This window comes from Equus asinus, chromosome 9, assembly GCF_041296235.1.
Source record: "Equus asinus isolate D_3611 breed Donkey chromosome 9, EquAss-T2T_v2, whole genome shotgun sequence".
Classification (NCBI taxonomy): domain Eukaryota; kingdom Metazoa; phylum Chordata; class Mammalia; order Perissodactyla; family Equidae; genus Equus; species Equus asinus.
Window position 1 is genome coordinate 69874486 of NC_091798.1, and position 243793 is coordinate 70118278.

Here is a 243793-nt window from a genome sequence, read left to right on the forward strand (position 1 = left end):
TAAAGTTTTAATCTAATTGCTGTGTCAACTGTTTCCTCAGTGCACATTTCACGCGTGGTGAGTTTGTTGTCCTTCTTCCACAGTGTTTGCTTTTCCCAAATGCTTTGATTCTTGACTGGGTGCTCATTCTTTGCTTCAAATTCCCTGTTCACCTGATGCCTCCAATGGAGCACCCTACCTGGGCAGGTAATGAAGCATCCACTATGGTTTTTGCTGGATTCAGGGTAAGAATGCTTCAGGTTGCAGTAAATGACTTACCACTGCACAGGATATTCCATATCCCATCTGGGTGTCCTCCATCCTCAATCTTTTTTTTCTTGGCTAGAGGCAGGTACAACCATTGCTGCTGCTTAACTCATGGTGGAGTTCAAAGTGAGGGGTGTGAAGACATCAAACAACCTGCTGTTTCTGCCATGGTCCTCCAGGTGATCATCCTGTTGTTTACACCTGGGGCCTCTCTATCTCCTGGGTTCTCATTCTTGATGCTCCCACCATCCTGCATCAAAACTTTCTCATGGATAAGTCAGACAGAGAAAGACAAGTACTGCATCATATTACTTAGATGTGGAAGCTAGAAAAGCCAGACTCATACAAACAGAGAGTAAAATGGTAGTTAACAAGGGAATGGGGAGTAGGGAGCTGGGACATATGTTGTTAAAGGGCACCAACTTGCAACAAGTAGTAAATAAGTCCTGGAGATAAAATGCACACTACAGTGAATACGGAGAACAATATTGTATTATAATCATCAAACTTGCTAAGAGACTAGAACTTAATTATTCCAACCACTAAAAAGAAAGGGTAATTATGTAACGTGATAGAGGTACTAATTATCACTACAATGGCAGTCATATTACAGCATATAGATATCAAATTAACACGCTGTGCACCATAAATTTACACAATTTTGTGTCAGATATGTTTCAGTAGAAAAGAAAAAAAAACTTTCTCATACTTATCCTCTACTGTGATTTCACTCTGTGGCTTACAGCTTGATTCTGGATTTCAGGTATTTTGTAGTCACCAGTGTACTGAGAATTCCCTTCGTGCTTTCACACACATCTATAGATCTTAAAACACACACTATACTACATGCACATACCCTCTATCTCCTTCCTGATTTTCCTCTTGACTTTGAAAATGCCTCTCTCCTTTATTATGCAGAAAATTTCAGCTCTATTCCTGCTTCTATGTATATGTAATTGAATTTATCACAGTGTTCATGAAATAAAAGATGCTGCAGGAATTGGGACCTATCCAAATATATATTTTCTAACATTCTTATCAAAATGAGAGACTGGGTTTGTGCTTACTCTACTCTCTTGAACCCACGTCTGCAAATAGCTTCCGTTTGCCCCTCTAGCTTCCTTTTCCACCCTTCCCCACCTTACTCTCTGCCCCAGGAGTCTCACCTCTGTGGACTATATCAAGGGTCTAATTTGCCCTCTGGCCTCTCGGGTTTAACAAATAGGAAAGATGAACAGGAGTCTGGAGGGAGAAAGGAGACTGAGGTCCTGGTATTATTGCCCCAGATCTCTCCCTGTGGTGTGTCAAGGGCTGGTTGTGTCCCTACAGCTACACTCCTGTAAAGCAGCCCTCTCTACGCTGCCTTCTCCGGCTCTGGGTTCTGGTAACTGATACCTGCTTCTTTCCCTTATTGTTTTAATCTTAGATGGACTGGTCTTGATCCCACTCTATCACACTTGATTTTCTTAAGTTCTGTCCATACTGTAAATAGTGTTTTTATTAAACTCTCCTCTAATTACTCATTTGAGCATGCCATCTATTTCATGCCACAACCTTATGATACACCGTGCTCTGTTCTCATATTATAATGATCAAATGCCAGCAACAATATATATTGATAAGACAGAACTGTTTATTGCTTACAGAGATAAGGGAGGACACTCCCTCAGAGCTGTTGTGGTGCTTCAGAGGGGGAAAGGCAAAGTCCAATTTTATTGAGAATTAAAAATTTGGTTTAAAGCAGGTTTTCCAGTGTGAGAGCTTGGACTGGATTAGGACTGAATAAGGATCATGACTTAACAGGTTAGGACTTACACAAATGGCAAGGTGAGGATTTTGAGGGTTTCAAAGAGACTAAGGAAATGAACTGTCTGTTGGCGCTTTCTATTGAAGAGTCAATGGTGTTTGGAGGTAAGTTCCTGTAATGAACAATAAAGGTATTTGCCTGGTCAAGAGTCTCTGGAGAGTAAAGTTGTGTTAATAAAGACTGTGGAATGAGGTCATGTTAATTTAGACAGTAAGATATATGGGAGTAGGTGGTTTTGGTCCTCAGCTGTAAAAGAGGATAAAGGCTTTGTTCTCAGTGTGCTCGAATCTTCCCTAGTCTTGAGATGAATAAATTGCCAAAATTTCACTAAGATGGTTCCTCTAAATTGGATTTCCTAGACAGTAGTATTCTTGAACTGCCATTCATGTTTTTCTTGGCCTTTTGTTTGATAAACTCGCAGTCTTTGGAAATTTTATTTCTTTTCACCTAAGAATACAAATCTGGTATTATGCGTGTAAATCAGGTACAAGTTCCACTGACCCTAACCTTCCAGCTCCCCCAAGGAATACACTCATACAAAAGCAATAGTGAGAAAGACAGAATCTCCTGAAGACATCAAAAGAGAGACAGAGGGGAAGGTTTATGTCACATACCCTGCCACAAACAACTTGAAATCCCCTCTAGATACCACTCTACTTTGAAGGTCCCTATGTTGCCCTGTCGTCACCCAAGGAGGCCCTTTTATAGCATTGCTTCCCTCATTTACTACCCATATTCATTGAGTTCTATTTTCTCCTTTCTGAGTTTTTCCTTGGACCCTTGAAAAACCTCTCTGTTATAGCAGAAAATTCAACTGCTGTTCATACCTCTAAATCAGTATAACCAAAATTATCAAGGTGTTCAATAAGCAACTAACACTTCAGTAATCAGAATCTACCCATCTTAAAAGCTAAGAAGGAGGAAGCTGAGGGAAAACCAATTTGGTTATAAATGAGAAAAACAGAAACAAAAACTTGACATGTATTAATAAAAATTTATAACACATAGCGATAGCTTCCACTATTACCTGGAACAATTTGTGATTGCTCTAAACTAAGAAATTACATTGAATGGAGACTTTGGTTAGTTTGATTAGCCACAGATAATCTTCATATGCCAGAGAGAAAGGGACTGTTTTCTCTAGTTTTCAGTTTCTGCTAATACGAAAGGACCAAACCCTTTTAGTTCGTTGTGTCTTTCAGCTCCCCGGACCCTTCTAGTCCAAGTCTATGTCCTCCTTTGTTTTATGGACGAATCCTCCACTGCTACTGCTCTTACACATTGATGTCTGCTCTGCATTGCGTGATAAAAAGAAGCAGCCATAGGTGTGCTGGAATCAACTCGCAATGGTTCACTATAGCTAACTGTGCACATTTTTTTTCTAACTGCAATTCAGTAACATCAGGTTGGCAGCTTGAAGTTGTCCATGGTGAAAATATTTATACTATGGAAACAGGCAAACACTACAAATCAGGGGTTTTTTTTCCTTTTGGAGAGTCACTTGTTAAACATTACCAGTACGCACTCGAAGAAACACAGGAATCAGCTGTATAATTTATATAAATTCAAATTCAGGCCATAATACTTTTAATTAAAACAATGATTGTGTTTTATTTGGAGTGAATTCTGTTTTGAATGAAAACATACTAACAATTTGTTTCACATCAGACATGAGGGAATTGAACTGTCTGCCATTTTATTTTCAGTCACAGACACTTAGAAGGCATGTTGTATTTCTTCTGAAACTTTTCAGAAGAGACTGCAATTCTCTAAGAGCTGCTGGAGCTAGCATTGTTTAATGTGTGGTTTAAATTTTATCTCATTTATAGAGTCAGGATATGCTACTAATCCATGACTTAAAACTTGACAGCTTTATCGAGCATCGTTACAGCTGGTGTTTCTCAGTCTGTTAATCTCACTCATCTCTGACTTCCTACATAATAACTGGAAAAGACATTAGGAATGACATATTTATGGATGTGGACACAGTTGATCAATCCATCTAGGCTTTGGGGGATGCTGACTAAGGCACACCAGGTAAATAACTTGAAGCCTGTAAACTGAAGTCAGAAGGGCCTGCAAAATGGAGCTCTGATTTTTATAATCTCGAATGGCTCCTGTATCACAAACAGATGTGGCAAGAATTTGGGTCTAATTGGGTGAGGATACTTGATAGCATTTCTCTTATTTCATTCAGCTATAAAAATTATTATGGAAATGTATTTTCCAAATATTGGTTTGCAAGGAAATAAGAAAGGGGGATTTGGAGAGAGACAGAGAGAGAGAAAGAGAAAAAGGCAGGCAGGCAGGCAAAAGAACTCTGGTTCCTAATGATAAGAGCCAACAATTGTGCTTACTATGCTAACCTAGATACTATATTAGCTTCTTAAATCTCCCAACAATACTATGATTTGAATAGCATATTTTCATCCTCACTTTACCAAATGAGGAATATGAGCCTCGGAGAGGATAAGTGACTTGCCCAATGTCACTTAGCTATAATCAGCAGTGGAGATGGGTTTCAAACCCAGACAGCCTGACCCAGAGTCTATGCTCTTGAACACCATACCTCGCAATCTCTGGTTGGACCATTCAAATCTGATCCTGGTCTCTCTGAGAAAGTCCAAACGCAGTCTCACTTCATTAGATACGACCTTTTTTTGTTCTCAAATAATACAGTTGAATGAAAGAGATATGAAAATGTCTCTACAGACACCTGAAACTGAGCTGAGTATTTTATCTTTTTGATTCTAAAGTCAAAAAAGGGGAAGTATTTACATTTTTCAAAAGCAAAGAAGTGCAAATGCATTTTCAGTAATACCAAGCATATTTAAGAGCTTGTTCTGTTTTGAAGTTTCATTTATTAAAAGGCTCATCTACCAAGCCAAATTTTGTGCAAAGTTTTGGTGACAAAGACTCATTTAGATTTGTTTTCTATTTGGCTCAAAGTTCCCCGGGGCAGTTGTGGAGAATTCTAGAAGCTCAAAGCTGCAGCAGGTGTGTGGCTTGCTGCTTCATTGGATTTTAACACACATTTTATGTCTCAGTTTATGTAAAGAGTATGTTGATTAGCTCTGTCTTGGTAACTGAATGAGCAGAGAACTGCTCATCCACATAATCAAATCTGTTTGTAAATAAGTGAGCTGTTTTAATAGCCTCACGCATGCTGATAAAAACAAAGATCACTCTAATTTAAAGGCCCGCCCTCAGACCTTTGCATGATAGGGGGATGGTTACATGTCCAACAAGGACAGCTACTGCTCAGGAAAAAAGATAAAGATAATTCTGCGGGCCCTGGAATCTGTGTACATTATATTCATAAATATTAAAATGTAACTGAATATTTGAGGCCAAGGTTATAGGAAATAAATCAAAAAAGGAAGAAACTTTAATACTTTAAAATCCTTTATGGCTCCTGTAACTTTAGCAAGTAGTATGTAGGAAGCAGTTTTGATTGAGGCTGAAAGCTCTATAAGTTATTATAATTTTTTTGGTTTGGTTTCCCTACCATTTAAAGTCAAATGTCATACTCAGACTTATTCAAAAAATGAATGCAAAAATACTTAAGGGATTTTGAAATATGATGCATAGAAGAAGGCATCCTATATCCTGAGTTAAAGTATTCTATTCTGAAGTTTTCATCATTTTTATTGCAATAAACGAGATGTTCCATAAAATTCTAATACCATTTACATTCCAACTTTATCATTTTGTAATATTCTCATAAGTCATCCCCTTTATTTTCACATAATTGTATTTATTCAATCAATGTGGTTTCTATTTCCAGTACCTCCTTCCCCACGGCAAGCCATTTGTCTACATCATGTTTATCTACCAATCCACAACTTCTTCTTCCCGTGGAAATTTTGCCTGCTCCTCAAGGTCCAGTCTAATGATAGTCTTCCTTTAATCTTACCTACGGCTAGAATCACTCTTTCCTTCCTCTGAGTTCTCTTACTTCATCACGAGTCCCATATTTAACTCATCTTTCTATGCCATTGTGCCTAAAACTACATCTTGCTTATGACAGAACAATTATTTTAAATTAATTTAACTCAATAAATGAGTAATAAATAAGCGAATGCACCTGAAACTGTTTAAACTGTGGATTAGTAGCAACTGACTAAAGAAATCTCATTTGTATACAAAATAAAAACTACAAGAACAGGCATTAACGATATTTGGGGTTTATTCTTGTCCGCCTGCAAGAGACTGTGCTATTGCATGCTTTGTCAACATACCATCTCTAACCATTTCTACACAAGTTAAACAAATGTATGAGCTGGAAACCTTTTGTTGCATCTATCTTGTGTCAGGACAATGGCTAACATTTATGCTTTTCAGCCCAGTCCTAGGAGAGCAGCAGTGGAAATGTAGGGGTGAGGACAAGGACCACTAGGAATAATTCTCAGAGAAAATCGGTGAGAGCAGAAGAACCATCCTGCCCAGGGCTTTATATAACTGACTGACCTGCAGCAGATGTCCAGCTGATCACTGCTGGACAGGGTGAGGGAGGGAAGTAAAAGGGTTTACCTACAATTTTTGAGAGAAAGGATGGGAGCAACTGTAGTATGTGAGAAGAAATTGAAAGACAGGGGTTTTGTCATTGTTGTTCCAAGAAGCGTTCTGTGGTCTGTGAACTCTACCCTCTTCATGATAGTTGAAAAATGCAAGTAAAAGATTTGTGCTTTTCTTGAAATTGTATTTTGGTTATGAAATAGTGCTTCCTAATTCTGCACCTTTGAAAGACTAAAAGACTTCGGGAGTGACTTTGACTTTATTCAGGTTTCAGCTGCCTAAACAGGACCATAAAGAAATGCTTGGAAGCTAATACAGAAATGCAGTCTCATTTCCTTAACTGGCACAGCCTTCCACACTATCTAGCAGACTACCAAATACACAGAAAACCCTAAACTGCTATGAATAAAACTTTATTTGCCTCTCTGTATGTTTTATTCTACATGTAGGACCATAGTGAGTTTTCTAGAAATGTACAGTATGTTTTTGGAGTACCTTCTTTGAAGCACAGAAAGACAATAGTGATTTTTTTTTCCTTGTGATGGGAATTTGGGAAGGGATTCTAAAGGTAGTTCTGTCTTACGTGCCTTCCTCTTGACCCCTAAACACTAACATACAAGTTTTAAAAACAATTATTTTTTCCATGTTTTTTCAACAAAAGGATTCATAGTGCCGTCTCTAGTGTCCTGACGCCCACAGCATAGGCCCTCCAGCATGTCTGTTTTATTTATGGTATTCTAAGCCTGCATAAGTTCTTCCTAAGAGAATTGTCTAACAAACTTAGCTACCTATTTTCAAGAATGACACTCTGCCTTTGGTGTAGACTTCGCCCCTACACACGTGGGGCTGCTTTCTCACCCTGACCATCAGCATGTCTGTGTCTTCGTTCTTTCCTGAGCATAATTCATGTTATCACCTTTTCTGCTCCTCAGTCACCTCAGAAGATGGCTGTTCTGTGGATTTTGGCTTTCGAGTTGATATTGAAGAAAAAGGATTCTACACGGAGAATTTCCATTCAGCTGCGTGGGTTTTTCGAGGGGATGATGGGAATCCTGAGGACAGTCCCAGATGTCTTAGTAAAAAACCCCGACCAGTAGCTGGTAAGGACTCTACAATTATGGTAAAACCAACATGCCTTAGAGAACCTGTAGCCAGGCTCCAGGCAAGTCTCTGATTGGCAAACTTGCACACTGGGTGGAGCGTTTGGAAGAAATGTTCCCACATATACACATGTATAATGTATTTCTTAATATTGTAAAAGAATCTGAAAGACAGAGCTCTGTCTGTCTTAAGAGCTCATTCAAACATAGAATAGTAATTCCAAAGTTAGAGTAAAGATTAATATAGGAAGTGTCAAAAGTCTTTTTCATTCTATGAGTAAAAAATACTTACTATTTTTTTAAAATGCACTGGAGAATATAAACAAGTAACCACTTATCATTTATTGTTCCAATACTGAAATATAACCATTTTGTTGTTTCTGCATTGTCTTTTATTATACGTAGGTCTAATCCTGTTTTTAAATATATGTGAAATATGCATTTGATATTATCATGCATATAGTTTGTTATATAAGATTTTATAACCTGCTTTTTACATGTAATAATATAATTATTTAATAATTATACTTTCATTTAATCGTGTAAATATTTTTATGTTTTTTCAAACTTCATAGTATTCTAATGGTTTCATGATGTTTTTTATGAGATTAATCTTTAGTTTACTAAAACTATGTATATTTCTCCAATGCAGTTACAACTTAATGATTAAAAAAAACCTGAATTACAAGTTTCAGCATGTGAAATTATTATTTCACTACAATCTTTGCTACAAAATTTAAGGTGTAGAGCTTTTGTAAACTTCTGTTTTATTGATATAAATAAATGACCTTGATGAATAGTAAGCAATTTAACTCAAGCAAGCAAAGATTCAGGTTGAAAATAATGTTTTAAATTAATTATACAATCACTCACTTAAGAAACATCATGCCTACTATGGTTCAGGCACTAGAGGATGTTGTAAAGATATACAGAGAGAAGTGACAGGTATGAGTATGATAGATTCCACAAAGGGCTACTTAACATTTTCAGTACATTCGTCAAAATGTACTTATTTTTATCTTAATCCCATTTATATGGACAAGATTAATTGTTAAATATACGATCATCATTTGTCTTATCTGTAGAGTAAAATAGAGCCTTTCTTAATTTTTTCTTATAAATATGAAATCGTCAACATTGAAGGATTTTAATGAAGAAAAGTTGTAAATCTAAATGAGTTCCTGTACACATGCATAAGACAATACAAAGTTTGTCTTTTGCAGATTTAGAGTCACGTCATAATATGAATGGATTAAGCTTAACCATTCACTGAAAAGTAAGCATGGGACTCTGAATCTAAAACTTAAAGAATTCAGAGTGGAACTTTTGAAACGTAAAATAGATGATGAGGATCTAGGAATAAGCTTTTTTTAAAAAAACAAAATTTTTTCTATTTAACTTTTATTTGAGTAATGGGATGGTGTAAGAAAAGGACATTAGGCTAAAAGTACGATTTTTAGGGTTAGGGTCTCTGTCTGTTGGTTCATGGATGTGTTCCAAGCACCTAGGACAGTACCTGCTTCATCATAGGAAGCCAATGCATGCTATGGAATGAATGAATAAAAAAGCCTGGATTTCAGTACTGTTCAGTAATTTACCAGCTATGTGACCTTAGAAAAGTCACTTAGTATTTACTGTTATTATCTCTATGCCTATCTTACAGTCTTATAAAAAATGAAATTATATACGTGAAAATTATAATGGGCTATTTCTTTCCATCTTGACTAATTCTCTCACCCTTATTTTTCTGCATTTTATGAAACTTTTGGCTGAATATTAAATATTTATTCACATATATATCTGTGCAATTCATACATATTTTATATAAATTATAAACAATTATTATTATATACTATATGTACTAAATTGATAAATATTTATTGACCGTTTGTGACAGGCAGCTGAGAACATCAGATGAATAAAATGCAATTCCTCCCTCACAGTACCTTGGCGAACACCTGATGTATAATATCCATAGGAAAGCACAATTATCACCATTTCTGCAACAGTTTATTGTTATCAAAGAACAAGCATTTGGTTGATTTCACTATTATTCGCTTTGGTTAAAACAAAAAAGAGAACATTTGTTCAATTTTGCTGTATATCACATATATATGTATACATACACACACATAATGTGCGTGCACACATATGCACACATATTTTATATATATGTATATATATACACACAAAAAAATGTTTAAATATTGCAAGTGAGTTTCATGATACTATTTATTGGACTGAACGTCAGTTCAAGAATGTGCTAGTTGTTCTTTCTTATTGTTATTAAGACTTGAAGTGTTATGTATACCAGAGGCATATGTTCTCAACTATATGATATTGAGAGATCGATATAAGAAGATGAAGACTGAGAGGACAGGTGAGTTGGAGGCAAATGAATAATTTTTAAACTGAAAAATATCTTTATTAACCTAATGACATTTTAAAGATATTTTAATACTAATTTATATCTACCAGCATGTATTTTGTGAGAATAAATTCTACACTTTAAAAACAAAATCTAATCCTTAATCTCCTAAAAGAGCTCTTCTATAAGTTGGAGAAATAGGTAAACAAAAGTTTGCATCTCTACAAAAGTGTATTGCTGGAGTTACAAGAAACTTTTAGGATATTTTCAATGTCTGAGTCGTATTATATTTATGGAAATATTTACCCTTCATTTGAACCTTTACATCTAACAAGATGATTCCAAGGAAGTGTTATTTGGGGGCATAAATTACTTGACGATGTGCCCACACAGTCTCTGAAAAGACAATGGCATTCATTTTTGGCTTTCTCAGCAGCTGTGTGGCACTCATAGATTATCCACCAGACAGTGGCAAGGGAAACCAGGACTATAAATCTTAAAATATGAGAAAATTGTCTTCAGAATGGGAGGGGAACATGTTGCAAAACATTTTGATTGTCTCTTCTCCCACAGGAGAGCACTACAGTTGAGCTCACCACTTAGAGACTTTATTAAATTGTTTATACTTTCATACACATTGTTGACATTCAATTTTCCTGACTGAAAAAAAAACAATAACCACCACAGCCTTGAAAGTAATAGCTATCTTAACAGTCTCATGTAATAGGAAAACAAAACAACTAACATGATTTGATTTGAATCAACACAGTAAAAATACTCCATTAAACAAATATCTGTTGGATAATCAATCTGTCAAAAGCAGAAGATAGTATCAAGAGAGTAACCTAGAGGGAGCAAGAAGTTTTGACAAGTGGAGATGTTAGAACTGATTTCCACAGAGGTCAGAAATAAGATTTCTGATTTTCTTTTTTTGCCCTGATTAGCTACCACCCTTTTGCAGACTGTTAATATCTTCACCTCTGTGTCTTTGAATTTCCCAGTTCTGTCCCTTAAATTACACTGAGATCCAGTAAGTGGCAGTCCAAACAGTCATAGAAAATGACTGCCGAAAGGGGAATTGTATTAACAAATGACAGAGATCTTCCCAGAAGCATAGAATAGAGCAGAGCACAGAATTTTCTGGCTGGAATACAATAATACCTTTCTGGCAGCTTTGGTAGGCTTTTCTGATAGTCTTTTCAACAGCAGAAAAAGAGTGTGTTTTCTTCAGATGTTTAGGAAAGGCACACGTTCCTTCAAGAATCCACATGAAGGGACTTTATCCTTCCTCTCCTTCACTGTTTGACGATTTTGGCAGCCAATGTCTAGCACATAAACTCCATGAGAAAAAGTCTCTTTTCCGTCTTCACACTGCAGTCCTAGTACATAGGAAAACGTCTAGGCACATAGATCTAGGCACGTCTAGGGACTCAGTAAATGTGTGTGGATGAATGACTTTTGCTATTAGGCTACGCTGGATGGTTCAAGACAGAGATGCTTGTTTCCTTGTTTTTATCAGATACTTTTGTTCCCTAGCTGACCAAAGACATGGCCACATCCAAGCATCTTTGGACAGATTGCCTAGTCTTTTTCTGTCTTTGTAACTTATAGAAAACTTTATAAAGAAGACTGATATACCTCAGAATAGCTGGAAGAAAATTTAATGAAATAATGGCAAATCTTACAAACTCTGCAAAATATAATGTAAACTTACAATAATATCTCTCCAAAGATCAGGGACCCCCCCCCCCAGATCATCTGTCAGAGATGGCGAGGAAGAGATTTCTCATCAAGTGGGAAGCTGGACTAAGGTCTTTTCCCACTCAAAATGCGATTGCTTTCTATCATTTTAAGTTCTCAAGAGTTCCTTTGACCTCTTGATTGCTTCTAGTTCTATCCATATTTTGCCTCCATTAGGCATTCTGTAACAGCCTTTGAAGGTGGACTTAAAGAGGAGGTAACCCTGTAAAGAAGAAACGCCCTTGATCTCCAACCTGGAGAAGATCTGAATCTATCTGAGAAATGAGAAGTGATATATAAAAATATAGAGGAAAAGTTGAAAACTAGTAAAATATATTACCCATAAATTCTAATGTATTCTTATTTTTTAATGAAAAGAGATTCTATTAAATTGTAATTTTAAGGTGTTAATTTACTCTACCCTTATTAATAGATCAGAATTCTTATTTTATAATTAATTACCTGATTTTTTCTCAGAGACATAATAGTAGGCCTATTACGAAGAATTCACTTCTGGAGCTCAGGAAGTTTATCATTATACTTTACTGTGATTTATTCTTTATCACTTTTAGATATTCATTAACATATAGAAGAAAAAATTTGACCAAGAAAGTATGCCAATCTAATTGTTGGGAGAAGATTAATTCTCCCAGGTTAGTACTTTTCTCTGGTGAACTTGACCTTAAATACAACCAAATACTAAATATTTTGAAGCCTTTTGTTATAATTCTTCATTGGATGACTTTGTCAGCATTTAAAAATGGATCCTCCTGGGATCACCGAAGCACTTCAGATGTTTTAGTTCATTTTTGTACTCTAGTATGATTCATATTTGTTTCTAAATAAAAAAGGTGATGTAAATATACTGTAAAAGACAAAATGCCTCTGATGTCTGCATCTCCCTTTATGGAAATTGTCCTTCCACAAAGAGGAACAGTCTTGCCGAGACATGTTTTCTGCCTTGAAATCCTGCTCTTTTCTCACCTCTGAAGAGTAATAGCCCAAAGAGTTATAAGCAGAGATGGTTTCAACCTGTGAGATTCTCTTTCAGGAATTCAAACTGGGAAAATGCCCTTGGTAGTGGGCATAGAAGTTAAAATATCTTGAGGTATAGAAAAGTCAAGAGAGCCATGAGTGAGCTGAAGTTATGAATAAGCCAAACTTACCCGTAAGCAGAAGCTATGAGAAAGAAATACACACACGTACATACATACACACCCCCCCCACACATGTATCTATGCATATATCTACAGAAAAGACTGTAAGAAGGTACCAGGAGGAAAAGGAAGAAGATACATGGAAAAGCAAACTGAGAAATAGCTGGGCCACATTAATTAAAGATAGTTAGACGAATATAAAAACCCATGAATTCTTATTGTGAAGTCTCTGGAACTCTCCACTTTCAATCCACTACGTCCTTATAGTTATAATTTCTGCAAGGCTCAACTGTTCCTGTTTTTTCTGAGAAGCTCAGTTGTTCAGGCTCTCCTGGGTTCCTGTAAGACCTAAACGTACGGCTGAGGATTCTGTTTACTTATTTCCCTATATAACCTTATAATAAATGTCCCATTGTTTTCGGATGTGAGTGACTCAGGCCTGTAAAGCTCAGCTGACTTTGGGAGTCACGCTGCCTTGGGGTACTAAGCACCACCCCAAGGTGCTCACCACATGACTCAGGCGAGTTGTTTAACCTCCCTGTGCTTCAGTTTTCTCCTCTCCAAAAAAGAATACGCTGTTGTGAAGATTCAATTAGATAATATTTGTAAAGTGATTAAAACATTTTTATTAGGCCTGGCATGTAATAAAGAAGCAATAAATACTAGCTACTTTTATAATTATATTTGTGGTATCTAAAGATTAACTCAAGAATGTGTCTTCTTTGCTTTCTCTTTAGTTCGTGAACGAACTGTGAGGCTATTCAAAGGAACTGGAGATTATCCCTGGGGATTCCGAATTCAATTCTCCAAACCAATCGTGGTAACTGAAGTGGATGCTAGTAAGTTGTCTCACTCTAGAGGCGTTAATTCAGACCAGAACAGCTATCTCAAGTCTTGCACACTATACTAAAAAGCCCTCAATATCATAGTCCTGTAGAGCACACATACACAATAGAAGCAATTTCTAAATCTCAGTATTTCAAAAACTTATGTTGATTGATAAGTGCCTACATCATGATCAAATATTTTTTACAAGACCATGCTTTCCTGTTAGAATGTACTCCTCTGGTGTATGCAGGGCATTGGTCTTCCTACCGAAGAAGAGCCCTACCCTCACCTGTGGAAATAGGGCTCAAATTCTGGAGATAAGACAGATCTTCTGAATGAATAGACAGCTGCCAATTTATTAGTATTTCATAGTTTCCAGGAGGAGTTCCATTCCCTCTAAATTGTTTCCTTACAGCTTCTCAGATTTCCTTATTTCCTAACAAGCAAATTGGGAATTAGTAGGTGCCTAATGAAAGTTAGATCCTTTGCTCTCTGATCTGTAACATGAGAATAATGTGAGATCAATGTTCTGAAAAACCTTGAAGCAAGAACACTAAGGTTGGTGGAATATCAGATAAAGACATCCACACCCAGCATGGTGCATTAGGGGAGGCCTAATAAGGTTATCACAGAGGGAGGCCGGGGCCACGAGGAGGTTTCTGAATTACTTTGTAATCCCCCTCTGGACTGTGAGTTCCACAAGGACAGAAACTATATCTTATCCATCATTTTATCTTCAATACTTTGTGCAGTGTCCCAAAAGCAACAGAGTTGATGCCCCCAAAATGCTTGTTGAGTGACTGCAAGAGCCCTCGGTACCTGTAGACTGGGGCAGCATGAGGCAGAGAGGAAGGGAGAAGTATCACTCAGAAGGATTATAACCCCTCCTGCTTTGCTCTGATGCCCTAATCCCTTCTCTGGCACCATTGTCATCCAGGGTCACAGTCATTTTCCTTTGTTTGTCATCATTCAAGTGTTCCTCCGTTGGGAGTCTGCTCTCATAGCGTAAAGAAGTGGAGACTACTCGGCTCTGGTAAGGGCCAAAGGGGTGACAGCTGCAGCAGATGTAATTGCTGCCTCCTAGCCCAGCATTTCATGGTCATAGGTGACAGTGGACAGGAAACAGTGTGCCCAAACAACCACCAACTTTTTACGTGAATGGAATTTTCTAATCAATTCTCAAGTGTCTGGGCATAGAGGAAAGAAATACTGAGTACCTAGATAGACTGTGGGATACTCCTGGTGCAGCAAGTAAGTGAAGTTATACATTTCTAGACCTGTTCTAAGGAAAATACTTCTTGCAGGTTATCACTTACACCAGGTGATCAATGGCGCAGATTTTGTGTAATGTGGAGGTTGTCTCTTTAAGCATGAGGGGAATATCTAAGTAGTAAGTAACCTGGATATCTACTTCACACTCATTGATGTTTTTGAAGAAAGAAATTTGCTTACTTATTTATAATATCAAGTAGAAATTAAATTTACTTTAAATATAAAAGCCATGTGATGTCACAGAGAGGAAAGAAACATTCATTGAATACCTATTATAAGCAAGGCTTTATATATGTTCTCCCATGTAATCTACACAACACAACTTGAAACTTGATATTATCACTCCCCTTTGATGGATGAATCTCTTAAGGCTTAAACTGTTAAACAACTTGTCTAAGGTTGTACAGCTAAATCATGGCAACTCTGTGATTCAGATCTCAGAATTTCTACCTCTGGAACTAGAGTTCTTTCCCTATGACTTACATCAGTTAGGACTCTCTGTTGCAACTAATAAGAAATCTGACTCAAAATGGTTTAAGTAACAAGGGGGATTGATTGACTCACAAAAGTTGGAGGTTCTGAGATAGCACAGGTGTTTGATTTGTTTCCACAGCTCGATTATTTCATCAAAGGCATGATTTCTTCTAGCCCCTTGACCTAGACTTTCTTGGTGTTACGAGCTTCCCATTTGGATCCAAAACAATCTCAGCAGTTCTAGCTTTCCCATCACATATCAGACTCCTAAAGAGGGAGAGGGCTGACTTCCATCCTCAATGTCCTCATGTTTCCATGTCCCTGGGGACACTGTGAGCTGTTTCATTTAAGCCAAATGCAAGGCAAATGGCACTGAGTTACTAGGAAACCGGGGCCCACCCTGGACCTGAGGGTGGTGTAATGATTCTTTACCTTCCCCAAGCTGCCACATAATGGAGAAGAGATGGAGAAGATGTGAAAGGACCTGAAGGAATTGTACAACCTCTCAGCCTCGAGTCATACCAACACAATGACACTGCACCCAGTGAGTGATAAACAATATCACACAGATGAACAAAACATCACATAGTGTACACAAAAGTGGTGTTTTGTCTCTTCTTGATGAAATATTACTTCCATCTAGTTGTGTTCTTTAAAAATCCTATTATTCTTATCAAAGAATTGCCTTTGAATTTTTCATGACTTGATTTGACCTAGTTTATTCTCAAGTGTTAAGAAAAATATTCAATAGACTAAAAATCACATCAACTCTTCTTAGCTATACAGTTGAACTGACATTGTCTCAGATATCTGTTTATGACTGAGCAGGATTCAGTCAGGGTATTATATAAAATTACTTTTTCTCAATACTTTCCATTAAGTCAAGCTTGCAGAGCCATGTTTCTCTGCTCTGGGTGAGTTCTGGGATGAATTCTAATTTTTTGAGATCTCTCTTAGACAATGAAAGCACTATTGTTTTGTCATTAAAAGTCTGGGACAGTGCAACAATAATAGAATTACAGGGTAGTATAGTATAATAAACAAAATTTCTGAATTCTTATCCAATCTAGAGTTTCTCTCCTCTCCTAGCTTGAGTCTGCCTCAGGTGTTCAAGCACGAATTATCTTCTTCACTAGTTGCCATCTCTATTTTCTATTCATCAGAAATACCACCTCTACACCTTCAAATGTACTCAAATGTTTACCTGTTCCTTCTTTTCCAATTGAAGGCCAGTCCTTCCACCTTCTTATGACTTGCAAAAATATTAGTAAACTAGGAACAGGTGCCAAATTTTTTCAGGTAATAAAAGGAATTCTTTTTTCTTAGTTCCTAGAGTCTGAGAAATAGACACCAATAGAAAAATAGATGTGCAAAAGATTGGAGGAAATCACTATAAGAGACCAAGGAAAGAGAGCATAAGCAGGCAGAAGAGCCATCAGACCACAGTGTAGGTCTGGCACCTGTGAAAGGAGAGAGGGAAGGAAGCGGGATTGGGTAGGAAGAACCCAAACTGCAGTGTAGCTCTGAGAAATCCTGAGGCAGTCTGATAGGAAGCCCCAGAGCAACGAGTGTCCATTAGAGAAGTCCTGCATTGACCAGAAATGGCCTGGCTGCAGTACTCCCTCCAAATCCAGTCACTGGCTGGAAGCAGTGACTTCATAGGGAGAATGTAGCCTCAATCTGAGGTGAGATGATCATAAAGTGTGGCAGTTGAAGGCTTTCACTCTATTGCAATCCTCACAGCAGCTTCTCTTGACGGCATATCTGAGCAGTGTAGATCTAAGATTTCCACTTAGGATATGGAACAGAAAGGCCTTGGGAAGGAAAAAAAAAAAGCAAATTGTTAGGAATTATTCTAATAAAGATATGATGAATACTACTTTGAAAATGACAAAATATAGAAAGAAATTAAAGAATACCTAAATTAACGACAGGAAAAACATGTGCGTCATTTGTAAATCTTAATATTTAAAGATGTCAAATCTTCCTTAAATTGATTTATAGATGTAATCCTAATTAAAATTCTAGTAGACTAGTTGGTTTTGGGTTCGTTTTGGGGGTTTTTTTGGTAAAAAAAAATTTCAATTCTAAAAGATTTATAAGGAAGCAAAGGACCAAGTTATTAAGCTGAAAATTCTTTCCTCCAGGGAAAAAGCCTTTTATTCTATAATTAGATATTAAAATGTAAATGCTTGGATATATTTTTACTTTGATGTGAATAATTTCAATTACAGTTTAATCAGCTAATCAAACATGTAAATGACTCTTAAGCAAATAATTCCCTTAATTGGGTTTAGGAAAGAGGGAGAGTTTACCCAAATGTTGGTGGGATTTGAGGGTAGAAGAGTGGACCCCAAACAAGTAGGGAAAGAACCGAAGAGGAAGGTGGCAATAGAAATCAGGTGACAAAAGAGAAAGATTGCAGATTTTGTCCAGCATCAACCTTACTTGGCCTCTAGTGTTCTTCAAATTAACATGAACAAAAAGCAATTGTGGGCTTAATTATTTCTGTATAGACACAAAGACAGGCCACTTTTTATCATAAAGTGGCTTCTGACTTTTTTGTTACGTTTTTAAAAGACATCTGGCTTTAAGGAAATAAATGTTTATTCATGGGGAATGTATTCATGGATTTTTCACACCTTCCCACTGCACTTTCTCCTCTCCCCTCTCCTCCTCTCTCTCTTTTCTCTCTCCCCGTCCTCTTTCCCTTTTCCCTAGTCTCCTCTTTCTACCTCTGACTTCATAAGATTGGTCTTAAACAAAGAAATACAAGAATTCGTGAGAAAAATAAAAATGACTACCCTTTAAAAGTCAAACAGAACTGACTTTATAAATTCAGCAGATTTTTGCAGAATATCCAAAACCTTGACACACTTTTCATGCCTCTCTTTCTAGATTGAGTAACTAAATGCAGTTGAATAAAATGTTATGATTTCTTTAACTTCTGATACCTTTGCAACTATTCCACTGAGATAGTTAACTGTATCTCATCTATTCAAATGTGAAACAAATCAAAATGTTCCCATTGCAAATGACTTTGTATCTAGGAGGCCCTGAGGTTTTGTAATAGGAAAAGCTGAAGCATCTCTACTGTTGCAGAAATGGTACAATACATAGTTAACCTAGGATTTTATTCAACATCAGAAAGTGCTGCCCTGGCAGAGATTCATGTAGCTGCTGAGTCTACTTCTCTCTTTTTTTAAATGTATTCCTCAATGCTGAAGAGCAACCTCTGAAATCCATTGTCTGGTCAAATCTACTAAATGAGGGGTTGAGGGACTTTAAAATTACATATATTTTCAGCACTTCTGAGAATCTCATTCACACCACGAAACATTGTTCTGGATGCACTAGAGAGGCTTAATTACACACTGGAGATAAAAAAGATAAAGCAGGGAGACCTGTAGGTGGGATGGAAATGATTATCCATAAGTATACAGAGAGGGAGCTTGCTTGTAGCTTACATAACTAATTGCCCACACCCGGCTGACATTTGCATGAACATTTTCTATGAAAGTCTAAATGCTTGTGAGATCTGTTGGCATATACAAAAGAAACAGATGTTCCAACTTTGATACCAAGCAAACTTGAAAAGAAAACTATACATTTAGGGAAGGGCAAGCCATAGAGGAAATTATGGACAGGCCCATCTTTCTGGAAGCTCTAGAATTTAAAATGCTACTGTTATAGTATAATTCTTTTAAAATGAAAAGGACCCTTTTTTAATTATAAGGTTTTCAGATTCTGCATTATATGTAAATATGCGTGAAAGGATGGAGTAGCTCAGCATTCAGCTCTTTATAATAAACACAGAACTGTGCAGTCACGTATCATTTTGAGGAAACAACTTAAAAATCATGGTCTTGTTTTCCTACCACCTCAATCTTTCCTGTACAATGTAGCACATAACACTTCCATCTGCTCCCAAGAGCGGTCTCCAGAAGGGCAACTGTCTGTGTGGTATATTTCAGGGTCACCTTGAAATATCTGCCTCCTCCAAGAAGTCCTAATGCCTCAAACTCCCACCATAATCAGCAGATAAAGGGAACATTTGTAAGTTGCATTGCAAAATAGAGGAATGTAGTGAGTACCCTCTGTAATTAAAGCTAAAACCGGGGCTGGCCCCGTGGCTGAGTGGTTAAGTTCGCGCGCTCCGCTGCAGGCGGCCCAGTGTTTCGTTGGTTCGAATCCTGGGCGCGGACATGGCACTGCTCATCAGACCACGCTGAGGCAGTGTCCCACATGCCACAACTAGAAGAACCCACAACGAAGAATACACAACTATGTACCGGGGGGCTTTGGGGAGAAAAAGGAAAAAATAAAATCTTTAAAAAAAAAAAAAAAGCTAAAACCAAAAAAATGGACTATCAAGAAGGGTTACACTACAGAAATAATCCCTCTACAAACAAGAATCACTTTCACTTTCATAACTCAATCATACAAAGATAAATAACTCAACTTTAAATGAGCAAAGGATTTGAGTAGACATTTTTCCAAAGAAGATACACAAAGAGCCAATAAGCACATTAAAAAAATGTTCAACCTCAACAGTCATCAGAGAAATGCAAATGAAAACCTCAATGAGATACCACTCCATACCCACAAGGATGGCTGCAACCAAAAAGTCAGAAACAACAAATACTGGCAAGAATGTGGAGAAATCCAGGACATTCATGTGTTGCTGATGGGAGTGTAAAATGGTGTAGCTACTTTGGAAAACAGTCTGACCATTCCTCAAAAAGTGAAACATGGACTTCCCATTTGACTCAGCAATTCCACTCCCAGGTGTATACTAAAGACAAATAAAAACATATGTCCACAAAAACACTTGTACATAAATTTTCATAGCAGCATTATTTGTCCAAAAAGTGGAAGCAACGCAAATTCCCATCCACTAATGAATGGATAAACAAAATGTACTATATCCTTACAATAAAATGTGTATTTGGCAATTTAAAGGAGTGTAGTACATGCTACAATGTGGATGAATCTTGAAAATATTTTGCTAAGTGAATGAAGCGAAACACAAAGGATCACATATTGTATGATTTCATACATATGCAATGTTCACTATAGGCAAGTCCATAGAGACAGAAAATAGGTTAATGGTTACCTAGAGCTGAGGGGTTGGGAAATAGAGAGTGCCACTGGTTATGGGGTTTCTTCCTGGGGTAACAAAAATGTCCTAAAATTAGATTGTGGTGATGGTTGCACCAGTTAATGTACTAAAAACCATTTAATTATACACTTTAAATGCGTGAAATATATGATGTGTGAATTATATCTCAATAAAGGTATTAAAAATGAATTATTTCCCTATTGTAGTTCCTTTAAGTCAAAAATTGTTTAAAGACAATGTTTACTTGGGAGAAAAGACTTGTTAGACACTCATACCTTTGATTATAGTAGTTTATGACTTTATCTAGTCAATCATGTAGCATGTATTGATTGGCACAAATAGCTTAAGCATTTCTCTTCCACTTCCATCACACCACTTACAATCCTTTAGTTATCATTTACTTTCCCATCTCCAGATTTACTCACTTTCCCTCTATTCTTGCTCTTCTTGATTTCTTGAATAGACAAGGATTTAAAATGTTATTGTTACGGTTTTTCTGTGGTCTCACTATAGAACTGTTGACTAACTCTTCATATTGAAATTCCTCTCTTGCCTTCACTGACCTTACCATACTCTTGATTTCATGCTCTCTGTGATCTATATGTTTCCTTTGGGCTCCTCTTTTCCTTTCTGTCTCTAAAGGTAGTTATTATTCAAGAGTTTGTCCTCTATGCTCTACATTTCTCCCCTTACACTTGTCCCTTTGGTTATAAATTCTGAATCCATTTCTCAGGCCCGTCTCATATCCCAGATTTCAAAGATATTTTTCCATCAGCCCAATGAACTCTTTCAATGTTTTCTTCCATGGTTGTCAAAAACCAAACACACGTGCAGCAACTTTTTTAGCCTCTACCATGTGCCAGACATTGTAGCTGGCATGGGAAATACCTAAATAAATAAATAAATTCTACGTGCCCATGAGGTGCTTATAGTCCCTTAGCGGTAGAAAGGCAGAAATGCACGTGAGTGCAGTGAAATGTTTTAGGTCCTAGGACAGCATTTTATACCTTCCATTCATTTCCAGTTCCTGTTTCCAGAGTCATATTGCAGGCGTCTATTAATTTTGATAATATCCTTGTTGATCTACTGAACTTAATCTTTCTCTATTCTAAATTAATCTTCTGAAAACCACTGCATATCTATTTTCTACTCACAAAGTTTTAATGACTCTCTATTGTAAGGATCAAATTCCTCACCTTCTTATTCAAGACCCTTTACATACTGGCTATCTTTCCAACCTTATCCTCTATGCTCACCCTACCTACCCACAACCTCTGCTCTAGTTGATCTGAGTCACTTTTTGGCATGTCTTAAAACATTCTGCTTGTGTACCTTGTTCAGAAAACTTTTCTTTCTTGGCTTGCTGATTGTTTGAGGTTATGCTGGCTGTGGTAACAAAAATATTTTAATGGGTTAAGACAGTAAAAGCTCATTGATCACTCAGGTTAATAGTCCAACATGGATGTTCTTGGTTGGAGTGTGGCTTTGTCTGTCATAACGTTTCACAACTTAGGCTTATTTTTTCTTGAGCATATCATCCCATACAGCCTTGAAAGTCATCTGCATCTGGCAGGCAGATGAGAAGAGTATGAAGTGTGGTCCATGGGATGTTTTTATGGGCCGGGCCTGGAAGTGGCATACATCACTTCTATCCACATTCCAATGGCTAGAACTCAATCACATTGCCTACCCAACTGCAAGAAAGTCTGAGAAAACCTGTCCAACTGTGAGCCCAGATAGAAGAGGAATTGGGTTTGTGAACAACACCCAACAGTCTGCCACTCTGCCCTCCTCATTACTCCCCACTATGGGGAATCTATTTATTCCTCAAGGTCAGACCAAATTCCATGTCCTCTGGAAAGCATTTCTTAGCCACTCCAAAAGCTGGGGAAACTTCCCTTTGCTGAAATTTCACAAAACCTATTGTCTTTGTTATTTATTTTACATTTGCCACTCACTATATTGCAAATACAGTGCATGTCTTTTTGATTGTGCATGTCTTTTCTTCCCCAATGGAATTCTAAGCTCCTTCAAGGTATAATTTTTGGGATCATTCATTCATTCATTCAATATGTACTTAATGGAAGACTACTATATATAAGACTAATACTTCATAAACATAGGGTATATAAAAATTGATAAAAAGTTGTCTCAACCTATATTGTCATTTTGGGATTTGATTCAGAAAGTATTGATATAAGCAAGTCCTTTGAGTCCTTTAAGACTAGGAGCAATTCATTCAAATGACCAACCATACCATGAGACTTTAATTCATTACAATGATGATATTATGTAATGATTGGAAATATCAAACATTACTCTTCACTTACCTTCCTACATTGATTGACCGTTGCTTATCTAAGCAGAGAAGACCTGCCTTACCATTATAAACAGACTTAGATAAAAGTGGTCATTACTAAAAATATTCAAAGTCATGTTGCCTCACCAATTGAGTCATACTTTAAGATCAAAAGTCTTGAGCAGATTTATGGCATTCTAGATAATGACGGCCTAATATTGCTACTAAATAATGACAGCCTAATATTGCTGCATAATACTCTGCACGTCCATGAATGCTACATATGCACCCAGCACTGAGTCTAAGACACAGGAAACAGGTTTAAACTAAAGTGAAAAAGAAAAAATAGATTCCAGCTGCTGCAGAAATAATCTTGGTCTAATATTTGGGAGACCTTATTAAAAATGAATTAACCTTGAAATGCCTTATATTAGGTCCTTTTTTACCCCTAGTAGATATTAGGTATGTTACAGTAAGTGCAGATGCTAGAAAACCAGGGGATAAAATAAATAGCCTCTGGAGAGGTCCTCCCCACCCTCTAAAGCCTAAATCCTAAGGCTTAGGCTATTTTTGGTTTTCTTTCTGAGATGGCTCAGAAAGGAGCCTATACAATGAAAGTAAAAGCAGCTCTTTATTTCTTTTTTCTCTCGCTACTCCAAGATCTGTTTTTGCCACAACTTCATAAGTATTTCAATTACTTGTTCCCTCAACAATCCTGCAGAGAAGTTCTGCCCCCACCCTCCTTTTCATAGATGAAGATATTGAGGTTAAGTGATTTTCTCAGGGTTACAAAGAGACCTAGCAGCAATGAAGGAATGAGAACTAGCAGTTCACCCTTCTGGTGGTTGAATAGATTGAGTTTCTGAGCAGCCTTGCTATTATATTGCAAAGAGGCCACGCAGATGCCTGGCTGAATGTGCAAAGAAACTCCGTCCTGGAAATGAAAAGGAGGCTGCGAGGACAGCATTTTCCTTCTTATTAATGACATAGGCAATTGTCGAAAGTTGGAAAGAAAGGCCCTTTAGAGAAAGAACCTTTTAAAAAGAGGACAAACAGCAGGGCACTCAATTTGGGACCCTTCCTCAATGAGACCCTTGTCTGTCTACTTACAGACAGCGCTGCTGAGGAAGCCGGGCTCCAGATTGGAGACGTGGTGCTGGCTGTCAATGGCACCGAAGTCACCAGTGTGGAGCATGCAGAAGCTGTGCAGCTTGCAAGGAAAGGTAGGTGGACTGGGTACAAAGTCCAGAGTTAATCCGAAGGAGCACAGAACCGCAATAAACCAGGGGGTTCAAATGTGAGCAGGAGGTAGCTGCAAAATGGGTATAACTGCACTTCTCTCAGAAGCTCCCTTTAATGCCTTGTCATCAAATGATTTTCCACAGGAATTAAATCACACTTCTGTCCCATGATCTTTCTGTATCGATGGCCAGCCACAAAAGTGAAACCAGGGGCCGGTCTGGTGGCACAGTGGTTACGTGCACACATCTGCTTCCACAGCCCAGGCTTCGCCAATTCAAATCCCAGGTGCGGACATGGCACCACTTGGCAAAAGCCATGCTGTGGTAGGCGTCCCACATATAAAGTAGAGGAAGATGGGCACCGATGTTAGCTCAGGACCAGTCTTCTTCAGCTAAAAGAGGAGGATTGGCAGCAAATGTTAGCTCAGGGCTAATCTTCCTTAAAAAAAAAAAAAAAAAAAAAAGGGAAACCAGAAAATGGCAGTAAGCAAAACATGATCTATCTATTACCATAATATTTCCTTAAACTCCTTGCCACAAAAAATATCATTGTAGGGGCCAGCCCAGTGGTGCAGCAGTTAAGTTTGCATGTTCCTCTTTGGCGACCCAGGGTTCACCAGTTCGGATCCCAGGTGCGGACCTGCATACCGCTTGTCAAGCCATGCTGTGGCAGGCATCCCGCATATAAGGTAGAGGAGGATGGGCATGGATGTTAACTCAGGGCCAGTCTTCCTCAGCAAAAAGAGGAGGATTGGTGGCAGATGTTAGCTCAGGGCTAATCTTCCTCAAAAAAAAAAAATCATTGTAAAGATATTCTCATTACAAGAATTCATTTACTATTTCTCTTCCTTCCTTCCTCTCTTCCTTTCTTCCTTCCTTTTTTCTTTTCTTTCCTTCCATCAGTTTTTAAAGTTAAGAGCCTCAGGGTTTTAATGTTAAAAAAGAGAGAGAAATAAAGAAATCACAAATCTAAAGTATCTACAGATTCTCCAAGGGCCACTTGAGGCCTGCCCTAAAAGCAATTCTAACACAGATGGAACCACTAAGAGAACAATAATAATACATGCCCTGTACCCTTGAATCCACTCGTATTAAACTTTGTGGAAGGTTAATACCACCTTCCTCTCTGCAAAACAAGTTACTTTTTTTGGCACCATGTTACAAATCCTTATCTCCCCACAGACCCAAAAATATACAGCTGGTAAATGCTGTGTTCTATGGTGGGATTACTCAGGGAGGTGTCCTATTCCTGGCTTCCTGAAGGCTGTATGCATATCTCCATGCCCCTGAAGTATTTTATCAGGCAATGAGATATTAAAGTGTATGCATTTGGAATAGGCCACATGTCCACATGTCCCTTAAGTATAACTCGCTGAGCAATGAGTGTTACTTACCCTTTCTCATGATGTCATTCTGCTTGGAGTTAGCCATAGGGAGAGACTTCTCTAGTGCACACCACTAACAAAGGTTGTGCCCTGATAAGCTATTCTGGACCTTTTTGAGGTAGAATTTGGCTTAGTGGATGGCTGCTCTGTAGGACTTGTCATGTACTAGGTGCACCAGGAACCCAAGGACGCTGTCAGTTAGCATGTGCAGCAACTGCTTCCAAGACCTACACAAATACGTATCTTATGTGCAGTGCAGATGAGCAATAAATGTAGTATGGTGATGAGTATGCTAATGAATTGGGAGTATCTCATACAATAAGAGAATTTTACCCCTTTTGGTTTTAGCTGTTCCTAGGTTTTTTTCTCACAAATTATCATTTTTCCAATTTTGTGAGTTAAATAGAACCTGATTTTAGTAATACTCCACTCTTAAGACTTCTTTTATTTGTCCCCAAGAAGCTTAATGTTCTTTAAAATACCAAACCATTCAGCCTCACTATATCAGTTAATGGAAAGCAGAAAACATCTCTAAAACCTGAATGGAGGGTTTTTGGATTTTCAAAAGATGATGAACTAACCTTGATACTGAGAGACGAGCTAAATGCAACACCCTAGCTTGTGCTGTTCCTGGCAGGTATTTGTAGAATGGCTTTATCTGCTGTTATAATCTGGGTTCCACCACTGCTGGTTGCCACCTTGGCCTCCCCTCCCAAGAAGACCCTGACCCTCAGGGAACCTCCCTGTGTCTTTGCCGATCCTTTTCAAACCAACAGTGGAGATGTCTCAGAAGCACAAAGACGAATTATAGATCTGAGGCTCTAAAGTAAGGACAGTAAGGTCTTTGGGGGAAACTTTGGTACCTGTGTATGTTCGGAGGGGTGGAAACTAACCAATAGCAGAAAAGTGCTGAGCGTCTCATGTAGGGAATGGCTGAGGGACTGCTTCTTAGTGTTTTCTTTACCCAGATGGCCCTGGGTGGCCAATTCCTAACCCCATCACCACTGAAAGCTAGACAAAGGGCAGCGCCTGCTTTGGACAGTCAGTGGGAAACCTTGGGTAGCCCTTGAGCCCTGCTGGATTAGGAAGTCAGTCATTCCTTCCTCCGGCTTAATCTCCTGCACATCTCTAAGACTAATCGAGAAATAATGAAAAGAAAAAGAAGATGCAAATAAACAAAATGGAGAATAAAAAAAGGAAATAATAAAAATCGAAAAACATAAGGAGTTTTAAAAATAATAAAAACTACTTTGAACAAGTATATAACAATAAATTTGAAAACTAGATAACTAAGAAAATTTTCCAAAAGCATCTAAAGTGCCAAAATTAGTGCAAGAATAAATGGAAAATTTGTACAGACTATAATAAAGATATTTATAGAGTAAACAAAGAGACCACCTCACCTCTCCCCGTTTCCATCCCCACTCCATCCCCCATGCAAAAGCCCAGGGTGCCAGTCACTTTTATGGATGAAATTTATCCTACCTTCAAAGAATAAATAATTCCCTATTCTGTAGGGTTTTTCCAGAAAATAGGAAAGAGTGACTGCTTCTCATCTCATTTGATGAGGTTACTGTAACATTGTTTCTAGAGCCAAATAAATATATTATGAAAAATAAAATATGTCCATTTTACTTATGAGTGTATAGATGCACAAATTCTAAGAAAAAGTAGTAAATACTTGAATCAAATTGTTTATTAATATTACATGCAATGCAGCATAATAAAGTAGGGTTTATCCTTAAATAAAGATGGCTTATTATAAGAAAATATTTTAATACAGTTCATCACATTAAGGAACTAAAGAAAACAATCATGACTATCTCAATAGAACAAAAAATCATGTAATAAAGTTCAATAAATATATATTGAACTATCCCTAAATAGTAGGACTAGAAGTTTCTTTTCATGACTTGATAAAGGCTATCTACCAAAAGCTTAACTATGAAAAGAGAAAAGTATATAAAAATATATACACAACAACAACAAAACATTTAATAGAAAAACTTTGGACACATTTTTTTTGAGTTTGAGAAGAATAATGCCAATTTTAACAACCACTATTTATCATAATATCAAAAGTCCTGACTGATCCAATAACACAAGACAGAGAAATAAAGGTATATTATTATTTGCAGATTATATGTTTATAACAAAATCAATAGGCCAGAGCTCAGAACTAATTAGAGAAAGAATGACCAAACCGATATCTCCTTATAAAAATCAGTACTATTCCCCTATACCAGTAATAACCATGAAGAAAATAAAATGAAACTAATATATGATTAACAATAGCAACAAAACTATAAGGTAGAAAAGAATTAATGTAACAAAGAATGTACCAGAACTTCATGAAAAAATATTTACAACTTGACCAAAGTATATAAAAGAAGACCTAAATAACTGGGGATATATAGTATCTTTATGGGTGGAAAAGATCTTAATTCTCCCAAAATTAATCTAAAAATTCAAGAAATCTTCAATGAAATTTTATTAAAAATGTTTGACTAGCTTGTCAAACTTATCCTCAAATATATGTAGAAGAATAAATTTCTACAGATAGCTACATCATTTATGAACAGGGCAAGCAATGACAAAGGAACTTGCATACCAGATATTAAGGTATATTACAAAACCATAATAATACTAAATAAAAAGTATGGTGTTGTCACTGAAATAGGCCAGCGGAATGGAATGGATTAGAAAGCTCAGAAACACGCTCAAGTATTTATTAAATCTTTCTGTATGACAAAGGTAGCACCACAAAACAATAGGGAAAGGACAGAATTTTAGTACATCATTTTTTTTGGCTGGGGAATTTTCACTGTGAGCTAACACCTATTGTCAGTCTTCCTCTTTTTTGCTTGAGGAAGATTCACCCTGAGCTGACATCCGTGCCAATCTTTCTCTATTTTGTATGTGGGTTGCCACCACAGCTTGGCTGCTGACAAGTGGTATAGGTCCACACCCAGGAACTGAACCTGGGCTGCTGAAGCAGAGCTCACTGAACTTTACCACTAGGCCATGGGGCTGGCCCCCAGTACATCATTCTGTAGAGAACTATAAGTTGGGTGGATTCATATCTTCATACATTATGCCTTGTACTTTATTACTATATACAAAAGTGGACTTCAAATGTATTAAAGACCTCAATTTTTAAGTTAAAAACATAATGTCAAAAAAAGAAATTGTAGGAGAATAACTTTGTTACTGATCAGAGAAATGCAAATTAATGAGATGACTCTTTAGATCCACCAGATTAGGAAAAAAAGTAGAAGTCATATTATAGCCATCTTTGGTAAGGATATGGAAGAATGAGAATCCTCATTCAGGCTTGTTGGGCTATAGGCATTTCAGAGAGCAGTCTGCCAACATCTAGTGAAGTACCTATAAATCCTTTGTCCTAGCAATTGCACTTCTGGGCAAATAAACCCAAAGAAACTGCTGAGATGATGTATACAAGGACGTCCGCTGCAGTCTTCTGTGTGGTAGAGTAGTTAGAGGTAGTCTGGGTGACTACCACTAGGGGAATGGGTAAGTAAACCAGTGACGGATGCATACTCTGGACTTCTGTGCCTCACTTTGAAACAATGTATGAGATGTGCATTTAGCCAGCACCATGGATAGATCCTAAAACACATGGTTTTGCATTAAAAACAGACTGAAATAGAACAAGATCTTAGCATCAGACTACTTATATAAAATAAAAAGACATACACAAAAGAGGATACCCACAGTCCTATTTCAGACAAATTCTGTGAGTGTCTATTGTGGGGAGCAGAATGTGTGAGGAGAATCAGGAATGGAGGGAGGAAATAAAGTATAACAAAACAAAACAAAAGGGGGCTGCACAGCAGAGACAATCAGGTGCCACGACCTGAGTGTTACAATGGGCTCGGAAGTCTGCACCTAGTTCAAGAGCAATAGACCATCGCCTCCTGAATGGAGACTTGCCCATAAGCGATTTTAGCTCCATCCACATTCTGAAATTTATAGGTGATAATGGTGAAGGAAAGCAATAACAAAAACAGAACAGGATTACTGAGAAGTAGTGGGTGTTTGAGAAGAACATACAAGACCATGAAACTAAAGATGAGGAAGAGAGGGGCCAGCCCCATGGCCGAGTGGTTAAGTTCTTGGCCCAGGGTTTCGCCGGTACAGATCCTAGGCACAGACATGGCACCGCTCATTAGGCCATGTTGAGGCAGCGTCCCACATGCCACAAGTAGAAGGACCCAGAACTTAAAAAAAAAAAAGTACAACTACGTACTGGGGGGATTTGGAGAGAAAAAGTAATTTAAAAAAAAGAGGAAGAGAAAAAGGAAGAAATAACAGGAATAATTTAATTTTTATGTAGTGCTTTACACATTTGATTTTGTTAGCAAGCCTATAAATTGATCAGGGTATTTCTGGAATGTGTAGAATTTGAAACAAACTTTCGGGGGTTCTCTTTGGGAGAGGATGTCACCAACTTGTCTGAAGAAAGCAATAATCATGAAACTCCTGACAGAGCCTTTTGTTAAATTCATATAATATATGGAGGTCTTGAAATATATATTTACAAAATATCTATTAAGAGCTCATTTAAAACTCTAAATATTTCTGCTTACCTCTTATATCTGTTTGCACAACCTTCTTAAAAGTCCGAGATCTTTTTGACCACTATATATTTCTGTACAGTTTCTTTGTCATGTATTTTAAACTTTGGTAAATACCTATGATTTTACTGGTTGCTACTTTGCTGACTTACATTTATAAATATCAAATCACTTTTCGCGAAACATTAAATCTAAATCTAACTATATGTTAGACTCACCTGAGAAACTCTTAAATACAGAATTCCTGGTCGTGGCATGCACATTTGTAATTTTAGTCACCTCTTCCCAGTGATTCTTTCACAGCCAGCCCAGCAGCAGTATACAGCCCAGCATCTTGGAGGCATGGCCAAAGGTTCCAACCCTAAGATTAGAAGTCTGTGTTGTTAGCTTCCAGCACGGGGATTGTCATATCTCCCTAGACTAGCATTAGAGGGGATCCACCGTAAGTTACAAGGTCAAGTGTTCAATAATTCTATTGAAATAATAATTCTATTCAATAAGAACAATAGAATAATGTATTAATATATATTCTAGAATGTAGGATAAGACATTATAATCTAAAATAAAAAATAATTGAATAATAATGCTGTTCCAAAATACTAATCACACACACCTGTACAAATTACCTGAATCTTGCCGATGGGAAAACCAAAACAGGAGAGTTAAAAAAGCATTCGGTATCACATTGGGAATGGCAATGGCTCCATGCGAATCTTTATTTAATTCAGTCCCTCATACTTTCTGGTTTGGGCTTTCATAGAGCTAGTTACTTGCAGACGCAAATAGAAGATTTAATCATCAAGTAACAATGCTGAAAAGAAGGAAAGGAAAATAATAAAGTTTAATCAGCCTGGAGGTCGTCTGGGTCCCTTAGGGCTCCTTTGTTTCACTAAGAGCAGGCTTTAGGAAAAGCAAGCGCAGGAATGCCTCTCGAGTCCAGGGCCTGGCAGCTGAAGGCAGAGCCAGCCCACCGCGCAGCCCACAGGGACAGCGCTTGTCTTGCACATTTCTCTTCCATGCCTGCAAGGGTGCTGGAGTTTGTCTGACAGCAGAGGTGTGACTCTGACACAGCTTAAGATTGGTGGCATAATAAGAAGACAGTGATCCAAAGATAAAGTGTGAATTAGAAAAAGAAATCATTTTTCTCTCTCCTGTAGCTGTAAATAACCTCGCCCACAAGTGGTTACTTTCAAAACTCTAGGCCAAAGTGCTGGGGAAGACGAGTTGGCTGGAGAGCTTTTCTTTTTGAGGGCATTGTCGCCAAAGAACTGGATTTGCTGAAGACATGGGTTTTCAAACTCTTTCACGTGAAACTAATAGTTCTCTTGACTCTTTCACCCCAGGCTGTAGCCATTTGTTTTCCTACATCCTTCATCCTGCCCATCCTCAAAAGTAAACAAGATTTCTAGGATGTCCAGTAGAGGAAGACAGTATTATATTTCCTTTCTCCCAGGTGGGGTAATACTTAGAGAAAAAAGTAAGTTAGGGGAAAGCTAATAATTTTGTTGTTGCAAAATATTGGGGCTGAAATTGAAAACATACAGGGGAAACTAAATCATAGTCAAGGAAAGGAAGAAGCATGGTGGTTGGTGACAAAGGCCGTTCTCCTAAGCGGGGCCTCTCAGCAACTGAGAGATGCCTGGGGACCTACCAATCAAATTGTGGTCCAGCCTCTCCTGAGAGCTTGTTACAGCCATAGACTCTCAGGCCTCATCCCAGCCCCAATGAATGAAGAGATGCAATTTGACAAATCCACCAGGTGATTTGCATCTACGTTTAGTTCGAGAAGCACTGAACTAGGACATTTCCAAATTTTTAAGTTCCCAGTAAATTTATAGATAAATCATAAAGAAACTAGAGGATTTACTTGTTTGTACTTAACATTTAATTCTTTTAACACACGTGCGCAAATTGCAATGACTATGTGAATAACCTAAAGTCTCTGTGAATGTCAAGCCCAGGTCCTCCTGGCTCCTGATAGGACCTGCAAAGAGTATCAAACCACAGCACCCAACAGCTGTTTGGAACTCAGCAACCCCCCATGCATCAGGATCATGTCCTAACTCTGAATGTGAAAAACTAGCCTTTGATATGATGACATCATCCTGCAGCAGGACCATCTGCATCCCTGCCCCAGAGAGAATTTTTTGGTTCACCAAGTTATGTTTATGACTGGCTGAAACTCAAGCTTTGCCTGATCAGTATCAGAGAAACCCATATGCAGTCTGTGTAAGCAAGAGGAAAATGACCTCAAGGGGCAGCCCACTGCAGCAGTACATAAATAAATTGGCAGATGTGTCAACTATGCTTATTAGTCCAGAGTGCAGTTCTTTGGGGACTGAAGTCCAAAGACAAAGACATTTGTGGGTTCCCAGTCAATCTGGAGAGCTTCTTCTAATTTTTCTGGATGTGTTTTTGACAGGAGCTTAAGGGCAGTTTAATAAATTAAAATGTATTTACATGGCAATGAAGAATTATCTTGACACACAGAGTTATTTAATTACCAAGGTGCTTTGCATGCTGCTAAAGTTAAGACTGTGTCGGCCTTTCTGGGACAAATCTTTATTTTCGGTGCCATGTGGCTCAGCCAGGGATGATCCCCTGGGTTGGAACTTGTCATTTATATAAGAGGAGTCTCCTCACTGACCCCCATTTCCATAGACAGCTCTAAACAGATTGGTAATCTCAATGTCAGACATCATGATGAAGTCAGTGCTGCCAAGGCCAAATGTTCCCCTTCAGGGATGTGGCCTCCCTCTCAGAGGAATTGTAAATGAAGTCATACCCCATTTGCTATCTTCAAAGCATGTCAGGGTTGCTGTCTGTCTGAGTGACATTCAGAGAATTTTCTGAGGCATCAAGAGATAGGCATGTGATGAAAGTCTGTGTCCATGCTGGCAGCATCAAAGCACAGTTGGTAAATAGTGACCTCATGTTATCAGGGACAGGGACAATTTCCACCATACAGATCCTGTAGGAAAGCGGACACCACTGAAGTCCAGGCCCCAAGGAAGGCTCTCTAAGAGAGAGAGGACAGGCACCTGGAAGCTGAGGGTCAAACCGTCAGCACTCAGTTGGATAGGCAAGAAAAAGGGATAAAAAACATCTGTGCCTCAGGTCTCCTAGAATTTCTGTCTACTTCCAAGTTCAAAGCTTTGTAATTGATTTTGATCAGAGATAATATTGGTGAAAGATGTATCAGCAGTGGTTTATATCCTCCCATTATCCAGGTCAAGGAAGCTACTTATCTTGAATAAAAGTGAGATAGAAAAACCAAACATCACCTATCTGCCGTCTTAGGATGTAAACCAAAATATGTTAAACATTGAGCTTGACATTATTATAGACAGTGAGGAAGAACAGACTTGAGGCCTCTGTGATCAGACCCAACAAGGCCATGTGGTTGAATAGAAAGAGTTCCACACTAGAAGTCAAAACACCTGGGTCCCTCATCTAATTCAAACCCTTATGGGCTATGGGTCCTCAAAAAAGCCATCTTACCTCCCCTTTCAGTTTCCTTATCAACATTAGGGGTTGAATTAAGGAGCTCTCTGATTCCAATTGTAGGATTCTATTTTATATATTCCATTTCTGAAAACTATAACCGCCTTTTCATCCATTTGTTCTGAAAAGCAACAGTCCTCCCAGTGGATTGTAAGATTTTTAGCCACTGAACTACTCCAAATTCATCCCTCTAGGTCCAGACATCTTGACTCTGGTGGTGGGATCTGACATCAGTCGCTGTCCCAATACCCCTTGGCCCACCTGCCGTGGCTACCTACATAAGAGGACTCACTCCGGGTTCGTGAAGGGTTGGAGGAAGAGGTGGTTTGTGCTGAAGCATGATGGCTGCCTCCACTATTACAGACATAAGAAGGTAAACTGAGGGGAGGGGAAAGGGTTGGAGTGGGTAAGAACAAGAAACCGTGAGAAGTGCAGTTGGTCCGTTACTGAAGTCTTGTCTTATAAGGTACCATGTTGTAGGATGCTGGAGACAGTGTTCTCTCCTGTGACTTTTAAAGAACCTTTGCTCCTTCAGAGGTTCAAAGCATTGTAATTTATTTTCTCTGCTGCTGCATAAATCAAGGCTGGAATAAGTTTCTGTCTCGTGTATTCCTATTTTCAGACCCTCTGTGAATACTTCCTCATCAAAGCCAAGAAAATAAGAACCAGACTGCACCCCTAGTACCCTAGAGAAATCAAGGTGGGCTAAGGCAGAGTGCAGCTAACATCTCTCCGTGCACTGTGTCCGGGTACTGTGCCCTAGTTACAGGATTGGTGTTAGCCAGGCTTCTGAAACAGAGCACCCAAGAAGCTGCCTGGAATACCTTGTTTCATTTCCCAGATTTCATTAGAGCAGTCATTTCTAACTATAGGTGAAGGTTGGCATCTTCTGGGGAATGTTCTCAAAATATGCAGATCCAGTCCTCCTCCCAGAAGTTTCTCGTTCACCAAACCTAGGATGGGGCCTGGGCCCGAGGATCTGGGGAAAGCCCTGCAGGTGATTCTAGTGTGCGGTTCAAGCCACCAACCTGCAGGCCAGCAGAAGTGTTGTCTTACAATGCTTAATTTTTTTAATCAGATGCAAACATCACAAAATTCAGAGATTTCACGTAGAAATCCCTATTTCCAACTTCTCTTGAAAAATTCCCTAGCAACAGTTAGTGGGAGCTCAGCAGTGACTCCCTCCTCTAGGGAGCGTGTGAGCTGTTAGTTCAACAGCTATTCCTAGATTGTGAATTACTTATTTGTGACATAGACTGAGAGGAGTCTGCCTTTTGTGGCAAGTGAGCTGAGCAGCTACTTTGAAAAAACTTTGTCTCCCTCCAGTGCAGGAAAGTAGGATTCTCTGTAATCAGGATGAGAAATGACGATCCAGCCTTGTTCTCTGTATTCTGAGTATTACAGTGGAATAGACCAGAAGTTTCCATCCTGTGTATGCTTCTGAAGCCCCTGAAGAGCTTTCCAAAGTACATGTGCAAAGCATCTCCCTCCCCCCTACATCTTGAGGGGGTCCCGGCAACTGTATGTTCTTTTTTAAGCTTTGACGGTAATTCTGATGGAACTGATCTGTAACCTGGGCAAGTCCCATGTCAAAGTTTATTCCCATCTATAGTCAGAAGACAAAAACAAAAACAATAATGCAAGCGTGTCAATTTTTCTTTCATGGGATAGATGGTTCTTTATCCTGAGATTGTGTCTTTCCTACCTTTTGTGATAATTTTTGTTTCCTCTTGTGAAATAGTGCCAATAGTAGATGCTAGCTTTTCTTTAATGGCCTTCCTCAGCAAAACAAATACAGAAAGCAAACTTAAGCTGAGCACCCCATATTTTAAGATTCGTGGTTCTCGACAAGCAGAATGGTTCCTGAAGCCAGTGTTTTAGGTCTGGGTTTGCCAGGTGGCAATCATGGGACTAGTGCTGCCTGCAGATGTTGTGTTTGGCTTGCGTGATGTTTTTATAAATTTTTTAATTAAATGCATTCCGGTGAAGCATGTGCTGTCCAATTAGCCATAATCCCCACTATTCCTCATTTCCTTACACTGAGCCCAGTCTTTAAATTACCCACTAGGCCCTGTAGGGATTTGAGTGTATGAATCCTGGGGTAGAATTTATGGGAGAAATTAAAAGTGTGGTGGTATAGCGATTGGAATTAAAACAGATTTTTTTGAACAGCTTCGAGTCCTCTTTGGAAAACAAATGTGGGTCTTCTAGAAAGTTTGGACAGAGCTAAGAAAAAACCATCCTAAGTTTGTGCATTTGTGACCATCCTTGCCACAATAGATTTTAACATGGAGATGGTAGAATACAAAAATACAGCTTTGTTTTGTTTATAAAGGGCCAAAATCAGACCCCTTGTGGTGCTACAAATTCAGAATACATGATGTCTGATCTTTCGAATAGATAGCATTGACTGAGAAGAGTTAAGGGGGCATAACAAGAACATAACAGAATAAATTAGCAGAAAATGAACTCAACCATACAGTATTCATTCATGCAACAAATATTTACTGAGTGCTTTTTTATGAGCCATGCATTATGCTAAGCACTGGGCACACAAAAAACAGACGTGGTGCCTGCCCTGTTCATGCCTGTAGTTCCATAGAGGAGATACTAAGAAATTCAGATATTAGGAAATAGATTCACAAGTAAATATGCAATTGTGATTGGTACTCTAGGTAAAAATACGGGGTGGAAGAAGAGATTTGTAACAGTCTGTATCCAACCAAAAGATACAATCACATAGTGATTTAAACAAGTGAAGTTTAATAAAAAGAATTACTCAACTATAGTGAAAGAATAACTATAGACTATAAAGAAACTCTATATGGTACCAAGGGAAAGTACCCAAGGAAGGCCAAACTTAAAAGCGGGACCTCTCGCAAAGGCTGGGGGTTTGGATCTCCTTGGGAAATGTAGTTGAATCCACTGGATGGCGGAGCTGCTCACTGGTTTGCTGGGCCAGAGGCGGTCTGCAGTCACAGGGCAGACAAGAAGGACAGATGGGACAGACGAACCGAAGCTGGTAGCTGGTGCAAAGGTGTGTAAAGGAGTGGGGATGCTGGTGTGGCAGGAGGCCTGGAGGTGTCCCTGTCTGGAACGCTCTGTCTGGAGGGTGGTGTTGTCAGAAGAACTGCAGGACACAAACCTAGGGGAGAGAGGAGGTGAGCAGAGGAAATCAGGGCCCCAGCGTGGACCGGAGACCTGGAGCATAGGATTTCCATATGGAGGGGGTCACACACAGGAAGGTGATCACCAGGCTACACGAGGGCTGCAAGGTCTCCAGAGACAATGTGTTCTGGATGTGTGGCTGGAACAGTGCACCCTCGGATGTCCACACCCCCATACTGCAGACCCACCCTGAGCAGATGGAAAGAGCAGGAGCACCCCTTCCTCCTGAAATGTTCCTCTAGCACCCTCTACTGAAAAAGCTTAACAGCAGCATGCTTACTGCAAAGGAGAACTTTGTAAAGAAATTACATCCATTATTGCAGAGCATATATTGAGGGATGAATTTGGAGCTGAGAAGCAATAAGTCGACAACTGGCAAAAGAGTAAAATGGAAGACCTGGTATAAATTAGGAGAAGGAGGAGTATGTAATGAATTCCTTCTTGAGGATATAACATTTTTAGCTGAGGCCTGAGAGTTGTACATAGCTAGCTAGGAAGAAAGTTGGGATGAGCATTCTCCAGGTAGAAGAAACTGCATGTGTGAAGTCCCTGAGCTGGAAAAAATCTTGACAAGTTTGAGGAACTCTGAGAAAGCCCAGTGTGGCTAAGCCAGAGTGCAAGGGGACAGGGGGCAGGGAAGGCAGGGGGCAGGCTAGAGAGGTAGGCAGGAGGCCAGCAACTCAGGGCCCTGAGTCAATGACAGGAGTTTTTAGATGTTCTTCTAACTACAATATACATGTCTATTGTACCACCAAAACGTCTTAGGAAAAGGAAATTTCAAAAGAGCCTTCTGACTATTATGTGGAGAATAAATTGGAGGGAGACAATAATGGAATGGAAATACAAGTTAGGAAACTAATGCCATAGTTTAAGTAAGAGGAGATAGTGGTCTTTACCAGGATGGGAATAATGAGGTTAAGTGGACAGATATACAGACATATTTTAAAGCTAAAATCAGCAGAATTTGGTGATGGATTAAATGTAGTAGAAAAAGGGGAGGTAAGGGGCAATCAAGGATGACTTTGAAGTTTTTGGCAAAAGTAACTGGTGGGATAAGATATCCTTTACTGACAAAAGAGAAGTTTACAAGGGTGCAAGGTAAGGTGAGATCAGTAGTTCAACTTGAATTACTGTGAGATATATATATATGGCACTTATAGTATTGTATATACTGTAAATGTTATAGTATAGCATATATATAGTATTTAAAGCCACAGAAGTTAGTGTGATTGCTAAGAGAGAGAATATAAAATGAGATGAAAAGAGAGCCCTCAACTTAAACTCCAAGGGTAGACAGAGAAGGAGAGGATAGGAATGGTGATTGAGACGGGGTGGCCAGAGAGGTATGAACAAAGCCCAGGAAAATATGTGTCATGGAGCCAAGGCAAAAAAAATTCATGAAGGAGAATGGTCAGTGGTTCCCACTATTGCTAAAAGGACAGACTCTGATGAGTATTAGGAAACATCCATTGGGTTGGGCATTATGCAAGTCATCGGAAACTTTGGCAAGAGAAGTCTGGGTTATATAGAGTGAGTTGAGAAAGAAACAGTTCATTAATGTGAATTGGAAAAGTGTGAACAGCATTTGTAGACCAGTCTTTTAAAAAGCTTGTCTATGAAAGAGATTACAGAAATAGTGTAAGTGAAGAGTATTTAGTCCATTTATATTAATGTAATTATGGATTTAATCGAGTTTACTGTCATTATTTTTGGTTTCAATTTCTCTCTCTATTTTATATTTCTTTTCCTCACCTTCTTTGCCTTCTTTTAATTAATTAAATAATTTTATGATTCCATTTAACTTGGTAATATTCATTCTTTTACTGTTCTTTCAGTGATTATCAAAAATATCACAGCATGCATTTAGACTTCTTAGAGTAGAACATAAATTAGTACTTGTAATATTTCATGGACATTATAGCATCTAATTTGGCATTCTCCTAAGTAATATGTTTATGTTGTTATATATTTTATTTCTATACTGATATTATTAAATTATTTAAAGATATTATTATTCTTTTATGCATAAATATTTGTTTATATTTACCCACAAATCTACCTTTTCTATTGCTATTCACCTGTTCCTGCATTTTCAAACATTTAACCTTGCAGCATTTTCCATCTTCCAGCAGAAACTAGTTGGAGGTCTGTTGGTGATGAATTTTTCAGTTATCATTGGCAAATATCTGTCTCTGTCCTTAATACTTTAAAGAATTCTTTTACTGGATATGGAATTCTAGAATGGGTAGTTGTTTTCTTTCAGAATTTTGAATGTCTTTCCATTTTCTTTTGGCTTTCATTGTAACAATAAGACTGTTTGCTATCTTCTCAATAGAAACAAAGAAATCCAAAGGGATACTCTTCTTGTCTGTTTGTGCTTTATTCCATGTATAGTCTTCTGACATACCTCTAATTGTTTAGTTTAATAGCAAATTGCCTGCAGAAAGTTCTTCATTTCAATAATTATGATTTTATTCTTCTTTTTATAGTTTCCTGTTTATGCTGAAATGCTTAAACTTGTCTTTTATTTTTGAACATATTATTCATAGTCACGCTAAAGTCCATCCTTTATCAGGATCCCCTATAGGGCTGTTTCAATCATCTGCCATTTCTGCAATTTTGTTTCTGTTAGAAGGATATGGTACTAGTCCCAGGTCGGCTTAATCTAATCAGTCCTAAAATAATTGTAAGGCAAACTTCAGTCTTTGTGAGGGTTGGTCTTTTTACCGTTCACCTTAATTCCCAGGGTTATCCTTCAGGCTTCTAACTCGGAGCCTGATTTATCAGGACCACATCCTTGATGGGATCTGAACTCCATGAGTCTGTTGAAAACTCTGCTTGGCTTCTCAGCTTCTTCAGATGGAAGTAACCCTCATGTTGGGCTCATCTTCTGCTGGATTTTAGCCTCATTATTCACTATCTTACAAGTTCTCTGATGTATATAAAGAGGCATTTATATATATTTCAGCTTTTCTATTTTTCTCAGTAATAGAGTTGGTGCTAATTAACTAGATTGCCATTACCAAATAGACAATTGCAAATAACAGCCAAAAAGGGAGGAAAGTATGAGGGAAGAGTTGTTTTTGCTATTGTTTTTAAGGTGTAAGATCCCAGTTTAAGTGTGAATGCTGCAGACAGTATAGTTGAACAGAGAGAAAAAAGATGAAGTGCAGAGAAAGACGAATAACTGATAGATATGTTTAGCTTATAAGCCATCTATCCTAAAAGTCGGGTATATCTAGCCCCTAGGTACCAGCAGATAAATTGAACTTTATGAAGGATAAGACTGAATGTTCAACCAGGTTAAGAACAAAAGGAAACATTCTGTGTACATGGTAGCAGAACAAGCCAGTTTTTGTTCCGTTCTTTGAATCTATGTATGCAAGAACCCAAATGTGGGTGTGTGTGGGGAGGGGGAGACTGGGAGACACTTCACACACTGGGCTTTACAGATGCTTAAAGACAAAAGCGGTGTTATGCTTTAAACACTTGTCTCTATTGCAGGAGTTCTGATTGTCACAGCATATTTACTTTGCTATGTGAGAGGAGGAGTCCAAGGGACTGACTGACACACAATAGTGTGAGAGACTTCATTTTGAACAAAGAGTAAAATTTGGAGCATGAAATAAGATTAATTATTTTAGTCATGTGTCTTGAATCTCTTTTGTAAATGAGACCTATTAATCTTTGATTTCCTTTTAGGAAAGGAAAGTGAATGATATTCTCTTCCAAAATTGCCAAGATTCTAACAATTCCCTTTTCAAAGCCATAAAGCTCTAAAATGAAATGGAGGCAGGATGAAGTAGAACAGAGTGTGGGCTTCAAACGTCAGTCTAGCTCTCCAGCCCCCAATCTTAGAATAACTTTATACTGTGACTTTCAGCAAACTAGGAGTTCCCAGAAAATGGGTAACTCTTGGGAATTGCCCTAGAATTGATCCAAAAAGCAGAGGAAAACCAAGCCCACAGAATGGGTTTGAATGGGCAGTGGAAGGAAGCAGTGTAGCTGATTTCTGATGGCACCTTATGGTACTGTTTGTTACCAAAATGGTTCCATGCCTATAAATATCCAGGTGACTATATGAGGAAGACAGAATGCTGGCGCCCTGAGGAGAGATTTGGCAAGAGGTTCAGCTGTGTTAATCATTTGCTTATAGAGTTGGCACTATACGCCATAAGGTGACCTAGGAAGAATGTAGATTACAAGAGAAGAGAGCTGAGGTCAAAGCTGTTGGGATAAGGACAGAGCCAGTCAGAAGTCTGGCACAGGGAGGAGGATCCAGCATTAGAGGCTGAACACAAACAGCCAATGAGACAAGAGGAAAGCCAAGGGAGTCTTATGTTCCCGGAGCCCAGAGACAAATGTTTCAAAAGGGTGGGAGTGGTCAGTGGAGTCAAATGCTGCTGTGAAGAAAATGCTTGCTAGATACAAGCCTCTTAGTGGGAAAGCAAACCTCCCTTGCTGTGGGACTGGCCTTGTCTGGACTTGCTTTGCCTTTATCTCTAATCTCACTTCTTCCAATCTAAAAGTGTATTTGTCTCTGTAATCCTGAGTGGTGAGGGAAACTCCTAGGAATGCACATTTCTTGTGACTATCTTTCCATCTCTCGTCCCCCTTTCTAAGCAAACTCTTTAATAGAGTTGTCCAGCACTATCTTCCTCCACTTCCTTTCCTAACCCACAGCAATCACGTCTGCCACAATATATGTGATTGTTGAAATTACAATCATGCCCAGATTATCTAGGAAGAGAGCATGGGATGAGAAAAGCAATGAGCCGCCAACATTTAATGGGACATGATAATGTCTACCTGATAAGACTCTTACATGGATTAAATTAAGTAACGTATGTAAACCAATAGTTACACGGTCTGGCACATTGTTTCAAAGACTGGACTCCATCCCCTTGACCCATTTTACCCTATTCTAAGTAACCTGCCTGTGGTCATGTAGCTGATAAGTGACTACAGATTCAAACTCAAGTCTGCTTGACTAAAAAGGCTGTGTTCTTTCTTTCCACTCCTCCAAGCTTCCTCCCCAGTGCCTTTGTCCATAGTTTTGTGCCTACTTGCAAACTACCTGCCCCTGGAAACCACAGTCCCTGACCCATTTCCCAGGTTCACACCTGGGAGCTTGATCTCCCTCTGCTCATCTACTTCCACTCCAGATATCAACTTTCTCTGGCTGCCCTTCCCACTTGCGCCCACACCCTAACTGCGTCAGCCCCTAGAGAAAAGTGCGGGACAAAAGAGAGGTGAATGATAGAACTATTAAGTGACATTTGTGAGCGTGATTTGCTGAGTTCACAGAAATGGAGAAAATAAATACCCTATCAATGTAAGATGCTCGTGGCATTCAGAAAGTAGGGAACAAGTCAATATACTATATGCCTATGGTCAATATAATTGGGGATCTCCAAGTTTCTAATAAGAGCTCCAAAAAGTTCATCACCATGTTTCAATACCTGATTGGAGTCTTACTTTGTGATTTAAGAGATGCCCAGTAGGTGGAGTAGCTTACTCACACATGGTTTTTCAGAGCCTACCATGGATAGTACATTGTTTGAATCATAAAATTCTTGTTAATGCAGGAAGAGATTGAGAAATAATTTACACCAGCTTCCTCCTTTTCCAAAATAGTAAAATGAGAATTAAAGATTATATAATTTGCAACAGAAGATTCAGCATTTAAAGCAGGTGGCTGATGTTCACCTGGAATCCTCTTATTTATACTAATTACCAGCCTCCCAGCTTTGGGTAACTTCCCCTAAGAAGGCCATGAAATGGCACTAGCAGCTAGTTCTAGCTTAGGAGGGTATAAGGGGACATGGGAGAAGTTGTCTGCCATGAGGTGACCGCATTCTTAGGATGATACCCTATTGGAACTATTTATCCAGTATTAAGAAGTCCCAATAAAAAATGGACATTTGAAATGGGAAGAAATGCACCCCTTTACCTTTCTGACTTTCACTACCTTCTTTTTTCCCCCCTACAACAAAATGCCACTTGCCAAGTGTATGTTCAGAGTGTAAAGTAGAAGAAAGCCAGTTTCCCAAAATGGCTTCCTTCCCAGGTTGACCTATACCTGGGATTCCCAGGGATAAAGGCAAGGCCATCACACCTTGTCTATTTCTAAAAGATATTCCTGGGAGAAATTCAAATCCATTCAGTTATTGGCAAAATACTCACTGAAAACTTACTATATGCCAACAACAGAGCTGTAAAAATAGTAGACAAGGCCAACAGCTCTAATGGAGTTTCACTTTACTGAGGGAAGAGACAGAAAAGAAACAAGATAATTTCAGATACTGATAAGTATTTGGATTTGAGAGTGGCTGGGGGAGAGGTAGGGTTACGTGGCTTTCTTCAAGGAATGGTCAAGGAAGCTTGTTTGAGAAGATGATATTTAAGATAAAACAAAAATCTAGGAGAGTGATTCCAGCAGAGGAAACAGACAGTACAGAGGAACTGAGAAGGGAGCATTAAGGTATTTTCAATCATTCTATTCTTAATAAACTTTAGGTATTTCATCAGTTTGCTTCTTAAGAGCTGTGAGCTGGTATAAAGAAAGATCCTGAAGGAAGCAAAGTTTAAACAAGGGAAGGGAGAAGGGTCATCCTGGAACACGCCACGTGTGTCTCCCTTCCCACACCCCCAGTGTGGAGGTGGTGGACAATTGAGTCCAGCAGTGTGGCACTGGTCCTTGGGGGAGTGCCAGGAGAGGGGGCGGGCATCACAAGAAAGCAGAAAAGATTCCCTAAAGGGACAAACTAAGAGTTCCAAGTACAAACTGTAGGTACTTAAAAGTAGCTCTTAAAAGAGCTTTTAAAATAGCCTATTCATCTCCATCTCAGTGTTTCTCAAAATGTGGTCTGAAAACCACAAATTAGAATCACGCAGGCACTTGTCAGATACCCCTGGGCATCACATCTCGTCTTCGAAATCTGAACTTATGGGATGGGGCTCAAGAATATGGATTATGATAGGTACATACACACACCATGAATGTCACATGCACTAAAGTTCAGAACTGATTCTTGGTAGAATTTACATTTTACCACCGCTCTTCAGCTCTTCAGATAGTATGGCCTTCTACTTTCTCCTGGCATGGCTCACTTCTTCAAAGTAGGGAGCGTCTAAAACACCTCTGAGAGAAAACTTTAGGGAGTTTTAAAGAAATCTTTAATAATTCCCTTTATAAAAAAGACATAGGTCTTTGGTAATTTGTGATTTTTTATCTGTAATATATAAGGAAACACTTTTCTTTCTGAATTCGAATAAGCAAAGGACATTAGGCTCTCTTCAAGGATACTGTATTATTTTTCCTATGGATGGTGTAATTTCGTGGGCAGCGATGTGCTCTCCCTAAATCTCTAGAGCAGTGAGCTCTCACTTCATCCTGTTCCTGGGGACATGGGAAGAAATTTCCATTAGTGAGATTGTGGTTTGGGAGGATATGATTTCAACTCCTGGAGTAGACAACAATGAGAACTCAGCAAACACATTTGGAATGGCTAAAAAAGCAAGAGTAAATTTAGACTTCTTACCCACCTACCTCCCATCTATAATTAGGTATTGAGTATTTTTTTACTAACCCTTCCATTGACCCAACCGTAAGAAATAAACGAAAAGAGCAGGATTATTTCGTTGCCTGTTATAACCTAATACATATAATGCTTGACTTCTTTCATATTTTTTGTCATCAAAGTTTGAAGAGAAAGCATATGACTTTCTTCCACAGATTTTTCCAGCCAGCCATAATGCCTAATAGTAGCAACAGCAGCAGCAGCTGTAGCAACAGGGCCTTTGAAAGGTGTTTCAGAAGCCCAACAGCCTTTCGTTATAGACTATTCAACCACCATTCACATTCTTCAAATGCTTTCACAAAAATGTCAGAGGCTTCATCAGGGTGGAAATTATTTCATGGCTTTATAATACATTATTTCTCCCTGCCATAGCCTTATCCCCCTATTTCAGTAAAATATCTGCTAAATCAGCAAAAGGAGAATCAGTCAATTAACGTTTATGTATTTGTTCTTCACAAGGAAGTCTCCATGTAGTAGTTTAAGAAGGGCCAGTTAAGCCTAGTTATTCATGTAGTACGTATGCTGTTTGCGTTTTTCCCTTTGGGATACTTTGTCATCATCATTTACATGGAAGGTATTTGCTTGCAGATCTGCCCTTTTACCTCAGAACTGAGATAATGTTTCCATTTAAACTGAGTCATCCTTGTCCTAAATATTGCATAGTGGCATGACTGCCGGCTCCTGTTTCCTTGGGCCAAACACGATGACAAGGCAAACTAGGCTATGGTCCCCAAACCACTTTGTACTCATTGCCATTTTGTGTGGTGGTTAGATGTACTTGTTATATTGCAAGGACTTATAATATTGAATGAGTTGCATAAGATTCTACCCAAGAAATTTTAAAATAAAAAGCTTGCAAATGGAGTGCCTGCTCCAGCTATGAAAAATGTGTTTTGAAAGCACAGAAGGAACATATGCAACTTGAAACTCTTCGTCAGAAATTGAGAGAACTCAAGGTCAGTTTAATATTAATTCTCCCCAGCCCTTTCATCTAACAGATATCAAGTTGCATTTGAATCTGGTAAAGAGATATGAATTTAGGTCAGTTTAGCCTTCAAAGGACAAATTTCTTGAGAAATATTCTGTATCCATCTATTTAGTCCTGAGTATCATTAGGTTATTTTAAGGTGAAAATGACCAAAACTTGCCTTTTTCATAGAAAGGGAAATTCATTGCTGGTAAGTTGAAATTGCTTTTGAATAATTTATAGGAAACAGAGAATTCATCAGATCTGATATCATCAGCAGCCATGAGATTGCCTTGTTCTGTAATGGGTGCTATGGGAACTGGAAAGCTGGAGCTGGTTAGCATGAGAATTTCTATCTAGAATCTCATACAGGTTAAAGGCAGGCAACATTTAAGAAATGGAAAGCCTGGGTCAAAAGAAACCTTGAAAAAAATAGCCTCACTGTAAAGAATATTCTCCAGATCACCCACTCTGATGCTGATATTCATTCCACCGTGGTTCCCAGTCAATGTGCAGGGCCTCATCTCGAAATATCACCACCCTCTCTTCCTTTTCATTAGGTGGGAGAGGATGATAAAAGGAACAACAAGATAAAGTAATAAAGGCAAATAAAATGAACACGGATCAATCCAAATAAAGTGAGAAAAGACCCCCAATTCATTACTGATCAACTCTCTAGTTCTTTTACTCAAGTATAAGAATTCTTTCTCCCGCCCTTTTAGACCTGTTGCTGAATGACACTACCTGGAATTCTCATCCTAAATTCAAAAAGTTAAAATCTTGGGACTTCCCCAAAATCCCATGTTTAGTCTTCTTGTTCATTAATGTAAAATGTTCTTGTTGACCGTCTTTTGTGTGCAAGGGACCCAGCTAATCATTAGCCTAGAAACCAAGTGGAATAAGATACAGTTCCTACTCTCATAATGGGTGGTGATTGAACTTAAACTTTTAGTGTGGGTAGGATTTTTGCACATATAGTGTAGGAAAGAAAATTCCAGATGGAAGCAACAGTCTGAGGAAAGGCTGGACAAGAATGTGTCAGGACCCAACCAAGGAAGCATAAGTGGACCAATCTGATTGCATCATGGGGCGTATGGAGTAAACTAACGGAGCCTTAGCCTGTAAAGATAGGCCAAAGCCAAATACGAGCAACCTTAAATTCAGAATAAAGAGCTGTACCCTATTTGGGTGGCAGTGAAGCACCACTAGTGGTTTGAAACCCAGAAGCACAACTGATAGATAAATGAAGCTATTCTTTAGGACTGTGGGGCAGTGCTGGGAGGTTGTGCTGTTGGGTGAGTTAGGAAGCTTTGCATTAATTCAGGCAAGAGATAAGAAGCTGAATTCAGGTGACGGCACTAAGAATCAAGGAAAGAAATTCTATTTCAGAAATATCTTAGTTATCCATCTGCTATTCCAAACTTTCCTGCTATCCCACAGTGCTTTTACCAGTCTTATAGCCTCTATCCCACGTAGACACCCTCCTTTACTGCTCCTTGAGCAACCTCTCCAGCCCCTAGATATGGAAGTTCTTAACCTGGAACCCAAAGACCCCTTAGAGTATAATAGTAATTATTGAACTTGGATGGGGGAAAAAACTTTGCGTCTTTATTTTCATTAACCTCTAACTGAAAGTTAAAATTTTCTTCAATTATAAATAGTGAAAAACCGTCACAAAATTAGCTCTTCTATCAACTTTTTAATAACAGAAATTGCAGATATTTTGTGTCACATTGCAGTTATTGTTCATATATTAAAGTATAGTTTATTTTTATCACTATTTCAAAATTAAGGTAGCAGTTAGTCTCATTACCTGATCCTATTGTTTAACATGCTATTAAAGAGGCAGATGCTATACCATACCACAAATTTTTCTTTAATATTTTGATAATGATATTTCAATATAATTGGTGTCCTTTGTAATCCTGTGTATTTTGATTTACGCACTTAAATATGTTGTTCTAAAAAAAAATACACAAACTTCTCCAGACTGCCAAACATTAAGAAGCCTTGCAGAGATCTGGGTCATCATTTGAGACTGTGGCCTGACACAATTTCCTGACCATCTCCAAGTTCAGGTACTATACCCTTGAGACAAAATATTCCATCTCTCATTCGTTCCGAAGGCAGCCTTGCCTTGGCCATCACCTGTAGACCAGGGAAGGAAAGATGTCCCCTCACTTGCCACCTCATTGCTGGTTTCACCTCTCTTCCCCCCTTGTATTTTACTTTTTCTATTTTATGAACCTTCTTTGATATACTTTCAGAATGCCCAGGCTTCTGTAACCAAGCTTAATCTTAATCTCCATGTTGTCCTTTTTTTTTTCCTGGAGAATTCTTTCTATGCTAAATAAAATGCTGTACTCTTCCTGGATCTAGTCCATTTGTTGTTACTGCATACCAGAAGCCAACAACCTTGAAAGGAGAATGCCAAGTCACTTTCTTATAAGTAGGAGCAGGAGGTGAGAGAGGAATTTCCTGCTGGGAAATTAATGCTGCATGAGGCACCTTGACAAGCCTGTTGACCATCCAGTGATGTGGGGAGAGAGGCAGGAAGGAAACTGTTGACTAAAGAATGGAAAGAGGGTATTTTTAGGGGACAGGAAGCGCACCAAACACGAATTTGATCTAGGGTTGATCCTGACTGCTCCCACTGAATGATTTTGTGTGTTGAGACTCTTGGCACATGTGCATAAATTGATAACCTCTGTTGCACAGCTCCTCAAAGGGCACACGCTTAGGCCACACACTGAAAATGAAAGCACAATAAATATTTTCTTTGTTGATGTTGTGATGAAGCTAGAATAATTTTAACAGATTTTGTTTTCGTGAAAGTTCCTTCCAACTTACCTCATTTCCTATGACTAAGAGATGGCATTGATAATAAAGAGAAAATACTGTGCATGCTGTAGAACTTTGTGGAGATTTCAATGTGGGTTTTATTTTGTTAGATTTTTTTTCTTTTTATAACACGTCAAATAACTAATGCAAAAAATAATTAACTGGAAAACTGTACGTGGAATTTTCATCAATACTCTCTTCTATTATTGGAAGTAAATAATGAGGTTTTGGCGATTGTTTCTGAAAATCTGTAAATTGACATTTTTAATAATGATCAAGAAAATAGGAATATGAAATTTGATCATGAAGATTGGAGCCAAAATGCAAGGATGTCTAGTATCACAAAAGGTAGACTTACAATTCAAATGACTTTTATAATTTGAAGAAGTAGCTGGTTGGTGGGGACAAATGTATACTGAGGGAAGGGAAGCCAAATATATATTTGTGTGAGACCAAAATGTCAAGGAGTTAGAATGGGCCATAAGCATCCAGAAAGCAAAACTAAAATGGAAAATGCAAAAATGCTCACTCTCTGGCCACTATGAAATCATTGTTTCAAGGAGGATAGTCCCAGGGGGCTTTACCCAGGGCCCAGGGAGACATGAAGAAGCAAGATAACTATCACAGGAAAGGTAAAAATTCACATGGTATTAAGAAATGAATTACCAAAAGAAAAAAAAAGTACACAGGATGTGACATATTATATTTGGAAAAAAGAAGAAGATTATGAGAATTAAGGTGTGCAGACCAGTACTGCTTTACGGTGGTATTCAGGAGTCCGCAGCAAAAACTTTTTTAAAGGACAATGTGTTCCTTGTTCACAAGTAAATATTTCCAATTTTATCATTTATCTTTTCTTCTGCAATTATTTCCATCCGAATTTTCTGATATTAAATTGTCTTTTCTTTTTAAAATACAAACAATAGATGGAAGTTTTTTCTTACACATTCCTCTTTGGGGAAAACATTTTTCAAAATGAATTGAAAAGTATATCCAATCTCCCCACTTTATTTTAGTTTTCTACCCTTAGAATGGGCACTCCAGACCAGTGATCTCTGAACTTATTTATTACACAGATCTTTCAGGGAAATTTAAGCACACACCCCGAGTATATGAGACTTTACTTATAAATTAAATTTATATGTTGTTCTGATATTGATATTATTAAACTTACACAAAAACATAAATTTAAAAGGATAAAATGAAAAATAAACATTAAAACAGTTTATTTATTAAAGATTCAGAAGGACCTCTATGTTCTCTTTCATCTGAAAAATATTATTGAGACCAACCAACTTATTTAATATACTTTATATTTTTTTAAATTTTGATTTAACACTTTGTGAGACACGAATTCAAAGGCCTAGCTCAAAATTCAGTTTATTTTCATACACAGTTTCAGTGGCTGTCATAACTTAAATGCACACTTTACAAAGATAACAGAGATCCAAAGGAAAGAAGTACCTTATTGGCTGCGCTTCCTAAATCATGGTACTCATTTTTCAATCCCATCCACCAATTATGCAAAAGTTTTCCCTTTCAATTTGGCTGGTGAATGTTCGTCTTCCCCGATGTCAGTCACTCATCTATGGAAACTAAGTGGGCAGTGTTGCATTTTCCCATTTTTAACAAATGGATTCAGAACATCTTATTTGGAAGATCTTTAAATTCCAAGTTCCTTAAATGTGGAGATAGGAGTTTTATAGTTGAAACCCACTGTTTATGGCAACTAAATCATTAATGAGAGAAACATTTCCAAAATGCTTTCTTCATAACATGAGTTTCTTTCCAAAGCAGTTGCTTTCTCATCCATTATTAAAATGTGACCTTTACCTTGAAGGGGCAAATCAACTCTGTTTATTTTTTCAAATATCTGCTACGTAACACACTATCGATAGCTAGTTGTCATTACAGAAAAAGGTCAGCAAACCTGGCAAGTGAGGATTTTTTTTAAATAAAGAAAACAACATATGATAAATCTTAAATTTGACATGTTACCTTCCTGCAACATAACCAGCAAACCTATAGGTTGTGCAAAAGATTTTCACGATCGCTGCCCCATATCATTAGAAAGTATTATAAAGATTTTTTGTAGTGTAATTTCTTATCTCCATACCCACATGTTAACTTAAAATTGCAGTATGTTGAAAGTGAACACATGGCCATGGGTGTGCAATCAACGCCTCCCAATGTGAAACTCATACTCTGTCCTCAGGAGATCTCAGAGCCTTGGGTTCCTAATTTGTGCCTGCCTGAAATACAGGCTACCTGACGATGCCAGGGATAAGCTAAATATTAAATATTCATAAGGCTGAATTTATTATTATATTTTTAGACAAAGTTCTAAAAATAGAAGTTCTATTATTTTCTTCTTGCATCTCAGTCTCTGAGGTATACGTATAATGGATACCAAGGTCTTAATCAATTTGGATAATGTGCTTTTTTTAATTTTTCTAATTGACTGTCAAAGCCCAATTGTTTCAATGGCAAAGTTTATTAATTAACATTTTCAATAGTCTTTTTGACCATGGTAGGCTGTTATATACAGTGTGGTGTCCACAAATTCTTTAATTTTTCCAAAAACAAGTTGAAAGTAAAAGGACAAAGCTTAGAAAAAAGCTGTGGATAAGTTAAAATAAAGAATTTCTTTTTAAGGAACATTGTAAAAGAAAAACATTCTGAAAAAGAATCTTTCTCTACAGATCTTTTCTAAAATATTGAACTGCCTGAAATGAAAGGAAATCTATATTACAACATGGTGTTGGAGCCAGACTTTCCTGCTGATCTATGAACACACAGCCCTTGGGCTTCTGTGTCTGAGTTTTCACGCGAGGAACCTATGCACAGCCTTTCCTGATTCACTAAGAATGGCATCCTCCCTACAATTAAAAGATGTCTTCGATTTCTATCAATACCACCATTATCAGGATCTTGTGATTGTTACTCAAAAAGCTCAACCAATTGAAGTTAAATGCCAGCAAAAATTTAGTTGAGGATTACTAGGACTTAGAAATAGCTTGAAACAAACATCCAAGAAATAGACTAAAGAAAATACTAGCTTTTAGCATTATGGTTTAATTGATTTTTCATGAAACTGATAGCACAAAATTAGGGCTATGACAAAGGGCTATAAAAGCATAAGCAAATGAAATTAGTATAGTTGAGCCATATAAAATTATCAAGAAATCACAGGTTGCCAGAAATTTAAAACAATATTTTCATATTTGCAAAGATATATATTCTTATAGTATGTGTTTACTGATTAAACAACAAACACATCACCTATTATATTCATTACTATAAGGACAAATTTCAAAACTGCAGTTGATTCTCATTATTCTCTGTAGTTACGCTTTATAAAGTCACTGCAAACACTGATTTAGCGAATACTGAATTACTGCTCCTGGGGAAACACTGAGTTAGACTCCTGCAGGCCTCTGGTCACAACATTTTCATCAACCAATCAATATATAATGTTGTTTTATGTGAGTTTCTCTTTAATATACCTTGTTTAATATATGTTGTTGGTGCATTAACATTGAATTCATGGCCCACAGCGCCGTAATTCATGCTTGAACGAAGCTTGTCAAACACAGATATTTTCTCCATGAGGCATATCACAGCCTTCTTGCATCTGAGAACAGTAGCCAGCAATTCAACACTATGTTTCGAGGTCATTTTAAAGAGCAAAATCACCAACAAAACAACCTAAAAATACGAAAAACATGGCACCAAATAGATCGTGAAAAGGACCCTTTTTTACAGAATAAGAGTTGAAACAAGAAAAAAGAGCATTGCTTTGTTCAGCCTCAGCTAAGAACATAGGTGTTAGACAATCAGATTTTCTGCAACTGTACACGTGTCCATGAATGATGATGAAAGCACTATGAATATTGATTGTGGGATTACCAACAAATTTTAGCAAGTACGCAAATTCGCAAATGTGGAATCCATGAATAATGAGAGCCAACTCTTCCTTATAAAACTTAAAATGTTAAATTAAAGAATAAGGAAGTGAAATATGAAAATGATTCTTTTTTCTTTGTCAAGGTTTATTAAAAATGGGAGAAATGCATTACAGTAAAAATGGCAAGTATTTATTGAGTTTATTATTTATTAAGAGTTAAAAAGAGTTTATTAAAAACAAAATAGGACTCTGCTAAGCACTTAACAAACTTTTATTTCAACAACCCACTGAGGAGGTTAACATTATTATACCCATTTATAGATGAGAAAACTGAGGCTTGGAAAGGCAGGCATATTCCCCAAGCTCACTTGGCTACTAATTGGCTGACCTAGAATTCAACGTAGACTCAAAGGTGAGAGTGCTCCTAAAACACCATGAAATACGACTTTATTTCATCCTAAACTCTGATTTTGAAAGCGATTATAAATTTACCATAATGCCATTTTTTGGCTAGAACACAGTTTGCATTTTTAAAATAGTTTTTCCTTTGTTCTGGTTCCTGTAAACTTTCCATCTAAATTATTAATCTTAACCATGCGCAATCATTCTGTTGACATTCTTGTAAACTCTGTGGAACATAAAAGAGCAAAATGTAGCCTTTCCGATAACACAATCCTTTTTTCTTGTATTTGTTCAGGAACACACTCTTTTGAGCTGACAGTACTTTCTCAGAAAGAAATAAGGAGATGTGTTCGTTCAGGAACACAGATGGTAAATACTCGATGCATCTTAAATATGCGCCTAATTCTTCTCTGTATTTATTATAAGTAATGGGAGATTGTGTCACTTCTCTGTTCAAAAAGTTTCCATAATTTTCTGCTATACAGAGCAAAGTCCAGCTCCTCAGCCTGGCATTGAGAGTCTCCACAATGTGAGTCCAACTCCCTGGCTTACCCCTCACCCCCACCCCTTAGCATTCCTCAATGCTTACTCTGCTCCATCCAGTTGCTGCTACCCCAGGACACCCTTTCCCTCCATCTCCTGGGTCATTCCTCACACTGTTCCTTCTGCTTGGCTCTCGTACCCTCCAATATCTACAGATGCCGAGATATATTCTCCTTCATTAGACCTTCTCAGTATCTCTAGGTCATAATTAATTTATTCCACCTCCACACTCTGTGTGTCCTTGTCTTTAAGAAAGTACCTACACATTGTAGTATCCAAAAAATTTTAGCTCAATTGAAATGAAAGAACAGAGACATGAACATCTGGGACTTAGACATCTCGGGCATCTCTTAGGACATTTCCACACGGGAAAGCTGAAATATCATTGCTGACTCTTGTTCAAAAAAATGACTGAACTTTCCATGGGGACAGACAGCTATTTAGTTGTCAATCAATAAATTGACACTTTAAATACAGGTTTTGAAACTTTTTGTTTTTGCTGGCATTCTCTACACCATCCTAGCTGCCTGCAAAGATATTTACTACCCATAGATTTGGTCAATCCAAATCTTGGGCTAGTGAGATCTAGACCACATTAGGAACTCTCTTCTGATCTGTAAGGGAAGCAAGAATAAATTTCATTCATGGTCCTCTTTTGAATGTAAACATGCAGTTAACTCCTAGTGTAAGAATGAAGAGTGACTAACAGCACCTTCTCCATGAAGTGGAGAGTGTTATCAGGGCGGTCGTAATGGATGGGGAGTAGTAAATGGAGCTCTGAAGGGTAGATCGGAGTGAAATGATAGAACTTATTAAACAGTGAAAGGCGTGTGGGCTTTAGTCTGAAATTTATGAGGACTCATTGGAGGCTTTAAGCAAGGGTACGACATACTCATATTTACGTTTTTTACGGATTTGTCTTTTAAACAAGGCAGCATGAAGCATTAGCTGGAAAAAAATTGTTAGGAGGGGAGCTTAAGATATATGCTTTATTAACCATCCTGGTGGGATAGGAAAATTGTAGCTTTTTGGAAATATTCCACTAGAAAGACAATCTTAAGAGAAAGTACAACTGCTGGGTCTCAGGACCTATTCTCTCACCCACTTGGAAGATTTCTCCTTCTTCAGCTTCCAATGTCCCAACAGAGCATTGCCCCAAAGAACGGCATTTCAACATTGATAAATTTTGACTCTTTCCTGCAGATTTTGAGTGAGTTAGAAAATATTCATTACTGATGGGGAAACCTGTTTCAGTGAGTTTGAGCTTGAGAACATTTGTGACAGGAAGAAGTAGTGATGAAAATATGGCAGACTATTAACCAGGGGTGCTTCTTTCCAGTTTTCTCACTCAAGTTTCTGTTAAATTAGAGGGAAGCAAAGAAGCAAAAATGCCTCTCTTCTTGAGTAGCAAGTTTCTATTAATAATATTTTAGACCTAGCATGTGCTGAGTATTTGCTTTACTACCAGGCATTGTGCTAGATACTTGGCATATCTTATTTCATTTACTCTTCATAACAACAATATGAGATATGGAAGTTGAATTTCAGCAAGACTAAGGTACGTCCTCAAGGTCACGCAATTACTTAGTGACATGGTCAGAATTTAAGTCTACGTCCACGGTCCGAGCTCTTTCCTCTTGGTTACACTATGTGTAATGTGCATGTATGTACAACAGGAATGGTACTGGATTTGGTGTCAGACAAGTTGTATACAGATTCCATTCTAATACTCACTAGTCTTGTAAATTTAGGCAAGTTACTTAATATGAGTTTCTTCTTCTGTTAAGTGGGACCCAGAATGCTTGATACAGGGGGTATTTGAGGATTAAGTAATATAAGGTCCTAGCTCAATTACCAAGAACCACACAATTAATGTAAGATTCCTTCCTTACAACAAACAGTGGACTGCATAACTGGAAACTCTCCTGCTATACACCTGCCAATCTTACATAGTTATGATTATTGTGGACCAAATTTGAATGGAAAAAGCAACAGCATATAAAGGGGAGAGAGATGCTTTATGTTGACCTTCTCCCTAGGATCCTCATGCTATCTTTTTCAACGGAAAGGTATTTGTTGGATGCCAAATATTTGCCAGGCATCATGGTCAGCATTGGGGATACTGTTGATAAACAAAACAAAATGGTGCCTGTTCCCATTGAGCTTACACTTTAGTGAGAGGGATACCAAATACATAAATGATCTTACAATGGAGTATGATATGTGCTGTGAAGTGCTGGGATGTAAGCGACCAGGGTGAGGGCTCCTTCAAACAGGGTTTCCCGGGAAAGGTCTCTCGGAGGATGTGACATTTGGCCAAAGACACAAAGTAAGAGAATGAACAACCATATGAGGAGCCAGAACAAGAACAACCCAGCCAGAGACAGCAACAGCCACTGTGACTCTCCAAAGGAGAAGGGCTGAGGTCTTCAGAGAAGCAGGCACAGGCCACTGTGACAAAAGCAGGGAGAGGCTGGTTTGAGAAATGGCTGGAGAAGTGGGCAGGGTCTTTCAAGCCATGTGCTAGAGTGTGGATTGTATTTTACATGCACTGGGAAGTCACGGATGGATCTTAACCAAGTGAGTGGCATAATGCCCATGGTAGGCAGAATAATGTCCCCTCACCCCTGCCAAAGATGTCCTCATCTGAATCCCCAGAACCTGTGAATATATTACCTTACATGGCAAAAGGGGCTTTGTGAATGTGATTGAATTCAGGGTCTTGAGATGGGGAGATTACCCTGGACTATCCAGGGAGGCCCAATGTCATCATAAGGCTCTCTTTGAGAAGGAGGCATGAGGGTAGGAAAAGGAGATGTGACAAAGGAAGCAGAGGTTGGAGTGATGTGGGGCCTCCAGCCTAGGAATGCAAGCAGCCTCTAAAGCTGGAAAAGGCAAGGAAACAGATTCTCCTCTGGAGCCTCTAGAAGGATTAAAACCCTGCCACCACCCTAAGTTTAGCCCATTGAAAATGATTTCAGACTTCTGACTTCCAGAACTATAAGAGAATAAATTTATGTTGTGTTAAGCCGCTAAGTTTGCAGCAATTTGCTATAGCAGCAGCAGGAAACTAGTACAGTGCCTATGGCTTCTGAGTAGAGAAAGGCTTGGAGGGGATCAAGGTGGAACTGGGAGGCCAGCTGAGATGCTATTACAACAATTCAGAGAAAGTAGGTCTGTCCAAGTATAATTGTGGCTGCATAGACCTGCGATAAGGAGACGTACTGGAGATATATTTTGGAGCTAGGTCTGATAGGACTTGGCAAATTCCCTTAACTCCTGAACCACTCTTTGTTTTGGCAGGAGTTGGAATCCCTGGGTACTATCAGGCAGTGTAGAGTCATCAGTCTTGGAAAGCAAGGGCTGCTTTACTAGGTGACTGATTTGACAAATAAATAATTTACTCACCAACCGGAAACATCTAGCCAATGGAAAAAACCAGCTTAGAGCCCAGACTGAACATGCCCAAAGGCAAACTCTTAGGTTAGGTACCGTCAGAAAGAGTGGAAAAGCAAGGTCAAAGATAGCAGCAGGCACAAAAGTGGATGCCTTTGAGGGAAAAAGATGTGCCTGTGGTCTAATTCCAGGCTCCACAGAATTTCCTCTTCACGAAAAGTGAGAATGATTTTCTTCATACTGGAAAAGAGAAGGAAAGTCATGGCTTTTTCACCCCAGTACCATTTGTCAGGCCTCTCTGGGCATCATTCTCCACTCCTTCATGCCACCTACAGGCCCAGGCCCCACCTGGCTGATTATGATGAGACATTCCTACAGGCAAGCTGTCAGGCTGTGGCCTCTGCCCACAGTCCTCTCACTGCAATTGAGAGATGTCTAAAATGCCAGCTTGAAGACTGAAGACCACAGGAGACCAGCAGTGCTGTCCTATCACAGAATAGGCATTTCCTTCCCAGGGAAAAGACTAAAATAAGCCCTCACCCCACCAAGGCTTCCAGGACCTTGCCTGCAGGATTTCCCTAAAATCACCTCCAGAGCCCCAGCTCCACCACTCCACATCCTCATGCTTTCTTCATTAGCACCCACAGCCCATCTCAGCTTCCTGAGGAAGTATCTGACCCCAGCAGACAGGTCTCAGGAACGCCAGCACAATTCCCATTTATCCCACAGTTTGCATGGTTGTTACATTTTTCTGTGTGTGTCACACACTGCACCTCCCCTCCCAGAAACACTCTCTGAATCCCTAACTCTCCCCAGGAGTGAAACCACTTGTCCTCTCATCACAGAGGCTCCCACCACAGGGGTTCTGCACAGTTGAGAGAGGAGGGGAGCCATCCTCGTTTTCACCATTAGCAGCAGAGGTGCCCGTGGGAAGCCCTGAGGCTCAGCATCCACCAGCGAGGAGCTCTTTTGTGGGGTAAGAGGAGAAAGAGTTGTGCAAATGAGTTTCAGAACATTGCATATTCTCTCCCTCTGTCTGGCTTCCAAATCCTCGGCCTTGTGCATAATTGCTTTGTTCTCCAGTACCTGGTGGTCTTTTGCAGCACCAGACTTTTCTCATAGAGCTTAAGAAGCCTGATCTCAACCCAGTTGAGCTGGTCAGCAGGCCTCGTGTTCTCCTTGTCCAGGACAATCAGAGCAGATTGCTCTTCTATTTTTTTATGTGCATCATTTTGATTTAATGATCCTATTTCTGCCCCAAACATGTCACTGTCTAGATTAATGCCACACCTTACCTTACTTCTTCACACCCCCTAGATCTCCAAAATGATCTGTGGGTGAGTACCTCCATTTTTATTGATAGTGAAAAACAAAGTGCTGTGCTAAAAGAATAATGCATGTGCCCGCCACTACTAAAGAAGGTGCCCTCAGGCTGTGATCCCTCCCATCAGAACTAGACCTCCTCCCTGGTCTCTATTTTGGGAAGCTTTTCATCCCACAGGCCCCAAAAGCAACCAATTGCCTAAAGAGAATGTCACTGTGATGAACACGGAGGTCACTCTGGCTCCTGTGTGCTGGTAATTGATTACACACTTTTTCCAAGGCTGTGCTTGGTGCAGACACAGTGAACCTAAACGGCGTGTGCTTCTCGTTCTGGCAATTAGTTTTGATCTCTCTGGCTTAATGCTGTGCCCAGTTGTTCTGAAAGAGAAAGGAAATGCTCTGCCTCTGCACCATTAATGTTTATATATGCATTCAGTGAAGCCTAAGTCTCTCCTAAGCATTGTGAGGGATAAGAATGAATCATTCTGTATGCTCAAGGAGATAATAGCATAGGAGAGGAGAGAAAACACATAAGCAAGATATGATGTGCAATATGCTCCAGTGTGTGGAGGAGGGAAAGAGCCCTTCCTTTATTCAACAAATATATGCTAGGCCTCCAAATCCTCTGTCTGGCCATGATCGTGGTTTAAGGCACGAGGAGAACAGAAGTGAAGAAAGCCAAGAGATATCCTCCTCTCATGGGAGAGATGATCATTACAGGGGTAAAAACGTGAATATGCAAAGTTAATTTAAGAAGTGATAAATGCAGTTACTGGAACAGAAATGAGATGGGATAGAAGTTGGCTTAGAGCACGTATCCAGGTAGACCTTTCTGGAGAGGCGACCTTCTCTCTGAATGACCAGATGGCTCTAGCTGTACGAGCCCAGAGAAGGAACCACATGGGCGGAGGAAACAAAAGCCAAGGCGATGAGATGGGCCCAGGCTGGGAGCTTCAGGAGGGAAGTGATAGTTCCGCCTCAAAGAGTGGATAAGATGGCATTTCAGACATAAAATGGCACAGGCAAAGACACAGAACTGGGAAAGCAGGAACTGCATTTAGTTGGCGACAAGCATGGATTTGAATCAAGGTCTGGTGAAACTTGAAATTCCAGAGATCAGATGCAGGTAGATTATTTATGGAGCGCCCGGGGCCAGGCTGTGGCTATGGAGTGTACTCCAAGAGCATGGAGCACCGCAGGCTTGCAAGCATCTCTGACTTGATAAGAATGTGCTTTAGGAAGATTTCTCTGACGTTAGCAGGAACTATTTTTGCCTTTGACAAACAAATATTCCTGTGTGCTTCTGTCGAAACTTCCTATTTCCTGATAAATATTCATCTTCATGCCTAGGTTTCTTGTAAGAGGCTGGGCTATAAAGCAGTTTTAAGTAGGGCTGGCAATATAATTTGTGGGGCCCAAGGCAAAATGAAAATGTCAAGCCCTTTGTTCAAAATGCAGTTTAAAAGCTTTTTCCTTTCTTTACCCATCTCTGTCTGGACTTGTCATGGGGTTTTACATTTGTTATTTAATACAAAATAACTCCCTCAGGCACGAGGATACTTGCCAGGCAAGTGCAGACCCTCACAAGCACCAGATGCCTCCCCACCTGACTGTCCCGCACCCGCACCCAGCACCCTGCAGCGGGGGAAGACAGCAGGGGTCACTGGGCAGGAGCAGGAGAGCAAGAGGCCAGTGCCCTGTCCCATGGAGATAGGGAGGTGAAGCCACATTCGAGCAAAGGCTCCGAGACCCTGGTGCGTGCACTGTTCCATCGTACTTCACTTACAAAACTTACATTCAAAGACAAAGTCACTAAGAATTTCAAGATGCTGATTGCATCCTTCTGCTTGTGGGGCTTTGTGCGATGGCACTGCTGGTACACCCATAAACCTGCCCTGTTTTGAGGCCTGGGGAAAAGGTAAATACAACTCAATATAGATTTTTTTCCTGGGAACTTTAACTCAGTTAGCTACTGCCCTTCAAAAATACCTGTACTACTATAGTTTTGTAAAATGTTATCATTGGGGGGAACTGAGTGAAGGGTATTTAGGACCTGTCATTATTTTTTTCAACTTCCAGTGAATCTACAATTATTTGAAAAGGTAATGTACAAAAAGCCCTCACACATGTGCTATTTTTCTGAAGGAAGGAGGGAAAGAGGGAGAAAAGGAATCCAAGAACAAGATTGAGAGGATGAATTAAAGCCACTTAGTCGTACTCAGCTGGACATCACAAGTTATCTTGCAACCTCACCTGGAATGCAAACCTTGTCCGTGAGCTAGGAGGGGGTGAAAGGAGAGTGATAAGGCTCATGTTCCAAAGGCAAAGGACTAACCAGCTTGTTTGTGACCACACTCCCCTTTTAGCATTTCAAATCCACTAAATGACCATTTACTGATTGCTCATTATGCACAAGGATAGCACTGCACCGCACTGTGCTCTCTGGGAATACAATACGAGATGATTGCATTTTGTGCGAGGAATGCGTTCCCAAGAACTGATGGAATCCAAGACTAATCTTGACAAAGCACGGCAGGTACTTGTAGTTCCCAGCTAAAGGAGGACTACCTTGTGGCAACAGAATGAGCAGAGTTCTCTTGGCCCAGATGTTTTGAAGTTCTTGCTGATTTTTTACTTAATTTGGGAGTATTCACCTTATTTCTGATTTTGTGCCTGGTATTTATGATACCATTCCAAATTTGCATAATTCAAATTGGCAAAAAGGATCTACACAGATTCTAAAGGGATATTGTTGGAATTAAATAAACTAACATATATAAAGCATCCAGCACAATCCTTGGAACAAAATAGGCAGAAAATTAAAGGTAGCCATTCTTATTGCTGTTATGTTCAATAATATTTCCAAAAAATCACAGTCCCAATCCCAAAAAATAGTATCTCTAAGGTACAGAGCTGAGGCAGGTTTCATTTTTTTTTATCTGTGTGAGTAGAATAAAAGTAGAGCTTGTAGATTTAAAACACTTTACAGGAAAATACCATTTAGCATTGAGGTTCCAAGTGTTTTTCCACTGAAGGGAAAATTAATACCCAGTCAATTCTTCTGCTTCTGTGCAAATGTGGGACAGAGTAACAATTAAACCCATACATCATCCCAAAGCTTTGGTCTAGTCAGTGATTAGAATACTTCTTCCATTATGTTATTTTCCTTTGCCCACATCGTGGGAGAAGGACTAGTAGTTAATGGGATCTCTGAATTAAAGGCAAACAATGGTAGAAGCACTCTGCAGGGTCATTCCCTGAATCAAGATAAGTAGCCCATAGTGTTCTTCTACTCCTGGGTGACAGCTAGTGAGGGAGGGACCCCCTAAGCAGCAGAGCCGGGGCCAGGGCACTAGAGTTCAGAGCATCCAGCACCATCTTCATGCAGTCTTCGTGCAGCACTATCTCCAGGATCACCCTTTAGCTCTAGCTATTGTCTGTCCTGAGTAGATGTCCTCCAGGGCCAATCTTATATCTTGGTGGGGCCTCAAGGACTGAAAGAAGGCCAAAGCCACCAGACAAGTGCCCTTCACACAGTTCCAGGGAGAGAGACATTTTTCTGAAAACAGAACTAAGGAAATTTGTCTCTGGAGAGGTTTTGTGAAGAAACACAACAAAACACCAGAAACTTATACCACAAGAAACTAGTGCTAGATACCAGGACTATGGGCTCCTTAACAGTTGTCTACCTTGATCATTGGGTGTTTAATTGAGGACTTCGTCTGGATCCAGCACTTCCTTAGTACTATCTGGGGAAAATTCATAATCCTTGCTCAGGTGGAGTTTGCATCTACCTGGGTCCCTAAGACAAGACCCACATGAAATAAACTATTGAACAAGGTTAAGAGCACCAGCTCTGGGTCTCACAGACTGAGATCCAGGCCTCAACTCTACTAACCTGCTACCAGGGTGGACCTGGGAAATTCAGTGAGCTTTTCCATGCCTTTCTCCTGAACTATAATATGAGGATAATAACAGCCCTGACCTCCCAAGTTGAATGTGAGCATGGCATGTAGTAAATCTGGCCTTTATGAACTAAGTCTCATTTCATGGAGACAGTCACCTGTTGTGGTTGGATAAGCCTTGCTTCACATCTGGCTTTACCACCTATTAGCTGCATTTCCTTGGTCAAATTACTTAACCTTTCTTGCCCCCATTTACTTGTTTGTAGAATATGGCTAATGCAACCCTCATAGTGAGATTATTTTATAACCTTGCCAAAATCAACAAGGACCATTAAGACAGTCCTTTCAAATGTGAAGAACCAGGGCCAGTCTGCTGCCATTTTGTTCATCACTCAAGACAAGGCTAAAGAGCATTCAGAAATCACCTGTTTTTAGCAATATGCTGGTGAAATTTCTTTTCACCTTTTCAAAGGTCTGAGCCATTCAGAAGACTTCTTGAGGCTACATGGAAAGGGGTTTGCTAGAAACTCCCAGTCAATTCTGTGGACATGACAAAGCAACTACTACAAAGAGGGGGAAGTGTTCTGACCCCTTTTATTACCTCCCTGGGGTTTCACAGTGAATCATAGAATGGGTTATCTCACTGGAAGTAGGTTCAGTGGGAAAGCTTCTCTCTATTATTTACTAGAAATATTACACTAGCAGGCAACTATGAGTTTTCTCACAGGAATTTGGCACCTATTACATGTCTTTTCCGTGGTATAGCTGCCTGTTATTTATCTTATGAAAAGGGGGTACCCTGGTCTTATGGCATCTTACTTAAGAACAATAGACCCTTGTCCTGATTTGCTAATCTCATTTGGTTCCTCAGAGAAAGGAAAAAATTTTTTATTATATGATCACTGTGAGGGGAACACATAGTCTCATACATAGAGTATTTGATGGAAAATTTCCCAGATGAGATGATTACATGATTAAAAGTGCACAGCACAGTGCCAGGTGCACAGTAAGAACTCAATCTCAATAAATATTAACCAAAAAAAAAAGAACCAAATGAGGTACTGCATAGTTCAGCACTCAATTACATGACAGATGCATGCTCTGTAAGAAGAGAGAGAACGGGGATGGCTACAAGAGACAAAGAAGACTTCACGAAGGAAGAGGAATTGGAGTTGGACCTTGAAAGATGGCTAGAATATGAATGGGAGGAGAAGAGATGGGATGGCATGAACTGTGAGGGAAACTTGAGCAGACGCAGAGAAAGAATGAGTGGTATGTACCTGGGACACTGAGGATTATTAATGAAATTTGATAGAAATGGTGGGGCCAGGTTATAGAGGGGATTGGGAATCAGCAGAAGAGCCTTCATTGGATATTTTGGTGTGTTCATGAGGCTATCAGTCTGGGCCCATTTGGGAGATAGAAATCACACAGTGCATTACTCAGGATTCTCTAGAGAAAACAGAACCAACAGGATGTTATATATACAGAGAGAGATTTTAAGGAGTTGGCTCACACAACTGTGGTGGCTGGCAAGTCCAAATCCTGCAGGACAGACCTGCAGGCTGAAGACCCAGGGAACAGTTAATGTTGCAGCTGGGTTCTGGAGGCAGAATTCCTTCTTCCTCTGGAAGACCTCAGTCTTTTTCTTTTGAGATCTTCAACTGATTGGATGAGGCCCACCCACATTACGGAGAATCTACTTTACTCAAAGTATACAGATTTAAATGTTGATCACATCTGAAAAATCTCTTCACAGAAACATCTAGAATGGTGTTTGACCAAACATCTAGGCACCATAGCCTAGCCAAATTGACACATAAAGTTGACCATTATACACAATAATTTAAACAGAGGAAGTTTAATATAAAGAGCTATTAACCAATGATAGGAAAGTAATTATAAAGATAAGAAAAAAACTCTAAAAGGTATTTTAAGGCAAAGAGAGAGAGTACCAAGGAAGCACAAATTTGAAAGTAGAGGTTCAGACATCACTGGAGAAGATTAGTTGCAGGCACTGGATGATGGAGGATTTTGCTGGGTTGCCTGGGCCAGAGCTGGTCCACAGTCTCTGGATAAACAGAAACAACCGGCTGGGGCTCAGGTGAGCCAAGGCTGCTGGACAGGTATCATTGAGTCAAGAGTACTGAGGGTGTCAGGGTGCTGCTGCAAGCGGAAGGCCCAGAGAGCACAGGGTCTGCACTGGAACATCTGCAGAAGCCAATGTCCACAATGTAGGCAAGCCAAGGCTGATGCTTGGGTACACAAGGGAGTCAGGTGCATAGAGGGTGCTGGGGTGCCACTGTGCATGCTGCTGGAACTGGTTGCCGGAAAGGCCTACCTCGGTAAGAACCTAATGTATTTTGGGATACCTCTTAGGCCTGGTGGGGAGTGGGGGGCCAGTTTCCCAAATGTCTAACCCTACAAGGCTGAGGCAAGGGTATGCAGAGCAGAAACCTGGGCTGGAGCACAGGCCTCACATCTGAGCCTCCTCACTATGCCACCACTGCCCAAATTGAGAGCTGGAGGACCTTCAGGGAAGCTGCATCCTACTAGCACTGGACGAAACCTCTAGGGCTGGGGAGCTGAGAAAAATACATCAGCCTCCAGGCTCCTTTGGAACTATCCACAGCAATCAGGAAGAAGAACCCTTCCTCCTGCAACATCTCTCCAGTGCTTTGTACTGGCAAACGAAAAATATTTGAAAGTCCCAGATCCATTTTCAAAATCAGGCAATAAAGGACGCATTAGGAACTGAGAGGCAATAAATTGGCAGTTGGCACCATGGGCAGTGCCATGGATGCAAACCTTGGGTGGGCGATATCAGATGGTTTGGGTTACATTGTCAAGATTGCACTGGCATCAAGAAGCTCAGCCAGGAGGCTGCTGCAGTGATATGGGCAGGAGATGCCAAGGCCTTGGACAAAAGTGTGTCAGTAGGAATGAAATAGAAGTGTGGGGTGAGCTATTTCAAAGGAAAAACAGAATTCTTACTCCAGGTTCTCACTCTGCCTTAGTCCATTCAGGTTGCTTAACAAAAATACCATGGACTTGGTGGCTTAAATCACAAACATTTATTTCTCACAGTTCTGGAGACTGAAAGTCCAAGATCAAGGCTCCAGCAGATTCAGCGTCTGGTGCAGATCTGCATCCTGGTTCATAGATGGCTGTCTTTTCTATGTGTCCTCATGAGGCAGAAGGCACAATGGAGCTGTCTGGAGTCTCTTTTATAAGAGCACTAATCCCGTTCATGAAGGCTCTGCCCTCATGACCTAATCACCTCCCAAGGTCCCCACCTCTTAGTACCATCACATTGAGGGTTAAGATCTCAACATACGAATTTGGAGGGAACAAAAACATTAAATTCATAACACATCCCAATTTTTCAAGAGTGAAAAAGTGAGGGATCTGCAAAGAGATTAGAGAAAGAGAGCCACTCTTCCTCTACTCAGAAATGCTGAGTAGGCCATTGCTGTGTGTAGATAAACATCTGAATCCACTGACAACCGGGTCACTCCTTTCATAATGAGAGTCAGAGCAGGGGGCAGAACGGGCCAGGCAAAGGACCATGAGTAATAATGGACACACTGGGTTTAGAAAATTCCAGGGGCCTAAGAACATGACCAGAAAAGGGACTGAGGAATTGTTGTCAAGAATGAGAGAAGCTGGAGACCAAGAAATCAGTCTGAGGCTAAAGCCGTGTAGGGCCTTCGTGCCCAAGACAATGTTTGGCAGAAGGTACAGATACACTCCATAAGCATTAGTGGAGGGAAGGGTGGGAGAGGAGGTGTAAGGAGAGGGAAATTCTTTAAAACCTAGGATGTGAATGCAGCAGGGGCAGGGTTTGGCAACAGTTGGAAGGCAGTCTCTCAGGATGTGATCACAGAAGGATGGAGAGCCAGTGCTAAGAGCCTGGTTCTCAGCAGCAGTCAGCCTCCACCTGTGGCTGTGAGAGATTCTCAGTCCAAGTGTAACCAGAGGCAAGCACTGAACCCTCCAAATCTCTGTGCAAATGGTAGAGAGCATTAAATGAGCTCTGTCACCTGAATGACTGGAATCCAGGCACAGGAGCCAACCACTGAGATCATCACAACTCCCTTCCAAGATGCGACAGTGATGTTGCCCAGACTTCCTCCCCTCTCTGCCTTCTCCCTCCATCACAGCCCTAGCCTGGCCCAGCCCAGCCTAGCCCCCCTGCCAGTTACACCCATCGCTGGGTCTGGAGCAGGAGATTTTCTTACCCAGCTTTCCTGAGTTTAGCGATGCTTCATTTGCACCTAAACTGAAAGTGGACCCCAGATGTGGGAAAGAAGGGACCTTCATTGTACAGCTGTTGTGTGCCAAACACTTTGCACAGATGATCTCTTCTCATCCTCACAAAGACAGGCTCTGTTACCCCATTTTACAAATGCGGACACTGAGATTCCGAGAAATGAAGTCCTTCCCCTTGTCCATGCAGCCTGTAATTCTTGGAGGAAAAAAAAGACACATATGGGAACTTACTTTAAATAGTTACCCTGTCACACATATTAATGCTTCTTTGTTAACTAATTTTCTAAGTTCTTACTCTTCATTTTCATCAAAGTTCTACATAATAATGAAAGCTAACGTGTATATCACTTATGAAATGCAGGCAGTGTTCCAAACACTTTACACATATATTAACTCAACGCTTTATAACAACTCTAGTTTACAGACAAGGAAACTGAGGCACAGAGACATTAAGTAACTTGCCCAAGGTCGTGTTAGTGACCTAATAAGTGGTGCAGTGAGGATTCAAACCCAGCTCGTCTGGCTCCAGAATCCGTCTACAAACCAACCATACCCTGAGTTCAGAGGGAGACCTCACAGGACATTCAGTTGCAGAGCTTAAGATGTAGAATGTCTTGATTTTATAGTTAACCTGGTAATTTTTTGACAACTTTGAACAAGGTCATGACTATGACTCAGAGTTACTACTTCACAGTCTTTGTGTTGTAATGAAAGCATTGGGTGGTAGTTGTTATACTCTAAGAGACAGTTTAGGAGCCAAGGAAAATGGTGAAACGTAAGACATGTGAATGAGGCCAGAAGTGCTTCTTCCAAGAGAGAAGAGCCTGGGCAGCCTGGACCCCAGCATCATGAGCATCCCTCTACTTGGCTAACTTTCCAGCAGGAAGCCTGTCTGTCTGGGTGCAGTGTAGTCTAATGGTCTGTGTGCAGATGAACTCCTTCAGCCCCCAAAGCCACCCCTGTTTCCTGGAGCCTGGAGTCTTCCTGGTGCCAGGAAACAGCATGGAGCTGCCAGCACGTATTTATCACTCCTAAAAAATGGTTCGCCACTCCAGGCAAACTGAAAAGAAAAGCACAAAACGCTGAGTCTGTATCCAGTTGCCTCTGCAGATGTTGCTGGGATGCTGCAATCTACACCACTGGTATTTCAAATACCAGCAGGGTCACCCATGGTGGACAGGTTTCAGCAGAGCTTCCAGACTAAGACAACAGGGAGGAAGGACCTGGCCACCCACTTCCAAAATAATTGGCCATGAAAACCCTATGAATAGTAGCAGAAGGTTGTCTGATGTAGTGCTGGAAAGTGAGAGGATGGTGCAAAAAGACCAGGCAGGGTTCCACTCTGCTACACAGGATCGCTAGGAGTCAGAATCAACCCAACAGGACTAACAACAACAAACCTCTGCTGATGTCACAAGTAAGCCAGGCAGAGTTTCAAAAGCAGGGGCAGACTAGAGAGGTGCTGCAACTTTGGGGCCAATGAAATTGTCATCATCTCAATTTCTTCATAAAAACAAAAAGAGAAATATTAAATTCACTAAACTTTTACAGGGAACCCAGTACCACCCACAAACAAGGGTCTGACATGCATGCTTACTTTCTATTCTCTGTTCTTTGTCCATCCTTTCTTGCCTACCTGGAGAGAAAAAAGGAAAGCATAAATAAACAAATACATGCATGTATGTAATAATCTTAAGTCTTCTATTTAATCACAGGACAATGACAGCAAAGGTCACGACAGTGAAAGCACTCTTGTGTCTTCTCCTCCTTCTTGCCTTTGCAGGCTTTGCTGCTTTGTGATCCTACCAGCTAGGATGGGGACAGAGTTCATCATCTCATAGCTATCAACGAGTGGTGGTTTTCAGTCACCAGTGGGGAGAGGGTGCCTCCAAACTGCTGCCTAGAGATAAAGGGCTCTCGGCATCATTAATACAGCTCCAAGAGACACTCATTCTTCATTTTTGCTTCAACTTGCTAGCTTTAAATATAGCACTCTAGATGTGTATTTCATGTACCCTTTCATGTGGTAAGTTGCTTTAGGACATGCTTTCTTTCCTTCTAAATTTATCTTGGCTCTGTTTTCCCCACTAGAATTAGCTCTTTTTCATTGCTAAGGATGGCTTTTTCCTCCTTCTTAGTTTGTGAAGTTTCATGGTTGTGCCTTCGGATAAAATAAAACCTGTTGGTATAGTGTCCCAGCCTTTTCTCTTCTCTTAGACAAAGGAGCCTAGCAATAGCAATAAAAAATTTCTAGCATGTTCAAACCAAAATTTGACCAAAGCAAGGAACTCATGAATATCTGCAGGTAATTTTACTTTACCAGAGAGCCCAAGTTTTAGACGGGCACAAATGTCCTTGTCTGTATTTTTCTTTATAGAAATAATTTAATTTAGAAGTGGATTCACCCTGGGTTGGGTTTTTGTCATTATTATTGTGTACTATTTCCCTTTTCTGAACACTCTGACCTTTGGTATTATTGCTATAGAAACCTTATTTTCGTGCTAGGCAATGTCAACATTATCCAAGGCCGTCTGGCATAAATAGCCCAAGTTCCTTTATTCTCTGTCGATAGCTTCTGGACCTCACTAAACAATTCCTTGGTAAATCCCTTCAGCATCCCTGCTATTTTAATCAATCCTGCACACATGAAGCAGCTGGATCTCTGAGTTGGCTCAGGAATAGAAAATTGGAGCTAGAGCCTTTCCATGCCTTTCCAGGAGAATATAAAGTCGTGGGGAAGCCAGAGTCTTAAAGAAATCTTATTGTTTCTAGCAGCGACATAAGTGAGACTTTTGGCAGAGCCAAATGGAAAGAATCAAATAAAACCCATTTAAGAATTATTGCCAAACTGAGGGATTGAGTTTTGCTTAGGGGAAGAGTGAAAACCCCAGGGCATGGCAGTAAGATAGAAAAGGGATTCTGGTTGTCCTTTATCTCTAGAAAACATTTAATTGGTGAATATGGAGCCACAGTCCAAGCAGCATTAGGATTAGACTGAATAGAGAACGTTTTCCAATCCCTGCATCTCCACGAGAGTGGAGCTTTATGGTGCTTGGGCTCGTGAAACCGAGGAAAAAGAGTAAGATGAGTAAGCACAGCTGCAAGAGCACCCACACCTGCTCCACAGGCTCTGCAGCCATGGTTTTCTCACAGCTGCTCCCAGGACCACAGCAGGCTCGTAATCACGGGCAATGAGGCAGCAGCTGAGATTAGTAAAAATGGAATCTGGGCCATGATAGAGGACATGTAAGAGACAGTAGCCCTCATTTTTAATCTAGTCCATTCACCAATCATTCATTCTTCTCACACAGCTGTAACTTGAGCAGAGGGCAAAGAGCCTCATAAGGGACTTCAAGCACTATTCTTGGTTATGTGTCATATGCCATATGCATGTACTCCTTTGTATTCTCCTATAGCAAAGAATGTGGGAGAACACTGGTAGTTCCAGAGTGAGCTAATAATGCTGATACTGAGAGACCAACATATTATATCATCTTATCTGCATAACAGGCCCAAAGGAAAGCAGATCCAGCATGTACTTGCTCTTAGCAAATGAATACATCTGTCACTTGCCAATAGAATAAAATCCCCAGGCTTTATTTATGTTTCCCCACTTCTTTTGTAGTTTAAGACGCTCCTGGGAAAATGATATAAATAATAAGCCACTCTTTATAGGCATGCAAAGTCTTTATCCTTATTAAAGCAAATAAAAATATACTCTTCTGATTTCTAATGTCATATTATTGGTCATATACAATTATTATAAGATGTGCTACCTTCCTTATATTTACTAAAACAGATCAAAATTCTGGATTTCTGCCTCTATTCCAGGAAAGCTGGTGGCTTCAGGAAATACTCTGTCTCCTAAAATGTTGGCTATTACAGCCTTCAACTGCTGACTCTAGGAGCCAGCAATCTCCCAAGTTGCAGTGGCCCAGGAAGCCAGACATGCGAGAGAAGTAGTGTGGAAGACAGAGCCAAAAACCAGTGCCTAAGTTCTATCTCTGTCTATGTAATCTTAAGACATCTCATTAAAACTCAGTTTCTTCCTCTAGAAAATGGGGATAACATCAGCTTCTTACTTCATAGAGTAGTTGTGAAGAATAAAAAAGACAGAGTCCGTAAAAATGTTTTATAAACTAAAACTGTAAAGTGCCATACATCTATGAGAGGTTACTTTCAGTTGAAGAATATCTTTATATCCATCCACCCGTGAGTTGCAAGAAATTTTCTGCATATGGGCATAGAGAGTCCATAGTTTTCATCAGTACCTCAAAGGAATTCATTAGCTAGAATTGATTAAGAACCTCTGGACTAGATGGTGTTCCACATCTTCAGTCATTAGAAATATGCAAATTAAAACCACTAGGAGATACCGCTACACAGCCAGTAGGACGGCTATTATTAAAACAAGAATCACGGAGTATTGGTGAGGGTGTGGAGAATCTGGAACGCTCATACACTGCTGGTGGGAATGTAAAATGGTACAGCCACTTTGGAAAACAGTTTGGCAGTTTCTTATAAAGTTAAAAATAAACTTACCATATGGCCCAGCAATTTCACTTTTAGTAATCTACCAAAGAGAATGAAAACAGTTGTCCACACAAAGACCTGTACACAAATTTTCATAGAAGCATTATTAAAAATAGCCCAAAACTGGAAAGAAAAATCTCCATCAACTTCTGAATGGATAACTAAATTAGGCATACTCGTATAATAGAATAAAGTTCAGCAATAAAAAGGATGCTACAACATGGATGAAACTTGAAAACATTATACTAAGTGAAAGAAGGCCACATAGTGTGTGATTCAACTTGTATGAAATGTCCAGAATTGGCAACTTTATAGGGACAGAAAACAGCTCTGTGATTGCCTGTAATTGGAGAGGCGAAAGTGGCAGCTGACTGCAAACAGACTCAAAGAAAATTTGGAGGTTGGCGGAAAAGTTCGAAAACTGGATTGTGGCAATCGTTTCACAGCTTTATAAATTTACTAAAAGTCACTGAATTATATATGTACAATGAGTGACTTTATGGTATGTAAGTTATACCTCAGTATAGCTGTTTGTAGAAAAGACATGAATAATGGACAGGGTGTTTTGAGATATAATTGTAAAATAAATATAAATAAAATATTTACCTGTAAAATAATTTTAGTCTTGCATACATGTCATAATATTTTAAACTACTATCATTTAAAGAAAAATGTTCTTTATTCTCTCTATCCTGTAGTTTCCTGATCTGCAAAATAGAGAAGATAAAAGTAACTACCTTGCGGACATTTGTGAAGATAAACCAATTAATAGATATAAAGAATTTAGAAAAAGGGCCTGACACACCACAAGCATGGGATACATGTTAATTATAAACGCTGACTGGAGATCTCATGTCACTACCAACCACATATATTTTGTAATATCAGTTTCTTTTGATGTTCTTTTTTGCTGATAGGAAAAAATGGGTATTAATAATTAATGATACTTTCCCAAATCGGCATAAATAAGATGCATATTAACAGAGGCAATTCAAAACGGTTATGGAAAAGTATCGTAGTGGGAAATATGGAGTTTGGTGGAATATATCATGGAGAACATAATCTATGAAAACTCATTTTGACTTTAGTTTCATTTCAGAACAATCAATTTAAAAAAATAGCTATGGGCCTCCTTTCCACTCTCATTTTCTCCCTTGTCTGCTTAGTTGCGGCACCCATGCTGAACCTATTTCTTATCAATTACAGGACGAAGGAAAAAGCCTGCCTCTGGAGGTGGTAAAATTAGAAGGTGCAGAAGTTGGCATCGATCACAGCTTGGGAAAACCATTTGTGTTTAACTGTGTGCCTCAGTCTGGAAAGAGAACTTTTTGCCTCTGTGCAACCTCAAACCAAGAAATGAAAAGGTGGCTCGTTAACATTTTACCAGTTTCACTTTGGGTAGGGGAATGCTTTTTCAACAACAGGCTTACAGACTCTTGGGACTGGAAGTAGGGAAGGGAACAGCAAACTCATAGCACGAGTCAATAAACTGTCTTTTTCTTAGGTATGAGAAGTTTGGTTCTTCACTATTCCCCCAGTTTTTTTCTAACAGAACTTCTAAAGAACAGAACCTTCTCCTAACCCATTTATTTTATATCTCCACATTTTCTAAAAAAGCTCAATGCTCTAGCCTCCCAAAAAAAGTTACCAGATTTATATATTTTAAGCTAATTGGATGGATAGTCCCAGGTATAAAAATAACGTAGTAGAGTTAACATTTAGCACACTACAGTGAGATGAGCAAAATAAATAATAATAATGGAGCTTTGTGGGCAAGGAATCGAGCTGACGTTTTGTAAGCATGCAACCCAAGTGGAGGGGGGAAGTGTGCAGGCATTCTAAGAGGGTAGCCTGCAAACTCCCAGCATTCAGCGACTTCTGATCATTATTCAATGTATCACCCTGAGGGAACAGAGATCATTGGTCAATCCAGTGAGTCTACTGAAAACTGTCGTGTAAGTAACTGCTCATTTAGGGTGAGGGATGACATGGAGTGGCTGCGAGACACACAATGACAAAAAGGTAATGGGTCTATAGCATTGAGTGTCAGTGGCATATCTCTTTAAGAGGATTTGGACTCAGCTCCAGTTTTCAAGAGAGCCCTGGGTCTGAAACCTCTTAGGCAAACAATATACTGTTCTATTTGTGGAACATTATGTATTCAAATGCATGTTGCTTAAAGGACAAACAGAGAAATATGATAATAGTGGCTTGATTGTATTTCAATTCATGGACAAAATATTTATTGGATAGCTAATATGTCTAAGACACTGTTTTGAATTCTCTGCGAACCATTAGATTGATTAAGCGCCAATTCTTGCCTTCAAAAAAGCTTTAAGCCAAGAAGATAGGCCATTTATTCCAATATTTTTAATGCAAAATGGAAATCAAGAAGTGCTATAGAAGAAGACAGAGTGGCACAGTAGTTGAGAGTAGGGAGAGAAGGTCTCTGGATGTGGGATGATGGAGGAGTTTATGAAAGGTGTGGTATAGGATCAGATAAGCAAACCAAAGAAGAAAGGGAACAGAAGAGGGCAGAGGGAATAAGTCAAGCTTTGGGGAGAAGAGCAAGAAGTATGTTTGATTGAATGTCAGGGGATTTAAAAGAAAATGGAAGAAGATTGACAAGATGGGGTGTGGTAGATAGGCTGGTACCTGGCTAAGGAGACAAGACTAAGAAAATTCAGTGCTCAAGCAGCAGCACTAATGGTGCTCTAAAGGTCGCCACTATGTTCAAAGAACACTTGGGGACAGGCTCAAGACAGTGACTATTTACCAGTCTTTCCCTATTTTAATAGCCAGTGTCTTACTGTTAATATACCAATTATCATCAGCCCTGCTGGTGTTAATAAATTCACATACCTGGGTAAAATAAAAAGTGAACGAATTTTCTTTTAGGCGCTAATTAAACTGTAGTAAAGGAGGAGAATGAGAATAATTTACTTTAAATATGCCCAATGGGAGTGGGGTTTTGCCACCTAGTAATGTCAATTTTGTAAGAATGTGTCTCCCTTCAACCTTGAACTTAGAGCAGTGAAATATATCTGAGCCTCAGGACTGTTCTGTCTGAACGACGGGTTTTAGGGAGAACAGGCCCCTCCGTGTGACACTTACCCAGCCCCTTAAGGAAAGCACCGCTCATTTTACTGTCTTTCAGATGGCTTGAGGCAATGGACAAAGCAGCGCATCCTGTCCGCCAGGTAAGTTGTCCTTGATATTTATCCCTCCCTTCATTCTGCTTTTCTCCTCAGAGGTAGAAAGGACCAAGTTAGATGTCATGCAGTCTGCCCTGGGACTTCTCAGATCTGCTCTCAAAGCTGAGAAAGAGGATTTTAAGTCAACAGGGTTTCCTACTCAGATTTCAGGGGGAGGATTGCTTTCCTGCTGTTCTTTTTACTTTCAGGGGTTTGTATGACATTTCTCTCAGTGAGCTCGGTGGGTAGTCACAAACCGGGATGGAATTTGTTCCACACGGAGCAGTCCAGTTGTTCCCCATGAAGTTAAACCACTGCTTCTGTTTTCTTTGCACTCCCTCAGTACAAGCTCTCAGGGACATCGGGATAGTGCTGTCGGCCGAGCAGCTTATTAGAAAATGAATGTCTCATGTTCAGAAATGCAGTGCTTTACGTTCATATCCTTGTTCCAGAGATGTATTAGGCCAAATTTCACCAATTCTGCCTATTCACGATTCCTAGCCTTGAAGCAATATATTTTTTAATTGAGACTTGTCCTATAAACTGATAGATAACTTCATAACATCAACACATGAGTCATAACTTCAGCCCCCAAGGCATCTGATACCCTCTTTCTGAGCCAGTGCTATGACCTGGCTTGGCATGCGGTGTGGGATGGGGGTGGGGGGGCGGGGAGGGTTGCTTTAATACTCACTTGTTTCATTTTTATGCTTTGGATATGATTTCTAATAAGGTTATAGATTTCCTTTTAAACATGTTCATTTCCTCTCAAAATAGCATACAAGCAAGAGGTATTTGCTATCAATTATCTTCTGTACATGTTTTGATTCTTGTACATTCAGGAAAATTGGATTTTTGAGCTGAAATGTACTGCCCTGTGCCCTGTAACTGTCCTTTCAGAACAGTCCCTGGATCATCTTATGACAAACAGCAGGACTTGTGTTTCATTTTACCTGGAACACAATGCTCAATGCACTCATCCATCTCTCCAGTGCGTCATCCTAATGAGCCTTGATATTTTTAAGAGGGATCTATTCTGCTAATGCACTCAGAGTATCTGCAGCAGAGTGTAAAAGGAACACCCAAACTCCCAGCAGGCTCCCACTTCACAGCACAACATACAGTCAGCTCTGCATTCTGAAATCTTTGGCACTGTCTTGTTAAAACTAAAGAGCAAAAATGAAACCAAATAAAGAAGAGAAACTGGCCAACACCCAGCAGGGCGTTCTGATAAAGAGATGAAGCACCATGCTCGCTGCCTCAGGTCAAGTTCCCAGGAAAAGCCTGCCTCTCAGGGCTGTGCACCGAAGGCTGCTCTCCAGAGTAGAGGATCTTGATTTATCATGGGTCTTCCACATCACTGACCGTGAGAGCCTAAGGCTGGATCTAGCCTGGGGCATTTAACTTGTTCCTTTGCATAAATGGGAGTTCTAGACAAAGTAAAGCATGAACCAGGGGCTGCTATTAGTCACAGTGGATACACCAGGAACAGGGCTAGGAGGACAATCCCAATGGCGAGTGAAATAGCACATCAGGGCCTGTACATATAGACAGAGCCATTAAAAATAGCTTTTGCTGAGGTGCCCATTTTCATTTCCTTTCTATACATCTCTCATATTCTTTTGACTTCCTCACATAGAACAGAAGCCAAAGAGAAGGGATGTCAGTGGACATGAAAAGAGAGAAGTTCTCTATGGCTAATGGATAAAGTCAGGATTTCAGGCTAGTTGCTCAAGTACTCACATTGCCTCAGCAATAGAATCTCTTAGGGCAGCGGCTTCTTTGAAGTCAAACAGCCTTGGTGCTGATGCCATCAGTTCTGGGAGTCGATGACCACTGGCAAAGGATGACTGCTCAGATGATCCCTTTGTGCCACACCTGCAGAACCATGTCTGGGAAGATGTTACCCTGCACAACAGTAGCCTCCCACCCCTGGCCATCAAGAACCCAGAGTGCCTGGGCCTTCTGCACCAACTAGACAGAAGCACGGACATGTGGGTCCAGCACTATTGCATTCTGAAGGATGGCTGCCTTTACTTCTATGCTAGCATTCGCTCCACCCAGGCCTCAGGTATGGACTCAACTTTCACTTGGAATAATAGTAATTACAATAATGACAGTAATGACATCTTAGCTTTATGGAGACTTTACCAAGCCTTGAGCTGTGTGCATTGCTTAAATTAGTTCATTTAGCCTCCAGAGAAGAGGTATTATTATTATTCCCATTTTACAGATAAGAAAACTGGCTGGAAAGTCTACATAATTTGACAAGGTCACTGTAGTAAGCAACGAAGCTGAGATCTGAACACAGCCAAGCTAACTCCAGAGCCTATACGCTTAACCCCATGCTTTTCCAGGCAGTAAAAGCAAAAGATAAACTCCTTCATTCTCTCAGTCATTGATGACATTCAGAGTCAATGCCAATAGTTTTCTTGGGTAGTGACTCCACCCTTTTCTCGTAGTATCCCTAATCTTGGACAAGTGAGTAACAAAAAGAACTGTCAATTAACTGTCAATTTTTCTTCAGCAAGTTACTTAGCTTCCTAAAACTTAGTTTCCTCATTTATAAAATGGAAATAGCTATCTATTTCACGGGACTATTGTGAAGATTAAATGAGATAATTGCCATTGAAGTGACAAGCTTTATATAAATATAGAAATCTTAATATAAATCTCTCTCTATAAAAACCTCTCCCTATATAAAATGTATGTATATAAGATATAAATGTATGTATATCTTATATACATACATTTTATTATATATTTATTAAATTATATATATTAAAAGCTGTATATACAAAATAAGTATATAAACAATATAATTTAGTAATAAAATAATTGTGCCTGATTTTTACAAGAAAGATTGTTTAGCCCCCTTGTAATTTTTGACACAAGAGATTATCGGTAGTTTATTTGCAGCTGGACTTTTTCCCAAATGAAGAATCTTTAAATTATTAGCAATAGTGGGGGCTGGCCCCGTGGCTAAGTGGTTAAGTTCGCATCTTCTGCTTCCACAGCCCAGGATTTTGCCAGTTCGGACCCTGGGCGTGGACCTAGCACCGCTCATCAAGTCCCACACAGCAGAGCCAGAAGGACCTACAACTCTGTACTGGGGGGCTTTGGGGAGAAGAAGAAAAAAAAGAAAAGACTGGCAACAGATGTTAGCTCAGGTGCCAATCTTTAAAAAAATAATAATAATTAGCAATAGTGAACATTCTGGAATCTCAATTATTTAATTTCTTTTTTTAGCATTAATGTTTATGTTTAATTAAGCTATACAGCCATGCCAAATGGGAAGGAAGTATGTGGTGACCATTGCAACCTTCTTGGAAGGGTACAAAAGAGGTACAAGGTGAGCATCACACTATGGTTCATTTCTCATCACTCAGAATGAACAATATAATGATTCTCTTCCACTTACTCGCCTTCTAGTTTGAGAGTATTAAAACATGACTCAGAATCTTATTCAACTATTAAGAGATAGCCGGCATCTCTAAGCACTTACAGAACAGGCTGTTTCTATTCAACCCCAAACCCACAGCTTTAAGCATCTGATACCAGGATGGGAAGGAAGGTAAACAAAATAAACCTGCAAGCAGTCATTGACTGAGATTTTCATTATAAAACATCACTGCAAAAGTCTGAACTATTTTAATTATGAAATCAATGAAGTTCATTTTCAAGAGATTATTTCCAAGGGTAGACAGGAAATATTTAGGATTGAAAGCTCAGATTACTCCAAACTCTGAAGTATTAACGAAGTGCTTCCAAACTCCTGCGGCCCAGAGACTGCTGCTGATTCCAAGAGTTTAAAATAGTAATGACAGCCCTTGGGTGGCTTCCCTTATCCTGAAAGTTCAGAAGCCCTACTTAGAAAAGTCCTAGAGAGCTGGGCAAGGGCTACCATTAAATGGCCTGAAAATAATAACAGCCCAAGCATAGTTGTCATTTAGTGAGTGCAGCTTTTGTACTGGTCACTCTGTGAAGTGCTTTTATTTATCATTTCATTTAATTTCTACAACAATCTTATAAGATAGGTTATTATCCCACCTACAAGTCTGGAAACTGATGCTTAGTAAAGTTAAATCATCTACCCAAGTTCCCCTGGCTAGTAAATGGTGAAGAAGGAATTTGAACCCAGATAGCCTAAGTTATACCAACAAAAAGAAAAAATAGATGAGGAGAAAAATGGAAGTCTTCTTTATATTCAGCTCTCATCATTTCATATATCTTTCCAGAACCTTCCATGGTTCTTTGTTGCCTCCAGAGCACTCTAGGATCTTATACTTTGCCCCGAAACCCTTCTTTCTGGCAGAAATTATCACAAATATGAATTAAAAGAACATTTTTCTTACTAAAATTCCAACAGAAATTTTATATCTGGCCAGGTTCCAAAATAGAGGCCTGTGATTTTTGGTTTTACATGACTACTCTTCCTTGAATTAAAAATACCACTTCCCTGAGCATGTACCTTGTTCCAAGGTGCACTCTCCTGCCACCCCTCCACACTCTGACCCTGACAGCTGCTGGGTCCAGATGGAAGCTCTCCCAGGGTTAATCACCTGCTTACCCTTCTTCCGCATTAAGCTGGCTATGCAGGAGCCCTTCTGAAGTCCTTTACCCTTCCCGAGATTTAAATTTGAAATTAAGGTTTACCCTTTTGCTAAGAGTCCTTCTCAACTTTCTTGTACATTTTAACATGGATCATGACCTGAGGCTTACAGCCAATGATCCGGCACAATGAAACCCAAGATAGGGTCAAGGCATGTCCAAATCTCCTGTGGGAAATTCCCAAAATAAGTGTGCCCCTCTCTATTCGCCACTAAGAATCACTGCTCTGGGGAGCCACATTTTTTCAGAGGACCGGGTCATACTGCTCAGGTGTATTGGAGTGGGAAAGTTAGCATGTATTAGTGAATGCTCCCTGTGTGTCCAAGACTTGGATAAGCACTTTACGCTCATTATCTAAAATGGATATTTGCAAAAAAATCCATTGTTTTTATCAATGAGAATCCCCATTATAACTGAGAACTAAGGCTTGGAGAAGTTAACTAACATGCTGAAGGTCACCCAGCTATTAAGTGAGAGAGACAAAATGTGAACAAATGCTATCTCAATCCTGTGCCCAAACTCTTAGCCACAATGCCATGTGAGGCACTCCCTGGCAGAAATTAGCCTTCTTAAAGTAGTGCTGTGTGTCTGGTCTCTGCACTCTGGACATCAGCACACTGACTGCAATAGCCAGAGTCCACCCAGCATAAGTCTTTATCACAAGAGCCATAGGAGTTGTGAGGACGGCAGAGAAATTTATTGAGAGTGGCCGAACCCATGCTGTGCCATGAACACTACAGCACTAAAATACTGTTTAACTTAATCATCATTATATGCATGGAATATGAATCGTTATTATATTCATAAAGATTATAAAGAGCTCTAACACTCATTTTCAGTTCTTCTAGATGATACCAAGTGGGTAAGCTTCGTACTGCTCTAATCTGTAATTCTTCCTTTCCTTGTACTGTCCAAGCTCTGCTTGGCTCTTGCACATTCCACCCTGATCTGGTTTCTCGTTCTCCAGCCCTGTGAAGGTCATAACCTTGAAGCAGGGCTTGATTACCATTTATAGCAGTATTTACCAAGCTGCAGGTTTTGACCCCATTCCTGAGTCATGTGATCAGTTTAGTAGGTTGTGACCAGATTTAAAAATACAACAGAATAGAATTTAATTGAATAGAAAATATCATGGTATATCACAACGTTTCACAAAACTTTAGCCTAATTGTATGAAAACATGTAGAGGTCTGTATTTATTACATCTTTGGATCAGGGCCAAAAAAGTTGGAAAAATACTAATGCACAAAACACTGTCTCTGCTTATATGCTTGTTTCATCAGTTTTATGTTCAAAATCTTAGAGTATTTAAAGAAAGTTCTTTCCTTTCAATTGTCTTTGTAATATGCCTACCATATTAGTTGCTTTGTTGTTAAGACCCACAGGCTTCCTTGGTCACCACTTCATAAAGACACAGTCCCCTGGCCGTAGCATCTCAGTTGCTTTCCTGTTTTATTTTTACTTATTATTTATTTTATTCCTTTGATTTATGTTCTTTATGACAGATCTGGGAGAACTCATATGCTACTTCTTATTTCTGAAGGTATCTGTAGTATTTTGGGCATGGTGTCTTTCTTATAACAGTCACCTGAGATGCCAAGACAATACTGAGGACAACAAAGAAAAGGCAGAGAAAAGATAACAGTGAGATGAATGGAAAGAGCAAGACACAAGAAGCAACATAGGCATGATTTCCTGTAAAAACCACATTAGAGGCTAATCCCACATTTCACTTGCAGCTGGTTGAATATAGCTCTAATGTACATCGTGGGATTTAGCCCCAGTCCATTCCCTGAAGTCTTTCCTTACTGTTAAGGAAAGTGCTAGTACTTTAACAATATGGATTACTGGCTTTCTTATGCCTGCTAATATTAAAAAGCCACAGTGTAAGTATTCCAGAAGCCCTCTTTTCAAGTGCCTCTTCACAGGCCTGAAGCCCCTTGTCATTCACCATACGCGTGATGATTTTTTTCGTGTTATCTCTCTCTAGCAAGAGCCGTAAGTAACCAATTGTGACTGGTAACTATCATTCTTGAATAAATCACATGAAAGTCTGTGTGCACTTCTCAGATATCTTTTACATTACTGCAGCAAATGGAACACATAATGCTTGCACAGTTCTTGAGAGAAATCTCTGTCCAAACACTGTGCCAGCTTGCTATTTATTGCTGCTACCTAATAACAGATAGAGACTGGCCCAATGAGGTCACCTCAAATGAGATAATGGGGTTATAATTGGATGTCTTTACTGACAATCATTTCTACCTTATAACTGGTCAGAAACTTTCCTGTTTGTAGCAGATACTTTCTGGACCAAATCTTCTATCCATTCTCAAAATGGGTAGAGATAGGGGAGGGTATTCATATCTGCTCAGACACATGAGAAAAGGAAATCTCACAAGGAGGAAGAAGCCAGAAATCAGTACAGTAACAAAATGGCTGTGTACTATTGTTTGGAGCAGAGAATTAAGACAGCAAAATAACTCTCAGCTATGTTTCTAGATATCCTATAGGCCTGCCCATCTAGCACATCGCTTATTCCACTTCTACCATATACCCAAAAATGTCCATGCAAAAGCTTGTACATGATATTCATAGCAGCATTATTCATAATAGTCAAAAAATTAAAGAAAACTCAAATGTCCATCAACTAAAAAGTGGATAAATAAAATGTGGTATATCCATACAATGGAATATCATTCAGTGATAAAAAGGAATGAAGTACTCATACGCGATACAAGGATGAACCTTGAAAACATCATGCTAAGTGAAAGAAGCCAGTAACCAAAGACCACATATTATATATATAGTTATATATATAATTTCATTTATATTGTGGCCCAGGAAAAGCAAATTTATGGAGACAGAAAGTGGGATAGGATTGTCTAGAGTTAAGATAGGGCAACAGATGGGGAGTGACTGCCACTGGGTATGGAGTTTCTTTCTGAGGTGACAAAAATGCTCTAAAATTAAATTATGGTGATGGTTGCACAACTCCATAAATAAACTAAAAATCATTTATTGTACACTTTAAATGGGTGAATTTTATGGTATGTAAATTATATCTCAATAACAGTGTTTATATATATATATGCCAAATATGTTTATATATATATATGCCAAAGAAAGAAGTCACTCTCTGATTTTGACAAACACCGTTTTACTAGGACCTACTAAAGGAAAAACAATCTAGCCATTTCTAAAATGAATGCTTTCCTAAAAGTTAGTTCTAAAACTGGCTCTTTTTAAATGAAAATAAAAAAAGAATTTAATAGTGCATCTAACCCCCATCTATAACATAAGCAATTTTTAAATTTCAAAAGTCACTCATTCTGTTTAAAAAGAAAAACATTTGACTTCCTGACAGTGTACATTGGTATCAAGTGTAACCCAAAGGAAAACAAAGTCAGCCATATTCAAAGGCACCAAATTTTCCCTTCACAGCCCCTTATTAACACATTGGCAGAGAATTGTTATTGGGTATGTAGCAAAAATCCAGGTTGTATTTTGGTGTTTTCCTTGTTAGTACAGTTCACTAAAAGTGGCTCCTGGGGGCAAGTAGGGGGTAAGAACAAGAGGCAGGAAGAGCAAGGAAGAGGTTTAAACATCTAATTATCACTCTTAATGATGTTACCTAGAGTCTCTGCATGAGATTCAGGTTACCTCAGAGCATCCAGACACCATAAAAACACACAAGGGTTTTGACTCTAGGAGAAGCACCTTCTCCTAAACTGATGTCCTCCTCCCAACCCCCAAATAATGGAAACAAAATTCAGGCCAAGCAGTATGTAACCACTAACACAGTTTCAAAGGACCATGGGGAGAAAATTATCTTTTAAAACCAATCATTTCTTCTTATTTTAATTCAGGTTGACTCCCTCATACCACCCTGTGGGTTCATATTTTAAATGTGCTTTGCATATACCCAAGAAAGGTGGGGATCTATGTTGGTTGCAGAAACTTCTGGCTGTCTTCATTATTCTTCAGGAAGGACCTCTTAATGGTTCTGCCCAAGCAAATATCATTTGATTTTCCTCTAAGATGATATTACAAGTATCATTCTTTGATACTGAAAAATTTACTTCAAAGTGTGTCCTCCAGGTAAAGAAGCTAGGTTAGGCCCTCAGTAACTCTAAGCTAAACACTGAACAAGTAGTGAAGAGACTGAAAAAATGAAAACCAAGAAATGCAAACTTTGCTACCATTCTTGCCGTTAATCATTAGTGGATGACCTTAAATTACATATCCTTTTGGAGTCTCAGTTTCTTCCTTGGTAAATTGAGACACCTGGACTAGAGGTTCCTTCAGATAGAAAGTTTTCTTGACACCTTTTCAGACTCCTTTTCTCCATCTTACGCTTTCCCTGTTCTCCTCACTTGCCTTTTGCTCTCACCCTCTGCAGGTGGCCTATATCTGCAAGGATATAGGGTGAACGAGCAGATCCTTAGCTTCAAGCAATCAGTAATTGAACTCAAACCTCCATCTGAAGAGTTCAAGACTTTCTATTTCTGTGCAGAAAATAAGACAGAAAACCAACGGTAAGTCAGGGTCTGCATATTTCTTCTTCTTTATCTGTCCTGACAAGAGCCTTCTTAGCAAAGGCTTATCCTTATTTTTCAACTTCAACTCCACATCTTCAATTAAATCTCTTCCTTTCTTTGCATAGTCTCCATAGTTCATATTCCCCAGGATATTTTTTTTCTTTCAATGCATAGATGATTCTTCCAGAAGTATCTTTTTCAAATGAAAAAGGAGTCTCCAATTCTTCCCAAGGCAGTGGCTGACTCAGGCTTCAACATAAAAAATTCACTAAGACCATAATCTGTAAATATTCTAATTTATTAATTCACAGATTTGCTGTTTCACCTCCCTTCACATAACTCTTATTGATATGTCCATCTGAATCTGGTCAGTTGTTTGATTTTGTTAAAAGTCATTGAAGGACATAGGACTCACCTATCAAATTCATTATGTCCAGTATCCAGCTTGGCATGCACTAATGGGCATCTGGTTCATAATTTGGTTCTGGAAAAAAAAAAAGCAGGAAAGTTAACAGAGACAAAACCATGGAGCAGAAATGTTGTCTGGTACCTAGAGCATCCTCCATCATCTCTCATGTCTCGCTGACTTAACTCCTATCTCTAAGACATCCAGTGCCCTCATCTCCCATTCCTACCCTCAGCTACTTGGTGACCATCTCTCACCTCATTTAGTTGCTTTCTCCCAACTCTCTGGGTAAAAAGGATCTAATAGAGAAATTCACGGTAATTTGTTAAAACAGAAGACATGGTAAAATTTCCAGGGGCATTTGCAAGAACCAGATACACTATTTTAACCCAAAGAAATACAACTCCAAAAGTAGAATTTCAGGATCTCCAGCAAAATACCATTTGGGGAGAAGCGAAGGGATCTCTCTAGGCCTTCTCTCGTTATGTAAACCTTGCCTGTTCCACTCCTTACTAAGCATAGGCTAGAGTGGGAGGATAATGAATATAGAATTGCTAGATATTTTGCCAAGATCTTCTTCCTTGGGTATGTGCTATACAATCTGGGTGGCAGTTTAAGATAGTTCCTTTGAAGGTGAAGCTCCAGCTGGCATATTAGTAAAAGGGTCAGTGAAATAGAGTTAACTCCTATCTGATAAAATCCACTGGCTTCTCTAAGAGAGGAGGTTGAATAGTTGAATCTCATTGCCAAACTCATGAGTGGATATTATCAATAAGACACAATATTGTCACTATAAAAATATTTCAAAGCATAAGAGCAGAGTTTCACAAAGTATGGTTATTGGAACACTGGTTCCACAAGATACCCTACTCCCAAAGAATAGTTAAGTTTAGGAAATGATCCAAATCATATTCCACACTCAGAGAAACACAAAGTAATTATTAGTGTTTCTCAAACACTCTGCTGGAAAGAATCCTGGTTAACTCTGCATAACTCCCACTACCTAAGCTTATCTAACCCAAACCATTTTTCAAAAAATAACATCTATTAACCATCCCCTAGAATAAATGTTATGTGTGTACATTTTGCAAAACATCATCCAAGAAAATGAAAATTAGGGAGAGGAGAAGAGAGTTAACTGGAGAGCTTGCTGTGGTTAACAGTAATGCAGAAATATTTTGCCCTAATGGCAATATTTGATTACAATATGTTTGATCAACTAAATTTTAAATAGACACAGTAAAATACTACTACTAATCTTAAAATCCATGTAGCTCCATTAGTCCCTATAAACAAACATTGTACCCTCTTCTGATCCTATTATTTACATCAACATAGTTTTACTTCATGACTACCACTGTGTATTTCACATTTGGCATTTTACTTGTTTGTTCAATCTGAAACCCAAAAAGCATGGTTTACCTTGTTAATTTCAAACTAAATAACCAAGAGAAAAAAAATACAATATAACTTAAAAGACTTTGTAACATCTCATTTCCCTAGAGTCCAACAATTTTTTTAATCACCTGTCCTGCACTGTTGTTTCTGCAGCTGGATTACAGCTCTGAAAATGTCTATCAAAAAATGGCTTCCTTTGCATCAGGCTATTCAAGACTTCATGAATCGACCTCTAGAGGAGACCAGAATGTGAAAGAAATCCTAATCTTAAGAGAAAGGACCCACAAAATCATCACCAGCTAGTTGTGGGAAGAAACAAAAATGTTTATTATTATATAGCTTTTCAAATGAATGTTCCTCCAAGATACTAAAACTTTGTGATAAGGTGATAATTTTGTTTTTGAACCAAAGCACCAAAATATAATGTGACATTCAGCTAATACAACTTATATCAACATTATTAACACCCCATATTTTCCCCTTCAGGCTGCATATGTTAGCATCAAAATACAGTATGCCCTGGGAGACTGGCCCCATGGCAGAGTGGTTGGGTTTGCACACTCCACTTTGGTGGCCTGGGGTTTCACCAGTTCGGATCCTGAACGTGGACCTAGCACTGCTCATCAAGCCATGCTGAGGTGGCATCCCACGCAGCACAACTAGAATATACAACTATGTACTGGGGAGCTGTGGGGAGAAGAAGAAAGAAAAAGAAAAAGATTGGCAACAGATGTTAGCTCAGGTGTCAATCTTAAAGAAAAAAAAAAAAATATATATATATATATAGTATGCCCTGTACCCCTGTCTTTTGAAAGCACAAATACAGTAAAAGTTGCTTTGTTTTATTTTCTCTTTGATATTATTTGCTAAATGTTCCACTCTTTGCTTTGGTTGTAGGCTTCCTAGAATGCCTATAGGCCATGATGTGGGAAGCCGATATTTGGGAAAATTAAGGTCATAGAAATGACATGGCTTAAATGATGAGTAAATAATTCAACTAAACAAGGTCCTCTCTGTTAGGTCATCTTCAATCAACTGGCCCAAGTGCCTCCCAGGACTTCCCAGATGAAAGAAAATAATAACAATTATTGGTATAAAAATAAAATAGAAAAAGAATTAAACTGAATTTAGGGGAGAAAACTCAAAAGCACAGGTCTTATTATTACCTGAATTATTGCCTGAATATCTGTCACACTGCAAGGGGAAAAGATGAAATAAATCAAGAATATCCTGCTCTTGATCCTGAAAGTAAAATTCAGAAGAATTCAAAAGTGGATTCTAAGCATTGACTTTATTTCTCAGCGGCACAATGCCAATGTGTATCCAGGATGTTGTGATGGGTTTGGAAGCCCCATGCCTTCATGAATGGAACATGGAACACAGATTTCAGGGAGTTCAACTATGAGATTCAAGTGCTCTAGAGCAGCTCAAGATAACAACAACAAATTGAAATCTTGTCTTTTCATAAAATAATAGTATTTCAGAGCTCACAAGGACCTCACAGCTCAACCCCTCTTTTTTGTGGCTCAGGCTCAGGGAGGTAGATGCCTGCTGAAGACCACATAGGTTGTTAATGACAGAACTGGAGCTGAATCCAGGTCTTCATCTCTCCATCCGGTGTTGATTCCACTTAACTCACAGCCCCTCATTGTGCCCGAGAATATGATGTGGTTTCACAGAGATAATGCAACCATCCACTCCCCAAACTTGTTGAATACTTCTTGTCTTTGCCTGAGAACTGAAAAACATCTATTCCAGCAATAAATCATGTTTATATTTCTATAGTCTCATGGAAAGACTTCATGTTGATTCAAATTATATCCTTTTCCAGAGAATCTTAAATGTGAAAAAGATATCAAAATTCATGCCATTTTTCTTATATTCTTCACTTCCACCACCCCCCCAAAAGACTGTGAACTCTTTGAATAGATGCTACAGCTTGCAGCTGTCGCTCACCACAACGCCGATAAAGGAGGCTTGTGAGTGTGTGAGCATGTGCTAGTTAGTTCCCATATTAAGAGAAGCTGCCTAAATGAACTCATGCCCAAAAAGACACACTGTAATACTCCGACCAACTTAATACCATAATCAAAAATATTCAATTAACAATAACAGATAGCCCTCTGTTCTGACAATGGTCCTTTTGTTCTCCCGGTATTTGCTACGGCAATAATGAGGTCTTTCAGCAGGGGCATCATCAGTAATGTCAGAAACCTGGAGCTCATACATCCGCTCCCTGGCAGAGCACTCTGCCTTTCTGGAGCCCCGCCATGGAATGCACAAATTGTGCCGTTACCAGGCAGCCAGCTAGTGACCACAGCCAACTGTAACACTGGCACGGAGCTTTCCCCTGAAGGAGAAAAACAAAAGCAACTACCTCAGTAAAATGTGAACACAAGTTTCCTTGAAGCAAGCACTCACGTAACTCACTTGAAAGTGAAAGGTATCAACGTTCAAAGATCAGAGTCACTCTTCAAAAATCACTGTTGTTATTCCTGGAAGGTTCTAGAGATCTAAACAATCCTGGAAATTATGAAAAAATGTTTGTGCGTGAGCATTTTTATGTAGAAAGGGTTCTTAGGTGTATATGATTCTCAAGGGATATGTGACCCAAAAAGAAATTTTTAGTTCTCAGATTAAGAACATTTCCCAAGATCCACAAGGTTTCCATCTCCAATTGATAGACTAAGGAAGGGAAAGTACAGGACCAGCCTTCTAAATGTACCCTATCTGACTGCACATTTTAGAGTTAGCCTACCTTTTGGCAAATCAAGGAGAGCTCCCCATGAGCCCAATGGTCAGTTACTCAATAAATGTTCACTGAGCACCTACAGTGGGCCAAGCACCGGCTGCCACCAGGCTACAACCATTAAGGAGAGGCAGAAAAAATTGTTCAAAGCATTCGCTCTGCAGCCACATAGCCTGAGTTCAAATTCTAGCTCTGTCACTTCCTGGCTGTGACCTGGGCAGGTTCCTTTAACTCTCCTTGCTTTAGTTTCCTCATCTATAAATGGGGATAATTATAGTATCTTCTCATGTGTTTATGAGAATTAAATTAACAGTGTATGAAAACCACTAGAACAGTGGGCAGCCCAGTGAACTCTCAATACAATTATCAATATCATCAGCAAGCATTGTCAGCTGGTTATATACAGACATCGCATCTCTGTGGACAGCTTCAGAAGGGACACATCTCATCTCCTTTACCTCGCTACCTGCAGCTGGAGAGGATGGAGGAGAGATCCACCAAGGTTTCCATCTTAAGTGGACTTAATAGAGAGGGCCAAGTATAGGTTCAGGCTTTCTGGGTCATATGCAACATAATATTGCCAATTTAGATCCCCAAGGACTGGCCTACAGTTGTCAAAACTCTGCTAGCCCAATGTTTTGGTAAACTTGAAAAATTTTCCATCAGCCTTCCTAGAAGCCCAAATTGTTCTCAGAAGATCCCTGTGGGACGTAAGTAGTCCAACTCCAATTGTTCCAACTCCAATTCTTGTTCTGCCTCATCTGTTGATTTAATGTGCACACCATAAGGAAAACCCCTGGACTGTTCTGTACTTGGGAATTACATTTATTGAAGATAAATTAATAAATACCAAAGAACACAATGATTTGTTCCCTTAAGAAGGGAACGCTAAAAGCAATCAGTCTACTTCCTTCTTTGCCTCACCCACTCAGCCTGAGAAAATGAACTCAATGAGCCATTGTCTCCAAACCACCTCTCAAGCTTCTTTCTGGGTTTGAAACAAACTTTCCTTCCCCTACTTTTGAGAAAATACTTTCTCCATGGAGGTTTGGCTAACATAGTAGAATTCTATTTTCTATTCTAGTCCACCCAGCAATCATTTAAAACCCACGTCAGAGACATGTCCATAGCAGGATGTAGAAGCTAATGAAACTATACAGCATATTTTTTAAAACTAACCACTATATTCTAACAATACCTTACATCTTATGTATACCATATTTATACATGTATATTTTTGATCAATAAATATCCCTTCATATGTTTCCAAATCTACCTTTTTAGAATGGAATCCATTCTTGATCAGAGAATTTTCATTTCAGTGACTCTTCACAGGCTATGAATACCCAGGGTGCATAAACAAGGTTCTGAATAGACTAGTGAATTATTTGATCAATCTTTGGAAACAGAATGGGAAGGATCTTGTCTCTGTATTTATTAGTTTGATGACTTCAGGGAGGTAGGAATCTGTCTATCATACTTATTGTAGTCTCTGAAGCTAGCACAATGTCCAGCATATATTAAGCCTTCGATACTCATATAGTAAAAGCATAAATAAATGAATTCAATATATTGATCTGATCATACAGGAAAATTAAATCTGCTAATTCTGAGTTTAGATTCTGAGTTGCATCAGAATTTTAAGGATTGCAAGTTACAGACAGATTTTGAAGAAAACTTAAGCATAAAGGTATAATTATGAAGTAATTGTGGGCATCTTATGGAAGCTAAAGGCAGGAATACACATCAGAGGCAGTTTCAATGGGGATTGGAGCATAAGAGGAAACCCAAGATATCTATCTTCTCTCTCTGCTCCACTACTCATTGTGCACCTGCATCATTCTTTTTTCTCCCTGCAAGTTGACTTTAGTTGATATAGAGAATGAATGCATGAATTGTGAGTCAAAAACCCAATGACAGTCACAGCCTCTTAACAGCATCCACAGATGAAGATTACCTAACCTGCATATTCGTACAGTCTACAGCCAGAAGATGGAATAGCATAGCCTTTGTAGCAATTGTATCTAGGAGCTACATGTTAGGGTGAGCTACTCTTCATATCACCAATAGCAGCAAGGGCCTACACAGCAACACTTATGTGAGAACCAAATTCAAAAAGGGAGTTCCCCCCTTACCAAAAATGAGATATAGGAACCTTTCTAGTTCAAAGGCACTTGCCCCCATGTAAAGATTAATTCTGCCCCCTCCACTCTGCACATGCTTGAAAGCTGAGTTATCTTGGATGATGGGACCCAGAATGATAACTTGACAGCTGCTGTTCCAGTTGAGCTTCTATCATTTTCCATCAAAGAATCTTGAGTGATTAGAATGACCATATAATTTAGCTCCCAAATCAGGACATTTTAAGAGAAGACACTATTAATAATTATACTGAGAAAACGGATGTAAGCAGAAAATATCTCAGGCAAAGTGAGACATATGTAATTTTACGAATAATGTACAAACTAGTATTCTCTGCTTCCTCATCCACGTGGAAGAACATGATTTTAGCTGACAGTTTCAAGTTTGTATGTTCTAAGGTCCAGCTTCCTGTGAGAGTAATTTCTTTCTTTCAATACCAGTTCCAACAAACTGAAAGAGACCAATTACTCATGACCAAGGAGGTGGGTTTACATTATAAGAAAATAGACTCTGGAGGTTCTGCAGCCTTAACTCTGTGTTTGTTTGGAGTGTAGTAGATGGAGGAAGGGTTGCATTTCCAGAAAAATGGAGTTTTTGGGAAAACCACTGTTGGGATATTATCCTACTTAAATAAGTTTAATGGTGTGGAGGAGAACTAGCAGCCAAAGAATTCCCATCAAACTGACTATAAAGTTTAATCAATCTGCTATAGTACCATGGATGTTTGCATAAGACATGAGATTCCTGTGTCAGAGACAAAGGACTGTATTACTCACAGCAAAAGGAACCACTGCCCACCACTGTTAAGCTATAGCCTATGACAATGGTTCTAGCTTTGTCACCAACTAGCTGTATTGCCTGCAAAAAGTCATTGGCTTTTCAGATATTTAGTCTCCTCATCTTTATTTTTGTGCTATGCAGATCTAGCCCTAAAAGAGATTTCAAAATTAGTTTACTTAAGCAAGAGTTCTTGAGAAATTATCATTTTCCTGAGCTCATAAGAGAATAGTGGAGTCAATTACCGTACACTTTAAAAAGGTTACTATCTTATTCAATAAATTGCAATGTAGTTTGTGATGATGAGGAAGGTTTAGTATCCTGTAATTAAAATTATAAATATACAACAAGAGGCTCCTTTTGGTGGACATTGTTCAAATAACGCTGGATTCAAACTTGACCTTTTATAGAGCTCACTACTGTGTTAATGTAGCAAGTAAGCCATGAAGTGTTACATTGTGAATGTGAGTATGAAACAGGAGCTCTCTTGGGCGAATGCCATTAAACCACACCGAATCCTTTATTTTGCTAAAATCCTCCTCTCAGACAAATTTCCAACTGATTATACATATTTGTCTTTTATGCTTCATCAGTTTCTCTACTTGTAGTTATAAATAAAAGGTTTTGCTCAGTGAATCTGTTGAATTGTAGTTACTGTAATTATGACTTTATTTTTAAAAGATCCATGCTGTATTTTTCTATGTGGTAAAATAAATTAGAATTTTTTTTTTTGAAATTTTACTCTATTCTTTGCAGCAATGTAAGGTAATATGATCCAATAGTTTTGTTCTACTTTCATATGGACTTCTCATTCTAGCTATTCTCATCTTCCTCTGAAGTGTTAATTACATGCAAAATCTGATACTAATTGGACAAATAAAGTTATATATAGCCCTAGCTCTTTCAGCCTGATTATATATACTGTGAATTAGTTAAATTCGAGAATTCCACAAAAATATACTGATATGTTTTCAGGGTTTTTTCCCCCTTATTCTCATGAGAACATTTTGCTGATCTTTTGAAAGGAATTTGTGTGTGCGTTCGCATGTATTTTCATCCTTTTTTTTTTTTTCGTTAATCTTTCATAGGAATTCCTAAGCCTGAAATAATACAGACTTTTAAAAATTCTATGACATGGTTTTAATTGGACAAAATGTCCCTTGATATGCAGTAGCAATGATGGAGGATCCCCTTCCACTACAGTCCTGAAAAGAGAAGTATCATTAAAAATTGGAGGTTCCTCTTTTCTCCTACGGTGCCCATTTTTCTGTTCATAACTGTGGTGTGTTTACTTCAAGAACTGTTTATCCCTGGTTTCAAATGCAGTAGCAGCTTAGAATCATATATACATCAGTTCACCTAAAGAAGTTGTGAGCGCTAATTAATGCATTCCTGGAGAGGTAAAATTTCCAACTTTTTACTGAGAATGAACAACCGTGCCATGTCAAATAAGATCATGGCTCAATCATGTCCTGCTGCAAAGTCTAAATGATTCAGAAACCAAGTAAAATAAATGTAGCCACCTGACAAACCTATATGGGATTTTTTTTTCTATGAACATGGGTAAAAGCAGTGATAGGCTATCATCCAATTGATAGATACTCAATTTGCCAAGTAAACAGTTATGACCACAGCACCCATATATTTATGCAAAAAATGAAATTAGTTTTTAAAATGTATTCAATTTTTTTAGCTTCTGGGATCATTCACTCATCCGTTCATTATCAGTATGTTTCTGGCCCTGGAGAGCAGTTGTCAGTTGCATAAGTGTCTCTGTCCTCATCGAGGACTTGACCTTCTAGAGGAGGAGACTGGCAGTAAACTAGCAATATAATAAGTCAATGAATTAAATAAGTACAAAAGGCGGTGAGTACAAGGAAGAAAATAACCAGCTTATTCTGAGAGAGAATAAAAATCATAATGGTAGTCAGATAGGATGGGCAGGAAAGGTCTCTCTATTAAACTGAGACCTAGAAGATGAGGAGAAAGCTCTTTGGAAATAGCTGTATTTCTGTTGGAGCAAAGAAAACAAGTGAACAATCAGGAAAAAAGCTGCAGATGCAAAAGAGTTTGCTGGTCATGGACCAGGAGCTCTAGGGGCGTAAGCGGCCAAGGGAGAGTGAGTCAGACTGGCAAATAGACTGAGCTCAGTATGGAGATGAGGTAATAATGGATACCTGAGCGCTTGGGCTTCATACCATCACTGAGGTGAACTGGGAAGGCAGGCATGATTGAATTAATTATAATAAATTCTTAGTTAAAAGTAAGCATTATTCTAGCATGGAGGTCTCAAATGTTTTGCTAGGTGGTATAGCATCCTAAACCAACCGACCAGCTACTGAAGCACCACTCTTCAAATATGTCATGATATAAATACTTCATCATCATTTTCAACTAATTATAATAGTTTAAAATGAAATAGGATAAATTTGCATGACATTTCCTTGACACGACCTAGTCCCTATACCTCTTGGTAGGCTGAACATTCAGTGAGAGTAGAACTGGGTGCTCATGGAGTCATTCCCCAGCACACCTGGAACTTTTACCACTGATAAATACACTGTCATAGCATAGTTTTAGGATGACAAAGTGTTGTGTGTTAAATCATTTTTTGTTTATCCTGCAACTGTTTGGCTCAGGTGATCATTGCCAACACTAATGAGTCTTCTAATAGGTTAAACACCTTCATGGTTGAGTTAGCTTTGCTCTCTTCCAAGGCCTCAAGTTGTATCCCTAAACCTGCCAGTTTTCACAAAAGATCATTTTTGTTTGTTTGTTTTTTAAAATTCTCTGCCATTACAATAATAATGGAAAGCACAAGTCCTAAAATCATAGGTCAACTGTGTTGACCTATGCAAAGGACATTCAGTACATTCTTTTGCTATATGTAAAACACTTGCTTTGTACTGAAGCAGAGACATAAAAAAGGTGAGTGACTGGGGCCAGCCCAGTGGTGCAGTGGTTAAGTTTGCACATTTCACTTCTGTGGCCCAGGATTCACCAGTTGGGATCCCGGGCACAGACCTATGCACTGCTTGTCAAGCCATGCTGTGGGAGGCATCCCACATATAAAGTAGAGGAAGATGAGTATGGATGGTAGCTCAAGGTCAGTCTTCCTCAGCAAAAAAGAGGAGGATTGGCAGCAGATGTTAGTTCAGGGCTAATCTTCCTCAAAAAAAAAAAAAAAAAGGTAAGTGACTTGCTGAGATCATAAAGAAAAACTATGATGAAAAAGAGAAGTGAATACCCAGCCCTGATGGTAGAGAGTAAGGAGATTCCAATTTTCTTAAAAATAAAACCTACCATATGATCTCTAACACGACACAGAAAGAACTACCTGGCCATATATCAGTGAATGTGTTGGAACAGGAGGAGAAAGGCTCAAGGTAAGCAATTCATTTGAAGCTTCCATCGTCCTTGAAAGAAAGAGTGAAAAGAGAGGGGTTTTTAATCTTCATTTTCAAGGTAAAGAGACTGGAGTCTGCTGGAAACCGAAAAATCTAGTTGTCTAGAGGTTACCCAAGAATAATGGAATTAGAGACACCAGCTCCTATACAACATAGGAGAGATGTTACATGAGAGATGTAACAGGAGAGGCAGAGATTTACTTAGAGACTCAATGGCATAGCAAGAAACTCCAGTAAAATATAGAAACAGTAGAGAGAAGAGAGAAGAGGATGACCCCCAGAGAAATGCTGTAGATTTCCTTTTACACTCTCCTAAAGAACTGAAGTCAATTCATTGACATAGAACCATAGGTTGAACCTTGTCAAACTGAGAGCTCAGTTATAAAATGGTCAGTTCCTGATGTGTCTAAAGCATAATGACCTGGTCACTGAAGCAGGAGTTCTGCTATGGGAACAGCTGTATTACTTGTTATGACAAGATACCCAAAAGTTAATTTTCCCCAAAATTCAAAGGCTACTTACCATTGCATTGAAAGTTTTCCATAATGACACCAAAAAGCGAGAGCAAGAAAACACTCTCAATTTTGGGTAAAATAGATTCTACTGGCCCCAGTGGAAATGATGGGTGAAATAAAATATATTATTAAAATAATTTTGCCTGTTTCTTTTTAGTTTTTTAATGTAGCTACTAGAAATTTTTAAATTAGATATGTGGCTCATTATATATTTATATCAGACAATGCAGAGCTACAGTTTCCATATGGTACTGATAAAAAGCAAAACAAACAGCAATGGAGACATGCGTGGAGCCCTCTTCCAGGAAGTCTTGGCTGGAGGCTGAGCACCGTCACACAGTCTTTCTATCACTACGAAGCTGAGATATGGAAGGCTACACTTTTCTAGGTGACTAAGAAAGTAGGAAATCTGTGATTCTACAAAAGTTAATCCAGAGAGCTATGAGATAAACTATCCATGTTGGAAACTATGAGGGCGTTTAAAAGAACAAGAGAAAAGGGGCTCAAAGAATTGCGGGAATAGTTCTCATTCAGATAGACGTACTAAAGATAATCAATGTGAGGCCTGTATAAATTCGGATGTAGAAACTAAAGTGAGCCACACTCCAGAATGCATTTGTAATCTTGCTGTAGGCATACATCCACCTAAACCAATCCCAACAGAGAGGTTCCCTCTGTGGCATACTGAAGATTAGCTTGCTCTACATCTATTCCAATGCCCTTCTTGTATTTCTTCCCATACCACAGAGAAAGAAGGCTGAAGAGTACATCTCCCAGACTCTGTAACAGCTTGGGTTCCAGATGTGATTTTTGTTAGATCAATCAGAGGCACAAATTCAAGACTTGAGTTTGGAACTGAGTGCGTGGGTAAAGAGCAGAGCAGAAGCATTTATGTTGCAAGCTTGGTTCTCAAGCTGATAGCTGGAAGGGGAGAACTTCACTTGGACAGGCGGCTCTCTGATGGTGGCCAGGAGCAGCTCCTTGGAAGCTCAGTTTCGCCAAGAAGATTTGGGAGTTGTTCCTAGAGACTTAATCTAATATCTATCTCTTCAGCTACAAAATGTACACAAAAATGGTACCTGTCTTACAGGCTTGCTGTGAGGAGTAATGAACTAATGCATAAAAAGGATTACCACAAGGGTTGGCACCTTGAGAGCAATTAATAACCGTTAGCTATTATTAGAATTTTAACAATAGCTCTTAGGATTTGAATTCAGGGTTGATCATGGAGGAATTTTGCATAGCAAGTGAGATTTTAGCCAGAGGGGAAACTGAGTAAGGTGTCCTCCCACGAAGAATCAACAAAATTTCCTTAATCTGAAGTCACGTGTTAAAGAGAAATTGGTGAAGCATCTGCTTCTATAGAATCTTGAGAGACAGTAACTCTTTCAAGCAGCTAAGAGTAAGAGATCTGGACTAGAGGAACCTGCCACATAGCAATATTCCAGGAAGCTAATTACCTGGGACTGTTCAGGAAAACGTGTACAGATGGAAGGGCCATAAATAGAAACATCTCATTCAAAATAACACAGAAAGCAAAATAAACAAAAAATTCTTTGCTGCTTAGTTATTGTACTAATGGAGAATGTTAAATGAAGGTTGAACTAAGTTATTTTCTAAGACTTCACTGCTGAATTCCTTTGCAGAGGGCATCACTAATTAATTCTTTAAATGGCTATTCAGCCTCCCATGTGTCAGGCGCTGGGGGTAAAATGCCAGAAAGCAAATTGGTGGCCTATAGTCGAAATGGTGAGGGTTGATAGGAGCTGAAATGGGAAAGGAATGGGGTTTGAGTGGAAAGTAATCAATCTGGAGAGAGAGTTCTCAGGGTGGGTAGGAGTCAGTGGCGTAATACTGCCCACAAACAGGAATCTTCACTTTGCACTCTACATCAGCCTTCTTCCACATTCCCTTTTACCCAAGAGAGAATCAACAACCAGTCTAGAAGTAATGTTATGAGCTGCTTGGGAAAAGCCAGGGAAGCAACTTTAATTTTTTTAAACAATCTCCAATTTACAAAACAAGTTATGAGTATTGTACAAAGAAATTTATTCCTGAATCATTTGAGAATAATTCGCTGACATGATGTGCTATCACACTCAAATACATTGGTGAGCATTTCCTACAAACAAGGACATGCTGCTACACAACCACAACATAATCATCAAAATCAAGAAGTTTACACTAATATATTCCCACCATCTAATCCTCAGACCCCATTTAAGTTTCATCAATTGTTCCGATAATGTCCTTTATAGAATCTACTTCAGAATCGTGCATTGCATTTAGCCGTCTCATCTCTCTAGTTTCCTTCCAAATGAAACAGTTCCTTGACTTCCATGAACTGAGCATTTTTAAAGATTACAGGTCAGTTATTTTGCAGGATTTTGCTCAATTTTGGTTACTCTGATATTTTCTCATGATTAAATTTAAAAATATCACAGATGTAAAGTTGTACTCTCATTGCATCTTACCCAGTGGAAAACAATCTCAGTTTGAACCATTATACTAACGTTCACTTTGATCACTTGATTAAGGTGGTGTCTGCCAAATTTCTTCACTGCAACCTTATTCTTTATCTCCCTGTAGTTAGTAAGTAGTTTGTGGAGTTTATCAGAGTTGAATGGTATAAATCTCAAGATTGACCCTCAAAAACAAAAACGAAAAAAGACTCGCACCAAGACTCATCATGGTGAAATTTCTAAACACTGGGGATAAGAAGACCCTAAAAGCTTCCAAAGAGAAAAGCTAGGTTGCATACAAAGGAATAGGAATTAGAAGAGAATCAGATTTCTCTGTGATCTGGAATTCTATATCCAGCCATGTTATGAATCAAGGGTGAGGGTGGAATAACAATGTTTTTAGATTGGAATGACGACTCAAAAATGTATTTCTCATGAGCCCTTTTGTATCAATCAGGAAAGGCCAGCTTGCAAGCAATGCCAAAATCTCAATTGCTTAATACAACAAAGGTTTCTCTCTTGTGTACTTAGAATTTTTGTGAGTACAGGAGACTCTTCTGGTCAACCATCTTCCATGGCAATTTAGCAATCCAGGCTTATGTTTAGTCTCATGACCTTCTCAACACAAAGCTTCATCCATGGGTAAAGATAATGCTTTGGCCCAAACTGGCACGTCACTTCTACCCACAGCCCACTGTCCAGAAGTGGTTAATGACTTACATATCTGCAAGGAAACCATGAAGTGTCACAGTCCCATTTGTCCAGGAAAGGAGGAAAACTGATCATGGAGAGGTACTAGAAGTATCTACCATGTTTATTTTAGGAAGCCACTGTGGGATGTGCTTAAGCAAAACAAAATAGTTAACCAAGAAAAGAGAAAACGTGAGATCCAGAAAACAAAGATGCTACCTCATCAGGCCTGGAAAGCAATCAGTCCAGATTCAAGCAGGAGCATCCAGGGCTCTGGGAAAGAGGGCACGAAGGGAGAAAAAAGTGGAATTGATAGACCATCTGATACGTGTGGGGATTTAGAAAAAAGTTCATTATCAACCGCAATAGAAAATATTAGAATTCATTCTTAGAAAATGCAAATGAAAACATGTAGTAATTGGGGAAAATGAGTTGTATAAAAAAGAAATTGTACTTATGTTCACTACTGAGCTTAGCAATAACATAGTTTACCTGGTCATAATAATGTAAATATTGACTATTACTTAAAGCAAAAATTATTATATAAAAACATTGCACTAGGAATGAAAAGAAAGGGGGTGTAAGAGAATTAAATACTCATCAGCCTGCATCAGGAAGTCAATATTTAACATCTGAAATTGGTAAATCAAGGAATAAACATAGTATGTGTATTGTGCAACCATTTACATTACCCCTACCGTCTCCTTTCTGAAAGTTTTGTCTGCCTCCCAGGCTGGGCCAACTCCCCTACTCCCAACCTCCACCACTTTTGCCAAGGTTCCCCAACTGGCTGGATGGCCCACATACCCTATACGTTGAGCCTGTCCATGCCAAGTCACCACTCCACTCCTGGATTTCAACGGAATGCAACACCACAGGGTATGGGATCAGGCTTCTGCAGGGGCCACCACAGGGCCAGACGGCGTGATACTGAAGTATAGAAGAGTTAGCTCCCCATGGAGTGAACTCTGAAGGAAGGGAAAAGGGAGCCAAGAGGAAGCCAAGCAGATAAGCTTCCCTTCCTTTTTCCCCTCCATGCAGTACTTAGAGGTAGGGTTACTCATCTCAGCCCATGTGGAAAAGCCCACACGCTGAGCTGACACGCTTGCTTTGTACCCATCATGTATGGTATTGCATGGCACTGCTTTGTAGCTGTGCTTGCTTCACGTCCCTTTTTCTTTCCCTTCATCTACCTGGGCTTATACCACCCAAAGAAAGTATCAAAACATTAATCCCTGCATTAACCTGTTTTTAGAAGATCTAGACTAAGACAGCATTTATTTTTAAGTATAGAGATATATACGCAAAGAAATATAGAAGTATTTACTCAAACGAGTGGGACTACAGTCTAGGGAGGGTGAGACAAAAGATTATTAATTTCCTTTATAGGTCTTCTGATATTACTGATTTTTAAAACTATCTCTGTGTATTATTTCCATAAAATAAAAATTAAGAAGAAAATATGTGATGAGTGCCATTATATGCATTTAAAATTGCTCACGTATTTTTCATGAGTTTTCCCCATAGATCAAAGAAACAAGCTAACAATTATTATAGTAGTATTATAGCAATGTTGCGTCTTAAAACTCTGCATTCACACACATTTTATAGATTTTTCTAAAAAAAAACCCTTTTATAAAAAGTGAGAGAAGATGTCACCTTAAGATCAATATCTCCTTGCATCCTGTGTAAAGTGCTATATTCTTGAAATGGCAGCGAGTGCTTTTTGGCAGAATAGCAATAAGTCAATCTATAGACTCATCTTAATGAATTATAAAGGAAAGAGAAGGAGCTAAAAAAAGAAACCATTTTATTTTTACACTGACTGTCTTTTGAAAAATGGAACTGAGGGTGGAATTACTGATTTAATTAAACCACTCAATGCTTTATTAAAGTCAATATGGCCTAGTGTTCCTGTGCCTCCATCAGCTTATCAATAAAACCTCATATTTGTTTTTGCCAAAGAATTCATACTTATTATTCGATGTGCCTATACTACAGAGCTTCTAATTGTTTTCAGGAATCATATACACATTACATTCCAAAACCTTTCCATTAGGAGATCACAAAATTCTACTGGAAAAAAAAAGTCAGGTTCTGAAGGCATGATTTATTCAGCTTGGTTACTACTCACTATTAGGAGCTCTGTTTCTGCTCTATTCAGCGGAATATCTGCTCAGCTTTTACAGCATAGGAGGGACTCAAGATCACCAGTGCAAAACCCACTTGGGGCTGATGTATTCAGCAGGAAACACTGAAGCACCAAAGATAATTTTCTCACTAAAACCTGTTAGTTCCTCCCCTTCCTTTGGAAGTATGTCTTTTCTCATCCCAAATTTCCCCATTTCTGTATCCAACATAAATCACTGAACATAAGTTACTGAAAGTAAATGGCCAGTTAAGGAAAGAGGAACGTGGATAAGCAGATACCTCCAAGATAATCTGCAAATGTGAGCCTATTTTCATTTGAAGCATTGAGATTAGATGGAAACAGCCTTGGCAGAGAGAGGAAGAGCATGGCAAAGCAAATCCAAAGAATAAAATGTGATCCAACATGCATGCATTTCCTGCCGCCCTGACATCTCCCATGTGGCTTCATTTCTATACCTTCACTTGTAAGACCTAGGACGGTGTGAGACCATAGACCAACAATCAGTTACAGAGGCCATGTCTTCAGGCCCATGCCAGTCCTATTAGGATTTTGCTTTGGTCTATGTATTGCTAGAGGGGAACTTTCCAGACAAAAGTTGCCTTTTAACCAGAAATGAGTATTTGCCCCTGTATTGCTGGTGTCTCTGTTCACAGATCAAAGCCTCTGTGGGTAGGTCATGTTCCCACACTCTGTTAGGGCGATTGTCTTCCCTAGCCCCTCATTTAACAAGTTTTGCATTATTTGTTTTACAGGATACTGACCAACTGGTTTGACTGACTTAAAGTCATTGAATTGCTTTGTAATACATATGTGCTTTTGACTGTCCCACATTACTCTCTTTGCTCATATTCTCTCCACTTCATCTTCTCCTCCACCATTTGTCCCTTCTATGTTTTTTTCCCACCTTTAATCCTCTGTCTCAAGTGTTTCCATCTCCTTATTCCTTCCTTGATTATGGAATATGGATTGGATTCTTTTTCTCATTCTTCCCTTTGCCTGTTTGCTTCTAAGGAATACCTGGTATGGAAATAGACCAGTGTTAATACTGGCATTTTAGTACACTGAACATTAAGAGATACAGATACCTCTTCAGAAAATGATCTTTTTTCCCCAAAACACAGAAAAAATAACACATATATTCCTACCACCCCATCCCAGAATTAATACATTGTAATATTGAATCAATTGCTCCAATATTTTTTCTGTGTGGATCGTTTTAAATAAAACTGCACAAGCAATTTGTGTTTGCATTCTTTTAAGGAAACAGGGAACAGAGGGAGGGAGGGAGGGAAGGAGGGAGGGAGGGAGGACGAAAGTTCTCTTTGACAACCAGCAACCTCATTTCTCATTTCTCCTCTTTATTCTCTGCCCCAAAGGCAACTCCCCCACACCAGGCAACCAGTAACACAATATACATAATTTTTTCAAATTTTTCATACTTATATATGTATCCAGAAATAACACACTGTACATATCCTTATGCCACTTGTTTTTTTACTCAACATTAAGTTTTTCAGCTCTATCCATGATGATGTATATAGATCTAGGGCACTGTCACTCATATCTTTGTCAAAAGTCCTCTCACTACTTGCAAAGAAAATAGCACTATTCGCTAAGTATAGGGACGACCTCACTACCTCTCCCCACAATAAGTCCCCTCATAAATATAAATATATTCACCTTCACGGAAAAATGGAGCTTACTTTGGCAAATTCATAGAAGGTCAACTTTACAGTAAAGTCCAGATTTAAGACCAAAATCAAAAGCTTTCCTTTGGAAAGTTTAAATAATTTTATACTTGAAAACAGCATTTCTCCAGCTGGCTAAATTAAGGCACTACGAAAGTTCAATCCAAGAATACTCCTTGGCTTTGAATCCATTGCTTTTTCTTGCAGTTGGAAATCAGACACTTTTTTTTTCCCCAAAAACTCTTGCCAATGTGTACTTTCTTCTACAAGAGTTAAATAAATGTCAATAGGCAAGCCAGCTCCCTTAATAATATTTCCTTCACTCAGATGATCTATTTTGGTTGAAGTTTTGCATATAGAGATGCACTCACTCTTCTTGACACATTTCCAGAAAATATGCAAATAAGGCTCATATTCTTCTAAAGCTTTTTCCTCCACTGATGTTCAATGTGTAACATTCCTTCTCCCCACTGCCCTGAAACCTCACTGTCTCTTTATTGTGATGCTCTCAGAAAAGGGAAAATGCTTTTAAGAAGTACTTTCCTTTCATTCCTTGCTCTTATCCTACTAGGGATTGCTTTAGACACTGTTTCCAGAAAGCATTTACCTAGTTTTACATTTATTTTGCTTCTTGAAACTCTCCTTCTGGACTCCTTACCTTTAGAATCTTGATAAAAGCTCCCAGGAAAGGCACACATAGGCACAACAATTACAACATCGTGCATATATGTTCAGAAGGATGGTGAATCTCTCAATACCTTCCTGGACCCCAGGTTCAGGTCCCTGATTACACTCAGGCTTTGCCAATCAATGCTTCCCCCTCTGCTGCTATTTCTGAGACATCTCGCCTGGCACAGCTTGCACTGCCCCTTCCCTCTTTCCTCCCGCTTTCCCAAACTCTCAGTCTCGGTCAGAAAAAAAGCTATTTCTGCCCATAAATGCAGGCAAGGTTGCCTGGTGGTGTCATCACAGGAGCCATAAAAGCTGTCCTGTACAGCCTAATGGAAAGCAAGGCTGCCTTTAGCTGTCAATAGGATAAAAACTGGCATTTGCTGATGAGAAAAAAAAAAGCACAGTGAATGAAAACAGAGCAAATCCACCAAATATTGACAAGTTACAGCATTTCTGTACAGTTTGACGCTCTGGTTGACCCATTCCCCCCTAAATGTTTCCTGCTGTTTTGCTGTCTATTCTCTACTTCAAAATACTTCTCTCTATCCCTTCCACGATGTGAGCTTGAGTGACCTCAAGGTTAAGGCCTGCAGGTGTAAAAGAAGAATTGCCGGTCATGTGAGGTGCCCAAGACCAGCTCACTCCAGATACTCTGGAGAATTCAGTACTGAAAACAAAGTAACATGACCCTTCTGTTTGGGGATATCACTCATCTATGTATTTGTTTTCCAGTTCTGCCAGGAATTCATTGGTGAAAGCAAGTGAAAACTGAGGTAATACCTGGACAGCCTCACCTTAGGCCCTTCAATGACTCATCTATGTTTCTATCATCTGTACAATGAGAATAAAAACATAGTGATTTTTTACTTATCTCTACGCTTGTTAGTCTCCTGAAAAATTGATATTTAAGCTGATTTCCCTTCAACATGCTTCCAAAGGAAATTTCCCTGTCATCATTTTCTCGACTCATACTGAGAAAATACAAACTTTTCTTAATATCAGGTATGTAAAACACACTGTGGAAGATACGTAAATCACCTAGAATTATAGATTATATTTGTGAGTCAAAGGTACAGAATTTAGGTCTTAAGAATTTATTTTGGATGCTCTGCTCTTATGTTACTCTCTATCTGGGTAGATAGTTGCTGGTCTCTCAAAGTTTCTAGAATGACAGTTTTTAGTGTCAAAAATGAAAACAGATGTGTGTATGTAGAGTCCTGCTCTGTGTAATCCTGCCTCTGTGTCAGAGAAAGTAAATTGTGGTAAGTCTTTGATGGTCTGGATTATGCAGCCTCTCACTAGGGTGAGACTCACTCTGCTCATCACCTATCAAACACAATATCTCATGTAACCCACTACTCTCTCCCACTCCCTATAAATGTGCCAGCAAATCTGGTCAGATATTCCTAAACACTTCAGTTGAAGTCCACATCTTTCTTATTCTTACCATCATTGCTCTCATCCAGACCCTCATGGTTTCATTTTCTCTTAGATTATCATCTCCCCTCACTGTTTGACTAGCCCTATCCATTCTCTACCTGACTGCTGAGAAGCCTTCCTAAAACGCCACTGTCATCATGTCAGGACCTTCTCCTGAAACCTCTGCTCCCCAGAAGCAGCAGGCAGCGTAATGTCTCCCAAAGTTGTCCACACTAGATACCTGTGACACGTCATGTTATATGGCAAAAGAGACTTTGCATACATAATTAAGGCTGCAGATTGTAAAATAGCGAGATTATCCGGCAGGCCCAATACAATCACATGAGTTTTTAAAAACAGAGAACTTTCTCAGGCTGGAAACAGAAGAAATACAGCAGATGGGGAAGTCAGAGAGATGCAAAACATGAGAATGACTTGATTCACCATTACTGGTTCAAAGATGAAGGGCAAGATAACAACGAATGCAGGTAGTCTGAAGGAACTAAGAGAGGGAACGTGCTGACAGCCAGCAAGGAAACAGACCTTAGCCCTATGACCACAAGAAACTGAATTCCACCAATGACTTGAATGAGCTTGGGAACAGATTCTCTCCCAACACCTCCAGCTAAAAGCCCAGCCCAACCAACACTTTGATTTCAGCCTTGTGAGACCCAGAGAAGAGGAACCAGACTTCCGATCCATAGAACCATGGGATAATAAATTTGTGCTTTTTTTAAGCCATTAAGTGTGTGGTCATGTGTTATGACAGCAATAGAAGACTATTGCACCAGCTAATCTATCCAAACTCTCCTCCTACTCTTTAAGACACATCAAAGTCTAGGCCTACTCAACGAGTTCCAACTAATTTCCCTCTGCTCACAAACTGTAGTTTTTGATTTCTGCCAGGCCAGGCTCAGTTTTGTCCACAGAGCTTACATTCTTTGGAGAAGAAAAAAAAGAACAGTAGAGAAATGACTAAATAGTGTAAATTCAGGGAGTGTGTGATAGACACAGAGCTGTGCTGTCCAGATTCCCCCTCAAGGAAGGACTTGCTGTCCAGGGGCAGGGAAGTGCCGTCAGCAGGCAGCTCTAGCCATCACTCTTTCAGGACTCTCTTCAGCTACAGAAAGTCACCTTTCTCAAGACCGTAGGTTTTCCAAGGAGGCTTGCTTCTGATTACTGAGCGGGGAAGAGGGGATAGAGAGAGAGGCCCTGCCATTTTGGCTCAACATGGGCCACTCTGACAAGCAGTATTCACCTCAGAGCTCCCCACAGGGTTAGCCAAGTCTCTATCAGGCCCCCAAAGCAGTTTGACTTCGTCCTGTGCCCAATCCTGCTCCCTATTTTCTTTCACAGATTAATTCCTAATAGACCCCAAACTCTACCTCAGCATCTGCTTCTGGAGAATTCACCCTGTGACAGAGTTGTAAGTACTAATAAGAAAATAAGGCAGGTTAAAGAGATAGTGTCTGAGATAGCAACACAGAGGCATGAGATAGCATAAAAATTGTCGTGTTACACAGACTCAGAGAAGTCATATACCAAAAGAACTGTTTTTAAAATTATGGCTACATTTATAAGAAAGTAAGAAATAACTCAAACTGCAAGATACTGAAAATTAAAATAGTAAGAGTGTAGCTGACATGGGATGGGGTATGGGAAGTAGTTGGATCTGGAAACAGGACTTGATGGCAGGAGCTTTGATTTCAATTCACACACAGGGGCAGGGGAAAAGAGTTTAGGGCCCTGTGAAGCAGAAACTGGATGTGAGACTCTGCATAAATCTGGGACCCTAAAAGAGCTGCATCCTCAGTAGAAGAAAGACTGGAAAAACTCAACGCATCTGCCAATGAAAACTACAAGGAAGTTTGTTCTGCCATGAGGAAGAAAAAGAATCCCAAAAGAAGCCAAATGTCCACAATTTTACCACACAAGTGTTTGGCATTTCACTTGGGAAGCATAAGCAGTTCCAAGCTGAGAATTAAGGTAAGAATGTCACGAGCCAAAATATCTCTGGAGAATCAGGTGGCAGCAAATTAGTCTGCCCTGAATTCTCTCAGAAAAGAACAATACCAACAGAAGATGAGCTTACAATTTATGACATATGTTAGGGTACTGTACAGGATGAGCAAGAGGCAGACAGAAGAGGTTATAAAATAAACATAATTAAAATAATGCAAGAGGGCCATCTTTGGGGACCTAGTGGCTAAGTTTGGCACGCTCCACTTTGGCGGCCCGGGTTTGGTTCCTAGGTATGGACCTACACCACTCCTGTTAGTGGCCATGCTATGGCAGTGGCTCACATAAAAAAAGGAGAAAAAGAGGAAGATTGACAATGGATGTTAGCTCAGGGTGAATCTCTCTCAGCTAAAAAATAATAATAATGTAAGAGAATAAAAAGGTGAAGAAACTACAAGAAAAGACTAAGACATTGAAAAAAGAGAACTTGACAGATTTGGGGAAAAACACAAATAGAACCCCTAAAAATAAAAATTTTAATCATTGACATTAAAAATTCAATGGTTAGATTAAAGAGCAGATCAAACAGAACCGAAGAGAGAATTAGCAAAGTAGAAAATGGATCTGAGAACATTTGTCCAACGTTCCCATGGAGGTGTGCCACTCAGATCTCCCTTCAAGACATTCCATTGAGGAGAATGTAGTTGACCGATAGCTTCAGCTACTGAACCTCTGGATTTACCACTTCCTTCACTCTGAGGCTTAGTCTCAGGGGCACTAGAGCCAGGCCATTTCTGCTCAACATGAAATGTTTTTAATGGGTTACTTTTGCTCAGGAACTCCCCATCAAAACCTCCCCAGAACTACATTGCAGCCTAAGCTTCTTCTACCAAATCCTTCTTCCCATCTTTCCTTTCACAATTGTCAGCCATGTATGATGGTCTGAGATTCTCCCTGTCTATTCCTGCTCGTTCCCTCTTTATATTACATTTCGTCCAATTAATCTCTTGCATATCTAATCCTTCCTTGGTTTCTGCTTCTTAAAGAGGCCACACTTACACAAAAATAGAACTAAAATAACCAAGCAACATTAGCATTGAATATAGAAGGGAGTGATCAACATTAAGACATTTAATAGTCCTTTGATTGTATAAAGGCAAAGAGTTTAGTGAGAGTTTGATTAGATTTATATTTTGTTAAGAATGCATGTTAGATTTATATTTTGTTAAGAATGCATGTTTAAAATGTAGGGACAAACACTTAAAGATTACAATAGAGGGCATTATTGCAAACCCAGAAGAAAGGAGTAAAGAAAACTTTATTAATCTAATGAAGAATAAAAGAGGAAAAAGCAAAGCGATAAAAAAGTGAGACAACTAAAAAACCACAATTTATGATGGCAAAACAGTCCAGCAAAGTAATCACAATAAAATTGTCATTTAAACTGAAACTATCATATGAGCTTATCAAAAATTAAGCTATATATGATAAGAAGAGAAACACCTAACCTTTAAGGTCCCCCCAAAACAGAAACTAAAGTTATGTAGGAAGATATTCTAAGAAAAAACTTCCTAAAAGTGGGCTTGCATTTTTAATATCAGAAAAAAAAGAGTTTTACAGGTTTTTTAAGGCATTAAGGGAAATGGAGGAGTATTTCATAATGACAGAAGGAATTTACTGAAAATATAATAATCCTAAACCTGTGAGCACCTAACAACATAGCTTGAAAATATATAAACAAAAATATCAAGAAAAAAATTTCCAAGAGATGAAAAAATACACAATCATAATGAGAGAATTTGATACATCACTCTCAGGAACTTAGAAATAAAGTGAATAAAAATTATTAAGGATGTAGAAGATTTGACTATCACAATTAAGAGTAATCTAACAAATATATAGAAAATCCAGCACTATTAGAAAATATATATTCTTTTTAACTATACATTGAACATTTACAAAAATTGATCAAATTAAATGCAACTGAGCAACACTCAACAAACACCAAAGTGTTGACATAATATACACCTCTTTCTCTGACCATAATGCAATAAGACTAGACATCAGCAAGAAAATAACTCCCAAATCCCATACATTTGAAAATCCTAAAACAGAGGTGCTAAATAATCTGTAGTTCAAAAATTAAATCATAACAGAAATTTGAAAAAATTTTATAATTGAACAGCAATTGTTTTAAAACTACTATACATTAGAACTAGTAGGATATAGCTGATAGCATATTTGAGAGGAATTCACAACCTTAAATTCATGTATTAAAGGAAAATTGAAAAATAGAGAGTTAAGCATCCAACTCAAAAAGCTAGTGTAAAATTTGAAAAGTAAATCCCAAAAAAGTAAAAAGAAAAAAAAAGAAAGAAAAGAGTGAATGGGTAGGATGGGAGTGGCTCTCTATTTTAGTGGTTCTCTCTTTAGGCCTCTCTTAGGCCATTTGGAGAGAAATATGCAAAAAGGAAAAATTTAAGATATTAATAAAATGTTTTTTAAAAATAACAATATGCACATTTTGCTTTCTGCTCTACCATGGAAGGAGACAGAAAATTGGCTTACCAGTCTGTAATGCATAGCAGCTGTATATATAGAGAGTGGAAAAATCATGCAACTCTTGGCTCATGAATCCTCCCACAGGGATAAAGCCATAGATGCAGCAAGTGCTGTGAGAACAGATCCCTTGAGGAAAGGATGATGACAGACTATGTGAAGGGAATTCATACTCCTGAAATTAGAGAGGCTTTCAGTTCTGTCACCCAGTTGCACCAGTGAAAGTTGGCGTCTGCACCTTGTGTACCAGCCCACATGACACCACACCTCTTGTGGGAAGACGTTCACCCTGGCCTCCTACCAGCAGGTGGGACATACCCCTCCTGCTTGCAACACCATGGGACCTCAATGCCACTCAGAGACTTTTGCTCCCGATCCTAAAGTACCCTTTGCTTATGCGCTTTGCTTTTCACATCCTGTCATTCACCCCATTCAGAGAAAACTAATCACTCATGTTCTTCAAACAGATGATTCTCCTATCATACTCACATCATTGTCACCAACGCAGGTCATCCATCATCACTCAGACTTTCCTTCTTCAATATGTTGTAGCTCCACTAATTGAATCCAACTTTCCACACCTGCTAGCCTTCAGAAAACCCACCGAGGAACTCCCTATCACATCACCCTACTCTTCTTCTCTGCATGGCACTTATCATCTGGTCACTTTCTTACTTATTTACTTTATTGTTTCTTTCACGCCTTCCCCCATGAGAACGTCATCTCCATGAAAGCAGGGACCTGCTGTGTCTTGTTCACTACCATATGCCAGTTCCCAGCAGTACCTCACACACTGTGGGAAATTAATAAATATTTTTGAAAAGATGAATTAAGTAATGAATGAATTTCTCCATATATACCCAGAGAATCTCCTCTCCATATAAAGGCAAGAGGGAAGAACATTAGCACTAATGTCCATTCTTTAGTATGATCCTGTCATTTTAGAGTTTGTAAATGACTGTAAAGATAATGTTGTGCAGCCCCCTCATGCCCATCTTTCTCTGCCACGTGAGAATTATTCTCCTGCTATGCTGGCCCCATGCCCAGATTCAAAGGACTATACTATATCGATTTTAGCTGGGGCATGATGCCAGCCAAGGACCATTTGGGAAGAATTTCCCACAGTAGGCAGAAAGTGACACCTTGGATGCAAGCTTAAACTGCTCTCAGCAGCAAGTGATGCTAAACAGGGTCCATTTCAGACTGCACAGTGGGAGAGCACACCTGCGCATTCTGAAACATGGCATCAGCAGCCAAAACTGTTTTTTGTTTAAATCTCAACCCAGGCAAACCTAGGAAATCCAGTCACACATCACGAAACCTATTGAACCTTGTTAATCTCAGACAGTTTGCGGCCCTAATTAATCCCTGCCTCCTTGAAGGGTTTTGTCTTTGGCATTTGTCTACTTCAAAGTTGCCTAAAAGTTCAACAATCAGCAACACTCAGGTCATCTTATTCACATTATTTTTGGTTTTTCCGCAAAGGTGTGTGTAGAGCTAAAAAATAACATGGCAACTGAGAAAAGATGGCTGCATAATGGAAATGTTATCTTCATCAACCAATAATTTCCCTGCCAAATATTCATACTGTGGCAGAAAACTAATTCTAACACTTAACAAGTAATTTGGTAGAAATTTCTAAAGACTAAATTTTAATAGGTAAACTGTCAGAATTCCAATCAATTCAGCTAACTTTTATTGAGTACCAAACGGCCAGTCAGAGTAAGGTCTAATTGGCTACTCTCCAGGCTTTCCAAACCACCTTAAATTCTGCTTCTTCTAGAAAGAAGAATCTTCTCTGATCCTTCCAAGACTAAGTGTCCCTACTTGTTCTTCTAGAATCTTTTGCTGACTCCTGCTAATTTTTATGAACTTTTGTTACCTCAATAAAATATAAGCTCCTTGAAGATAAGGATCATGTCTTGCTTTCCTATTGTGTTCCTAGGGCTTAGTGCAGGGCCTGGGAGAGAACGGGTGTTGAATAAGTGCATTTGGTTGGATAGATGAATGAATGGATGGATGGCAAAAGGAGTGATGAATGAACCAGAGTAAGCATTATAGCAGACTCCTTAGGTACCCCAAATCACAGTCCCCTCAGATTTTAGGACAGCTCAGTGGACAATATGTGAAAGCTCAGACTAAACCCTTTCACTGCCTTTTCCCTTGAACATAATCTGCATGCCTTTCTGCCTTCTCCTCAGGGCCTTCTCTGACACTGCAGATGCCCATTCTGCCCACGCACAGGCACAGTCTGGTCCAGAAGTACAGGGGAAGTGCAATCTGGTCCAGAAGTGCAGATCCTCAGGGAAATCCTCAGCCAGTGAGGTGCGAGAGCCAGTGGATGGATGTCCCAGCCTCCAACCCTCAGGCAGACAGCCTTAGAAGCATTCTGAATGCCTCATGAAGTCTCAGCAGAATCAAACCCCTGTGGCCTACAGCAACACCCTCAATACTGCATCCTTATTCTGCCGTCACTCTTCTCACTCCTTCACATCTGTTTCCTGTGATCATCTCCCAAATAAACTGCCTCTACCCAAGTCCTTGTCTCAGGCTTTACTTTCACAGAAACTCAAAGAAAAGTATCATAATGAATCTAATGTGAAACGCTCAACTTGAGAAAGATGTCCAAGGACCTAAATGATCTAAGACATGACAGCCTCAGAGAACATATGTGAGAAAATATCATATCACATACGTTCCACCATTAACAAAATAATGAAAGAGAAAACACTGAACACAGTCCCCAGATCATAGCAAATGCCTGGTAAATTGTTTCTTTCTTCTTTCCTAGTTACTTCCCATCCTTTCTGGATTGCTTCCCCTATAAGCTGTGTGGGAACCCTATCAAAGACATCAGCCTCTAGGCTACTCCCACCACCTTCTGTGTAAATGTCCCAGAAGGTTTCTTACTCTAAAAACTAAGGCTCTTGGTGAGGAACTATATTTACACAGAGATCAAGAGACGTGGTAATCAACAAAAGTTGTAACAGCTGATACTTAGTGTAAAAAATACAAGTTATACTCTAGTGTTGGTATTTAGCTCTTCCACTTTTACAGAGAGTACTAATTGATTAATTAATATTATTGGTTGACTAAATGAATAAAATCAAGAACCATATTACAAGTACTGGAGGACAGTCTGGGCTGTCAGTCATTCTTGCCTATATAAAGCTTAGTTGCTTGATTCATAAAGTTAAATGTAGATGGAGTTCCCAGGATAGTCACATGTGGACAAGCTTTTGTAGGGGAGGAAGACATTTCCTCTTCCCAAATGGGGGTTCGTCTGGCTGGAGAACGAATTAAATTCACATGAGACAGAATAGCAAGAGAAAATTAAACAAAGCTTTATGAGGAACCATGGCCCGGGGCCTTTCTTCCCAAAGGAAGAATGGGCACCGAAGAAGTGGGGTGCACAGAGTGGTTATATACCCCCAAACAGGGTGTTTCACATGTGATTGAAATGTCCCTCCCACAATAGTCACAAGATTGCCCTGTCGGCACAGTGCTTGATGGACACAGCAGGTAGGTCTGCTATCTCGGTGGGCATAGCAGGAGGCAAGTCTATCGTCTGGAGCTGGGCGGTCACAAGTGAGTGCAGCAATCAGTTCCTAGCCTAAGGAAAGATGCTTAATCCTTAAAGAAATGCCAAAGTTGGGAGGGGGAGGGAAGTCAGTTACAGGAGGTTACCAGACTAGCACAATAAAATGCAGATTTAAGTCCTTGCCTTTGGTATTGATTAAGAGTTTTTAGAGAGAAGGTCATCTCCTTTCTTCTTACTGGTACAGAGAGGGAGGCACCTTTACAGATAGAGATTTACCTTACAAACGTAAATGTGTCCTAACACAGGGCAAGTTCCATTCCTCAGAGCCTCCTTCCCTGTCCCAGTTTATCAAAAGCAATCAGCCTCAAATAATCCTGATGCCAAAGAGACATATCTTGGGGTGGCCAATTTCAGGTCCCCACACTTTATAAATCTGAATCTGCCAAATTAGTATTGCTACTTCTCCCAGGTTACATTTTCATTTTAGTGATTTTACCCAAAGATGAAGATATCTTAGGGTTTCAGTCACTGAGGGTAACCAGACGAAGAGGTTTAGGGAGTGACCTCAAACCAAATCACATAAGCAGTCCACCTAAAAGCAAGATCTAACCTTATTCCCTGATGAATGTTACTGTCCCTGTCAAATGTCAATAGTGCCTTTCATTAAATATGAAAAATACTATAATTTTACCGTCTCTTCAACACAGAGTTAGAAAACCTTTGGATTATTCAAGCATCCAAACTTAAAGTGAGCAAACATCACAGATCCTGCAAACATATTGTGTCTTAGGAAAGAAATCACAGCACGTGCACAACTCTGGTTTCACATTTGCAATTCTCAACCTCTTTTTCAAACACCTTGTTTCTGCAAAAAGAAAAATCATTCCAAGTCTAGGAATTAGTGGTGAGTGAAATTGGCAACATTTGAATTTTTCACGTCTAATCTTAACACTATATTCTAAACAAATTAAACTTAAAACAGAAACCCTAAATATATCTTGGACAGAATTTATCTATAGTGACGGCAAAAATGAAGTACAGTCCTACCACCATCTTTATCAATACACTCAAAAGCCCCCAGTAAGCATACTAGTTAAGTAATGATATTGGGCCTGCTGTGCAAGTGCAGCTATAAGAGGAGCACTGTATTTTTATCAGCATCAAAGTCATCCCTGATAAGCATGCAATCCGAGTAAAAATGGTGGGCTTGCTATGCAAACATAAGGTCAAAACCAACATTAGCTCTTTCTTTCAACCAGATTGTTATCCTAAACCTGCTTTCACAGACACTCTGGGCCCACTATCATTTATCACTTAATTTTCTAAATTTTCTAAGTGAGCTGAAAAATATAATAACCATACTTAGTCAAGGATCTATTTTGTGATATTATTTTCAGTACTTTATTTTCTATTATTATTACATGAAATTCTCCAAGAAGCTCTTTGAACTTTTTCAGAACAATTTGTTTTAATTAAAATATGGAGAGAATTCCATTGCCAAAATTAGCAATTTAGTACCATCAGATTTGATGTAGGATTCACACTAATTTTATCAAGTGAAATTTCTCGCCATTTAAATATATGTTCTTATCAATTCAAGGATTCATATTTTTGCAACTTCAGCATTGGTTTTCCTACTCCAGCAAAGACATAAAAGAGAAAATAAACTGAAGATTTTCCTCTGTGCTGGGTGCTCTGCCTACCCAACACCCAGTGAGGATTAAGCTTTGCTTCTGTGTCCCCGTTTATAAATGACGACCCTAGGGTTCATAGCTGCTTAATAGCTTCCTCCAGATCACAGTGACAAAGGGGGAACACAAACAAGAGAAGTTGAAAATCACTTACTAGTACTTGCCGCTGCTGTCACAGAAGAGAGTTAATTGGATCAAACTATATGTCTCTCTCTCTCTCTCTAATCTCATTGGAATTTCAGGAGGAGAATGCTGGGAGGCTGTGACTAGTGTGTACTACATCTTGCTGGAATATGCTCTGGGAGTTCACTAGAAAACTTCCTTTGAAATCAGAAGCGAGAGCTTATTAAAACTAATAAAAAATAAGATCATTGCCCAAATAGGGAAGAACAAGATCGAGGAGTGAAAAGAGACACGCAGAATCTATATTACTATAACCTTCGGCAGAAAATGGTAGAGCTTTCAGCTAAGAGAGGAACAGAGGGTCTCTGTGTGGACAAGAGTAAAGTGGAAGTTCAGAAGCCATGTCTTGCCAGGTGGTTGTTTAGGTCAAGCCTGCCTGTGGATTTCAAACAATCAATTATGGAAGAACAGAAGTGAAAAACCAACTTTTTTCTAAATTTTTCAGTAATGCATATTTAGCACAAGTTATAACGCAGAGTCTAAAGTGAAATCTGGGTTTGAAAAAAAAAAAGCTTAGTTACCTTGATAACTGTTTCAAGGAACGGCTGTTCCAAGAATCAAACTTCCATTAACAATCAAGGGCAACAAGCACAACCACTGGTTGCCTCTCTTCAAGGTGAAAAGGGGCGTGAAGGGCACTGTGAGCAGTATTTGTGAGCAAGAGTCTGAAGTCCTCTCAGTGACACACCTTCATGGCTTCAAAGTCAGTGATGACAGAGAACCCAGGAACTGCACCAGGAAAGGATGTTTAGGTCTTGTTTCTGCCTGCTTTGAGAGTCTCTCCACTTGAGAGAAAATAATTATCTGGAAAAACCAAAGGTCTCAGTGGCCTGAGGACAAGATTAAATGAGACAAAGCTTTCTTCCTGTGGCGGGTGAGGCGGTGAGGCAGGAGGGGTAGAGGATGGGGAGTGGATAAGCTGCAAAATCCTCATTCCTCAAGGCTGAAGTATCAACAACAGAAAGGAACAAAACACACACACACTGTCATTGAAATGAAGAGCACTGGATCCCAGGTTTGCTGTAAACAAGCTGCATCTTAGAGGTTAATATTCCTCAGCCTCTTCAGCCTGCCCGTCTCTTTTCACCCAAGAGTTTAATTTTAGCTCTGTATTAATTATACATTACAATTACACATAGACGTGGGCACGCACACACACTGTAATGATTATGCTGCTATCGTGGACTCGCTCTGGAACTTATTCGGGTCACCTCAGCCCCCGTGGGATATGATGTTGTTTACCATCTAGTACCTCACACTTGATTTTCTCTGGAGATGGTTGCCCGGAATCGAGCTTCCTCCAAAATGGAAACCCTTTGCCAGGGCTTTCCAAAGGGAAGAGATTACAGATCTCTATGTCAGATGCCATGCAGTGGCAAACAAAATGTGCATATGATGACAAAATCAAAATTTTCTGACCATCCATCATAGGCAAGTGTGGCTTCATGTGCTTGGAGGGCCATATATGTGGCCACGCCTCACAGGGGCAATCCAATTCAGACCTGTGGTTTGTAGGTTGCACGGGAAATGGATGTTGAAGGCTTTTCCTGTCATCGCTGCAGTTTTGGTGATTGCAAGACGTGCTGGGGAGCAAAGACTCAGCAGAAATATCTCTGCACTGCCCCCCAAGCCCAGCTGTTTGCCCTTGACATCTTGAAACTGGGACTTCAATGAGCTCTTAGCCTCAGAGCAATGCATGCAATATAAGACCAGAAGCATCTATTTATTAAGCTTGGTCACTAGATTAATCTTTTCCTATGGCCAGCTCTGAGGCGGAGTTAATGAGGATGAAGCAGAAGCTGAGCTGGGACATATTGAGCCACGGGCTACACCTGAAGGCCCCACTCTCTGGTAAAAGAATCAGGACAGCTCCCTCCTGGCATCAAAATGGTATGAAGTGGACCTATGAGCAGAAATTTCAGGCAACTTTTACTCCCCGCACTTCCCCTTTATCTGTTCCTGAAAGCCTGGCCATGTGGTTGCTGCAACACAACATGCTTGCCTCCCAGGACTGGAGCCTTCTCACAAGAATTGGACTTCTTCATTTGTAAATTGGTGACATATTTATTGTGTCCCTCCACGTCCACGCACTGTGCCATGTGCTGAAGACACAGCAGTGAACAAAGCAGAGTCCCTTCTCTTAGAGACCTCACAGGGTAGTGAGAATAACTGGCAAGGAGCCAAACAAATGCTCAGGTGGTGCATTTTCAGGTGGTGACAATGCCTTGATGGAGGCTGCGGCATGGTGGAATGACAACCTCAGATAGGGTGGTCAGGGAAAGCTTCTCTCAGGAAGCATCATTTCAGCTGAGCCCTGCCAAGCCGCAGGGTAGAGAGGCCCAAGCACATCCTTCAAAGAACACGAAGGAGGAGAGATGTCCAGAGAGTTAAATATATCTCTGCTTTGGTAACAGCTCTTGCGTTTCCTCTCTCCAATAACTTAGGTGAGGTATTTATTATTGGAGACACAGCTGTGGGATGGGTTCAACTGGTTTGGGCGCTGAAACCCCAGGGAGGCCACATGAGCTCATACAAAGAGATGGATACAGGTCCAAATTGCCAGCACTAAAAGGACTGTGTGATGTTGAGCATGTTATTCAGCTTCCGCAAGCTCCTGTTTTCTCATTGGGAAGAATGGTTTGATATAGGGATTAAATTACAGAGCATGCGAATGTTTATCTGGCTTAATTCTTGGCTCATAATAGGTGCTCAAGGAGCATTCATCAGAGTCAATAATTGTGCGTGTGTCAGGTTTGAAGTCAGGCCCTGTGCAGACTTTTAAAAATTTAATTCTCCCAATAAAATGCATACTATTGTTATCACCATTTTATAGACGAGGGAGCAGAAGCCAAGAAGACCTAAGTAAATTGCTCTATTTGTAAAGCTGGTAAGTGGGAGAGCTGGTCCTCAACCCAGGTTTGGCTCCAGAGGCAGACAACACATTTTCCTAGTACAACATAGGCATGCCGGGAGTTTCCAGGCCCAAACCACGTCCCATCTCCTCAGGTGGAATCAGAAGCCACCCACCTTAATATTCCGCTGCCATCTCATCTTCATTTGAGAGAATCACAAAGAAAAAGTGGTTCCATTCCATTTTGACCTTTTCTCTCTGCTTTCTTCTCAACTAACATGACACAAAGCTGAAAGATCTTTTGTTTAACTTTATTTATTAAGAAAATAGGCTGGCGTGAGCATAGCTGGGGTGAGATTCCTATTGCTCCGTGCAGGGAGTGGTTTGTCACACACAAACACAGTGTGACAGATTGGGTCCGCTGATAGAAACGGCCCGTGAGCAGCATACCACTTTGCCACTTATCTCCAAAGAAAAGCTGTCTCCATAAGGATGATGAAAACTTTGTCTGACAAATCAGCAAAGTACAAAATAGCAAAAGTTCAGTGAGACTGTCCATGAAAAAAATCCTTCCATTTTTCTATATTCCATTGAGAATTCACAAGGAATTAGACAGTTGGCTACATATAAACAAAAGGGGGGATAAACCAAGAATTAGTTATTTTAATAATAATAACAACTATGAGGCCAACCTTGGTGATCTAGTGGTTCAGATTCAGCACTCTCAGCACTGTGGCTTGGGTTCGTTTCTGGTCAGGGAACCACACTACCCATCTGTGGGTTGTCATACTGTGGCGGCTGCATGTTGCTGTGATGCTGAAAGCTACGCCACTGGTATTTCAAATACCAGCAGGGTCACCCATGGTGGACAGGTTTTAGCGGAGCCTCCAGACTAAGACAGACTAGGAAGAAGGACCTGGCCACCCACTTGTGAAAAAATTGGCCATGAAAACTTGTGAACAGCAGCAGAGCATTATCCCATACAGAGCCAGAAGGTGAGAGGATGGCGTGAAAAGACCAGGCAGGGTTTTGCTCTGCTGTACCCAGGGTCACTAGGAGTCAGAATCCACTGGATGGTGCTAACAACAACACCAACAACTATGAGGTCTATATTCTAGGAGAGTTGTAGGAATACAAAAAAGTATTTGAAAAAGTATTTTGAAAATTATAAGGTTTTTCGGTGATTTGGTCCACAAAAATTTAAGTGCATATTATATTCCTGGCACTGTTCTAAACACTGGGAATACAGAAACAAATAAAACAAATAAAAATACATACTATCAAAACAACAATAATAATAACAATAAATACTTACCATTGTGGAACCTATCCTCTTTGCGCAATTATTGAATATTATAGAAATATGAGTAATTTTTGTTTCCTTAGCTTTGCGGTTAACTCCTATTTAACTGTAAATATCTGACAATATGCTCCTTTAATTGGTTATCTGTCAAGTAAACCTTACCCATTCACCAGTTTCCTAAGAGCTCATTTTGGTAAGAGAAGGGGGAAATACAGAGGGGCATGGAACGTGAAGGCATAGGAGGCTGTGCCAGGTGAGGTTGTGGGGAGGGGGCAGGAAGGAGGAGAACGATGCCTCTCACAATTTTGCCTACCAAAAACACTGCAACACAGAAGTAATTTCACTATTATTCTAAGTAAACCACCTGCTACTGCTTTCAAAAAAGAAAAAAATCACATAACACATTTCAAAGTCAGAAACTGTGTAGGATCTGCATTTCTATTCCTTCCATTAGCATGGATAATCAAGAGTTTACTGTGTGTGTTCAATCAAAGCTAGCCCCAAGCGAGTCCTAAAATATAGCAATTACATGGTTTCCTCCCACTCCTGCCCTGCATAATGGATCCTGAAGGAGAAAGGGTGTTCAAACAGGCTGAAGCATAATTCTTAGTGCGTGGGTAAATCTGAAAAAAAAGTGAGGCACTTTAAAATAGGTAGGAGAAAGGAGCATGGGTGTGTCCTTCCCTGAAACACCAAGAATAGTCCCTTTTTTGGAGGAAAGAAGATGAGGCCAGAGTGACAAAATGAGATTTGATTGGTTGGTTACTCTTTACTTCCAAAAGAAGATTCCAGGGGATTGAGACCACAGGCCCCTCCAAAACAGTAGTTAGCCCAAAGAAGAGAAATGAGAGAGAGAGAGAGGCAGGCTCTAGGGGTTGTCAGATCTCTGTGATAAGGAATGGCACATTATGCCTGCGTTTTCAGAAGTGGCCCTCCTCTTATCCTAGTTTCAAAAGAAGCCCCCTCTATTCACCTTCTCATTAAAACAGCCTCTCCAGAAAAAATGCTGAGACCACACAAAGCAGGACATTCATCACTAGGGCAACCCGTGTGCTCACTGAAAGCTGGCCGGCACAAAGGGCTCGCCGAAGGCTTTGCAGGAAAGCTGGTTCCCTTCGCCTCAGACCATATTTCAGATTTAACATCGAACTCAAATAAGAATCAAATTCTATTTTTTGTTTTTTGTACTAGAAGTACTTACGAAAAGTAAAGTCATCCTTTTAATTTAATTTTACTTTTTAAAGTAGGCAACTTCTTGGGTAGTATTAAGCACCAGATATTTATTTACCAAGACACTGCCACCAGCTACATCCCATCCCATTTATACCATCTAAATTCTATGTGGCTAATTGTCTCCCCGGATGGCCTGGATAGTAAATCTGCAAGGACCATTCAGACATGTTCCTTCTCAGCTTTGCCCCTATGTGCTCCCCTCCCACATCTGCCTTCCACCCATCCTCCCTGTCAAAGACCACACACACACACACACACACACACACACACACACACACACACACACAGAGTCTCCTCAGGGCCCGCAGAAGCCTACCCATCTACAGCTCAAATATGATGTGTGAAATGACGCCAGAATCTGGTTACAGCACTATTCACACATATATAACGGAATTTACTGCAAGTCATTTTTGTCTCATATACATTTTTAAGGACTTCAAGATATTAAATTTACAAAAGAAAAAAAATCTCCACTCAGCGGAGGCAAGGGGCAGACTGTCTTATAACAAAACCATCACAATCTACCTTCCAGTTAGTGCGCTTACCTGATCAACCCTGCTTTATTCCTGGGCTTCCTTATAGATCTCTTTCTTTTCCTGGAGATAAAATAAAACCGCTACATTTGGCCAGAATAATAATATTGTATCTCAGCTTTATTTTAATTTGCTGTTGACAAAGCTTTTTCTCAGTCACTTTTCAGAAAAATAACACCTCCTGAGAAATCATCTTTAGCGTATCAGAATCTCCAGCAGAAGTTCCACTGTAGACACCTGGGGCAATTTTCTCAGCTACAGGACAGACTTCAGCTGGAGTGTGAAATTGGATCTTTTTTATTTTTTGTCTTTTTCATGTATTCTGAGGAGTGGGGGTGAATTGGTTTTGTATTCCCAGTTCACGTAAACCGTTCTGTTATTTTGTTTTAAATCTACACAAAGCACCTAAAAAAGAAACTTGAAAAGAAACCCAGCTGAAATACTAGCTCTTTCACATTTATCAACAAAGAATTAGAGAGATTAGGAAAATAACCAGATAGAGTTAATAATAACCAAAAAGGTATCAAGTTCTGAGTCAGATCCCAAGGATTCCAAGACATAAATTCTGCTCTTGTGATATTCATTCTAGGTGAAAACAAAGAGGAGAGAGTATTTATCCATCTGGAAAGAGAAATAAAGTATCTCAGAATAGGTAATACCTTGAGAGCTATTTGAGGTCCTCAACAACTTTTGAGAGTCTAAAAGGGGTCCTGAGATCAAAATGTTTGAAAGCTGCTGTTCTAGCACATTGAGTAGGAAGTGAAGAAAACAGAGACAGAGAGTAGAAACAATGCTTTCAGGAAGTTTGGCTAGGAAAAAGAAAGACATAGGATTACTGCTAGAAGGGAACTTTGGGATCAAGGGTTGTGTGTGCGTGTGTGTGTGTGTTAAAACAGACACTATTTAAATTTGAGCATGTTTACATACTATGGATGAGGGTCCATTAAAGGGAGAGATGCTATCTAGGTGGGGGCCAGGGTACAGTAGAGAGAATAAAATCCCTTAGAAGAAATACAGGGATTAGTCTCAGATTGGAGAAGGGACAGCTCAGTCCTTTTTACAGGAGAAAATTAGGACAGGATTGATTCTAATGTCGAGAAAATTTTAGTTTTTGTGGCAAGAAGTTGAGGAAGCTCTCATCTTATGGCTGCTATACATTCTGTGAGTTAGGAGGGAAGGTTATGTGCTGAGGAAGTGGAGAAAGGTTGAGAGCAGGGGAAGAGCAAGAGGTTAAAGAGATGGGAGAATATTTGAGTGCATTCTTATGGAGAATGTGAGGGACGTGACTATGGAATTCTGTTAGGATTTCCAGGAAGCATTGAAAATTCTGTTGATTAAAGTTGAACATCATAACTTATAGTGAACCAAATCACTAGATTAAAAGATTTTTTACTTTATTGTAAAATATAACATAAACACAAAAGTACATAAAACAGATATTTATAATTAAACAAATATTTCTAGAGTTTATCAATACCTTTATCCTCCTACCAGATAATTAAAAACTATAGAATGCTTTCACTGAATTTATTCACTCACCATATGTGGTTATCATCCTGTATTTTAAGCCTGTGTTTTAACTCCATAATACATTTTTTTTATATAGTAAGTGTTCATTTATACTTACCCATGTATTTATCACTTTCTTTACTCTCCATTTCTTCTTTCATTTTAGGCCTTTCATTTGCACTTACCCTCCTTTAGAATTTCCTTTAGCAATGGTATGTTGGTGCAAATACTAGCTATTTTTGCTTGTCTGAAAATGATCTTTTTTCACCTTTATTTTTTAAAGATTTTTCTCAGGGTATATAACTCTAACTTGGCAGGTATTTTCTTTCAGTGATTAGAAGATATCATTCCACTGACTCCTGGCTTTCATTGCTGATACTCGGAAGTTAGCAGTCAGTCTAACTGTTGCTCCATTAAAAGCATTCTGATATTTTTCTCTGGCTGCTTTGAATATTTTCTCTTTTTCTTTGGCGTTCTGCAGTTTCCTTGTAAAGCATCTAGGAATGCAGTTCATATATTTATCCTGCTTAAGATATGATTGCTTTTTGAATCTTTAGATTGGTGCATTTCATCAACTCTGCAAAATTCCCAGTCATCATTTCTTCCAATATTGTCTCTGCTTCTATTCTGTCTCTCCTCAACTTAAATGTACATTATACCTTCCTCTGTGACTTTTAAAATCTCCTTCTCTATATTTTTATCTCTTTATGATTTATTCTGTATATTTTCTTCTCACCTATATTTCCATTCATCTTCCCATTATTTCTGTGGATTATTTGCTGTTAAATCCAGTCATTGAGCTAAATTTAGGTTACCTTTTGTTTTTCATTTTAGAAGTTTTACTTGGCTCTTTTTCAAATGTTAGGTCAAATTTTAGAGTTCCTTGTGTTTGCCATTTATTTCCTTAAAGAGAGTAAGCATAAGCGTTTACAATCGGTCTCTAATGATTCCAATTTGTGAAGTCTTTATAGATCTGCTTCTTCTGTTATTCTTAATGTTTTCTCCTCATGATATTCTGTTGCCTTGCATAAGTGATTTTGTTTTGCACCATATACTTTTCACTTTCCCTGAAAAATATTTGTGGGGACTCCTTGAAGTGTAGCACTAAGTTACCTGTCTCCAAAGAAGATCTGAGTTTACCTCTGCTTGGAAACCAAGGGTACCACCAGTTTAGAACCACCTTAAAACAAATTTTTGGGTTGAAGTTTCCCTAGACCCCTCAGGATATGTGAACTCAGTCTGCAAATATATACAAAGTTTGGCCTTTGGCCACACCTTTTCAAAAAGTAATTTTTCTCCTTTCCTTTTTTCCCTCTTCTATGTGTAGCTCCAAGGCAACATTTCCTGCAGTTTCTTTCTGATTCACCCTTCCTTGAGAGCCTAGCCCTTTGTGATTATGGCTTAATGTGAGGAGAGTCTCTTATTAGATTCCCTTCCTGCCCTGGGCCCAGGCCTTAAATTATGATCCCTTACCCTATGAGGCCACCAAAACCAAAGTACAATTTTTCCAACATAGAAAATGCCTTCTAGGCCAAGGGAGTTCAGTGTTCGGCTTACTTTTTTGAGTTTTCAGTTTTCCTTAAATTTTGATCTGGTAATTCCTTAATATCTCTTTAAATTATTCAATGTTTTGAAAGAGATATTTTTATTATACCCAGTATTTTCAGCAGGAGAAATTTGTCCAAACAATCTGGTCAACCATCAACAAAGTGGAAATCATAATAATTCTTCAGGAATGCTCATCAGCCCAGGTATGGATGTACAGAAAATGGACATTTGTTTCATGCAGGTCTGGGGTCTTGCCAAGTAAGAATAGAAATAAGATGTGTTAAGTCACCAACAGTCGAAGTCTTGAATTATAAAATATGAGCTGAATGAGAAGAAAATAATAAAAGAAGTGTTTGAAACATGGAATGTAGATGATAAACAGAATAGAGGTCTCAATCAGCTCAAAGAATTGATACATTAGGAACAATTTAGTGAGTGACCTAAGCAGACAGGAAATTACAAAAAGTAAAATATCTAGGTACATGATTTCCAAAATAGAGAAGTTTATTGTGACTAGGAAAGTAGGCAGCTGAAGTACAGTGGTCGAGAAGGTTATTTTGAAGACAAAGAGGTCAAAAACCTGAGATTTCCAAGCCAGCCAAGATAAGGTCAGAACTAGAAATGGAACAAAAGACCACAAGACAGACCGGAAGTCTTCAGTGAGTGAATGGAAATGATCATTACAAGGGTAGATTTCAGGAACCAGGTGAAATAGAAGGTGGTATGCCAGATGTCATTTACCTCAAAATAGCAGAGGAAATTTCATGAAGGGGTAGGAGTAATCACCTGAAATAGCTTTAAGAAATAAGATGACACAGATTTTGCATCCATATCTGAGGAATGTCAGAAGTGAAAGAATTATGATAAGGCAGATTTGAAAAGCAACCAAACAGGACGTCTAGATCTGAAATCGTTCCCTCCTTTTATCATATCACTGTGGATCCCAACGAGAAGATAAGATTCACTTCCCTTTCTTCAAGAATCAATTCAAAAGCAAGAAGGGATTTCAGGAAATGGTAGGCAATTTGACATCAAAGAATCAGTTTTATCAATGGTTCAGGCAAGTACACAATGACCGCCAACATTTGGAGATCTCTAGTATAGCTAGTACAGATAACATGGCTTAGAGCAACTCTCTCTGGCAGCTTGGTATGCTATATACTCTGAACAACAAATAAAAATGCTCAAAGAATTTCCACAGAAAAGATCCAAGAAACCTGAGCTCACCATCAGAAACAATCGCAAAACTCACAGGTAAATAAGCACCTTGCAAGTCAATGAGGATAAAACAGTGGAATCAGACCTATAATAGCTTCATACACTAGAATTAGCAGAATAGAACTTAAAGTAAGTATGTCTGATATGTTTAAAGAAATAAAATAGATGTAATATATGAATAACATGTCCAGGCATATTTGAAAAAGAACCAAATAGGAGTTCTCAATCTGAAAAGAAAAAGATGATAATGAAATGAGAAACTCAATGATAGGTTTAACAGCTGATTAAACACAACTGAGGAATTAGTGAATCAGAGATTTGGAGAATTAACCAGAATACAATAAGGATATCCTAAGAGATAGAATATATCAAAGAGAGTTAAGATAAATGGAGAATAGAATGAGAGATTCTAACATGAATCTAATCAGAGTTTCAAGTGCAGAGAAGAGATGGGAGAGAGAATATTTAAAGAGTCTATGGCTAAGAATTGGTGAAAGAACAACAAATCTTAAGCGGAAAAAATTAGGAAAAATGTACACCTAAACTCATTTTAGCAACACTAGAGAACACCAAAGAGCAGCTTCCCTGCAAAGAACTACAGCAGAGTTAAGCAAGCTTTGTTTCTGTACAGGACCAAACAGTAAATATTTTAGACTTTACAGGCCTAACAGTCTCTTTTCCAACTATTCAATCCACCCTTTTAGTGAAAAACGTCCATGGACAACATATAAATTGGTTGTGTCCCAGTAAAACTTTATTTATAAAAATAGGCAGCAGGACAGATTTTGTTCATGAGTCGTAGGTTGCCAGACCCCAGAACTGCAGAATGATGCCCGATTTTTCAACAGCAATAATAGCATCCAAAGAAAAAGGCTTAGACTGAGGCCAGGTAGGTGTCTCCCACTCCCTCCCAAAGACCCTCATTGCCCAGCCAACCTAACACAGGTCAGCCTGAGAAACTGGAACTCAGAGAGCTCCTGCTTAGTCTGTCTTTCACTGAGCCTGGAAGTGCAAGGCAGGCCTGCCAATAAATGTGGCCCGAGGGGTATCACTTCACACCAATCAGAAAACTGCTCCCTACTTCTCCAGCAATATCCCCACAAACAAATCACCCAATATGACCAGCGTAAACAAAAGCTTTAACTAGGGAGTTCACAGGAGCTTACCTAGAATCTACTTTTAATCTCCTCCAGCCCTTACACTACCCCCATTTCCAGGCCAAATTGAGCAAGGCTCATGGACACATAGGCATTGGCCCATCACATTCACAGTAGTTACCAATACTATATCCAAGAAGCTAAATAACAGACCAGTTTTTGGAAGAAGGATTATGGCCACAGATTCTGTGAATATCCCCAGACAGCAATGCCAAAATGGCAAATATAACTCTAGAAGTGCAACCATGGATGACCAAGTGGGAAAAATAATGTTTCTGAGGATATCTTCTCACATCAATGCTCAAAAACAGGGCCAAGAGAGAACAGCAAGAACCTCAACCAAAAATGAATCAGGCTGCAGACAGCAAAACAAAAAGCAGTGTTGCAAACACCAACACACCCTGATGAGCATGCTCCGGCAGAGTTCCCAGAAGTTTAGGTTAGCATTAATCATTGCTCCTAATTGCTGTCAGTTAACTCTCCTGAGCCCCCTCCAGGCCAAGCTATCATCCCGTGAAACATGTTGTCTTCCCTTATAATGCATTTTCAGTCTTGCCAGTAACAGAATCTGTGGCTTTGGTGTTCTTTTACAGAAACACTGATCGAATTACCCTAAGACCTTTTTGTGTGTACTGGGTTACTGGGCAGAATTCCAGAAACAAACGCTTACATTATCCTCAAATAGAATACCTAACTTTCCAAGATGGCTCAGAAGTAAATGTTTCTCAGTCATTTCAGGCTTGGCCATTGATAAAGGCATACTGTTCTTGACACCCCGCTCTCTGGACACTAGGTTACACATGTAATCTCATAACCTCTAAAACGGTTCCAGTAAAGGCCCTTTATTGCCATAGCATCCTGTGCTCTCTGCCGGAAATGCAAACAGGCCAAATTTCTCTTAGCCTAGTCCCTGCGCATTTACAGGCTCGTTTCCCAGCCTTGTAAATCTCACTGTGATTTCCATTCCATTCAATCCATTCACTTAAGAAATTGCTGCCTATTCTGTTGTTTAAGTGCTCAGGGAAAAACACACACATCCTTTTTCCTCCTAGTATGTTTCTGTATTTTGCAATATTTTGGAAGTTCTTTCTAATGGACTCTAGAAAACCTATCATTTGGAATGGGAATAAGAGTAAAGACTATGATGTTATATAGTTCATTCTCCTACTTTGACAGTTGGGGAAACCTACAGTTTAAATGACTTCTCCAAGACCAACAAATGTCAGAATCAAGTGCAGTATTCATTCTAGAGGTTTTCCTACCATATTACTCATATCCTAATATTTGAACTTTTTTAAATGCCCCATGACACCAAGATTCTTAACTTTTCCTTTTCCTGCAAACCCTTCTGATTATATGCTTTGCCTGAGTCTTTACAAGAAAAAAAAATTATCTCTTTTTAAAAAATGTATAGGACTGACAATTAAATATTGTCAGAGGCAGACAATTAAATATTCATCATGTCAATGTGACTTCCATTTGACCTTGAAATGCCAGTGTGACTTAATGTGAAGATATCAAGATGATAGCACAGCAGACGCTGCCAAATGAAAATTTTGCTGCAATGAGCTTTTTATGAAATATTGAGGCTAAGCAGAGAACCAGTTCCTCTGACAAAAATACTCTCAATCACTCCCCTCACTAAATCACAGTGTGGAGGCTGCAGACACTCTGAGCTTTCCATTGCCAGCAATGACACCCTGAATGCGCTTAGCTGGGAAACATCCAAGATCAGAGAGATGACCTTTTTATTGCAGATTGTGAGATCATCTTCATTCCCATAGGTTTGCATTCAAAACAAAGGTTTTGTCTTTGTGGGGTTTTTTAATTACATGGTATTCAAGCACCTCATTTGTATGAAGGTAAAAAATAGCTCCCACTGAGCAGGAAAGGAAATGGTGGGCTTTCTTTCTGCAGCAGCGTGAGCGGCAGTCACATCTGGAAGCACATTGCATTCTCTCTCTTCTATCGCAGTCCTGTTCGGACCCCATCCTCCCCTCAGGTGGAAAACTTAACCTCACACACTTGTACAAGAACACAGTTTATGACTCAGTTGAAGCCTTTGACCCACCTCTCAGTGAGGTGAACCACCGTTTAGAGGAAGGAAAGGAAGTCATAACTGCAGATGCTGCAAGTGGGACAAGCAGGATGTGCTATGCATAGGATATGATGGTAAAGACAACCTGAGGTGCTTTCAGCTCTTGCTGTGTCACCTGGCTGGGGCACTCTCTATGAGATGAAATTTACTGATCACCCAGGAGGGGCTTAGATCTCATTCACTGTTCTGCTGAGAGACTCAAGGGTAAGCAGCTTTCCACAGAGACAGGTTTAGGAAATAAGTGGTATGTTGCATGGCTCTGTGGATGCAGAAAGGGAAAGGCTTCTCCATTCAGTGTCGTGGAGCAGTGGCCAGGTGGAATGAGGCATACAGTCCAGCTATAGCTCAAGAACACTCCCTGATGACACCATGGTAACCCTTAGTTTCACTGAGTGCAATGGCCCCACTGTTCTATTCCTGGCACAATGCTCGGTGCTGGCCAGGATTCATTCCTCCCTATTCAGCTCAAGTTGAAGTCACATAATAAAATGCACAGTGACAAGATTTCCTGAGGCTTTCAGGTGCATTCAGCCTGGCAGGCTGCAGGTTGCTACATTTCTAGGTCCAATGGTTAAATGAAGGCACCCATTGCTTCCAGACTCCAGTCGGAATTCAAACAGATGCTGTCTAGAATTAGTTATTCAGGAGGCAGTTAAGGATCCTTTGAGTCATTTATACAACAAAATACTTTTAGAGTACCAACTATGTCCCAGGCATTCTGCTCGGCCCTGGTTGATACAAATATTAATACGACATAGCCTGGAGGAGTTCATAGATAAGAGAGGGAGAGAGAGAAGTACACATGTAATGCAATATGGTGAGTGCAAGATTAGAGATAAGTGCCAGGTCCTCGGAGGAAGAGTATCTACCCCAGTCTGAAATGGATGGGAAGACTTTCTTAAGAAAGTTTGGCCAAAAAACGAGGGGAGGCCCAGGGTCCCGCACCCACCAGCAGGGAAGGCCTCCACTCCCCATTAGATGGGAGGCTCCGCTCAGAAGCCAGAACAAAGAGAAGCTCCTGGCGGGCCCAGCATGACACCAGACCGCAAGCTGCCACTGAGCTCACGGTCTCCAGCGCACAGCTCGGTGCAGGGGGCGCTTGGACTTCCTGTAGACATGCTTGGGGACACGGTTGGAGCTCCAGCGCCTGGCTCTGTGGTGCGGGGAAGGCTCCAGGGTCCCGCATCTCCCCAGCAGGGAAAGCCTCTGCTCGCCATTAGCAGGGAGGCCACGCCCAGAATCCAGGTAAAAGGGAAGCTCCCAGTGGGCGGATACCCCGGGGCAGCTCCAGACCGCAAGCTGCCACTGGGATCACAGTCTCTGGCATATGGCTCAGTGCAGGGGGTCCCCGGAATTCCTGTAGAGGTGCTTGGGGACACGGTTGGAGCTCCAGCCCCTGGCTCTGTGGCGCGAGGAAGGCTCCGGGGTCCCGTATCTCCCCAGCAGGGAAAGCCTCTGCTGGCCATTAGCAGGGAGGCCACGCCCAGAATCCAGGACAAAGGGAGGCTCCCAGTGGGCGGATCCCCTGGGCAGCTCCAGACCGCAAGCTGCCGCTGGGCTCATGGTCTCCTGCACACGGATTGGTGCAGGGGGTGCCTGGACTTCCTGTGGACGCGCTTGGGGACTGGGTGGCACTCCAACACCCAGCTCTGTGGCCCGGGGGGTCGCTCCAGGGTCCCGCATCCCCCCAGCAGGGAGGGCCTCTGCTCGCCATTGGCAGGGAGGCCCTGCCCAGCATTCGGAACACCAGGAAGCTCCCTAGAGCAGAATTCCCCACAAGGCAGCAGCTTACAAGCCACCACCAGGCCCACGGACACTGGCCGTGTCCCAGACAAGGCAAGGGGCTCCCAGAGATCCCATGAGAGTGAAGCGGGGCAGAGTAGAGCTCCGGTGAAACGGCTACGTAGCCCAGGGTGCATCTCCAGGTTCTTACAGCAGCCTCAGCGAAAGCCTCTGCACAGCACTAGTGGAGAGGTCCCGACTGGCAATCGCAAGGTGGGAAGGCCCTGGGGCAAAAGCAGCACAGGTGAGCTAATGACAGACTGCAGAAGATACCCATAACTCTGCTGGGACCTATAGCGGACAAGTGTGATCTGGTGGGCTCTGTTAGGGACAAATCGGAGATTTTAGGTGATCCTGCTCCTGGCTGATGGGAAAGCCCACAACACTGCTGCAGACCACAAGGAGGGAGCGCATCTAGGTGGGCTGCAACAGTAGGCACCAGCAGCCTGAGGCCCCCTTGCAATTGCCCCCACAACTGATGAAGGACCCCACAGGACCACTGTGACTACGAGGAGGGGTCCAGGCCCAGTCAGTAACAGCTGACAGGGTTCCTGGTTGGGGCAGTCTAAACAGCTGCCCCCCCACACACACCAGACGCAACAAGTGGAAGCAGCGACTAAACTTTATCTCTATGAGGAGACACAAATCCATGCCATTAAGCAGTATGAAAAAATATATTAAATATCCAGAAGAGAAGGAAAATGATAAGCACCCAGAAAACAATCCCAAAGACAATGAAACCTATAACCTAAATGACAATGATTTCAAAACTGCCATTATGAAAAAACTCAATGACCTAAAAGAGAATTCAGATAGACAACTCAATGAGTTCAGGAGCTATGTCACAAAAGAGCTTGACACTATAAAGAAGAACCAATTAGAAATACTGGAGATGAAGAACACAATGGAGGAGATTAAGAAAAATCTGGACTCTCTGAACAGTAGGGTCGATAATATGGAGGACAGAATTAGCAATTTGGAGGATAGGAATATAGAAATGCTGCAGGCAGAGGAGGAGAGAGAATTAAGACTAAAAAGAAATGAAGAAACTCTCTGAGAATTATCCGACTCAATTAGGAGATGCAACATAAGGATTATAGGTATACCAGAGGGAGAAGAGAAGGAGAAGGGGGAAGAAGGCCTGTTCAAAGAAATAATAGCTGAGAACTTTCCAAACTTGGGAAGAGAGATGGAACTTCACGTCACAGAAGCCAATAGATCTCCAAACTTTATTAACACAAGAAGACCAACCCCAAGACATATAGTAGTGAAACTAGCAAAAGTCAACTACAAAGAGAAAATACTAAGGGCAGCCAGGCAGAATAAAATAACTTACAAAGGAAACCCCATAAGGCTATCAGCAGATTTCTCAGCAGAGACCTTACAGGCTAGAAGAGATTGGAATGAAATATTCAAAACTCTGAAGGACAAAAACCTGCAGCCAAGAATACTCTACCCAGCAAAAATACACTTCAAATACGATGGAGAAATAAAAACTTTCCCAGATAAACAAAAGTTAAGGGAGTTCATCACCACAAAACCTCCTCTTCAAGAATTGCTCAGGAAGAAACTCATTCCTGAAAAATCAAAAAAAGGAGAGGGGTTACAAAATCCAGAACAAAGGAGATAAGCAGAAGGACAATAACACAAAGTAACAGCTCTCCATCAGGACAAAATGCAAAAGAAACGGAAAACAAGTGATAAAATTGCAACAGTAGGCCCCCACATTTCAATAATCACACTAAACGTGAATGGATTGAACTCTCCAATCAAAAGGCACAGAGTGGCAGGATGGATCAAAGAACAAGAACCAACAATATGCTGCCTCCAGGAAACACACCTCAGCCCCAAAGACAAACACAGACTCAGAGTGAAGGGATGGAAGACAGTACTCCAAGCCAATAATGAACAAAAGAAAGCAGGTGTTGCCATACTTATATCAGACAAAGTAGACTTCAAAGCAAAACAGATAAAGAAAGACAAAGAGGGGCAGTATATAATGATAAAATGGACGCTCCACCAAGATGACATAACAGTTATAAATATATACGCACCTAACACAGGAGCACCAAAATTCGTAAAGGAACTATTGACAAAACTAAAAGGAGACATCAACAGCAATACAATAATAGTAGGGGACCTCAACACCCCATTAACACCAATGGACAGATCATCCAGACAGAAAATCAACAAGGAAATTATAGAATTAAATGAAAAATTAGATCAGATGGACCTAATAGATATATATAGGACACTTCATCCAAAAACAGCAGGTTACACATTCTTCTCAAGCACGCATGGAACATTCTCAAGGATAGACCATATCTTGGGAAACAAAGCAAGCATCAATAAGTTCAAGAGGGTTGAAATAATATCAAGCATCTTTTCTGATCACAGTGCTGTGAAACTAGAAATCAACTACAAGAATAAAGCTGGGAAAGGGGCAAAAATGTGGAGGCTAAACAACATGCTACTGAACAAACAATGGATTATTGAAGAAATTAAAGAAGAAATCAAATATTATTGGGAGACAAATGAAAATGAAAACACACCATACCAAATTATTTGGGATGCAGCAAAGGCAGTCCTAAGAGGGAAATTCATTGCAATACAGGCTCACCTCAATAAGCAAGAAAAATCTTACATAAACAATGTCAAACAACACCTAACGGAATTAGAAAAAGAAGAACAAACAAAGCCCAAAGTCAGTAGAAGGAGGGAAATAATAAGAATTAGAGCAGACATAAATGATATTGAAACAAAAAAGACAGTAGAAAGGATCAATGAAACAAAGAGTTGGTTCTTCGAAAAAATTAACCAAATTGACAAACCCTTAGCCAGACTCACTAAAAAAAAGAGAGAAGTCTCAAATAAATAAAATTAGAAATGAGAGAGGAGAAATCACAACAGATACCAAAGAAATACAAAGGATCATAAGAGAATACCATGAAAAACTATACACCAGCAAATTGAACAACCTAGAAGAAATGGATAAATTCCTAGCCTCATACAACCTCCCCAAACTGAATCAGGAAGAAATAGAGAATCTAAATAGACCAATCAAAAGTAAAGAAATAGAAACAGTAATCAAAAACCTCCCCAAAAATAAGAGTCCAGGACCAGACAGCTTCTCTGGAGAATTCTACCAAACATTCAAAGAAGATTTAATACCTATCCTTCTCAAACTGTTCCAGAAAATAGAGGAAGATGGAGCACTCCCTAATACATTCTATGAAGCCAACATCACCCTGATCCCCAAACCTGACAAGGACAACACAAAGAACTACAGGCCAATATCACTGATGAACATAGATGCAAAAATCCTCAACAGAATTTTGGCAAACCGAATACAGCAACATATCAAAAAGATTATACACCATGATCAAGTGGGATTTATACCAGGGACACAGGGATGGTTCAACATCCGCAAGTCAATCAACGTGATTTACTACATTAACAACATGAGAAACAAAAACCACATGATCATCTCAATAGATGCAGAGAAAGCATTTGACAAGATCCAACATCCATTTATGATAAAAACCCTCAATAAAACAGGTATAGAAGGAAAGTACCTCAACATAATAAAGGCCTATATGACAAACCCACAGCCAACATCATACTCAACGGACAAAAACTGAAACCCATCCCTCTCAGAACAGGAACAAGACAAGGGTGCCCACTTTCACCACTCTTATTCAACATAGTACTGGAGGTGTTGGCCAGAGCTATTTGGCAGGAAAAAGAAATAAAAGGAATCCAAATAGGCAACGAAGAAGTAAAACTCTCACTGTTTGCAGACGACATGATCTTATATATAGAAAACCCCAAAGAATCCATAGAAAAACTATTAGAAACAATCAACAACTACAGCAAAGTTGCAGGGTATAAAATCAACATACATAAATCAGTAGCATTTCTATATGCTAACAATGAACTAACAAAAAGATCTCAAGAACTCGATCCCATTCACGATAGCAACAAAAAGAATCAAATACCTTGGGATAAATTTAACCAAGGAAGTGAAAGATCTATACAACGAAAACTACAAGACCTTCTTGAAAGAAATCGACGATGACATAAAGAGATGGAAAGACATTCCATGCACATGGATTGGAAGAATAAACATAGTTAAAATGTCCATACTACCTAAGTAATCTACAGATTCAACGCTATCCAAATCAGAATTCCAATGTCATTCTTTACAGAAATTGAACAAAGAATCCAAAAATTCATATGGGGCAACAAAAGACCCCGAATTGCTAAAGCAATCCTGAGAAAGAAGAACAAAGCTGGAGGCATCACAATCCCTGACTTCAAAACATACTACAAAGCCACAGTAATCAAAACAGCATGGTACTGGTACAAAAACAGATGCACAGATCAATGGAACAGAATTGAAAGCCCAGAAATAAAACCACACATCTATGGACAGCTAATCTTTGACAAAGGAGCTGAGGGCCTACAATGGAGGAAAGAAAGTCTCTTCAACAAATGGTGCTGGGAAAACTGGACAGCCACATGTAAAAGAATGAAAATCAACCATTCTTTTTCACCATTTACTAAAATAAACTCAAAATGGATCAAAGACCTAAAGATTAGGCCTGAAACAATAAGTCTTCTAGAAGAGAACATTGGCAGCACACTCTTTGACATCAGCTTCAAAAGAATCTTTTCAGACACCATAATCCCTCACATGAGGGAAACAATAGAAAGAATAAACAAATGGGACTTCATCAGGCTAAAGATCTTCTTCAAGGCAAGGGAAAACAGGATTGAAATGAAAAAACAGCCCACTAATTGGGAAAAAATATTTACAAGTTATTTATCTGACAAACGGTTAATCTCCATAATATACAAAGAACTCACATGACTCAACAATAAAAAATCACACAACCCAATTACAAAATGGACAGGGGACATGAACAGACATTTCTCCAAAGAAGATATACAGATGGCCAATAGACACACGAAAAGATGCTCATCATCACTAATCATCAGGGAAATGCAAATCAAAACTACACTAAGATATCACCTTACACCTGTTAGAATGGCAAAAATATCCAAAACCAAGAGAGACAAATGTTGGAGAGGCTGTGGAGAAAAGGGAACCCTCATACACTGTTGGTGGGCATGCAAACTGGTGCAGCCACTATGGAAAACAGTATGGAGATTCCTCAAAAAGTTAAGAATAGAAATACCTTATGACCCAGCCATCCCACTACTGCGTATATATCCTAAGAACCTGAAATCAGCAATTCCAGAAGTTCCATGCACCACTATCTTCATTGCAGCATTATTCACAATAGCCCAAGTCATGAAACCAACCTAAGTGCCCAGCAGCTGATGATTGGATAAAGAAGTTGTGGTGTATATATATATACAATGGAATACTACTCAGCCGTAAAAAAGGACAAAGTCGTCCCATTCACAACAACATGGATAGACCTTGAGAGTATTATGTTGAGTGAAATAAGCCAGACAGAGAAAGACGAACTCTGTATGACTCCACTCATAGGTGGTAGTTAACATATGGACAAAGAGAACTGATCGGTGGTTGCCAGGGGAAAGAGGGGTGGGGGGAGGGCACTAGGGGTGAAGTGGTGTACCTACAACATGACTAATAATAATGTACAACTGTAATTTCACAAGGATGTTAACTTTTATAACCTTAATAAAAAAAAAAAAAACACGAGGGGAGGGGGATTAAAGGATGGGCATTCCAGGCAAAAATAAAAATGTAAGCAAAGGAAAAGGAGCATGAAGCCGAATGCTGTGTGCACATAGTCTACCATCACCAGGATGAAGAATGTATGTGGATGACAGACAGGGCAACCAGCCGGCGGCTAGGAAGCCAGGAAGCGGCCGGGTCAAGGAGAAATTTATGCCCTCTACAGGCACTGGGGAGCCACTGAAGGCTTTGAGCAGGGGAGGGACATAGTCAATTTGCACTCTGGCAACAGTATGGAGGAGAGGGCTCAAGGAGTGAGACTAAAGAGAGAGAGAAGAGTTAGGAACTTGTTTCAAAGCTGAGACAAGTAATGACGAGGGCCTGTCTCTTAAGCCCACACATAGTTGACCACCGAGTCTGGAAACCACAGGCATCTCCACTGTGCACAGTGCACAGTCAGGGGAGAAAATGTTGAGAAATTCCACCCACACCCCCACTCCCTGCCTGTCTCTTCCTCAGTTGCCTTGGCATGCTTCTGACCCCATTTCATGAACGCCCAGACCAACCTGCACCTGGCTATGCCCTGGCTTGCTTCTCTGGCCTGGGGTGGTTCTGCCACATCCATGTCCGTCGTTCATTCTCTCTGTCTCTGCTAACTTCTGAGGAGTGACTCTCATCTGTTTTACGGTTGTTGTCATTTCTGCCCGCTTTCTAAATAAACCTACAGAGTTGGCCCCTCTTCACCAGCTCGGTACTGCGGCTGCTCAAATTCAATGCAATATAATGCTTGATAGGATAAAGAGTAAATTGCAAGTCCATTATGGAGGGAAGTGCACCGTTTCCTTCCTCCTAGTAAGACAACACCATGCATTTCAGCCCCACAAGGAGAGTATCTCCAGTGACAAAAGAGTCCTTCCAAGACAGGGAATCATCCTCTCTTCACACCCCAAGGGGTACTGTCATTCAAACTTCTCAAACAGCAAACACTACTCCATCTTCAGTCACACCCATCCTGCTGGGCGGAGCCTGTGCCAAGGCTCTCAGCTCCTCACCTGGACATTGCTGAGGAGAAGGTCTCCCTGGGCAGCAGACTCTCCCTTGCTAGGTGACAGCCACTGTCACGCTGCCAGCATCCCTACTTCCCCTGGTGATGATAGAAACCTCTCCTCTCGTTTTCTGCTTTTATTAAAATAGCAAAGAGAAAGAACATGCGTCTGGGCACATTCTTGTACACTTTCAGTTCTCTTCTCACTTCTCAACTTTATTTATTTATATTTTTAGGTTGGCCCTGAGCTAACATATGCTGTCAGTCTTCTTTTTTTTTCTTCTTGTTTTCCCTAAAGCCCCCCAGTACATAGTTGTATATTCTAGCTATAGGTCCTTCTGCCTCTGCTATACGGGATGCCTCCTCAGCATGGCCTGAAAAGCAGTGCCATGTCCACGACCAGGATCTGAACCAGCAAAACTCTGGGCTACTCAAGAAAAGTGTATGAACTTAACCACTCAGCCATGGGGCCAGCCCCTCAACTTTAAAGAGAGCTCAGAAAACAAGGATCTGTACCTGCCTCCTTCCCATTCCTTACCATGGAAACTGAGCATTGCTTTCTGGACGCCGGCATGAGGAAGCAGTGGCTCAGACAGGCAACCTGTGCTTTCCCTCATTTGTCACTGTGTCATACAATATTTTAACTGCTGCTTGACTTCTGTTTCCTCCGCTATACTATAAACTCCTTGAAGAAACTGTGACTCTTTCTACATTGTCCTCAGTCTTAGCAGTGTCTGGGGGTCTGTAGTTGTCCAATTTTTGTTGGCTGAATAATTGCACAGTGGCTACCTCCAATCACATGAGTAAATGACCATTGAGTTAGGCCTATGACATGCCCCAAGCATTCTGAGGGCTGTCCCTCTGGGATAATCATGACCTAAGCTGCATTTGCATGAAGGATGCTCTGGCTTTGAGGTCAATGTTTTTCTTTTCAGGAGAGTTGTGATCCTAGGCAGGTGTCCCTGAATAGCAGGTGTTTTTAAAAAAACTAATCAAAATGACAGAAAATTATGCACAGCTGCTGGAAAGTAGGAAGAAGGAAACATGTGTACCCTCTAATAAGAAGTCACTGTGCACGCTGGAGAGGTGGCATCCATGGTGATTTTAAGTGACAAGATTTGGACTGACGCTAGACAAAATTGCAAAAGGTAGTTTGCTCTCATGCCCTCTCTTCTCCCTACTGGCCTAGTTTCTCATCATGGTTCCTGCCATGGAGCTCATAACATTGGAAAACGATCATAGCAATATGGAACTTGTAGGGAGGGCAGGAACGTCAGGTCATATCAGGCCTGGTATGAGGCCAAGCATCTGGATCTGTAACTAGGGGGACCATCCTAGCTGTACCCAGATAGACCCCATGGTGTTCAAGGTGCACAGTTAACTTCAGGCATGATTTAGACAACAAATGGCATCAATTCAAATCTAGCATAGGGGAGATTGACTTCTGGTATGGCAGAGTGAGGAGCTCTGCTGACCCACCCCCCAGTGAAATGGGTGAAATTATTTCTTAAAAAACAACCAACCATGAGCCAGCCCCATGGCAGAGTAGTTAAGTTTGCCCACTCCACTTCAGCGAACTAGGGTTTCGCTGGTTCAGATGCTGGGTGTGGACATGGCACCACTCATCAAGCCATGCTGAGGCAGCGTCCCACATAGCAGAGCCAGAAGGACCTACAGTTAGAATACACAACTATGTACTACTGGGGGGCTTTGGGGAAAAGAAGGAAAAAAAAGAAGAAGATTGGCAACAGATGTTAGCTGAGGTGCCAATCTTTTAAAAAAACAACCAAACATTCAAAGCCTTTGGAAATAGTCTTAGGAGCAAACAGAAAATGAAACATCTATTCAAGAAAATTTGGTAAGAAAGGTGAGAATCTGTGGAATTGGAACCAAGACCTCTCCCTACCTCCTTATTCTCAGCTCAGCAAGGCAGAGATTCTAGTCCAGATGGCTGATGGCTAGAGCATAGTGCTCCCTCTTCCCCCAGCTCCCAACTAGAGGGCTTCCTTCCTGGAAGAGCAGGACTTCAGCATTTCTCCTCCTGCCCCAGCTACCTGTTGCTGAGGCTAAGTCTCAGCTGAGGGCCATTGGGAAATGGAGGCTCCCTTCTTCTGCCCAGCCCCTACTTGTGGAATGGAGGCTCTACCATGGGCACAGCAGGCCAAGAATGAGGGGGCCCTGGGTGCCCTTGCCCTGGCTCATGAGGCACTGGTTCCACACCAGAAGAGGCAAGCCAAGAGGACCTCAGACTGCTGCTTCCACCCTCCACTGAGCACTGAGCTCCTAGAACGGGACCGTCATATAGAAAGAAGCTTGCAATCACCCTACCCCAAGCTCTGGAGCCCTGCTTCAGAGATTTTTCCTGGAAGGAGAAGCAGGCTGTAAAACAGATAGCTACTAATCTCTTCCCAAAGGAATTGACTTATTTGCAATGAAGCATGAAGAAATTCAAATCTAAGGCTGTATCAAGAACAGTGAAGGTTAGTAGCCAGTCACTAAAAAATAAACAAGTATAAAAAAGAAACAAAATATAAAAATAACAAGCCTTGGGGTAGGAGCAGTACCCAAAGTTGCAACAATACATTATCTAAAATTTCAGGTTTCCCATCCCCTAAAAAACTACGAGGCACACAAAGAAATATGAAAGTATGACTCATACACAGGGGCAAAAAAGGGCAACACATACTGCCTGTGGGAGCAACTAGATGATGGACTTTACAGGAAAAATCCTCAAAATAGTCCTTATAAATATATTCACTGAACTAAAGGGAAATATGGTTAAAGAAGTAAAGGAAGTTTACACCAAATAGAGAATATCAATAAAAAGATATTTTTTTCTCTTTAAAAAAAAAAGGACACATGATTTATATTAGCTTTTTTTTTTTTTTTTTTTGAGGAAATTAGCCCTGAGCTAACTACTGCCAATCCTCCTCTTGTTGCTGAGGAAGACTGGCCCTGAGCTAACATCCATGACCATCTTCCTCTATATGTGGGACACCTACCACAGCATGGCTTGCCAAGTGGTCCCATGTCCGCACCCAGGATCCGAACCCGCGAACCCCGGGCCACTGAGAAGCGGAATGTGCGAACTTAACCACTGCACCACCGGGCCGGCCCCAAAAGATACAATTTTTTTAAAGAACCAAATGGAAATTCTGGAATTGAAAAGTGTAATAACTGAAGTGAAAAATTCACTAGAGGGGCTCAACAATAGATTTCAACTGGCAGAAGAAAGAACTGATGAATTTCAAGATCAATAGAGAGTATGAAAGTCAAAGAACAGAGAGAAACACAACTAGAAGGACCCACAACTAAAAATATACAACTATGTACCAGGGGACTTATGGGGATAAAAAGGAAAAAAGTAAATAAAATCTTTAAAAAAAAAAAAAGAGAAAAAGAATGAAGAAAAATGAACACAGCTTCAGAGATGTGGCACACCATCAAAAGTACCAATATATGAATAATGGGAATATCAGAAGAAGAAGAGAGAGAAAGGAGTAGAAAAAATATTAAAAAGAAAAATGGTTGAAAACTTCCCAAATTTATTGAAAAACAATAACCTACACATCCAGGAAGCTCAGTGAACTTCAAGTAGGATAAATGCAAAGATCCCATAAACAGACGCAAGAAACAATGTAAGCCTTTGTAAGTGCTCAAAGAAAAAACCTTGTCAACCAAGAACCCTATATCCAGCAAAGCCATTTTTCAAAGATGAAGGCAAAATAAAGACCTTCCCAGATATACAAAAGCTGAGAGAATTTATTGCTGGCAGACTCACAATCACTTGGGCTATTGGGCATCATCCTTAAGGAATTTTGCCAAAAGCATTACCACCAAGTCCAGAGGTCTGGGGAAATGAACAAAAATGCAGACCTGGGGCAATATGGAATAGGCAGGAAGAAATAGGACACACACATGCACACACTCATTAGACTTGCTGGCTTAGAGGATGGACAGAGTGCTCGCTTAGTCTTATCCCTGTCATTTGATCAGAACAGTCCTAAAACAGAATATAACAAAGAGGAACTCAGAGACAGATTCAAACTGAAGTTCTCATACTTTAGCATGAATCAGAATCCCTTGGAGGGCCTTTTCAACCACAGATTGCTGGCCCCACCCCTAGAGTTTCTAATTCAGTAGGTCTGGAGTGGGGCCCAAGAATTTTCATCTCTCACAAGTTCCCGGGTGATATTGACACGGCCAATCCAAGCACTACAATTTGTAAACCAGTGGCTGCCCTAATCTGTGCAGCTCATCAATAGACAAATGAAACTAAAGCTGGCAGAGAATGTAGGTCATAGCCTAAAATACAAGAACCTGCTTCCAGATGAATGGGTGCGGTGAGCACAAAAGGAGAATAAGCAGCTGGTATGGTGAACATCTAGTATTTTGGGTTTTGCTACCCCAAATCAATTCACTCTTCTTCTGGTAGCTGTACCCCAATTTTCCTCTGGGAAACACTTCCCTCTCCTCACTTTTAGTCCATATGCTTTGGAAGGACTTCATAACCTATCTCTCCCTCAAGGAAAGGGATGGGACTCAGGCCTAACCAATTAGGGCTTCACATGATTGGCTCCGGTGACTTGTTCAGAGATGGGTAATCAAAGCTAATCAAAGGTAATAAGATCTGAGGAGATTTTTTCTTAGACACCTGAGAGGGGAGGAAGAATGAGAGAGATACTCTTTCTGCTAGATTTGGATGTGGAAGCCTTCGGTCTGGAGCTGCCACATTGCCACCATGTGGAGCCTAAAATTGAAGCCAGCTTTGAGATGAGTCAAGAGTCAGAGAACAAACAGACCCTAGTGCTGTCATTTGAGCCCTGGATCAAACACATCTGAAACTTGTATTGCCCTGTGAACCAATTGAATCCCCTTTTTGTTTGAGCCAGTTGGGTTGGATTTCGTCATTTGCAATTTAAACAAACAAAGAGGGGAGGCTATTATGACAATTTAGTAGCCAACTTAATAGACAAAGCAGAACAAGCTATATGGCATATTATAGGTGACAATGGCCATTTCTGGAGCTTGAGTCTGTGCAGTCATGAAAGGAGACATTCTACACACTAACAGGGCAGAGGTTTCTGAAAGGCACTAGACCAAGATTGTCAGGACCTAGTTATTACATAGTGTGACCCCATAAGTACAGAGACAGAAGTCCAGGTGAGAGGACTCAGCCAAATCTGATGTCCAGAATGTGGGAGGCAAATAAGAGGGCAAGGACTTGGAATCATCAAAGGACCCCAGGGGTAGCCTAGGAGGAGCCTGGGGCCCAGATCAGATGACATCAAGATGAATCACAGATCAACTCACACATCTGCCCTCTCTGTCTTCCCCCGTTGCTAACTCTGACCCCATGTCTTACCATCCTCCCCTTGCTCCTTTCCAGACATAGCAGCTTCCTCACTTGTCTCCAGATTCGTCAAGCACGCTCCCACTTTGGGACTGCTGCACTTATTTTCTGTGCCTAGGACGCTCTTGCGCCAGATATGTGCACCTCCTTGAGGTTCCTCTCCTTGAGGCCTCTGCTCAAATGTCAGCTTATTAAATTGGTCTTTCTGAATCAGTATATGAAACAACAAGCCCCCACCACCAACCCGGCTCATCCTAACCCGCTTTCCCGCATTCTCTTTCTCCATATGCTTGTTACTATCTGACATACTATATATGTATATTTGTTTATTTGTTAATCAACTGTCCTTAATAGAATGTGTGCTCTATGAGGGCTTGGAATTTTCTGCTGCTATATCTCCAATGCCTTGCTAGACCATATTGTGTGCCCAATAAAATATTGTTGAATGAATGAAGGAATGAACCAGGGTTCAGCAGCCACAATGGGGCCACTGAATCCTAAGTGTCTGTGTGAGCATCCCTATTGGGATTACCATTTAATAAGACTGAAACTGATGCTTGCATCCATTAGAGTACCGCACTCTGCCCCCTGCCTACCCATCCCGTTGCACCCTAGGGGCATGGCTTTCAGCTGACTGCCATTGAACTCTTCCTAAAATAATTAAGTTGTTAATTGATAGGTTTAAGGTATAATTTTAGATGTCTGTGCATTTTTATTGTATTTAGTAAGGATTTGCTGAGTGCCTAGGCCATATATTTACTATAGCATTGTGCTAGAAGTCATTGGAGCTACAGATATTCAAATAATGTGCATGCTGCCTGATTAAGTTTACAGTTTCATTTACAATGTTAAAAAAGGACAGTTGGAGATTTAAAAGCCTTCAAAACTCAAAGAAATGCAATTATGGTCAAATTAGAGGTGGTGATGGTTATATTTGGGGAGAAGATGGCCACCACCATTCCCAGTGGTAAGACGAAGCTGGCTTATACCAGCTCGTGAAAGCCAATTGATTTTTCAGGAATTTTGCAAGCCAGTTGTTAAATATAACCATTATTTAAAATTAAATTATTTAAATCTAAGTAAATTAAAAAACAAAGGTAGTAAAAGTATGTAAAATCATCACTTTCTTACGATTTTATTACATTTTACCATTATTTGTGCTTTCAAGGTTATTTATGTCTATTATTATAATGGGAACACTGTATAACAGGGAGCTACTGAACATCTCTTCTCAACTCCACATTCAGTGATGTTACATCAGAGGCCTGAAATCTGCCATGGTGAAAGTATTTACACCACGGAAATAGGCAAATTGCTACTAATCAGGGCTTAATTTACTGTTTTGTTGATTATAGAGACTTAAGAAAACAACAGAGGATATGTTAAGGGTGTTGATTAAAACAAAAAGTTGCTCATGTCATTGAGAAATGAGTGAAGTTTCAGAATATATCTTGGTTGTTTCACTAAATTCATGTCATAACATGACATTCATGTCATAACTATACCTGCTCATCATTTACAATCATAGTTGACTAGGGATGCAAATGTGTAGCAAAAATCAGTGATAGTATTCTGAATATATTGAATTCATAATAAAGATTATTGTATATTCTATTTTATCACTTCTAAAAAGTATGCTAATCATCCTTTATATCAGAAAAATTGATAATAAACTTATGTATGTACAAACCAGCACACTTTTTTTCAGTGAGCTGGTTGTTACAACTTTCCAGCACACTGCTGCCCACTTCCCTCCCCTGACCTATAAAATATCATGTAAATTAAGTCACGTTGTGTGACATAGTAAGAAATATATATATTCCATCTCTGCCCTGAGTTCCTCATACAGAGATCCTTAAACCTTCGTAATTTCCTGAACGATAGGGATGATAGAAGCATCTTTTGTTATATTCACTCTTCACCCCTGGTTCCTGACAAAAGAGGTTCAAAGATCCTTGGACTTTCCCACATGATGAAAGTGTCTTTTTGTATGCTAATGAACGACTGGTGGCTCGGGTCCCTAGACTGCTTCAGGAGGCAGGCTGGTTACCAGAAAGACCAAGGCCTGATCAGAGGGTTGGAACTTTCAGCCCCATCTGTGGACCTCTGGGAAAGGGAGAAGGGCTGGACATTGACTTGATCAACAATGGCCAATGATTTAATCAATCTTGCGTACATAATGAAGCCTCCATAAAAACTCTAAACAACAGGTTTGGAGATCTTCCGGGCTGGTGAACATTTCTGCATGCCAGGAGGGTGGCACACTCTCAAAGTCCAAGAGACAGAAGCTCCTGTGCTTGGGACCCTTCTGGACCTCACCCCATGTACCTCTTCATCTGGCTGTTCATCTGCGTTCTTTACTACATCCTTTATAATAAGCCAGTGAATGTAATTGTTTCCCTGATTTCTATGAGCTGTTATAGCAAATTATTGAAACTGAGGGAGGTGTTGTGGAAACCCTGATTTATAGCCAGTTGATCAGAAGTACAGGGGACAACCTAGGACTTGCAACCGGTATCTGAAGTCGAGGCAGCCATGTGGGACTGAGCCTTCAACCTGTACGGTCTGTGCTAACTCTGGGTAGTTAGTGTCAAAATGAATTAAATTGTAGATTATAGGATATCCAGTTGTTGTCCACAAAGAATTGGAGAATTTCTTGGTGTGGAAAACCCATACATTTGATGTCAGAAGTGTTGTGAGTAAAGAAAACAAAGTTTCTTAACCTGGCTTTACACAAAACCTTCTATGCAAAAGATTTTATAATCTACATCTATGAGTCCACAGAGAACTTTATAAAAAATATATCATAGGATCATCCACATAGCAAAGAGTGTGAATAGTTTGGAGCGGCATATTTTCTCCCCTGCTGAATAAGACTAAATTTTAACTAATAAATTAATGTTTGCATATACTAATAACCCTTTCCATTTGGATTTGTAAAGATTCCTTTCTGTAATAAATAGTAGTAACTACAAAACAAGTAGATATTGTATGATTTTCTTACAATTCACATTTTTATATTCCTGTAGCTGAAGTGTGTGCCACCCTACATAGAGGCATAATGTGCACAATGTGGTCAATGTGTAAACCAAGAAGTGGGTACACAAGCATCTCTGTCTCTGCTTTAGTCTCTGCCATGATAATTATCATGAAACACAAAGTGAAACAGAGCTTGCTTACTATTAAAAGCAAAAGAACACGACATTGTAACTTTGACAAGACTTTTCAAACACCCATTTTGCTTAAAACTCATAAAATATGTGCTGTAATCTTTCAATTTATATAACTATTATGTCAAAGCTATTTTATTTTTGTATAATAGGAAAGCATTTGCATTTTTAATTCATTTTAGAGTCAAATAATGCAAAACATTTTAATTCTGTCCTAATATTTTCAAATAAGACTAAGAATCTTCTGAGCTAGTTTATTATAAATGCTTCTTTTTAACAACCTAGATGGTCACTTTGAGGTGCCCTTGCTGATAGACCCACATCAGTTGAGCAACCTATAGACAAAGTTATTCTATACACTTGCAGAGCCACACTAAGAAATAAGATTGTGCAGGAATCCATCCTCCTTTATTATCCATACAGTCATGCGCCACATAACAACATTTTGGTTAACAATGGACCACCTATACAACAGAGGTCCCATAAGATTAGTACCATAGAGTCTAGCCATGTAGTAGGCTATACAATCTAAGTTTATGTAAGCAGTGTAGGGGAAGAAGAAATTTTGCTCTACCCTTCTGGGTTCTTCTGGCTGATCTAAGAATTAAATTGACGTGACGCAGATTAACAGGAGAAAAACAAACAAAGTTTAATAACATGTATACATGGGAAAAACCCAGGAAAACAAAATAACTCACCAAAATGGCTGAAGCTCTCACTTTAAATACCACCCTCAGCTAAAGACAAAAGAAGATGTTGGGGGTTGGGAGAGTCAGAGACAATACACAGGTAGGTGAAAAGGAGAAAATGTTTGGAAAACAAGTGTTTGGCCACATAGAAACAGAAGAACACAGAGGGGAGTCCAATAAACAGGCTTTTCTGGGTTCCTCCCTGTCTATCACCTAGTTCAGATTATGCTAAGGTGATAGCTCGCTTCCCAAGACAAGTTTATCTACATTCTTTTAGGCATTTAAGGGAAAGGTAACAAGAAAAACTTTCTGAGTCTTTGGTATCTTAAGAATAATCAGCTTAAAATAATCCCCATGTTAAAGAGACACACTTTGGGGTGGCAAATTTTGTTCCCCCTCAGTACACTCTGTGATATTCACACAATGAAATTGCCTAATGAATTTCTGAGAATGTATCCCCATTGTGAAGCGACACATGACTGTACTGTTTGTCTGGGCTCAGTGACTGGCTGCCCAGGCATTCTATCAGTTCAAACAACTGGTTCATGATAATTACCAATGGACTGGTTGATTCAGTCCAACAGGTTAACCGGCTTGAGCATGTACAGCTGGCGTGAATTCTGTCACAGGAAGTTTTCTGGTTGAATTTTCCAAAAATTAGAAGGCATTATTCCTGGAGAGCATTGTGTGTCTGGGGTTTATTTCCTCCACCATTTTGACAAAGCCTGTGTCTGCTGGACTTCTGGGCACTAAGAACACAGTATCTTTCCAGGCTTTTTGTACCTCTCCAATGTACTGCAGAGATGAACTTGGCTCTGGAATTTCTCTTCATCTGTGTCTCCATGATTACAGCCAGCAGAAAAGGGAGAGATTAAGTCAATCAGCCAATTGCTTTCTTTACATAACCCCAACCGTTTTGGCAGATTTTCTTCCTCCTTGCCTTGGCTGATTGTTTGGAGACTGTCAATTGAGAGCTGCAAAAAATGTGAGCTTGAGGATTATCAAAGTGATTAACTTTATATGATTGGGAAAGTCTAGCTAAAATTTAACTAAACACTATGAACAGTATACAAACAAATAACACCACCAAAATGATTACTATAGACATTGTAACAAGGAGGACAAAGTCTAGAAGATTGAAGAGACAACTTTGCTTTCAGTCTTCCATATAATATCCTCTTAAAAGACCTGTCTGCTTATCTTTCATAGTGGCTGGGTTTTGTTTTGTTTTTGGTGAGGAAGATTGGCCCTGAGCTAATATCCATTGCCAATCTTCCTCTTTTCACTTGAGGAAGACTATCGCTGAGCTAACATCTGTGCCAATCTTCCTCTATTTTGTATGTGGGATGCCACCACAGCATGGCTTGATGAGCAGTGTGTAGATCCATGCCTGGGATCTCAACCTTCGAACCCCAGGCCACTGAAGTGGAGCATGTGAACTTAACTACTATGCTACCAGGCGAGCCCATCATGGTAGCTGTTTGACTGTCAAGATAACGGTCTAGTAAAAGGACTACCAACTTGATCTGCTTACTCTGGGCACCAAAATCTTGGCTTCACTCATAAGTGCCCAGCTGGTTTGAATATCTGTTGCTAATCTGTAAGAGATTTTTTAATGTGAGTCTTTAAAAAGAAAAAAAAATGATTAGTTGCTCTAAAAAAATGAACTTCTCCAAGGAACAAGAAAATAACCTTACTATAGACTATATCTAATAATAACAGTAATCATCATAATAATAATTAATGACTGTGAAGGTTCATTTTATGTGTCAACTTGACTAGGCCATGGGGTGCCCAGATACTTGGACAAACATTATTCTGGGTGTTTCCATGAGTGTGTTTTTGGATGAGATTAACATTCAAACCAGCAATCTGAGTAAAACAGATTGTCCTCCCCAAAATGGGTGGGTCTCATCCAAACAGTTGAAGGCCTGAATAGACCAAAAATGTGACCTTCCACTGAGTAAAGAAAATTCTCCTACTTGATGGCCTTCCAATTAGAACATCATCTCTTCCTGGCTCTATAGCAGCTTCTGGCTTTTGGACTCGAACTGCAGATTTGGACTTGCTGGCCTCCATAATAACATGAACCAATTCCTTATATTAAATCCTTCTCACTCTCTCTCCATTTATATATGTATATATTGATTGATTGATTTATATTTGCATATATCAATAGTCTACATTGATCCTGTTTCACAGGAGAACCTTGACTAATACAATAGCTCTAATATTGAGCAAATACTGTGTGTCCACCACTATGCTCTGGTTATTGCCTCTAGCATCTCACTTAAATCTCACAACAACCCTATGAGTTGGGTGTCACTCATTATGCCCATTTTATGCATGATGAAACTGATTCAAAGCAGGTAACTTACATTACAGGGATCATTGAACTAATTTGTAATAAAGCCAGAGCCTAAAATAAAATGCATTGCTCCCAACGTTTCCTTTTACATATTTACTATTCTATTTTTTTAGGATATTGTTAGGATACATGGATATTTTGGCAGAATTAAGATATTATTGCAGAAATTATTAGTGCTCACCAAAGATCCACATGCTGCTCTGTATTTCCTAGTCTTCTTTTCAGTTAAGTTGGGGTGTGAGAATAGTGCTGTCCAATGAAATATGTGTGGATGTGACATGTGACCTTATGGACCAAGGCAATTAAGAACTGATGCGCCTCCTTCATTTCTCTTCCCTGCCTGCTGACCCCTGGAGGACACCTGTTCCAGCTGGTATAATTACAAGATGAAAGCAGCCAGGTCGCTGAGTCATCTTTTGGATGAGAGCCATACAGGAAAGTCATCTAAGCCACACCAAACTCTAAGTGAACATGAAATAAACTTTTACTCAGTCAAGCCACTGATATTTTAGTGTTGTTTGTTACCATAGCGGATGGTACACCTATTAAATTCCGATTTGTACCAATATAAAATAATACCAAAAGTGATAAGCAATTGAAACATAATGATAAATTTATGTATATAATGTAGCACAGCATGACTTTGGAACCAGGCTACCTAATTCACATCCCAATTTCACTGAGATTACAGCCTTGGCAAATAACTGACCTTGGATGGGGTACTTAACCACTCTGTGTTTCTCATGTGTAAAATAGGGGCTATTATAGAAAGGCAGTTGTGATGACCAAATAAATACATATACCTAAAGCTATATGTTGGCATGTGTTAAGAAGGTAAAAATGCGGGGCCAGCCCCACCACTGAGTGGTTAAGTTTGTGTGCTCCACTTCGGTGGCCCAGGGTTTTGCTGGTTCGGATCCTGGGCACAGACATGGCACTGCTCATCAAGCCATGCTGAGAGGGCATCCCACATAGCACAACCAGAAGCATTCACAACTAGAATATACAATTATGTACTGGGGGCTCTAGGGGGAGAGAAGAAGGAAAAAAAAGAATATAAAAATGAGCTACGTATGTAAATAATAATTTACATTTGCCAATGTAAAAAAAGTTTTTACTATCATTCACTCAAGTTTATTAAACAAACAACAAACACATTTAATGAAACCATATGGTCAACACTAAACCAGATTCTGGGGATACAAAGATGAATGAAACTGTTTTATTTTCATAGAGTTCACAACATATTAGAGGAGACAGCCACATTAACGTTATTAATGTTAAAATTCAATAAGCACCAGGGGATGGCCCAGTGATGTAGTGGTTAAGTTTGTGCGCTCTGCTTCAGCAGCCTGGGGTTCACAGGTTCGGATCCCAGGCACGGACCTAGCACCACTCATCAAGACACACAGTGACAGCATCCCACATAAAATAGAGGGAGATTGGCACGGATGTTAGTTCAGTGACAGTCTTCCTCAAGAGAAAAAAAAAAGAGGAAGGTTGGAAACACATGTTAGCTCAGGCCAATCTTCCTAACACACACACAAAAAATTTAATAAGCACCATAAAGAATCATTTTCTGGGTTTCACAGCTATGTCTTGTTCAAAAAAATTCATTTCCAGTGCCTTCAATTGAGAACTTTGGGCATGAGTAATCCAGCCTATATTGCTGATGTGGTAGAAAAAAACAGAAGTCTTTCGATTCACTTCCTGGCTGCAGTTTCTCCTCTCTCCAAACCATTCGCTAAGCTGTCTCCTAGAGCACAGATATGAGTAAGTCATTCTACTACCTAAAAATCTTTTATATATCTCCATTGCCTATAGAATAAAGTGTTGTAGATTAGCAAGACTCTCCTGCAGCCCCACACAATCTGCAGCTCTCATGTAGACGGAGGATGAGTGAGGTGGAGTATAAAGAGATCTGGACCAGGAACCCTGAACACAGATCTATGTTCTGCCTCTTATTTTCTTTGTAACCCTGGGTGAGAAACCTAACTTCTCTACATCTGTTTCCTCATCTACAGAAAGGAGATGTTACCTGTTCTCTATATCTAACAAGGTTGCTATGAGAGTCAGATGACACCGTAAGTGTGAAAGTGATTTATGATTTATAAAGTATAAAGCACCATATACATATTAGATGAGGCAGTGCTTCTGAAACTTCAGTGTAAGAAAAATATTATTCTGGGGATGTTGTTAAATACACGTTCACCCAAGTGCCTTCCCCAAAGATATTGATTCAGTAAGACCAGGGTAGAGACAGGTAATCCGATTTTTTGCCAAGCACTCCAAGAGATTCTGATGTAGGTGGTCCATGGACCACTCTTTGAAAAACACTGACTAACTGTCTTAAATTCCAGAAGGAAGAGTCTTAACAAACGTAAATATTTCTTGACCCAACAAAAATATATCTTGGTTAATATCTACTTTTCTATTTTCATCATCATTCTAAAAATGGAAATTGTTGTCAACTGGAAATAGATTTATTGACAGACCCAAAAACACTTATTGAGAGACCTAGAGAGTTTCATAGGTTTTCATCTCATTTTAGTCCTTGGAAAAAATAAAAATATACAGCTTTACTCCTAATTTAGTGATAAGAAGACTGAAGCTCAGATGTCACACAAACAAATTTCAAATCTCTGGTGCCATCTGGAATGGCATTTGAAAACTTTTAAAGCCTGAGTAGAAACCCAAAGACTTTCCATTTCTCATGGCTGCTGAGATGGAGTGAGAACTGGCCAGAAGCCAGACTTCGCAGACGCTCTTGAGGTATAAAGGTGGCCACTCTCAGTCCTAACGAGCTTCAACTCGCAAATCAATATTCTCCCATTACCAGCTCTGCCTCCAGACATTTTTGTATCTGAAACATTGAAAATATTACCTCTATTGTAGTTATTCCTCTTCTCTGTATTGACCACGTGACCCAAGACAGCTCGTGTGTGGTGGAAGGACAGCTGCAGCGGTCCCTAAGAGAGGTGCCCGGGCCAGAGATGAAGAGGAGACTGATGGTGATAATATTCCAAGTCACTTCCTTTGGCAGAAATTCCAAAGAGAGCTCCATTCTATCTCGACAGTGAGATGTAAGTAAGGAGCTGAATTTATATAAACATATGCAGTTGCTTTAAAACAGTCATTAAAAGTCCTTTGGCAAAGACGAAATTACGCAATCTAATTTATATTTTTGCCACCCAATTAGCTTGTTCTTTATTTTGTTTTGAAACTACTACTAAGATAAATGAGAAAAGATTATATAATTTTCTGACCAAAACACACAGAAGTCTTAGTAAAAAGAGAGAACTTGCTTCTCAAACCTAGTTTATCTTAATATTGCAATTAACAGCTGCAATAAAGCACTCTAAAATTCAGAGGTGCATGATGATATAGAAAAAAATCATCTTTGTATATAAAAATAACAAAGCCAAGATATTTTTAAGTTCAAACAAATCTTTATTTTACTTGAGGGAAGCATTCATATTTTTGTTTACTTCTTGCTGTCTGCTTGAAGTGAGTGGTTACAGTGCATTAACAGAAAAACTTTCAGGAAATGAGGCAAAGTAATAAAAAAAGAAAATATAGAAAAATATTTTAAATACAGGAAAAAACCCTGTACACCATCTTATAGCCCACTGTCCGCAGATTACAAAAAAAAAAAAACTATAACAGATGTGCAGCAGAAACTGAGAGAAATTTTTCCTTGTGCTAATCGGAGCCAACAGCTGTTATTAGGGCTGACTCGGTAAGACTTCTATCATCACTTCTAAAAGCCAGCTTTTCAAATGTGGAAAGGGGAATTTGCAAATATACGAGGGAAACTTCAGGGATATAAATTTGGCTGCGATTGGTCCTGAAGTTCACCACCTTTTAAACTCACAATCAATATTTTCCATTAGCGGCTCTGCCTCCAGACATTTTTATATGGAAGTATTGAAAATATCACTTCTATCATGGTTATTCCTCTTCCCCATATTGACCACACTTTTGAAGGAACTCTTATAGAATTTTGAAATTCTTGTGCTGCAGATAAACTTCGAATGAATATATCTCAACATGTAAACAAAGGGCACTATAATGTAGTGATAAATGGATAGCACAGACTTTACAATCAGCTGGTCCAGATTTAAATACCACTCTTACCGCTTTGTGACCCTGGACAAATTATTCAAGCTCTTTGAGCCTCTATTTTCTTCTCTGCAAAATGGGGATAATAATAACATCTATCAGTATCAAGGAGGTTTTGAGGATTAACTATTATACATATGTGTATGTATGTATATACGTACGTATGTATATGTGAGTCTGTGTGTGCACGCGCGTGTATAATATATGGCTTAGAGTCGTGCCTAGCACATTGCACACATACTTTTAAGTGTTGTTAGATGCCGTTGTTGTTGTTATTTATTATTAGTGTCAGTACAAAACTACCACACAATTTTGCCTACCGATCAGATGAGGGCACTGATTAATTTAAAATCTGCGTCTGTGTAAAACTTAACTCATGAGGAAAGTCCAAGTAAACATATTTCCTTTTTCTTTTCACTGAGAATTGTTTTGAGGAAGTTAAACTTACTGAATAGACTGCCTGTTTGGTGTTGCGTACACACTTGACTCATCTCAAAGCTATTTCATCATATTCGGTTCTTGTCACGAATCAGTTAGAGGACATCAAAGATTTCTACAATTTCACATTCACTTTGTGGCAACCACGGGGATTTGGTTGGGTTAATTACTTTAAGGACACATTTCAATTTGTGCTTATCCAGTATTTAACCAGAAGATAGGACTCTCCGCTGCATTCTTTGGTGAGGGTTCTACTGGGGCCGGGGACAAGTTTTTAACTCTCTGAGTTGACTTGATGGTTAGCATGAGGGAGTGAGGTGTGGTTTTTCAAGGGAGGTAAAGAGATGTGTTTTTAACCATTTTTTTCTAGAAAGCAAAGAGCCATATTCTTTTACCATTAGTAATCCAATTTCATTTTTGTCTTTACTAACAAAAATATATAGTTTGTATAGGAAGTAAACATAGCTACAGGATCATTATTCTTCCTTTTGCTATAAAACAATCCGAACTCTTCTTTTTCTGATATACTCTCCTCCATATCGCTCCTCTAACTCTGCCCTTTTTCATCTGTCAGACATTGATTTTTTTTTTCAGCATTTAATGGAATGAAAATTAAGAGGACCACGTTGTATAAAAAAACTTCACCTTTAAGCTCCTTATTTTGATAAAATATGTTTTCAGATACCCACATATCCAAGTGTGTCAGCTCAAGCTTGGAAAGAAATAGGGCTTTTCATTACCATCTCCTAAGTCCATAGGGGAAGGACTAAGTCTGAGCTTCTGCAGGGACTACCTAGTATGTGAATTCTCCTATTGCTTTTCACGTTTCTTTACAATGGTAAATTTTTCCAACTAAATATTTTGAAGCCGGAAGCCTTCAAATTGAGCATGGGCTTGAGGGTAAAATCCTAACCATGGCTCTTTATTTGCCTTGTCATTTTTAGATATCTCAACAATGTGTTAGTTGATTAACAAAAAGTGATTGAAACGCGCGGGACAATAGAATAATAAGGCAACTGATAGCATTCTTCCTGCCAGATAAACATGCCTCGCAGAAGGCTTAACTGTCACATACCTACAGTTTCAGCTGTTGGAGAGAGTTTTGATAATAGCCTGAAATGTCAAAATTCAGCTGCCAACGCTAAGCTGTCAGCTTTCAAAATGCTCCATGGAGCGCTTGTCCCTTAGGGCATAAATTCCAGGGAGCAACTGAGCTGCCCTACAAGTTGACAGCTTATCCTAGTTCTGGGAAAGCCTTGCATCTGTGCAGATCTAGGAAACGTAACTGCAGCTCTAAGATGAGGAGCTGTGATTGGAGCACAATCTCGCAGAAAATAGCACAGAGGCCATTCGGGTGCTGGATATTCAAAGGGCTTTTGAGGTCTCTGGCAATGAAGCTAATTTCAGCTTCTCTAGTTGGATTGCAGCTGGGCAGAAAGCACTTGGGCACTGCTTTGGCCAAGATTCTCAAGGTGGAAAATGATGTCCTGGGACCACTTCTTTCTCCACTGGTGACCCTGCTAAGTAGAAGCCATTTCCCCGATTATGACTGCAATTTCTCATCAAGCGTTACATAACCCATATCATTTCATCTCCTAAAATAAATTATTCATGTAGTTTGGGAATTCATCTGGGAGCTGCAGGTCAAATGCCCCATTTGCTGCTAAATTACTGTTAACATTTTTCTTTTTTTCTGATTTATTAGCTGTTTATTCAGAATAATACTTGGATATAACACATTTTCCTCAGTGCAGTTTCTCTATAAAAAAGCAAACCTTTATTTTCTTTTGAACTCCCGAGGTCAAGTTAAGGATTATCAATGGCCCTGAAAAAAGTAGAGTACCATCCTCAAAAAATTCACATCATATACAAAACATTTCTCAACTGATACTATCCCAGTAAAGTCTTGAATACATAAAATGGTGATTCTATGAAGACAGTGTAGCATGATGCAAAGTAGTCTGTAGAAAATATTTCTACAAGCATCACTTTCCACGTGGGGTTGACTAAGGTCACTTGGTAGCATTCAGTTGGCAGATGAAAGATCGCAAATGGGTTCACTTCCATATCTGATGTCTTTACAAGGATGGCTGAAGGACTGTTGACCAGATTGCCTATACATGACCTCTCCAGCATGGCAGTTTCAGGGTAGTGGACTTCTTACATGACAGCTCAGGGCTTCTAGAGGGAGCATACCAAGAGACATGAGTGGAAGCTGCAGGTATCTGAAGGCTAAAGCTCATGAGAGCATCACTTCTGCTATATTATATTGGTCAAAGCAGACAAAGAGCCCTCCCAAATTAGAAGGAAGGGGACATTGACATGAGACCTCCACCTTTCACTGAGAAGAGTGTCAAGGAATTTGTGGCTGTCCTTAATCTCCCACACAATCGTTCCATGGTTTAAAAAACAATAACACAGCATCCACTAGTGAATCAGCAAAAGGTGCTTCTTTTACTTTACATAGTGACATACTTTACTAAAAAATCAAAAATATGCCTACGATAAAATATACACATTTTGAAACTTAAAATTAAATAGAAACCATGATGATATAAGAAAAGTTATTTTTCTGTCAATAAATAGAAATTAAAATTTTTAAGCAGATTGGTTTTTGTGAGTGTTATAGGCTGAAATGTGTCCCCCCAAATTCATATGTTGAAGTCTTAATTCTCAGTACCTCAAAATGTGACTTTATTTGGAGTTAGGGTCTTTCAAGAGGTAATTAAGTTAAAGTGGGGTCATTAGGGTTGGCCCCAATTTAATAGGACTGGTGTCCTTATAAGAAAAGGAAATTAGGACACAGACATGTACAGAGGGAAGACCACGTGAAGACATAGGGAGAAGATGGCCATCCACACGCCAAGGAAAGAGGCTCAGGAGAAACCAACTCTGCTAGTGTCCTGACCTCTAGCCTCCAGAGTTGTGAGAAAATAAATTTTATTGTTTAAGCCCCCGAGTCTGTGGCACTTTGTTATGCAGCCCTAGCAAACGAATACAGCGATGTTTGGCTTCAGTAAATGCATTGGTAAATTTCACAGTTGCTCTTTTTTTTCAGCTGCTGAAGCAGTTGTGCTGATAGGGCTAAAGCTAAAATTCATTGTCCCATAGGGTATTTTAAATAGTTTTCCATTAATTTTAATTTCAGATGCAGCAAAAGGAATTGTCAAAAACAAGATGAATAAGGAATTTACTTCAGGAACATTTGAACTCCTATCCTATTTACCAAAAAATAAAAAAAATTATCTGAAGAAATTTGCAGATGGTTTACTTGTTTGCTTCACTTTTTAATCATTAAATAAAAGAATTGTTTTGCTCATTGTTTTCAGAGGTCACTTTCAAATTTCTTTGGCATTTGCTATGCTTTTTTTCATAATGGATTTTTCACCTATTTTAATTTTTTTTTTGGAAGATTGGCCCTGAGTTAATATCTGTTGCCAATCTTTCTCTTCTTCTTTTTTTTCTCCCCAAAGCCCCAGTACATAGTCGTATATCCTAGTTGTAGGCCATTCTAGTTCTTCTATGTGGGATGCCACCACAGCACGGCCTGCAAGCAATGCGTAGGTCCACACCCAGGATCCAAACAGGTGAACCCCAGGCCACCAATGCAGAGCTGGTGAACTTAACCGCTCGGCCATGGGGCTGGCCCCTTTTCATCACTGTAATTAATTGGATTGGAATTTAAAAATCCAAATAACTTAGCACCTCTATTTAGCCCTTGAAATCTTGGGTCTAGTTAGAATAAGTCTAGCTGGAAATTTCCTCTCTCTCTTTCAATTCTTTCTTCCATTTGTTCCTAGATTCTACCCTCTTTTAGTTTTCTTCTTAATTTTTCAGTTGCTTGTTTTCAGAAAAGTGTTTCACATACTCCTCTTCAAGTGACAACCCTTTAAAAGTCAGTGTGCCCCATAAATCTATAATTAGTAGTCTTCTCTTTTCCCTTTACAAACACTCCCTAGATGATCTCATCCATCCTCAAGGTTTCAGGTATCCTCTATATGCCGAAGACTCCAAAGTATTTATTTCCAGCCAGCTGTTTCCATGTTCACCAGACCCATATATCCAAATGCTAACTAGAATCACTATTTGAGTGTTCCACAGATCCCTCAAAGTCAACAACTCTAAAGATTCATTTGTCATGAGCCTCCTAAGGCCTGTTTCTCCATCTTCTTCATTAATATTGGGAATGATCAATCATACAACCAATCACCCAAGCAGAAAAACTGATATCATCCTTGACTCTTTCCTCTTTTCACCCTTACAGACAATCAGTCTTCAGAGCATAAATCCTCTATCTTCCTAATATCTTTTGAATCTGTTTCTTATTTTATATATTCGTACTTCTAGTGCCTGAGTTCTGGCTCTTATAAATTATTATCTAAGTTATTTTAACTGCCTCCTCATATATATCCCTTCCCCTGGCTTTACGCTACTCCTAATTCATCCTCCATGCTGTCACCAAAGTGCTCATTCTAAAAGGGAAATCAGATCAAGCCCCTTTCTTCTTTAGAATCCTTTAATGGTGCTACATGGATCCACACCCAATTCTGGTAGTCCAGATTTCCTGGCATGGCATTCACAGAACATCAATATTTGGTCCCTGTTTCCTCTCTTGAATAATTGAAACTCCTTCCATCAAACTTTGGACGTCACTTCACCCAGAATGCTTTCTGACCCCATTCCTAGTCTGACTTCCCAACTTCCCCACAATTTTTATGCTTTGCTGTGCTGTGCCTATCTCCACCATAGCACCTACACATCCTTTTATAATCACCCGTATATTTGTCTCTCACCCAGGAGGCTGTGAGCTCCCAGAGAGCAGCTCTTGGGTATTATTTGGTATCCTGAGCACATAGTTGCCATTCAACACATATTTTCTTTTTTTTTTTTAAAGATTTTATTTTTCCTCTTTCTCCCCAAAGACCCCCAGTACATAGTTGTGTATTTTTAGTTGTGGGTCCTTCTAGTTGTGGCATGTGGGATGCCACCACAGCATGGCTTGATGAGCGGTGCCATGTCCACACCCAGGATTCAAACTGGTGAAACCCTGGGCCGCCGAAGCGGAGCATGCAAACTTAACCACTGGGCCACGGGGTCGGCCCCTCAACATATATTTTCAAATAAATGAATAAATACAGTTGTCATATTGATAAAATTCCCATTGGAACTGTCAACTAAGGTTTAAGAATGAAAAAAAATGCATCTTGGGACCAACCCAGTGGCACAGTGGTTAAGTTCACAAGCTCTGCTTGGGCGGCCCAGGGTTCACAGGTTCAGATCCCAGGCATGGACATACACACTGCTCATCAAGCCATGCTGTGGCAGTGTCCCACATACAAAATAGAGGAAGATTGGTACAGATGTTAGCTCAGGGCCAGTCTTCCTCACCGAAAAATAATTAATAATAATAATGCATCTTGATGCCCTGAAACAATAACCTGGAACCAGAGGAAGCACTTCCCAGTGGGAACTCTGTCCATACAAAGTAGAAGATCCACTCATTTGGAGAGCAGTCCTTGAAGGTCCTGCTTGTTTGCTGACTCTTAAAGAAAATTTGTCCAAAAGATGACTGAATGGTGGTAATTTAAAGAGCCATTACCTGTGCACAGTACTGGAAACATTTCTGGCTGGTGAGAAGGAGAAACATAAGGATGCTCTTAAAGCAAAGACACTGAGCTGGCAGCAAATGACTGAACACATGAGGGCAATTAACTCTCGGGATCACCACTCTACTATTCAGTGCAATAATCAAGTGCAGAATCACAGGACATATTTTATAAACTTAACAGTGTTAGAGGGCAAAAATAAAGCAATATCTTGAAAACACAAACTAACCATACTTATTAGAATAAATTTTTACCTCTCTAAAATAAGTACCTTCTTTGACAATATAATAGGCATGAATCTCAGGCCACAGTTCCATGTGCATTAAAAAAAAAAAATCTCTATTTTCTATAGTAACTTCTCTCTCAAAACACTCAAAGTATTTCACTGAGATTGTGGAAAACTTAGCATTAGCTACTATAAGTTAGAGGGGCAGAATGTGAGACTTCTCTCTCCTTAGAAGGAAATGTGGTATCTCTGGATTTCTGGACATCATAGCAAAGTCAAAAAGATAAGGGACTATTTTCTAGGGCTTCTCCTCTCCTGTCCTAGCATTGCTACTTTCTGTGAACCTCTTTGGAACACCACCAGCACAACCCAGTCCCTACTCAGACAGCAGAATTCCACTCCCTCAAACTCTTTCAGTAAGTGCTAGTGACTGCTAAACCACAAAATCACTTAGAATCAGATCAGAGTAGAAACTTGTGCCATCTACACAAGCACATCCTGACAGTCACTCAACTGATGATGTTCTTTTCCCACAAGCCAAGAATTCATACATATAAATAGTTCTTTGTAGTTACACAGAAAATTTAAGGTACAATTTGCTCTTTTATTTCACTGAGGAGTAATTTTCATAAGCTTACTTTCTGGCAGGGAAAGCGACTCCTCATTTGTGGTTCCTTCCTTGGTTAAATACAGAAGAGTAACTCTATGAAACTCACCATGAAACCATATTAGTATTTACAAATTTATTAACACATCATTTAATTTAGTCATCTACTTAGTTGAGGCATAAAAATGCTTCCAAAGACTATCAGGATTTTGGTCATGTTATGTTAGGCATCTGTTGCCATATAATAAACCACCTAAAACTGAATATCTTAAAACAACAATCATTCAGTATTCCTCGTGATTCTGCGGCTTGGACAGTCCAGTCTAGTTTTGCCTGGACTCAGTCATGTGATTTCATTGACCTAGAGAGGTGGTCAGACTGGAGGATCCACCCTGGTTTTACTCACATGTCTTGGAGTAGGTGGTGGCCATCAGCTAGGATGCCTTGATTCCTTCACATAGCCTCTCATCCCCCAGTAGGCTGGACTGGCCTCTCTTCCTTGGTGGTCTCAATGAAGAGGGTAAAGGCAGAAGCTGCAAGACATCTAGATGCTCAGGTCCCAGAATGCAAAATTTCACTTCCATCTCATTCTATTGGTCAAAGTAAGTCACAACACTAGCTTCAGTGGTACAACTCCTCTTGATCTAGAGAGCTATAAACTAGAAGGAAAAAGTTATCTGCCAATCCAAATGAAGAGGGTGGAGAAATAGACTCCAACTCTCAAAGGCAGGACTATACATTCCACGATGAAAAGAATTTGCAGCCACATTTTGCAATCCACCCCACATGTTGACTCACTCAAAATTTTTGCAAATGTTATTACATATGTCTAGAGAAACACAGACTCTAAAAATACTCTTTAAAAAATTTTTCTGAAAAGGCACCTCACCTAGGATATTGGTTGCCTCCTATAAGACACTATAAGTCCCCTTACTGTTACTTTTTTGTTGTTCCAGCTACAGCTACTGCAGTCAATTTTGCATGGCTCCAATCTGCTTCACAGAGGCAGAGCTCCCCCTAGGGTGTGCAGAGTCCTGGGCAAATGTTGTTAGGAGGGGCTCTGACTATATAAACAACATGAGCCAGTCAAAATCAGTATGTCAGCACCATTCTGGAGACCCACTCTCACACTATCCCACAAAAGAAATACTACTCTGACCATCTGCCCCAAGGCTTCCCTGTTCCCTGAGGCATCCGATAATCCATGGCACACCTCTTTGGTCCACCTCTGTGGTGGGCAGTACACAACCTCAGACTCATGCTGACTTCTCAAATCTCTGCTTTCCACAAGCTACCAGAAATAATCCCAGAAGTCCTCTTGGTCTACATGTAAGCACTGCCCAGAAAAGGAAGAGAGTTATAGCCCACAAGGGCAACTCTAAATAAATGGGGGATGGGAGACAGTGGGTAAATGCCCAAGCCTCCCGTCTTATGCATGGATAATTTGAGAGGCATTCTGTATATTTCTCGGAGTTGCTATGGAATAGAGTCCCTACTGCTTACAGCAGAGACCTCAATAATGCATTCCTATTATTGTCTTTTTCTCCCAAATCCCTCACTCCTGCTTTCTGGCATCACTTTCCAAACAAGCTACTTGAACCCCAATTAACTGAAGCCCTTATTCAAGCTCTGCTTTCAGGAAAACCCAAACTAAAACACCATGGGACTCATTTTGGTTTTTTGCCAATACACAGACAACTCAAAAGTGTGGCGTAAAAGAGAAACTATGGAGTAAAACTGTGACAAATGAGAGACTGAGTCAGCAGATAAATTCTTACTGACACCCACACCCCCTAGACTCTTCTGAAAAGTAATCATTTATATGACATCTTCAAGAGCCCCTTGAAATTGGATAGTCAATCGGGCCCAATACCAGGCGGCCAGTTTCATGACACATCTTCATATTGGCTCTTCTTCCGTCTTTATCTCACTCCCCTTTTCTCTCCCTCTTATTCCCTGGAATTGAACTCTGCAATGAAATAATAGAACATGAGACTTTAACTCAGACTCTGCTTCCTAGATGACCAAGGTTAAGACACCACGCAACAGAATTCAAGTCAATCAATAGTTAGTGGGAAAACATGAGGCATAACGGTTATTAAGAGTAGGCAGACTTCTGGTTTCTGGTCCAGCATCTAAGAAGCTTAGAAGTCATCCTTCCATTCTAACAAGCAAAAAGCTGAACCAAATTGAAAAACCAACAACTCTTCTTAGATGCATCAGAGCTATGAGTTCATGGGACAAACTGCTGCCCCCAAAATTGAAGAGACAGCCAGGTGGCCACAGCAAATTATCTCTGAGAGAACCAGTGCCAGGGTAGGAAAACCTGAACTTTACTTGACGAATGGCTGGAAGCTCAGTGTGGACAACTCTGAGAGTAAAACACTCCAGGGGGACCCAGTCACAGAATGGCACCCACACTTTTGTGAGTTTTACTTCAAGGTCCTCACAGAGACTATCAGAGAATATTAGAGAATTCCATCATGGGAGGGGAAGAGGAACTATCTTGAAATACACGAGAGCATTCTGTTCTTATTAATAAGGCCTGTCCTCAGGAGAAACTATTTCTCTACAGCCTAACCTTCTGGGGTTTTATCAGAGCATAACCTATTTGAGAGAAGAGAAACGCCCAACTCTGTCCTCCTCTAGGCCTCCTGTCACAACTAAGTGTCAGGGGACCGAGAGGCACTAGTGAAATTCACAGCTCAGGGGCACAGGCTTACCAAAAGACTGAGACCTAATCATAGGCTTATAGCACACTTCCCCTCCCCGTACAGCTTACCACGACATTACTAAAGGCCTATTTACTGCCATTTCTTTTACCCAGTACCTCACGTCTACCTTTCGACAAAAAATTACAAGGCATATTAAAAGGCAAAAAAGTTTGAAGAGACTGAACAAACACCAAAACCAGAGTCAGACATGGCAGGAAAGTTGGAATCATCAGACCAGGGATTTTTAAAAGCTATGATTAATATGCCAAGAGATTTAATGGAAAAAGTAGATAACATGCAAGAACAGATGAATAACATAAGCAGAGAGATGGATATTCTAAGAAAGAAATGCTAAAAATCAAAAACTGTAACAGAAATGAAAAATGCTTATGATGAGTTCATTAGTAGACTGGACACAGCTAAGGAAAGAATCTGTGAGCGTGGGATATGACAATAAAACTCCAAAAACTGAAAGGCAAAGAGAAAAATGACTGGAAAAAACCCAGAACAGAATATTTAAGAACTGTGGGACAACTACAAAAGGTATAACATATATATATATATATATATATATATATATATATATATAAAATGGGAATACCAGAAGGAGAAGAAAGAGAGAAGGAAATAGAAGTAATGTCTGAAGCAATAATGACTAAGAATTTCCTCATAATTAATGTCAGACACCAAACCACAGATCCAGGAAGTGCAGAGAACACTAAGCAGGACAAATGCATATATATATGTATATATATGTATATACAAACTTTAGAAAATAAAAGATTTTTTAAAATCTTGAAAGAAGCCAGAAAGGGGGAAAATACCTTATCTATAGAGAAGCAAAAATAAGAATTACATCTGACTTCTCAAAAACCACATAAGCGAGAAGAGAATGGAGTGAAATATTTAAAGTGTTGAGGGGAAAAAAAAGCCACCAACTTAGAATTCTGTACCCTGTGAAATTATCCTTCAAAAGTGAAGGAGAAATAAAAAACACATAAAAATTGAGAAAGTTTGTTGCAGTAAACGTTTAAAAGAAGTTCTTCAGAGAGAAAGAAAACAATATAGCTCAGAAACTTGGATCTCCATAAAGAAAGGAAGAGTACTGGAGAAGAAATGAGTGAAGGTAAAATAAAAACTTTTGCTTTTCTTATTCTTAATTGATCTAACAGATAACAATTTGTTCAAAATACTAGCAACAATATATTCTGTTATGTATGCTTATGTATACATATATACATACAGATGCCTATGTATAAGTGAAATGAATGACAGTAATGATATAAGGGACAAGATGGAGGGATTAGGAATATATTGTACATATTATAAGGTACTCACACTACCCATGAAGTGGTATAGTGTTATTTGAAGGTGGACTTGGATTAGTTGTAACTGTATATTGTAAATTCTAGGGCAACCACTAAAAGAATTAAAAAGAATTATAATTGATATGCTAAGAAAGGAAAGAAGATCAAATCATACAACATGCTCAATTAAAACCACAAAAGGCAGAAAAAGTGTGGAAGACAAAAATAGGAACAAAGAACAAGAGAAACAAGTAGAAAACAGTAATGAATATGGTAGATATTAATCCAATTACATCAATAATGACTTTAAATGTCAATAGTCTAAATACATTACTTAAAAGACAGATTGTCAAGTGGATCACAAAACAAAATTCAATTATACTTTTTCTAAAAGAAACCCAGTTTTTCTTTTCTTTCTTTCTTTTTTTCTTTTTGGTGAGGAAGATCGTCCCTGAGCTAACATCTGTGTCAATCTTCCTTTATTTTGTGTGTGGGACACCACCATAGCATGGCTTGATGAATAGTATGTAGCTCCATGCCCAGGACCTGAACCCACGGGCTGCTGAAGTGGGGCATGTGAACTTAACCACTACGCCACTGGGTGGGCCCCAGAAACCCATTTTAAATATAAAAACACAGTGATTAAAACTAAAGGGATGGAGAAAGATAAACCATCCTAATGCTAATCAAAAGAAAGCAGGAGTAGTAATCATAATTTCAGAGAGACTTCAAAGCAAGGAAAATTACTAGGAATAAAGAGGAGCATTACATAATTATAAGAGGTCAATACTCTAAGAAAACATAATGATCCTTAATGTGTATGTGTCTAACAGAGCGTCAAAATACATGAGGCAAAAACTGATAGAACTGCAAGGAGAAATAGATTAATATGCTATTATACTTGGTGACTCTAACGCCTCTCTATCAGAAACGGACAGATCCAGCAGCCAGAAGATCAATAAGAACATACTTGAACTCAGCAGCACCATCAATCAACTGGAGATAATTGATATCTATAGACTACTTCATCCAACAATAGCAGAATACACATTCTTCTCAAGCTCATAGGGATCATTCACCAAGATAGACCATATTCTGGGCCATAAAACACAGTAAATTTAAAAGAATAGAATACATCACACAATGTGTGCCTGTAAACCACAATGGAATTAAACTAGAAATCAATAACAGAAAGATAGCTGTAAAATCCCAAAATATTTGGAGATTAAACAGCATACTTCTAAATAATACATGGGTCAAAAAACAAATCTCAAGAGATATTAAAAAATATTTTGAACTCAAAGAAAATAAAAATATAATATCAAAATTTGTGGGATACAGTGAAAGCAGTGTATAGAGGGAAGTTAATAACAGCGGATGCACACATTAAAAAAGAAGAAATATCTAAAATCAATCATCTAAGCTTCCACCTTAAAAAACTAGAAAAAGAAGTGCAAATCAAGTCCAAAGCAGTGGAAGAAAAGAAATAATAAAAGTTAGAGTAGGAATCAATTACATTGAAAATAGGAAATCAATAGACAAAATCTACAAAACCAAAAGCTGATTCTTTGAAAAGATTAACAAAATTGATAAGCCTCTAGCCAGGCTAACTAAGAAAAAAAGAGAGAAGACATAGATTACTAATATAACAAATGAAATAGGGGACATTACTATCTTATGAGTATTAGGAGGATAATAAAAGAATATTATGAAAAACTCTATGCCCACGAATTTGATAACCTAGACGAAATGGACCAATTCCTTGAAAGACAGTATCTACCGAAACTCAAACAAGAAGAAACAAACAACCTGAATAGGTCTGTATCTGTTAAAGAAATAAAAAATTAATAGCCTTCCAACAGAAAGCCCTAGGTCCAGATGGTTGCACAGGTGAAATCTACTAAACATTTAAGGAATAAATTATAACAATTCTCGACAATCTCTTCCAGAAGATAGAAGAAGACATACTTCTTAAGTTGTTCTATGAGGCCAGCATTGTCCTAATACCAAAACCAGACAAAGACATTACAAGAAGAGAAAACTATAGACCAAAATCTCTCAGGAATATAGATGCAAAATCTTTTAACAAAATATTAGCAAATTGAATCCAACCATGTATAAAAAGAATTATACAGCATAACCAAGTGGAATTTATCCCAGATAATGCAAAGCAGGTTCAATATTCAACAATCAATTAATGTAATCCAGTACATCAGCAGACTAAGAAGAAAAATTACAAGATCATATTAATAGATCCAAAAAAGCATTTGACAAAATCCAACACCCATTCATGATAAAAACACTCAGCAAACTAGGAATAGAAAGGAAATTCTTCAACTTGATAAAGAACATCTACAAAAACCCTACAGCTAGCACCATACCGAATAATGAGAAGCCTGAAACTTTCCAGCTAAGATGAGAAACAAGGCAAGACATTCCCCTGTCGCCACTGTTTTTCAACATCATACTGGAAGTCCTAACGCTGCAATAAGACAATAAAAGGAAACAAAAAGTATACCAATTGGGAAGGAAGAAATAAAACTGTCTTTGTTCACAGATGACATGATTGTCTGGGTAGAAAATCTGAAGAATCCACAAAAAAAACCCTCCTGAAACTAATAAGTGAGTATAGCAAGGTTGCAGAACACAAAGTTAATATACAAAAGTCAACTTCTTTCCTATACACCAACAATTAACAAGTAGAATTTGACATTAAAAGTACATCACCATTTATATTAGCACTCCAAAAATATTAGGTATAAATCTAACAAAATATGTACAAGATCTGTATGAGGAAAACTACAAAACTCTGGTGAAAATACGAAAGAAGAACAAATAAATGGAAAAAATACTCCATGTTCATAAATGACTCAATATAGTCAAGAGGTCAGTCTTCCCAACTTGGTCTACAGATTTAACACAATCCCAATCAAAATTCCAGCAAGGTATATTTTGAATATTGACAAACTGATTCTGAAGAGTGTAATGAAGAGGCAAAAGATCTGGGATAGACAACTCAATCTTGAAGAACAAGATTGTAGGACTAACACTATCTGACTTTAAGACATACTGTAAAGCCACAGTAATCACAACAGTGTGGCATTGGTGAAAGAATAGATGAATAAATCAATGGAAAAGAATAGAAAGCCCAGAAATAGACCCACATAAATATAGGAAACTGATTTTTGACAAAGGAGCAAAGTCAATAAAATGGAGCAAAGATACTTTCTTCAACAAATGGTGTGGGGACAAATGGTCATCCACTTGCAAAAAAATCTAGACACAGACCTTACACCCTTCACAAAAATTAACTCAAAATGAGGCACAGATCTAAATGTAAAACACAAAACTATAAAACTCCTAGAAGATAACATAGGAGAAACATCAGATAACCTTGAGTATGGTGATTTTTTAGATACAACACCAAAGGAACAATTCATGAAAGAAATAATTGATAAGCTGGACTTCATTCAAATTAAAAATGTCTGCTTTGCAAAAGACAGTGTCAAAGGAACGAGAAGGTAAGCCATAGACTGAGAGAAAATATTTGCAAAAGATACATCTGATAAAGGACTGTTATCCAAAACATACAAAGAACTCTTAAAACTCAAAAATAAGAAAACAAACCACCAGATTAAAAAATTGGCCAAAGACCTCAACAGACACCTCATCAATGAAGATATACAGATGGCAAAGAAGCGTATGAAAAGATGTTCGACATCATATGTCATTAGGGAATTTCAAACTAAATTAATAAGATACTACTACACACCTATTTAAATGGTCCAAATACAGAACACCGACAACAGCAAATGCTGACAAGCATGGGGAACAACAGGAACTCTCGTTGCTGTTGGGAACGCAAAATGGTACCATCACTGTGGAAGATAGTTTGGTGGTCTCTTACAAAATTAAACATACTCATACTATACAAGCCAGCAATCATGCTCCTTGGTATGTATCCAAAGGAGCTGAAAACATATCCCCAGAAAAGCCTGCACATGAACACTTATAGCAGCTTTTATTCATAATTGCCAGGATTTTGAAGCAACCAAGATGTCCTTCAGTAGGCGAATGGATAAATAAACTGTGGCACATCCAGACAACACACTATTATCCAGAGCTAAAAAGAAGTGAATTATCAAGCCATGAAAATACATGAAGGAAACTTAAATGCATATTATTAAGTGAAAGAAGTCAATTTGAAAGGCTATATACTGTATGATTCCAATCATATGACATTCTGGAAGAATTCAGGTACACCAATTCTGGCTCTATCATTTAACTAGCTATTTGCCTCTAGTCAAGTGACTTAATCTTTCATTTCCTTAAGTTACTCATCCATGAAATGGGACTAAAGAAGGCCTCCCTCATAGACTTGTTATGAGAATTAAAGAAAATAATGCATCTAAATTGATTAGCACAGTGCAAAAAATACGCCCCTGCCAATCTTCTCATGTATGAGAAACATCCTGCAGTTCCCTCTAGAATATATAAAGAAGATAAAGCATAATGAATGCTCTCTAGCAGTTCATAATCTAGAAGAATCTTTTGAAATATAGTGACATTAGTTCATAATAAATTTTGCCATAATGAGAAATGTGATTTAATCAGGAGTTAAGGGGCTTAAAAGGGAATTCCATTGCAATCTACTGTAAAAACAGAAACCTTCAGGCGCCATTACAAGTACAAAGACTGTCTCAGCTATTTTGCGACCATACACTCCTCTGCAGGGTTCAAATCCTAGTATTACTCAGCTTTATAGCTTTGATGAACATCGCAAACAGGAAGCCGCTAAATGCTTCGTCAGTGCTATATTTGATGCTGGTTTAGCCCTTACTTAGAGAACTGTATTCCATATTGATCCTCCTACCTCAGAAATGATACAACTACTCTTGGGGAAGTGAAAATATACAGAGCTATGCGAGCTAAGCTCAGCTCTATGATTTATGTCTGCAAGATATGAAATGCTAAAAAGGCAAGGAAGCTCAAGAACATATTTTCATCAAAAAGGCATAGAGTCTTGTAGTCCCTGCTATACAAATAGCTCCCTAGCAACCACTGGAAATATGGCTACAAAAAAAGGCAACGTATTGAAATAATTAAAAATATAGACACACTTGACCCAAAGCCCACGGAAACCTCCTACAGGCTTCACTGGACACAGCAGAATTCAGTCCGGAAGATAGTTAAGGTCAAGGTCTTCCCTTCATCCCAAACCAACTACTGCAACTACACTTTTAACAATAACGAAATCTTTTGGGTGTGACTCTAAGGATGACTTATAGTGAGGTTCTGATTTAGTTACAGGGAATAATTTTAAGCATCACACAGCAGAAGCATATTAAAGGTAGAATTTTACTGAATTCATTGAGTAAACCAGTTGTCAGGTCACTATCAAGACTTTCAAAGCAATACAATTTAATGCAGTGTCTAATCAGACCTTTTGAACCAAAGAAATTCCGATTTTATAAAAATTAACAGCTTTAAAAAATTATTTAAATGATATTCATGACACCTTTTCTTGCATTTTATTTATGCTAAGTCGTTTTTTAAGAGCAAAGCAGAAAATAATGGCATATTTATCTCTTATTATAATTTAAATGTAAATTTTAATGCAAAATTGCCTACGTAGCAAATTTTCAATTTTGATTTTTGCAGAAAATCCATTTGTACAGACTATCTGGGGTCCCAAATCATTCTTTAAAAATTAAATATTAAACATTGTTTTATTGGTTTTCAACATTTCCAGTCAAGGTCAGGACAAGCATAGAAGCTACATTTGTGGTTGGAGAATGAAATGTGAATGTTAACCTTGACAACATAAAAGCAAATGTGTAGCTGAGAGGAGGAGGATGTAGAAATAGGAACGGAAAAGTGAGAAAGAAGTAGGGGTCCTACTACTTAGATGTACTCATTTTACAAAGCAAGGAATCAAAAACTCCTGCCAAAAGAATGAGTTCTATGATACCATTTAAGAATTACAAAGGTTTAGGAAAACTAAAAATAATATTAATATCAAAACTTCAGCATGGGGGATGGGGACAGGAGAGTAATATAAGTGAGTTATCACCTCAAATTTCTTAATAGTAAGTCTATGGATGTGGGTTATTGATTTAGGGAGGAGTACAGGAATAAGCACAATTCTCTAAAGTTATCGAAGTGATCTCCAAAAGAAATTTTAAAAGTAACAGCTAAAAGATCTTGTCTTTGGGGAGAATAGTTGGGAATAGAGAAGCATGGGTGAGAAATTGTAACTTTTCATCATAAACTCATCTGTATTATTTGATTATTTACCATATACATGTGTTATTTTGAAAAAACAAATTTTTAAATAAAATATTACTATATATGTATATTAGCGCTACTTATTAATAAGTGGTTAGAAATAAAAGCAATAATAGGTAACTTTAAAAGAAAACATTTACAGAATATTTTCATCATAAATCACCACAATATGATAAAAAAGAATTTATTCTGAAAAGCTTAGTATTTCCCAACTTATCAACATTTTCCTTATAAAATAGGTCCATGATAGAAAACATTATTCCTGTTTAACAGCTGGCAACCCACTCAGCAGTGTAATAGGAAGAGGAACAAAGAAGAGACTACTTTTCCAGGCATTGCCAGGAGTATCAGGGAGACATTGGGAAAGTCATGTCCAATCTACTGGGCCTTAGTTTCCTCTTCCACTGAATGAGAGAATTAGGCAAAAAGGCCTTTAAGGTTGCTTCAAGCATGATGCTATGTGACCTTCAGCAATGCAGTTCATTTCATGGAACTAGAATCACAGATTTCAAAAATTTAAAACTATCGTAAGAGTCAATCTTACTCCCTCATTCTGAGGAGAGGAAGGTGAGGTCTCGTGAAACTTCTAGAGCCGTAAGAGCTAAGAGTGGTAGAATGAGAACTAGAACCCAGATCCTCAGACTCCCATGCTGCCAAGTGTGTCTTCTCTCTTGGTCTGCTTGGGCTGCCACAGCAAAATACCGTAGACTGGGTGGCTTAAACAATAGAAATTTATTTTCTCAACAGTCCCGGAAGCTAGAATTCTGAGATCAGGCTGTCAGCATGGTCGGGTTTTAGGGAGGGCTCACTTCCTGGCGTCAGATGGCAGCCTTCTCACTATGTGCTCACACGGTCTCTACTCAGTGCATGTGCGTGGACAGAATCTTTCTCTTCCTTTACTTATAAAGCCATGAATCCTATCAGATCAGGACTCCACACTTATAACCTCGTTTAACCTTAATTACATCCTAAAAGCCCTATCTCCAAACACAGTCACATTGGGGGTTTGGGCTTCAACATATGAATCTGGGGGGAACAGAATTCAGTCCATAGCATCTTCTTTCATAAAATGGATGACACAGCTTTTTCACATCTCTCCTCCCTGCTAATGTAACACAACAACTCTTGTCTCTGTATTTCAACATTTCAATATGAGGGAAATAATACTTGCATATAAAAAAGGCTGGACAGTATTTCCCATTTCTCAGTGATGACTTGTTTAAGAGACTAACTGCATAAATATTTGCATATGATACATTTCTCACTCTCCACATCAAAGTGTAAATTCAAAGACACAAACGTACAGATGCTAAAGTATTCTATGATATCTTCCATACACACTTATCTTCAGTTGCTCTAACCCAGTCTGCTTGTGTAGTCTTCTCTCAGCAAAATTCCGAAGAGTAAAAACTACACACTCATACCCACTAAAGCTAATGGATTTCTAGAAAGAAAATATTTTGCTCTCAGCTGAACATTTCCTTTGTGGTCCAGTTTCACAAAAAATACCCTACATCTTCCTTTCAAACTGACAGAAGTAAACAAAAATTCAAAGTCTGGGTGAGGTGACGGTTGTATTTTCAGTTTAGGGTTAAAAAAAAGAGTTTATTTGCTAAAGTCAAAAAGCATATGGAGTAACTGAAATTCAGAAATAAGGAGCTGAGGATGGGAAACTCAGTTTTGGAGGAAACTGATACTTAAATTACAACATGCCTAGAAATGGGAAAAGACACGCAAAACCCATGAAGTGGGAGACGGTATAATTTGTTAAGTAAAAAGAAACCATTAAAAATACAGAAAAGGGTGCACACTATAGATCAAATAGAAAATACTTTAGCAGAGACTTCTGAGACAAAGGGACAAGGACAAGGAAACTTATACGACTTCATCCTCACAGATCAGTGAGTGGAGACAGTATAGTTGTCCAATAAACCTCCCTTCCTCAGCCTATCCCAACCCATAAACCCCTCCCTCAACTAAGTCAATCAGCCACTCCTTGGCTCCCAGAGCACCCAGGGTAGATAACCTTCATTCTAATCCTTATACGCCATCTTGCAGTGTTTTTCCAAGTGTGATTCTCACACCATTTGCATCAGACTCATCTCCACCATTCCCCAGGCCACCCACCCCTACGTGCTTATTAAATATTCAGATCCTTTGTCGTCCTTTCTAAGGATGGGCTCAGGAACCTGCATTATATCTAGTGTTCCAGTTGATTATCCTGCGCACTACATTTTGAAAATCATTGCTATACGTTAGCTGCCAGCTTGTCCCTTACCAAACTGTGAACGCCTTTGATGACAGTTATCATGATTTATCTGCCTCTTTATTGCCAATGACAAGCTCAAGTAGGTCCTTGATAAATGTGTGTTGACTGGGACCCTGAGGAGCACCTCAACCCAAGCAGAAGGCAGGGAAGTGGAACTCACCAAATGACTGACCACATCTAAAACACGGCATTAAATCTTCAAAATCAGGACGAAATGAGTGAGAAATTATCTTGGGTTCTGATTCCAAGTTGACTCAATACTTCACAAACTGTTTCTGAAACATTTATTAATCTTGCTCTGTGGGAAACCAAGAGAGAGCTAGTTGAGGCTCCAATGAGTTCTGTCACTTGAGTTCATGACTCAGGGAAGACACAGCGATGGTACTTCTGAATGCCGAAGAAGCCAGGAAGTTCCCCACTGCTGTGGAGTACAGAGCAGGATCTGTATCAGAAACAGCGGTGGAGGTGAAAACCACATGAGACTCACATCTAGGACTCACACAGGAAGCCACACCAAAGGCTGACCCCGCCGTCAAGTACAACCATATATGAGAAAGCAGAGATCAGGATTGGAGTGACTTTTCCAGAAAGAAGAACACCAGGATGACAGTTGGTCAGTGGGAAACTAAAAGGTGAATAGTAAAACCTCTATTTAGATCCGTTAATCTTGCCTCTCACCTGAATATGTAGGATGTAGGGAGTAAGGTGAGACTTGGCAACTTCTGTCCTGCCAGAAAAGAACAGTCAGGTTAGCAGAAACAGGATATGCTACCTGCCCAAGGAAGTGAGCTGTGAAATATAATATAAATACTAGGTCATGTCCAGCTTCCGTGGTCATGTCAGTGTGTGGATCAATCTAATTATGATACCAACATCACAGAGGACTAGATTTCAAATGATGTTTCTGGGGAAAACATGTTCAAACTCATTTTCTCGTTGTTTATTTGCTGTAAGTTGTACAGGTTGAAAATGTTTAGCCCTTTACAAAAGGAAAAGTACCAGCCCAAGGTACATTCTGTTTATGATAAGGCTTAAACCCAGAGCAGAAGGCAGCTGAGAGTTGACGAGCAGTTCGGAATGGAAATGGCCAAAGAGAGATCTTTTACATCTAAGTAGCTAAGAGCTCCTGGAGAAAACTATCCAACCTTCTGATGGCCTGGCATTCCTTTCCATGTCTCTATTCTGCTCTTGCTCTCAATTTGAAAATAGTTATTCCAAACCATCTTCATAAGTCCCCGCCCCATCACAGTCCCTATCACTTTTACCTAGTGACGTCATATTGTACTTCACAGAGAAAATAAGATGCCAGTAGCCAGAGCTTCTTCATCTTCCTGCTTGGCCTCTTCCCCTACCCAGAAAAGGAACTTATCCACACCTGTCCTCACCTCCTTTCCCCCATTTCAGTGGGAAGACAGAGAGGTCTCCCTACCCCCATTCAGATCTAGACCCTCCACCTGGCCTCTGGGTTCCTTCCCCTCACAGTCATTCAGGCACTTGGCCTCAACTATTACCAATTTCTCTTCTGTCTGTTTAATCTATTATTCCCCCCCCAGACACTTGAGTCCTGATCTTATTAAAAAAATGTATCTCAATCTATCAAAGCCAGACTTCTTTAAAGAATAATCTGTGATTCCTGTATCCAAATTCTAAAGTCCTCAACGCCTTATAGTGCTATAATCCAGCTTCTGAGTCCACCTCTTCACTGGAACTGCTCTCGTCGTGTTTTCTGATCACTTAGAACCACCAAACCCAGTAAGAGGCACTTGACACTGCTAGCCACTCCTTCTCGCCGATTCGCTATTCCCTCTCAGATCTGTTATGTCTGTCTGTCTCTCTCTCTCTCTCTCTCTTTCTCTGTGTCTCGCTAGCACGTGCACATTTTCCTCCTACCTATCTGGATATGCCTTCCTTGTCTCCTAAGAAGGTTTGACTTCTCTATCTCTTCGAATGTTCCTCAGAGTTCTAATCTTGGTCATCTTTTCTTACACTCTACTCACCCTCCCAGGCTCTCACCTACATGACCATCTGGTTGTATTCTAATGACTCCCCATCTCCAGCACAGAACCCTCCTCTGAGTTCCAAAGCCATATGTCCAGCTGTCTGTGACCCGTTAGACTCAGTATGTCCAAACTCAAAATAATCCTCTCTGCCTATGCCCTCTCACCTCAAGTCTACTTTTCTTCCCAGATTCTCTACCTGGCTTAAGAGCACAATCAGTGCCCTTGTCAGACAACAAATCAGGAAGCTCTTTATTTGTTTGTTTTTCAAAAATATTTAATTCTCCCCATCTCACACAGTACCCAAAGTCAATTATACTAGTTTCTAAGCAGAATAAGATATTCTGGGGTAAGCAATGCTTCGTATATGTTATTTATGTTGTCTAGAGCAATGCATGGTTGTTCAGGTCATTTACCTGTCATTAGACTAGCTATTTTGGGAAAAAAACATATGGCTCAAAAAGCAAACAGATTGAGGTAAAATATTCCTTAGTTCACTAATATGGCCGCAGTGTGGAAATGTTATATATTATGGAAGCAGTGCATGTGATGGGGTTTTTCAAGTTACTGGATATGGTCTGGGTAACTTGAATTATATTGCTTTTTTTTTTTTTTACATAATAAACCATATTATAACTTCTCTACACTGAATAAAATAACTTAAGAGCAAAATTTTCCCCTCATATTTTATTCCAAAAATTATCAACCTCATAGTAAAATGGAAAAAACTGCACTGTAAACATTCATATACCTAGATTCTACTCCATCATTTGTGCTCTTTTTGCTTTATCACGTAGTAATCCATCTAGCCTTCCCTCAATCCACCTTATTCCAAAGTAAGTTGTAGACATCAGTGTGCTCCACCCCTAAACACTTGAGCATGCCTGTTATTAACCACAGTTATTTTGAGGACGGGAATTTTCATATATTGCAATGCACAAATCTTTAGTGTACCATTCAAAGAGCTACACATTCTTGACTTCTCCTTCTTCCTGCCCACTCGTCTCATATTCAGTCACCTTCTATATTGCTCAACTCTCACTCCTCTCCTCTAACCCCACAGCTTTAGTTCACACCTTTGTCATTTCTCATCTGAGTTATTGGAAAGTCATCCAATTGTTTCCATTTTAATTCATTCCCACAGCACTTCAAGGTGATTTTTCTAAACCACAAATTTGATGTCATTTCCTGCTTAAATTCCTTGTATGGTTCTACCCTAAACACTTGGGGGAAGCTTTAGGATAAAATCCAATCTCTTGAGCCTGGTATACGAGGATTTGACCCTGTCTATTTCCCTGGCCTCATTTCTTGCCCCTTCCCCAACGTCTTCCTAACCCCTTCTCATACAAATACTAGTCACCAGAGGTATAAAATTCTTTGCAGTATTTCTTGCGCCCTCATGCTCTGCACCTTCTTAGATGGTGTTTCTTCTGTCTGCAATGTCCTGCTGTCCTTTCTTCATCTAGCTACCTCCTAGTCACTCTTCCTGACTCAGTTCAGACATTACCTCCTCCACCGAGCCTTGCATGTCCACCCTCTACCCCCACTGCACACTTGGCTGATGCCCCTTCTAGGATTTCCTAAACATCATGAACACACATCTTTCTTAGAATTTTGCCCCAGTATTTGCTTGTCAGTCATCCCAACCAGTCTGCAGCTCCTTGAGGGCAGAGAACAAATCCTGCTTCTCATCTCTCTGGTTCCAGATACATAAATGCTCAATACATGTTCACAGAAAAAAGTAGACAAGAGGAAGGCAGGAGTATTGACAAGATGTTTGAGAATATTCAGCACTCAAGGTGAATGGCGAGATAGTGTTAACTCAAGAAAACATCTAGGGGCTGACCCAGTGGCACAGTGATTAAGTTTGTGCACTCTGCTTCGGCAGCCCTGGGTTTGCGGATTCAGATCCTGGGTGCAGACCTACACACCGCCCATCAAGTCTTGCTGTGGCAGCGTCCCACATACAAAATAGAGGAAGATTGGCACAGATGTCAGCTCAGCAACAAGACAATCTTCCTCAAACAAAAAGAGGACGATTGGCAACAGAGGCTAGCATGTTAGCTCAGGGCCAATCTTCCTCACCAAACAAAAGAAAATATCTAACATAAATTTAAAACCAAAGGGATCACTTTAGCCTACATAGGCACTTGTCTGTGGCTTCAGGCAAATCATAAGTAAGAGTAAGATCATGAGCCACTTTCTAATTTTTTTTAAATTTTTAATTATGGTAAAATACACCTAACATAAAATTTACCATCTTAACCATTTTTGAAGTATGCAGTGTAGTAGTGTTGAGCCATATTGAGCACATTGTTGTGCACGTGCCACTTTTAATTATATAAATACAGGTTGTATCTTCCTTTTGTAAAAAGGACAAATAACAGCATTAAGAAAGCTCTGAAGTAAGGAGTCTAGATTTTTGCCTAAATTCCACATAGCAGCTTTGCAAAGGCTGCCCTAAGGATGCACCACTAAGTACCTGGCAGCAGCTTCTAGAGATGAAGGCAAAACTATCAAATCGCAGTAATCAGAGGGTGTTTTCTTCCAAAGGACAAGTGCATCAGACTACATTTCTGGTGTTAAGAATCCCATGGGCTTTACACCCAACAGCGAGAGCCAGTCTATGTGAGGCCTGGCCCTGATTATCCTACAGACTATACTCTGGGTGATTTCGAAGAAGCAATAGAGATCCAAACTATACCATTAATTAAACAGCACATCATCCCACATCTTACCCAAGAAAATGAAGCTTCATTTAGCCCTAAGTTTCTCTGGACTAGACTATTTGGCAATCCTGCACAGCAAATGAGTGAGAAAAGAGATAAGAAATTTGAAATATATTGACAGTATCTGAATTCAGGCATTTGATAGATTCATTGTACTGATTCTAACATAGTCGATTCACAGCTCGGAGGAGGTCAATACCCACCTAGAAGCCAGGGCAGAGTGTATTACCCAACAATGCAAAGCTTGGTGCCACAAGAAGGACTTAGAAAAGAAGTCACAGTGAATCAGTCCACAGCTATTTATTGAGGTTCTAAAATGGACCAGCAGTGTGTAAAATACAATAACATTAAAATTAGCAAGCTTGGCTCCCATCTTTCAGAAATAAAACTTTCAAACCATAGAAAATCTGATCATAAGTAATGTAAACCAAGAAGCAAAAATTATCATATTTGCTGCTTCAAAACTGGGAGAGAGTATAAACTGACAGAAAAACCTACAATTGACTACAAAGGCAATCTCCTAGAAAGAAAGAAACTGAAAGATTTGGGACAGTTATCCAGAATTGGATGATGATGGTTTTCACAATTAATTGATTACTTTTCTTGGTGTGGGATGTATTTTGACTCTAAGAAATAGCATATTTCAACCTGTCTTGAGCAAATGGTGGTATTTACTAGAGAGATACATGAATACTTCATTGAATCCAAAGAGCAGAAGATACACTTGGGCCCCTCCGGGGAAGGAAACAAGGAACTGGGAGTCAGGACCCACGGTTACCCTCACCATCACCCTGCAAGGTTAAATACTCCCATTCCCACTTCTCTTGGTTCGTCTCCTTTATTTCTCTCTCTCACTGTGGACAGGCTTTCTCTGTCTTGGGATGCACGTGGTCCAAATATGACACTCCCCACCAAACCCTGTTTTTCTATCCCCTCACATCCAGTATGGGTGAACTAAAGCCTCTGAGACCTAATTCTAAATTCTTGAGTGGAGAAACAGATGAGGATAGCTTAGGTCATCTATCCAACCCCAGATGTTTGTTAGCTGTGACTTTTCCAGAAGTCTCTACTTCCTAGGACTTCAGATGTGCTACCACATTTTGATATTCTACGCATAGGATTGCAAAAATGCTTCAGCACTTACAGCATTTTGATTTATCCAGTAACCAAGTGAAGTTATAGAAATGTGAAGTGAGAACATAAGTGCCAAATTCTTAAATTACCAGATCAGTATTGTTGGTTTTCATCCCACCCAACAAAAAGCACAAGCACTTTTTTTTTTAGGTAAAGAGTTTCAAGCATACCCTTAGGATATTCAATTTCTACTATGCATTTTTTTTTTTTTTCACAAGAGGCAGACTCAGCTTTACTTACTGGAAAAAGCAGTCTGGGCAGTTGTTCTCATCACCAATGTGGGAGCCTCTACCTGGAAATCTAAGCATTTATGGACTTCTAAGACTGGCAACATGGAGACAGAGAGCATAAACCACCATTTCTCACCAAGATGCTTTGTCTTAGAGAATAAGAGTTGTGCTTGGCAACAAATGCCAGAAGGCACTGAAGTACCAATTACTAACTATTTAAGGACAATGCCATCTCCAAAATGGAATAAGGCTCACAATGATGAAAAGCTGATTCTGTTGCAGGAGTCAAGTATTTCCACACTCTTTCTAGCAAGCCTTTATAATCTGTATTAATCACAAGTTTCTTTGGGGACTCTTGTCTCAGGGATAAGCTTAAACCATTAATTAAGTCACTGCATATGTGACGCTGGAATTGTTCCCTCCTTATTTATAATACATACTTGTCTACTGGTCTGAATGAGGAGAATGGAATGCAGATGCCCAAGCTGCCTGCTTCTGCAGAACCTAGACTGTGGGGTGCTGCCTTATGGGCTGAAATGTACCCCCTCAAAATTCATCTATTGAAGCCCTAACCCCAGTACCTGAGAGTGTAACTGTGTTTGGAGAAAGGGTCTTTAAAGAGGTGATTAATTTAAAACGAGACCACTAGGGTGGGCCCTAATCCAATCTGACTGACATCCTTATAAGAAGAGGAAATGTGGACACACCAAGGGAAATTTGAGCTCTGGGGATGCTTGAGCACAGAGAAAAGATCAGGTGAGAAGGTGGCCTTCTGCAATCCCAGGAAACAGGCCTCAGAAGAAACCAAACCTGCCAATGCCTTGACCTTGGAGTTCCAGCCTCCAGAACTGTGAGAAAATAAATTTCTGCCAGTTAAGCCACCCCATCTGTGGCATTCTATTATGGCAGCCCTTAAGAAACTAACGTGCTCCTCCATGAGAGATTTTACTATCAGAGGATTCCCTAATCCTTTTCTTCAGGGTGATCCATTCATAAGTTTAACTGTATGTGACCCCAACTTAGTCTGTTTCTTATACTAGATATGGAGAGAAACCATAAGAGATGTTCCCACAACACACGGCTCTCATTTCCTCATGGCAACAATTGACCGGGACAAGTACTAGCTGCCTCCTTTACATGAGAGAGACGTTCCGCAGTTTTGCACAGTCCCTCATATTTCCTATTGTCATATGGCTAATTGCTCCACCCATTTATGATATCTGTCTGACCTCTGTAAGCACTTGAGTCCCTGAGATGGTCTGCTCAGAACCAGGCTGCTGAAGTCACAGAGCTTCTATCACTGGCACAGAGACATTGATCAAGCATCAATGGGAGACTTGGCAGCAGCAGGCCCATTACAAACATTTCCTCTAAAGCCAGTTGACATTGATTTTTTTGGATACACCTCTGAGGACAAAACAGAGTCACAGAATCAAAGAAGCAACAATTCTTCTCTGGCCATTGCAATTATTGAAGTAGAATCACCTTGTATACATACCAGATAATAAAAAGGGGGGCTATCCTCCCCTTTCCACTTGCTTATTTAAAAATTATGTTATCTGAGGAAGGAAGGTTGTTCTGTGTCCAAACGGGGATATTGTGGCTCAGTATGAATCGGGGGTTTGAGTTGTTGCAGGGCTTTTTAGTGAAGAGTTGAAAAGATTAATTTTGCCCCAAATAAGGTTGGTTGAAAGGTGGTTGTTGATTTGCAATGCCACCCAGCACCAGCTTCGTTAGTCCCCACTTATTTATAGAAGTTGCAAATAATCAGAGAAGCGCCTCCAGAGATATTCTGTCAGCCATGGGAACCCAGACTACCCCCAGGGTCAAGGAGAATCCTCACAGGAAAAAAGCCAAGAGTGTGCTAGCGATGTCAGAGCTGCACAGAGCTCAACAGCAGAGATTTCTCTGTTTTCTGTCTCTCCATAACCCTCTCGCCCTCCCCTTCTCCCTTTCTCTCAATCTCTCTCCACTCTCATTCATTCACTCTGTCCTCCTTAAGTTGACTGAAAAGATTTCCAACTAGGGAGGGTCTCCTCAACAATCAGAGTTCAAGGGCAGCTGCTTTTGCAGGAGGCTCAGGATTTCCTCAAGACATGCTATAGAAACTCACCTGCACAGGCACTGGTTAGCAATAAAGACTTTAAAGCAAATGGCCAGCATCTCAGCATTGATCTGTGCTTCCCCATAATCTGACACCAAAGATTCATTTGTTCAAATGGCCAAATATTAACTCAGCGGCCTACCTGGACAGAAGCTAAACCCACACTTCCCACCAAACATACATACACATGCATACAACAACAACAACAACCACCCCTCCCACATACATACACTAACCACCATTCTCACACACAACCACAAACACATACACCACCCACCACCACACACACTTCATCTCATCACACACACACATAACAACACCACCCACACATAATGCCAACCACACATACATACACACACACGCTTCACAATATGCACATTTCAAAAACCTATTACAAAAATGCATCTCTCATAAATGAGTTGAAATGAATGTGAAAAACAAGAAACATCAACAAAATTATCTCTATTATCTCTCCTCTTTGTTTCAGAATCTCCACCTCTGACTTACAACTAACCCAGATTTTAATATTGGCTTTTGAAGGAAAATGTCTAGTACATTTGATAGTAACCATTTCTTCTATCTTTCCCCTTTTCTTTTGCCTGGCGCCTCCTGAGTCTATGTCAGCTTAATCAAGAGTGTCTGTTGTAGTATTTTTCGCTCAGTGTGTCCTCAAGAAACAGAGGCACAGCTGCGTTTTGTAACTAAGTACCAGACCACATTCTCTCATCATGTGTGCCTTCTTGTCCCAAGGCAATGATGCTTCTTCACTAACAGAACAATTCAGTGTAAGATAATCAGGCAACGCTGGAAGGGTGTGTATTTTGTGCATTATGAGGCATGAGGGGAGTGTTTAGTTTTCTCAGAAACAAAAATTAGACACATTGCCCTCATCTAATTTGGAAAGATATTATCCAAAAGCTGTCAACTCATGATTATACTAAGCCTAAAGTGCTAGCAGATGATCTTGAGCCCTTTTTTTTCCCTTCTGCTGTCTACTCTTTTTCTGTTTCACTGCTCATTACCTTCTTCATCAATGCGTAGAGAGAAAGGTCATGGTGATATATAAAGTTAATGCCTTCTGTTTTATCTTTGTAGCTCTGTAAAAGATTTGGAAGCAGAATAAGCTAAAACACATGTGAGATCTAAGGATCACCTGAGGATTTTAATTAACTCTGTGATCTTTGTCCCCCAATTTGTACAGTTAAAGTAGGCTGTATAAACTTTTGCATGAGATAAATCTGTCTTTATTTCTCTATCTTTGGCTCATTACAAGAAACGTTCCAACAAGCAACTTGACAAATGAAAGTGGTCAGTGGGATGCACTACAAAGGGCTTGTTAACCCAGATATGAATTGTACCGTATTGTTCTGCTGAGTTCTAGGTCATCCACACCAAAGTTCTCAAAGCTCAACATCTCTGGTATGGTGTGACATAAAAGGGAATTTCATTTGAACTGAATGTATGACTTTGTCACACCATAACTGCACAAAGAACTGTTGTCATCTCTGGCCACTGATAAACTCTATTTGACATAAAAAAAAAAAGTCACCTAAATTTTACGAACTTCAGTAATTGCACCTACAATAGATTCACTGCCCAATTTCATAGTGACACGATTGTGACTTGTACATACGGGCTTTTCAAACTGTTCAAGGAGAATTTTAACATTCTATTATTTGAGAGTGATTAATGATTAAGTAATGACTAAGACAATCAGTACAACTAATTAATGATTAATACAATCAGTACTATATTCCACATTGTATAAAGTGTAAATAGACAGGCTGAAAGGGTATTAATGTTAAGTGAGGATACTTTGCACTTCTGTAGCTAGACATTTTGTTGTTAGGTGCGTAATCAATTGAGCTGTGTTGCATAGAATGTATTGACTGCCAATTCACTTCACGGATACTTACTCCATTGTTCAAATATAGAGCATTCAAACTAACCACTGCAGAATTTCCTGAGACTGTGTTTTTTTTTCAATCAATATTTGCCTTCTTTATATTGTAATACTTTGGAAACTCTCTCAAGCTCGACCAAGAATATTGACTCTAAATCACCTACAATTAAAAAGTAAAACCAAATGTTATTATTTCCTTAAATTTTGTAAGACCACTATGTTGTCGTTCATTTATGAGTAATTGTTGTTGCTTGTGGTCTAAGGACTTTACTCTAAATGGCATGGGGAAAACAGCTAACTTTTTTTATGTCGTCAGAGATCACCAGAAGTCAAAATGCCTAATGGCTGGGGAGTTCAGGGCTTAGGGCTATGTGGAAGAGAGCTTGCTGCTCCGTGCTTTTCCTAAGACTATGTTCGGAATCTGATGATTCTAGCTAAGAGTTGAGATGGGAAATTTCGACAGCTTTAAATGAATAGATTTACTTCATGCACTAAGTCAATGTCTAAAGTCAAATTTTCATCCACTCACAATAATGATTTAATGTGTATTAACAGCCACTTGTTGGATTTATCAAGAATTAATGCTAATGAATCAGTGAGCAGTTTTATGCAAATAAAAAAGCTGACATTCATATTGTGCAGTATAGAATACCACTGGTAATACCACACTAATGAGAAAGAATAATAAAAACAACAACTAACATTAGTTAAGCCATTTCTAAATCCCAGATGCTATTCCAAGTACTTTATATGGATCATCTCATTGAATCCTCAACACCATAAAACAACTCCATGTTGTGAAACTGAGACATACAGAGTTTGAGTAGGATGTTCAAGGTCACATAGTTATTAAGGGGCAGAGACAGGATCTGAACTGAAGCATGCTTACTCCAGATCCTCTGTCTTAAAATAAAATGTTATATAGCCTGTAAGCTGAATTATAAATCACATTTTTACATAGCCATGTCTGAAACTGTTTTGGATTAGCTCCCAAAGGACAAATTCTTATGGTGCCATTAGACAGTTTTCTTTCCCTCCACTCCTCAACATTCAAAAAAGCACAAGTGATAGGCAATTACCTTCTGAATTTTGTAACTCTTCTCACATCTAGAGCATAATTCTGTATTTGCCAATACTAATTAGAAAACAACAGCATATACAAGAGTGCGTAGGATCATGGTGCAAAATAAAGAATCACCTTGTAGAGGCAAAGCAACTTGGGAATTAAAGTTGACTAATTCTGACTCTGTCAGGGAAATGAAGAGGAAAATGAATCTGGGAGTTTAGTCTTATTTTCCTTCCCGTCAAATGACTCATGTCACCTCAACCTTGTCTCAGACATACCTGCACACACCCCAGTCTATTCATAATTTTATGCCCACCACTAGACCTTTTTCAATGAAGTGCCAAGGGCCTGTATAACACACTTCCCCTCAAAAACACCAATCCATTCTTTGCCATTAATTTCAAATCTCCCAAAGTGCCATTTTCCCCATAAATCCTTTCAAAATTGATCATTGGAAAGCTATTGCTCAGCTGTTCTTTACCCTCGATATTGGAGTTCAACAGCTACTTTTCCCAAATTCTAACCAATTAGTATCCTCCCACATACACACCCCTTTGATACACATATCCTCAAATACATGTTTATTATAAATTCTCAAACTTTCCTATTAGATTTGCATATGGTCCAGTATCATTCAAAAGTATCTATCTTCTCATTCAATAGCTACTAAGTGGCATTACTGTAATATGAGGGTGGGGCTGTTCACATTTTTGTCAGTATAAAGAGTTTCCCATAATAAAAGTATTTGACACTTTTGATTGAGAATCACATAGACCAATTAATGAGTTAAATTTGTTGAATATTTTAAAATACACTTTATTATTTGTTGGAAATTGGTTAACTATGTCACAATATTGATTTTGTTTGTGAGTGTGAAAGTAGCTAACACACATCTTTTCTTCACACTAGACTGCTCATTTTCAGTGTATATCAGTTTGCTTTGCACAGAGTGGCAAACTGAATGGCAATGTGATCATCTTAGTAATAACACCAAATAATAACAACATCGATGGGCATTTAATTTCTTTGCTACTCAGCTAGATAGCTTATTGTTACTTAATAAGAAAAATTATGTAGACATCAAGCACTTCTGGCTCTAAAATTGGTTTTATTTGCTCTACCCTTTAAAAGCTTAAAAAGGCAACATATATATCCTTACATGAAATATAATTTCGAAAGTGCCATGTTTCCTTTTAATGCAACACATATTCTTTGAGTATACGACTAGGCAATAAGAAGCTTATAATCTTACAGTTTATTGACTAGTAAGGCAGGATGTCATAAACAAGAGAAAATGTGAGTAGCGGGGCCAGCAAGTAGGATCAGAAGAAGACGCCATCAGTATAGACATGTTGCAAACATTAGGAAAACATCCTAAAACAGCTGAACAGATAAACAGACATCTTCCTTGCATAACAGACAAGAGCGTCTGTGTCTGCTTTCAACATCTAAACCCAAAGTACATTTTCAGTCATCACCATGCATGACTTATCAGCAGTTTTGACAGAGTTGACTTCTTCCTCCTGGTTTTCATAATAGCAACTCATCTAGTTTTCTCGCCACTTCTCTGTGTTCTTTCTCCTTGTTCAAAGTTATTAAATGGAGGATTTCCTATGGCATTTTTCCCTGTTATCTTTGCTTCTCATTCCATATTCTGATCTTAGGAATTTTATCCAATAGGACTTCAGTTATCAACCATAAGCCAATGACTCTCAAATTTACTTTTCCAGTCCATTCATTCATTCATTCATTCATTCAATAAATATTTATTGAATGACTACAATGTGCCAATACTAGGGATAAGAGAGTGAATGAACTCGGACTTTTCTGAGCTAAGACCCATATATCCAACTGCCTACTATTATCCCCTCTTGGATATCTCAAAGGCATCTCGTATTAACATGTCCTAAACCAAACACATAATCTCCCCCTCAAGTCTGATCCTCTTCCCAAGTACTTACCTCAGTGACTGGCACCACCTTCCAACCAGTTGCTCAAGCCAGAAACCTACACGTCCTCTTCAGATTTCCCTGATCCTTCACCCCCATGTATAATCCATCATCAAGCCCATTTCACTGTTACCTCCTAAATGTATTTTGATTCCATCCACTTGACTATCTGCACCCTCATCTCCTTAATCCAGTGTACCATGATCACTTACCTGTTCTACTGCTATTAATCCCCCAGCTTGGTTCCCTGATTCTGTTTTCCCTCCCTCCAATCTCTTTTTACATTATAAAAATGAGTGAAATTTAAAAAACGAAAATCCTATCTTACACTCCCTAACCCCTCTTGCCACATCACCACACTCAGCCCCCTTTTGCTTTTTCAAACATACCATGTTCCATCCTACCACAGGGACTTTCCAATGCTGTTCCTTTGCAAAGGAATGCTCTCCCCATCCTCCTCCCCCGTGCATCTGCTTAAATCTCCTACCCACGAGTCAAGTTTAAGTACGCTTGTCAGTTCCTCAGTGAACTAAACCCCAAATTACGCTAGGTTCTCTATTGCATGCTCTCAGGGTTGCCTTCCCTCTTAGCACTTATCACAGTTGTAATTTTACATTTGTTTGCATGGTGTTTTATTAATATACATCTTCTCCACTAGATTGGAAGGATGATGATGCAGAGACTATTTTTGCTTACCACTGAATGTGCAGCTCTAGTGTACTGCCTATCGCATGTTAGGTTCTCAATAAAGACTTGTTAAATGAATGAATGAATGAACGAACAACAAGAAAGGAAACAAATCACTCAAAATCCCACTGCCCCAAAACAGGCAGTTATATTTTGATGTATTTCCTTCCAATAATTTTAACACAAACATATTTTGACATTTTTACCATCTGGAAAGATACTGTACGCGCAATCTTCATTATAATCCTTACATCAAACCTCAAGAATTTCCTGAAGTTGTCAACTATTCTGCAAAATTTTTAATGGCTGCCTAATATTCCAATGTATAAGTCTAGTCTAATGTATTTAAGCACTCTCCTATTATTACTTAGGATGTTTCCAATATTTTTACTGTCATAAATAATGTTACAGCCACCATTTTCGTACATTTTATGCATCTAAATGTATGACTACTTACCTGGGATAAATTCCTAAAATAGGATAAATTCCAGGGTTAAGATGTATAAATTTTTTAAGACTTGCAAATACCTGAATACTGAGAAAATAAGAGCAGCGGATGATATTGTAGCATTTTTATGTGTCTACATTAAAACAAATTATTCAGATTTAGATTGTAAAGTGGGGTAGACTAATTATTTCATTACAAACACTTATTTGACTTTTAAAACTATACATTGTGCATAGATTACTCCAGGGCAAGACTGACAAAATATTTTTCAGGATGGACTTATTTTTTAGCACTTTGTCCTAGTGTCATAAAAAGAATCCTTTCAAGAAAATACTCTCCCAGTTTGGGGATTTTTTTTCTGCTTAACAAACCTGGTGACACTTGATAATTCAATAGAGGTCTCTGCAATATGTTCCAGGAATAGTTATTTGACATTTTACAAGATAAGCATAAATACATCCTAAAGACTCTGCTAATTGCATATGCTTAAAAGTTGTTCCAAATATTTCTTTTGATAAGTTAATCGAGGTCCAGTGTCCTGGGATAAGGTAAGAGATCAGTGCAAGCGTCAGGGACTAGGGCTTCAGGAAGGTGAAATTATCCAGCATGCTGTACACTCCCTCCCTGCCTTCAGTAATTACAGGATTTCCCTCTGGGAGGTTTCCACACAAGAGTCTCAATTAGAAGAGTCTATTAGCAAAAACAAAGTCTTCTAGACAAGTGGTTTTTGCAAGAATGCTATATTCAAAACAACCGCAGCAATGCTTCCAGTAAATATGTTTATAATACTTCTGATACTCAATATAAATGTCAGAATCATCCAGTTTTCATTCTGAGAGGATTCAATTCTCAATCTACAGTGTAAGTGCACATCAAGCTAGGAAAAGAAACCTATGCTCAGCCTGACCTACTTTCGATGTTCTGATTTTTTTCTCAGAAAGAATTAAAAACTGTCATTAAAAATCCAGACAGAACTGCATTAATACAATGGATGTAAAAGCATATTTCAACATAGTAAGAATCAGTTTTTCTTTTCATGAGGTTCTACAACCAATAATTTTTAGGTATATATTGCTGTTATATACACTAACATAAATCCTCTCAGCTCTCAGAACATATTTAAATTCACAGACATATCCTCAGTTGCCTGTTCTGGTACATAATTCTTTTTGTAAAAGAAAGAACCTTTATTAAGGTAGTTTAAATTTTGGTACTATGACTATTCATATTTTCATCATGTCATTATCATATTTTTCATTCAAACATGTTCAGAGACACCCTTGCCTCTATAGTAAAATTTTAATTATCTAATTCTTCTTTTCTTGTTATAAAATGGATTATAGCTTTTTAAAATTTTTCCTAACATTCACAATAACTCTATGGAATATGCATACATGCCCATTTTACAGATGATATACAGAGGATATTGAGGCTCATATACATTAAATAACCTGCCTAGCGTTCAATAACCAGAAAAGAGTAGAGGCAGGATTTGAACCAAGTTCTTTCCAGCTCTACGCTTCTGCTCTTTCCCCTACAACAGGGAACAAATCATACAACTGTGCTATATGTAGTTATGAGCATCAGAGATGACGTAATTTTGGCACGTTTTTGGCATTCAGTAAGTGACATTTATTGTCATCATCATCATTTTTTATAGTGTCATCTGGCTATGAGGATTCCTTTACCAGAGAAACACCCTATTAACAAGTCTTTTTCAATCAAAGCATATTCTTTTCCTTGCATATGCCTCCTCTCTCTTACCCCACACAATCTATTGCATGAATGAAATATCATTCCTCATTTTCTCCTCCACATGCACAGGTTGAAGACAGTAGTAGTACAGTAGAAAGAACACAGGCTTTTGAGTCAGCTAGATCTGCATTTGATTCCCAGCACCAGCACTTAACACCTAAATAACTGTGGGCAAGTTACATGACTTCTCTGAAATGAAGATCTTTTCATCTGTAAAGGGACTAACAGTGCCTTCCTTATAGAATTTGCAGATTAGAAACAGTGCATGCAAATAGTAAATATTCAGTAAATAATTTATCTCATTATTATTACCATCATCATACCCTATGCTTCAGTTAAATCAGACCACATGCCCTTCCTAATATTGTCTACGCTTTGCCACACCACCAGTCTGTAATTCTGCCTCCCATCTCATTGTTTTTTCCCATTTGTTCTTCAATCTGTGTTCAAAAGTCACTTCCAAGATTTCCATTTCCTACTAATCAGAAGAGATCTCCTCTCCATCCGAACTACTGTAGCACTTGGAACTTGCTTATTAGACCCACTGTATCTTGTATCATAATATATTTATTTTTGTCTAACTGTGTCAGTAAACTGCAAGAACCTTGAGGATATGGACAATATCTTATTCTTCTCTGTTTGCTCCACAGCACCTAGCTCAGTACCTGGCACTCAATAAATGGATGAGTAAATCAAATATATAAATATAAACAAAGTTTCTATGAAATCTGAATTCTCTCTTTAATAGTCTTAATTTCAAATGTGCAGGAACTCTTGAGTTAATTCAGGGATATGACCCATTTCTAAACTGACCAAATCAAAAATTCTACTCCTTGACCCTTCGCCATAGAACATCCCTACCAGGATGGATATGAATAAACTGGGATTTCCAGAGGAGCCTTAGGAGCGCTGAAGGGCACTGCAGAAAAGTAGCCAGAAACAAAAAGAGTGAGAAGATTGGCAATGTTGTGGTCTGAAAGGGGAAGTGACGTGGAAAATCAGATAGGAAAAAAAGGGCTTCTAAAGAGAATGAATATCTTTTGGTCAAGAAAACTTCTTGATGTATTTCTTGAGAAATCAAACAATTTTAGATCATCATTGACTCTTGTATTAGGGTTCTCCAGAGAAACAGGACCAATCAGAGATTTTATGTATGTGTATACACACACACACACACACACACACACACACACATATATATATATAAAGAGTTTTATTATAAAAGATTGGCTCACATGATTATGGAGGCTGAGAACTCCCACAGTCTGCCTTCTGCAAGCTTGAATCCCAGGAGAACTTGCAGGGTAGTTCCCGTCCAAGTCCGCAGGCCTGAGAACCAGGAGCACCGACAGTGTAAGTCCCAGTCTGAGAGGAGGAGAAGACTGATGCCCCAACTCAACTGGGCAGAGACAGAGAGCTTGTCCCTTCCTTCACCTTTTTGTTGTATTCACTCAAGGCATTGGGTGAGGTCCAACCACATTGGGGAGGACAATCTGCTTTACTTGGTCTACAAATTCAAATGCTAATCTCACGTGGATACACTCTCACAGACACACTCAGAAATAATGTTTAGTCAAATATCTGGGCACACCATGATCCAGTCAAGTTGACACGTGAAATGAGCTATCACAACTCTCAAGTTTAAAAGGATGTAATTTTGGCAAAAATAAGGAAATTCAGCAACCCAAACCAGAGTAGCCAATAACACATTAGCCTGTTGCTGAACATAGCCATAAGTCTGCAGGTGGGTCACTAAAGAAGGGCCCTGGCCGAGGGACAAAGTAGGCACTGAAACCCAGCAGGTGCTCTGGGCTCCACACTCTACCAAGCTGGCCTGGGGCTGCCTCCCTGGAGGAAGGGTGCCTTTTTCACATGTGCTGAGTAGCTATAACCTGAAGGGTTGTAACAGGAGCCCTGGAAGGCTGTTCCAAATTGTCTCCTTTGGTCAACAACAGCCTGTTGATAAACCCTTTAGCATTCTGATAAAAGGTTGCCTCTTCTTTTCCCTAAATATGCATCCCTTAAAACTGCTTGCTTGCAACCTGGGGCTGTAAAAGCTAAAAGGTTAAAAAATACTCAGTGTGGCAAGACCTCACCTGTGCTTTCACTACATGTAAATTATTTTAGGGCAAGAAAAACACTTTAAAGTCCTAAACACAGATAGCTCTTTGATGAATCTTTGAAAATAGACATGCTTTCAATCTATTGTTTTCTTTAAGAATAACAGAGTCTTAAGTGGGAATCCCACTACTTATGCAAAAGACATCAGATGAAGACTTGTCACATGTTCTCCCGAGAAGGAAAATTTCTCTCCCACTACTCCTCCCACTTCTAAAAAGGCACTCTCTCAAGCCTGTTACTTTAAAAGCTTTAGAAAGTAGGGGGAAGAGAAAAGGATGACAATGTCATTTCATGTGACAGCAGCAGCATACAATGAAAACTCCTCTGCCACTCACCCAAGTGTGTTACATTCCGCTGAGACAAATTCTGATTCTCTGCAATCTTGACCTCAAACCATTAATAAATTTGTTGTAATTGTGGACCTGCCTCCTGGCTCACTTACAGCCCTTCTCCCACACAAGCCCATCGGGCAGCCTGAGGGTGGCATCACTTTGGGGGGACAGTGGGAGCTCTGAAAGCCGGGTCTGTGCTCTGAGGCTTCACAGAACCTCAGGGAGGTGATGGGAGGAGGCTCCCCTCCCTGGGAAGCCAGAAGAATGTGGCGACAATTACAAAGGTGGGAACACTGGACAGAAATAGGCCAGGAGAGGCCCATGCAGTTCCCTTTGCCTGGAGTGCCCTTCCTTGCTCCTCCCCTTATGGGAATTCTACCCCCCTTAAGGACCAGTTAAATAACTGCTCTTCCAGGAAGACTTTCCTAATTTTCCTCTTCCTTTCCCTTTGCCCTCCTTCTCTCTCTCCTCTACTAGTACACGCTCAGAATTCATCTTGACTTCCTCTATAATGTCAACCTATATTGCACTTGCTCCTCCTTAGCAATATTTAAGTGTGTCCTGTCTATTGTGGTTTGATCTTTCCATATTTGTCTCCCACATAAGTCATGGACAACTTGAGGGTGGAGACCAAACCTTGTTCAATCCTATATACCCCCAGCACTAGGCACAGTGCCTTGTACATCGTATAGACAGGGCCTTTGCACACACTGTTCCATCTGCCCAGGAAATACTTCCCTATTCTCCACCCCTCATCCCTCATGCAGAGAGGAACATTTATCCCTCCACTCCTCATGCATCCATTGTGTAGTGACACTTATGGCTTTTTATCCCACTCTGACTCACTCCTCCCTCCATCCTAGGACAGTTGGGTATCCCCGGCCAGCACTTATCTTGCTCCCTAGTCCAGCTTTCATGAGGGTATATTCCGATCTGCAACCTTGCCTGCAGTTTTCCAGCACAAATTCAATTCAGAGGAGTATTAGCAAGCTTATTCGACCACACATGTAAGCCACATCCTAAATTGTATCAGTAATAAAGCTGACATTTTGATCTCCATCTGTCTGTCTCCTGCGTCTTTCTCTCAATTCGTTCCAAACTCAAGTGGAAAGAGAGGGATGTTATGTACTGTCCTCCTCAATATTAGTGACGCTTGAGATGATGAGCAACACATCACTTCCTTGGAAACTCTTCCCTGACCACTGAAACTTAGTTGGGTCCTCCTGTACATTATATATATAATTTTATTTTCCTTCATGGCACTTATCCAATAGCATATTTGTCTGTAGGATTGCTTTCTTAAACTTTTTATTATAGAAAATTTCAAACACATACAGAAGCAGGGAGAATAGTATAATGGATCCCCACACATTCATCAACCGGCTTCATCAATTATCTAACCAATTTTTTTCATCTGCACCCCATCCACTATCCACCCCCCTACACAAACCCAGACAACTTGGAAGAAGATATCCCAGATATCACATCATTTTATCTGTAAATATTCCAGCATCTATCTCTAGTAGATAAGCACTAACACTTTTTGTTTGTTTTTTTATTTAACCTATTTGTGGGATTATTTATGTTAATGATCATTTCTGCACACACCCATCCCTTTTCCCAGATTACAAACTCCACGTGTCAGAGACCTTGTCTGTTTTATCTCAAATGTATAGCTGGCACTTGGTAGGTACTCCACAACTGAAATGAAAAGGACATTTTTAAAGGGAATACAGAATGCCATTTGAAACTTGGCGGCCAGCATCCATTCCCCTCCTTTTAGTAACAATATCCAGAATTTCCCACAACTCTCAGTCCCTGTGACTCAAAAAGTATTGGCTCCACCTCCCTGCTCCAGGGATCTGGCACCTGACTCAGGTCTGACAAATCAGAACAATGCAACATCCTGGCCAATAACATTGGTTTAGTGATGAGCACAGGACAATATGACGCAGGGAAATTTGCTCAGCAGCCAGGAAAGAGGCAAGCTCTCTCCTACTGGAAGTGAACCTGCAGAATGATAGGGCTAATATCCCTGCAAGGATGAAGTGGATTTGAAAATGGATCTGACACAGAGGAAATAGAACAAAGAGACGGAGGGAGAAGTCAGGTCCTGGAGAAAGCATTTGAGTATCTGAGTCAAACCTCACAGGAGTCAAATCTATCTGTAGATTTTACTTTTTGCAGGTGTATGATCCAGTGATTTGACATTTATTTACATTACAAAATGATCACCCTGATAAGACTAGTAACCATCTGTCATCATACAAAGCTATTACAATATTGTTGACTACATTCCCTATGCTGTACATTACACCCCCATCGCTTATTTATTTTATGACTGTAAGTTCGTACCTCTTTTCCCCTTCACCTATTTCACCCTTTCCCCTACCCCACTCCCCTCTGGTAACCACCAATTTGTTCTCTATATCTATGTTTTTGTTTTATTCTTAAAGTTACATTACTCAATAAATACCCTGTTGGCTTAAATAAGCTTGGGTTACGTTTTCCAAGATTTTCAATTGAAAGTTCCTGTCTGATTACAGGGAAGAGGGAAAAGATACAGGGTAAAGAGAAACTCCAAAGCCACTTGAATGGTAAATAAAATATATTCTTTTTCAGTCTAGTACTTGGTCTAGTATTTACACATCCTGAGTTTTCATGGCAGATCAAGCCCGTAGGCGTCGGATCCCTCACTTCTAAGATAAGGGGATCTAAGTGGCCTCTAAATCCCCTTTGACTGAGAAAGTCTGTGAGTATAGTGGGGAAAGCCAGGAAAAGCACACTGAGGGATCTGGACTTCCTTGCTGGAAATAGCATGTGCTTGCTGGCATATCTCCTTTTTGGCTTAATTAATTTTTAAAGCATTTATATCTTCCAGGAAAAAGAAAATAACTTCTAAAATGAGAAAGACCCCTGCTCAGCATTTCTCTGTTGGTCAGTACATACTCCATTGAAAGAATAAGTCTTTCCTCACTCACCATGGCCCAAGACCGTAAGGTCAGCATTATGAAAACACATTCAGATATTAGGTGCGATCAACAGGGAGCTGGAGATAAGCATTTTTAAATTTCCCCCAGCAGACACTGTGCCTCCTGCAAAGGAGCAGCTCACCTTAGCTACTATGGAAATCACTTGCTTCCTCTTAAACACACATGTGTCTATTTCAAGCTCCTCTGTTCAGAACCCTATGAAAATCTTCACCGGATTGAGAGCCAATCTCAGAGTAATATTAAAGGAAACAAAAATTCAGCTATATTTAGGAATCTCTTGGCTTTAAAGTATGACATGTTTCTTAAATTCTGTTAGGTGAAAATACGTTTACAGAATTGAAACTAAGAATTTACTTTTATCGAAGAGGGTCAGAATAAACTGTGATGGGAAAAGAAAATGGCCTCAAGACGCATAGAGACGGGTCCTTGGCTGGAGACCTCCCATTTGCTACCTATTCTCCGGCTATGTCAGAAGCAAAGATACCTAGACAATTAAAAACCACTTCCCCTTTATATTCTCCTCCACAAGAAGATGCATGTGCTGGAAAGATTGGTCATTTGAAAGACATTTCTGATCTCACTGAACCTGTATTTATCTAAATTTCTGGTTGTAGAGATTCATTCAATCTTTCTAAGGGGCAGTTTGACAATACAGATATCAAAACCTTAAAAATACGCATACCTTTTGTGGAATGGCTCCAAATGATCCTTGCTACCTGGTATTCACTCCTTTGTGCAGTTCCCTCCCACAATGAACTATGGCTATAAGATTGCATTAGCATCCTATGGCTGCTATAATAAATCACTATAAATTCAGTGGCTTAAAACAACATATATTTATTATCTTATAGTTTGGGAAGTCAGAAGTTCAAAATGAGTCATAATGGGATAATATCAAGATGTTGACATGGATGCATTTTCTTCGGAGGCGTTGAGGGAGAATCTGTTTCCTTGCCTTTTTCAGCTTCCGGAGGCTGCCTGCATTTCTTGGCTCATGGCCTCCTTCCAGCCAGCAACCACATCACTCTGACATCTGCTCCTGTAGTCACATCTCCTTCTCTGACTCTAATTCTCCTGTGTCTCTGTGTTACTAATAACATCATTTGTGATTACACTGGACCCACCTGGATAATCCAGGATAATCTGCCCATCTCAAAATCCTAACTTAACATCTGCAAATTCCCTTTTGTGATAGAAGATAACATATTCACAAGTTCCACTGTTTAGGCCACCTTTGAGGGGTCACTATTCTGCTTACCACAGTGAGCAACAGAAAATGGCAGAAGTAAGAGTGTGTGATTTCCTTTGTGAGGTCGTAAAAGGCATTGCAACTTCTGTCTTGCTTTCTGGAATGTTTTGTTCTGGGGAAGTCAGCCGCCATAAGCAGACCTGTGGAGAGGCTCATGTGGTGAAGAACAAAGGCTTCCCACCCATAACCAGCACCAATTTACCAGCCACGTGCATCAGGCATCATGGAGTGGATCCTGCAGCCTTCATCAAGCTTTCAGATGACTGCAGCCCCAACCAACATCTAACTGCAACCTCAGGAAAGACCCTGCCCAGCCGCTCCTGAATCCCTGACCCAATAATACAGGATTGTTTTTGTTTTATGCCTCTAAGTTTTAGGGTGATTTCTGAGGAAAGAATCAGTTATATTGCACAAAGAAGTTATAGGTACAAAAAATTCTGAATAGAGAAGCTCATCTGGGTTTTTTATTAGTGAAACATTAAAAACAACCTAAGGAGCCAGCCCAGTGGTGTGGTGGTTATGTTCAGTGTGCTCCACTTCAGCAGCCTGGTTTCCCAGGTTTGGATCCTAAGCACAGACCTACACCAGTCATCAAGCCATGCTGTGGCAGCGTCCCACATACAAAATAGAGGGAGATGGGCACAGATGTTAGCTCAGGGCCACTCTTCCTCAAGCAAAAATAAATAAATAAACCTAAATATTCAGCTACGGGGGATTAGTTAAATAAAGTAAAACATACCCATATAAAGGATGAGCATGTATCATTGTATAGAACACAAAAATCATGTTGTAGAGATTATTCAAGATGGCAGCATAAGCAGACTCTGAACTCATCTCCTCCCACAAACACAACCAGGTTACCACTACTTTGGGAAAAATTACCCTGGAGAGAAAACTGTAAACTGGATGAAAAGAACCCCCACAACAAGGGACAATCCTGACTAACGTGGAAGAGGCAGAAATTCCTGCTGGAGAGGAAAAAAGCCACCTTTGGGAGCAGCAGAGCTTCTTAGCTGGCCAGGTGGGAGCCACCCTAAGGTACGCAGCCCTCCCTGGAGGAGTGAGGTCCAGAGCAGGGGCTGATACTACTATAAGCATCCTTCAGACTCAGCCCAACTGAGACGAGGGTCTTACTGTCTGGCTTTACTGGCTATTAACTGCAGCGAGGATACCCTCAGAAAAGCTATCAGCCAAAAGCCGAAAAGACCCGGGTCTTAAAGGGCCCAAGCACAAACTCACTCACTGCAGCAACCTAAAATCACCAGAGAGAAGGCTGACAGTCCTGTGGTGAAACGAGACTCATGTGGTAGGTTCTGGGGGTATCTTGGTGAGAGGAGGGACCTCTCCAGAGACTGAGACATTGGTGGGGGCCATTTTTCTGAACTCGTCCAGGCATGCTGACATAGACCCGGGTGGGCGTCATTGAGGTTCATCCCTTGGCCTGTTAGCCCAGGGGTCTGCCATGCCCGCTAGAGCACAGATTTAATCCAGTTCAGCCAGGGTAGGCAACTCGCCCTAGGGACTGGCCCCAGCTAACAGCAAGCCCTCAGGCTACTTTTCAGCCTGCATTGACTGGGTAACTTGATCCTCTACAGGCAGGAAAGGGTGTCTGCCTCTGTGGGGCAGGGCCTGTGTGAGGACCAGGTGAACTGTGGGGGGCATTGGTGGAGAGGTGGGGGCCTCTGCAATGCAGTGTCAGGGTATGCTCCAGGGGGTTGAGAAGCATGCACAGACCAGGACTGTGTTGACGGTGTGTGTGGTCCTGTGGGAGGTGAAGCTTATCAGTGGCAGAAGACCTGTGCTTCACAAATCAGCTCCACCTTCCAAAGCCTGAATTAAGTGAGTGCTCCTGAGCCTAGGGCCAGCCCCACTCAGCTGCACTCCTAAGAGCACTGACAACAGCCTTGCAGGCCTGAGGCCTATAGCAACTGTAAGCCCCTGAGCTTAGCAACAAGCTACACTGGGTACCAACCCAAATAAGAGGAAAAATGTAATAGGAGTGTGCTGATAGACTTTGTAGCCAATGGTGCTGAGGCTCCCCAGACCGGATTTACAAACAGCTGGCCAGGGAAGGAAAGACTAGACTCCCTGGGTTCTGGCAGTGGGAGCAACCCTGCCTCAGAAGAAGGACACAAGTAGCCCACAAAGGGGTCACTCCTGGATCTTCTGGACTGGTGATGAGAGGGAAGCACACTGCTGGGCCTCACAAGGCATCTCATACATAAGGCCACTTCTCCAAGATTGGGAGAGATAACTGACTCACCTAATACATAGAAATAAGCACAGAAATAGAGGCATAATGAGGAGACAAAGGAACACTTTCCAAGCAAGGGAACAGGACAAAACCCCAGAAAAAGGACTAAATGAAACAGAAACAAGCAACCTAATTGACAAAGAGTTCAAACAAAATATCATGAGCATGCTCAGAGTATGGGAAGAAGACTGGATGAACACAGTGAGCACATCAGCAAAGAACTGGAAGATATTTAAAAAAAAACAATCAGAAATGAAGAATACAATACTGGAAATGAGAAATTCACTAGAGGGACTCAATAGCAGAGTAGAAGAAGCAGAAGAACAGATGAGTGAGCTAGAGGAAAGACTAGAGGAAATCACCCAAGCAGAACAGAAAAAAGAAGAAAGAATTAGACAGAATGAGAACAGTGTAAGGGAACTCTGGGACAATATCAAGCATGCTAACATTTGGATTATAGGTGTCGCAGAAGGAGAAGAGAGAGACAAAGGGGCAGAAAATTTATTTGAAGAAATAATAGATGAAAATTTTCCTAATCTGAGGAAGGAAACAGACATCCAAGTTCAGGAAGCACAGAGAGCTCCAAACAAGAGAAGCCCAAAGAGGCCCACATCAAGACATATTATAATTAAAATGTTCAAAATCAAAGATAAAGAGAGAATCCTATAAGCAGCAAGAGGAAGGCCACAAGTGACATATAAAGGGAAGCCCATCAGTCTATCAGTGGACTTCTCAGCCGAGACCCTACAGGCAAGAAGAGAATGGCACAATGTATTTAAAGGGCTAAAAGGAAAAAACCTACAGCCAAGAATACTCTATCCATCAAGGGTGTCATTCAGATTAGAAGGAGAGCTAAAGAACTTCCCAGACAAGCAAAAATTAAAGGAGTATATCACCAAGAAACCAGTTCTACAAGAAATGCTGAAGGGACTTATTTCAGTGGGAAAGCAATGACCACAAATAGAGATAAAAATATATATATTATCAAAAAAACAAAACAACAAAAAAAATCAGGCAATAAAATCACTTGTAAAGGTAAAAATACAGTAAAGGTAGCAGGTCATCTACTTGTGAAGATAATATGAAGGTTAAAAGACAAATGTACTAAAATCACCTATTTCGATCATAAGAGGGTAATGGTAGACACACACTAAACAAGAGACTATATATGATTTGAAAAACATAAAATTTGGGAGGATGGGAGTGAAAAAGTGGAGCTTTTAGAAAGAGGTCAAGCTAAAGAGTCTATCAACTCGATATAGACTGTTATATACATAGAATATTAAATAGGGTCCTCATGGGAATCACAAATCAGAAACCTATAACAAGCAAACAAGAAAGTAAGACAAGGGAAATCAAACATATTACTAAAGATAGCCATCAAACCACAAGAGAAGAGAGCAAGAGAAAAAGACAGGAACAGAGAAGAACTACTAAAACACTCAGAAAAAAAAAAGTAACAAAATGGCAATAAATACATATTTATCAATAGCTACTTTAAACATCAATGGACTAAATGCTCCAATCAAATGCCATAGGGTGGCCAATTGGATAAAAATACAAGACCCATGTATATGCTGCATACAAGAGACACACTTCAAACCTAAAGACACTCACAAACTGAAAGTGAAAGGATGAGAAAAGATATTACATGCAAATGGCAAAGAAAAGAAAGCAGGGGTAGCAATACTTATATCAGATAAAATAGACTTTAAAACAAAAACTGTAACAAGAGACAAAGACGGGCACTACCTAATGATAAAGGGAAGAATCCAACAAGAAAATATAACACTTGTAAATATCTATGCACCCAACATAGGAGCACCTAAATATATAAAGCAATTATTAACAGACATAAAAGGAGAAATAGACACAATAATGGTAGGGGACTTTAACACTCCACTTACACTAATGGATAGATCACCCAAACAGAAGATCAATAAGGAAATACTGGCCTTAAATGACACATTAGACCAGATGGACTTAGTACATATATACAGAACATTCCATCCAAAAACCACAGAATATACATTCTTTTCAAACACACATGGAACATTCTCCAGGATTGATCATATATTAGGCCACAAAACAAGTCTTAATAAATTTAACAAGATCAAAATAATACCATCATCTTTTCTGACACAAAGGTATGAAACTAGAAATCAACTACAGGAGGAAAAACAGAAAAGCCACAAAAATGTGGAGATTAAACAAAATGCTACTGAACAACGATTGGGTCAATGAAGAAATCAAAGGAGAAATCAAAAAATTCCTGGAGACGAATGAAAATGAAAATACAACATGCCAAAATCTGTGGGACACAGCAAAAGCAGTTTTAAGGGGGAAGTTTATAGCAATTCAGGCCTACTGCAACAAAGAAGAAAAATCCCAAATAGACAATCTAAAAGAGCATCTAAAGGTACTGGAAAAAGAACAACAAACAAAGCCCAAAATCAGTAGAAGGAAGGAAATAATAAAAATCAGAGCAGAAATAAACAATATAGAGACTAAAAAAAAAAATAGAAAAAATTAATGAAACCAAGAGTGGTTCTTTGAAAAGATAAACAAAATTGACAAACCCTTAGCAAGACTCACCAAGAAAAAAAGAGAGAAGGCTCAAATAAATAAAATCAGAAATGAAAGAAGAGAGATTACAACAGATACCTCAGAAATACAAAAGATAATAAGAGAATGCTATGAAAAGCTATACACCAACAACTTGGATAATCTAGAAGAAATGGATAAATTCTTAGAAACATACAACCTCCCAAAAATGGACCAAGAAGAAGTGGAAAATTTGAATAGACCGATCACCAGTAAGGAGATTGAAACAGCAATCAAAAAGCTCCCAAAAAATAAAGGTCCAGGACCAGATGGCTTCCCTGGTGCATTCTACCAAACATTCAAAGAAGACTTAATACCTATCCTTCTCAAACTCATCCAAAAAATTGAAGAGGAGGGGAGGCTTCCTAACTCATTCTACAAAGCCAACATTATCCTGATACCAAAACCAGACAAGGACAACACAAAAAAAGGAAATTACAGGCCAATATCACTGATGAACATCGATGCAAAAATCCTCAACAAAATACTAGCAAATCGAATACAACAATACATTAAAAAGATAATACATCATGATCAAGTGGGTTTCATTCCAGGGATGCAGGGATGGTTCAACATCCTCAAATCTATCAACGTGATACCCCACATTAACAAAATGAAGAATAAAAATCACATGATCATCTCAATAGATGCAGAGAAAGCATTTGACAAGATACAGCATCCATTTATGATAAAAACTCTAAATAAAATGGGTATAGAAGGAAAGTATCTCAACATAATAAAGGTCATATATGACAAACCCAGAGCTAATATCATTCCCAATGGAGAAAAACTGAAAGCTATCCCTCTAAGAACAGGAATCAGACAAGGATGCCCACTTTCACCACTCTTATTTAACATAGTATTGGAAGTCCTAGCCAGAGCAATCAGGCAAGAAAAAGAAATAAAAGGGATCCATACTGGAAAAGAAGAAGTGAAACTGTCACTCTTTGCAAACATGATTTTATATATAGAAAACCCTAAAGAATCCACTCAAAAACTTTTAGAAATAATAAATGAATACATTCAAGTTGCAGGATACAAAATCAACATACAAAAATCAGTTGTGTTTCTATACACTAACAACGAAGTAGCAGAAAGAAATTAGGAATATAATCCCATTTACAATTGTAACAAAAAGAATAAAATACCTAGGAATAAACTTAACCAAAGAAGTGAAAGATTGTACGCTGAAAACTGTAAAACATTGTTGAAAGAAATTGAAGAAGACACAAAGAAATGGAAAGATATTCTGTGCTCTTAGATTGGAATGATTAAGATCGTTAAAATGTCCATACTTCCACAAGCAATCTACAGATTCAATGCAATCCCTATCAAAGTTCCAAAAACATTTTTCACAGAAATAGAACAAAGAATCCTAAAATTTATATGGAACAGCAAAAGACCCCGAATAGCCAAAGGATTCCTGAGAAAAAAGAACAAAGCTGGAGATATCACACTCCCTATATTTCAAAATATACTACAAAGCCATAGTAACCAAAACAGCATGGTACTGGCACAAAAACATACTCACAGATCAATGGAACAGAATTGAGAGCCCAGAAATAAACCCACATATTTATGGACAGCTAATATTTGACAAGGGAGCCAAGCGCATACAACGGAGAAAGGAGAGTTTCTTCCATAAATGGTGTTGGGAAAATTGGACAGCCACATGCAAAAGAATGAAAGTAGACCATTCCCTTACACCATGCACAAAAATCAACTCAAAATGGATTAAAGACTTGAATGTAAGACCCGAAAACATGAAACTTCTAGAAGAAAACACCAGCAGTATGCTCTTTGACATTGGTCTTAGCAGCATATTTTCAAGTACCATGTCTGACTGGGCAAGGGAAACAAAAGAAAAAAATGAACAAATGGGACTACATCAAACTAAAAAGCTTCTGCACAGCAAAGGAAACCATCAACAAAACAAAAAGACAACTTAACAATTGGGAGAAGATATTTGCAAACCATCTATCAGATAAGGGGTTAATATCCAAATTATACAAAGCACTCATAAAGCTCAACAACAAAAAAACCAACAACCTAATTAAAAAATGGGCAAAAGATCTGAATAGAGATTTCTCCAAAGAAGATATACAGATGGCCAACAGGCATATGAAAAGATGCTCAACATCATTAGCTATCAAGGAAATGCAAATCAAAACTATAATGAGGTATCACCTCACTCCATTCAGAATAGCTATAATTAATAAGACAGGAAACAACAAATGTTGGAGAGGGTGTGGAGAGAAGGGAACCCTTGTACACTGCTAGGGGGAGTGCAAACTGGTGCAGCCACTATGGAAAGCAGTATGGAGTATCTTCAGAAAATTAAGAATAGATCTACCATATGATCCAGCTATCCCACTGTTGGGTTTTTATCCAAATAACTTGAAAATGCAAAGGCATAATGATAGCTGCACCCCTGTGTTCATTGCAGCATTATACACAAGAGCCAAGATTTGGAAGTAACCTAGGTGCCCATCAAGGGACGAATGGATAAAGAAGCTGTGGTATTTATACACAATGGAATCCTACTCAGCCAGAAGAAATGATGAAATCCGGCCATTTGTGACAACATGGATGGTCCTTGAGGGTATTATGCTGACTGAAATAAGTCAGAGGGAGAAAGTCAAATACTATATGATCTCACTCATAAGTAGAAGATAAAAACAGTGACAAACAAACACATAGCAACGGAGAATGGATTGGTGGTTACTATCGGGGGGGGGAGGGCAAAAGGGGTGATTAGGCTCACATGTGAGGGGATGGACTATAATTAGTTTTTGGGTGGTGAACATGATGTAATCTACACAGAATTAGAAATATATTATGATGTACATCCAAAAGCTATATGATGTTATAACCCAATGTTACTGCAATTAAAAAAAAAGAAAGAAAGAAATATTAATCTAAAAAAAAAAATCACGTTGTAGAACAGTGGCTTTCAAACTTTTTCTGGGTAGAACCTTTTGTTAAAGTAAAAATTTTAAGAGAATTTTGCACAATAAAAGCAGTCTTTCAGGTTGAGGAAGGTTCAGCTTCCCAGAGCCAGGCCCTGGCAATGATGCACTCCAAGGACACCCAGGATTCTGAGAGCTCTGTTTGAAAGTCACTGCTCTAAGACAATCTTTAATGACATATGAATCAATATACCGACTAAGAAAAGCAGGTTACTGAAAGCACAAGATCCCTTTTTCCTAATATGCTTGTCTACCTCTCCCACCTCATCTTAGGGGAGGGTGGAGCCCTCACGATGGGATTAGTATCCTTACAAGAAGAGCCCAGAGCTCACTTTCTCTATCTGTTATGGCTATGTGAGAATATAGTGAGAAGGTGACTGTCTGAAAGCAGGAAGAGATCTCTCATCAAGAAACAAATCTACTATGACCTTGACTTTGGATTTCCAGCCCCCAGAATTCTAAGAAATAAATGTCCATTGTTAAAGCCAGTCAGTCTGCGGTATTTTTGTGATAGCATCAAGGGCCCACCCTAATGACCTCATTTAACCTTAATTACTTCTTTAAAGGCTCTATCTCCAAATACAGTGCCATTCTGAGGTACTGGGGGTTAGGATTTTACCATATGAACTAAAGGGGGGACCACAATTCAGCACAAATTATCATTAAATATCTATTCCAACTACAAAATAGTGAGCCAAAAATGACAAAGTGATGCCATAATTTCTATGGTCCGTGACATTCAGGACATCATCATATGCTATTACATGTTCACAATGGTTATAATAGACTTTTTAACTTAGGTGAAAACACAGCCACCTTAAGAGTGCTTATCAGCCCCTCACAAAAATTAACTCAAAATTAATCACAGACATTTTGTAAAACTCACAACTATAAAACTCCTAGGAGACAATATAGGAGAAAACCTAGATGACCTTGGGTATAGCAAGGACTTTTTAGATAAAACACCAAAGGAACAATTCATGAAAGAAATAATTGATAAGCTGGACTTCATTAAAATAAAAAAAAAACTTTTGCTCTGCGAAAGACAATATCAAAAGAATGAAAAGACAAACCACAGACTGGGAGAAAATATTTGCAAAAGACACTGATAAAGAATTATTATCCAAAATACACAAAGAACTCGTAAAACTCAACAATAAGAAAACAAGCACCCAATTAAAAAATGGCCTAAGACCTGAACAAATATCTCACCAAAGAAGATATACAGATGGTAAATAAGCATATGAAAATATGCTCTATATCACATGTCATCAGAGAAAGGCATTTAAAACTACAAGGAGATTCCACTATTAGAACAGCCCAAATCTAGAACATTGACAACACCAAATGCTGGCAAGGATGTGGAGCACAGGAACTCTCATTCATTAGTGGTGGGAATGCAAAACAGTGCAGCCACTTTAGAAGGTAGTTTGGCAGCTCCATACAAACTAAACATGCTCTTATCATTCAATCCAGCAATCATGGTCCCTGGTATTTAACCCAAAGGAGTTGAAAACTTACATCCACACAAAAACCTGCACACATATGTTAACAGTAGCTTTATTCATAATTGCCAAAACTTAGAAGCAAAAAAGATATCCTTCAGTAGGTGAATAGACAAATTGTGGTATATCCATACAATGGAATATTATTCAGCACTAAAGAAATGTGCTATCAAGCCATGAACAGACATGAGGGAACTTTAAACGTACATTACTAAATGAAAGAAGTCAATCTGAAAAGGCTGCATACTATATGATTCCAACTATATGACATTCTGGAAAAGCCACAACTATGGAGAACGTAAAAAGATCAGTGGTTGCCATGAGTTGAAGGGGAGGGATAAGTATGCAGGGCACAGAGGATTTCTTAGGGCATGAAAATACTTTGTATGATACCATAATGATCATTTCACTATACATTTGTCCTAACCCATAGAATGCACAACACAAGAGTGAACCCTAATGTAGACTATGGACTTTAGGTGATTATGATGTATCAATGTAGGTTCATCATTTGTAACAAATGTACCCTCCGATGGGGAAATGTTGATAACGGGGGAGGCTGTGCATGTGTGAGGACAGGAGATAGATGAGAAATCTCTGCACTTTCTCTTTAATTTTGCTGTGAACCAAAAACTGTTCTAAAAAAACAAAGTCTTAAAAAATTTTAAAAGTGCCTATCAGCTGAATCTAAGGTGGAGCATCTTGTATTCCCAGAAAATAAGGAAGTGCTAAAAAACAAAAACAAAAAAACCCACACATAATAACAAAAAGATAAGGTTATATGAAGGAACACAGAAACCCACCTGAAAGAGTTCCCAATTGCCAAAGGTAGAATATTTTGAGGAATAAAATAAATATACATGAATCCATACTGATGTAAATAAGTTATTGAATAAATAAATAAATAAAATAGAAAAGACAAAGCTTCCGTACAGAATTCCAAGTAGTATACAGTCGTGTGCCACATAACGATGTTTCAGTCAACGAGGGACCACTTATACTACAGTGGTCCCATAAGATTAGTACCATATAGCCTAGGCGTGTGGTAGGCTATACCATCTAGGTTTGTGTAAGTCCTATAGGGGAGGAAGAAATTTTCCTCTACCCTTTTTGGTTCTTCTGACTGATCAAAGAATTAAATTGACATGAGACAGGTTAACAGCAGAAAAACAAACAAAAGTTCAATAAGGTATATACACGGGAGGAAACCCAGAAAAACCAAGTAACTCACCAAAATGGCGGAAGCCCTCACCATAAATACCATCCTCAGCTAAAGACAAAAGAAGATATTGGGGGTGGGGAGAGTCAGGAATTTCAAAGGGAACGAAGGCAATTCACAGGTGGGTGAAAAGGAGTACGCGTTTGGAAAACAAGTGTTTGGCCACAGAGAAACAGAAGAACACAGAGGGGAACCCCACAAACAGGCTTTTCTGGGTTCCTCCCTGTCTACCGTGTAGTTCATGTTGTGCTATGGTAATAGCTCCATTCCTGAGACAGGTTTTTTAACCTGAATTCTTTCAGGCAGTTAAGATGGAGGCAACAAAAAGCACTTTCTGAGTCTTTTGTTTCTTAAAAATAATCAGTCCAAAATAATCCTCATGTTATAGAGATATTTTGTTCCACTTCAGTACACTTTATGATGATTGCACAATGACAAAATCACCTAACAACCGAATCACCTAATGACGCATTTCTCAAAACATATCCCCACCGTTAAGCAACTGTATAACTGTATGTAGACATACACCCCCTTCATGAAGTGAAATTTAATTCCCACCTCGTCCCCTTGATTGTTGACTAGATTTAGAGACTCTTTTCCAAAGAATAGAACAGGGAAAGAGAAAATAGCACCTTTACAGTGGACAAGCCTGGCACACACCACCTTGACCAAGTGACGAAAGTTAACATCACCAGCAATGGCATGTAGATATCTTGTTCCCCTGATACGATGTGACGAGAAAGGTACTTCGTCTCTGCGGCATTCTTTCCAAAAGCCCATAACCCTAGTGTAACCATGAAAAAAAGAAAATCAGATAAATCCATATTTAAGACGTTCTACAGGATATCTGTGCAATATTTCTCCAGACTGTCAAGCTCTTGGGAGAAAGAAAAAAAAAAGGAAAGATTGAGAAACTGTCAAAGACCAGAAGAGAGAGGTCTAGGGAGAGAGAATGACAAAATGCAATGTGGTGCCCTCCATTGGATCTTGGAACAGAAAGAGGACATTAATGGGAAAACCGGTGAAATCCAAACAAAGTCTGGAGTTTAGTTAGAAAAAAAGACGGGGAGGGGGGAGCCTATAAAGAATAGAAGCTTTTTTCTGATATCTAACTCGAGGAAAAAAAAAAAAATCTCACAATTCCCTAGAAGAAGATAATTCATATTCTCAATACAGGAATGGGAAAGAGGAGTGATAACCTCATTAAACTCACAGAGGAAGTCCCAACTACAATTCAAAGTAACTTATAGCAAAATTTGGTTTTCATTCCATGTACATTAGAACCCTCTTGATAATCTTGTATAAGATATATTAGAAAAATACTGCATTCCTTTCCATTCTCTTATACATGCCACAACCAGAATGTCAACTCACCTTGAAACTTCATTATATTAAAAAACTATATTATGGGGCTGGCCCCGTGGCCGAGCGGTTAAGTTCGCGCGCTCCGCTGCAGGCGGCCCAGTGTTTCCTTGGTTCGAATCCTGGGCGCGGACATGGCACTGCTCATCAGACCACGCTGAGGCAGCGTCCCACATGCCACAACTAGAAGAACCCACAACGAAGAATACACAACTATGTACCGGGGGGCTTTGGGGAGAAAAAGGAAAAAATAAATATTTAAAAAAAAAAAACAAAAACTATATTATTCACTTAAAAAAATCTTCAAGTTGAATTAATTGAGATCTAAAACTATTCACACAATATAGCCAATGCTGATGCAGCTTTAATCTCTTTAAGGAAGATTGTCAAGAGATACAAAACTTCCAGGGAAAAAAAGGATAAATCATTTAATGAAAAGAAAAAATCATGTATACTCTTGTATAAGCAAATCAGGAGAGGCCTTTTTGTAAATTTAAACTAGAAGCAGAATAATATTCTTTCATTTCAGTGGTTCTATAAAAAGCCACTAAATTTAGAAACTTTTCAAGGACTCTTTCAAGAGAAGGAGATATTAAAAAAAAAATTTGAGTACACTGTCTTCTGCTCAGATAATCCTTTATGTTATTCAAGTTGCTGCCCTCCTTTCTGAACTTTTCCTTGCCTAATTCTTTAAATCTTTCTCCTCCATCTAAAATCAGAGAGCATAATTAGAGGGCATGTGGCTCCACCTTTTATGGAAATAGCTATACTCCTGATTTGCATGTGTTTGGACCCATTACCAGCTGTCCGTAAAAGCTACAGGGTGACCATTCCTCCTTGTTATCCAGGCAGATTCTGTACAAAGCCAAAGATTAGAACAGTGCAAATGGTAGAAAATAGCTTTTTTTCTTCGAAAAATACAGGAGCAGTTTAAAGTGAATAGAAATTAGTGGATCAGTGAACTGGAAGGAAACGTTATTGCCTCTGAAATAGCCTTGGTCCCACTCAACTTTGCATAACAATATTCAGTTTGCTATTATGCAGCACGACTTCCAGCCTGCTTCCCAGCTCAAATCAGGAAAGTCCCCCTCTCTACCGTGAGACTGGTGGGAACGAAATGCACAATGCAACGAAACATAATTAAACCTTTTAGGGAGGACTTTTCTTTAATCTAAGCAATTATTTTTGCCACTAACAGGTGTAAAATGTCTTCTAACAAGAAAGTGCAAAACAGCAAATGTGCTTTTGAAATATGCAGCACAAGTTGCATATAAATAAGATATTCTAGGAGTCTATCTGCTTCAGTTTTATAAAGCAGATGTCTGCTGTCCTAAGCAAATAGTTCAAGTTGTTTCCAAAATATAGAGGCAAAAAGCAATAGAGGTACCATTTACACACTCATTAGTAAGAGAGGAAATGCATCTGCTTTGGAAAATTGCTGCTCACTAAAAAGCAAGTTTCCCTAGCAACGGCTACATCATACAACTCTTAGACCACTTCTAAGCTACAGGAGAAATTATAGGGAAATATATAAAAAGATTTTTATCAAATATTTTTTATCTTTCCATGAGAACATTTCCGCTAAACTTAGAAATGTCTAGGGAATTAAAACTTGCCACCTACTGAAAAAAAGAAAAAGGGGTGTATCTATTGGCAAGGGCAAAGAGGGAAATGGATGGGGAATGGATTTCCTGCCTCTGGCACCATCCCAGTATGGGGTATAGTTGGTTTGGTGACCCTTGACTCCATTCTTTCTTTGTGGTTTTTCTTATTTCCTTCCTTAACCCAAGAACTGCTACAAATCAAAGAATTTCTAATTGGCTAATAACAGAGTCAGTAGGTAGAAGCTCTAAATCCCATAATTCTGTTTATAGTTACTTAATCTCGCTCCCCACCTCCAGCCCCACCCCCAGTTTCCTGAGGTGACATCAACAGAGAAGGTGGGCATCTCTTTTGTCACCTGTCTGTCTAAAAGCTTTCATTACTCACATAGGCATTTAGAATTCTCTCAAAGTTCATCCAAATTTAATACAGAATATCTTAATTTTTCCAGGAAAAAAAAAACTAGAAAATATATCCTTTTGCCATGAGTACTGAAATATGTCTAAAAATAAAGTGGAACATCTGAATTTGCCAGCATTTCAGGATTGTTCTGATATGTATGTGTTGTTTTAATTGAAATACTGCTTGGGAATATAGCATATTTTCTCTCAGTGAATTGTTACCTTGTAATACTATATTTGAATGTATTTAATTGCTGATATCTGTTTTAATGCCATAAATAATAGCTTGTTTGAAATGTATTTTAATTGTACCAACTAACATTTAATACAGCTTATCTTTTTCTAAAAGATCACTTTCAGTCCTGGATCTGAGGGAGCACTCATGAGGAAACCAAGAGAGTAGGAGCAGTCTTCAACCCACCACTTTCATGGTACCCTGAGATAGAAAAAAGAAACAAAGCAACAAGAATTAAATTCAAATGCACCATCCTGCAAAAACCAAGCTGATATCACCAGAAGAAGAATGGAGCTGAGATCATCTCAGTGCCTGTTCTGCGCCAAGCATTGTACCTACATTCTCCCTTTGGTCCTCACATCAACACCCTAAGGTATCATTAAAGGCATTTTTCAGATGAGGGTTTTGAAACTCAGAGATGAAGTAATTTGGCCAGTATCACATAGGTGTAGTGTTCGAATTAAGATTCAGATCCAAGTCTGTCTAAAACCAAAGCTTCTGCTCTTTCTGTGTACCTCTCTTTGCCCCTCCCTTCCACTAGTAGGGGTTGTATTAGTCAGCTGTTCATTTTTTCACTTGGACACCCTGGCAGAGGCCACAAATTGCTGAAGCTTTGTTCTCTTTAGACAAAACAGTTTTATTTACAAATGTGGATTAATTGCCAAATCTAAAGCAAGAAGATTTTATATAAAATCGTGATTTGGGGCTTTTCCTTAAAAACAAAAGCATAGGGGGCCAGCCCAGTGGCATAGTAGTTAAGTTCACGTGCTCCACTTTGGCAGCCCTGGGTTCACAGGTTCGGATCCTGGGCGCAGACCTAGCACTGCTCGTCAACACGCTGTGGTGGCATCCCACATAAAATAGAGAAAAATTGGCACAGATTTTAGCTCAGGGACAATCTTCCTCACACACACACACATAAATAAACAAATAAAAGCATAAAACGATGTGACAGCACCAGGATTCCCCCATGACAACTGACAACTAGAGTTGAGGGATGGCTGTGCTCTTTCTTCAGGATTGATAGTCTCCAGATCACCCTAGCCTGTCACCCACAGTTAAGTTAAGTGCCTGGCTCCAGTGAGCATCTGAGTTTGCCAGTCCTGGATGAATGATACCAAGTGACGTCACCTAATAGTCACTGAACATTGTCTACAAGCAGGGCCAGTGCCTTACAACTTGAGAACGAATGCAGTGGGTCCAGCTGGGAGCTGTAAACAGAATGAAGGAAATGGGACTGAAAAGCAAGACTGAACCTGCAAATTCATTTAGACCTGCTTGGGTTCTAACCAAGGAGATAACGGGCCAAGATGCTTGAAAATTAGTCATTAAAAAATTAAAAATGTATCCTCAGCTGAATAAACTATTTTCCATGAATTTTAGCTAAGAGGATAAAAAGAGCAGGGATCCAAGAATCCAAAAACTAGAATTCTTATCTCCACTCAGTTACTAACTCACCTTGCAATCTGCAAACATCACTAAGCCACGGTTGGCTCTAGATCCCTTATCTGTAAGTGGAAAGAACTGGCCTGCTGCATGCACAGCAGCTATGTAGGTAATGTAAATAAAGGAAGACAGCGGTGGGTGACTGGGTCTAAACAGAGGACACTAAAGAAAGGGGCAGCTGCTGCTCCACTCCAGACCATCGTCACTGGGGGGATTCTGGGCTTACGGTTGTCAGATTGTGCCACTTTGCCAGAGCAGCCAGAAATACATGTGAGTCTGTGTGTGTGTTTTAATTTGAAATGTCTGACTTTTAAAAATATTATCGACTTATTCAAAATTTTCAAAAGTGCACGTAAGCCAACCCTACACAGTGAAACAAAATGCCTCTGGGCTGCATTGGCCCTTTGGTCCTCAGTTTTCTGCCTCTGGACAAAACTCTATTTAGCATCAGGATTCTGTGATTTTAAGTACTGAGCAGATATAATTATCTTTGGGAAGAAGAGAGGGGTGTAGGTGGGTATGTTTTCAGTGGAAAAGCTCAAAAAGATAAAATGTGTGGCATTCACTAAGTGGCCCATTTTGCCATCCTCCTCTGAATCTTGCATTTTGTGAGCGCGAAGCAAGAGATGTGGGGAGATGCACTGTGTGAGCGTCACTCACAGAGACTCAGTGAGGAGACGCTACTGGAGAGCAGAAAGGGAGTAGAAGGTGGAAATTAATCTCCAGGAAGTATTAGAATTACACCCATTCCAGGGAAAGCCAAGAAAGAAGTAGATAAGAAGATTTAAAAACATGTACCATATACTAGACACTTTATAATTCTCATTTAGTCCATAAATCTTTTAAGGTAGATGCTGGTATTACGAGTCATTATAGCGACAACAAAGTACTGTGCATCTTTAATGTACCAGGTCCAGCACAAAGTGATTTAACTTAAGCCTTATCTGACCAGCACCCTGAGAGAGATTCTTTTATGGCCGATAAACATATGAGAAAATTAAGACTTTGAGAGATTCAGCAATTTAGCCCCAAATCTACAGCTAATTAATTAGCAGTGGCATTCAAACCAGGGCCTCTGTCTACACAGCACTCACTCATCACTCTTCTGCTTCTGTAAAAAGCCAGGGCACTGGTTCAAGATCCCACAACCAGAAAGAAGTAGAGTTGAGATTCCATTACAACTTTGAGTTCTCAGAGCCTCCTGGGTGCTTGTCCTTCTATCTACTCCCCCAGGAACCATGCCAGACAGCAAGTCCCCAGGATACAATGCACGTGAAAACTGTCCCCCTAAATTTGTCTTGAATTCACAAACTTCTATCCTTTTGTTTTCCTTTCTGGAACACAGTGAACACAGAGTACATAATCCCGGGCTCCCCTAGAGAGTGACACCAACACTGCGCTAAGATAATTAGATAACATTTAATAATCATTGTTTCTCCTTCTCCAATAAGGCAAAAATATTGGAGAGTGTGAATGACACGGTACTTAATTTTAAAAAGCAAACAAATGTAGAGCATTTGAAAGAGTGCTAGTGCACTGAATATATTTTCTATTCAGTTTGCCACTTGCTTCCAATGTGAGAAAAATATTATGGGCATTATTTCCAAATACAAACAAACAAAATCCAAAAGCAAGTTCGGCACAGAAACTGTTTTCAGCGGGGTAGATCCCACCGCAACACAGACACCAAGGAGCACATAACAGACCACGTGCCAGGCACTATCCTAGGCACTTCACGCTCATGATCTTGTTCGTCCCCATCACAAGCCAACTTTCAGATGCAGACGCTGAGATACTAAAAGGCTAAAGAATATGCTCAAATGACGTGTTAATAAGTGGTGGAGCCAGATTTCCAATTCAGACATGTGCTCCCAACACCTTAGTAGCCTTTCAAAATGGTCAAGTGACAGAAAGCATGGTCTAATTTGGCCAAGTACATCATGAATTGTGGGATTTGAAGATTCCTTTTTACTTTGGTTCTTTCCTATTTTCTAAAAGCATGTGATCCACTTAGAGTGATTCCAACAGATACTGTTAGTATTTAAACTATACCTGTGGAAATCTTTTTATTGTGTGTTAATTCTCACAGATTGGTAGGGCCCTACGGAACACAGACACTGAAAATCACAGACTTCTTGGATATGAGAGAACTTGGAATTGCACATTTAATACAGTGTTAGCTAAATGTATATACTCACAAACCAAGATAGGTACTTGCATGAGACACAGTCACACAGTATCTGCTTAATGAACGTCTGGTGAATGAATGGATGGATGAATGGTGTGTCTCTTAAAATTTATTTATTTATTCATTCAGCAAATATTTATGTGGTGCCAACTATGTGCCAGGCACTGTTCTAAGCAATGGAGACACAAAAATGAGCAAAACAGACAAAATCCCACCCCTCATGGAGTTTACATTCTGATAGAGTGTTAGATAATCATAAATGCTAAGAGAAAAAACAAAGCAGAGAAAGTGTATAGGGATAGTTGGAAGTGGTTTTGCAATTTTAGATACAGTGGGAGGTGAAACTGTCCCTGACAGAGTCAATGATTTAAAATACTGACCTTGGTAAATATTTTTAAATGCATTATTAAATATTCAAAATTTTAGTTCCCCTAAATATGTAGTAAATTTAGCCAAATACAGTCAATTACTATTGTTGGGTACTTTTTATGCTAGGTATGAGAGATGTGATTTTTCTAGACTCTTCCAGAATAAATTGTAGAAAATCACAAAGAATGATAGAAAAATAGGATGTCTTACAAATCACTAAAGACAAGTCTAGATCATTATGTTTTGCTTATTTATATCAATGTCTGATGCATCAAAACTGGATGGATCTCCAAAGGAAATCTAAATAAATAAGTAAAATCCCATCTGGAGCCTTCTTGAAAACAATCCACTTTTGCAGATTGCTGGTGTCCTTATCTGACCCCTGTGCAGCCTCAGTAGCATTTGAGACAGAGACTGTGTGATAAGGTCTGTTACCCACATACACCCCTCCTTAGTGTCAGCAAATCACGACGCAAAGCACTTACGGTCACCAAGCAGACAAGGTAGTTTTGACTTTTTTTCTCTCTCTAAAATATGAAGATTCACTAATGAAAACCCATTCAGTACCAAAGCAAAATAATTTCACAGCAGCAAGGCCTTGAAAGTGGATACTACAGAACTGGGGTTAAAATTCAGATTACCACTCACGACACAACACCTGTAGCTAATTGTACATGAACGGTCAGAGAAAGCTCTATTCCCCTTCTCGGGGTTCCCCAGCCTTATCAATACTTAGTAGTGTGAAACTGCACGTTGGGCTCAGCAAAAATGTTTAAAGGATTTTATTTTTTTCCATTTTTATGATTATTTTATTTGTCCACAGAGAAACTTTTATCAAGGTTTCAGTCCATGAACTTGTCTTCATTTGTTCCTTGCTTCCTACAATATGTATCCTTTAAAAAAAAAAATGAAATTATTTTGTTTTGTAAAACCTACTAAGCGTTAGTGTTTCCCCCTTTGTCATATATTTCAGTTATTGTTCCTCATTTTAAATTCATTTTCACACACAATGCATGGTTGCATTCTGATAATTGAAAATGTGCAATGTAGACATTTAAAAATAGATCCCAAATTTATGTGACCAGTAAGCCTGCCAAATCCATTTGAATAAAGACCATATATATATTTACTACTTAGGAAATCTATAATATTCTTAATTGTAATTAGGCACACAGAGAACTACCCAAATGCATTAGAAGTGAGACCACTCGAGTTCTTAGCCCTCAGCTCTATTCGAAATATTTCACTCTAGCCTAATAGCTAAATGTCACAGTTCCACGCCAAACGCATCAAGGACTTTCCTGGCACCAACGTGCCTACTTCAGAATGAGCAATATCTCAGAGTCATCAGAATTAACCATCCACTAAATTCAATTTAATGAGGCTGCATCATCCTCAGTGTTTCACCTTCATGCACAATTTATTGTCATTTCATATGAAAAGCTCAAAGCTCGGAAAACACATATGCTATCATATTCTGGAAAAGAAGGCCCTTTTCTTGAGCAGTTTGAGACAGTGGATAGCAATTCAGACTGTAATTGGGTGTCTTCTCAGAGTATCTGACAGAGTTCACACTGAAAAGAGACTAAAGACAAAATGTCAGGGTTTACCAGTTGTGAGAAACCCCACATTCTCCTTCAGCCCTTCAGCACTGACAGGATGAGCAGCCTCAAACAAGGGCTCTCAGGGCCTTTCTGGAATCAGACACAGTCCCTGGCTCTCCTCAGGAGCTCCCTGCATACCCCATGAAGCAGGGGAAGACAGGAAGTACATGTGATTGCAAAGCAGGACTGGAAATGCACCTAATCGGCATGTATGTCTTTTCTTAACTTTTATTTTTCATTACTTTCTTCTGGCTTACCAGAAAGAAAACAATAGACACTGCAGTGCAGTGCACATAAAAATTGAGACAGAAAATATAGAAGTAAAGTATAACGAGGGACTGCCAAGTAAAATCTAATATTAGTAACATTAACAAGGACGTAACATCATTTTGTTGACCTCTAGTTAAAATAGTGCATCTCAGGTTATTTTAATTCAGGATAAAGGCTATCTTGAGACTTCATAGGAAGGCCCTAGTCAGATGTAGGTGATACAGATACAAAATTCCCACGTTTAAAAACAAGAACTTTAAGGATGGGGGAGGGGAGCTGGATCTTGACGCTGACCTAATTCATTAGGTCTGTCGCTTGATTCAACTAAATATGCTGGCTGTGTGCTCATCTTTTAAAAGGCCTGTGTTTTCAACTGGAAAAGCAGAAACCAACCACAAGAGTGTTATTTTCTCAACAGTACCAGTGTGCAAACAGGTATTTACAGAGGACAAAGGCAGCGGGTGCCCCGTCAAGCCAGAGGTTTCCAGCAGTGCTGACATGATGTTGTGCTACTCTCCCTAGTCTTACACACTGAACAATAACTCAAATCCATCACAAGATCACTTGTCAGTCGTCCTCGGTTAAATGGGTCTTTATTTTTAGAAAACAATGGGAATTATAGGAAACTGGAGGCCTTACATCACAGAACTATAAATAGTTGCTATTAAATGGCAGCCCTATGTTTTTGTTTTCCAATTTGAAAATGAAGTTGATATTTGAGAGGGGTTATTCATCTGTTGGGCAGTTTATGATGCCTCAGTGATGTCATCTTATCTAGGTGATTAAGGACCTACTTAACTTTTCAATCAGACAAATCACTAGCTCTCAACAGGAATTTTAATCAGAAGGATTGCTTGCTGTGCTGAGATTGTCCCCAGTGAACAGAACATTACTGACCTTTCCTCCACAGGAAATTTAAAGTTGTATCATTTGGCTGGTTAGGATTTCTGCCATTTCCCTGTGGATCAAGATTAGAGATGAACTTTCAGGTTCAGTCATACATTAAAAACACAAACACATAAGCTGTGAAAAGCCAGAAGCAGAATGATGTCTTTCCTCTGATGCAAAGGTCACCACTGATGTTTCTCATTCATTCCAGCTAACCACAGGCTCCTACGCTTACTGCCCCCATTTAGGGAGCTCAAATTGAAAATAGCTATACTTATGGGTCCTCAGCATGTTCAGTGCGTTGAGATTATCTGCTATATTTAACTTTGCCCTTTCTTTGTATGTTAAAGGAACAATTATTTCCCTTGTGACAGACTAGACCTAACAGGACATTCTTCTTAATGTGTAAATGAGGTTATATTCATCAGGATAGTTCTGGTTTGGTCTAGAAAATTCCTGACTTGTACCACCAAGGGAAAAAGAAAAAAGTCTCAAGTAAATACTCCTTAGAGAAACCTGCTGCTCTCAAAGTAAGCAATTTCAGGGCACAAACGCATCAAACTGATGTGCCATCAAGTATTAATTAAGTAGGTTATGGAATCACAGGGAAAGCGGATCCCCTACCCCAACAGAATCAACAAAAAATAACTTAGGAAAACTAGTTACCATGATTTCCAGTATTAAATTTGCAATTGTTCTTACATTTCAAAACTGAATTCATAAGTTGATATAATAATGAAACCCAACAACCTTTAGGATCCTACACAATTAATGATCCACTCAATTAATGACTTCGGACTGAGAGAGGAACGGTTAGAAGGTCTTAACCTAGAATTACACCAAATATGAAACTGATTTAATAACCAAAAAAGACTCAGGACCAAAGTTTTATTATACCTTATTTAAAAGGTAATTTCTGAAACCAAGGTAAGCCTACATTTCCACCTCAACACTTAGCCTCTAAATTAATTTTCAATTTAATTTGTTTAGCTACACTGTAATATCTGATTCCAAGAGGATGTGTATTTAATTATCACTATATATCAGAAAACATTAAGAAAATATTTTGAAGTCTAACCTGTTGTAACTAACTAACCTATTGGTCTAGGCTTAGAAGCAGTTTAGAAATGCTTTCTTAATGTGTATAAGTTACATAATTCCATTTATTTTACAATCTGTCTAAAGGATGCATTGTAGTTTAGCCATGGAAGGGCATGGGTTTTTATTTGTTCATTGTTTGTTCTTAACTTTAAATCAGTGGGCTAGAGACTGTTTTATCTTGATAGGCAGGTTTGATTTTGCATTATTTTCATGAATTGCCTTCACCATTAAAATGAGGCATCTATATGAGAGAAATGAAAGTCATTTTAGGATTCAGCTAGGAGCAAATGCACAACTGGTTGACACTCTTCTTGGAAACTTGATTCAGATTTGACATAAGTCATATCACTTCTATTGCAGGACATCAAATATAAAAGATATCTTGAGAGAGTAACTTGTTCTTCATAGCAGAAGAAAATGCCCGAAATTGTTTTTAAACTGAGTTTTCATGCTCTGTGAGATCTATGGCATTATTTTAATGACAAAAAAATGAAAAGTCAATAAAAATGAATGATGCAAACATCCTTAATTACATGCCAAAGGTGAATAGATGTCTATTCTTTCATCACAAGTAAGGTGGAGAAAAAAAAAAGAGTAACTATTGCACCAGACACTGTGCTAAGCAACGACGTGCAAACTTAGCTCACAGCCTCCACAATAAATTTTAAAAACTGAGTCGCAAAGACAGTTGCTCAAGGTCATACAGTTAAAAGTGTCAACACCAGGGTTCAAGCCCAGAATTCAAATCCAGATTTTGTCTGATTTTAAGACCCATGTTCTTCCCATTGCATATTCGGCTGCTCGCTTTCACATGGACGTGGCTCCTTCCCCATCACGCATCTTTCAATGCAATGGCCGACCTTAGCTGCGCTGAGTAGCTAAACCATATGCAGAACAAAGACAACCGCTTCCCTAAACTCATCTCGCTATTTCCCAGGAGGTCTCCCCCACCGCCCTACCCTCGGAAATCTTAGAGAGGGACACTCTTGTCCCTCTCTAAGTGATTACAAGAAGTGCCCAAGCTAAATGCAAAGAGATTTTAAAGTCATTCTGGCATAATTACCCTAATCAACAAAAACCAACTACAGCTTAATCAAACATTTGAGAAGAAAAAATTGTGTGGGAGTTAAATGAATTAAAGAGTAAGGTCAGGCTTTTATAAGGTGCTCCAGATTCTATCACCTTGCTCTAATTCTTGCATATTTCAGCAGTCACTTTTTTTTATGATTTCACAGAAATAACAAGTCATTTTAAAATTCCCGAGACGGTTACAAAAGTACTGTTAACACACACTGTGCATCCACATATAGCCCACGGCTCTGAGAACATTGGGACAAACTTGGAAGTCTGCAATTGAAAAGTTATTTTTAACTCTAAACCAGGTGATAATAAAAAAAAAAAAAGGCAGGACGTGAGTGTTACTGAACCAACTTAGATTTTTTTCTCAGTTTCCGTATTGTTTGCACTTTCATTTCTGACACTATTAGTGTCATAAGGATTTGAACAAATCTAGAGCAATTATTCCGAAACCCTCATACATAGGCTGACTTGATCATACTGAGGCCTTTTATTCCCATATTCCTTCAAACATTAAGTGAAATTATTTATTTGTGAAGATTCTTTATCTCATTTTAGAATAGTAATTTCAAAGTTCCTTGAATAGTACATCAATGATAGAACGTAACTATTATCAAGATGTCAAACCAATGATTAAACTGTCACGACAACCCAACTCCATGATACTGTGGTTATGTTTACACAAAACAAAAAACAGGCAATATTTAACTTAGGGAAAATTCATAGTCTTTCTGACCACTAACCATCACCTTTTTTTTTTAAAGATTGGCCCTGAGCTAACATCTATTGCCAATCTTTTTTCTTCTTCTTCTTCTTCTTCTCCCCAGTACATAGTTGTATATTCTAGTTGCAGGTCCTTCTAGTTCTGCTATGTGGGATGCCGCCTCAGCACGGCTTGATGAGCGGTGCTAGGTCCACACCCAGGATGCGAACGGGTGAAACCCAGGGTCACCGAAGTGGAGTGCACGAACTTAACCACTCAGCCATGGGGCCGGCCCCTAACCATCATCTTTAAGAGCCACCTACTACCTACTGTGGTTTTGTGTCAAAAATGTTTCCTGCACACTGTAGGTTCACAAAGAATAGTCTGAATAAACCTAATCACTTTGAATTTAGGAAATGGCCGGGGCAGGGGGAACATATACTCTTTAACAGTGACTGATTTCAGAACAAAACACTAATAGAACGAGTATGAGGCATGGCACATATGAGGCAGGCCTTGAGAAAGGGCAAGGAGACTCCCGAGGGATGTTGACTGCAGTCTGTGAATGGAGAGTTATTCATTAAACAGCCCACAGAACAGGCTTGTTAGTACAAATTCTTGATGGAGCAACCAACCGCACAGAGGGCTGCTATAAACCCTGATTATGTAGCTAAATTTGTATGAATGGAATACTGCTTTGAAAAGCCTTTAGGTACAAAATGTTTTGAGAATTTCTGTAATTTCAAAAAGGTCCAGTCACACACTCACACACCCCAATCTTCCATTGCCTCAGTTGTTTTTATTAAAACTAGCGGCTACAGAGGTACAGTGAACACAGATTTAAGCCAAACAGCCTTTTGCCTTTTCCATTTGCAACCAAATAAAATTTGATCTTTTCTTTCTTGACAATTTGTTCATCTTTCAGATATATTACAAAGCCTTCAAGGGAAGAATTAATGTCATTTTGAGGTTTTGTCATGGAACCAAGAATTCTACAGTTGTGCAGGAAAAAGACAAATTTGTTTTTACTTCAGAAGCTATGAAAAAGCAAGCTGCATCAGTCATAAGAGATTTTTGGAAGAAAGATCAAAAGATGGCTAATATATTTCTATAGGAAAAATGAAGACAAGCCAAACTCCCAACAGTCCTTGTCAAAGGCAGTTTGCACGGTGGCTAGACGACAAATACGGGCATTGTTAGCAACCCAGGAAAACCCCAGCAGAAATAATTGAAAATTTCCCCTCTGGGTTCTCAATTTACCCTAGGCAAAACAAAAACAACTCTAAAAACAAACAGAAAAGAACACTAGAAACTGGACCAGACATTGAGATGATAGCCAAACAAGTCTAATGGAGAGACGTAAACATGCAGGGTATGGTACATGTAAATATTTTCTTCTCTATAAGAAGAGTAAGGAAATGATGAAAATGGATGTCCTTTCTTATTACATAAAAGTAACATGTATGCCTTACAGCAAGTTAGCTGTAGCTAACTGTAGCAAATAACTGTTTCCATGGGTACCTTACACTATACAGTTTGATGAGAGCTGGCTGGTCCTAAAGATGGAGAGAACAATGTGTGGGTTCCCAGGAGGAAGCTCCTTGGACCACACATAACCCAGTGCCTTACATGCTGTGCTTGAGTAGGCACAGCCTGGGTTTACAGAGGGTGGGGTCAACCTCAGCTCTTAGAAGTCGCATCGAAGAGGGAAAGGAGTAGGAGCGGGAGAAAAGAAGGAAGAGATCACTTTCTGTCATTGTTATTTACCCCTTTGTTGCCAAAGTTTCTGGCAACAGCGTATCAGAACACAGTCTCTGGTTTTACTCTTTTTTGTTTTTCCCAGATAGGATAGGATAGGATAGTAACCACATGAACAATTTACCTGTCAATGTAAGAGAAACTGATCTCTGGAAAGACATATTCTATGAGCATCACAGGCCAAAGAATGAGATTAGGAATTCTGCTAAACTTTTTTTAAAAAAATCTTCAAATTGTCAGAGACGGCTGCCTGAAAAAATTATGGGATAAGAAGTAAAAGTTCTGAAGGGTAAAGCTCTCAAAAGACATGACTAAAAACCATTGACAAGAACACAACCTTGGGGCCAGCTCTGTGGCTGAGTGGTTAATTTCGCATGCTCCGCTGCGGCGGCCCAGGGTTCTGATCCTGGGCGCGGACACGGCACCGCTCATCAGGCCACATTGAGGCAGCGTCCCACATCCCACAACTAGAAGACATGCAACTAAGATGTACAACTGTGTACGGGGTGGGGGGTGTTGGGGAGATAAAGCAGAAAAAAAAAAAAAAAAGATTGGCAACAGCTGTTAGCCCAGGTGCCAATCTTTAAAAAAGAAAAAAAAAGAACACAACCTCACTCAAGGCACAAAGAATGGATTCTGCAAATGGGATATTCAGCAATGTTTCTGCACATGGTTCAGAAGTCCCTAACCAAAACCAGAACGCGCGCACAAGGAAAGGTTCACAGCACAAACTTCAGAAACCTATTGAGACAGGCGGGCTCTGTTCTGGTCCCCTTTATTTCCCAAATTGTAACAAGTCCTCGAATTGGGAACTAGAAAGCAAATCCAAGAAATTTTAAAACTACAGTACTGAACAGAATATTACTAGCAAAGAGATGTAAAAGAAAAATCAAAATAAACTGTCTCTACGTATCTAAAAATGGTTCTTATCTTTTAATCTTGCCAAATCTCAAGCCCATGTTCAAACATTAATAAGATTCCAAGAAGGTAAAATTGGACTCAAAGAGAAGAATTTTCATGTTATAATGGCCATGGCCATTTAAATCAGTGATTTCCAAACGCTTATGGTCGTGAGTTTAAAAAAAAGTTTAAAAAATTGAGTTGATATCTCCAATATTCTTATACTTACTTATATATTTTGTGCATTTACTACTATACTGCCAAACAATATACATGACATATAGAACAAATAAAAATTTTTAAAGGATAAGATAAAAAATATTTTAAAAGCAGGTTTAATCTTTTCTTCCCACACCCAAGGGGCTCTTGTTTGCACCACATGTCAACAGCCTAATTCAGAAAACACAAGTTTAGCCCACTGTGAGGGGCAACATATATTCACCCACAACTCACAAACACACACACGTTTTGAGATTTTGCAACATTTTATTCAAAATACTTAAAATTTAAATGTAATGCTTTTATTTTACTATGTATAACCTTTTTAAAGCAGTTGTGGGGTAAATAAAGACACGGTAAATCAGGGGTTTCAAAGACTGTTTTTATTACTGCCAATGGCTGCCTTTTATTCAGCAACTACTACGTAGAGGCATTTTATTTTATATACATTATGTCTAATTCTCATAAGAACTGTAAAGTAGAAATTACTTTTTCCATTTTATAAAAAAATGAAACTAAGGCTCATGATCAACCATATCCTGCTAGGATTGGTTATCTTTAAAACCACAAAAGCAAGATGGCCACAATTATAGGACATTATGTGAAAGAGCCAAGCATTTTAGCTCTTTCAGTATTTTCTTTCTTTACAACTGGGTCCTTAAGCAAAGAGAGGGAAACTGAGAAATAAGCTTTTAACTATTAAAAATCCCTCAAGTTAAAAAAAAAAATAACGGTCCACAGATATTTCCACCTGCTCCTCTCCCCTTTTCCTCCAGCAAACAGTCCTTTTAAGTCAGAGAAACAGGCATGCAGGAGAGAATTCTGGGAATGGTTGCAGTGGTTAGACAAACTTGGCCCAGGGTAAGGTTCTACTGATGGAGTTGGCTGAAACATCAGAGCCTCATGAGCACTGTGTTTCCCAAAACAACATCCTCTCATCTTAAAACAGCACTTGTTAAGGATGAGTTTTGGAGCCTGCTGAGCAGGGCATTCTGTTCCGCCTGGGGAAGAACACGAGCAGTGGAGAGACAGCAAGCTGGATTCCCTCCCCGCCCTTCTTACCAGGCTGATGGTGCGGTAGGAGCATCTTGGACCTTCTCTCAGGGCCCAGAGTTTCCAGCAATGTTCCCAAACAGGGGCTAAAAGTGGCTACTTGGTACCCAAAAGCTTACTCCTCTTCCAGATACAGATGCAGCTAACATCTGTGAAAACTCTGGACCACTGGAGACCCACAAAAGACGAGAGGGTCCGTGAGACTGGGGGGGCTACTTTAAGGCGAAAAGCGTGTCGGATTAGGAGGAATGCTGATTGTACAATTTTGTTTGTCAGTTTAAGTACCATGATTTGAAATTTCACTGCTAAATTTTTCACCTGAAAACGTGGGTCAAACTACACTAGTGACAGCATGATTTCCTTTCCTGGAGAGTTTTAGAAAGATCTATGACATACTTCTGTCCAGGTTGGTTTGGATAGCAGGAAAAGTAGAATGGATGAACCCTGAGGCCACTTCCTGTTTATATTCCCATACAACATTCTCTTCTGCCTGGGAGGCCCTCACCCTCCCACCCACCTGGCAAACTCCTATTTACCCTCCACGCCCCAAGCATAGCTTCCCTGGTGAAGATTTCCCCCCACTCAAGGTAGAATTAGGAACATTCTCCTCTGTGTGCTCAAAAAGTCTTCAACCTCTGTTTATTAGCAGCACTCATTTTAAAGGGCAACTATTTGTTCCCGGCTATGGCTTCTGTGTTTACTCACCTTGTATTCTCATGACTTATCACTGTGCCTGGCACACAATATATCACAATGAATATTTGGTGGATGAATAAAGAAAGGTTGAATCACGAATCTGAAGGAGCGTCAATTCCTACAGATAAATTACAACAGTTTGGTCTTGGTGGTTCTATTTCAAACAAGGATTTGTTTGCTTTTATAACACTTGATATAAAATCCATCACAGTTCTCTGAGCATTCCATCTGTAGCCTCCCAAGATCAGAACATCTGGTTGTCAATACACAGAGGAACCTTCTCTCGTTACTAATCACACTACAAATCTAGCATAACACAAATGAGGTAGCTTTTATGAGTCTTCTATTCACAAATTAAGAACCGTTATCACTTTCAGCATTTCCTAGGATTTCTAAACAGAGTGACCTGGCCCCATGGGGGAAGTCACACTTTCAGTTGTGTATTCTCCGGTATCTCTATTCTAGCCAAAAGGTTCCTCAAAAAAAGCAAGGAAAGATTTAAAGAAAATCTAAAGAAAGAAACATGATCCTCATCTATTTCACTTTGAGGGCTTGATCCAGCAAGCATTTAAGAAATGAATTTCTGGGCGGAAAAAGTAGTTGGGCAATGTTATACCAAAAGTAATATAATATGCCCTCTTCCCCTTAAAAAAAGTAAATTTGTCATGTTTAATGAATATCTTTGTGACCTGTGAATGGACTGCCTTATATGGCCTATCACAAAAATATTCAATCCTATGAATATCCTAATCCCTTAAACATTTTCCCTTATAACTGCATTAATTTCTTATTAGATGAGCACGACACTAAAAATATATGTAAAACATTAAGAACAACAAAACTCAAACTATAAATACATGCAGGGCTCTAGTTGGTCATTTCAAAAGATGATCTGTATTACGAAACTTCTTGAGCAAAACGCTTTCCGTATAGTTTCGTGTTTTATGCAAATTATATCAAGAACACACATTTTTAAATGTACTTCAGACTCTAAATAATTAAAGCAAATCTTCTGTCATCCTCCCCCCCCCCACCCCAGGACTAAGGGCAGTGCAAGAGAAAATACATCACTAAAATATCCATTCATTTATTCCCTCATAGCTCTGGCCTCCCCGACCCCCAGTTCCAATATTTCAGTTCAACCAACCTCCACCTTCATTCTTCTCATGTAGAAAGTGAATCAGTACATCTCAGCAGGCCACCAAGGAGAAAGGTGGCAGTTAACAGGTGAACATTGATGGCATGCCTTGATCCTTCTCAGGTTCCATTATTTTGTTAAGATTTCGCCTTCCCCATGTTTTTCGTCTCCCTAGACTTCCCTAAGACGTCACTCTTAAAAAGCGCCTTCCCCATGAAAGCACTTTTTTTCACCTTCTGCACTTACAACAATGTAAGTCAGCACATCCAATAAGTTGGCCAGGAAACTGACAGAAAAATGAACAAAATATTTCTTCCTCAGATTTCAGTCCCATAGGATTCAAGCTCCTCTCTCTTAATTGCTATTTATTTCACAAAACACGCACTTGGCATTCATCTTATGCTACCTCACTCTCTCTCTCTCTCTCCCAATTAAGAGGCATGTCCTTGAAAGTGAAAAATACCTTAAGCCCTATAACCCCAAAGAGCCTGCATGTGCTCAGAAGGTACCTCATGGATAATGGTAACGGAGACCATTCTCCTCTGTTCTCTGGTTAGAAGATAGGGCCCAGAACCATCTCCTACTCAAAAACAGTCAGACCTTTTTTTCAATTCACACTGTAACCCATTACATGGGGTGTGGTGGGTAAACAGTTTCTATCTCCTGTGTAATGCTGATCAATTCAGTAGCAGCTGCCTAAAGTGCTGGGTTAAGAAAGATAATGAGGCCACATCTGGACTCAGGGAGACTGTGCACTTATGGACCAGCGCTGTCTGCCACATGCACAGGGAGGAGCATGGTGGTAGGCATGCTCAGTATGTACCATCCCAGCTCTAACCACTTAGCCAAAATCTGAATTTCAGTTAAGTTCAAGAACTTCTTACCACACAAGTTCTCTTCCCTAACTGAAGCATTCAGCCAGGGATAGAGGATTCAAAGTCCTCCAAATATATATTTCCATGTGTAATCCTTTTACATAAAGGTTTGGTGAAAAATACTCTTCCTGGTGAATCAGACTTAAAGGTCAACGTCACAGACCCAGCATTTCCTCCTCTTTCCACCGGCTCACAGTAAGAACCCTTTTCTGAGAGCGTTCAGCAGGGACTTTGAAAGTGCCGCCAGCTTTTCCACAAAAGCGAAAGCATCAAAGCTCTCGGTTCCAGAAGTGACCCCAGCCAGGATCACTTGAGGATTCCACTGAGTGTGCAGCTCCTCCCTTTCATTCCAGTGGACGCTGTGTCCTTCTGTTTAGAGTCCCCTTGCCTCATCCTGCGCCCTCACATAAATCTGTACATCAAAGACAACCCGAAGATCAGGGGTGACAACGGTTAGGAAATTTGGTTTCAGACTTTTCCTCGGAAATCATTTAGTAAAACCTTGTACAAAGTCATTTCACAATGACAAGCATACAAATTCAACGTCCCCTTCCCACCAGAGTATCGAAGTGTCCTACAGGCTCAGCAAACTCAAAATAACAAATCAAACCCACTCTTGTTTTGGTTTGTTTCTAGTAGTGTTCTCCTTAGCCAGAAAAATCTTTAATTTTTTTCTAATGCAAAATATCAAAGAATCCATTTCATAATTCTTATCTAAAGCACATTACAAAGTGAAGCACACCATTAAGTGCTGACAACCTCCACTTCTAGCTTTATAATTGTATTTATTATACTTCCAAAGCAATCTTCCTCATCAGTTTCCACTTCTCTAATCAAATTATATTGTTCAAAAAGGCAATTTTACTTGATACTCGCTGTCCTCTCTGCATTAGAATAATGTACATCCTTGCTCTCTCCCCACTCCAACCCTTCTAGAGCATTTATGCCATTTATAAACTGCTTGTCAGTCTCTCCTACTTTCTCTGATTGAGAACAAACCCCTTAGGCCAGGATCATTTAAAAGTTCCCTTAAAAAGTTTTCAATAGTTATAATGGGATAAAATTCTTTCCAAGATAAAAGTATGTCAGAATAAGAAAAAAAGTAAAAATACGTTGCTTTTCTCAAGATTTCAAGAAATATTCTTTCTTTAGTGAAAGGCCCATTTGCCTTTAAAAGTTAACCTGGAATCTTCTAAAAGCTTCCCAAATCCCCAAATATTGAAATCATTTAAATAAATATCTCAGGGAAGGAAAAAGACACTGTGATCCACCCATGGGCATTGTAAGGCCTAAGGAACAATGAACAGGACTCGATGGGCCTGGAACGGTAGCCCCGCTGAGCTGCAGTCAGGAAGAGCTGCGGGTTTTGAACGGGTTTACATTTACTCCATCCCCATAGTCCTTTCTTCCCTGACTGCTGACTGTAGGAGCCCTGGAAGCAGACGTACAAATGCAGCCAGAAGGAAGTCAGAGGAGCAAAAGCAGCTCACCTCAGAATGAGGCAAGGACTGAAATTCTAGTGCTATTTTATGCATCAGCTGGGCCTCTAAAACATGGTATCTTTGTACACACACACAAAAATTAAAGTCATGTTGTACTGCAATGAATAAAGGGCAGGCACTGGAAGATAACACTACCAGGTATATTCTGGCTAAAACTGTGCCCTGATTAGTATGGAGTATTAAATTGAACAAAAGTGAGGGGGGAAAAAAGAGTTCAAAAATAGAACCATGTTAAAAGACTAAAGAAAATAGGATTTTTTTTCAGCTAAGAGAGGTCCAGCCTAAGCGTCTTCCTTTTCTCTTTTTTTCTTTTTTGAGGAAGATTAGCCCTGAGCTAACATCCATGCCCATCTTCCTCTACTTAAATGTTGGATGCCTGCAACAGCATGGCTTGACAAGCAGTGTGTAGGCCCATGCCTAGAATCCAAACTGGCGAACCCCAGGCTGCCCAAGTGGAACATGCAAACTTAACCCACTGTGCCACCAGGCCGGCCCCCCTAACCTCTTCTCTTGATAGGACACTACCGACTCCAGGAGCACGGGCTGGGGAGGGCAAGGAAAGCAAGACCGACCAAGGGAAGGGGCTCTGTAGACACATTCTGAAAACTACTGCCTGAGCGTTTCAGAACTTGCTTTCTACGACACCACACTGAAAATTATATCTTTTTTAATCAGCTAAGAACAAATATGCTGCATCTCAAACTTTCAACCCTTTCATTTTTGCCACAGAGTTTCATCTGTCTTTAAGTGAAAACAAAACAAAACAAAACAAAACAAAAAAGCTAGATATTTTTATTGAGCTCAAGAAATCACTGAGGCACACGGGCAGGGACAGGTCTCACAGGCACACAGTTGTGTTTCCTAACAGACCAAGGACACATCACCGCCATGAACACATCCTTTACCTTGAACACTAAAAGAAAGTTTTGTTGTTTTTTTTTTTTTACAAAAATGGGGCCTAAAAATAAGTGCTTCGATGGAATTCTTGAATAGTAACCAGGTTGAAAGTGGACCTCGTTTAAAGCACCACACAACAATGTGTGTTTACATCACCCTTTTATTTCATAGTTAGAAATAACACAGTTCCACAGGGTAAATCATCAATAAATAACGGTGTTTAATCATTAAACGTAAAAATCCCAACTCTTTGGCATCTGACAGGATTCTATTTCTTGTCAAACTAATGACTGTAGAGATATAGTTAATCTTAGTGATCATTCGTCAATACAATATGTTACAAAGGTGCAATTTACTTTAAAATATACAACAGCTGAAAATTTCCAGCCCACCAAGAAATCTGATCAACTCAGGAAGATACCTGTCAGCTTCCTCAAGGCTCTTTCACGTGGTTTGCCGCAGTGAAAGTGTAATAAATGTTGATTAAGAGTTCCTGGGGTTTTCTAATACTTATTCTGCTCTAAATAGTGTTTGCCATTCATTCTGGCTAAAGAAAAGTCACACCTGTATCAGGAATGACCCACTCATTAATTAAAAGGTCTTCTTATTTTATAAGGAGGATTGCTAACACCTAAGAAACTCAGAGCGCCCAAACTAAAATTTAAAAGAAGCAGTTCTATGCTTCCAGAAATGCCAATTCAGAAATAAATTGCACCTTCAAGAGTCAAAAAAGAAAAGAAATAGAAACTTTTACAAAAGGTAAAAGGTAAGTTACATACATTTTTTCCCTCAAAATATATTCAAGAATAGTTGAGCTGTATTTGTTACTAAAGCCAGGGCATTATTTCTTTAGCAACAAATTAAACCAGTGCAATTGACATAAATTGTTAAGTAATCCAGGATTAACCCATTAAAACTGTAGAAGCACTTTAGGCTCCTACACTAATCCTAGAAACTGGAATTTCAATGAGTGCTTATGCTGCACAGAACTGAAAGTGGAATGATCCAATGCCATGCTGACTGGTATCACTTCATACCTAGTTTAAGCATTCAATAGTAGAAACCAGGAGGTCCGCTATTAAAAGTTCCATTCACTTACAGAACATTCAGATGCAAACAGTATTACGCCTATAGTCCACAATTAAAAGAATCCTTTCCATTTTAAAGTTCCAGATGAATTTTAAATTAGAAAATAAGCACTAAGGAAAGTTTTTCAACTTACGAAAACTTCATATTGGAAACTTTCTGGAAAAGCTTCCCCCCACCCATTGTAAAATAAATACTTTGTATCCCAAATTTAATTTTATTAAGACACACTTTAATAACGCTATAAAGAAATATTTTACAGCCATCAAGATCAATAACTTTCCATGCGGAAATAAAAAATTCATTGCTCAATAATATTGAGGCAAGTGAAGAAAGATTATTCTCTTGTCAGTCTGAAATGTTAATTTTTTCAGTGCAAAACCAGTTATAAAATATTTAAACTCAATATTTAAAAATAAAAAGTGGTCCAATTCAGCAATGTTCAAGTTCTAAAGTTCATAAAACAAATCATTACATACATTTTATAGTAAAATACAGAGAGTAAAGAAGTACTTGAGTACTTAAGATATAAATTTCTAATGAATCATACCAAATCAGCAACAACCAAGCAGATAACATTTCCAATTTGAGCGTCAGAATCATAAAGATATGACTGTACCAAAGCCTTTTTTTTCCTAGCTAAAAAGCTATACAAACTATTGGTCAACATTGTTTTCTTTGCAGTCGCGGGCTCTAGAATGATTTCCCTCCAAGTACCTGTGATTTCATTCCTGTATTCAAAATCTGATGCCAACAATTTTTATGTTCCAGGAACACTTAGCTGATATAACCATCTATAGTGTGAAGAGTCCTGTACAGAGTACAACGGTGGATTTTTCTAGCCAAGTGGAGGCTGACCTAAACTGGTTTACACTCTCTGCTCGTCATTCATGTATTATTCCTAGCAAAAACACGGTCCCCTCTGAGGGTTAGGTGTTGCAGCTGGTACTGTAGCACTTCTGTGTCAGCTGGCTCCTTGATGCTCATTTTATCTAGATTGAGGTAGTCCAGAGATTTGGAATGAGCCCTCTTACCTTTAAGAAGACAAAGAGGCAGGGGCCCATGGAGGGCCTTATAAGGTTCATAAGGTAAAGATTTAGTGCACTTGTCTCCTGAGCTGGGCATCCGCCTTCGCCTCCTGCCATTGACAGCTGGAATCTCGTATGGCTGGTAGTACCTACTCCTGGCTTTATACAAACGAGAGGAACGTGCAAGTCCTGCATCCAGCTGTTTGGAGCGCAAGGAAGGCATGGCTTCTCCCTTACTCTCTTCACCTCCTGTGCACTTCTGGGCTAACTTCAGGAGTTCCTCACCAGTCGTGAAGCCAACCAAATAGTTAGAGTCCATGTGGAGGATCTGGTAGCCTGACACAGTCCGGCGCATCGGGGAGCACGGCGTGCTGGAGCAGCGGGGCTTCTCGGCCTCGGCCTTTCCCGGGGAGCCGGCCTCGGCCACGGGCAAGGGCAGAGTGGCCAGGGCACTTCTGGACTCTCCATTAACATCTACTTCCATTTTAGGCACCAGTCTGCACACGCCTAAAAGTAAACAGACTCAGATTAAAAAGGTATAACGTGCAGAACACTGGGCCAAGCCGCCTCATTTTAGAAGGCTCAGGAGCATGAAATAGCACTGACCTGAGAAACAGCCAGAGTACTCACAGATTTTTATCTCTGTCGATTAAATGTTCCAGAGCAGGCACAAAATGACTACTCCTCCTCTGCCCTCAAGAACTCAAAGGCAGGTTAAGTGAAAGTCTGAAGTACTACTAACAGGCTCAGATGGAGAAGCTCACAGAAAACAACAATAACAATGCTTCTCTAAATGCAGTGTCCATTCAATGATGCCAAGTCTGTTCCTTGAGGCGATATTAAGCAAATCAAATACCGATCTCAACATTAAGCAAAAAAAAAAAATCATCCACAGTTTCACAAGAATCCAAACTATTTCCAACACGAAAATTAAAATCTTTACATTTTCCATCACGTAATTTAAAATAAGTGCTCACTTCACACCTGCACTTCTTTTCAACTGTGTTTAAGGGGCACATCATAAAAGACAAAAGCTGATCAACTTCTGCAAAGAAGACAATTTGGAACCCCCCCAAATTTTTTTGAGGTCTTAACGGGAAGTTCCCCCAAACTTTGTAAATATTTCTCCTTCCATATCTCCGGTATATTATTTAAAGAAAACCATTTTATAGTTTAAAAGTTAACCCTAAATCCAATAAATCAGGTCATGTTCAATATTAAACATATATAAAATATCAGATGTTATTTTGACTATTTAATCATAAAATATACCATTGATTTATTTTATTTTGCAATACCTAAGACATTGCACTTTTGAATAGTTTAGTAAATGGCAGAACAATTCACAATGAATACTAATATTATTCACTACAATGATCACATTATGTACATAGTTTGGAAAACCCCACTAACAAGAAGTACCACAAACAATGGCCAGGTTCCTAGGAAGCGGCAGGTAAATCAAACCTTGGGAAACAGAACACTAAGGGAAACTGAGTGACAATGTCATTTCTGAGAAACTTTATTTCTACCTGAACTTCAACTAGAAGTAAACAACAGTTTTGAGTATCTCAGATCACTAGTCAAAATGATGTCAAATAATAACTGATTTTAAGATTAAGTATTTATTGCAAAAGGCTATTATATTTAATAATTCTTATGAATCCTTTCGTAAAACAAATAACCTTTTGCCTAATTGAAGCAATTCCTAAAGCTTGGGCATTCATTTAAAATCCAAGCAATTAGAAAGCTAAGAAAAGGTCATAACCTCATTCCTTCATTTGCATGCTGTACTTTCCTTCATCAGAAAATAAATACTCGCAGACTATGAAGAAGTTACCAGATGCCATCCTGTCCTCACTGTGGTCCACATCTCTAGCACAACTGAAAACTAACATTAATAATGATTCCTGAGACACAGCTAATGCCAAAGGAATCAATATATTTACTTTTCTTTTACTCTAAATCTTAGACTATTTCCAATTTTATTTATTTTTTATTTTTTAAGATTGGCCCTGAGCTAACATCTGTTGCCAATATTTTTTTTCCTTCTTGTCCTCAAAGCCCCCCAGTACACAGTATTTCCAATTTTAACTTAACCAATTAATTAAACTAATTTAGCCCCTCAATTCTTCTAGATTTAAAGGAATTGTCTTTATTCTATCTTAATAATGTAAAAATAAATTTATATTTGATTGCCTAACTTATTTCTCTGTTGATAGGCTGGAAATAGCAGGTAACTATCAGCTACTTTGATATGTATACAAAATCCTGAAGACTTCTCATCTAATAAACTTTAGGGGCCACATGAAGCCTCACCAAATTTTATGCTGAAGAAATAAATATTTACTCTAAGCCAGATGACAATCTAATCCCTCCTTTCTTACTAAATCTGTAGCCCAGAAGGAACACAAAGGGACAGATCCAAGGCCTCCAACCTACCCAACCTGAGAGGCAGCTACAGGCACAAAGTGTTTCTCTGATACTTCATTCTGAAGGACAAGGAGAGGAGCGTGGATGAGGCCCAAATGACCAGGGCTGTGGAGGAAATGGAGCACACACACAGACTGGGTGCCGCATCCCAGGGCAGTCACCCAGGTGATGACACTCCAGCAATCAGTCCACCTAAAGTGACACTTTGGTCTAGGTGTCTTCCAAATATGGCAGTCCATGGATTTCCACCAGCCACCTTCCTGCATTCTCATTTGGTATATTATAAACGTCCTAAAATCTATGAATTCATACCCCACCCATTCTGAACTGCGTAATAATTCAAACAGAGACTAGCCTGAAAGTCATCTTTTTTGCCCATAAGGGATAAAAATTGCTAAGCAAGCTAATGGTGTACAAAGTCACAGTAATGAAGAGTGGGCACAGGCTTCTGTGGTCGATAGAACCATCAGATTTTGTTCCCACACTAAGCCAATTCTGCTGCATCAAGGCAGACCATCGGGAATTCTTACAATCTCTAGGGGTTGAGGATGAAGGATGGCAGGACATAAAGGTTTGAGAGAAAAAGGCAGAAATTACATATTATCTAGAAAATAAGCACCTAGAAAATTAGAAAAGTCAAGACAGCGAGTGAAATGACGTATAAAGGTCAAAATCTGACGTGACATGAAATAGACGCTACTGTTAGATGAGTAACTATCATTGGTTAAGTTTCCAGCAGCCAATAACACCACAAAAAATATCACCTGGCTTCAGTAAAACTAACCAACAGGATCTTCAGGCATCAGCCTGACAGATGACGATTTAACCTAGACTGTAAAGTAAAAGATGTGGTTTAAGAGCTCAGGAAACTTCAACCAAGCAGACTGGTCTAAGAGACCCACCATACTTTGCTGAGGCAAACAACACAGTCCCTGTAGAAAACACTGCTTAACCAGAAAGTCAAAGAAGCAAGCATTTCGAGTATCCTCTAACACAAATATTTAACCTAGTAATTCAGGTCAACACTCTATGTAAAATTTCTGAGTGACAGTCTTGCTGCACTGAAACATGAAAAGGCTCGTTTTACTTTTATTTTTATTGCAGTGACACTGGTTTATAACATTATATAAATTTCAGGTGTACATCACTATATTTCCATTTCTGTGTAGACGACATCATGTTCACCACCCAAAAGGCTCATTTTAAATATTACATGTATAGCTGCAACCTGCTGAACTGCTGATGAGCAATTCTAAAGGCTGGAAAACTGTTCGCACTTTTTAGCTATAAATCATCAGTACTTCTGCTCCAAACAATAGCATATTCTCAAAACTAACCGCTCTTTTAGGCGGTTTCATTGCTGTCTGCGGTGTATTGCCGTACGTACAAAAACATCTCCGGAGCTTGATATTCACGCAGGAATGTGAACGGTGCAACTAGGTCTCTTGCGAATTGCTTAGATTTTTGTTTTTAAGGATCCTTCTTACTTATATATTGTCCTTCTAAAGAACATCTACTGTGTGGCACTAAGAAAGCTTAGGTGGAGGCTGGGTTTCAGAAACGAGAGCACTGATTGGCAAATATTTCCTTTTTAGCTGGGTGGAATGCTGACTAAGCAGCATACTTTCCATTCTTCAATGTGACCAAAAACAAAACTTTTTATGCTATTAAATTCCTGAGAATTTCCTGACTGGATTTAAATACTGGAGCAAGAACCTGAGAGCAGTCACAGGTCACCTTTCTCAGGTTACCTTTCACACGGGCAGCAGGGGTGTAGGTACTGGCCCATTTGAGGAAGAAGTCTAGGCACTTTCTAACTCTGGAATTCTAGCAAAAGAGGGTGACACCCAAGACAACAAAGACTGAACAGTCTCAAATTTAACATATCTTGATATACGCATGTCCAACATTCTGCACTGCAACATTTCTCGTTAAAAGGCATTTATCAGGAAACTTGGCTAGCGTGACTACAACCCAAGGTGGCCTGTGTTCAGCAGTATATTATTCATATTTTACCATGAAAAATCTGCTTATGGGTTTGTTATTTTTAAAGCTTATTCATGATTCAGCATTTTGTTTCATATTCTAAAATAAAATTTGTATCAAAACGCATACTGCCAAGATAAATGATTACAAAGCACGCTCATAAATATTGCAGGTATGTGCAACAGGCACCACTCCCACTGCATCAAAAAGAATAAACCATGAACCAAGAAATCAAGTCCAAAGCTAACTTCTGCACTGCAGAGCACTAAAAATCAGAGACCAACAATACCTTTATTGTTTCCATCAATGCCTTTCATATTACAGTTTAAAGCAAAATAAAGACTAGAAACAGAAAACATAAAAAATGTTCTAATAACAGAAGTAGCAAAATTTCTGTAGATAGTAGAGTTTAGAACAGAAAATGCAACAAGAATAGAAAGGTCAACTTGTAGTTGAACAATCCTTTTAAACCTGAGTTTCCCAGACAAGTATGAGGAATATATACATATATATATATATATATATATATATATATACACACACACACACATATACAGATTTGATTTTATTTTACTTTTTGCTGAGGAATATTTGCCCTGAGCTAACATCTGTGCCAATCTTCCTCAATTTTTTAGTATGTGGGCCACCAGCACAGCACGGCCACTAACAGAACAATGAAGGTCCGTGCCTGGGAACTGAACCCAGGCTGCTGAAGCAGAGCACCCTGAACTTAACCACTATGCCACCCGGGCTAGCCCAAATATAATCTTTTAAATAACACCTAAGGATCTTCAGTCTCAAATTCCCTCACGATCCAGTCAGCAACAACGGCACTGAAGCATATTTATAAAACATACAAAACCTGACAATGTTCATAGGTGCCACTATATTTCTTTGAAATGTATGAGGATTCAAAACTAGACCACACTAGATAAGGTAACACTTTAACATTTACTAGAAAATGTACACAGCGCACATTTTAAAAACACTGCATACAGCATGCATTTGTGAATTTTGGCTGAAATGAAAGCAAACAGGTCCAAACCACAACACACGTGGGGGAACCTGCCAAGATGAGCACATTCAAAAGACGGTGACCTGTGTGGGATCTACTCAGCTTTGAACACTCTCCCAGAGGCCAAATTTCCTCTACATTTGGCACAAGGAGCAACATTTTAAAAATACAGCCTAGAAGCCTTAGCTCCTTAGACCAGCTCTGAAAATAGCTAAGTTTCACAACTGCTATACAAAGAATTCTTCTTGAGAACTACTGCATTCTGGGAATTTTTTTTTAATTGGGCTTATCTAAAAAAGTCACCCTCAGTAATCAAGAAACTGCTCCATATGCTTGAACTGTTTTTAGCAACACACAGCAATGCCATTTAAGAGAAACCAGCTATAACATAAATGTCTAAATATATAGAACAAAAATGTCATCATGTGAACAAAATCCTTTTCAAGAGCTACCTGAAATGAACCATTCAGAATACAGCCATTTCTTCGGAAATGGACTCTCCTAAGCATGACTATTATCCTATTATTGGTCTAGCGATATCTAGAACCATCTATTTTTAAGTCAGAATCATCTTGGAGTTCACCTACCCGGAAGCTCTGATTATAGAGAAGAGGACACTTAGGCCACAAAGGCAGGGGCCTGCCCAGAGCCATGCCGGCAGGTCCAGGTGGCCTGGCTCCAAGTCCAGGGCTCCTTCGATTTCATCATGCTGTGCTTCTAGCCCGTGGGTCCCAAACTTGTCTATACATTGACATCAACCAGGAGCTTCAAAAAAATACCAACGTCTATGCTCTACCCCAGATTTGTGATGTAACTCATCTAGGGTATGGCCTGGGCTCTGAAATTTTTAGAAGATCCCCAGGTGATTCCAATATGCAAACATGTTTGGGAACTTGTCAGACAGAAGTTATCAGACACAAGAATTTCACTCCTGTAAGTTGCTGCTTTTTTTTTAAATCAGTAATTATAGCCATATTAGCGGATATCATTTTTGGCTGCTTCCAATTGCTAACAACCTATCCCTAAGGCCTTCTAATGTACTATTTCTAATCCATTGTGAGCTTAAAATAGATACTAACCAAACTTGTTAAACCTGGATATAAAATAAAAATCAATCTGTGCTGAATGGGAACTAGGCTTCTCCATCTGCACACACTTTGGTATAGTTCTTTGAGCTTCTTAGAAGCTGTTGTCAGGTACAGTCTTTGGGAAACAGTTTGGCAATTTCTTATAAAGTTAAACAAATGCTTATTAAATAACCCACCTACCCTACTTGTAGGTATTTACCTAAGAAACTGAAAACATACTTCACACAAAGACGTGAATGTTTCTAACAGTTTGATTCATAATCATCAAAAACTGGCAACAATCCAAACATTCACCAACAGAAAATGGCTAAAGAAATTGTGTTCCACCTATACGATGGAATACCACTCAGCAATGAAAAGGAGCAACCTAGGATTGCACTAAATGAAAGAATCAGACAGAAAATGCTACATACGTGTGATTCCACATATGACACATGCTGGAAAACGCAAAACTATTGAGACAGAAATCAATCAATGACTGCCAGAGGCTGGGGTTGGGAGGAACAGACTACAAAGAGGCACAAGAAAATTTGGGGAGTGAAGAAAATATTCTATATATTGACCATAGTGCTAACTACACTCCATCCACAAATGGATACTACACTTGTCAAAACTCATCAAACTATGTACCTTAAAAGGGTGACTTTTACTGCATATAAATTATACTTCAATAAACCTGACTTTAAAAATAAAAGAAACTTGTCATATATTTCCAAGTTTTTGATGGTCCTCCAAATTTCAAAATTCTTCAAATTGTACAATCTTAGAATCAGAAGGAATATTAATTTTTAGGCTGTCCTACCTATGTTTGAACACCTTCAGTGACAGATAACTACCTCTCAAGTTGGTTCACTTCACTTTCTACAGCTCTGCTACAATGTCCTTTTATTTACATATATAACTATGTCTGTAACTATGTACACACACATAGACATACACATGTACACTTACACACATACAGGCAGACAGATATGGATACACACACATTCCTGTAGCTTCTACTCATTTTTTTGTGTGCTTTACTTCAACTGGATAAATTAATGACTCATCCACATTATTTCTTATTCAATATCCTCTGAAAGCACTTTGTACTTCAGGTTTTCAAACTTCTTGCTCTTTTCCTCAAAACTGAAAACTTTAGAACTGTTTCTATTTTCTCAATGTTTTTAAAATGCGTTTTCAAAAATCTGATAAGCAAAATCTGCCTAAAAAGATAAAGCATTTGTTTTTATCCATCATTCCTTTGAATCATTCTTCTGCTGACTGCTGATTTGGAAATCACTTATTATGAAACTGCTTTTTCCAAGGATTATGACCTCTCTACATAATTCAAAGTAAAGACCTACAAAGATAGTGGCCGAGGAGAATGACACACCAAAGCATGAATTCACACTAAGCTAGCTTTTAAAATACTAAAGAGCTACAAAGATCATTATTAAAATTTTTTCCCCTTCAAAGACTTGGAGCCACATGGACAAGTGTGACAGCACAGATACACAGATGACACACTGACAAAAGACAACTAAAGGAACTGTATATTTTTAACAGTTTAAATACATGGTGTGAGAAAAGGAATGCCACACTTACAATGAACTGCTACACGACTGACAATGATGCTCCTTTTAGTCATCAGTTTGCCATTCTTTATGCATGGTAAAACACAACTAGAACTTTTTGCAAATTATTTTGCCAATCTTTGGAGCTTAATGTTTTTACTAAAAATCCCTGAAATCAGAGCAACTCTTAACTACTATATTTTGAAATATTATTCCAAAGATCTCCTTGAACTTAAAGGAATACAGAGAAAACCTACTGAATCAAAAAGTCAAACATTTCAAATATAATCATGTTAGCATTTTGCAACAACAGTTTCAGTTCTCACCATTAAAAAATTCGTAATTGTAGTATACATATTTGCAATAATATAATGACACTTTACATTCATCTGCTCATGCAGTCCTTAATACACATTATGATATTATGTTCATACAAGTGGTTAACAAACAGAAAAAGAAAGAGATAACTCACCAGACTAGATCCCAGAAGACGTCACTGTACAATTTCCAATGAGTCCCAAGAGAACAGAGGCATAATAATTTTTCTGCTCTACTCCAGATACTAAACATGAAATATAAAAATAAACCTTTAATTTAACAAGTAACACAAGTTATAAAGCAATTATATCAATTCTAGCTGCATAACAGGATGAAACTAGCAGGATGTACTAACATCAGGTACAGGAGGTACAGAATTCAATATTAATTAACTTAATTAAAGTAATTTTGAGTTTGTTCAGCTAAATGAAACCTTTACCATGCTTGTCCCTCTGTGTTCTGTTGCTCAAACTCTACCTGGAGACTAAGAGTAGCTTCACTGGGCTAAATAAAGAGACAAGAAAAATTAGGGGTTTAAATATTGGTTCCACCACCCAACTCCTACTCATGTATCCTAGGGAAAATAGATCGCTGAGGCTGGGGTTAAAAGAACAGGTCCTAGCCCCCAGCTAAGAACTCTGCCTCTTGACCTTGCATAAATAGCAATCTCTAAAATGAGCACAATACCATCGTTCCTCCCTCATACAGTTGTTATGTGGATAAAATGAGATAAGGTAGAGGAACGTGTCTTGCATCCTGCAAAGCCCTTTAGAAGAGTGTGATGTTGTTATTGTGTAATTAATTTTTGATGTCTACTGATTTTAGCCCTAAAATAGCAACAATAAAAATCCCTCCTAAGACTGCTCTGAGGCAAATGATCAGAAGGCTCTTGGAAAACATTTTTTTTAAGAGAACAACTTGAAAAACACTTCTTTAGCATTATCAGATCGCTTAAGGTTTCCAGCACGTTGTCTGTGCCTTCCTCTCTTACCTGGGGAGGTAACGTGTAAGAGAATCTCTCTTTATCTTCTACCTCCCCAGTTAACTACGTTAATTTCTTGAGACCAAGAAAACTCCCCAAAGTCCTTTCCACCTGTAAAGCTTTCTTTGGTTGTTGGGTTTCCTGATGTTGTGTTCAACTTGGGTGGGGGGGCCTCAAAGGAGCTGAGTGATTCATTTTACCTACACGGGTTAACAGAGCCTGAGGAAGTAGCAACAGGCCAACAAGTCCTCTAACAGAATACAAACAGCAAGGGAAAGGTAAGGAGTTTGTCACTTTTTACTTTCCTTACCAGTGCAGAGAGTTTCATCCAAAAGAAAGGGATAATTAGTAAATTAAAGATATTTGCTTCCTCAGCCTGAGAAACTTGAAGGAGTTAACCCACCAAGAACTGTCACTCCCAACATAAACATGTTTATCAGCCTTTGGAACTTCTTTAGATTTAGATAACAGACATGCTCCCTTTCATTTCTTTTGCCACCAATTATTTTCATATTGGGTAACCAAGAAACCTAGATAATGAAGACTTGCTTCCACTCCACCAATGAAGCCTCTGGTTTTAACATAAAGTGAACTGTAACGGAACAAAAATGATCTAACAATAAACATTTTTATTTAATATAATTAATCCCAAAGAATTTCCCCAATACCAATGTTGTAAAGTTCAAACGGATTTCTTATTTAAGTAAGTGGCTTTTTAATGGGGGAAGAGGGGAAAAAAAATAATATTTTTTAGCATGTTCTATACGCCAAAAGCTGTATGAAAGTTATATCATTTAATCTTAACATCTACTCCATGAGGAAAATACTATCCTCGTTTTAAAGTATTCGATCAAGTAATACCATCTGAGAGTCACAGCAGGAATCTGAACCCCAATCCATCTGAGTCCAAGGCCCACTGATATTGCTTTAGACACGCGCGCAGCCTGTGTTCAGTGATAAGCCGGGGTGTGTAGCTTTTTACACAATAATCATGTTCCTAAAAAATGTATATTAATTAACTACTGTAAATGGAATCCTATTTTAAATGTGTGGGGAGGCACTTTATTTAAAAGCTTTATTGCCCCAATTGTGAAATGGCTGAAGGAAGGTAATTTTAACCACTAGCTCTAGGATTATTTCCAGTTTGAAAAATGTTAGGATTCCAAGGCCTATAGTAGAGAGTCTTATACAAAATCATTCTAGATCATTAACTCTTTCTCCTAAAAGCTTACAGGATTTTTTTTTAATCACAAATTCCAAGGCAGGAAAAAAATATACCAACCAATACTTGCTGGTTATATGACTGGATGGCAAATACAGATAAATATTTCCACTTAATTTTTCAGGGCTACATCTATCCCAAAGTGAGAGAGATTTCATTTAGAGTTTTAGAAATTTAGATTGAAAACCCAGAAGCAGGAACACTGGAAAAATATGAATCTGTTCTAATTCTAAAAAAAGAAAAGTTTTCAAAAACAATCTAACGTCTCATTCAAACTTTCCTATAATTTGCATCATGTATTTGGTGATAGAGTCTTTTCAAGCTTTAAATGCATTGGAAAGATATGTTTTCCAACACTTCCTTCAATCCCAAAAGAAAAATCAATCTAAAACTTCATTCTGGATTTGAAAGCAGAGGAGCCTTAAAGCAATTATCCACCTCCTGCACAGGAGCTGCTGTGGAAGTCTAGGAAATGGCTGGTAATTTCATAGTAAACAAAGTGTAGTAACTGATTATCCCTATTATGCCAGTGCCAAGCTAAAAATAGAATACAAACACAGAGTCCAGGGGAGCGAGACACAGGGCGAAACCAAGGTGCAGAGCGCCTTCCATTTCTCACTGTTTACTCATTTCTGCCTCTGCCTCCTGCTTTGTGTGTAATTGCACACTATCTGTGCACAGGTGCTCAGAAGAGGATGACGAGGACAAGATGGTGAAAAAGAGGAAAAATTAAAAAATAAAAAGAACAAGGCCAGAAACGAGTACAAGAATATACTTCTTTAAGAGACAGCCTATAAAGGAATCTAGCAAAAAATTATACTAAAGGCTTTGCCTGCATCTCCCACGAAAGATGGTTATATGAAAGTCCCCAAAATATATGCCTTCCAAATAACATTTTTAAAATACTTTAGAAATCAATAAATCTCTAACACTTGCAATTGATTCTGGCCAATATTTTGAACATGAAGGCTTGGCAAGATATCAATGGATCTCCTCTCAAAAAAGGTCAGTCAGCAAGAAGGAAAAGAATTCCAGCGAAATTCTTACAAGATGGGCTAAATGTTGCATAGAAAAACAGACGGAATTAAACAGAGCAAAGCCTAGAGTATATAATGCTTCCAGCTACAAGCAGCTGAAACAACCAGAAAGTCCTGTGACATTACCCTGTAAGCAATGAAAATAGGAAAAATAAAGCATGGCCAAGAGCTGCTCACAGGCCTCTGCATAAGGAAACCATGGGTGACTAAGCAGAAGACACTCAGCATTTGACTGCAAATGAAGATTCTACAAATAGAAAGTTTGCAAACATTAACTAGCAAGTGTGTCAAATTTCTCAGGCAAGGTGACAGATAGCACAAGTAAATAAAGAAGAATGTCCTTCAAAAGTAAGGTGACCATATGTCTCAGTTCATAGCCATGCCCTGACATAATTATTTACAGCACCCTCTTAATCTGGAAAGTGTCCCAGTTTGGCAATTACATTGTTATCCTACTCAAATGTCATATGTAACAATGGGAAGGCAACAAATTTAAAGAGAAAGAAAGGCACACCCTTCTGCTTACGTAGTGGCTTCCCATACAGATCTGAGGACTGTTTCTTTGGGTGTATCCACTCAGCCATTCAATTTTTCATTTCCTCATTCAACAATATTTCATGAGTCTTATCATGTCCCAGCATTGTACAGGCACCAGAGCAAGTACAAAAAGTGAAGCCTGAGACCAGGCAGGAGGAGAAGACAGACAGACGTGGAAATATAAACCTGAATGGCACTGGGAACCCAGAGAAGGGAGTGGTTTTGCCCAAAATGTAGAAAGCTCCATATGGAAATGTTCAGACCCACACAAAATCCCTACACAAAAAAAGCCACAAGTCTCAGGCTTCAGCACAGATCCATTAACAAAATAGCAATATGAAAAAATTTAACAATCACTTCCAAATCACAGGGTTATAAATACAAAGGCCAGCACATAGCCCTGGCAAATTTTGGTAAATAAATCCCACTAACCATTAAAGATTATTATTATGGAAAACAAGATAAATTTAGGCAAAGAAAATTGGTAGAGTAGTAGTTACAGGTTCTAATACTAGCTCCCAAAACACGAAGGAAAAGAAATGGAAATGTAGTATTTCTCAGAGTGGCTATCTGAGGAGAGACCAATAATGAAAAGCATTGGGGAAAAAAATAGTTAACAGTTCCATTCAGACGAATGAAAATATTTGGCAACCACTAGTCTTAAAGATTACTCTGAAAACAAGCAAAAAAGGGAACGATCAAAACATCTCTCAGGAACACAACACCGAGCAGAAATGAAGGGGTTTAAGTGCCAAAGTACAATACACACAAGGGAAACAGAATCCTCAGCTGCACCTACATGCCATCTTAGAGGTTACCTTAAATAATCTTACTTTTCCATTTTCGACCAGTGAAAACTAAATCATCAGTAATTTTTAGAAGAGGTGTTAAGTAAGGTGTGACTTTTCTGAAACCATCCTTGACCTTACAAACAAATCATTCACCTGGCCAAGCAGTAAGACAACCCCTAACAGGGTCAGTTAGACAGAAATGTGTTTCTCTTTCTAATATCAGTTCTTTTAATAGCAACCCCCTCAAAGTGCAGCATTTAGTTTCTATTTCTGCAAGGAGAAATTAGGGCTAGAAAAACCACTGTCTTCTTATCATTACGTGAAGTCATCCTTCTACTTTTAGAAAAAAATTCCGTTTCACTACAAATATGACTGACAGTAACTAGAACTAAAAATCTACATTCAGTCTTTACAAGAAACTTGTCCCTCAGGAAGCATAACGAAACGGGAGAGGTGCACACAGTGGAAATGGCTAACCTTCCAGCTTAAAACCAGGAACTTCCTTTGAAAGGCTAGTGATGAAATCAGAGTTCTCTCTGGAAGAAAAGAGCCAATTTCCCCCCAGAATCCTCCGTGAATCAGTGAAGAAAATTTAAATTCTGTATATGAAGCTTTATTACTCCCACCACACTAAATACTTTTAAGGGTTAATGTGTACAATAGCTCTTAAAGTATACAAAATTATAAGTAAACAAATTCACTGACCATTATGTAAGGTCCATAAATATCCTACCCATCTTATATCACTAATCCTTATATTTCATCCTAGCCATTTTATTAAGTTTATAATGCATACACAGTTACGTAAGGAAAACGCTGAGAAATCTGTGAAACATTCATTAAAGATCATTGTGTAAGCATAAATCGTGGTCTTGAATTAATAAAGTACCAGAAGCTTCCGCAATAATGCCCAATACTGTATTTTGAAATGACCAGGAAAATAAACTTTGGGAAGAGGTCATTTCTCTCTCTCTAGCGTCTAACCTGCTCGACAGGGTTAAATAAACAACGCAACTAACAACTCTAAATTGTAGGGCGGCTCATGTGAGAAAAACAATGTAAAATGAAAAGTCCAGTAACGTCAGAAACGTTGTGCAAGAATTGTTCTTTCGAGTAGAAGTAGCAAGCACCTTATAAAACGCTACTGCCTCCATTCTTCCTCTCTCTCAAGTGAATTTAAAGTTCCCAGGCCCAGTTTTACCTGTGCACCACAGCCATTCACATACACACTCAGCATCTTGGCTCGACAGAAATCACTAACCTCCCCGGGTGCAAAGTCGCCTGGGTGGAGAGGCAGAGAGACCCTAAGGATGTGGAACACTTGCAAGGGGAAAAGGACGGGGCCATCATTCCCTTCGAGTTCCCATCTCCTTTCCGGCAGAGATTTGCAGATTCCACCACTAGAGAGAGTTTGGCAGCTTCACAATGGGGCCGCCTGCTCAAGGTCTGACGGCCGCCCGCCTGGAAACCCCTTTTCTCCGCTTCCCACCCGCCCCGAAGTCCACCCGCGACAGGTGGGGCGAGGGCGGCGATGCCCAAGGGCATCTGCCGCTTTCGCTCCTGGCCAGCGCCTGGCCCCAGTGCCCACGCGCGCCCCCGGCCACGGCCGGCCGGCTGCCCCCGCCGCATCGGTACACGAGCAGCGGGCTGCGGGCTCGCGGCGGCCTCGCCCCCGGATCGCCGCGCGGGTGAGGAGGGCCGGCGAGATAAGGCCGCCAGGGCTGCCCCGAGGCGCTATCTGGCCCGGGCAGCCGCAGCCGGCGCGCGCGACGAGGGGCACAGCAGACCCGAGAAGCAGCTGCTTCCCGACGGGGCCCGGCCCGCCGCCCCGCGGAGCGGGCACGGCGGCGGAGCGAGCGTGCGCGCCAACGCGCCCCGACTTCCGCGCCGCTGCAGCGCGGGAGAGGCGCTCCGGGCCGCCAGGCGCCCGCACCTCCCGGCGAGCGCACGCCGCGCGCACACGGGGGCGCACGCCTCCGCACACTCACTCACACGCGCTGCACACTCACGGCGTCTCCGGCCCCACCCCTGTGCCAAGGAACCGCGGGATCCCAGCACCCCGCAAGGGCCCCACCCAGTTCACCGGCCCCCGGCCCCCCTACTCGGGTGCCCGAGCACCAGCCCGCCGAGGTTGGGGGCTGCTGGGGCCGCCTCGCCGCCCATCCCGGAGGCCCACCCGGCCGGGGTTCCCCAGCACCGCGCGGACACCGCGCGCCCGGTCCCGACACGAGGCAGGGAGGAAGGGGCGGCGCCGCGACGGGGGCTGGCACCGAGGATCGGTGACTGGGGCACCCTCCCAACCCACCCACCCATCACCAGCACCTTGCCTGCAGCACAAAAGGTTGCAGACGGAACCGCAGTCCCCGTGCAACCTACCGGTGGCCCACAGCTCCGCCGCCTCCGCCGTTCTGGGGCTGCGGAGCCGGAGAGAAGGGCGCGAGAGGCGCAGGGCTGCGGCGCCGAGGTCTGGGCAGAGGCCACCAGCGGGTACCCTCTCCTCTCCCACCGCGCTCGGCGCCAGCTACCGCCCGGCGCAGGCCCCGCCTCCTCCTCCTCCTCCGCCCGCCCGCCTCCGCCCCCCGGCTGCGGAGGCGCAGCCCGCCCGTCAGCGCTGGGCCCGCCTCCTGCGCCCGGCTCCGACACCCGGAGAAGGGCGGACCTGCGAGGGAAAGGCGCTAAGAGGCCCGAAGAAGTTGGCGAGGGCGGGGGTGAGGGGGTGCTGACCAAGGAGGAGGGGAGGAGGAGTCCTAACACCCCTTCCCCATCCAAACCCCGCACTCCGACTGAGCAGCTCCAACTCGAAAGCTTGACAACACTCAGGT

At 39.5% G+C, this 243793-nt stretch overlaps 2 protein-coding genes across 15 annotated transcripts; one reads left to right on the forward strand and one right to left on the reverse strand.

The window, feature by feature from the left end:
* Positions 1-64747: 64747 nt before the first annotated feature.
* On the reverse strand, positions 64748-243545 carry MACIR (macrophage immunometabolism regulator). 14 transcript variants are annotated; one of them, XR_011505917.1, is made up of 9 exons: positions 242233-242746; positions 236557-236646; positions 187598-187691; positions 83261-83329; positions 75437-75571; positions 73614-73816; positions 71106-71206; positions 67564-67602; positions 64755-66162 (listed from the first exon to the last, which is right to left on the reverse strand). XR_011505917.1 is itself a non-coding variant. In XM_070517631.1 (5 exons), the coding sequence occupies exons 1-4, from the start codon at positions 242598-242600 to the stop codon at positions 158217-158219; spliced, it is 651 nt and encodes a 216-aa protein (XP_070373732.1). In that variant the 5' UTR covers positions 242601-242746; the 3' UTR covers positions 153039-153524; positions 158189-158216. The 14 variants fall into 14 exon arrangements, 6 of the variants coding, with proteins under 6 accessions (XP_070373732.1, XP_070373735.1, XP_014696675.1 ...); XR_011505923.1 differs by lacking the exons at positions 71106-71206; positions 73614-73816; positions 75437-75571; positions 242233-242746 and adding exons at positions 67367-67469; positions 213983-214043; positions 243348-243535 and having other exon boundaries at positions 64748-66162; XR_011505922.1 differs by lacking the exons at positions 71106-71206; positions 73614-73816; positions 75437-75571; positions 242233-242746 and adding exons at positions 213983-214043; positions 243348-243518 and having other exon boundaries at positions 64756-66162.
* LOC123289823 (interactor protein for cytohesin exchange factors 1-like) lies at positions 73508-85402 on the forward strand. Its single transcript, XM_044780074.2, has 4 exons — positions 73508-73699; positions 75578-75764; positions 82707-82842; positions 84803-85402. The coding sequence occupies exons 1-4, from the start codon at positions 73670-73672 to the stop codon at positions 84900-84902; spliced, it is 453 nt and encodes a 150-aa protein (XP_044636009.2). The 5' UTR covers positions 73508-73669; the 3' UTR covers positions 84903-85402.
* Positions 243546-243793: the final 248 nt, after the last annotated feature.

Excerpts from the sequence above, each read along its gene's own strand:
- MACIR (XM_070517631.1), bottom strand. The coding sequence starts at position 242,600 with ATGCGGCGGGGGCAGCCGGCCGGCCGTGGCCGGGGGCGCGCGTGGGCA. Across the intron at positions 236,647-242,232 it reads GCGACTTTGCACCCGGGGAG|TATCTGGAGTAGAGCAGAAA; the intron begins GTTAGTGATTTC and ends TTTCATGTTTAG. Across the intron at positions 158,316-187,597 it reads TTCTCAGCCTCCATAATCAT|CTTCTGCCTTTACCCTCTTC; the intron begins GTGAGCCAATCT and ends GATGTCTTGCAG.
- LOC123289823 (XM_044780074.2), top strand. The coding sequence starts at position 73,670 with ATGGACAAAGCAGCGCATCCTGTCCGCCAG. Across the intron at positions 75,765-82,706 it reads TCGCTCCACCCAGGCCTCAG|GTGGCCTATATCTGCAAGGA; the intron begins GTATGGACTCAA and ends CACCCTCTGCAG. Across the intron at positions 82,843-84,802 it reads AATAAGACAGAAAACCAACG|CTGGATTACAGCTCTGAAAA; the intron begins GTAAGTCAGGGT and ends TTGTTTCTGCAG.